General features: G+C 44.6%; 1 protein-coding gene across 19 annotated transcripts; it reads right to left on the minus strand.

Annotated features, from left to right (window-relative positions):
* Positions 1-29,193: 29,193 nt before the first annotated feature.
* ABI2 (abl interactor 2) lies at positions 29,194-178,576 on the minus strand. 19 transcript variants are annotated; one of them, XM_073646410.1, is made up of 13 exons: positions 178,286-178,576; positions 126,228-126,395; positions 112,423-112,599; positions 106,762-106,779; positions 94,741-94,838; positions 89,933-90,082; positions 83,559-83,680; positions 79,337-79,519; positions 74,028-74,186; positions 64,682-64,786; positions 34,126-34,212; positions 32,708-32,881; positions 29,194-29,530 (listed from the first exon to the last, which is right to left on the minus strand). In XM_073646410.1, exons 1-13 carry the CDS (start codon positions 178,400-178,402, stop codon positions 29,355-29,357), a joined length of 1,734 nt encoding a protein of 577 aa, XP_073502511.1. In that variant the 5' UTR covers positions 178,403-178,576; the 3' UTR covers positions 29,194-29,354. The 19 variants fall into 19 exon arrangements, with proteins under 19 accessions (XP_073502511.1, XP_073502509.1, XP_073502516.1 ...); XM_073646408.1 differs by having other exon boundaries at positions 83,559-83,683; positions 178,286-178,575; XM_073646415.1 differs by lacking the exon at positions 89,933-90,082.
* Between the last annotated feature and the right edge of the window lie 109,782 nt (positions 178,577-288,358).

Genomic DNA, 288,358 nt, shown 5'->3' on the forward strand with positions numbered 1-288,358 from the left:
CCCTGAAGTGATTGAGCAGGGAATGTCCAGCAGCGGACAACCTCTATAATGTAAACCGAAGGATCTTGGCAGAACTAGCTATCCCTATTCCAACTAATTTCTTCGCTGAGTAACAGGCTGAAACCTTACCCCAGTACTGACATTGTTCTAGTCCTTCTGACAAGCTGTTTTGCTTTGATGCAGAATCCACCCATTGTCTTTCCCAGAGACCAAGCCCATGTCACAATACATCAAGTAAAACCTAAAGCTGGGGTAATCCATAAGTCTTCTATAAGGCCTCAATTCGTTTATATAGAAAAAAAATGGTTACCTGTGGCCCTGCAATGACTGTCAGGTCCCAAGTACGATAATGGTTAGGAGTAGGTTTCACTTAATCTGTAGTATACTTTACAGAGTAAATGGGGCAAAGATCTTCACCAAATTGGATCTCAGAGGATCCTATAAATTGTATCCATATCTGCGAAAGCGACTAATGGAAAACTTTCAATATTCGTGAATGACATGTGGAGTATCTGATCATGCCCTTCATTATTCTGTAATGTACCTGCTAGCTGCCAAGAATTTCTCAACATTTAATGAGTTCTGCTGCATGTCTGTCACCGTATGGCGAGATGCATCCAGACTGGTACTCTCATCGGGTGCGTGATCTCACTTACTTTAACAGCTTTGTGAAGGGAATTCCATAAGTGCCGCCTTTTGAAAAGTTTTTCTTTTAGGGATTTGTGACCAGGAACTATATATTGATCATAAAAACTCTTATCTATACTGAAGTGACTCCCACCACAGGGTTTCAGGCATTCTAATGTTTTTTTGCGGTTTACTAATTATCACCAATTTCTTTCCTATTTTTTTGCTTTTCCTTATTCTTCTTCACTTGGTTTACTATATATATGTTCTCCCTGCAGACAAGAATAGTGGATGATTATTTATATTTTTGAAGGCTATTTAACCACAATATATCATCAACCCCAGTTATGTTTTTTTCCCAATTTCCCCAGTTCACATCTATGATATTCCTCATAGGAAGAGCCACAAAATAGAAGGAAGCAGATTTTATCCTGGAGAAATTCCTCTAAACTGGCAGGACATCTGGATGTCTTTAAGATACTGGATTTGTATTTGTTTCTTGGGCACACACAGATGTAAATTCTCATTCTTTCTGGTGGCCTACTTTAGCTAAAGCTATACTTGTGCACAGATGAGTTTTCCCCAAAATCCCATCAGCCTGTTGTTTTCTTTTGCCTTTTTCAGATTCTCCATGGATCCATATCACTATGGACTTTATAACAAGTTTACCCCACTTCTCTGTGTACATTTACCTAAATAACTGTGCCATCAGTTTCTCCAAAATGGTGCACTCTGTTTCTGTGTTTTGTCCTGTTCAGAAGCTTCTCATACAGCCAAATCAGATCTTGTACTTTGCACTGATGAGGGGCAATACCCCCAAAACACCATGTCTGCAAATTGAAATTCTGGTTTGGCTTTTATCTTAAGTCATATGGCAAGGCTCGTTAAAGGGTCAATATTGACTTTTAGAATTGCCACTTCCATTAAGTGGCAATAGATTTCATGTCCTCTTCCTTGCTAAAGAGGCAATTTGCATATTCATAATTATCCCTTTTCATTTCTCTAGGAGCTCCATCTACTCTTGCCTATTCTGGTCCTGATGCTGAATTTGAGGTAAAAAAGATTATGAATGTTAGGCAACCCAGAATAAAACTTTTATCTTGTAGCTAGACCTTATAACTCCTGACAGCACCAAAATGTATTAATATTTCTCTCAAACTATGAATTCCTCATCAATACAGTGGTCAAGCAGATCAAAACTTTAGTTCATGTTTGCTACTCCACTATGCGTTAAGGATCTCATCCTGGCCTAATGTATTGAACACCAATATCTGTCAGCTGCTACCATAGGCCATAGGGAATCACGCTGAGATTGTGTCTTGGGGAAAAACTGCAACAAAGTCCAGGGATTAAAGGGTGAATTCAAGGGGAGCACAGGGATACCCATTACTTGGTTTAGATCAAGCTCATTGCAACCAAAGGGATCTAGTACTCCCAAGTAGGCCTCTGGATAATTCCAGATGTTTTTATCATATCTTTTCATTACGGTTATACCAGATTCAGACATCATAGGCATATATGAGTCTTTTGAGTTTGGGTCAGAAGCCCCTCCAGTCTGTGCATTGCAGCCCATACGCAAACCGCAAAATGCTGATATTTGAATTTGGTCTTTGTGTTATGTCCTTTTTTACACAAAAAAGGTGCAGTCGAAACGCTTCGATCTTAATATTGGATACTTGGTGGTCGCTGATTTCCATATTTATGGTTTTATTGGATTTTCATAAATTAAATTTTTTTGGACATTTTATTTCCTCATTGCTGGAGATTTCTTCCTATTTTCTGTATTCAAGACGCAGCCTTATGCCAGATCTATAGAGGGGTAATATTAAACGTAATAGTCATTTTTGCTATGGATTATTGATTATATTTTGATTCTTAGGATTGTCCATTTGCACATTATTTCAATTATTTTCTTGCAAAGTTTGAATTATTATGTTTCTCCACAAAGTGAATCATTAGGCTGGGTACTTTACAAGACCATGTCACTATCATTCACTCTTAGAGAGCGGTATATGGCACAGATGCCCAGTTTTCTATGGCTGTGGCGTTCTCCCCACTGCTCCTGTGCTGCAAAGTTCTCATATTGAGCCTCATTCTAGCAGATGGGAAGACTCTGATGTTCATATCCCTATCTTGCGCCAAAGTAAAGTTTGTGTTGCAAGCCGTGGCTATCATTTCCATGGTTGCTGTGTTATCCACTAATTACATTGTCAGGGCATTTTCTTTGAGATTAATGCGACATTAAACACTTATACCTTGTAACTTGATACATTTGTATTGTACTTGTTAAATATTTACATTGTGTGGCAACATATATCATTTTGATTCCTTTATGTAATTTTGCATCTATTCTGGACTTTGGACCCCCTTAAGGTGGTATTTTTTTTGTTTGTGTATACTGTAAGGCACCCGACGTATAGTTGATGGGAGCTATGTGTCACAGAGATGGCTGTCATCTGTGATGTAATTCTGGAGTGTTGCTCTAGTGCACATAGCACTAAGAGGATTATGTGGTGCATCTGGGACCAGGTTACGGGCAGCCATGAGAGATGGGCAGCTCTGGCTGCCCACATACCTCATCTCTGGGTGTGGTTAAGAGGTTAAAATGGAGTCCTTTGTTTGACACATGGTGTGTGTATGGAGGGAGAAGGTCTCCTGTGTGTGCTTGTCTCGTCTCCAGACTGAGCAAGTGTACTGGATGCTATCCAGCCTGTGTGCCCACAGGACTGGCTAACCAGAGACTTTCATGACACAGAAAAGAAAAAGAGGGAGTTTTTTTGAAGATTATAAAAATTGTATAAATTTTATTAACAAGAAGTTTAGAGCAAAACAAAACACATCATAAAAGAAAGGACATGTGCCAGAGGGCTGGAAGAAATAGCAGCAAGGCACAAACAATGCCGGGGGAAGACTACAGAAAATCACATGCTATAATAGCAGTCACACATAGGCAAGTGCAAATAACACCCATAGGTCCCATAATATAATTGATGTAGCAAACTAGCTTCACTGAATTTGTCTCTGTAGGTTAAATATTAAGTGTGGCAATTTCATAACTATTCAATCACTGACGAGTATATCAGCCATGAAGAATATAGTAATGTGATAAAAAACCACTTGAGCACTCAGCAGCAACAGCATAAAATAGATGGAAGGTGACAACGCTTACCCCAGGCAGATGTGCCAAAAGCTAAAAAATGTAATCCGCTTCCCAATGCGCGTTTCGCGTATAATCTCGTCAGCTTTCTCAAGGGATGGTAGATTGGTGTGGCAAAAGGACCTTAAAATACATCAGGTGGGCGGTCACATGGTGCACCATGTGACCGTCAAACCACCAATAGCATCCATAGTACGGCGCATGCGTAATGGAACAGGCAGGTCCCGTAGCAGCTACACGGCGGTCACTTCCGGGAGCACGCAGCAAGGGGCTGCGTGGTCATAGAAGGGAAAACGTCGGGCGCCGCAGCTTGGAACATGACCACGCCAAGCGCATGCGCACAGGATGCAGGTGGGAAAGTATACACAAAATGTTTTAAAGCAACAGAGCACCATGTCACCCCATAAATAAGTTGCATACATATAAATAGAACATATCAACACATTTATGAATATACATACACAGCAATAATACATGCAAAGAATCAAAAAATTAATTCTGAAGTAAGATAGGTGCGTAACTGCATATCTTGGGAAAATGGAAGACACCTGGACAAAAAATAAATAAACAACAAAATGCAGACATTAGAAAACACCATAAACACCACACACAAAAAAAAGAAGATAATAAAAAATATATGAATAAAAGCTGCTAACATAACACCCAACGGATCATCGGTTCAGACCATAGTATATTTTCATCAGGAGAAGGAACGCACGTGGTTATTCATAGGAATGAAGCAAAACTAAGGGTCTTGTTCAATCCCTTTGGGGACAGTGTATCCAGTGTGACTATCCACTTTGTTTCTCTCTGTGCCAGAAGGCGCTTCACGTTACCCCCTCTTGCCCCAAGATGAACTACATCTATGCCCCGAATAGAGAGTGATGAAGGATCACAATTATGAAAGAGGTGAAAGTGTCGGGGGGAGAGTTTTTAACTCAGAAGGGTCAGTCACTGACCTGGCAGCAACAATGTCCCTAACGTGTTCCCGTACTCTGACTCTGAGTTCCCTAGATGTGAGGCCAACATAGATAAGTGAACAGCCGCAAGTGGCGTAATAGATGACATTAGTGGAACTGCAGGAGATACGATGTTTAATGACATATTGTTTATCAAAAGTCCGGGTGCGTAGGACATTACTGCACGCCAGGCAGTGGCCGCATGGGAAGCACCCAAGTGGGTTGAAATGCTGAGAGGAAGGTCTTATTAGAAGGAACATAGTGGCTCTTGACTATCAGATCACTGAGATTTTTGGCTCTCCTAGATGTCATGGACGGGAAATCTCCAAGGGCGTCCGCCAAGGAGGGTTCCGTCAACAATATAGGCCAATGTCTCTTAAGAATGGTACGCATCTCATTCCACTTAGTATTATATGTGGACATGAAGCGGGTCTGATTGTCAGTCGATTTAATACTTCTCTGACCGTATAGTAATTGGGAGCGGGGTGTTGCCTTGGCTCTGTTATATCCTCTTTTAATCGAGCACTTACTGTAACCGCGTTGGAGAAATCTTGACCTTAGGGACCTGGCCTGATCTTCAAATGCCTCCGAGGAGGAGCCGATCCACCTCGCCCTCAGAAACTGTCCAACCGGGACGGCCCGAATTGTTGCGGGATTATGTGTGGAGGAGGCATGAATGAGTGAGTTTACAGCTGTTGACCTCCTAAATACGTCAGTCCTGATGGAGAAATCGTCATCAACCTCCAGGCTGACGTCAAGGAAGTCAACTTTAGCTGCATCCGCTTTATATGTTAAGTGGATATTCAAATTGTTGTTGTTAACTCATAAACCTCTTGAGCTGCTGCGGTGTACCCCTCCACGAAAAAAGGATATCGTCTATATATCTATACCAGCATAAGATATGGGTGGCGGCCCACGCCCCCTCATCGCCAAAAAGTGATCTCTCCCAGGCCCCCAGGAAGAGATTGGCGTACGAAGGTGCGCAGGCCGCGTCCATGGCTGTACCACGTAGCTGGAGATAGAATTGATCCTTGAAAATGAAAAAATTGTGGGTCAGGATAAACCGCAGCAGCTCTAAGATAAAATCGCAAAGAGGGCCGCCCAGGTTGGAGGCCCCGAGGAAGAGACGGACCGCCTCCAAGCCATCAGAATGGTCAATGCACGTATAGAGAATCTCTACATCCGCTGTTACCAGTAGAGTATTGGACTCCACAAAGACGCCGTCAAAGCGAGTAAGGACGTCCGTCGTGTCCTTCAAATGTGACGGGAGAGTCTCTACAAGGAGTTTCAAATAGAAATCCACAAATTTGCAAATGGGTTCGCAGAGACTCTCAATCCCGGACACGATCGGGCGTCCCGGTGGATTGACGGCGTCCTTGTGGACCTTGGGTAGCAGATAAAAAGTAGAGACCCTAGGGAACCACACTGTAAGTCCCTCAAGGACCTTTTTGTCAATAATATTAGCATCAAAGGCCCTAGCCAAAATGGATTGAAGCTCTGCTGAGAAGGAAGAGAGTGGGTTATGACCCAATTTCATATAGGTGTTTTTATCACGTAGCTGCCGTAGTGCCTCTTTTTCATAGAGGACACACGGCCAAACTACGACGTTCTCCCCTTTATCAGCTTGCTTAAACACCAAGTCAGAATATGACTGGAGTTTAGTTAGTGCTGCTCTCTGAGGACCCGTAAGGTTATCCTGTCCCCGTGTATTAGAGATTTTCTTGAAATCCTCAGAGACCAGTTTAGTGAATATCTCAACTGCTGGGCTGATCAAAAGGGGGGGAAAACGTGTAAATTTTGGAATAATCTGTGGGGGGAACCTACCTCTGGCTTCAGACGCCTGTTCACCGAGGAGGTCCTCCAATGATTGTAATGCCTCTCTCTCAGCAGAGCTCATCGCCGATGGCATAGTTCTATCTTTGTAATGCAGCTTCTTCAGAATTAATTTACGTGAAAAAAGGTTTAGGTCCTTGAGGGCTGTAAAAAGATGAAATCCATTAGAGGGGGACAAGGTCAGGCCCATAGGAAGCACCTGCAGTTCTGATTCAGAGAAAATATGCGAGGAGAGGTTAATTACCTGAAGGCTACTCTGGTTATCATTCGTCGGTTGCTCCTTTGCCGGAACCAGGCGTTTAGCATTTTGTCGTGTATTAACACGATAATTATTGTTATTTTTATTTTTAGATCCAGAGTTATCTGATTTAGGGACCAAACTGACATGATCTCCGGAGATATCTGAGCGTAGGGATGAAGATCTTGATCTTGACGATAATTCACTCCGGGAGCGTTGACGTGATTGCCTAAGGGGATTCCTCCATCTATATACCCTATTGGCCTTCAGGTCATTAATATCTCTCTGGAACTTCTTAGTCTTGACTTTTTGTAGTTCCTCTGCAAGAGTTTGAATCTCTGCATCAATCTCCTCATTAAATTGCTTAAAAGAGGGTGCTGTCAGATCTTGTTTAAGGTTAGTTAAAAGAGCCTCAATCTCATTCTCCATTTCAATAATGGAAGCCTGAATACGGTCTCTCAGGAGTGTAAGGAACCCTTTAGAACAAATATTAGTGTATTCTTCCCATTTGTCTTTAAACATGTCATCATTGATGGGGAACGAAGGAAACACCTGGATACGGAGTCCCCTAGGAATCAACCCCTGCTGTATATATCTCTCAAGAAAGGCATGGTTCCACCACGTGCGTGTCCTCCTCCTAATGAGGTCTTTAAGTTGTACCATTGAAATCTGCGTATTTGGACCGATGTCATTGGTGTTGGTAACCAAATCCTCTTTGCACACGTCATTTAAAGTTGAGAGCCATGTGCCGTCACGGGCCCTATAATCCATATGAGTAACGGGACAAGCTGTGAAAAACACAGAAATAATTAATGCAACAAAAAATCCCAAAGGCATATTGCCCTGGAGCACACAGTAAAAGCCACTGACTGTGTGCAACTATGAATGATCTTGCTGCGGAATGCACGGTTCTTCTTCTTGAACCATTGAAGGAAGTGCTGTTTGAGAAACTCAACATACATTATGGAGTTCATCTTTACCCCTTCAGGGATCCTAAAAGGGCCGACAATCTCTCTCCCCATGATTCCAGCCCAAAACATTACTCCACCTCATCCTTGTTAGCGCCGTAGCCGTGTTTGCATGGGGTGTCCATCAACCAGCCATCCTCCACTCCATCCATCTGGACCATCGAGATCATTTCATGCATGATAATGCCCCGTCTCATGCTGCACATAACACATCTGCATCTCTGGCTGCTATGGGCATAAAAGGGGACAAACTTATGGTATGGCACCCATGCTCCCCTGACCTCAACCCCATTGAGAACCTCTGGAGCATCATCAAAAGGAGTGTCTATGATGGCGGGAGGCAGTTCACATCTAAGCAACAGCTCTGGGAGGGTATTCTGTCCTCATGCAAAACAATTGAAGCAGAAACCATCCAAAACCTGACAAATTCAATGGACGAGAGAGTTCAGAAGCTCCTTTCGAACAAGGGGTCCTATGTGCAAATGTAACATCACCTAGAATAAAGTTTTGAGTTGAAAACTGTTTGATTTCAGTTTGTAATAACCTGCTAATGCTTATAATTTCAAAAATGACCATTTTTTTGTTCTTTATTACAGGGGTCCCCAACCACCGGTCCGCGGACCAGGACCGGGCCATTGGGGGTTTTTTGCCGGTCCTCGCCGCTGCCGCAGACAATCACTAAATATTGATAGTGCGGCGGCTCGGAGCACATTGTGTGGGGTGGATGCTGCCTGCTGTTCTAGACTCCCGCAGGGAACACCGGTAGAGGACCTGTGATGACATCAAGGTCACATGACTGTGATGTCACCACAGGTCCTGAAGCAGGATTAAGTGAATGCAGCTGAATAGCAGCTGTCAGGACACAGCTGCCCCATCTTGCTGCAGGGCATGATGGGGCCTCAGTGACACGGCTCCCGGCACAGCACACTATGTGGGGGCTCCTGGCATGGCTCCACACCCACACCCCGCCCTGCCGGGCCATGAAAAAATGGTCTTGCTTGAAGCCGGTTCCTAGTGCAAATAAAGTTGGGGACCACTGCTTTATTAAAATGAAAAGGTTGAAAACTCTGCTGTGCATAATAATTTGGAACATGCATTTTGAGTTTTTTATTTTTTTAAAAATATACTGTTATCATAGGCAGTTTGTACAAAAACCTTTCAATTGTACTCTAATAGTTATTTGACTGGAAAATTACAATGACTGCAATTCATATAGGTAATTTGGGAAAATCTGAGAAAATATTATTTGCATAATAATTTGGAACACAGTGTAGTATTTGTGTGTATGTATGTATGTATATATATATATATATATATATATAGTACAGACCAAAAGTTTGGACACACCTTCTCATTTAAATATTTTTCTGTATTTTCATGACTATGAAAATTGTACATTCACACTGAAGGCATCAAAACTATGAATTAACTCATGTGGAATTATATACTTAACAAAAAAGTGTGAAACAACTGAAAATATGGTCTTCCAACAATCTTGAAGGAGTTCCCAGAGATGCTTAGCAGTTGTTGGCCCTTTTGCCTTCACTCTGCGGTCCAGCTCATCCCAAACCATCTCGATTGGGTTCAGGTCTGGTGACTGTGGAGGCCAGGTCATCTGGCGTAGCACCTCATCACTCTCCATCTTGGTCAAATAGCCCTTACACAGCCTGGAGGTGTGTTTGGGGTCATTGTCCTGTTGAAAAATAACTGATAGTCCAACTAAACGCAAACCGGATGGAATAGCATGCCACTGCAAGATGCTGTGGTAGCCATGCTGGTTCAGTAAGCCTTCAATTTTGAATAAATCCCCAACAGTGTCACCAGCAAAGCACCCCCACACCATCACACCTGCTCCTCCATGCTTCACGGTGGGAACCAGGCATGTAGAGTCCATCCGTTCACCTTTTCTGCGTCGCACAAAGACACGGTGGTTGGAACCAAAGATCTCAAATTTGGACTCATCAGACCAAAGCTCAGATTTCCACTGGTCTAATGTCCATTCCTTGTGTTCTTTAGCCCAAACAAGTCTCTTCTGCTTGTTGCCTGTCCTTAGCAGTGGTTTCCTAGCAGCTATTTTACCATGAATGCCTGCTGCACAAAGTCTCCTCTTAACAGTTGTTGTAGAGATGTGTCTGCTGCTTGAACTCTGTGTGGCATTGACCTGGTCTCTAATCTGAGCTGCTGTTAACCTGCAATTTCTGAGGCTGGTGACTCGGATAAACTTATCCTCAGAAGCAGAGGTCACTCTTGGTCTTCCTTTCCTGGGGCGGTCCTCATGTGAGCCCGTTTCTTTGTAGCGCTTGATGGTTTTTGCAACTGCACTTGGGGACACTTTCAAAGTTTGCCCAATTTTTCGGACTGACTGACCTTCATTTCTTAAAGTAATGATGGCCACTCCTTTTTCTTTACTTAGCTGCTTTTTTCTTGCCATAATACAAATTCTAACAGTCTATTCAGTAGGACTATCAGCTGTGTATCCACCTGACTTCTGCACAACACAACTGATGGTACCAACCCCATTTATAATGCAAGAAATCCCACTTATTAAACCTGACAGGGCACACCTGTGAAGTGAAAACCATTTCCGGTGACTACCTCTTGAAGCTCATCAAGAGAATGCCAAGAGTGTGCAAAACAGTCATCAAAGCAAAAGGTGGCTACTTTGAAGAACCTAGAATATAAGACATTTTCAGTTATTTCACACTTTTTTGTTAAGTATATAATTCCACATGTGTTAATTCATAGTTTTGATGCCTTCAGTGTGAATGTACAATTTTCATAGTCATGAAAATACAGAAAAATCTTTAAATGAGGTGTGTCCAAACTTTTGGTCTGTACTGTACATGTGTGTGTATATATTTTATATATATATATATACAGTACAGACCAAAAGTTTGGACACACCTTCTCATTTAAAGATTTTTCTGTATCTTCATGACTTTGAAAATTGTACATTCACACTGAAGTCATCAAAACTATGAATTAACACATGTGGAATTATATACTTAACAGAAAAGTGTGAAACAACTGAAAATATGTCTTATATTCTACGTTCTTCAAAGTAGCCACCTTTTGCTTTGATGACTGCTTTGCACACTCTTGGCATTCTCTTGATGAGCTTCAAGAGGTAGTCACTGGAAATGGTTTAAACTTCACAGATGTGCCCTGTCAGGTTTAATAAGTGGGATTTCTTGCCTTATAAATGGGGTTGGGACCATCAGTTGTGTTGTGCAGAAGTCAGGTGGATACACAGCTGATAGTCCTACTGAATAGACTGTTAGCTGCTTTTTTCTTGCCATAATACAAATTAAAAGTAAAGAAAAACGAGTGGCCATCATTATTTTAAGAAATGAAGGTCAGTCAGTCTGAAAAATTGGGCAAACTTTGAAAGTGTCCCCAAGTGCAGTTGGAAAAACCATCAAACACTACAAAGAAACTGTCTCACATGAGGACCGCCCCAGGAAAGGAAGACCAAGAGTCACCTCTGCTTCTGAGAATAAGTTTATCCGAGTCACCAGCTTCAGAAATCGCAGGTTAACAGCAGCTCAGATTAGAGACCAGGTCAATGCCACACAGAGTTCTAGCAGCAGACACATCTCTACAACAACTGTTAAGAGGAGACTTTGTGCAGTAGGCCTTCATGGTAAAATAGCTGATAGGAAACCACTGCTAAGGACAGGCGACAAGCAGAAGAGACTTGTTTGGCCTAAAGAACACAAGGAATGGACATTAGACCAGTGGAAATCTGTGCTTTGGTCTGATGAGTCCAAATTTGAGATCTTTGGTTCCAACCACCATGTCTTTGTGCGACGCAGAAAAGGTGAATGGATGGACTCTACATGCCTGGTTCCCACCGTGAAGCATGGAGGAGGAGGTGTGATGGTGTGGGGGTGCTTTGCTGGTGACACTGTTGGGGATTTATTCAAAATTGAAGGCATACTGAACCAGCATGGCTACCACAGCATCTTGCAGCGGCATGCTATTCCATCCGGTTTTCGTTTAGTTGGACCATCATTTATTTTTCAACAGGACAATGACCCCAAACACACCTCCAGGCTGTGTAAGGGCTATTTGACCAAGAAGGAGAGTGATGGGGTGCTACGCCAGATGACCTGGCCTCCACAGTCACCAGACCTTAACCCAATTGAGATGGTTTGGAGTGAGCTGGACCGCAGAGTGAAGGCAAAAGGGCCAACAAGTGCTAAGCATCTCTGGGAACTCCTTCAAGATTGTTGGAAGACCATTTCCGGTGACTACCTCTTGAAGCTCATCAAGAGAATGCCAAGAGTGTGCAAAGCAGTCATCAAAGCAAAAGGTGGTTACTTTGAAGAACCTAGAATATAAGACATATTTTCAGTTGTTTCACACTTTTTTGTTAAGTATATAATTCCACATGTGTTAATTCATAGTTTTGATGCTTTCAGTGTGAATGTACAATTTTCATAGTCATGAAAATACAGAACAATCTTTAAATGAGAAGGTGTGTCCAAACTTTTGGTCTGTACTGTATATATATACATACACACACACACACACACACACGTGCTTCTCACTAAATTTAGAATATCAAAAAGTTAATTAATTTTGGTTCTTCATTACAAAAATTGAAAGTCATATATTACAACCCTTGGCAAAAATTATGGAATCACCGGGCTCGGAGGATGTTCATTCAGTTGTTTAATGTTGTTGGTAAAAAAGCAGATCACAGACATGGGACAAAACTAAACTAATTTCAAATGGCAACTTTAGGGCTTTAAGAACACTAAAAGAAATCAAGATTAAAAATGTGGTACTCAGTAAGGGTAATTTTTTTTCAGACCAATCAGAGGAAAAAAATTGTGAAATTACTCAATTCTGAGGAAAAAATTATGGAATCACCCTGTAAATTTTAATTTTCAAAACTAATACCTGCATCAAATTAGATCTGCTCATTAGTCTGCATCTAAAAAGGAGTGATCACACCTTGGAGAGCTGTTGCACCAAGTGGACTGACATGAATCATGGCTCCAACACGAGAGATGTGAATTGAAATAAAGGAGAGGATTATCAAACTCTTAAAAGAAGGTTAATCATCACGCAATTTTGCAAAAGATGTTGGTTGTTCACAGTCAGCTGTGTCTAAAATCTGGACCAAATACAAACATGGGAAGGTTGTTATAGGCAAACATACTGGTAGACCAAGGAAGACATCAAAGCATCAAGACCGGAAACTTAAAGCAATACGTCTCCAAAACAGGAAATGCACAACAAAACAAATGAACGAATGGGAGGAAACTGAAGTCAATGTCTGTGACCGAACTGTAAGAAATCGCCTAAAGGAAATGGGATTTACATACAGAAAAGTAAACCCAAGCCATCATTAACACCTAAGCAGAAAAAAACAAGGTTACAAGGGGCTAAGGAAAAGCAATCGTGGACTGTGGATGACTGGATGAAAGTCATTTTCAGTGATGAATCACGAATCTGCATTGGGCAAGGTGATGATGCTGGAACTTTTGTTTGGTGCCGTTTCCAATGAAATTTATAAAGATGACTGCATGAAGAGAATATGCAAATTTCCACAGTCATTGATATGGGGCTGCATATCACGTAAAGGCACTGGGGAGATGGCTGTCATAGCATCTTCAATAAATGCACAAGTTTACATTGATATTTTGGACAGTTTTCTTATCCCATCAATTGAAAGGATGTTTGGGGATGATATTTTTCAAGATGATAATGCATCCTGCCATAGAGCAAAAACGGTGAAAACATTCCTTGAAAGAAGACACACAAGGTCAATGTCATTGGATCTCAATCCAATTGAAAATCTTTGGTGGAAGTTGAAGAAAATGGTCCATGACAAGGCTCCAACCTGCAAAGCTGATCTGGCAACAGCAATAAGAGAAAGTTGGAGCCAGATTGATGAAGAGTACTGTTTGTCACTCATTAAGTCCATGCCTCAGAGACTGCAAGCTATTATTAAAGCCAGAGGTGGTGCAACAAAATACTAGTGATGTATTGGAGTGTTCTTTTGTGTTTGTTTTTCATGATTCCATAATTTTTTCCTCAGAATTGAGTGATTCCATAATTTTTCCCTCTGCTTGGTCTGAAAAAAATTACCCTTACTGAGTACATTTTTTATCTTGATTTCTTTTAGTGTTTCTTAAAGCCCTAAAGTTGCCATTGAAATGACTTTAGTTTTGTGCCATGTCTGTGATCTGCTTTTTTTCAACAACATTAAACAACTGAATGAACATCCTCCGAGCCCGGTAATTCCATAATTTTTGCCAGGGGTTGTATATAGAGTCATTACAAACAGAGTGATCTATTTCAAGTGTTTATTTCTGTTAATGTTGATGATTATGGCTTACAGTCAATGAAAACACAATAGTCATTATCTCAGTAAATTAGAATACTTTATAACAACAGCTTGAAAAATGTTTTTAAAATCCGAAATGTTGGCCTAGTGAAATGTATATTCAGTAAATGCACTCAATACTTGGTCGGGGCTCCTTTTGCATCAATTACTGCATCAATGGGGCGTGGCATGGAGGCGATCAGCCTGTGGCACTGCTGTGATGTTATGGAAGCCCCGGTTGCTTTGATAGCAGCCTTCAGCTCCTCTGCATTGTTGGGTTTGGTGTCTTTCATCTTCCTCTTGACAATACCCGTAGATTCTCTATGGGGTTAAGGTCAGGCGAGTTTGCTGGCCAATCAAGCACAGTGATACTGTTGTTTTTAAACCAGGCATTGGTACTTTTGGCAGTGTGGACAGGTGCCAAGTCCTGGGGAGAATGAAATGTCCATCTCCAAAAAGCTTGTCGGCAGAGGGAAGCATGAAGTTCTCTAAAATTTCCTGGTTGATGGCTGCGCTGGCATTGGTCTTGATAAAACACAGTGGACCTACACCAGCAGATGACATGGCTCCCCAAACCATCACTGATTGCGGAAATTTCACACTAGACCTCAAGCAGCTTGGATTGTGGCCTCTCCACTCTTCCTCCAGACTCTGGGACCTTGTTTTCCAAATGAAAATTGGAACTCTGGGACCTTGTGGAGTGTGTCAATGACTGCCTTCTGGACATCTGCCAAGACAGCAGTCTTCCCCATGATTGTGGAACCTACCAAAACAGACTAAGAGACCTTTTTAAACGCTTAGGAAGCCTTTGCAGGTGTTTTTTGTTAATTATTTTAATTTACTGAGATAATGACTATTGTGTTTTCATTGGCTGTAAGCCATAATCATCAACATTAACAGATATAAACACTTGAAATAGATCACTCTGTTTGTAATGACTGTATCTAATATACGAGTTTCACTATTTGTACTGAAGAACTGAAATAAATTTACTTTTTGATGATATTCTAATTTAGTGAGATGTACCTGTAATATACAAGCACGCCGAAGATACTTGGAGAGCACCCAAGCGTGCTCGGTTAAACGAGCATACTCGCTCATCACTAGTGGTGACTATTATACTTTTCCGCTGACTGTTCCACACCTGATTTTGGCTTACAAATATTGAGGTAAAAAAAACCTCGCCAAATACTCAACGTGTGCACATGGCCTTAAGGTAAACACTCCATGGGAGCCAAAGACACCGAAGATTGTTAGGGTACCTGCACATTGTGCATTTTTAATGCGGTAAATCTGCCCCAAAAAATGCATTGCAAATCTTATCCCAGAATTTTCTATGAGAATTTGCAAGATCTGTGCACATGATCAAGAATTTTCCTGACAGAATTTCATGTGCATTTAAATAAGCAGCATGTCCATTCTCTGTGTGTTTTTGCCTGCGTTTGCCATGCATTGGAAAAAAAAGCATGGTAAATCCGCAGGAAAAATGCATGAAAAACACTGCGGAGTTTCCTCAGCTTTTTTCCTGCCAAGTAGTGCAGAACTTTGCAGAAACACTGCAGAAATTTCTTAAGCAAATACTGATCGTGCGCACATACCCTTATATGGGTAAGATGGTGTTTGTGAGAGGGGGCAGTATGAGGTAGCAGGGTGCAAGACGGGAGATGTGTGAAAGAGCAGCATGGGTGGACATTGTGGGGGTCAATATGGAGAAGGGGCAGTGTGTTGGGGACAGTATGAAGGAGGCAAGCTTCTGAGGGACAGTATGGAGTGGGGTAACTTTGTGGCCGATATTCATAAGGGGGATGGTGTGGAGGCAGTATTTTATTGAAGAGGAAAGTGTGGTGGCCATGAACCATAAGACAGACAGTGTGAGGGTCATATTTTGTGCAGGGAGCACAGTATAAAGCAGATATTTTTATTTAGGATCATTATAATTCACTGTTATTTTTAAGGACACTGTCAGGCAGGATGTGCTGGAGAAGACAGAAGTCTGCATTGATGAGCTGTGGATGTGAAAAGTCATCATGGTGTCTGGACCAGTTGGAGAAGAAAAGTGAAAGAACAGCTCTAAATCAGAGAAGATGTCACCTATAATGTACTTGGGTGAAAATAATTATTTGTGATAATGACTATATCTCATTAGTGCTGTGGTTCCATTATGGTCTGCAGTCTGATGATGGCTGGTAACAAGTCTCAGCATCTTCTTACTATTATTAAGGACATACTGGGAGTTGTAGGTTTATGACATACAAATGTATATGGTGGGTGCTGATTTCACATTGCAAGCACAGTTTGTTATAAAAATAAATAAATAAACATGCTTTACGCACCGTCCCCGGTCTAGTGCTCTGAGTCTCCAGCGTCGGTGTCTGGAATTGGCTGTAACACTGACGTTACAAATAACAGCGCGGCAACCAATCACTCAGCTCAGTGACTCTGAGTGGGACATTCCATTTATACTGGCAAAGCTCACTGATTGGCTGCTGTGATGTCAAAGTGACTTCAGCGCTGCAGCCAATTCCAGACACCAGTGCAGTAGCTGAAACTCATCAGCTTGTTTGACAACCCCTGCTTTGTGGTGTATTCATGTACTAAACATTATTCTAGTGCTGTACTTGTGGCACACATGGTGGTTCTAGTGATTTATTCATGTTCTGATGGTGGTTCTGGTGCTGTCTTCACCAATTAAAAATAAATTAAAAATATTTGCTATGGCCACATTCACAAAAGTCTGGTCTATCACAATATAAAGCTAACTAACTCCTACTATAAGGAGAAAAAAATCGAAATGACAGAAGTGCACTGACCAAGAGAATAGTGTTCACAGGTCACTTTCGCCATGCAATTAATACCTTAAAAGCAAAATCCAAAATGCAATAATTTCATATATTTCGTGCAGGTTTATTTTGAACTGCGGGGAGGGGCACCATTTGAATTTTCACCTCTGGCAGCAAAAAAAATACAATCAACTGTGCCCCCATTGACAGGAGGTTGTTGGCCAATTCAGCCCAAAATAACCAGGTTTAGCCAACTTCTATCTGATGTGTTTGGAGGCCTTTAGAATTAGAAGATAACTTGCTGATCATTGAGGATCCAACTGCTGGGACCCAAAGCAATTAGGTCACAATATGGTAGTGTTTTTCAGTTACAGTATGTTAGTGCTAAAGTAATGTCATAAAGGTATAACTTTCTTGCTGTATGGCAGTATTAGTTACAGTATAGTGGGATTATCCAGACATGTATAAAGATAATCAGTTATGGTATTTCTGACCTTTGGAGTGCTCTCTGGAGGACCATAGAAGATCACAGATTGGAATAATAAGTAGCAGGACTGCTGGAGACTCAGCCTTACCCTGGCAGACAGTGACACGACTTATATCAGGCAGCACAATGTGGTGACATGCCAGTGCCATTTTAATGGATGTCCATAGTGTTACTTAGGACTGAAGTTATCATCTAATACATGATCTCCATTTAGGGTTATCACTGTTATCTTTTGTGTTATATAAGACTGCAGGTGACTGCAGGTGACTACTACATTATCTGTGCTCAGAGTTTTCACTGGGTTAAATATTTCCCTGATCTTTTCTGACCCTAACAACGCCCCCGACAGTGACCCTGCTATACTGAATACTATGAGTTAGCCATTTCCATTGCCCTTTTCTCCAATGAGGTTAATGCACAAATTCCACATTTTCCATTTACATTTCTTTTGGTATAGTAGTTGTATCTTTGTCCTCACCTCTATACATTTCGACGCATGCTACTTATTGTTAGTAGATTACCTCACAACTATACTTTCCTCACGCCTCAATAGCGCATTTTTTGGCAAGTTGACTACTTTTCCAATTCCATTGTCCTCACAGCTATCACAGCCTCAGTACTTGAAGGGGATCATTTATTCTATTAAACACCTGTGAGTGGACTACTTTTCCCAATTACATTGTCCTCACACTTCCTACATTTTGTGATTGGTCAGATCAGCCAACACGGTCATGGCATTAGTGAGCTATTTTTCCAATTACATTGTCCTCATATGTTGTACTGTGCCTTTTCTTCCGTTTTCCCTTATTTCTATATACAATTATCTATAGGTGCATCATATTGTGTGAGCTGACTGCTTATCCAATTACATTGTTCTCACTTCAGGTAGTATATATTATACCATATACATTTTCCTTGATGTACATATCCACGGTTATTACAGTACATGTTAAGCTAGTCGGAGCAATAATACATTTAGGGCATTAATATCACATTTATGTTCTGCACTCAGCACTTTTCTGCATTTTTGATCATAGCCATCGCTCATGCCCATGTATACGTTTACTCATTGGTACTTTGAAGGTTCTTTGTACATGTTTTTATCATTCATTTTATGTAAATTTTACGTGTGTGTGTCTCTTTCAGCCACAACATACCCACTTTTATATTTAAATGAAGGCTTTTGATAGTATCACCATACTCTGAGCTATTGACCTTGTTTTCGGATGCCTTTCTGTTAGTTTGTGTTATCCCAAGTAGGTCTGTATTTTGTATCCTTGCAATATATGTGCATTTATTACTGCATTGACGGACATATGTATTTTATTAGCAACTAATCCAAATAGAACAACGAAAATATAAATATTGTGTTTGCTCTCAGATTAGGCAGCAAAAAACCTGGTGACATTCCCTTTAATACATTGAAAGGTACCATGACCACAACTGCTACCTGCATGAGGCTTTGGAACGGTGTCTGTTTTTCTATCTGTGCTTTTCAGATAGAAACATACCCATAATAAACACTTAGTAGAGCAATTATGAAAAAATGTAGTAAATATACACAAAAGAGGCTCAAATAGTGATTGGGAACAGTGGAAGGGAAGATCTTCGGTGGAAATAGATTAAGTGCGCGTTTCATGCGCTCGGGAAGACGCTAACATGAAACGCGCGTTGGGGTTGGTCTATTTATGAAGAGCATTTTCCCAACCACTATTTGGGTATATTTATTACACCTTGTTAATTATTGCTCTACCAGATGCTGAGGCCATATGGTCCCAATTGTCATGGTGTATATAGCTTTGTGGATTTGTTATTCGGGTTGAATTGTTCCTGGGCTGCATTCTCTTTTTACTGGATATTTTTCATTCTTTTAATTAATTAAAAATAAAGTTTACTTTTATTAGGCATGTTTCTATTATGTGTAGGTTTCTTACATACCCATTATGGTTTATACGGCTGTCCCATGTGTCCAGTTTTTTGGGTTTTTTTGATCCAAGACAGAAATCAAAGTTGTCTATGCAAGTTATGGGGCCCTGAAAAACTTGGGACAGTACTGATTGCATCTTCGTTACATCCATGTGCTGTCTGTTTTCCACTGACAGTTTGCTTGAAGAATCTTGAGAAATCTCCAAGTTTTTTATTTTTGTATGCAAGTAAAACGGATCAAACATTGATGACAAAAACGGACAGTGACCAAACCCTGATGAATATCTGGTTAATCTCACTGATGAAAAATTTATTTTTTTTTGTTTTTTCTTTCTTTACGTTTGAGAACAATTCACTGATGAGGCCTAAGAAAGAAAATAATCCTGAATGCACACAAAACAGCAAACTGTGCTTTAATACTTGATTTATTTTGGACTTTTAAACAGGAGCTTTTAATACACAGCAATAGTCATTCAAAGAGGGGGAAACACTTCTCCATGTCACTTCATAGGTGATTTATTGGCACATGATATCAACAGAAATTGTAGCAAAACTGACAAAATTTTAAGAAATTGGTCCCCTAACTGTTCCATACATATTAGGAGAAGAAATATCATGCCAGTCTATTGAAGAAATACTAGGAAAAGAAAATGTTCTGGAAACCCAGGATCTAGTGCTGCAGCATAGCATTATCTTATCATAGGTTAATGCTTCAGTATATTCTATTACAGTTATAAGCCACTTCCACCCTTATTGTTCCTGTGGTGTAATAACTGCAATTAATATATCTTAACTTGTAACGCCAATGTCAGTTTAATAAGCGCACCCCAGAGCTCCCAGGCGAACAGCTTCCCAGCACCGGGAATCAAGCTATTCTTCGAGCATCATGTTTTAATACATAGATCTGATCAGAAGAGATAGCAGCGTTCATAAATATAGGTCTTTGATGCTCATAAATCATTTTGTATTTAATTACTTTGTGTTACACTTGCCGATATATATTTTTTATAAATGTTAGTCTGTGGCCACAGCTAAACCAACAGGGGTCTCTGACACTTTAGAAAGGCCCTCAGAGCGCAGGTATGAATTCATTATGAACAGAGTAACAATCTGTATCTGTCAACTTCATGGCATGTTCCAGCATCCTCATTCAGGCACTTCCTATTACATATTAGTTACAGTATCTTTAAAGGGAAGCCATTAGCAGGTTTTTGCTACCTAGTCTGATAATAATGAGACCCTGATTCCAGTGATGTCACTTACTGGGCTGCTTAGTGTTTTTTTTTTTTTTTTTTTTATAAAATCCTTATTTTATCAGCAGGGGATTATCACTAGAGGTCTAGTAAACCTGCTGCCAGGGAGTCCAACCCAGCCCACACCACTGATTGGCAGCATTCCGTGTACACTGTGCATAGGCAGAAATCGGGCAATCAGTGGTGTGGGCAGGGTTATACAGAGCTCAGCCTTCAGGGAACTGGTAGATCTGCAGCAGAGACAACAGTTTATAATCAAAGTACTGCACTCAGTAAAGGGACATCACTGGAATCAGGATCTCTACCCCTACATCTTGCTGCTGTCAGATGAGGTAGCAAAAACCTGGTGACAGATTCCCTTTAAAGGAGTTGTCAAGTTCTTGTGTGGTTAAAATTGCTTGAAAACAAAAAAAACATTGCAATGAATCCCTCCGTTCTCAGGAAGGATTTTAATTTTATAGTGTACAAGGTAGCAGCCTAGGTTACTGACCAGCCAACAGTGTCAGAGTGGCCAGTTACCTCGGCAAGGAGCAGGCACAGCTAGCCGATTCTATGCTTTACAGCCTGCCCGCGTGCTCTGAAGCGAGATCTGACCAGCATCAGTCCCCATGTTTCTCCCTTGCTGCAGAAGTAAAGCTGCCTCTGCCATCAGCCTGAGAGGGGGCCCAGTTTAGACCAGCGGTGCGACCATGCCGATGATCTAAAACTGTCCATCTTCAGGAGTGCACCACAGAGCTGGAAGCCGGGGAGCAGCTCTCCTGGAGAAAAGAAGTTGAGCATGAGGAGCTAAAATTATAGAAGGAAATAAGAAACTGCAACTACCTTGGATGGTCTATTTCATCTACTGTTATACTCTTAATCATTGTATTACCCCTCTATGTATAATGAAGAAACAAAATATTGAGGTACATTTGGGGAAATGGGGAAGAAGATACAAGCTACAAATTTGTAAAGCTTGATGTAGCAGCATTATAAAGCACAGGCTGGAACAATCTCCCGACATTTGCTTAATGAGAATGTGTTATATGCCAACATTTACTAAACCCATTTAATTTTAAGGCTGAAGTCGAGATCAATCATTGACTAAAAGAATACGGTCAGGGCCTCCCCAGTGAAAAATGTGCAAACACATTAGCTTGGTCACCCACTCACTTTATATTATTTTTCATTAATATTGTTGCTAAAAGGGGATGACCCCTCTAACTGAATTTACGTTAGCACTCATTTACACAGTCGTGGGTCTGTACACTTTTTTGGGGAGCTGCATTATACATATCTCTGAACTTGTACAGTGTACATTTGTATGCTTATTTCATAGAGGCTTTTTTTCACTAATTAATGCCAAGTTTAAATTTGCATTTGAGACTATTAGGACATCCTGGCATAAATTCTGTATTAAAAAAAAAAAGCTGGGAAAAGAAATACAGCATGCACTATAATGGAACCTTATTAAAGTCAATAGGGTATGTCAGACCCCATATCCAATATTAGCGATATCTGGCACCAATTCATGCGGGATTTTATTACCCCATCCTAAAAAACAAACAAGACCCCACATAAATGAATGGGGCCCCTCAGCTTCCGTTTCACACAGGAATGCTAATTCCGTTTATCTGGTCTAAACGGAACATACGGACATGCGAACAGAGCCTAAACCTTCAGATAATACTAAGAGATTGGTTTTTAAAACACTTCAAACTAAACCACATTCATTAATCAGTAATGGATAATCGTGATTTTTAGACAACTCTCACCACACTCAGTGATCATAAATACCACATATATCATGTATCCCAAAGTATGATGCATGGAAACTGGATTGCTGTATAGATCAATGCTTCATGTGAGTTTTTTTGATTTGGGAATACATTCACTCCTTTATAAACATTATTTTTGGTATCTTGACCAACAAAACATCGGCGATCACATTATATTGATTCTATGATTAATCTTTTTCCATAAATGTGCCAATATCATCAAGCTCTTGTAGATTCTGATCAGCCCTTATACTGTAAGATTTCTGTGCTATCCAGCCTGCTCTGTTATGTCATACTGAATGAAGGGCATTATTTTATTAGATTAGTTGGTATTTTAGGGATCAAAAAAAGTCATGGTTTACTGTAAAAAAACATGAATAGATCCACTAAGAACAACTGCAAGAAAACTTATTAGAAAGATATTCCTGTTGTATCTGCACAGGATTTGACACTTAGCGCTGATTCTATGGTTCCAAGACAGAGCAGTGTTGCAGCCATTCGTACCCAGGCCAAGGCTATGTTCACACTGTGGTCAGCAGCTCATATGGCAGTTAAGTTCTGGAAGCATCTTCAGGACCCAATGGAATTTGATTGGGCTCCAACGAACAAGCAAGCAATCTTCTTTATAAACATAGATATGATACAGAAGACATGACTAAGGGTGCTGCGACACCTTAAACGCTTAGATGTCAGGCAGCGTGATGGTAGCGCTATCCTAAGATGACTATATGTCTTCTGTATCATATCTATGTAAATAAAGAAGATTGCTTGCTTGTTCGTTGGAGCCGGATCATCTTCCATTTTGTATACAGTGGGTACTGAAAGTATTCAGACCAATAAAGTTCATTTTTTTCTCATTAATGTACACTCTGCACCCCATCTTGACTGCAAAAATTTCTACATTTGTTTTTTTCAAATTTATTAAAAAAGAAAAACTGAAATATCACATGGTCATAAGTATTCAGACCCTTTGCTCAGACGCTCATATTTAAGTCACATGCTGTCTATTTCCTTGTGATCCTCCTTGAGATGGTTCTACTCCGTCATTGGAGTCCAGCTGTGTTTAATTAAACTGATAGGACTTGATTTGGAAAGACACACACCTGTCTATACAAGACCTCACATCTCACAGTGCATGTCAGACCAAATGAGAATCATGAGCTCAAAGGAACTGCCTAAGGAGCTCAGAGACAGAATTGTGCCAAGGCACAGATCTTGCCAAGGTTACAAAAGAATTTCTGCAGTACTCAAGGTTCCTAAGGGCACAGTGGCCTCCATAATCCTTAAATGGAAGAAGTTTGGGACCACCAAAAATCTTCCTAGACCTGGCCGTCCAGCCAAATTGAGCAATCGTGGGAGAAGAGCCTTGGTGAGAGAGGTAAAGAACCCCAAGATCACTGTGGATGAGCTCCATAGATGCAGTAGGGAGATGGGAGAAAGTTCCACAAAGTCAATTATCTCTGCAGCCCTCCACCAGTTGGGCCTTTATGGCAGAGTGGCCTGACGGGAGCCTCTCCTCAGTGCAAGACATATGAAAGCCTGCATAGAATTTGCTCAAAAACACATGAAGGACTCCCAGACTATGAGAAATAAGATTCTCTGATCTGATGAGATGAAGATAGAACTTTTTGGTGAAAATTCTAAGCGGTATGTGTAGAGAAAACCAGGCACTGCTCATCACCTGCCCAATACAATCCCAACAGTGAAACATGGTGGTGGCAGCATCATGCTATGGGGGTGTTTTTCAGCTGCAGGGACAGGACGACTGGTTGCAATTGAAGGAAACATGAATGTGGCCAAGTACAGAGATATCCTGGATGAAAACCTCTTCCAGAGTGCTCTGGTCCTCAGACTTGGCCAAAGGTTCACCTTCTAACAAGACAATGACCCTAAGCACACAACTAAAATAACAAAGGCGTGGCTTCAGAACAAATCTGTGACCATTCTTGACTGGCCCACCCTGAGCCCTGACCTAAACCCAATTGAGCATCTCTGGAGAGACCTGAAAATGTCTGTCCACCATCCAACCTGACGGAACTGGAGAGGATCTGCAAGGAAGAATGGCAGAGGATCCCCAAATCCAGGTGTGAAAAACTTGTTGCATCAGTCCTAAGGAGACTCATGGCTGTACTAGCTCAAAAGGGTGCTTCTACTCAATACTGAGCAAAGGGTCTGAATACTTAGGACCATGTGATATTTCAGTTTTTCTTTTTTTAATAAATTTCTACATTTGTTTTTTTTCAGTCAAGGTGGGGTACAGAGTGTACTTTAATGAGAAAAAAAATGAACTTTTTAGAATTTACCAAATGGCTGCAATGAAACAGAGTGAAAAATTTAAAGGGGTCTGAATACTTTCCGTACCCGCTGTACATTTATGTGCCATGGCAGAGCAGTAGTCATCAGAGCACCGAACAACACAGGAATAGCAACGGTGAGCTGGAACCTCCCTCATCTTCAGGACCTGTTAGAAAACAGATCTGGGATAGCATTGTAGCTTCCAATATGAATGAACCCTTAAGCCCCCACCCAAACAAAAGCTATGTTAGATGGCTGCCAGCCATCTTTCCTATACAAAAGAGCACTTCTGTAGAGAAAGTTGCCGACAAACATTGCTGCTGACGTCTTATCTCCAGGAGAACAAAAGGATTAGCAGTTTGAAATCGAACACGCTGTTCAAAATCTCCCCACTAGTTGGCTAGAGCCCCCATACACACAGTTTTGGCTGAATCCAACGATTTTGGCAGATGCAGCTGACAGTCTGTGTATGGGGGGCTTTCCTCTTCCGTTCATAATGAGTAGTGTTTGAATCGCTATTATAAGTTATGAAGGCACCTACAGACTCCAAACCAAGGAGCAAACCTCAGAAGAAGAGATTTATCGGTTCTGAGATTAGATAGGTTCAGATTTCCTCTACAGTTTTAGATCTGTATACAACTGAAAGAGGGAATCACAATGCTTGTGCTTTCTACGCTGCACTAAATTGGTTTTAATGGCTACGGTTACAAAATATAGTTTCTATAATGGAGCAGCCAGTGACTGATCTACGGGGAAAAAAATCAGAACAAAATTATTATATCATTGGCCGTTGACAAAAGAGGTTTGTCCATCAGTTACTGCATGTATTTGGCCAGCTTTACTCGTTACCCTAGGAGTGCAATAAGCGGATTTAAAGTAAATATTTATCTTATGTATATTTTAGGTGTAAAATGATGCATTAATTTCTATTATTTCTTAAAGACATTTTCCACTATAGGACAACCCTTTTTAACACCACCAGGCTGAGGAACAAGAAAAAAAAAAGCTTACTTCCCTTTCAGCATGGCGCTGCACCTGCGCTGTAGGCGTGTCTCCCAGAGGTCACAGGACATGGCAATCAGTGATGCTGCTGAGGAAGGAAATATGCATTATGTTTTACTCTGTTCTGCAGACTAGTGCTCTTAAAGGGGTTTCCTACTACTGGACAATCCCTTAACATTTCTTTGTCGTAACTGGAGGATTCATTTTCTGATTCAGGGCCCCATATTACCTGCGTAGATGAAAAAGTAAAAAAAAAAAAAAAACAATTCTGGCAGCCTGCAGCCTCCTTCCACTAGGCTGTGCTAACCGCATACATTTCCATCATACTCACTCATTCAGTATGCAGAATATACCTGAACTCTCACCAATGACAGCAGCAGACAAAGCAAACATCACCTTTTAAATCTATGCAGGAATGTGTTGCTCTTAATCAGAAAAGATATATTAAGAATTATATAAATCATCCAACAATATTTGATATATCAGGGTTAAAAATAAAAAAATAATTCAAGGGAGTCAATCACTTTAAAGGAGGTCCACTATTTTATATTGATAACCTATCCATAGAATAGGTAATCAATAGATTGGTGAGGGTCCAGCACCCCCCTATAAGCTCTTCTCTTACAACCTTCAGTGAGGCCAGATGTTAACACTGTGTAGTGGCTGCTGCTGGGTACTGCAGATCAGGTCATACTGAAGAGAAGGGGAGCTGAGCTGCATCCCTGGCAGTGGACACTACCCAGTGTGTGGCGCTGTGCTGTCGGAGGAGGTTCCAGTGGCTGGATGTTGGACTCCCACCGGTCACTGCATGTAAATATACAACTGTTCTTGTAGATATTAGCAGAAAAGTGGCACAAAGATTATGCTGCAACTCCCAATGTCACAATTTACCAAGCTTTGGGAATATTAATGAAACCGTGGGACTGGCAGGTCTCTTTACTCAGCAAGGCACAACATATACTGTAGGCTTCATCTCTCTACTCAACCACAGCTCAGGTAAGGGTCTCAAACCTGCAGCCATGTGCCACCAGAATACCAAGGCTAATCTGGAAGATGCCGGATCTAGCAATAAATACTGCAAAAGGCATGACATTGCACAAATATGATAACCTAGAAAACCATTCCGAGCGGTAGTGATAAAGCAGTTTATGAGTTCCTAGAATGGGTGATTCATTAACTATTCCACAGCCACCAACACCATCTACAATGATTAGTCGGAAAAGAGAAATAAAGGCAAATGATTCCTGAGATCATGGCTAAACTGCAAACATCCAAAAACAAGTACGGCCAGATTTGTTGTTTTTGGGGTTTGTCTTTTTGCAATTCCTTACGATTGTCTCTAACAACAAATGGCCTGAGGCACAATGTAAAAAGGTGAAATCTTTAGTTCATGTCCTTGAAAAGTGTATAGTGACCTTAGTACCTTATGTTCAGGCCCAAACGCCGGAGAGTAAAATGACTTTAAAAGCCATTACCTGAATCTGCAAGAATGGAAGCATTAAACTCTGCAGAGATGACCAACAGGGACACTCATCTGATCAAAACACAAAGGAAAAAAGTCATTCAGCTTCTTATTTCATTTTCTGGGCCATTCATTTTTTTTTTTTTTTTTTTTAAAGGGAACCTGTCATGTCCTGTGTAGTATTGCGTTGTAAGTGATGTAATGTGTGTCACTAACACGTTTTTTCATTGAAATCGGAGCTATAATCTTTTGTAAAAACCACTTTATATAGTTATATAATACCTGCTGTTTAAGTCATAGGGGTTAAATGCCGCACTTGCGCAGTATGTCATGACCAGCCGCACTTGTCGATCTGGGAGCCACGCATGCACTGTGACAATCGGCTCTGGACGCACACAGTGAAGCTGGGAACTACACACAACTTCACTGCGCATGTGCGAGGAGCTGCTCATCACGGCACATGCGCAGCTCCCAGAGCAACAAGTGCGGCTGGCCAATATACACACTGCGCAAGTGCGGCTGGCCATGAAAAGCGCTGCATTTAAACACCGATACTAGTGATGTCAGCGCAAACCCGGGAACAGAATTCAAATAGCGTGGGTGGCGACAAGCCGGACTGAATGCCATGAAGCACAACCCCCTATGACTAAACAAGCAAGTATGATATAACTATATAAAGTGGTTTTTACACATGAATAGACCACCGATTTTAATGAAAAAAGCGTGTTAGTGATGCACATTACAACACTAACAATGCAATGGGGACAGTTTAGATACTACAAAGGACATGACAGGTTCCCTTTAAGATGTGCTGCATGTCTTCCAGGAGACGTTCTATCCTCTAGGTCTCATGCACACACTGAAAATTAGGTCAGTATTTTAATGTCAAAATTAGAAGTAGATGCAAAGAGAAGAAATAATAAAAAATCTTTCCATTTCCTCTGTGTTTAGGATCTTGGCTTAGTATTTGTTTCCAAATAGTGATCAAATCTGCAATGTGTGAATAATGCTACAGGCTTGTTCACACATTACATATTTGCCGTGAAAAAAAACAAACAAGCAAAACAACAGCAAAGTAACTAAGATTTCTGAAATCTCATGCACACGTTGGTTATTTTTTCCTTGCAGATTTAAAGCAGTTTCAAATCTTCAGCATGGCAATTCTTTCAGTGTTTTTGCAGCATTTCCACCTATTCTAATGAATGGGAAAAAACATATTAAAGAGGCGTCAAAAATGCACTTATTTTACGCTTTGTTTTTCCTGTCAAAAGACAAGTATTTGCAACATACATTTCTGCACCAAAAACGCAACGTGCACTAACCATAAAAAATAATAAATTACTTTCCTTATGTAAATCACAATATATAATCTTTGATGTTTAGTTACAAGAATTTTACTGCATTTGTAAATTGTGCTGAAGTCTAAGTAAATAATAAAAATCATAAGCTAAAAACGTTTGCTTAGGATTTGAGGGTCATTGGTATAAATGGCTATCACTGGATGTCTTTGGGTCACTCTATATTCAATAGCTGTCAAATTAAAGATTGAAGTTTCCAACTCAGTCCACAAAATATCAGAACTGTGTTCTTTCTATAATAACTAAGAGGAAGAGCTACGGATCCTTGTCCTGGACCCCGTTATACAAATTTCTCTTTGGTGTTCCTAAGGTAAGTAACCACACTCACAGCATAAGGTATATAATCATAAGATTGTAAGGTAGTTTATAGTTAGGCAACCCCAAATATCTTCTGAGTATATTCACATAGGGCAGATTTCATACATCTGAATTAGGCTGTTCTTTAGCAACGAGCACAAGGATTTCTGCAAGACCTATTGGGAGGAGACAAAACTTTCTGCAACACATCTGCCATGTGTGAATAGACCCAAAAAAATAATACACTGCATACTTGACTATGGCAGAAATTAAATGTCATTACTCTAGCTACAAATACATGACCACATTATTGTGTGGAATAAGGGTGAAGTGGAGCTCATAAATGTCATAGACCTTTTCATTTCATTTTAAGACATCCAAGAGTCCAAAAAACTTAAGTCAATTGGCTAGAACTGCTCCAAAGCAGCAGGAAGATCACATATGATCAAACAACTTGTATCACTATTTCTTTTAATGGTCAAAAACAAAAAAGGAACAAAATGAAGTGACTTAAATGACAATGATCCTCTTCAGTTTATTAAGTGGCCCCCCAGTGGCTCATGGAAGTCTGGGAAGCCTCAATGGTTCTGTTCAGGGACTTTTGCTGTTGGGTTGTCATTCAGAATAGTGCATGATTGACTCCACGTAGTTGCCTGGGAAAAGCCCCGTCACCCCATTCATGACTCCCTCATACCACCCATCGTCGTTCTTCTTAATGACATAGATGATGGCTCCTTCCTGAAATGAGAGCTCGTCTTCTTTATCTTTCGAATAATCGTAAATTGCCACAACTAGGAGGGAATAAAAAGAAATATTGCATCAAACTTGTGGGGTACTGAAACTACAGAGAGTACTCTGTAATGGTAGTATACAGTGACCACACAGGAGTGCTTCCAGGCCATATTCAGAAGTTGCAGAATTACCACCAATATGCAGGGAGGATCACACCACAACTTACAGTACAATACGTGTGGGTAGAGCTTTCTGAACTCCATCCATATGTACTTAAAAAAATCAAAATTGTGTGGAAATCCACCAAAAATTTAACACATGCTTATTTTTTACAAAATCCTCAGCAGAATATATCCACCATGTCTGGACTTAGTCTTAGAAAAAAAGAAAATGAAGCAGCACAAGCTAATAGCTTGTCTATGTGGCACCAGTTGCAGCCCAACAACCGATAAAATGCCATAATCCAAAAAAAGCAGACAGCACTCAATAATGAGTATCAAAAAAGCTAAGTGAGTGCTTTTCTTGGCTCATGTAAAAGGTGGCAACTTCTCATCTCAAATGGTACTTTTTCAGATCCCACCCACCTCTCCCTTTAGTAATTTTGGGGCTACACTTCATTAGCATAGCTGTATTAAGTCATTACTCTAATGCTTTATTTTAACCCTTTCCTGACAGCTGTCTCTTACTGCCCAGTGATGTACAATCTCTGCTCTGAGATCACACAGTGGTGCACATGTGATCACCTGTTTTTATTAAATAAGTCAGAAAACACAAAACTTGACATCAAACACATTTCAAGGCTTTGTATTGCTATTGGCAATAAAATGCAATGAGGCAAAAAAAATCCAGAACCTCTGTCGGTCCTTAACCCATTAACCGTCCTGAATTCTTCATTTTTTAGGTTTTCATTTTTTCCTACTCTTCTACCAAGAGCCTGAATGTGTTCATTTATCTTATCTTTATGATATAAAACTGCAGCACCTTTCAATATTTCATTTGTATGAAAATGTAGACAGTCATTAAGACTATTATGGTACAAGCAGAGCTGTGGAGTCGGTAAGCTAAACCTCCGACTCCCTCATACATGGCTCATGTTTAAGTGATAAATTTACTGTAGCACAGATTCATCTCAGCTAAAAGTCTAGACCCTTAGATCAGGAATAGGACATTTCATAACTTTCCCAAATTCTTATGAAGAAATATTCCACACAAACTGCATTGAACTACTGTACCCAATTTATTATATATTTTAGGAGTCGATCCATTTTATACCGACTCCACAGCCCTGGGTACAAGACAGTCAATAAAGCCAACACTTTTTTGTACTGTTTTGATATTAATTTTCCATTATAACATACAGAAAAAATTCAAGTGGGTTAAAATGGTGAAAGTAAAAAGAAAAGCAACCCATTTTTTTTAATTTAATTTTTATGGTGTTCACTGTGCAGTAAAAGTGACCTAGCAATACGATTCTCTGGGTTAGTACAAGTACAGCAATACCAAACTTTGAATATGCAGTCATAAAGTATAAGAATGGATAAGGAATAAAATCAACTGTGTAGAAGACAAAATTTAGTTTGTGACGCCATTCTGTGAGATCTGCCACTTTTTATTATTATTTTCGGTGGTTGAACCTGTTTGAGAACATGTGTGTTCTGAATTGCAAGCGGATGTTCTTTCCTAATTCATTTTGGTGTACGTACAAAGGCTTTACCCCTTGGTATTGCAATTTTTCAGGGAGGTGCAACAGTCAAAAAACAACAATTCTTTCTGGCAGTTCAGATTTTTTTTTTCCGCTTTATGGCATTTACCTTCCAGGTGACTTAATTAAAAAATCTTGCTACACCAGACTTTTATAAACGCTGCAATACTAAATATTTTTGGATCTTTAAATTGGGAGAGTGAAGTGGGGGGTGAGGGGTGGGAGTGAATCAAACTTTTAGTTATTTAAAAAAAATCTTCAATTTGTTTTTCAGACTCCTTAGGTGACTTGAACCTGCGATCATCTGATCCATTTACGGCAATACTACAATATTGCGCAGTTTAATGAATATTATGGCTTCATATGAAGTCTAGCCTGAGGTTGGGCTTTACAGGAGTAACTTGATGGCGTCAAAATGAGCTTTCAGGATGTCCTCAGGTCCATGCACACTTTACAATCACGTTTTGGGGGAAAGAGGGGCGATGTGCGCCCAAAACAGCACCATCCCTTAAATCCACATGACTAAAATGTAGCTCTCAGAGATAGACCAGGACATTTTTGGGGTCAAACAGCAACAATCCAAGCTAGATCCTATTGCGGCTGTTAGAGGCAGACGCAGACTGTATGACACAGCTAGCATCTGCCATATGTGCAGCTCGCGCCATACACCCAAAGCGTAATGTACATGTATATCACAACTCAAAAAGGGTTAAAGGAGTGGCCATTTTCAAATTTTTAACATGCCATAAACAATTGGGTTTGGCTCTAAACCCCCAAATTTTATAGATACAAACGTGTAAATATTGTATGCAGCGCTCCTTGCATGCAACAAAATCGTGATGACTTCCTGGCTATCTCCGGGCTCTGTCCACTTCTGCCTAGGAAATAAGGACATTCTAGCGCATTGGCTGCAAAGTCTCCTGTACCTCCCCCTGCGTGGACAGAGACATTGGACAGCCAAGCAGTTATTTGGGTAAATCCCGTGATTTACACAGTCTTTATTCCTATGACATGGAGAGTTTCGAGTCTGATGTTCACTGTTCCTATCAATGGGAAGAGCTTCCTATCCATGGGAAGAGGAGTCTTTAAAATGAAAATTTAGGGTGAATAATGATGGGCTTCAGAGCATTCTGGCGCAAAACAATTTATGGCGTATAAAAATTTTACTGGTAAATTGCCAAGCAATTTAAAGCCAAAATTGTCTGTGTTTTTAAATAGGTTTTCCCACCAGAAGTAGTTATGGCATATCGATAGGACATAACGTTTTGATTGCTGGAGGTGTGACAACCAGTACGATCTCAGACAGAAGGCTTCACTAGTGCTGCAGCTCCTTCACAGTTGATCCACCGTCCAATGTAAACACTTAGTCCCCACTCTCCAGTCTGTCCTGTCCACAGGGTAGTATAAATGCTAATGTCATTCTGTCTGCAGTCCAGTCTAAACACCAGATCGATCTGTCAGCCTTCAATTTAATGGTTCCCTGTGCATTCAAGACTTATCCCAAAACCACCATAACAACAATCTTCTCACATACCCTTCTCTAAGTAGGTCCTTGGTGCCCACGGTGGGTCTTCTTCAGCATACGGGTCACTGTACTCTACTACAGCTGCTTCCTCCTCTTCATAGTCTTCCGGAGGGGGAGGCGGTGGGGGAGATTCATCAAATACAGGTTCTTCTGCAGGAGGTGGGGGAGGTGGAGTCTCAGAAACTAATTTGACAGAAATGTGAGAATAAACTATGCAAGAATAAAAGGTGTACTGACAATATATATTGAGGCGAGGCTTTGACAGATAAATATACTTGCAGCACAAAACACACTTTAAATCAGATCAGTCACCAGAATTCACAATACATAAATAGATCTCTTAGACCTGATGAGGCTGGTGTACTTAGTTTGAAAATCCATGTCAGAATGGCTGTATATCCCTAAATTAACATGAACATTTTATGAGTCCAGCTAGAGCTCAATACTCGTTTTAATAATAACCAGGTAAAGTTTCCAAAGGACTATACAGCCATTCTAACACGTTTTTATATTCGGTACACTAGGCTCGTCAAATCCCTGAGGTCTGTTCAATAATGTATGCAGTCTGGTGATGGATTCATCATTATATTTCTTATTGCTAGAAAATTATCTGTATATATATTTAATATCTGGAGACAATTTTAGGAAATAAATAAATTAGGAAGGAGTTGATAAGGGATTTCTATGTTACTAAGGAGATAAATAAATTAATAAACTTTGGCTACGGCACTAACTTTTAATTTATTAATATATGACCATATTCTAATTCCTGGGTGTAAATCCTAATTAACAAATTAAAATACACATTGTATTCTCAAAAAAAAAATTACCGTACACAAAAAAGGTTATGTTATAATAATCCAGATAAAGGAAAAATTGATTTTCATTACAGATCATTCATTCTGTGAAACAAGATGTAGGGTTTTATCAGAAGACACCAAAAAGAATGAGAAAAAAAAAACAACAACTAGTAGGGATATTATGGTAACAAGAGGGCATTCACTAAGACTGGAAGAGAAAAGGTTTCAGCACCAGCATAGGAAGGGGTTCTTTACGGTAAGAGCAGTGAGAATATGGAATTCACTGAGTGAGGAGACGGTAATGTCGGATTCACTACACCAGTTCAAGCGGGGACTGGATGCATTTCTAGATACCAGGCAGATTTCAGCATATACTTAAAAATAAAATAAAATAGTAGGTTGATACAGGGATTTATTCTGACTACTGGTTTCAGAGTCGGGAGGGAATTTTTCCTCAGGTGAAGATTGGCTAAATCATTTGGGGTTTTTGCCCTCCTCTGGATCAACTTTAGCAATTACAGAACTAACAGGTCGAACTTGATGGACACAAGTCTTTATTCGGCTTTACAAACTATACTAGTTGTCATTCAAATTAGTGGATATACATTTCAAGTCCCAGAGACTTACTGTTTTCTTGAACTCTAGCCACGAATCCCATCAGAGGTAACTGTGGAGTTACCTGAAGTATAGAGGGAGGTGGAGGAGCATGCGATACTGCGAGAAAAGGGAAGGATATTAGTGAACACCATTCACACTGAATCTAAGTAGAATACGGTTATCACTTTAGTTATTAAAGGCGGTTGTCTAGGATTACCAAAAATGAGCCTGTGCTGCAACACCAGACAAAGCTGCTGGACAAAACTTTTTCCTTATTCTTCACAACCACTGAAAGGGAATCTGTCAGTAGGATCAACCCTCCTAAGCAATCTATATTTACATGTAGGTCACAGGAAGCTGAATAACATGATACCTTGATATTTGTGATCTGATGTCTTATTCCAGGGAAATCCATGTTTTCTTACATGTAAATGAGCTGTTCCAGGCTCTGGGGAGGACGCTGATCTGCATGAGAATCTGCATCCAGAGATTATTGTAAATGAAAGTGGGAGTTAGGCTGCATGCCCACTATGCGTTTTTGCCTCGTAATTTCCGCAGCGAGAACGCTTAAAAATGCTTGGTAATACGTGCCCCATGGTCCCCAATGATAATCCGCATGTGCTGTGCACATGCTGCGGAAATTTCCGCTGCGGATTATCATTGCAGAAAAATACGCAGCATGTCCATTAATTTTGCGGACACGCAGCGTAATTGCTGCCATTGACTTGCATTGGACAACGTGACATCCGTATCACTGCATCTGCACAAGCGGATATCACACGGTTCAATGTGCGGATGGTTCCCAGGTCTGGAGAAGAGGAGACTCTCATCCAGACCTGGGTACCATAGAACCTGTTAAAAAAAGAATTTAAAAAATATAAAAAATAAAGATTATACTTACTTTCCGATGTCCTCCCGGTGTTTTCTCCGCTCCGTCTGGTCTGCTGTATGGGTCGCGGTGTTGTGAAGGACCTGCCATGACGTCATTGAGTCATGTGACCTGTCACATGACTCAATGACGTCACCGTAGGTCCTTCACACCACCGCGAACCTCCCAAGACACCGGACGCAGCGGAGAATACATCGGAAGGTAAGTATAATCTTTATTTTTTACCATTCTTATTCTTTTTTTTTAACTAACTTGGTCACACTACTATAAATCCATGCCGGTTGCATGGATTTATATAGTGTGAACAAGTTGTCAGGCACTTTTCCAAGTGATGCTAAAATCGCTTGGAAAAGCGCTTGATAACCCGCATGCAGAAATGCATGCAAAATCACTTGACAAACGCTTATACCTGGCGGGAAAAACGCATTTTAAAACGGAAAATGCATGCGTTTTTCCTGCCAGGGAGAAGCGGAAAAAATATGCAGCATTTCTGGGCACATAGCCTTATCAGTGTGAGACATGTAACTAAGGCTATGTGCCCAGAAATGCTGCATATTTTTTCCGCTTCTCCCTGGCAGGAAAAATGCATGCGGATTGTACATGCGTTTTCCTGCCAGGGACATGCGGAAATGAAGCGGTCTTCACTTTCATTTCCGCATGCGGGTTGACAAGCGCTTCCCAAGCGATTTTAGCATCACTTGGAAAGTGCTTGACAACTTGGTCACACTATATAAATCCATGCAACCGGCATGAATTTATATAGTGTGACCAAGTAATAGTTAAAAAAAAAAAAAAAGAATAAGAATGGTAAAAAATAAAGATTATACATACCTTCCGATGGCCCACGGTATTTTCTCCGCTCCGTCCGGTCTGTTGTATCGGTCGCGGTGGTGTTTCAGGACCTGCGGTGACATCATTGAGTCATGTGACAGGTCACGCGACCGCCGACGTCATTCTAGGTCCTTCACACCACCGCGACCCATACAACAGACCGGACGCATTGTTGAGGAGGCCGGGGGCCATTGGAAGGTAAGTATAATGTGTTTTTTTATTTTAAATTCTTTTTTTAACAGGTTCTATGGTACCCGAGTCTGGAGGGGAGTCTCCTCTTTTCCAAACCCGGGTACCATAAGCACATAGAATCGCTTAAAATCCGTGTGTGCAAATGTGCTGACACGGATATTGAGCATTTCAATGCAAGACAATGGCGGCAATTACGCTGCGTGTCCGCAAAATTAATGGACATGCTGCGTATTTTGCCGCAATGATAATCTGCAGCGGAAATTTCCACAGCACATGCGGATTATCATTGGGGACCATGGGGCACATATTACCAAGCATTTTTTAAGCGTTTTCGCTGCGGAAATTCCGCGGCAAAAACGTTTGAAAAACGCATAGTGGGCACGCAGCCTAACACAGAAGAGGAGAACGGAACTTTGTCTTCTCAACAATATTACACCCTGTGAGAGGGAGGCAGAGAGGATCCTGCAGATGTGTCAGGTATAATCACACACAGCTCTGCAGTGAGATCAGGATAGCAGAGATCGACCATTACACATCACACTGGTAAAGCCCCCTCCATCAGTAGGTCTTTGAAATGTGGGAGGAAACCTACAAAAACATAGGGAGAACATACAAACTTCTTGCCTATGATGTCCTGGGTGGGATTTGAATCCAGGACCCCAGAGCTGCGAGGCCACTGTACTAACAACTGAGCCACCGTAAGTCAATCTGCATTACTCAGCAGCAGCTACTAAACAGTGAATGGACCTACAGTGTTATACTCCTTAGCACTAAGGATAGGTTCATCAACATGAAGTAGTGGAAAACTCCTTTAAACAGTAACCATATAGAATGTAGGATGCTACTTTATTTATTACAGAAATAATAGATTTTCCCCCTTTTTATAGAGTGGAATTGATCACTTATGCAATACAATTTCAGTTCATATTCTCAGTTACACTAGTCTAACAAAAACAATGTACACTGCTCAAAAAAATAAAGGGAACACTCAAATAACACATCCTAGATCTGAATGAATGAAATATTCTCATTGAATACTTTGTTCTGTACAAAGTTGAATGTGCTGACAACAAAATCACACAAAAATCATCAATGGACTTCAAATTTATTAACCAATGGAGGCCTGGATTTGGAGTCACCCCCAAAATTAAAGTGGAAAAGCACACTACAGGCTGATCCAACTTTGATGTAATGTCCTTAAAACAAGTCAAAATGAGGCTCAGTATTGGGTGTGACCTCCATGTGCCTGTATGACCTCCCTACAACGCCTGGGCATGTTCCTGATGAGGTTGCGGATGGTCTCCTGTGGGATCTCCTCCCAGACCTGGACTAAAGCATCCGCCAACTCCTGGACAGTCTGTGGTGCAATGTGACGTTGGTGGATGGAGCGAGACATGATGTCCCAGATGTGCTCAATCGGATTCAGGTCTGGGGAAAGGGCGCACCAGTCCATAGCTTCAATGCCTTCATCTTGCAGGAACTGCTGACACACTCCAGCCACATGAGGTCTGGCATTGTCCTGCATTAGGAGGAACCCAGGGCCAACCGCACCTGCATATGCTCTCATCTCGGTATCTAATGGCAGTCAGGCTACCTCTGGCAAGCACATGGAGGGCTGTGCGGCCCTCCAAAGAAATGCCACCCCACACCATTACTGACCCACTGCCAAACCGGTCATGCTGAAAGACGTTACAGGTAGCAGATCGCTCTCCACAGCGTCTCCAGACTCTGTCACGTCTGTCACATGTGCTCAGTGTGAACCTGCTTTCATCTGTGAAGAGCACAGGGCGCCAGTGGCGACTTTGCCAATCCTGGTGTTCTGTGGCAAATGCCAGGCGTCCTGCACGGTGTTGGGCTGTGAGCACAACCCCATCTGTGGATGTCAGGCCCTCATACCACCCTCATGAAGTCGGTTTCTAACCGTTTGTGCAGACACATGCACATTTGTGGCCTGCTGGAGGTCATTTTGCAGGGCTCTGGCAGTGCTCCTCCTGTTCCTCCTCGCACAAAAGCGGAGGTAGTGGTCCTGCTGCTGGGTTGTTGCCCTCCTACGGCCCCCTCCACATCTCCTGGTGTACTGGCCTGTCTCCTGGTAGTGCCTCCAACCTCTGGACACTACGCTGACAGACACAGCAAACCTTCTTGCAACAGCTCGCATTGATGTGCCATCCTGGAAGAGCAGCACTACCTGAGCAACTTCTGTGGGTTGTAGAGTCCGTCTCATGCTACCACGAGTGTGAAAGCACAACCAACATTCATAAGTGACCAAAACATCAGCCAGAAAGCATTGGTACTGAGATGTGGTCTGTGGTCCCCACCTGCAGAACCACTCTTTTATTGAGTGTGTCTTGATAATTGCCAATAATTTCCATCTATTGTCTATTCCATTTGCACAACAGCATGTGAAATTGATTGTCAATCAGTGTTGCTTCCTAAGTGGACAGTTTGATTTCACAGAAGTTTGATGTACTTGGAGTTATATTCTGTTGTTTAAGTGTTCACTTTATTTTTTTGAGCAGTGTATGAAACAGCCAGAAAAACAAGCACAAATTGTTCTGGATATCAGGTTTATTTTCTAACATTCATAAAGCAGATAGTGAAGGCAACAGAACAGTTAGGATATGTTGCTGTACAGTCCTGGAAACTGAAAATGGTGGCGTAGGTCAGTAAAACTGCTCTAAAATAAATATATATATATATATATATATATATATATATATATATATATATATATATATATATATATATATATATATATATATAAAAAATAACTACTGTCATTACAAGTAGTGAAAAAAAATATTCAAGTGTGTAACCATTCATAACTGTGAGAGCCTCTCAAATGGCAATCTGCATTTTGAGTACACAGGCAAACACAAATGGCCTCCTATATTAAAGCAATTTTGGATAAAATGAGGGCTTTTATCTTCTATCCTGCATTCAAAAACAGGAATTTGGACTATAGTTGTTATAGGTATCAAAGCTACTTTTTCCCCCTGTTTTTTTTTATACATACAGCATCTGTCCTCTAAGTCAGGGTTCCCCAACTCCAGTCCTCAAGGCCCACCCAAGGTCATGTTTTCAGGATTTCCTTACTATTACACAGGTGATGGAATTATTGCCTGTGCAGGTGATGGAATTATCACCTGTGCAATACTAAGGAAATCCTGAAAACATGACCTTGGGTGGGCCTTGAGGACTGGAGTTGGGGAACACTGCTCTAAGTTATGTAGAAATGACATTCTGAAAATGCGTTTTATCAGCTTTAACAGAAAGGCAAATAGCCTTGTTTCCCTGTGCATTGACTATGCAAGAATAAGGGCACAATAAGTCAGATGACTACAGTAGGCCATTACAATAAGTAAAAGTGAAGAGGATGTGTCTATAGTGGTGACAAGTCGGGTTTTTTATGAGAAGTAGCTGGAGAAACAAGCAGGAAAAGATCTAGTTGTGCAAAAGGTTAATACAAATGTTCTATATTAATTGATCTACAAAGAAAACTAGACTTTCTTCCTACTCAAACCAATATTCAAAATACAAAACAAAGATATTCATGACTAAAAACTGACCTATTATTCAGTAATTTAGAACCAATGAGTTAAAGGAGCTGAAAATTCATTAACTCCTTTTCTTCAGCTTGGTCATGTGCTATTAAAGGGGTGGTCCAGTAGCTAAAATGTCCTTTCTAAATATCCAGCTTTACACCCTAATCACATTTTCGATTTAGCTTTATTATAAAATCCCCTACACTTCTCCTTATCCTGCTAATCTCTGAATATTTTTATTACTTCACTTCCTGTGACGATTCATTTGAGAGGAGTCTTAAACGGGATGTCACAGGAGGATAGGGCTGCACTCGCTTCCCTGCACAGTCTATTGCCCCTCTTGGAACATGATGTCATCAAGGGGCGGAGCTGCAGCTACTTACTACATTTTCTTGCATCGCTGCCCTCTGAAGATGTGCTGGTTTCATGGTGATGGAATCTGCGAGAGAGGCGAGTGCAGTGCCAGCACCCTGCTTTTATCACTGTCGCTTCTAACCGTGAAGCAAAATGTCATCAGGAGACGGAGATAGAAGCAGTGTGAGTGACACCAGCGCCACTCCAGAGCTTCTATCACAGCCCTCAGCTAATCATCATTGGGGGCGAAGCTTGTGTCAATTACACAGCTTTTATCTCTGTCCCCTGATAATGATTCATTTGAGGGCAGTGCAAGAAGCTGTGGGGTGGTGCTAGTGTCACTCATTGCTTCTATCTCCACTCCTAATGATGCCTTGTTTCAGTTAGAAGCAGCTGTGGCAGAGACAGAAGAAGAGTGCGGGCGCTGCAGTCACCTCTCCTGCAGCTTCTATCACCATGGAACCAGGTCATCTTCAGAGGGTGGCGATGCAAGAAACTGTGGTAAGTAACCACAACGCCGCCCCCTGATGACGTCCTGTTCCAGGAGGGGCAATAGATTCTGCAGGGAAGTGAGTGCAGAGTGCAGACTCAGCCTCCTGTGATGTCCCGTTTGAGACTTCTCTCAAATGAACAGGAAGTAAAGCTTAAAAAAAAAAAAAAAGAAGAAGAAGACGACACATTTAGAGATTAGTTTCCCGAATAGGCTTGTAGTATATACACATTTAGAGATTAGCAGGATAGGGAGAAGTGTAGGGTACTTTATAATAAAACTGAATACAAAAGTGGTTAGGGGGCTAAAACAGATATTTAGAAAAAATATTTTCGGTACTGGGCCATTGCTTAGATTGCTTTTGTTAGAGACAGGTGGCAGCAGTACAACAGTCAACGTCTTCCCTGTATAGTGGGGCTTCCACCAGGATGTACTATTATGGGCTGGGAAGTTAAAGGGATTGGCCACTTTCTTTTAGTGCAACTTTCCTCACAAACTGACCAGCACATCTACCCATATAATGGCTGTTGGTGGAAGAGCATGTGACAAGACCAGCTTATCAGCATCCTCCAATTGTGAAAGCTGCATTCCTAGTGGAGGAGGCTGATGGACTGGTCTATTCATATGCCCCACCAACAGCAGCCATTTTATGTACAGAAGTGCAGGTCAGTTTGTAAAGAAAGCTTCACTAAGGAAAAGTGGCCGACCTCTATAAATTATATATTGCATTTCTCAGTTTTACCCCACAAACATAATTTAACTGGATTAATTAAAAACAATGCTCATGTGTAATTTATTGCATCTATATACTTCTTTTGTTGCCCCTTATGTTCATGCGGTTCCCTCTTAGAATGCCCAATGCTGGTGGCCACACAGTAGCCCAGTCCTACTTTCTGGATCCTCTTGTACATTGAAGTGATACTTGCTGTTTTGCAGAATAGCCAATAAGAAGCAGCAACAACAACCTAGAGGCAACTTTTGCTTTTTTGTATTTTTTAACAGCACAGAAACCATTAAAGTAACCCACGTGGCATAACGTCATGTGAGCCCTGCAAGAGCCAGTGCGGTCAACGCTGGAACGGCGATGGCAGTGGAGGGGAGTATAAGCTATTGTTATTTTATAAGGGGATATATAGTCATTGAGAAGAGATTGAACGAGTAATAGACAACCCCTTTATTTTTTTTGTCCCCCCCCCCCCCCCCCTTGACAACTTTGCTTATTCAGATGTTTGAGACAGAGTCATGAAATTCAACTTTTACCAAATGTCATATTTTTTTGGCATTTCACTCCAGGTGCTAAAAGATGGCAAAAGCCAGTTAAAGGTAAAAATAAAGAGCATTTTTAATTTTGTGCCAAATTCATGAAACACATGCTCCATTTAGAAGAATTTGGAGCACTAAACGTCAGCAAATACCACAAAACAAAAAAAAGTGTCTTCAATAAATCTCAAAGGATGAATTGGGCCCTATGTTTCTTCAGTCTCTCAAACATGACATTTGAAGCAACCCTCCAAGTCCAAATGAAAAATCTGACTGTTGCATCAAAGTACCATAATTGCCCTTTTCTGGTGCAATAGGTAGAGTTTGGACGATGAAAATGAACGATTTCAACCAAAACAATAGTTTGGTACTACTACTCACCAAATCAATGATTGTTTTACCTAATCGACGATGCACAATGATTGTCCAAAATCAAGTCAGCAATGTTTGAATTTTTCGTCTGATTATCACTTGAAAGACCAATCTTTGATCAAAAGATCTTTTATCCATAAGCAATCTTTCAATGAAACAATATTCCTAGCAATACTTTCCATCCTGTTCCCGGTGTCATTGAACACATATGGCCAAGCTAAACCTATATGAAAAAAATGTGTATGGCTCTTGATCTATTCTGAAAATAATGGCTTGCTCACATGAGCGTACAAATCAGACGAGTGCAATAAGAGAAAACATTGCATTTCACTCTGCCCAATGTTATTAAATGAGTCAGCGCTGATCTGCGAGTTTTTCCTGAGCTCTAATCAAACTGAGGGGAAAAAAAAATTGCAGCATGCTGCAAGTAGCCACATATATCGGATGGGACTCACCAATGCAAGTCTATAGGTGCGAGAACAAAATCGGACGGCACAGACCATGCTTATGCCGCCCAATTTTTATGCACCCATCTCAAAGAAAACGACAAATTTCATCAGCCAAGTACAGTAAATTCACAGCATGAATCCTCAGAATAGATAGATGATAGAATAGATAGATGTCCTGCAGATATATAATGTCAAAAACGCATTGCATACTGATGTCCTAAGGAGGCTAGTTGAGAAAAATCGCATTGTACTTGCATGACACTTGTCCTAATTTTTTTGATCAACATCGGAGTGATTTTTTTATACGATCGTATTACTCCAGCCTAAGGGTTCTTTCATACGTCCTGATATTTCCGATACTGGAAATGCCGGTGTCTGTGTGTTACATACGTGTGGCATTGGTCGTAAGCCATCTCTGCGACATCTGGATTTCATGGCTGAGCAGTGGCATGAAGCGACCGCTCAGTCATGAATCCAGGAGACACTGATCTGCACTTGGGACACAACTTCAGTGACGTCATTGAGGTTAGCGCAGGTCATTGACGCTGCAGATCCCACGGGCAGCTCAGTGTGAGCGACCCAATAAACTACAGTGACCTCCATGAGATCACCGCTAGCACTGTAAAAAAAATGTCAGAGATGGATTACAACATGGGACATAGAGTTTATCATATAAATTATCTTCTCATTGGACAGACGAGGAATATGGTTGTTTTTAGTTTTTATTTTTGCAAGGGTAACCGGAAAAACTGGACCCAAAGATTTGTTGTGCAATTTCTCCTGAGCACGCAGATAGCCAGTATGTGTGGGAAAACCACTGTTTGGGTGCATAGAAGGGCTCGGGTGGGAAGGAGCACCATTTGAATGTAAAATTTGCTTGAATAATTAGCGGACGCCATGTCGCGTTTGGGGAGCCCCTGATGTGGCTAAACAGTGGAAAATCCCCACAAGTGACCCCATTTTGGAAACTAGACCCCTCAGGAAACTTATCTAGATGTGTGGTGAGCACCTTGAACCCCCAGGTGCTTCACAGAAGTTTATAACATAGAGCTGTGAAAATAAAAAAAAAATCTAACTTTTCCATAAAAATTATCTTTTAGCCCCAATTTTTTTATTTTCACAAAGGTTAGAGGAGAAAATGAACCCCAAAAATTGTTGTGCAATTTTTCCTGAGTAGCACTGTTTGGACGCACGGCAGGGTTCAGAACCGAAAGAGCATTTGGAGACCCCTGATGTGCCTAAACAGTGGAACCTCCCCCCACAAGTGACCCCATTTTGGAAACTACACCCCTCAAGGATTTTATCAAGGGGTACAATGAACATTTTAAACCCAGAGGTACGACACAGAATTTGATAAAATTAGGTCATCATATTGAATATGTTGTCATTAGTCTTGAGAGCAAGTGGTCGCTACTTGAGTTTGCATGAGGTGCTCGGGTATGCACCAAGTATCGCGGGTGCTCGAATGACATGCTCGAGTCCCCATCCCGCATGTTTCATGGTTGTAGACCCTCAAAAAAAAAATGTGCGGATTGCTCGTGTATGGCAGGCAATCACCGTATTTTTTCTGGCTGTATAACAGTCGCGAAACATGCGGGGCAGGGACTTGAGCATGTCACTCGAGCACCCGCGATACGCTGTGCATACCTGAGCACCCGATGCAAACTGAAGTAGCGAGCACTTGCGCTCACCACTAGTCGCCATATCGTCATCATTTTTTTTTTCCTTACTTTTGAAAAAATCCCATTCCTTACCCTAATCGTAACCCCAACACAAACCTAACCCCAACACATTACTAACCCTATCCCGAGGGATCCATTCACTATAAGGAGGCAGCATAGTTACTCTGGATTACATCTGGCCTCTGTTTAGCGGTGTCCTTTTTTTCAGAGGCTCACAAAACTGTGGCCGATGGCACTTTTATGCAGGCCTTATAAAAAGATGGACATCATGGGATCACAGGCCAGATGGCGTCCACGGTGCCTCCATCTCCCTCATTACAGGGAGTCTCCCGCCTGGGGTTCCGTCTGAATCACACATTTCCGAGATTTACACGGAAACCCCGGAGTAAGAGCTCAGCGCAGGATAAATGTGAGCCGTGCCATACTGCGATCTTTGGGAGGCAGAATAAACAAATCAGCAGCAGGTGAAGAATTGGTTTTATTTATTTTTTTTATGCTGTTCCTTGTGCGGTGTGTTTAGACGACTTTATTCTTTGGGTCGCTTCAATTACAGCGATACCAGATTTATAGCGGGTTTTTATGTTTGGCAGCTGTCACACAGTAAAAAAAAAACTTTTTTTTTTTCATGACATTTTTTGATCGCTTTCTATTCTGATTTTTCTGAGGCAGAATAAACAAAATCCAACAATTCAGGAATCTTTTTTTTATGCCGTTCCTGGTGTGGTAAAATTGATAAGGCAGCTTTATTCTTCGGGTGAGTACGTTTACAGCGATACTATATATTGTTTTTTGTCTTTTACACAAAAACTTTTAGAGAAAAAATAATTTTTTGCATCGCTTTATTCTGAGACCTATACCCTTTTTTATTTTTTCGGCTGATGGAGCTGTATGGCGGCTTGTTTTTTGAGGGACAAGATAACTTTTTCAGCAGTACCATTTTACTTATATTCGTCGTTTTGATCGCGTTTTATTCCACTTTTTGTTCAGCGATATGATCATGAAGCACAGTTTTTTGCTTCGTTTTTTCTCTTATTTTTTTTACCACGTTCACTAAGGGGGTTAACTAGTGGGACAGTTGTATAGGTCAGGTCGTTCAGGACGCGGTGATACCAAATGTGTGTACTTTCATTGTTTTCATAATACTTATTTATGGGTACAATATATATTTTTATATATATATATATATATATATATTTTTTTAAAATATTTTTACAACTTTTTTTCCCACTTAGTCCCACTATGGGACTTTCACTTTCTGCAGTCTGATCTCAGTTATAATGTATAGCAGTGCAGGATCACTACTATACATTATAACGTGTCAGCCCTGCAGACACAAGTTACTACAGTTATATGAAAAAGTTTGGGCACCCCTATTAATCTTAAGCTTAATGTTTTATAAAAATTGGTGCTTTTGCAATAGCTATTTCAGTTTGATATATGTAATAACTGTTGGATACAGTAATGTTTCTGCCTTGAAATGAGGTTTATTGTACTAACAGAAAATGTGCAATCTGCATTCAAACAAAATTTGACAGGTGCATAAGTATGGGCACCCTTATTTTCTTGTTTTAAATACTCCTACCTACTTTTTACTGACTTACTAAAGCACTTTTTTTGGTTTTGTAACCTCATTGAGCTTTGAACTTCATAGCCAGGTGTATGCAATCATGAGAAAAGCTACTTAAAGTGGCCACTTGCAAGTTGTTCTCCTGTTTGAATCTCATCTGAAGAGTGGCATCATGGGCTCCTCAAAACAACTGTCAAATGATCTGAAAACAAAGATTATTCAACATAGTTGTTCAGGGGAAGGATACAAAAAGCTGTCTCAGAGATTTAACCTGTCAGTTTCCACTGTGAGGAACATAGTAAGGAAATGGAAGAACACAGGGACAGTTCTTGTTAAGGCCAGAAGTGGCAGGCCAAGAAAAACATCAGAAAGGCAGAGAAGAAGAATGGTGAGATCAGTCAAGGTCAATCCTCAGACCACCTCCAGAGAGCTGCAGCATCAACTTGCTGCAGATGGTGTCACTGTGCATGGGTCAACTATACAATGCACTTTGCACAAGGAGAAGCTGTATGGGAGAGTGATGCGAAAGAAGTCGTTTCCGCAAGCACGCCACAAACAGAGTCGGCTGAGGTATGCAAAAGCACATTTGGAGAAGCCAATTTCTTTTTGGAAGAAGGTCCTGTGGACTGATGAAACCAAGATTGAGTTGTTTGGTCATACAAAAAAGCGTTATGCATGGCGGCAAAAAAACACAGCATTCCAAGAAAAACACTTGCTACCCACAGTAAAATTTGGTGGAGGTTCCATCATGCTTTGGGGCTGTGTGGCCAATGCCGGCACCGGGAATCTTGTTAAAGTTGAGGGACGCATGGATTCCACTCAGTATCAGCAGATTCTTGACAATAATGTTCAAGAATCAGTGATAAAGTTGAAGTTACGCAGGGGATGGATCTTTCAGCAAGACAATGATCCAAAACACCGCTCCAAATCTACTCAGGCATTCATGCAGAGGAACAATTACAATGTTCTGGAATGGCCATCCCAGTCCCCAGACCTGAATATCATTGAACATCTGTGGGATCATTTGAAGAGGGCTGTCCATGCTCGGTGACCATCAAACTTAACTGAACTGGAATTGTTTTGTAAGGAGGAATGGTCAAAAATACCTTCATCCAGGATCCAGGAACTCATTAAAAGCTACAGGAAGCGACTAGAGGCTGTTATTTTTGCAAAAGGAGGATCTACTAAATATTAATGTCACTTTTCTGGTGAGGTGCCCATACTTATGCACCTGTCAAATTTTGTTTGAATGCAGATTGCACATTTTCTGTTTGTACAATAAACCTCATTTCAAGGCAGAAACATTACTGTGTCCAACAGTTATTACATATATCAAACTGAAATAGCTGTTGCAAAAACACCAATTTTTATAAAACATTAAGCTTAAGATTAATAGGGGTGCCCAAACTTTTTTTCATATAACTGTATGATCATGCAAAGCTCATGATCAAAGTAACTTGCGGGTGCCAGCTGACCTTGACGACATCGGGTCACCATGGCAACCACCAGCGAGGGGTCTATGATCCAAGAGCACAGGGACTTTTGTCCCTCTGCTTGCTAAATGCTGAGACCGCACCAATTGCAGCATTTAGGGGATTAAAGTGCTGGAAGAGGTGCGGGCACCGCTCCTGGCACTGAGCGCCATGTGTCAGCTGTCAAAATCAGGTGACACAGCCTGTGTACAGGCGCGATTGCCTGTGCGTAATAATACGTATCTGGTCCATAAGGCCCATGGCACAGGGGATGTATTATTACGCACAATGTCAGAAAGGGGCTAATAGCCTGAGAACATTTAGGACTAATGGCCCCTTTCCCTGGCTATTGATATCAGCCCCCAGTGATAGGCTTTCACTCTGTTGGTTATTAAAAATCAGCGGGAGCCCACGCAGTTTTTTTTAATTCAATTCTTTATTTTACACACGATGTACATTGCAGGTTCTGACTATAACTCCCATCATTGTCGCCTGGTCATGCTGATCTCAGGGAGACCAGGCGACAATGATGTGAGCTGCCTTCAGCACCAGGCAACAGCGCAAACTGTTCCGGCTTTTCTCAGGTGCTGGTACATATCACACAATATGTAGGACGTGTGCGGCCAATGCTGTGGGGGAAAAAAACGGACATGTCAGAGTGTTTTACCCATGGTCTGTGGAAACACGCTGACATGTGCGCAAGCCCATTCATTTGCATGGGTCTAAGTGTGTAAGTGTCTCCGGTACGTGTGAAAACTGTCACCACACTTATCAGAGACACTGAGGTGAGAATGAGGCCTTAAAGTGAGGATCTGTACAGAGGGAAAGTGACAGGATCATTTAAAAGAGGGAAAATGGTGTGTTGTCTGACATTTACCATGTATAGTCAAATTCACAATTTGAGCTGAATGGTTTCAATATATTGGAGGTAGCATTTTTGTAGCACATCCATTACAAATTTGTAAAAATTGCATTCACATTTTGCATTTAAACCATATGTTCTTCAAGACGTCTTTTTCTCCATAAAAGTCTAAGGGTATGTGCACACGATGCAGAAATGAAGCAGAAAATTTCTGCATCATTTCTGCATCTCCCTGGCAGAAAAAACGCATGCAGATTGTGCATGCGTTTTTCCAGCGGAATACATGCGGATTCACATGCGTTTCCGCATGCGGATTGACAAGCGCTTTCCAGGCGATTTTAGCATCACCTGGAAAGTGCTTGGCGACTAGGTCACACTATATAAATCCATGCAACCGGCATGGATTTATATAGTGTGACCCGAGAGAATGGTAAAAATAAAAAATAAATGTATACTTTACCCTCTGATGGCCCCCGGTGTCCGGCTTTACACTCCGTTCTCCCTCGCCGGCAACTTTGAATTGAAAGACCTGCCGACGTCAGCGTCATGTGACCCGTCACATGACTCTGACGTCAGCGCAGGTCCTTCAACTCACTGCCAAGTGCCGGGAACCAAGCAGGAGCGGTGCGCGGGCCGACAGAAGGTAAGTATACATTTATTTTTTTATTTTTTTACAGCTTTTTTAATGGTACCTGGGTGTGGATGAGAGTCTCCTCTCCTCTACACCCGGGTACCATCCGCACATTAGAACGCGCCAATAGCGCAAGTACAAATGCAGTCTTGCGGAATTGGCGCGTTCTAATGCAAGTCAATGGCGGCGAAATGCCGCGTTTACGCAAAATTAATTGACATGCTGCGGATTTTTGAGCGCAGCGTTTACGCTGCGGAAAAATCCGCATCATGGGCACAGCACATGCGGATTTCAATTGGGGAACATTGCTGCCCTTCTACCATGCGTTTTTAATGCGTTTCCGCGGCGTTTACGCAACTGCAAAAACGCTGCGGAAACGCATTAAAAACGCATCGTGTGAACTCAGCCTACAGGTTCTGAAGTTTCCTCCAAGATACAAATTGGTAAATAAAAGGTCAGATGAGAGAAAATTTTTTTTTTTTTTTTTTAAATAAAATAGTTTAGGAAAAACTATTTTTGTATTGTTTGCACTGTAAGTTATGGGAGCAGGCTGGAACCACAACCTGACTGTATGCCAAAATTACCGCAATTCTGCTGTACACTTTTCTGACCATGTCAAATTTTTCAAATCTAACGTGTCATTTTATGTGGCAATATCTCTGGAATGCTACTACAATGATTCGGACATTGATTTTTGTGGCACATTGTACTTTATGTTAGTGGTAAATTTAGGCCAATAACTTCTCTTTTTTGTTAGGGTTTTAGGCTTAATTTCACCAGTATTTTTGTTAATTTTTTTTTCAATGACATTTACTAAACTAGCTTTTTTTTTTTTTTTTTTTTTTTTAGGAGCGCACGTTACTATTGAAGTGCCTGTGGAGGTTTTTTGACATACAGTGGGTACGGAAAGTATTCAGACCCCTTTAAATTTTTTACTCTTTGTTTCAGTGCTGCCATTTGGTAAATTCTAAAAAGTTATTTTTTTTCTCATTAATGTACACTCTGCACCCCATCTTGACTGAAAAAAACAGAAATGTAGAATTTTTTGCAAATTTATTAAAAAAGAAAAACTGAAATATCACATGGTCATAAGTACTCAGACCCTTTGCTCAGACACTCATATTTAAGTCACATGCTGTTCATTTCCTTGTGATCCTCCTTGAGATGGTTCTACTCCTTCATTGGAATCCAGCTGTGTTTAAGTAAACTGATAGGACTTGATTTGGAAAAGCACACACCTGTCTATATAAGACCTCACAACTCACAGTGCATGTCAGACCTAATGAGAATCATGAGGTTAAAGGAACTGCCCAAGGAGCTCAGAGACAGAATTGTGCCAAGGCACAGATCTTGCGAAGGTTACAAACGAATTTCTGCAGTACTCAAGGTTCCTAAGAACACAGTAGCCTCCATAATCCTTAAATGGAAGAAGTTTGGGACCACCAGAAGCCTTCCTAGACCTGGCCGTCCAGCCAAATTGAGCAATCGTGGGAGAAGAGCCTTGGTGAGAGAGGTAAAGAAGAACCCCAAGATCACTGTGGCTGAGCTCCAGAGATGCAGTAGGCAGATGGGAGAAAGCTCCACAAAGTCAACTATCACTGCAGCCCTCCACCAGTCGGGCCTTTATGGCAGAGTGGCCTGACGGGAGCCACTCCTCGGTGCAAGACATATGAAAGCCTGCATAGAGTTTGACCAAAAACACATGAAGGACTCCCAGACTATGAGAAATAAGATTCTCTGGTCTGATGAGACGAAGATAGAACTTTTTGGTGATAATTCTAAGCAGCATGTGTGGAGAAAACCAGGCACTGCTCATCACCTGCCCAATACAATCCCAACGGTGAAACATGGTGGTGGCAGCATCATGCTATGGGGGTGTTTTTCAGCTGCAGGGACAGGACGACTGGTTGCAATTGAAGGAAGCATGAATGCGGCCAAGTACAGAGATATCCTGGATGAAAACCTCTTCCTGAGTGCTCTGGACCTCAGACTTGGCCAAAGGTTCACCTTAATACAAGACAATGACCCTAAGCACCCACAGCTAAAATAAGAAAGGAGTGGCTTCTGAACAACTCTGTGACCATTCTGCCCCAGCCAGAGCCCTGACCTAAACCCAATTGAGCATCTCTGGAGAGACCTGAAAATGGCTGTCCACCAACGTTCACCATCTAACCTGACGGAACTGGAGAGGATCTGTAAGGAAGAATGGCAGAGGATCCCCAATTCAGGTGTGAAAAACTTGTTGCATCATTCCCAAGAAGACTCATGGCTGTACTAGCTCAAAAGGGTGCTTCTACTCAATACTGAGCAAAGGGTCTGAATACTTATGACCATGTGATATTTCAGTTTTTCTTTTTTAATAATTTTGCAAAAATTTCTACATTTCTGTTTTTTTTCAGTCAAGATGGGGTGCAGAGTGTACATTAATGAGAAAAGAAAATGAACTTTTTAGAATTTAACAAATGGCTGCAATGAAACAAAGAGTGAAAAATTTAAAGGGGTCTGAATACTTTCCGTACCTACTGTATAGGCCTCCTCAAACAAGACCCTACTTTAAAAACCATCTCCCAAGGTATTCAAGACTGCATTCATTAAAGGGAAAAAAATATGCTTTTAGGCCTCATTCACATAGGGATGGAGCGGTTTGTCTTTTGTCACTGCTCAGTGCATAGTAAGAAGCTGTAATTATAACCAGCACTGACTGACAGACAGCTCTAATGCTGAGCCAGCTGTCAGCCAGTGCTGTGGGTGCAGTTATAGCTGTTATAGCTGCCGTTGACTATACACTGAGCAATAACTGAAGCCACGCTAGCCGACCTCTATGTCTGAAGCTCCGAGGCTGCCGGGAGAAATTAAGTTAATTTCTCATGGCAGCAGGGCTCTCAGTACAGATGCCGGGCAGCTTCAGAATGCTATTAATCTGCAGATTAACCCCACATCTACAGAAACATTTTTTTTACATCACAGGTTCCCTTTAAGTTTAACTGTTCAGAAGATTCATATAAATTAACTCAAACTGTAAGGACAAAATGAAAAATTACTTTTTTTCATGAAATGTTGCTTCAGATCCAAATTTTATATGTTTACAAGCGGTAATGAGAAAAATTGCACAACAAATTGAGGGGTCACCCCCCCCCTCTCCATCCCCCTCCCTTCAAATACAAAGATACCTTATATGTTATCGGAAACTACTGTGTGCGCACACAGCAGGGTTCTAAAGGAAGAGGTGCTATTTGATTTTTGGAGCACAATTTTGGCTGGAACAGATTGTGGAGGGGATAACTGGGACTAAGAAAATGTGCCTAAGCACTAACAGGCGGGTAGTTGCTAACAGAGGCAACTACCGACCTGTTGTACCCGGCGCCGGTCACTGATCGCTCCTGCCGGAGATTCAGCTGCTCCCTGTCAGAGCAGCAGCTTCTCACCCTGTTGACAGGTTGGGACTACTGGCACTGACAACAGTCCCACCCTGTCAACAGGAAAAGAAACTGCCGCTCTATTGACGGAACATCAGAAGTCTGTGACCGCTCTGTGCTGGCAGAGAATGGCGCCAGGGACAACAGGCAGATAGGTAGCAACTACCTGCCTGTTAAAGTCCTGAATATCCCCTTTAAGGCATTTGCAGAGCTTTACGGATGTCAAAAAAGCAGAAATCCCGCACAAGTGACCCCATTTGTAAACTACACTCCACAAAGACTTCATTTAGTGATGTAATGAGCATTTTCAAACCACAGTTGATTTGCTGAGGTTTATAACAGTGAGACTTAAAAATTAAAAATAACACACATTTTTACCACAAAAAGGGCAAAGGAGAAAATTAACTCTCTAATTTGTTAAGCAATTTAACCCTAACATGCAAATACCCCATATGTGATCAGAAAATTTTGGCATATGGCAGGGTTTGGAAGGGGAGGTGCACCATTTGTCTTTTGAAGTAACATTTTGGTTAGATTACGGACTATATGTCACATTTGCTGAGCCACTGTGGTGCCGAAACAACAGAAAACCCCACAAGTGACCACATATTGGATACTAAATGCCTCGAGGAATTAGTCTAGGGGGGTGCAGTTAGCATTTTGTACCCAACATGTGCTTCAAAATAGGTTACAACATGTGGCTATGAAACTCATTTACCGTATATACGCGAGTATAATCCGACCCGAGTATAAGCCGAGGTACTTAATTTTACCACAATAAAATAGGAAAACTTATTGACTCGAGTATAAGCCTAGGGTGGGAAATGCAGCAGCTACTGGTAAATTTCCCCATTCTGGTATGCATGGCCCCCTCATCCCCAATCCTCGTACGCCTGGCCCCCTCATCCACAATCCTCGTACGCCTGGCCCCCTCATCCCCAATCCTCGTACGCCTGGCCCCCTCATTCCCAATCCCCGTACGCCTGGCCCCCTCATTCCCAATCCTCGTACGCCTGGCCCCCTCATTCCCAATCCTCGTACGCCTGGCCCCCTCATTCCCAATCCTCGTACGCCTGGCCCCCTCATCCCCAATCCTCGTACGCCTGGCCCCCTCATCCCCAATCCTCGTACGCATGGCCCCCTCATCCCCAATCCTCGTACGCATGGCCCCCTCATCCCCCAATCCTCGTACGCATGGCCCCCTCATCCCCCAATCCTCGTACGCATGGCCCCCTCATCCCCCAATCCTCGTAAGCATGGCCCCCTCATCCCCCAATCCAGCCATGTATGGCCCCCTCATTCCCAATCCTGGTATGTATGACACCCCTCATCCCCAATCCTGGTATGTATGGCCCCATCACTGCACACTTAAAAAAATAAACACATACTCACCTTCCTTCCTCCTCTCTGCTCCAGAGCTATGTCCTGCTCTGCTGCGGCAGCTCATGCAAGCATCTGAGCAGCGCATGGCCTCACAGCCATGCACTCTCAAACGCTAATGTGAGCTGCCGCCATATTCACTCCTCTCCACGCCAGGATTATGGGCGTGGAGAAGAGTGAATATGCATTCCCTTTAGTAGTGGGCACGGTCAGCAGGAGCGATCCTCTGTGCCCGCTACTGAAGAAAATGAATATTCATTCTTCTCCACTCCATGTTTTTAATGAATCTTCAATAAAGCATGAGATAATTTTTATTCATCGTTGGACGGATGTGCCGCTTATTTTCCTTTCCTCTAATCTCTGTCTGTACTTCACCAGCAGGACCGGCACCCGACAAGAAGTCTTCAACTTCAGTATTAGAAGGCATAGCGTGGTGAGCTCATAATCCCCCCTCTCTCTTATTCTTTATTTTGTGTTATTCATCTATTTAAATTATGTTACTTTAGTTTTTTTCCATTTCGTTTGTGTGCGTTTTTTTTTAACATGCATTTTTATCTTTTTGGCATTTTAATTTCACTGAACTTTACTGACATACATAGGTGCAGATTACATGAGTTATTGATGCGTTTCTGCCACAGAAAAGCACTAAAAATGTATGTGCGGTTTTTACCTTCGGATTTTCCGCATCTAATGTAAGGCTATGGTGAAAATCTGCACAGAAAACTCAAGTGTACCCCCACAAGAGAAATTGACATGCTGCGGATTTGAAAAAAGTACCGCAGGTCAGTTTAAATAGTGTAAATAATAAGCACAGTGGGCAGGAGATTTCTAGAAACCCCACCCACTTTGCTAAAACTGTAAGACGCTGCGTTTTTGACGCAGGGAAAACACGGAGCATCAAAAACGCGATAAAAGATCATTGTGGGAAAGTAGCCGTATAAAGCAGGAGAGTAACGGTTACTTCAATATATTTAGATATATTAAAAAGATTTAGCCATACAATTTTAGTTAGATAATGCCATGCCTATGACAAAATATCCCAGAACATATATTGGATAAAACAATTCCATGTTTCAAAATTGCAAGAAAAGGGTGGTGGCCTTTTATAATAACTTGTTCAAAATTACTACTTTTTTTGCTAAAGAGGCACTCACCTAGTACATTAAATATGAGTTACTAGCGTTCATTGCTCCTCAACATTGCACAAGGAGTGGGAAAAGGGAGGACATCGAGTTTTAATGCTGCGTATCAAGCTAAATAAGCCAGAATGCTGGCACAGTTTGTGCCGAAGGACTCTTTCATGACTTGCACCATAGTTATGTGGTTTCGATACTTTTTACAATTTGCCCAACTTGGGGACATTGGCTTCTCTGAAAAGGAGCGTGACTTATCAGATAGGGGCTTGGCTAAATGTGTGACACAAAACGCCCAAAAATCCACCAAAATTATGGTAGACATTTCTAGCACAAAGTAAGCCAGCTAGTAGGTTGTGTAAACTTGACTAGACAATATAAAATTAGACATGATAGAGCAAACAGAATTAACCACTGATAAATTTGGACTGCCTATTCGACAGTGTTGATTAATACAGTGGCTTGCGTAAGTGTTCATCCCCCTTTGCTTTTTCCCTATTTTGTTGCATTAAACCTGTGTTTAAATGTTTTTGTAATCCGATTTGTGTGTGATGCATCAGCACTAAATAGTTGAAATTGGTGGAGAGAAGTGAGAAAAATATAGGCATAAATTACATTTATGGGATCCAAGAACTAAAAATTGTCATGTGCACATGTATTCAATTCGCCCCTTTCGCCATGAAGCCGCTAAAAATTTCTGGTGCAAGCAATTACATTCATAAGTCACCTGCTTAGTGACAGGAAGTGCTCTTGTGTGCAATCTAATTGTCATATGGACTGTCAGTATATACACACCCTTTCTGAAAGGCCACAGAGGCTGCAACACCATTAAGCAAGAGGCACCACTAACCAAACAACTCCATCAAGACCAAGGAAATCTCCAAACAAGTCAGGGACAAAGTTGTTGAGAAGAACAAGTCAGGGTTGGGTTATTAAAAAAAATCCCAATCTCTGATGATCCCCCGATGCACCATCAAATCCATTATCATCAAATGGAAAGAACATGGTACCAGAACAAACCTGCCATCAGAGGGCTGCCCAACAAAACTCTCAACTTGGGCAAGGAGGTCATTAATCAGAAAGGCAACACAGAGACCAAAAGGTAACCCTGAAGGAGCTGCAGAGTTCCCAAGCAGACACTGGAGTGAGTAACTGTCCATACAACCACAAAAAGCTGTACAATCTATAGAGGTGGCCTTTATGGAAGAGTAGGCAGAAAAAAGACTTTACTTACAATTTTTGTGTGTAAGCTTTGTTTTGAGTTTGCCAAAAGAGATGTGGGAGACTCCCCAAATGTATAGAGGAAGGTGATGTGGTCAGATGAGATCAAAATTTAACTTTTTGTTCACCAACGTAAACGCTATGTCACAAACACAGCTCATCACCCTAAGAACACCATCCCCACAGTGAAACATGGTGGTGGAAGAATCATGCTGTGGGGATGTTTTTCGGCAGCAGGGACAGGAAAAATGGTCTAAGTCGAGAGCAAGATGGATGGTGCAAAATACAGGGATATTTGTGAGAGCAAATCTGTTTCAGTCTGTCTGTGATTTGAGACCAGACAATAACCCAAAGCATACAGTTAAAGCAAAACTCGAGTGGTTTAAAGGGAAACGTGTAAATGTTTTGTAGTGGCCTAGTGAAAGCTTAGATCTTAATCCAATTTAGAGTCTGTGGTCAAACTTGAAGATTGCTGTTCACCAGAGGAAACCATCTAACTTGAAGGAGCTGGAGCACTTTTGCCTTGAAGAATGGGCATAAATCTCAGTGGCAAGATAAGAAAAACTCAAAGACTTATTTAAAACGACTTTCAGCTGTAATTGCCACAAAGGGAGGCTCTACAAAGTACTAATTTTAGGGGGGAGAATAGTTATGCACACTGAAGTTTTCAGTTATTTGTCTTCTGTTGTTTTCTTCACAATAAAAAGAAAACCAAATGTTCATAGTTGTAGGTATGTTCTGTACATGAACTGATGCAATCCCTAAAAAAAAAGTGAAATTCCAAGTTGTGAGGTAACGAAACACGAAATGTTTCACAAGCCACTGTATGTCCCAAAGTATCTAATATGCATGGTCTTACTCTCTCTTCATCTATTGAATAAAATGCTGGATTTCACTCTGTACACCGCTGTATTAAATTTGAGTCCTATTACATGGTTCTGCTTGCACAGTCTGCATGTCACCTCCAGGCATGTACAGTTGACTAGGTTAACATAAGGAAAGTGCTGTGACGGCAGCTTTTCAAGGCAAAGCGGATGCCCTTGACAACTACCACTTTCTGACAATTAGCATTCAACATATTGAGACTGAAGAGACATTATTTCTGCTACAACACTTTGGAAATGATAAATTCAGTATATCACAAATCTTCTCTTTTTCACAGGTTTATACTAATAATGCTATATCAGTTTAAGGACGCAGTGTTCTCCCTTTACATAAAAATACATATTTATCGGAAAAACATTTTTCCATGATTTTTACGTAGATGCAAATGATATGAAAAAGTGGTATAAGTATTTTCACAGCTGTAAACAAAGTTTTGACATGTAAAAGGAACCTGTCATCTGAGACATGCTTCACAGTCAGCGGACAGCAGGAATCAGATCCTGACAGCATGATTGCATCCAGGTACATTTTTCTCTGAAGCACTTCATCTTCAGAGAGGATATACTTTAAAGGTCCGGCCGGAGACAGTCCATCTCCTCTCAGCGCTGCTGCAAGTCTCTTCTTATGCGCACACACAATGGAGAGACCTGTCAATCATCTACACTGGGAAGACCTGGTCAGGGGAGATGCCAGACTAATCTCATCTTAGGCTAAAGTACCTATGGTTTCAGAGAAAATTTGATTTAAACATCTGTTTGGAGACCACAGCTGGAGACGAGACTACTCCAGCATCATCTCCAGCAATGCTATAGCTGATTGACACGTCTTTCCTTGGTCAGGTCTTCTCAGTGTTGTTGCAGGTGATTGACAGGGTCTCTCTTTATGCACATATGAGGGAGAGACCTGTCAATTACTTATAGCAGCGCTGGGAAGAGCCGGCTGGGGAAGATGTCTCACTAGTCTCATTCTTGACTTTGGTCCCCCCCTGCAGAATGTTTAAAGTATACATTCTCTGAAACAATAGAGTGTTTTAGAATAAAAAATATACCAAGTACAATAGTGCAGCTTGGACCAAATTCGGTGGGCAGCATGAATCAGATGAGAGGTTCTCTTTAAAATGTATCTGTCATTTCAAGTAACTTTTCAGAATTAGCTGTTGTGTATACATGAGAAATAAAGTTTTTTTTCTGAACATTATAGCTGGTGTACTACATTTTTTACTCAACAGCCTCTTTTTAATTTTTAGTTCTCTGAGCTAGTGGATAGAGACTAGTTTAGTATGATGTTTCCCAACAAAATACACAAACAAATGGATTCCAGTTCTTCTTTCTAAGTGTAGGATATGTTCAAGAGCAGTAGCAGCCGCATTGAGAACATCATAGAGCAGCACTGAGCAGTGTAGCTGTGAACACAGCTCTCGGATAAGCCTAATCACTCACTAGGGACAGCCTTTGCATGTTTTCTCACTTCGATCCTCCTCACTCTTCCCCATAGGCTTTAATAACTAGTAGTACCAACAGCTCACACTGTTCTGGCAACCTGTCTTTCTTCCACAAAGATGGCTTTGAGTTGTTTTTCAGAGTGAATGATGAGTTTACAAGGTTGTGGAAAATTAAGCTTTTTCTCTGAGGAGATATAGTACAAAGTTTATTATTGAGTTATTTACGCAAAGTTAGGGAGTCAACCTCAAATTGGTGAATTATGCATAAAAAACCCCCATTATGATTTCTATTTTAATCTGTAGATATGAGATTAGTGAACAAGGATGTAAATGTATGATTTCACAATAACCATGTGGAGGAGTTGTGACCTGCAGGTGCCAACCACGCTTATGCTTGATCCCATAGTTTATTTGTGCAGTTATTTTTAAAACCAGACATAATTGCATAATTACAACATGTGATTTATAACACATTGGTCTGCGACATATTAAGTAACCTGAAAACAGCACACTGAGCAAACACATTGCCCAGTGGATGATATTAAATCTGGGGCAACTTTGGTTGCAACGTCTGTCATGCAACTAAAGTTTGCCAGTTGTCGCTCCTACATCGCAGTGCAATACAACTGAATGGGTCGCATTGTGATACCAAAAGTACTACAAGCACATTGTAAAAAATCTGATGCAGTTAGACTTCTTGCAACTTGCTTGTTGCAGTCACAGTACCCTCGGGGTCACAATTGCCTTGCGCTACGAGGTAGCAGCGGCATTTCACAAACGTTTGTCACACGACAAGTGTAGCCGCAGCCTAATGGCGACAAACACAGAACATGCTACAATTGTCCGATCAACACACAAGAGCAGTATTCAGTGTCCTGCCGGTCATTGGAAATATTCTACAAGTATGTTGTCAGACACATTTAATTTTACCCTCCCTACAATGCTTTTGGTTGGTGAGTTAACGTTATCAGATTTCAGCATAGTGCCTAGTAAAAAGACATAGACCCCGATTCATCAAGACACACGTTTTTCACGCTGGTCTTGATAAGGGGGCATGCCGAAGACAGACCTCCCTCTCCTGATCCATTAAGAGCGTCTGACAAGTGCTGTGTGCCTCTATGTGTGCCTCACATGAAATCTTACTCCAGTCAGGGATTGGAGTAAGATTAGTGGCATAAGGAGGCCTTACCGAGCAAGCATAGAATTTATTAATGGTGCATGGGACTTGGGCACTGTATTAAATTAGTTGGTCCAGCAGTAATGTCATATACAGTACATAAAATATAAAGGGGTATGTCCTGGTAACAGTAGGCATCCATATCATCAACCAAATCTAACTTTTTCTTTTGGAACTAAAAAAGTATACATGTGAAACAACTACATCACTACCTAAACTCTGCTCATAGTTCTGTTGAAGTGTATTTATGCTGTGTTATAAGCCAGGTAGAGTATCAGACATCATGACGGACCCCATTATAGTCAGAAACAGATTTCTGACACGTCAAAGATTTGCACATGTAAACAGAGCTTTAAGGAGGCAGTCAGTGTTCATAGCAACATTGCTATTTGAGATGTGGAATAAATTAATTAATTTTCAACACGCGAGTGCTGGGACTTGCATTCTTTCCTTGGAATAATATTTCTCCAGGTGCACCACCACATAATCCTGGAGTGCCGACTATACGTCTAGTGTTCATAGTATGCTAATGCTTTAAAATAACAAAATAAGCGATACTTAGCCACTTCCTGTAGCTTCAGTAATAATAATAATAATAATAATCTTTATTTATTTTTTTTTTATATAGCGCTAACATATTCCGCAGCGCTTTACATACATTATCGTTGCTGTCCCCATCGGGGCTCACAATCTAGATTCCCTATCAGTATGTCTTTGGAGTGTGGGAGGAAACCGGAGAACCCGGAGGAAACCCACGCAAACACGGGGAGAACATACAAACTCCTTGCAGTACTATCTTTATGCTGCTCTTTGCAATTTCTTATTGAAATGGCTGCAGCGGTGATGTCCCATCTAGAACACATGATCACTGCAGACAGTCAATGAGCTCTGCGGGCTCAAGGCGCCCTCCTCGGCATCACTGATGACTGGCTGCAGTGGTAACAAGTTGTAAACAGGACATCAGCTCTTCAGTCCTGTAAACAGAGACTATAAATTGAAGAAGAAAGTAACACTTCAAAGAATTGCAAGTTAAATGTTGTATTGACGTTCCCAGGATACGACTTTCGGCTGCAATTCAGTATTTTTGCTTCTGCTGTAACTCAGCCTTGTAAAAGACCGACATACGGCTGAGCGGGGCATCCTGTGAACTTCAATGCATTTAATTTGCAATTATTTGGAGTGCTGCTTTTTTCTTTACGGACTATGTTATAGATGGTTTATGGGGACATTTTTTCCACGCAAGAGTGCACCAAATTCTGTCTTAAAGACGTTAGGTGCTATTCCACCATTTTAGTTTTTACTGTAAATGACAAACTAATTAAAGTGTACAGCAAGCAAGTAATGTTTACTTTGTTTTTTTAAAAACATTACTAGCATTAGCCCAAATTTATAATAAAAACAGACAATTCTCCCTAAAAGGGACATCTGGTTGGGACCTAGATATCACCTAACCACAGGATATATATCCACCAGAATGGGGCACTTCTATCCCCGTTAACATGTAACATGAGTGCACATGCCAGACCACCACTGCATTCATTTATGGGACTGCCAGATCACTGTATCTGGTTACTCTGCCAGACACACAGGGAATGAGTGGAGTGACAGTGCTGCATGTGCACTGTCGTTTTATTCTAACTGGGATAAAACTGGTGATCCTAGTAGTCAGACCCCCATCGATCTAAAAGATACCACATATCGTGTGGATAGGTGATCCCTTTAAATCGGGTCATCTCCCTTTATCTTTCAGCAGTGTTTCTGCATAAAGTACAGAGGTGAAAGTTGAGTTTCCACTGTCAGATGCATAAAACTGAGGGGAGATTGAAAATGAGTGCCTGCAGTAAGAAACGCTGGGAGAAGAGATAAAAAAAGAAAGATTTAAAGGCAATGAAATAAATAACACACATGAGCTGATTATTCCATCAAAGAACACAATATATTTGTTAGGCAGATGGTGGTGTTGGGAGAGGGGCGATTTGCTTTATTTAGATGACCTAATCTGCACATATACAGAACTTCTGTATGGATGTTAATGTGGAAGCAGCACAACCACATGGGTACTAATGCAAAGACAATCTTCATAATGCTGAGTGGGCCCTTTGTGGCACTGTAGCATGGGCACTAAGCAGTAATACTGGAGGGAATGACTTGTGTAGTACCACTATGGTTCACGATTAGCTCTGCTGACACTAGAATGGGCATCAATTCGTTGGCATAATTTCCTAACAAAGTTCGGTTACATGAAGGTAATGTGGTATAACTACATGTGTACTGAATGGCCAATTTCGTGGTGAGCATGCTAAACAGGCCACATCATGGAACAGGTCCTGCAGACCAGAATCAAATTTAGTCTTTTTATTTATTTTTTAAAGTTTTCCTCTCCATTGCAGAGATAATACAGCTTGGAAAGTTTGGATAATTTATGATAAACACAACAGGGCATTACCAGAGATTCTTCTCTGGAGGCGTGTACTTTTCCCCCAGTCTCCCAGATTGGCCTCGTTGGCCAATCATAAGCAGGAGGTGTCATGCAGGGGGGAAAAGAAAAAAAAAAAAGATCAAGCCCCCAAAAGGTCAGAAGAACATGCTCTCTACTGTGAAATGTACCGACTGACAGCCCTGATCTCTGCACCTAGTGTAGTGTATATAGTACAGCAGAGCTGAGTGTCATTCTAAACACCTCTTGTAGCTTTCATTTCACAGCAGTCAGTGTGGGGGGAGGGGTAATACAGCAAAGCACAGTGTGATTATTCTTTTATCTTTCATGTTACAACAGTCAGTGTAGGGGAAGTGAGTTAAGTTCTGCAACAATCTCTGGTAACGCTCAGTTGGGTTTATCATTAATTATAACCTAAACTTTACAAGCTAATATCTCTACAATGGAGAGGAGAAATAAAAAAAATAAATGTTTTATTCAGCTCTGCAGCCACTATTCCATGATGTGGCCAGTTTAACATGTTACAACTAGTGAAAGGTTGCTCTTTAAATACAGCATTCCTCAGTGTGCTGAGGGTATGCTAACTGGATGGTAGCAAGTTAGGACACACATTACATGGTTGACCATTCATTTTTATGGCTGCCAAGTAATAAAGTTTAATCAAGTCAGACCTGTGCCGATCAACTGATCGCAGTACTGGTTTTTATTCAAAAGGCACTGTGCTCATTAGACATCCACGTTATTGCACACATTTGAAACTCATACAAAATATTTCAACGGAGTATCTGAAATCTAAGGAACTATAAACAGAAAGCAGCCCCTTTCATTACCTGAATAGCAAATTAGTCTAAATGTTCATTAGCTACCACTCATCCAAATTAGCATTTTTGGCTTTAGTAAAGGCAATTTATATGGTATTCCTACACTCTTAAGGCAGCACTCCAGGGTTTTCTTTCTTTTATTTCACAGCTGGAGGGGTGCTTTAAATGTCATTCCCCTGCCCCCTGTCTCATACTCATCTGCTGTCGCCTTCATCCTTTTTCAGAGTCGGTCTCAGGCAAAAAGTGACCTGCCGGGCAGCTCCAGTTTTCATGGAGCAGCGCGGAGGTCACTTTTCAATACAAGTCGTTCTGGCCTCGTTCTGGCTCTCATAGACTTGCACTGTGAGTTTGTGAAGTAGCTTCTGACTTCCGACCAGTCAGAAGCTGAGCTCAAAACATGGCACCGAAGAACGGTGAAGACACAGGAGGGCGACTATATGACCAGGGGCAGGGGACTTAAATTTAAAGCGCCATCCCAGCGGTGAAAACACAACAAAGCAGGAGTGGTGCTTTAAAGGGGTTCTCCACTACTATTGATAATGTGCCAATGTATTTTTATGGTAGAAATAAGTTTATTTGTAAATACCTTATGCTGCTGTTCTTGCCTGTGAGCGGCGCTATCACTGGCCGCTCACAGGCATCACGTGACCCCCGGCTGCAGCTGGCACTTCCTTCCGCTGATGTCACATCAAGTGAGGCAGTGACATCAGTGACGCGGTCCCTGCGGTGGATGCTGGGCTGTGGGCGAGGTTACCCCACACGTCACACCCAGCATCCACCGTGCGCTTTCCCATTGAATGAGGAGATGGAGAGCGCCCGGTGGATGCCGGGTGTGACGAGCAGGGTAACCTCGCCCACAGCCCATCGCTCACCATGGAGCGCTGAGTCACTCCTGGCTGCAGCCAGAATTTGACATGACATCAGCGGATGTCAGAGCCGGCTGCAGCTGGGGGTCACGTGATGCCTGTGAGCGGCCAGTGATAGCGCCACTCACAGGCAAGAACAGCAGCACAAGGTATTTACAAAGAAACTTCTTTCCACCATAAAAATACATTGGCACATTATCAATAGTAATGGACAACCTCTTTAAAGAAAGCAGGGTTTAAGGTCCCTGTATGTCATAGGGTCTCTGTACAATGCTGTAAGTATAACACATAAATCCTTATGTTGCCACATTTTCCACAAAATGGGCCGATTCATCTAGAGCGGTGCTGTTCATGTTGGTCTTAATGAGGGGGCGAGCTTGAGTCAGACATTTCTGATTCATGAGGGGGTACATGCCACTTCATAAATCTGGAGCGTCTGACGAGTGGCGTGCACCTCTGTGCGCTATGCCAGAAATCTCACCCTAGTCAGGGACAGAACGCCACAGGTCGCCATAAATTAGATGAGCTGTGGTGTCACGCCCCCGTCCCGCCGCAGCTCTGCCCATTTTGGCAGAGCTGGGAGAAACTGCAGTGAAACCGCTAAAAGTCACAAAGTTTAAGCACAACTCTGAGATGTACCTAAATTTTGCAACTTTTTAAAGCTTTTATGCCTGAATTTGGCCATGAAAGCTTTGATGAATTGGCCCTATGTTCCTTAATATATTGACTATTTAGCTGACCTTTCAAGTCTTGTAACAGCACTAATTTGGCCCACTATGCATCATTATAGTCTCTAAATATCAGCATGCTATTCATACAGCCAAACGTTTTTTCTCTTATTTGGCTTCAGCTACCCTACCTTTTTTCAGTATACATTTTGAACCTGGGCTAAAAGAAATATAACAAGTCACCAGGGCTGACGTCAGCAGATTTTGGAATATTGTGAACTGAAGGCTCTTGAATATAAATCTGCAATTTCCACATTCAGAGGCGGCTGTCTCTTCTTGCTTGGTTCGGCTTGTGTAGTGATACAGTCACACATACTGTATCATGTGCCCGACTTACTGCGTAAGCATTTGGTCATTATTTTATTTTACTTTTAGGGTTAGGTTATCACCAGCAATGAAATCAGTGACATAAAACTTAAAAAGCTTAATAACTTATTTTAGATCACACTAGTATTTCAGATGACTGGTCAATAAATCGTACTGACCTAGCACTTTTTTCACCCTCACATTTCTTGCAATTGCTGGCTGCTTCATGTCCCTTTTGTTTACCAGTCTGACAAGCATTCCACAGAAAAGAACAGGTGGTCTATCTGTGAGCCAGAAAGTTAGAGTAATATTAGAGAATTCAGAGATCTAAAGAGGGGTTAACAAAGGTAGAGCAAGACTTAGAAGCCAGACAGAAAATGTAGAATGTAGTGGATGGATACCCTAAAATGAAGGAAAACAAGAAAGGGAATTGTTAAAAAGTGTACAGATCTACAAATCAATGAGAGATTGATTCACTGACAATAAGTACATGGAGGTGTCTGATGACTTTAAGATACACAAAGTCAGTTACTAAGACCATTATAGCAACTTGACGGCTGCATTGCTTCTAAATGTTAGTGGCAACCTCGAGCTCCATACAGCACATCAGTGAATCAAGCCCATAGTAACATTTAGTAGCAAAGTCTATAGGAACATCAGCCACAATGATACTGAAAGTGTTCATGTGGACAAACAGCCTGTGAACGCCACTATTTAGCATTTCAGAAAACCCGTGGGTTTTATGAAATTGATAATTAAATATAAAATAAAGCAATAATAGCAAGAAAAGCATGTGTAAGAGATTATCTTACAATTTCATGTCCTAAGACTATAATAAAATGATGGCAGAAGATTGTTGTTCTACATCTTAGACATTCTATTATTCAGCAACTCTTTAAAGACGACCTATTGCTTGCTCAAAACATTTTCGTTTCATACCTTGTAAAAATCCCTGTGCTCTCCTGATTCAGCCTCTTGTTTTCAGTTTTGTTCAGCGTCACTCATTTACAGAGATATTCACATTTGATTGTTCTAGAGTGCAGAATGGGAAAACTCTGCTTGGAGATCAACTGGGCGTTTCTTCAGAGTCTTCTCTGGGGGTGTGAGCTTTCACCCCTCCCTCCTAGATGCTGCCAATCAAAGTTCGGCAATTGAACAAGCAAATGCTGTCAAGCTGTGATTGGCAGCATGTGGCAGGGAGCAGTGAAAGCTCACACCCCCAGGAAAAAAAGAAATGCCAAGTTGAACTACAAACAGAGATTTCACATATTCAGTTCCAAAAACAGCAAATGAGTATCTCTGCAATTGAGCAACACAGAGCAAAACAGAAAAAAACAGCAGAATCAGGGGAGCACAAGGATTTTTAGAAGGACTGAACTCAATTTTTTTGAGCAAGTGAGAAGTCCTCATGGAAAGTGAGTGCCACTCCAATATCATGGTATAGGCTCAAGAAACAAAATTCTATGAACCGTTTGTTTAGTATATCTGAGACCATTTCTATTTGGTCTTACTGAAAAATAAAAATTGAAATGAAAACAAGACAGAAAGAGAGAAGGACAGGTATGGGAGTGGTAAAGGAACAGTGGTACAGTCGGCATGCAGGGTTTTAGGTCAAAGCACTCCTAAAGACTATAGTCTTCAAGGAAAATTTTTCACATGGCACAGTGATGTCATTGACAGAGTGGTAAAGTGGTGCTTTAGTCAAGCAGATTTAGTGAGGACACTGGAGGGTAAGATACCACTATACACAATGGAATTCTAATAAGTGATGGTATCCACCAGCAATAATCTAAATGTGTATGGGTGACTAACCAAAAAGATAAGGTAGTCAAATACAAGGGGAAATGTTATAAGGTCTATGTAAAGGGAAGGATTGCAAGGAGATTTTCCAACTGGACGGATAATCTTGTATGATATAAAGCACTTCTCAGAATTTTCATTTTTTTCTAATGCATGACCCAATTATTATATAGGGCCAAGAAATAGTGGCCCCTATATGACCAAGAATAATAAACATATAGTAACTTCAGCTACTGAAGGCTCTACTAGCAAGTGCTAAGGCAGAAGAAAGACGTGCATTATAGCCTACTGGCTATCCTCATCTCTACGGAGTGAAGACAATAAACTTTGGCTAATACACCAAAATTCTACTTAACCATTTAAAGGAAATGTCACATGATTCATGTTACCCGAATCAAGTGACTAGTCACAGAGGTAGTCCCTGCCTGCTTCTCCCCAACGCTCAGCTAGATTAATGGGTCTCTCAATATACGCTAATAGAGAATAGGTTTCTCCTTGCCTGCTCAGATAGACTGCCACATCTCTCCCTAAGTATATGTTTTACTCTAAAACACAGCAGCAATTAAGAGTAACACATTGATGTTTGCAATGCAGACTCGAGTCAGTCTTGGATTTATGGTGCCCGTGGTTTGAGCAGCAAGAATTATGTGACTGGATGCTTTTAAACAAAGGATATAAAAAAAAAACTTCATCTAAAAGTAATGGTGAATTCTAGCATTTTTGGAGAGACAAAAATGGCAATAAATGACACTTTGGTGTAATACTCTCTTGGCCCTTCCAAGCTGGAAAGTTGGAAATTTGTATCTACAAAGCAACTAGACAATGTCTTTACAAAAATCAGTAGAAAGGTCAGCAATATTGACAAAAGGATCAGGCCTCCAAGTAGCTTCCAAGCAGTTAAAAGCTTGCTAGAAAAGTTCTCACCAATTAATGCCACCACTATAATACAGCCAAAGTACATAGCCTCACAGAGAAGAACCAACGTATCATACACTGGATACAGGAATGGGTTCAACAGAAGGATTAAAGGGTTACTTAAGACACATCTAGAAATGGTAACAGTCTTCCCATTTCTAGTACCTAAAGATGAAATGACTGACAAATACCGATTTTAAACTTTAGTTCGGAGGGGCAGGTGAATTGAATTTGTGTGCATATTGTATATACTTCACACATATTCATACATGCATATCCCAGTACACATGCAGAACAGGCAAGGTGAGTGAAAAAAAATCATAGCATTCATAAATCTGATCGCATGCCCAGTTGGGAATTAATCAAGTTCACAGTGCACAGAGAGCATGCAGCATTTTAAGGAGCAGACAACTTCCCTTGTGATTGGCACAAATACAGTGCATTGTGAAGTATTTGCCCCCCTTGAACTTTTCTACCTTTTGCCACATTTCTGGCTTCAAACAAAGATATAAAATTCTAATTTTTGGGGGAAGAATCAACAAGTGGGACACAATCATGAAATGGAACGAAATTTATTGGATATTTTAAATTTTTTTAACAAATTCAAAACTGAAAAGTGGGGCGTGCAATATTATTCAGCCCCTTTACTTTCAGTGCAGAAAATTCACTCCAGAAGTTCAGTGAGGATCTATGAATGATCCAATATTGTCCTAAATGACTGGTAATGATAACTAGAATCCACCTGTGTGTAATCAAGTCTCCGTATAAATGCACCTGCTGTGTGATAGTCTCAGGGTTCTGTTTCAAGTGCAGAGAGCATCATGAACACCAAGGAACACACCAGGCAGGTCCGAGATACTGTTGTGGTGAAGTTTAAAGCCGGATTTGGATACAAAAAGATTTCCCAAGTTTTAAACATCTCAAGGAGCACTGTGCAAGCGATCATATTGAAATGGAAGGAGTATCAGACCACTGCAAATCTACCAAGACCCGGCTGTCTCTCTAAACTTTCATCTCGAACAAGGAGAAGACTGATCAGATATGCAGCCAAAAGGCCCATGATCACTCTGGATGAACTGCAGAGATCTACAGCTGAGGTGGGAGAGTCTGTCCATAGGACAACAATCAGTCGTACACTGCACAAATCTGGCCTTCATGGAAGAGTGGCAAGAAGAAAGCTATTTCTCAAAGATATCCATAAAAAGTCTTGTTTGAAGTTTGCCACAAGCCACCTGGGAGACACACCAAACATGAGGAATAAGGTGCTCTGGTCAGATGAAACCAAAATCAAACTTTTTGGCCACAATGCAAAACGATATGTTTGGCGTAAAAGCAACACAGCTCATCACCCTTAAAACACCATCCCACTGTCAAACATGGTGGTGGCAGCATCATGGTTTTTGGCCTGCTTTTTTTCAGCAGGGACAGGGAAGATGGTTAAAATTGATGGGTAGATGGACGGAGCCATATACAGGACCATTCTGGAAGAAAACCTGTTGGAGTCTGCAAAAGACCTGAGACTGGGACGGAGATTTATCTTCCAACCAGACAATGATCCCAAACATAAAGCAAAATCTACAATGGAATGGTTAAAAAATAAACGTATCCAAGTGTTAGAATGGCCAAGTCAAAGTCCAGACCTGAATCCAATCGAGAATCTGTGGAGAGAGCTGAAAACTGCTGTTCACAAACGCCCTCTATCCAACCTCAATGAGCTCGAGCTGTTTTGCAAGGAAGAATGGGCAACAATTTCAGCCTCTCGATGTGCAAACCTGATAGAGACATACCCCAAGCGACTTGCAGCTGTAATCGCAGCAAAAGGTGGCGCTACAAAGTATTAACTCAAGGGGGCCGAATAATATTGCACGCCCCACTTTTCAGTTTTGAATTTGTTAAAAAAGGTTAAAATATCCAATAAATTTCTTTCCAGCTCACGATTGTGTCCCACTTGTTGTTGATTCTTCCCAAAAAAATTAGAATTTTATATGTTTATGTTTGAAGCCAGAAATGTGGCAAAAGGTAGAAAAGTTCAAGGGGGCCAAATACTTTCGCAATGCACTGTAAATACCTAATGCCAATGCTTATAGGAAAGCCATAAGGCACTGCATCCCCAATCCAGAAGAATAACAGCAAGTTTTACAGTGATATTTAACTTTACTTAGGAGTTAATATTTAAAAAAAACACAAGTAATACCTATGTTGTAAATTCAAACACATATGGTACTGTCAGAGAGAACACACAGGCATCTGCCAAATGAGGGAGATGTAAATGAAGAGAGATCATGATACAAGCTGTCAGACAGAGAAACAGGATCAGTGAGGAGAATAAGACAGCAGTATATGACATCTCAGCAAGATATGGCACAATTGCAACGTTGTTAATATTTTTCAGCTCAGTCATGCGTGGTTCACCAACCTCACAGAAAGACAGCTACTGGACACTTTCTTAGCTCGTTAACTCAAGACCGTGGAAGAGACTAGTTCAGTATTTGACATTACAGGGCTTTTCTGTGATTTTAATGAGTCTCTCCTAGAGTAGGGAATGTCATAACATAAACAGCACTTATCTGACATCTGCATGTACAGCACATGACCACTGAGGCCAGTGATTGCTTGCAGCGGTCAGTTGACTATAGGATGGGACTTTACTGCACAACAGGTGACGCTGGCGTGGCAGGGGCTTCGAGGAGTATGCAACTGCTATTTATTTTAGAACATTTCCTACTGAAGGAAAGGTGTTTTGTACCTTTTTATGAAACTTTTCCTTAGGTGTCTGTAAAGATCCACATCAATGTATGACTTTAAATAACTTTTTCACTTGTCAAGCAACTGCGAGCATAAAGAAAACAAAAAAAGCGGGGACGACAGCTGTCTAAAGAGAAAAAAAAGTGTCTAGTCCTGTTAATTGCCCTAACTTCATGCTTCCACTTAAAAGGAATCTGTCAGCAGCATGAGATAGGGACAGAGACCCTGATTCCAGCGTTGTATCACTTAGTTTACTGGGTGCAGCAGTTATGATGGAGTCACAGATTTCTGTGCTGCAGATCTAGCAGAACTCAGGTGTTGAGTTGTGTATAACCTCACCCAAACCACAGTTTCCTTGGTACATTATTGCTCATTATTGCTGGGGGCAGGGTTGGACTATGGTGCAGGAGGCCAGTTGTTCAGTAATCATAATCTTCTGTTGATAAAACACTGATTGTATTAAAACAGCAGAACACTAATTTCTTTTGTTATTTTGATTGAATAGGCATGGTTCAGATGTCTTTTTGTTGCTCCCTTTTCTTCCTTCCCTGATCTCCCCTTCCCTCCCCCCCCCCCCCCATTCTTCCTCAATTTTTCCTTCCCTTTTTCCTAGTCTTACCCTTTAAATCTTATTGTTCCTTCTGTAATTAGTTGGACTTTACATGTTTTGGTAATACTATGTTGTTTCATTTTGGACTGCTCATTTTGCATATTTCCTACACAAATATGTCATTTCTTCCCCAAATCTTTGCTTATGTAAAAAATACCCCTAAAAAATGACTTCAATGAATCAGCAAAACACAGCCTGGTATAAGTGACAACCCTGTAGGGTCTCTGCTCCCACATTATGATGTTCTCAGATTACATAGCAAGAAACCTAGTGACAGATTCCCTTTAAGTAGGAATTAGTCAAGTGGATTGAATGATCACTTTACATAAAATAATATTTTAATGATACTATTGTGTAATACCTTACCTTATGATTTATCATCTTGTCTATAAGTGACATCTTCAGCAAGACAAGCCTTACAATCTGATGTGTGAAATATGCTTTCCAACCAATACACACAGGACACAAGTTTCATATAATTAAATAATACATATATAAAACAAACTTTGAACTTCAAAAAGTTTAGCAAATTTGATTTTTTTAAATCAAACAGTAAGACTGGCTGCTATAGTTGTCTATGCAGTTCCTCTAATCCAGTGTTTCCCAAACCCCATCCTCACGGCACCCCACAGGTCATGTTTTCAGGATCTCCTTAGTATTGCACAGGTGAGAGAATTCCTGATGCCTTGATGATACTTCAATCACCTGTGTAATACTAAGGAGATCCTGAAAACATGACCTGTGGGGGGCTGTGAGGATGGGGTTTGGGAAACACTGCTCTAATCCATCCTAATGTTTGTCTGTGCTCTACAATAAGGGGCTTTAAAATAGGGGTCCGTGTACAGGTTCAATGACTGATTAGATGTGTATTTGCAAGAAAATCTGCACCAGAAAGTCGAATCAGCGAGTAGATTAGACTCTTTGAAATTGAAAAAATGCTTGAAACAAGTTATTTTACATGTTTTGTTTTTTTTTCAAATTCTCCTACCTTGATCACCCTGAATGCACAAACTAAATTCTGAAATACATTTTCTTTCAATCAAAAAGAGCTGCCTCCATTATTATCAAATCAATAACTTACCCTTCAGTTGTTTAAAAACCTAGAAATGATAAGAATCCTGTAGCTTTTATTGACAGCTCACATTCTTAAATGATTGTTTGGACCTTACAACGTGATTGCACATCCGCATCATTTTATGATTAGTAGAGGTCCAACCTTTGGGACCCCCACAGATCTGGAGAATGAACGAGCACCTTCACTACACATCCCAGCTTCCAGCCACCTATGGAACTGCAGAAGAGGACACAGCGCTACAACAGTGTGGTCCCCTATATTCTCAGGATCAGTGGGGATAAAAGGGATGGGCGAATCTTAGTGATATGCAATCACATTATAAGAAGGGAATACTCCTTTACCACCACAGATTTCATGTCGTGGTCAGAGCAACGATCTATGACACCTCTGGAATATCAACCACAAGGACTAATAGCACAGAAATGCTACTTTAATGGTTTAAGTAATGAACTCTCATTTAGTCATCTTGTAAAATGAATTACATTGAGGAAAATAGCCTTGTTCAGACATCTAGCTATTGACATGGAAAAACAAATATGGGGACTCGAGATCAAATTATTGTTCATTGCAAGAGGCTATGACTAAAGTCAGCTGTCAACATGAATACATCTGTTATATAATATTCTGTCAATGTAACAAAATGCAGCTCCCATCCGTAAGTGTCATAACTTTTACACATTGTTCTTTTTGGTTTTATTCAGTGCTTTCCTACATAATGGGTAGACGGCTTAACCAAGCAATGTAAAGATGTTCCCAGCTGCTGTTATCATTCCCCATCCTTTATAACCTCAGGCCTCTATATATACATCTTATGTTAGTGGAAACGGATTTAAGCTACTTTTATTTTAACACCCTTATTGACAGCCAAATTCCTTTCAGGTTTCAATAGAATATGTAGACATGTACAATGCTTACTATTTAATCAGTAGTAAGGAGCTTAAAGAGGACTATTCAACAGTTTGAGCATGTTAAACTGGCCGCATCATGGAATAATAACTGCAGAGCAGAGTAAAACATAGATCTTATTTTTGTAAATTTCTCATCACCGCTGCAGAGATATTAGGTTATAAAGTTTAGGTGATCATAAGCCTAATGGGGCATTACCCAGAAATTCATCTCTGGGGAAGTGTACTTTTTCCCTTGCATGATGTTGACCAACCTATTCAGAAGGCATCATGCAGTGGATAAAAGTAAACACGCCCCCAAAAAAGTTTAAAACAAGTTTTTTTCTCTGTGAGACATGGAATGAACGACACACAGCCCAATTCTCCTCCATGATCTCACTGCTGGAACTCAACTGTGTTGAGAAGAGCAGAGCGGTGTCTCATTACAAACACTTCTTGCAGCTCATTTCACAGCAGTCAGTGTGGGGGAACAGGGGAGTACAGAAGAGCTGCCTCAAGATGAGGTCTGCTAGAGGTTCTTGTAATGACACACAGCTCTGCACAGTAGATGCCACCATTGAGAACAGCAGGTTTGTGTGTCATTAAATGCCTCGCACACAAAAAAAGCCTGTACTAAGCTTTTTGGGGGGCCTGTTTTTTTCCCCTGCATGATGCCTCCTGCTTATGATTGGTCAGCATCATGTAGAAGAAAATAAGTACACACACCCCAGACCCCAATCTGGGGGAACCTAAATTGTACAAGCTAATATCTTTACAACGAAGATGAGAAATTAAAAAAATAAAAACTACGTTTTACTCAGCTCTGCAGCGACTATTCCATGATGTGGCCAATTTAACATGTTCATAGATGTTTAATGGTTCCTCATCTTCAGCTGTCAGTCCATGATCCATTGTTTTAAGTAACAGACAACAACTAGTTTACATCATGCTATGTGACTAGAAACAATTTACATTCATTATTTAGGGCTCTGCTTGTTTAGGACAGTTACTTGTGCTTGCAAATAAAGCAAAGTAGACATGTTTGTTACAAAACAGGGGCTGCTCTAATTTTTAGCACTGCATCACTGAAGTCACCAATTCTCAAAATGGCTAATCCTTGGGGATACAAGGGATTAAATTACCATTAATGGCTATATAATTATCCTGCAATGACACTTTTTATGGATGGTCAAAAAAAGTTCTAACCTCATAAAAACAAATTGTTTTGGAAATCCCACATAGATCTCCATTTATAAAAAAATTCAAACTGCAAGTAAATAATACTGTTCTGAGCATGAAACAAATCCTCATTATCCATAAAATATACCTGGAAGCCTAGCTGCTGTCAATAAACATTGCTGCAGCATTACTGGCTTCCAAAATGACAGAGGTGCATTAGGCAACATAATAAAGAGATTATCTACTTAACATCTGAAATGTTAACACTATGAAACATAAATTAAGGGGTATTTCTATAAAAACAATTACATTTTTACCTGGATTTTGGCTATAAAAAGGCCCTCCATTAATCTGGTTCTGAAGGGTTGGCTGTGAGGTCATTGATGGAGGACGCCGATATGGAAGAGAGCCTCCTATGGTTGGCGGAGTGTGCCGAGACACTGGTCTGTTCATACTGTAGAACTGAGCAGGGCTGGCTGGAGGGCAGAAAAAAGAAAGATAAATTGACCATATTTTTTAAATGCAAAAAAACAAGTTTGTATTTTGTAAAAACTAATCACTGAGCAGAACCAGCATAAAGAATCTTGTAATTGATGACCAATATATATATTTTTTTAATCAAAAAACTTTTAGTGAAACCACTGACATTAATATCAGAACAATTTGTGATCATAAGAATATTGTACATCACATACATATGGATTGTAAGCATACATGACAAATGTTCACATAAATATTTGAACAGTATACATTTTCTCTCCCTTACCCCCATCTCCTAAACAAAACCCAACCTTCCCTTCTGGAGCGCAACAAACAGTGAATATGCTAGCAGAGCAACTCGTATATATTAAAGTACTAATAACATTACAAATCACATTCTTCGCCAACTCCTCAGAAACCACCACTGGGAATCGTATCCAATCCCCCATTGTTTCCCAAATTTAGGAATTGCTCCCTTTTAATATATATTTTTTTTCCATAAAAATTGTATTATTCAGACATCGTATTACCTCATCTATTAATGGAGGAACATTTGCCAGCCAACATTTGGCAATAATTTTGGTAAAATATTTGGCTATGGATAAAGGGAAGAGCCTCCAACACCCCCCACGAGATCCAAAACACAGGATTTAGGACATAAGTAGTCTACAAACCCTTCACAACAGCTTGATTAGCTGAGAACATAACCAGAACATATGAATTAGGTCTGCCCCCCAACCCCCACAGCGTGTACAGCAATCAGTTCTAAGACCCATCCTGTGTAATACTTTTGGAGCTTTAGACCTGTGAATAATAAACAATTGAGATCTTTTCTGCCGATCCCATTCTTCAAAAGAGAGGGGACCCATAAGTCTCTCCCATTTTTTGACAAGGGCCATAGGAGCCCCCATATTTTTTAGTAATAGCATGTTCTACAATTAGGAAATGATGCCCTTGGTTGCTTTAGTATGTACCACAGTCTCTAATAACCCATTAGATGAAATAGATAAGGTCAGATATGCTTTCACGCGTCTCAGTTGTAGATACTTGAAGAAATCAGAATTATTCAAATTAAACTCTAGTATCAAATGTTCAAATGAACAAAAATGACCATCCAGATATAATTGGCACAGAAATTTCAAGCCCTGCCATTTCCATTCCCCAAACCCTTCCAAATGTTGTAATTCAATCAAACAAGGGTTGTTCCAAATAGGGGTATATTTAGAGCAATCCCGCATTCCCAGCTACTTCTTGCAGGTCCACCAAATTTTATGTGTAAGGAGTAAGGTAGGGTAACATCTTAAATTGGCCTTGAATTTGTGGGATTCCAAGAATTGTAGCAAGTTGTCTCCTCCCCGAAATATTCCAAAACTAGTGCTTTCACCTCATTAGTCCCCCTCCCCCCAAAGCTCATCATGACCAATAATTTCAAGCAAATCTGCATAATGTGGAATTAAAGAATACATGAAAAATTACCATTAAACCCAGTTTTGCTTCCAGATTTGGAAATAGAACAAATAAGTATCATTTTTACTTAAAGAGGATCTATTACCTCCTGGGAAATACAAAGAGGTTAAAAGAGACCAATCTAAAACATTTTCTAAGTTATAAAAAAAGAACTAAAAAGAATCCACACTAATAATAAAAGATTTGACACTAACCCATTCCCAACCGGGCAAATTTTCAGTTTTGAGATTATTTTTCCGCTGTATGGACGATTTTTTTTTAGTGGAAAGAGATGTAATTTTGATTGATACCATTTAATTTAATAATGTGTCTATAAACATAAAAAGTCCAAAAGTGGTGAAATAGAGGGAAAAATAATGCAATTCCACCATTGTTTTGGGGGTTTGAGCTTACAGTGTCAATTGTGCTGTAAAAATGACCTGGCAACACAATTTTCTATTTTCCATAGCGGGAAGATCACAGAAATACCAAACATCAAGGGGGGGCCTCCACTGGTTAGCAATTGTGGGATTAGAGCAGGGGGTTGAGCAATAGGAGCTGGTGCAGAACGAGTTATTTAAATGTCACGGTCAGTGATTGATAGCAGTATTTAAATAAACAGCAGCAATCTGAGCAAGCTCGGGCTGCTACCATTATAGGAAGATGAGGGCTAGAAAACACTGCATCTTCCTGGTATTGTGCAGGCTCAGAGGGGATCACAGCTACTCAGTGTGTCCGCTTTGGGCTCTGTGTGTTTGTAGTGAGATCCAATGGGAAAGCTGGAAAACAATAGCGCAATATAGGGTCTTAACCGGTAGACAATAGAAAGACAGGTGGAGCAGGGATGTGCTCACCTGGCAGGGCTGTGGGACCACAACACCATATAAGCCCAAAACAACGGCTGCTGCAGATCCAAGAGTGAATACTAGGAAGAGGATAAAATGGAAAATGGACCTTTTTTGCGCTCGTGAAGAGCTCCAGGTGAAGCTCCACGCTCTCATCCGTATAGCATTAGTCCGGTCCGTAAAATGGACCATCAGTTAATGTGGAAAATCACATGTGTGCACTGTCCATAGGTTATTATTGGGTTATTTATTGTGCACATGAACAACAGACTGAAAATACAGGTGTCTGAACATCGCCAAATACTGATGGAAATCATCTCATTTATTAATAACATGTATGTGAGAAAAGTCTTGTAATTTCTCGTCACTTTTTGTATTTCTCCTTGAAGAGTTAGATCGTTAAGTTTAAATATTATGAAGAACAAAATGTATAACGGACATAATAATTACAGGTTCTGAAATTTGCTTCCACAAAAATAGCGTGATGTGAATGACACAGACATTTATCCATTTTCTACATGACATACCCTGACGTGCAGTACATGCTGGTGTGAAATTGCAGTGTTAAAAGATAAGAACATGACAGCACCTCTGAGAAGTGCCAGTTACATAAATGTCATTTACAGATGTAAGTGGAAAGTTTTCGAGTCTACACATTTCTTAGATCACAATGTTTAAGGCCTTCTTCACACGTATAAAATACGCAAGTGTAACAGCGGTACTGGCATCATCAGTGTTTTCTATCAATGTGTCAGTTTTTTACTATCAGTGTTTTTCCGGCATAAAAAAAAAAAATTACGAAGTTTCTCCTATACTTTGCAATGTTAAACAGGAGCAGCACACTGACTGTATACTGACGCCATCCGTGCGCGGTACGTGTTTCTCACGGACCCATAGGCTTGTATTGGCCTTTGTCATCCATGCTGCCGGAAAAAAAATGGACAAGTCTCCGTGTGTTTTGCACAGACACAAGGTCAGTGTAAAAACATGGACATGTGCTTGGCACCATAGGTTATAATAGGTACATGTGGTATCAGTGAATAAAAAACGGATACCACACTTACTGGAAACACAGACATGTGAATGAGGCCTAAGTAGAAAAAAAACAAACAAAATAATAATTTTTACATCAGGTTCTCAAATGTGTAAAATCAATGACCTCATGCAAAGCATTAATTAAAAATGCTATTTATATAAAAAAGCAGTCTGTTTACTGGATTTTTCTTGCACAAATGAAAGTTGTATTCACCCTTATGATATTAAAAATAATATAGCACTATACACTTCTTAAAGTTATGATCCATTGTTTTTTTAAAGGCTTTATACATGGCCCAAGTTAGAAGGAGTATACTGCTTTCAGTATCCATCAGGCAATACGTTTGACATATTCACAAGGAGCTTTAGCGGCATTTACAGTACAGACCAAAAGTTTGGACACACCTTCTCATTTAAAGATTTTTCTGTATTTTCATGACTATGAAAATTGTACATTCACATTGAAGGCATCAAAACTATGAATTAACACATGTGGAATTATATACTTAACAAAAAAGTGTGAAACAACCGAAAATATGTCTTATATTCTAGGTTCTTCAAAGTAGCCACCTTTTGCTTTGATGACTGCTTTGCACACTCTTGGCATTCTCTTGATGAGCTACTGTACATCAATCTGACACAGCAAACAGAGTGTGACAAATTAGCAGATCGCTATTAAAGGAAATCTGGCAACAGGTTTTTGCTATGTAACCTGAGAGCAGCATGATGTAGGGGCAGAGACCCCAATTCCAGTGATGTGTCACTTATTAGGCTGTGTGTTGTTTAAATAAAATCAGTGTTTTATCAGCAGGAGATTATCACTACAGGACAAGGCATCAGGTGCCTTCTGGTCAATTGCTCTGTATACCCCGCCTCCCACCACTGATTAGCAGCTGTCTGTCAATGCACACTGCTAGATCTGCAGAAGGGAAAAATGATTTTATCACAATTGTAGCACCCAGTAAGTGATACATCACTGGAATCAGGGTCTCTTCCTCTACATCATGCTACACTCAGATGCGGTAGCAAAAACCTTAGTGACAGATTTGGTTTAATGACAAACACACCAGTTTTAGAAGCAGATTTTTATTGCTATCAGACAAAAGATGTGCCTCTCCACATTGCCGAGTTGTCATCAGTGGACAAATACTAGAGCTTTAAGGGAATTCTATATTTGCAATCTGGCCTTACAAAGAGACACGATCTAATGAGTAAATAAATATATGTAAATCTATTATAATAAAAAAATAGTAACATTTTATTACTCGGCTCTACCATAGATTTTAAGTAGCAGTGACAGGTAATGATGCACCTTGCCCTAATACAATAATGTGGCAGCCCACAATGTATGAATTTGCCCAAGTAGAACAGTTTCAACACTGCTTACTGGTTCCAGTACTACCAGTACCAATAACCTACAGAGCTCTGGTGACTTGCGTTGGGCACAGTGAATGACCACATGAGTAATCATATAAAAGAGTTAAATCTACAACTTTTATTTTCTTATGATGAATATAAATAACCAAGTTGACAAGACAGTGGGGGCCAGTATAATTGTACAATTGGATCTGTTACAATTCTCTTTCCTGCTGATTAGTCATCTAATCTTGTGGAAGTACAGTACATATACCTTAGTTATTAGGTAACTGCTTCTACAGAATTCAGAAAAAACCTTTTACGTATGTCTGAAGCACAGGAAAGAAGTCATTGTGTGAACACAGATTCAGGCATGCAAATGTGCATTCTTGTTACAGCAAAGTGGACGGATTAGACTGGTGCGTCACTTCACCCCACACTGTTAAAGACACTCACACACTCACCTGTAGAAGGAGCAGAGGAAACAGCAGGGGGAGTTGGAGAGGTGAAACCATCAGCAGGGGGCTGGGCTCCTGCAGCAGCATCTGGGGTAGTTGAGGAGGGAGGGGCAGCAGCAGGAGTATGAGGGACAGGGGCAGGAGTGGAGGTAACAGGGATGGGAGGAGTGCCAGCTGAGCCAGCAGGGGCTAGGTGGAGAGAGGAAGATGTGAAGTTAATACAGAAAGCATGTTAGGTGGGATTAGAAATGCTTTCATGAAGCTCAGTGTTAGGAATTTAGTAAAGAGAAATAGGTAATGCCATCATTCACAGCCAGTCACATATGAAATTCATGCAGGGGGGAGAAAACTTCACATAAAGGGAAACGGTCATGTTCAAAAACGCTATTTACCTGCAGATATGGGGTTAATCTGCAGGTAAAAATTGTTAAAATCTTGCCTGGCAGCCTTATGGGAAGAATGGCCACAGGGAGAAAATGAAGTTACATTCTCCCTGTAGCCGCTGCTCACTTCCAGTCACTGGGGAGGTGAAGGGAGTGGCTACAGTCACTGCTGACTACACCGAGAGATTGGCTGTAATCCCTCCCAGGCACCTTGATTGACAGCCTGATATGCAGTGTGTGTGCACAGCAAATTGTCAATCAATGTGTCGGGGAGCGATTCAAGCAATCTCACTGTGTCACTACTAGTGAGCAGTGACTGTAACTGCTCCCGGCACCGCCTTAATGACTGCAAGGGAGCGGCTACAGGGAGAATAGAACTTCATTTTCTCTCTGTATGTGTTTTTTCAATAAGGCAGCCGGGCAGGCTTTTAACACCTTTTGGCTATGTGCCCACGTTGCAGAAATGAAGCAGAAAATTTCTGCTTCATTTCTGAAAGTCCTCTCCCGGAAAAACGCATGCGGAATTCCGCACGCGTTTATTGCGCGTTTTTCGTGCGTTTTCCACATGCGGAATTGCCTTGCGTTTTTTAATGCATTGCACAAGGCAATTCCGCTTGCGGAAACGCAAAATTAATGGACATGCTGCGGATTTTTGAGCGCAGCATAAACGCTGCGGAAAAATCCGCAGCATGTGCATAGAACATGCGGAATCCCCTTGGGGACCATGGGGTGCGGATTACCTAGCGTTTAACAAGCGTTTACGCTGCGGTAATTCCGCAGCATATACGCTTGAAAAACGCTACGTGGGCACGCAGCCTTTACCTACAAATTAAACCTATATTTGAAGGTAAATAGCATTTGTGGACATAACAGGTTCCCTTTAAGGTTTGTTTTGCCATAAAGAAGAATCTAAAACTAGGCTATTTACCCCAGAAACTATGTCATTAGGTGTAAAATTGCACATCATATCGCATGATCATTTGTGTTTGTGCAATGTCAGATTTCCTAGAATTAGCAAACAAATCTTCATGAAACAATTGTATACTCTATAATGCATTGATTTCTGATTATCAAGTTCTATTAGTTTATTAGTGCAGAAACTAAAGGTGCTGCTATAAAAAAGGGAATTAACAATTTTAAATTTGATTGCAGCTATTATTACCGAAACACTAAAAAAAAAATAAAAAAAAACATTTGATGGAAAAACATATGAAAAAAAAGAAAAGGAAAAAGGATCTTTGACTCTTGTACTCAAAAGTAGAAAAATCCATGCTTTACACCAAAAAATATTTTATTCGTCAGAACTGATGAAACTACAACGCTTATTTTTATTGCAATAACGGAGTCACGACAGATATTACTTACAATGTTAATACATGTGTTTTAAAGCACAAGTCATCATTTGGGGATTTTTTTTTTCAACTTTGGGGGTCAAAATTTTGACTGTTGACATTTTTACTTGGCAGTACTTAAAGGGAATCTGTCATGTCAAAAAACGCTATTAACCTGCAGATAAGGGGTTAATCTGCAGATTAATAGTGCTCTAAAGCCATGCGGCCGTTGCACTGAAAAGCTCGGCTACCAGGAGGAAATTATCTTTATTCCTCCTGACACCCTTGGGCTTTCAGTCTTACAGGTGGGACTTCAGTCACTGCTAAGTGAACAGTGACTGGTGGCTGTAACCACAGCCCGGCACTGACTGACAGCCGGCTCAGCAGTGCATCAGTGCAGAGCTGGCTGTCAGTCAGTGCCAGGACGTGGTTACAGCCACTGCACACTGTATACATAGCGGTGACTGAAGCTGCACCGGCCGTGCCTGTATAACAAACACAGAGGCTGCTGCTGGGAATAAAGTTAAATTCCTCCCGGTAGCCGGCTTTCAGTACAAAGGTCACACGGCTTTAGAAAGATATTAACCTGGAGATTAACCTCATATCTACAGGTTAGGTGCGTTTTTTTTTTACATGACAGGTTCCCTTTAAAGTCAATAAACTATTTTTTCCTACTGTGACATTTCAACGTGAAAGCTGTACAACAAGATCTATCAATAATCATTATTTTCCAGTTTAATAAACTAGTAATTGCATAGTCTCATGAAAACCCATTTATATGCTCCACAAGGGCATACATCATGGTGAGCAGCTCCGCTTCTAGCAGACTTGTTAGACTTATCCACTACATAGCAATTCAAATGAATGGCTGAATATGTAATGCTATATTTGTCCTACAGAATTACCCCCGCACTGCTTCTTGTATATGAAGTCTATTACCAACCAATTGTCCCTACTTAGGGGCTTTAATCTGCAAAAGGCCTGTGACATGCATACTGCTGGAAAGCACTGTCCGCAGCCTTTCTTGAGTCTTTTCCTGCTTTCAAGGTTGCATTCACACATCTGTGTGTTACCTTCTGAAGGAAACGGACCAATTTTTTGTCAGGTGTCATTCTAGTTGCATCAGTTTGTTTTTTTTCAAGCAAGCAGTCTTAACTTTTTTTTTTATTTATCCATTGACTCTTAGCAATGAATCAGTTAAAAACAGATTAAACTGGGATCGAACTCTGAAGTTCAAAGTATGTCTTCCATGTTACATTCGTTTTCCCAAAAACATTATCCACAAAATGAATGAGAATAGGACATGCAGAGTCTCAGAGACCGGACAAACGGATCCATTTTTAAAACGGATGTGTGTACGGCTCAATGAAACTATACAAGTAAGTGTGCAGAAAGAACCCCGATTATTAGAGGTGGCATGGGAAAGATAATATTCCCCAGGATAGGTGATTTGTAAATGATTATGTATCTGGTCAAGTACTTATTGGCAAAACATACCTTGACATTATGTATAAACTACTTTATTTGAAACAAAAATATATAGGAGTAATAAAGCATAAAAATCATTCATTTACATAACCATGAAAATGGTAACAAAATGATAATAGTAAAAGCTGACAAGAAATTGCTTCTTCAGCATGTCGAACTGCTAAGCACAATTTCACTAAAACGTGAAAATACCATTTTTTTTACTGATATATGCTAGACCACAAACTCAATTTCAAAATGTCTTTAACCTGAAAATCGTTAAAGGGAATCTGTCAGCAGGTTTCTGCTTCCTGATCTGATAGAAGCATAATGTAGGAGCTGAAACCCAGATTCCAGTGATGTATCATTTATAAGGCTGCTTGCTGCAGTTCTGATAAAATCACTGTTTTTCTGCTGCATATCTACCCGATCTATAAATGCTGAGCTCTGTATAACACCACCCACACCACTGATTGGCAGCTTTCTGCATGTACTGTGCATAGGTAGAAAGCAGCCAATCAGAAGTGGAGGTGGTGCGTTATACAGAGTTCATGAACATGGAGTACTACATGGCAGCAGGTTTACTAGTCCTCTAGTGATAATCCTCTGCTGATAAATCCGTGATTTTATCAAAACTACAGCAATCAGCCCTGTAAGTAACACATCGCTGGAATCAGGGTACATGTAGTTATATTATGCTGTTCTTAGTGTATTTGGCAAAAAACTGGTGCCAGACTCCCTTTAAATAGATGCAGCATGTTGCATTCAGTGTCATTTTTCTGCACAGTCCTATAGCAGAATATTGTCTAAACTGCCCAACTTACCTGTATGAGTTAGAAATAGCAAAAAAAAAAAGACTGCTAAAAATTGATGGGACCTTTTCTATAGCATATGCTGAAAATAGGTTGTGCAGATTTAGGTAGCAGGATGTGTCTAGCATACTGATTGACAACAAAAAGATGATTTTTCTCTGGGTGAAAATAGCTCTCAAATTACCCCATGATGAAGAATAATTCACATTACACTAACACTTCATTCAAGACTTACTTGGAAAGACACTTGGAGGAGAAGGAGTGGGCACAGCAATTGGGACACCCACACTACCACTTCCACTGTTCTCTCGACTACTGCTCCGGCTACTAGGGTGGCTGCCGCCACTACTGCCGCTGCTGCTACAAAAATTAAAAGCAGAATTAATATATACCCACCTTTCTGATAAATCAACATTATAGCTCATGTATTATATGTCTGAGGAGATATCAGGTAATCAGTTCAGGAACAGTGCATGACCGGGACAAAAATACCTGCACGTAGGCTGTAACTACAGACCAATACCGTCGTCATTCCTTTTTTTTTTACCATCTTTCTTTTGTTTTTTTTCCACCATTCAGCCAATGGAGCCCCAAAAATGTGGCAATTTTGGGACGGTTATGTTAATAAAAGAAAACAGGTGAGAAGTGGTTATTGATTATTTACTGGGGAATAGGGATATCACAGTGGGGAAATTTCCCATTTCCTGAAGATGAGTTACTAAAAAAGAGGGACACATTGTAGTCAAACTGGTCCTGCTATCATTAATATGGTCATTTACTCATTTCAACAGCTGAAATGTAATACTATAAATGAAATAAAAATGTATGGTCAGCTGCAACTTCAGCTGATAGTCGGGGCCAGTTCATTGTGAAAAAGTGGATGTCATGGGAAGACAACCCAAATATTCATATTTATTATGTAAAAGGAAGACTAAAATCTATTAAGTTGTCTCTTAAGCAACTCATAGCTTTGAAGTCTCCTTACCTCTTGGTTGCTGGTGAGGGGACGAATGCTCCTCATTGGGCAACAGTTCACATGAATATATATATATATATATATATATATATATATATATATATATATATATATATATATATATATATATATATATATCGTATATTCCGGCGTATAAGACGACTTTTGAAGACTGAAAAATCTTCTGTCTAGTCTGGGGTCGTCTTATACGCCGGTAATGCTTTTAAACTTTCAGAAATTGACATGCGGGGATACTCTGGGGGTGTTAATAAGCTGCCGTGGCCGTATCCCTGCCATGTCGGAGTTAATATAAGGTGGAGGGAGTTAAAATACGGCGGCGGTAGGTCCAGACAGTCAGCGCTTCTGTGCTGAAACTGACACATCGCTGCGTATTCCCAGCTCCGGACACAGCGCAGGGCTTCTGTGCCGACAGCTTTCACTTGTCACAGAAGCGCTGCGCTGTGTCCGGAGCAGGGAAGTTCGCATCGCTTCTGTGACAATATATGAAAAGCCGGCAATTCAGCAGCGGCATAAGCCGGCACCCGACAATTTAGAATAGAAAGAATAGAGCTTCACACATAGATTAGATAGATAGAAACATGTCAGTCACATATATATGAAGTACAGTGACAGTATTGCTTACTGTACTTGTCATTTAGTGTAAAGGATTTATTAAAACAAATAATAGTGTTTTCATGCACCGTCTCTTTAAAAAAGCCGGCCGGCAATTCAGCAGCGGTACCCGACAATTTATAACAGACAGAATAGAGCTTCACACATAGATTAGATAGATAGAAACATGTCAGTCACATATATATGAAGTACAGTGACAGTGTTGGTTACTGTACTTGTCATTTAGTATTAAAATAAAGGATTTATTATTAAAAAAATTGGCGTGGGGTTCCCCTTAATTTTAGGCTCTAGCGGAGGTTAAGCAGACAGCTGGGGCAGATGTTTGAAGCCTGGGAAGGGGGTAATACCCACGGAGCTTCCCAGGCTACTAATATCAGCCCCCAGCTGAATACCTAGTCTTTACTAGCTATTAAAATGGGGGACCCCCCAAAAAAAATGACGTGGGGTCCCCCCTAATTTAATAGCTAGCAAAGGCTAGGCAGACAGCTGGGGGCTGATATTAATAGCCCAGGAAGGGAGCCATGAATATTGGCCCCCTCCCAGGCTAGAAACACCAGCCGTCAGCCGCCCCAGAAATGGCGCATCCATAGGATGCGCCAATTCTGGCACTTAGCCTCGCTCTTCCACGCTGCCCTGGTGCGGTGGCAGGGGGTAATAGGGTTGGGGTTGATGTCAGCTTATAATGCCAGCTGACATCAAGCCCAGGTTAGTAATGGAGAGGCGTCTATAAGACACCCCCATTACTAACCCCATAGTCAAAGTTAAAAAAAACACAAACACCCAGAATAAAGTCCTTTAATTGAAATAAAGACACAATTCTTTATTGTTCTAAATTAAACCATACTTACCATCACGCCCATTCCAGCTGAAGCCAACGATCTCCTGCAATAAAAGAAAAATAATAAACCAACCTCATCCTTACCTCTCCATGGTTCCCAGGACAGCTCCAGCTCTGCTACATCGAGATGACAGGCTGGACCGCAGCAGAACGCCGCCATCCAGCCTGTCATCCCGCAGACACTGAGAAGCGCAGGCATGCTTGCGCTCCTCAGTGTCTCGCTGTGACGGCATCCAGATGAGCCGACAATGAACTCAGCTCACCTCCTGGACGTCCGTCACTGACAGCGTGGGAAACTTCTACTGCGCATGCGGGGAGCAGGAGAATTTTCCCACGCTGTCAGTGACGTGCATGAGGTGAGCCGAGTTCATTGGACATGATCTCGGCTCATCTGGATGCCGTCACAGTCAGACACTGAGGAGCACAAGCATGCCTGCGCTTCTCAGTGTCTGCCGCATGGCAAGCTGAACGGCAGCGTTCTGCTGCGGTGCAGCCTGTCATGTGAATGTAGCAGAGCTGGACCGGTCCTGGGAACCATGGAAAGGTAAGGATGAGGTTGCTTTATTATTTTTCTTTTATTGCAGGAGATCGTTGGCTTCAGCTGGAATGGGCGTGACGGTAAGTATGGTTTAATTTAGAACATTAAAAAATTGTGTCTTTATTTCAATTAAAGGACTTTTTTCTGGGTGTTGTGTTTTTTTTAATTACTTTACTAGAAATTCATGGTGGTCATGTCTAATATTGGCGTGACCCCATGAATTTCGGGCTTAGGGCCAGCTGATAATGCCAAGCTGGCCCTAACCCCTTTATTACCCAGTGAGCCACCGCACCAGGGCCCTGGATGAGTTGGGTACAGCGCCAGAAGATGGCGCTTCTATGAACGCGCCATTTTCCGGGGTGGCTGCGGACTGCAATTTGCAGCGGGGGGGGCCCAGAAAGCTTGGGTCTCCCTGCGCTGCAGATTCCAGCCCCCAGCTTCCTAGTTGTACCTGGCTGGACACAAAAATAGGGCGAAGCCCCACGTCTTTTTTTTTTAATTATTTCATGAAATAATTAAAAAAAAAAGGGCTTCCCTATATTGTTGTGTCCGGCCAGGTACAAATAGGCAGCTGGTGGTTGGGGGCAGCCCGTTCCTGCCTGCTGTACCTGGCTGGACACAAAAATATGGCGAAGCCCACGTCAACATTTTTGGGAAAAATTAATTACAAAATTAATAATAATTTAGGGACTGCATCTTTATTAACCCCTCAATTGTCATTTAGTGTTAAAATAAAGGATTTTTTAAAAAGAAAATTGGCGTGGGATCCACCATCATTATAGTCTCTAGCGGAGGTTAAGCAGACGGCTGGGGCAGATGTTTGAAGTCTGGGAAGGGGGTAATACCCACGGAGCTTCCCAGGCTACTAATATCAGCCCCCAGCTGAATACCTAGCCTTTACTAGCTATTAGAATGGGGGACCCCCCCAAAAAATGACGTGGGGTCCCCCCTATTTTAATATGTTTATGAGTGACAGTTTTCCTGCTATATACCTGCATGTCATAAGAATTTAAATTAAAAAAGGACCATGTTAAATTCAAATCTGTTTTTTTTTTAATTTTTACCGGTGTTTGGTATGCGTTGGAAAAGGGGTAGTCTTATACGGTGAATATATCCTAAACTCTATATTTTAACAGGAAAGTAGGGGGGTCGTCTTATACACCAGGTCGTCTTATACGCCGGAATATACGGTATATATATATATATATATATATATATATATATATATATATATATATATATATATATATATATATATATATATATATATATATATATATATATATATATATATATATATATATATATATATATATATATACATATACTCAGGGACTTTGAACAAGCACATGGATCAGGAAAGTGAGAGCCCTGACTTGGAGAACTGCTCTGGAAACTTCAGATGCAGGGTGCCAGGGAATTGTGACTCTACAGAACTGATTAGAGCTCTGCTAGGAGCTGAAAGGCAGGTGAGCAGCTAAATGCTGAATAGAAATCAATGGGCTGGAGATCGCGGACTGGTATTTTAGCAGTTAACTCCTCTCCTGGAGTGTAACTACTCTGCATACTCAGCCAAGCTCTCATGATCAAGGGCCATGGAAACAAGCTGTATACTATGTAAGATAAAAGCTTACACTGCAGAAGGACAGCAGATAGAAAAGTCAAGTCAATTGCAACCATGGTAATTTTCATGCTGTCTAACTAAAGCAATTTAATAACATTTGAATATCACTTTAGGCCTGCATTCACACTGCAACATCTTTAAAGCACTTTTCTTTTAAACTGGGGCAAAACAAAAGCATTGTGGCTGCAATATGTGAATTTAGCCTAAATAATAACTGTTGTAGAGGTCTAACTAGTAAAATAGTGTTACCAGAATTTATAATGAAAAGAAAAGGAAGTCCAGATTTACACATATTTTACGCTTTCCCATATAACAGTTTGGTATTCAAAATACTTTTGGCCATTAAGATAAATTATGTTAACTTCCCTTCAAATAGTGGATTCTGCAGGCAGCATTGCTCCAAGGAGCTCTGCAAACTCTAGCAGGTAAAGTCATTAGAAGATACCTCAATGAAAGTCTTTAGAATTTCTGCCATCTTAGTAAAATCTTGGTGAAGTGATTTACAGTAAATTAGGGCTATAGCTCAAATAGGAAGTGGGCTCTAGCATCTGACAGAATGGAACTGCAGAGTGACTGTCCTTGGTAGCTACATTTACTATAAGTCCATAGAAGCACTGTAGAGCACAAGAATGGATTTCCAAGTTTGAGAATACGGAACAAGGTCAAGACTTGTAAGTTGCCAAATTTGTGGAAACATGTTGGAGAAGGATCTTCTCTGTTTTAATATGACCGTTCCTTTGTACATAGGAATTTATATCCATAGGCCTGCTTTTAATTTGGAAATGCGGTGTTGAAAAGTCAAATACACATGTGATGCTTAGGTGTCTACATAAGTATGTTTGACCACTAAGTCTAAGTGTCTAAACAAGTAATGGTACTAGTGGTTGGTGTACATTTCCCTTAAAGTGACACCCGGTTTATTCTTCCTAATCTCATGGCAACATAAAACAGACAGAAAGGCCGATCGCAGCAATGGGTCACTTACTGGGTTTCTTCCTGTAGTTTTGATAAAAATCACATTCTTATCTGCTGCAGCTTTGCTAATCCTCTCAATGAGGAGCACGGGAATGACGACCACGATCACAAAGGGTACGACCGCGCCCAGGCGGGAGTTGAGTCCGTCGACGCCAGCATCTATTTCAGCTAGCTGTGCATGTGTATTGTGGTGCAGAGACCTGCCGACTCCCTGCACTGCAATAGATGCTGTCGGCCAATCAGAAGCCGGCAGTAAACGTTGATGTGCCCCTCACAGACGGCCTATGGCAGTGACGTTATGTGCCGCCTGTGGCTGGCACGGTGAAGTCAGCTGCCGAGCTTTGCACCGGCTAGAGAAGAGGATGCCGTATGTCGTGTATGTCCCCTCGTTTACCTTTACATTTATTTGCACTTGTTAAAACTATTAAGCAGCAACTACACATTTGTACAAGAAAAATAAGCAAAATGAGATTTGGAAAGGGCTGGAGTCACATGCTTTTGGAACGAGACACACAATATGACCCATTAAGGAACAGACCTGCATGGTATTAGGTAGTAAGGGGTCAACATAAAAACATAGAAAATACATGATAAAACATTAGTCACAAAACATTTCTTGAAGCATGGCCAGTGGCCAGGAAACTTCCTGATGCTCTGTAGTAGTGAAGGAGTTCATGAAAAGGTCTGCATTTCATTTTTAATTTCTCTTAAAAAAAAAAAAAAAAAGAAAGCGTACCACTAAAATAAAGGGGCCGAATTAAAAATGGAAGGAGTCTTTTTTGAAACCTTATATTTACCTCTTCGCAATTGAGCAGTCAGTGAAGAACATATGAAACATTAACTGCTCATGAAAATGTAAAGAAAATAAAGAGAAAGCTCAGCTCAAGTCTTATTCTATCTTAGCTTTTTGCCATTAAATCACATTTTCCTACTATTTTAACTGAAAACATCTTTCTCCAGTAACCTGAACAACCTAGTGAGTCGCTTTCATGAATATGCCAGTGTCTTATATGGCTTACATATACCTGTATGTGCGGTTCCTCTGGTTGACTGGAGCTGTTCTAACAGGGCTCTGTTGCTGTGAGGGAGCCATGTTACGTGTGGGGCTGGGTACATAGTCATTTGGTACGACAGGGGGCCGCACAGGCTCCAATGTGCGATAGGGTGAGTGTCGCCTTCAAGAAAAACAAAAGTAAATAAAAAAAAATAAATAAACCTGCAAACGTCATCCCAAAGAGTCGGGACATTAGGCTAAAGTCTTCTTTACCAGGCACCCCAGTCTTCTTCACGTGGAAGGGTTTAATGTGCTCCCATTTATATACAAGATAAAGTATATAGGCCTAATCGGGATCTCTCAATGGTTTTAACCCCTTCACTGCTACACAACTTGCAGAACACTGGTTGAGACGGCAGGCAACACTCATGTTTGGAATTCCACATTAAGAGAAAGGGAGGGGAAAGCACTTCAAAGAAAGGACCTGCCACAGAAAGTAGTGGTGGATGATGGTGACATTGATCTGATGAACTGATCCACAAAAAACTGTGTAAACACAATCAACAAATTAGATTGTAGGGTCTAAAATGAAACAAAACACAATCAAATTTACTGCTGCATGAACTCTTAGACTCGTAGATGCTGAGCACCTTAGTATTAGATGCTTACACCCGTTCACATTTTATTCTTAGGAGGTGCTGGTCCATTTCTTTTGTGTTTTTCTATTACTATAACATATTTTGTGGTAAGTTGTGTAATTAGTATCTTTGTGTCTGTATTGATAAATATTGTTTGTTTTGTATAAATACAGTTATATGAAAAAGTTTGGGCACCCCTATTAATCTTAAGCTTAATGTTTTATAAAAATTGGTGTTTTTGCAACAGCTATTTCAGTTTGATATATGTAATAACTGTTGGACACAGTAATGTTTCTGCCTTGAAATGAGGTTTATTGTACTAACAGAAAATGTGCAATCTGCATTCAAACAAAATTTGACAGGTGCATAAGTATGGGCACCCTTATCATTTTCTTGTTTTAAATACTCCTACCTACTTTTTACTGATTTACTAAAGCACTTTTTTTGGTTTTGTAACCTCATTGGGCTTTGAACTTCATAGCCAGGTGTATACAATCATGAGAAAAGCTACTTAAAGTGGCCACTTGCAAGTTGTTCTCCTGTTTGAATCTCCTCTGAAGAGTGGCATCATGGGCTCCTCAAAACAACTGTCAAATGATCTGAAAACAAAGATTATTCAACATAGTTGTTCAGGGGAAGGATACAAAAAAGCTGTCTCAGAGATTTAACCTGTCAGTTTCCACTGTGAGGAACATAGTAAGGAAATGGAAGAACACAGGGACAGTTCTGGTTAAGGCCAGAAGTGGCAGGCCAAGAAAAACATCAGAAAGGCAGAGAAGAATGGTGAGATCAGTCAAGGACAATCCTCAGACCACCTCCAGAGAGCTGCAGCATCAACTTGCTGCAGATGGTGTCACTGTGCATTGGTCAACTATACAACGCACTTTGCACAAGGAGAAGCTGTATGGGAGAGTGATGCGAAAGAAGCCTTTTCTGCAAGCACGCCACAAACAGAGTCGGCTGAGGTATGCAAAAGCACATTTGGAGAAGCCAATTTCTTTTTGGAAGAAGGTCCTGTGGACTGATGAAACCAAGATTGAGTTGTTTGGTCATACAAAAAGGCGTTATGCATGGCGGCAAAAAAACACAGCATTCCAAGAAAAACACTTGCTACCCACAGTAAAATTTGGTGGAGGTTCCATCATGCTTTGGGGCTGTGTGGCCAATGCCGGCATGTGGGAATCTTGTTAAAGTTGAGGGACACATGGATTCCACTCAGTATCAGCAGATTTTTGACAATAATGTTCAAGAATCAGTGATAAAGTTGAAGTTACGCAGGGGATGGATCTTTCAGCAAGACAATGATCCAAAACACCGCTCCAAATCTACTCAGGCATTCATGCAGAGGAACAATTACAATGTTCTGGAATGGCCATCCCAGTCCCCAGACCTGAATATCATTGAACATCTGTGGGATCATTTGAAGAGGGCTGTCCATGCTCGGCGACCATCAAACTTAACTGAACTGGAATTGTTTTGTAAAGAGGAATGGTCAAAAATACCTTCATCCAGGATCCAAGAACTCATTAAAAGCTACAGGAAGCGACTAGAGGCTGTTATTTTTGCAAAAGGAGGATCTACTAAATATTAATGTAACTTTTCTGGTGAGGTGCCCATACTTATGCACCTGTCAAATTTTGTTTGAATGCAGACTGCACATTTTCTGTTAGTACAATAAACCTCATTTCAAGGCAGAAACATTACTGTGTCCAACAGTTATTACATATATCAAACTGAAATAGCTGTTGCAAAAACACCAATTTTTATAAAACATTAAGCTTAAGATTAATAGGGGTGCCCAAACTTTTTCATATAACTGTATATTAACTCTTTTTATTTATAACTGACCGATATAGGATTTAGGCTCTGACCACGACCTATAGTGCTCTTTCCAGGTTTTTTACAGTACACATTACTAAATGTGTCTGCGAACACCTATACTTCCTGATTGTGCATAGAAAAGTCTAACAAATGGGTAGATTAATATCAAGTATGTAGGAATATATGCCAATATCAATACATGAGTAGTGACGCAATCCACAAATATTCTAAGCAGAAAGCTGCAAAAATTTGAAAATGTTGTCAAATATACAGCGAATTTGGAATATTGTGAGATTAAATTATTACAGTAAGAATGATTTTCTACAACTCTACACTAATCCTGGACAAAGTGAGGCACGCTGGTCACATGTGGCCCGAAACAGCCAAGAGCTTTATACGGTGGCGTCCTGCAACACACAGACCGGTACAGCAAAAGGGCTTTATACAGTGGTGTCCGCAGCATGCGGCTGCCCTGTGACTCGCCTCCACTGATATCTGCATCTTTGGGATACAGATATAAAAGGTAAATGCTCCCTCTTCTACCACTAAATCTGTGCGTCTGAGCGTGCAGAAGGCACAAGGACATCACTACATAGCATCAGTTGTGCCTCAGTACACAGCGCTAATCGGAGCCACAGGGGAACAGGGTGAAGGGAGTAGTTTTTATATATATATATATATATATATATATATATATATATATATATATATATATATATATATATATATATATATATATATATATATATATATATATTATTCTGTGGGAGGGTTGAGGACATCATACTGTGTAGTGAGGCTGCGCGGGGACATCATACTGTGTAGTGAGGCTGCGCGGGGACATCATACTGTGTAGTGAGGCTGCGCGGGGACATCATACTGTGTAGTGAGGCTGCGCGGGGACATCATACTGTGTAGTGAGGCTGCGCGGGGACATCATACTGTGTAGTGAGGCTGCGCGGGGACATCATACTGTGTAGTGAGGCTGCGCGGGGACATCATCCTGTGTAGTGAGGCTGCGCGGGGACATCATCCTGTGTAGTGAGGCTGCGCGGGGACATCATCCTGTGTAGTGAGGCTGCGCGGGGACATCATCCTGTGTAGTGAGGCTGCGCGGGGACATCATCCTGTGTACTGAGGCTGCGCGGGGACATCATACTGTGTAGTGAGGCTGCGTGGGGACATCATACTGTGTAGTGAGGCTGCGCGGGGACATCATACTGTGTAGTGAGGCTGCGCGGGGACATCATACTGTGTAGTGAGGCTGCGTGGGGACATCATACTGTGTAGTGAGGCTGCGTGGGGACATCATACTGTGTAGTGAGGCTGCGTGGGGACATCATACTGTGTAGTGAGGCTGCGTGGGGACATCATACTGTGTAGTGAGGCTGCGTGGGGACATCATACTGTGTAGTGAAGTTACGTGGGGACATCATACTGTGTAGTGAGGCTGCGCGGGGACATCATACTGTGTAGTGAGGCTGCGCGGGGACATCATACTGTGTAGTGAGGCTGCGCGGGGACATCATACTGTGTAGTGAGGCTGCGTGGGGACATCATACTGTGTGTGGTGACTGGAGAGCATCATATTGTATTGGAAGCTGTTTCTCAAGGTACAAATGCTGAACAACAGGAGCAGTATGATTTACTGCTTTATATAAACTTTATAAAAAGCAGTAAATTATTAATTTTTGTGTAGCTGCTACAGGTAAGAATACTTACAATAAGCGCAATCATAATATGTATTAGCAGAAATAACTAGTCAACAGACTAATTTTTTTCATTAAGTAGTTATAAAAGTTATTACAAAACAACAATAAGCAAAATTTAGTTTGGCTGGATGGTTCAGCCCTCTACAACAGTCAAGGTATCTCATGTGGTCACTTAGGAAAATTAATTGCCCACCCCTGCTCTACACAATCGGTAACCCACACCTTTACCTTTGCAGTCCAAATAGATCTCTTAAAATACAGACTCTCTTACTTCTGGTATTCAGTAAAGTCTGATATGATAGACGCTTTTAACGTACTATCAGAATTAAAATATTAATGCAGTATAAAAATACTGCATATACTTTTAGACCAGTGTGTGTTATACCACCTAACGTTACTGTCAAGCAGGTGCTTCCTTTTGTACTTGTGACAGGGAACAGTTGCCATGCATTTGCACTGTACTATTAGCGATAAAATTAATTAAAATCACAATGGCGGTTTTAAAAAAAAATTAAAAATTAAAAAAGGATTAAGATGTATGATAAAAAAACAAGACTTGACAGATATTTTGATAAAATAATAGGTAAAATAACTACCTGAAAACATGCTGGGAAAGGTTTAGTTCTGGACTTACTGCATCCCTCATTGTACTATAACAAAATAATTACCCAAGGGTTCCTTTGCCAGTCATTGGTGGGCTAGGTGGTTTCTGAGTTGGTGGTGTAGTGCGTGGCAATCCTCCCATCTTCATGTTCTGTGTGCTGACCTGTACAAAGCAAAAAGTAATCGGGCAAAGGAATATAACATTACAACCTATTTCACTTTTATGTAAAAAGATGTCAGATAAAAATGGCATGAAGGCATTTACTCTTAAGAGAAAAAATAACAGGATAGGACAGCCTCTAAAACTTTAGATTCAAATTTAAAAATAAAAATACACTAAAAGGACCTCTGAAGAAATAGTAAAGAGGTCATCAAGATCTTTAAAATTGATGTTTGATTTTTAGGATAGACCAACAGTATTCCATTTGTGAGCGTTTAACTATGGGCACTCCCTCCAATTAGTGGTTTAAGCAGTCTCCTTAACGTTTACAGCTGCTCCATACTTGCTTGCTCCGTACTTTTATATTCATTTTTAGCGCCTGTGCAAGATACTTCAGTGTTTTTCCATTGCAGTGACGCAATACCTTCAATTACTGTCGGACTGAGTTGGCAAAGGCCCACTACTAACTGCGATTCTTGGGGCCCAATGTTCAGCTACATGCAAAAATCACCTGACCCTAGTAAACAAGTTTACTTTTGCTTCTATATAATATTAATTTGGCTAGTTTGCATAATGATAAGATACTTTTTTCTGTACTCATTAGCACTTCTTCACAGGGGCCTACCAGAGGATTCTCCTATTCTCCTGTGGGCCAGTCTAAGCCGGCCTTCAATCACTGCTCTAAAAAGTACAAGACAGGCAAATATAAAGTACAGTATAACCCAGCCCGCAAGCTGCTGTAAATATTGAAGAGGATGAAGCACAAGCGCTGCGCTCTCTTCAAACAGCCGATGGGACCTCACTGATCTACTAATTGATGACCTCTCCTAGGAATCTACTATATAATTGTCTTAGTCTGTCTGTCTGTCTGTCTGTCTGTCTTGGAAATCCTGGGTCGCTGATTGGTCCGGCCGCGGCCAATCAGCGATGCGGCATTTCTGAAAAACATGGCGGCCGTTAGCGGCTCATGTGTGGCACGGAGGTCAGCAGCTATGCAGCCGAGAGATGCAGCCGGCTACTCGCAGCATAAGTCCCCCGACCGCAGGCGCCGCTGACCTACATGCGGCTATCGTCGGGAGATCAGCGGCTACGGCCGCTCATCTCCCGAGGACAAGTGTGACGCCCCTCCCCTCACCTCCCCTCGATCAGGACCCCGGCACCCGGCGTCATACTTACCCCTCCCCTCCCTTCTCCTCTCCTCCTGTCCCTCCCCCCGCTCGATCAGGACCCCGGCACCGGCGTCATACTTACCCCTCCCCGTGCCTCCGCAGCAGCTCCTGTGTTTTCCGCTGATGCTCTGTGACGTCTCAGGTCAGAGGGTGCGGTGACGTCTTTACACCGCGCTCTCTCCTGACCGGTCACAGCGCACAGCGTGAACATGCCGGCTTCGCTGGAGTCCAGAGAAGCAGCTGAGAAGGGAGGTGAGTATTGGATTTTTTTTTGTTTTGTATGGGGCCATAGGGGACCTGCATGGGGCACTATGGGGGGATGGATATACAGGGGATATGACTTCCTGCATGGGGACCTGCATGGGGCACTATGGGAGGATGGATATACAGGGGATATGACTTCCTGCATGGGGCATTATATGGGGGGGGAGAGGTGACATCCTACACGGGGCATTATATGGGGGGAGAGGTGACATCCTACATGGGGCATTATATGGGGGAGAGGTGACATCCTACATGGGGCATTATATATGGGGGATGTGACTTCCTGCATGGGGTATTATATCCGGGGGATGTGACTTCCTGCATGGTGTATTATATACGGGGGATGTGACTTCCTGCATGGGGTATTATATACGGGGGATGTGACTTCCTGCATGGGGTATTATATACGGGGGATGTGACTTCCTGCATGGGGCATTATATGCGGGGGATGTGACATCCTGCATGGGGTATTATATACGGGGGATGTGACTTCCTGCATGGGGCATTATAAAGGAGGGTCGGGAGACATATGCTAGAATACCCGATGCGTTAGAATCGGGCCACCATCTAATCTACTATATAATTGTCTTGTAAATTATAAAAGGCTGGGTAACACTTTAATAAATGGAGAAAAGAATTGGTCCATAAATATATAAAAAAGTAAAAATTTACTTTTGTTCACTATTCGCTTTCACTATTAACTTGAGGATAACAAGGGAATAAATCCTGACTATTATAATTAGCCACTAAAGTCATACTTTAACAGGACAGTAATATTTTAGTAGTCACATTGCTGAAAGGGAATATTAACAGCAATATAAAGTACACTTCAGACATCTTTACTAGTGCCAAGTCGGCCATGCAGGGCTCAATCGTTCAGGAAAACTCAACAATAAGGTCAACACATATAAATGTCCCAATAGAAAATCCTAAATATGTATTATCTGCAGACCTCCACAGGATAACCCAGAAACACCACCTGTGATAATATAGTACATTAGGTTAAATTACAATAATTAAAATTATTAATTAAACAATAATTCTCTGGGATGTAAGCTTTCACCCCTCTCTCTGAGACACTGCTAATCAGGGCTGTGGAGTCGGTAAGCCGAACCACCGACTCAGACTCCTCAATTTCCCTGACTCCGACTCCACAAAGGACTCCACAGCCTCACTACTGAGCATGTACATAAAGTGCAGCACAGATTCATCTCAACTAAAAGCCTAGATCCTTAGATCAGGAATAAAACAAACAGACATTTATAGGACATTTCATAACTTTCTCAAATTTTTATGGAAACATTTACAGCACATCCTGCACTGAACTACTGTACCCAATTTATTATATATTTTAGAAGTCAGTCCATTTTATACCCACACCACCAAAATGATCACCGACTCCACAGCCCTGCTGCCAATCACAGTTTGGTTGGCAGCGTCTGGGAAAGAGGTGTGAAAGTGCACGCCTCAGAGATGATTGTGAAGAAATGTCCAGTGGGACTGCAAGCAAAGATTTCACATACTGAGCTCCAGAAGAAGCAAATGTGAAAATCTCTGCTATGGAGTGATGCATCGAAAAACAGAAAAAGGAGGCAAAATCAGGGGAACTTCAGATTGTTACAAGGTATTTCACTTCATTTTTTGAGCAAGTGACAGCTCCTTTTTAACTCCTTCACGACATATGAGGTACATTTACATCATATGCGAATCCCTGACTTTGATGCGGGCCCACACGCAGAGCTTGCATCTTTCCTGGCAGATGATGGCTGATTTAATCAGCTATCATGTGCCTTTAACTTGCTAAATGCTAATGTCAATTTCTGATAGCGGTATGTAACATGCATCGGCATGGGGCACATCATTTCAAGTGCCTATCGGCGCCCCCCCCTTCATTATCATGGGGCGCCGATGGGTTTCCATGACAGTTGGAGATCTGCTAAAGACCTCCATGCATGTCATGATGATACTCCTGTGAACACCAGCCTGCAGCTGGCGTTCATAGGAGATCATGATATTCTCTATACATTGTAGTGCTGATGCGCTGAAATGCACAAGTGATCAGGCAATTGCAATCACAGCTTCAAGTCCCTTATAGGGACTATTAAATACAGTAAAAAGTTTTAAAAAATATGGGGGGGGGGTATATTTGGTATGGCTTTGTTCGTAAAATTCCGATCAAAATATAAAAGTAAATTAATCCCATCGGTAAATGGCGTAATGAGAAAAAAAATCAAAACGACAAAATTCAGTTTATTTGGCCGCCGTAACATTGCAATAAAAGGCGATCAAGACATTGTATCTGTAACGGGTCTGGGAGGCGGAACCTCTGAGCTACTATACAAGGGGGCGGTCCTTGTAAGGGAGCGGGTGGCGACCAGGGAAGACGGGCTGGAAGTCTCAGCAGGTGAACGGGACAGTCTCTGAGTGAACGGGACAGTCTCTGAGTGAACGGGCTGGAGGTCACGGCAAGTGACCGGGGCAGTCTCTAGGTATAGGGTTGGTACGACCTGTGGCGGCTGAAGATAGACGTGAGCTCCCAGGTGAGCAGGCGAGAGTCTCTGGATGAACGGGTGGTCACAGCATGTGACGGCGGAGCCTCCAGGAAGACCAGCGGACAGGCGACAGATGAGCGTTCCCAGGTGAGCGGGCAGAAGTCTCTGGACAGGCGGGTGGTCACAGCACGTGACGGCAGAGCCTCCGGGTAGGCAAGCAGACAGGTAGCAGATGAGCGCTCCCAGGTGAGCGGGCAGGAGTCACTGGACAGGCAGGTGGTCACAGCACGTGACGGCGGAGCCTCCAGGTAGGCTAGCAGGCAGGTAGCAGATGTGCGCTCCCAGGTGAGCGGGCAAGCTGGTCCATAGACAGACTGACAGGAGTTGGAAGGCAGACCGTCGGACCTCAGGCAAGCAGGCAGGTAGCTGATGTGCGCTCCCAGGTGAGCGGGCAGGCTGGTCCTTAGACTGAGAGGATTAGTAAGGCAGACCGTCGGACCGCAGACTAGCAGGCAGGTAGCAAGTAATCAGGCAGGAATCTGGCAGGTAACTGGCAACGGGACCTGAGGGCTGAAGCACAGGTGAGACACAGGTGCAAACAACATTGCTCGGGCACCTCCATTTTGGAGGAGGTGCCTTATATATGGTAAAGTCCTCCGGCCATTGGCCGGGGACTCCTTAGGACGGCGCGCGCGGCCCCTTTAAGAGGGAGGGAGAGCGCGCGCGCGCCCTAAGCACAGTGGCCGGGAAGGAGCGCGCGCTGCCAGCAGAGCGGGAGAGGGACGCCGGGCACGGAGCAGAGCGGTGAGGGGAACAGCGTCCCTGCCTAGCAGAGGGCAGGGACGCCGGCACTACAGTACCCCCCCCTTTAGGCCCCCCCTTTTTTAGGCCAGACAGAAATTTAGCAAGGATGAGAGGGGCATGGATGTTCTCCCGTGGCTCCCACGTTCTCTCCTCAGGACCAAACCCCTTCCAATCTACCAGAAAAAAGGTCTTCCCTCTTACCCTTTTGGTAGCAAGAATGTTCTCTACCTCAAACTCGTCCTCAGCGGAAACCAGAGCAGGAGGTGTACCTGTAGACTTGGAAAAAGAGTTAAGCACCACGGGTTTGAGGAGAGATACATGGAAGGAGTTAGGGATCCGTAAGTTGGCCGGGAGTTTCAATTTATAGGCCACCGGGTTGATCTGACTGATGACCTCCAGAGGACCGATGAACCGAGGCCCTAACTTGTAAGAAGGTATCTTGAGTCGAACATATTTAGATGAGAGCCAGACCTTATCTCCTGGACGAAATTGTGGAGGATCCAGGCGTTTTTTGTCAGCGTGTCTTTTCATACGCTCGGATGACAGAAGGAGTGCGGACCGGGTACTCTCCCATATGGAGGAAAATTTGCTAACGAGAGATTCCGCAGCCGGGTTGTCCACAGAGGTGGAGACAGGAAAAGGAATCCGAGGATGCTGACCGAAAACTACAAAAAACGGGGATTTGGAGGAGGATTCGCTCTCGTGATTATTATAAGAGAACTCGGCCCATGGTAGGAGATCCACCCAGTCAGAATGGTGGGCATTAACGAAGTGCCGGAGGTAACTGGTCAGGTTCTGATTGATCCGCTCCACTTGACCATTGGACTGTGGGTGGTAAGCGGAGGAGAAGTCCAGGGTGACGTCTAGTAGTTTACAAGTGGCTCTCCAGAAACGTGAGGTGAACTGTACCCCACGATCCGACACGATGTGGAGGGGCAGGCCATGAAGACGGAAGATATGGCGGATAAACTCTTTAGCCAGCTCGGGTGCAGACGGGAGGCCTGGCAGGGGAATAAAGTGAGCCATCTTGGAAAAGCGGTCAGCGACCACCCAAATGACCGTACAACCGACAGAGACGGGGAGATCAGTTATGAAGTCCATAGCAATATGCTGCCAGGGGGCAGCAGGCACAGGAAGCGGAAGGAGGCGTCCGGCTGGCAGATGTCTCGGGACTTTGTTGCGGGCGCAGGACACACAGGCAGAAACAAAGTCTATTACGTCCTTGTGCAGGGTAGGCCACCAATAGTGCCGGGCAATAAGCTGGAGGGTCTTTTTCTGACCGGCGTGGCCAGCTAGCTTAGACGAATGGCCCCAGTGTAGGATCTTCTCCCGATCAGGTACTGAAACAAACGTCTTACCGGGAGGGAGACGATTTAGACTCACGGGAGCCACCTGCATTACTCTGGCGGGATCGATGATATGTTTAGGTTCCTCCTCGAGATCGGACACCAGAAAGGATCGGGACAAGGCGTCTGCTTTGACGTTTTTGTCAGCCGGGCGAAAATGAAGAACAAAATCAAAGCGAGCAAAAAACAAGGACCACCGGGCTTGGCGCGGGTTAAGTCTCTTGGCATGCTGGAGGTAAGCCAAGTTCTTGTGGTCAGTGTAAATTATTACCGGATGAAGAGCCCCCTCGAGTAGGTAACGCCACTCCTCCAACGCCAGCTTGATGGCCAATAACTCTCGGTCTCCTATGGAATAGTTGCGCTCAGAAGAGGAGAAGAGTTTGGAGAAGAAGCCACAAGTTACCATTCTCCCGGAAGATGATTTTTGAGTAAGTACCGCTCCGGCTCCAGAGGAGGAGGCGTCAACTTCCAGGAAGAACTGCTTGTTGCCGTCCGGGCGATGCAGCACCGGGGCGGAAGAGAAGGCCTGTTTTAGGGAAAGAAAGGCCTCCTCTGCTTCGGGCGGCCACTCTTTGGGATTAGTACCCTTACGGGTGAGCGCGGAAATTGGGGCAGTCCGGGAAGAGAAGTGTGGTATGAAGAGGCGGTAGTAGTTGGCGAAGCCCAGGAATCGCTGAATGGCCTTCAACCCCTCCGGTCGGGGCCATTTCTCGATGGCAGTTTCTCAGGATCCATTTGTAGGCCGGTCTGAGAGATAATGTAGCCCAGAAACGGAAGCGAGGTCTGCTCAAAGAGGCACTTCTCATATTTAGCGTAGAGATGGTTCTGCCTGAGCCTGAGCAGGACCTGACGAACGTCCCTCCGGTGAGTCTGGAGATCCGGAGAGAAGACCAAGATGTCGTCCAGGTACACCACTACGCAGGAGTAGAGAAGGTCCCGGAAGATGTCATTGACCAACTCTTGAAAGACGGCAGGAGCGTTACAGAGGCCAAAGGGCATTACCAGATATTCATAGTGGCCGTCCCGGGTGTTGAATGCCGTCTTCCATTCATCCCCCTGACGGATACAAACCAGGTTGTACGCCCCACGGAGGTCCAGTTTGGTGAAGATTCTAGCCCCCCTCAGACGATCAAATAACTCCGGAATGAGCGGAAGGGGGTACTTATTCTTCACCGTGATCTGGTTAAGGCCTCTATAGTCTATACAGGGACGGAGAGAGCCGTCCTTCTTTTTGACGAAAAAGAAGCCTGCTCCCGCCGGGGAGGTAGATTTCCGGATGAATCCCCTGGCCAGATTCTCCTCAATATATTCGAACATCGAGCGGGTCTCAGCAGCGGATAATGGATAAATACGCCCACGGGGAGGAGAAGTACCAGGTAACAAGTCGATAGGGCAGTCGTATGGTCTATGAGGGGGTAGTGTCTCTGCTTCCTTTTTATTAAAGACATCCGCATAAGACCAATAAGGGATCGGAAGTCCAGGTAGATTAGCTGGGGTAGGAGAAGGACGGACGGGATGGACGGGAACCAGACAGGTCTTATGGCAGCCCTGTCCCCAGCGAAGGACTTCTCCGGTCTGCCAGTCAAGAACGGGTGCATGTCTCTGGAGCCAAGGTAGACCTAGCAGGAGGGCGTGAGAGAGTCCAGGCAGAACATGGAAGGAGATACTTTCAGAATGCAGCATTCCCACCTGCAGAGTAATGGATTCGGTGATGAGTTGGATGGGGCGTGGTAAGAGCCCCCCATCCACGGCAGCAACAGACAAGGGTACAGCCAGAGGTTTGGTGGGGATGCGGTATTTCTCTACCAGGGACTGTGAGATAAGATTCCCGGCTGCTCCAGAGTCAAGTTGGGCTAGTTCGAAATAACGGTTCTCCCCGTAGACGATTGAAACTGACAACAGCAGGGATGGAGAGGATTTATTCTTGTCTAGGTGGACCTCTCTGAGCGAACCTAGACACAGGCGTTTCCCGACTTCTCCGGGCAGGCACGGATCCGGTGCTCCTTACTGCCACAGTAGAAGCAGGTCCCCTCGGAACGGCGTAAGTCCTGACGGGTCTTGACCATCTTGGTCTGGTCGACCTGCATAGGCTCAGGAGAGTGTACCTGGTAAGAGACAGAAGGAGTGACGGGTTTCTGAAAAGTAGGAGCTAGACGTGGTAATCTCCTCTCACGGGTGACCTCTCTGGCACGCTCCTGGAACCGTAGGTCAATCCGGGTGGCAAGAGTTATTAAATCATCGAGAGTGGTAGGAATGTCCCGACCGGCAAGCTCATCTTTAATACGGCCGGACAGACCCTCCCAGAAGACGGAAACCAGAGCGTCGTTATCCCAGGCCAGCTCCGAGGCAAGGGTACGGAACCGTATGGCATATTGGCCCACGGTGAGACTTTCCTGACGGAGGCGTAGCAGAGATGATGCGGATGAGGTCTTCCGTCCGGGTTCGTCGAAGACTTTCCGGAAAGCTGTGAGAAAAGCAGGCAAGTTGGATACCAGGGGGTCTCCTCTCTCCCATAGAGGATTTAGCCAGGCCAGGGCCTCCCCGGTGAGATGGGACATGATGAATGCAATTTTGGCCCGGTCGGAGTTAAACTGGTGAGATAATAGTTCAAAGTGCAGGGTGCACTGTTTTATGAAGCCCCGAGCCTGGGCGGAGTCGCCTCCGAAGCGAGGAGGTGCAGAAAGCCGGGGTCCGGGGTAAGATACCATGGTATTAGTGGGCAGTGGAGCTGCCGGATTGCGAGACATGGCACTGGCGGAGGTTGCTGGTGGAGCAGTCAGAGTGTCCAGGCGAGTATTGACATTCCGCAGGTGACCCAGAATGGACTCCTGTTGGGACCTTTGACGGGACAGTTCATGACACAGGTCCGAGAGCGAGGGAGCTTGGGTGCCACCGGGTTCCATGGCCCGAGCAAACTGTAACGGGTCTGGGAGGCGGAACCTCTGAGCTACTATACAAGGGGGCGGTCCTTGTAAGGGAGCGGGTGGCGACCAGGGAAGACGGGCTGGAAGTCTCAGCAGGTGAACGGGACAGTCTCTGAGTGAACGGGACAGTCTCTGATTGAACGGGCTGGAGGTCACGGCAAGTGACCGGGGCAGTCTCTAGGTATAGGGTTGGTACGACCTGTGGCGGCTGAAGATAGACGTGAGCTCCCAGGTGAGCAGGCGAGAGTCTCTGGATGAACGGGTGGTCACAGCATGTGACGGCGGAGCCTCCAGGAAGACCAGCGGACAGGCGACAGATGAGCGCTCCCAGGTGAGCGGGCAGAAGTCTCTGGACAGGCGGGTGGTCACAGCACGTGACGGCAGAGCCTCCGGGTAGGCAAGCAGACAGGTAGCAGATGTGCGCTCCCAGGTGAGCGGGCAAGCTGGTCCATAGACAGACTGACAGGAGTTGGAAGGCAGACCGTCGGACCTCAGGCAAGCAGGCAGGTAGCTGATGTGCGCTCCCAGGTGAGCGGGCAGGCTGGTCCTTAGACAGACTGAGAGGATTAGTAAGGCAGACCGTCGGACCGCAGACTAGCAGGCAGGTAGCAAGTAATCAGGCAGGAATCTGGCAGGTAACTGGCAGGTAACTGGCAACGGGACCTGAGGGCTGAAGCACAGGTGAGACACAGGTGCAAACAACATTGCTCGGGCACCTCCATTTTGGAGGAGGTGCCTTATATATGGTAAAGTCCTCCGGCCATTGGCCGGGGACTCCTTAGGACGGCGCGCGCAGCCCCTTTAAGAGGGAGGGAGAGCGCGCGCGCGCGCCCTAAGCACAGTGGCCGGGAAGGAGCGCGCGCTGCCAGCAGAGCGGGAGAGGGACGCCGGGCACGGAGCAGAGCGGTGAGGGGAACAGCGTCCCTGCCTAGCAGAGGGCAGGGACGCCGGCACTACAGTATCTACCCCCAAAGTGAGATCACTAAAAATGTCAGCTAAGGCTGTGTGCCCACAATGCAGATTTAATGCGTTTCCGCATTAAAATTGCTTGTTAAGATGTCTGCCATGTTCCCCAGTGCACATGCTGTGGAGATTTCCGCTGCGGATTATCATTGCAAAAAAATCTGCAGCACTACCATTTATTGTGCGATTTCGCAACAAAATCGCCGCCAATGACTTGCATTGAACCGCATAACATCGGCATGTATACATGCGGATGTTATGCGGTTCAGTGCGTGGATGGTATCCGGGTCTGGAGAAGAGGAGACTCTCCTCCAACCCAGGTACCATGGTACCTGCAAGTTAAAAAAGAATTATAAAGTAAAAAATAAAAAAATATATTTATACACACCTCTCCAGTGGCCCCTGGTCTCCTCCCAGCCCCGTCCTCTCTCCTCGGTGGCCCACGGGGTACTGGCAGGACCTGCGGTGACGTAATTTAGTCAGCTGATGGTCTCGCGATCGCTGACGTCAGTGGTCAGGTGATGGTTGCGTGACCATCAGCTGACTAAATGACGTCACCGCAGGTCCTGGCAAAAAAAACGCAGGCTGCCGAGGAGAGAGGACACCGCCTGGAGTAGACCGGGGACCACCGGAGAGGTGTGTATGAATATTTATATGAATTTCTGCTTAAAATCTGCATCGTGGGCACATACCCTAAAGGTGCAAAAAATAAGCCATCACTCAGCCTCATATGCTGAAAATTTAAACCATTATGGGTCTTGGAAAATGGTGACGCAAGCAAAGTTGTATTTTTTGTTGGTTTTTAAAAAAATTTCCACCACTTAAATAAAAAAAATAAAAATAAAAAAACTACATGTTTTGGTATTTGGTAATCGTACTGACCTGGATAATCATATTGCCAGGTCAGTTTTACCATATAGTGAACTTGGTAAATAAAAAAATAAAAAATTAAAAAAATTGATGAAATTGGACTTTTTTTTTGCTATTTAAATGCACTTGGAATTTCACATGATAAAATGAATGGTGTCACTCAAAAGTACAACTTAACCTGCAAAAAAGTAAAGCTCTCGTACGGTTAAAAAATGGAAAGAAAAATAAAAAAGTAATGGCTCTTGGAAGAATGGGAGAAGAAAAGAAAAAAAAAAAAAAAAACGGCAAGTTGCCCGGCAATGAATGGGTTAAGCACTGCAGAAATGTTTAAAAGCATAAAAAAAAATCAGTTATTATGGTCAGAAATAAGATTAAATAGTAAGGCCCATAGTCTATTATATCATACTGTGTAGTGGAAAGATAAAAGTGAACATATTACAAATCACTACACATTAAGTGGTCAGGAAGGAAACATCTAAATTCCCCTTTCCATTGTTAACACTTTTACAGGAAATGAACATTACAGGCATATTATCATCCTGAATGATGTCAACACAACATCTAATGCTTCCTTTTGGACATACTCATGAATGACTGAGGGAGATATCCTGCTAATGGATCTCTAGCTAGTAAGTGCTACAAGAAACACTATGAATGACAAAGCAGCCATGCACATACAGCTTTGTTTTAAAGGAGAAGCACGGTAGTAACATAGTTTTATTAACTATTTAATATGAACCTAGACATTTTGACTACAGGAGACTGGGGGTTTCAGCTGGGTCACTGAGTGGAAACTACACTGCTACATTTCCATACTGGCGAGCGAAGGTTCTGGCGAGCAAACTGTATTGCCAACTTAGGCTTTAATGCAAATGTGAATATAGACTGAGGCTAATAAGTCCCCAGCAGGCAGTAAATTCAGTCTGCTGTGGAATGAGTTCTTCTCATTTTTTTTTCTCTGTAAAAAATGGTATTATGTACAGAACACATACAATGGAGAAGGTATGTTGGGAAGTTTAGAGGCTATCCATATCCTTTCATTCATACTGTACCAGATGACCATGGGGAAGACAAATTCACCTTTAGATTCTTACCTTAAATCTGAGCAACCACTTAATGTACAAAGGAAGCAAAGAAGAAAAGCAAAGAAAAAAAGGCAATGGAGGTTTAATGATATCATAACAGGAAAAAGAAAGTACAACAAGATTTACTAATTATTAACAAATTCATTCAAATGTACATAGCAGAAAAATGCAACATTTTTTTCAAACCTCCAATTGAAATATAAATTGTCAAACCGCGGGCGATGCTCCAGGTATTTGTTATTTAGGAACATCCACAAGAGGAGAACACCTGCTATAGCAAAAACACACAGTCTGGGCCAAAAGACTGACACAGATTCAGGTTTCCATAAAGCATGCTCCTTCAGTGTTTTTAGATCTTGTAGTCAGATGTTTCTATGGTTACTGAAGTACTATTGTAAGCATTTCATAAGGGTGTATACTTGTATACTTTTATTGACAAATATATCAACTTTATACATAGACTTATTCTTCAAGACTTCTGCCCTTCGCCCTGGCAGCTAGATATCAGATTCTGGGCCAATTCCTGGCGTATGACAACCTATTCTTGGGAGTTACCACAATTTCCATGTTTATTTATCCACCCAAGGATTGACCACAGGTTCTCAATGGCATTGAGTTCCAGGGAACTTCCTAGTCATGGTAATGTTTTGTTCACCGAGCCACTTAGTTAACACTTTTGCCTTTTGACATGGTTTCCATCATGATGGAAAAAGCATTGTTAGTTACCAAATTGCTCCTGGATGATTAGGACAAGTTACTCTTGGAGGACGTTTAGGCTGAGTTCACACGATGTGTATTTAATGCGTTTCCGCGGCGTTTTTGCAGTTGCGGAAACGCATGAAAAAAGCATGGTAGAAGGGCAGCAATGTTCCCCAATTGAAATCCGCATGTGCTGTGCCCATGATGCGGATTTTTTTGCAGCGTAAACGCTGCGCTCAAAAATCCGCAGCATGTCAATTAATTTTGCGGAAGTGCTGTGTTTTCGCCGCCATTGACTTGCATTAGAACGCGCCAATTCCGCAAGACTGCATCTGTACTTGCGTTATTGGCGCGTTCTAATGTGCGGATGGTACCCGGGTGTGGAGGAGAGGAGAGTCTCATCCACACCCAGGTACCATTAAAAAAGCTGTAAAACAAGAATAAAATAAAAAAATATATATATACTTACCATCTGTCGGCCCGCGCAGCGCTCCTGCTTGGTTCCCGGCACTTGCAGTGAGTTGAAGGACCTGCGCTGACGTCAGAGTCATGTGACGGGTCACGTGACACTGACGTCGGCAGGTCTTTCAATTCAAAGTTGCCGGCAGCCGGGAGAACGGAGTGTAAAGCAGGACAGCGGGGGCCATCGGAGGTAAGTATATACACTCTCTCGGGTCACACTATATAAATCCATGCTGTTTGCATGGATTTATATAGTGTGACCTAGTTGTCAAGCACTTTCCAGGTGATGCTAAAATCGCCTGGAAAGCGCTTGTCAATCTGCATGCGGAAACGCATGTGAATCCGCATGTGGATCCGCATGTATTCTGCAGGAAAAACGCATGCACAATCTGCATGCGTTTTTTCTGCCAGGGAGATGCAGAAATGAAGCAGAAATTTTCTGCATCGTGTGCAAATACCCTTAGATGCCATTCTTTATTCAAGGCAAAATTGTGAGTGAGCCCACTCCATGGATGAAAAGTTACCCCACACATCAATGGTCACAGGATGCTTTACTGTTGGCAGACACAGGACTCTCCAGGAAATCATTCTCCCAGATGTCTCAAATAGTCTGAACACTGTAAATATTGAGTCTTTGCATGAACTTGATGCATGTCAATAAAAGATTAAAAACATATGAAAAGCTTAAAATTATACTTCAGTACATCATAGACACATCTGCATAAAAGATCTAAAAACACTGACGCAGCAAACTCTGTGAAAACCAAAATTTGTGTCAGTCTCAAAACTTTTGACAACGACTGCAATATCTATATTTAGGTTGTACATGAAATCAGAACAACCTGAGTGAAACATAGCAGATTAGATAGAAAATTGTGCAATTATGTACAATAATCTTTTGAGTATACAAACCGTACACACATAGGTAACAAAGAATTGTGTGCTTAACCCTTTAACTACCTGTAAACGTTTCATTTTTGAGTTTTCATTTTTTTTTACAGAAACTTGTCCTAGAATGTTAAAGGGACAGATGTCAGTGATCAAAGTGAAGTAGGAAGCATCCACCCCTCTCTTCATGTGTAAGAAGACGTGCTTACATTGGATATTCTGCTCTGATACTAGAGATACCAGGAGTGCTGAGGTAAGAAAATACTGCTCACACTGCTGTCCACCCTGTGTTTATGATCTAATACTGGGGATACCAGGGGTGCTGAGGTAAGAAGAGGCTGCTCACACTGCTGTGCACGCTGTGTTTATGATTTAATACTGGGGATACCAGGGGTGCTCAGGTAAGAAGAGGCTGCTCACACTGCTGTCCACCCTGTCTATATGATCTAATACTGAAGATATCAGGGGTGCTTAGGTAAGAAGAGGCTGCTCACACTGCTTTCCACCCTGTCTATATGATCTAATACTGAAGATATCAGGGGTGCTTAGGTAAGAAGAGGCTGCTCACACTGCTGTCCACACTGTCTTTATCATCAAATAATGAAGACACAAGGGGTGCTGAGGTAAGAAGAGACCACTCATACTGCTGTCCACACTTCTGGTGGACAGAAGTGTGAGCAGCCTCTTCTTACCTCAGCACCCCTGGTATCCCCAGTATTAGATCATAAACACAGGGTGGATAACAGTGTGAGCAGCCTCTTCTTACCTTGGAAATTTTGGAATGTCCAGTATTAGATCAGATAGACACCAGGGGTGCTGAGGTAAGAAGAGGATGCTCATACTGCTATACCACAATGTATGATCTCCTACTGGAGATACCAGGAGTGCAAAGGTAAGAAGAGGCTGCTCGCTCTGTTGTCCGCCTTATCTTTCTGATCTAATACTGAAGATACCAGGTGTGCTGAGGTACAAAGAAGCTGCTCGCTCTGCTGTCCACCTTACCTTTCTGATCTAATACTGAAGATACCAGGGCTGTTGAGGCAAGAAGAGGCCGCACACTGGTTTCCAAGTTGTCTTTCTAATCTAATACTGAAGATACCAGGAGTGCTGTAGTAAGAAAAGGATGCTCACACTGTTGTCCAACCTGTCTATCTGATCTAGTACTGGAGATACCAGGAGTTATGAGGTAAGAAGAGACTGCTCATATTGCTGTCCACTGTGTCTTTATCATCAAATAATGAAGACACCAGGGGTGCTCAGGTTAAAAGAGGCCGCTCACACGGCTTTCCCACAATGTCTGATCTGCTACAGGAGATACAAGGAGTGCTGAAGTAAAAAGAGACTGCTCACACTGCTGTCCACCTTGTCTTTCTGATCTAATACTGAAGATACCAGTGGTGCTGAGGTAAGAGGAGGCTGTTCTCATTGCCCACCCTGTTTATCTGATTAACAATACATGGTATGGGTATCTCTAGGTCACTAAAGTGAAGCTTCCTACTGCAAATATTCTGGGACAAGTTTACATAAGTGTAACAGGATGTGGCCATTTTAATTCTGAAGCAATTACTTGCACAGAGAACAAAGAAATAATAACTAGCCTACAAGTAAATGTTTGGGATTTAAGCAACATGTATTGGAGATCGTATGCAGCAATTCCAATGAAAAAAAACAAAAACACGTGCTCCAGCATTCCCATTGAATCTCCTAATTTCTTATTGTTACATGTTTAAAATTTTCCTGTGACTGCACAAAAGTTAGAAAAAAAAATCGTGACAAAACTATTCTGATTTGCTTGAAAAAAATATATTTAGGAATTCATTTATAATTAAATTTCCCTTACTTTAAAGCCCCCCGATTTAAGATGAGCCAAATTTTTAAACAAGCTTGTGCCTTCTAATAAAATTGTCATGTCTTTGGGCGGTGAGCAACAATGAGAAATCCACAGCTGTTAGGAGCTGAAGAAAATGTATGCCAATTTCTTTCATAAAGTGCAGCAAATCTCTTGGGCCATGACTGATCATACTCCTCCCACTTTTTATAAAAGTGCAGCTGCAATCCCATGCTGTCCTGTGTGGACCTTCTCTTTTGCTTCCTCCCCTGCCCAGGAGATGTGGTATGATCAGACCATGTTCCTGCACGGCGAGACCACAGCCATTACACAGTACACAGCAGGGGCACATTTATAAGATTATCTCAGCACAGGAACATTTTTTTTTAACACATCCAATTGTGGAAATTATTATTCCAAGATCTATTGATTAAAATGTACTTTGTGGGGAAATCCCTTTAACCCTTTCACGACATATGACGTACATGTACATCTTATGTTGTGTTTCTGTCTTACATGCGGGCTCGCACGCCAAGCCTGCATCTTTCCTGGCAAATGATGGATGATTAAAACAGCCATCATGTGCATTTAACAGCCACAAGAAAAGATGAGCTCCACCCAAGGCTGTTAACCTGTTAAATTCCATTGTCAATCTCTGACAGCAGCATTTAACACACGCTGGCAAGTGGAGGTGCATCGTTCCACGCACCCATCGGCGTGCCCGTGACGTGATCGCGGGACGCTGATGGGTTGTCATGACAGTTGAGGGTCTGCTGATGACCCCCCCAATGCCTGTCATTACGATCCACCTGTGAAAGATCGTTATTTTCTCTATACATAGCATAACATCTGCGTGACAGCGTGGCAAATCAGGGATGTTCATGGGCGGAGCCGATTTTTTTGAGCGAACAAGTTGGAACCCCGAACACGAATTTGAAATGCCGAACAAATTCATTCAACACTATTAATGACCTCTGATATACTTCTTTATGGCAGTCATTATTGGATCTTATTGTTTTTACAGGGCTATAGAATAAAAAATGCATCCATAAGTCAGGCTTGCTGGTTAGAGGAGAAGATAAATTTTACTGTTTAGGGGTCTGTTTACATGTATCAACCAGAGGCACGTTATGACTGCTGATCGGTAAACTTTTACTGATCAGCAGTTGGTTAATAATCTGTTAACAAATGCAGATCAAAGTAAACCATGCCCACTGAGCGATCTATACTAGATTGCTCAGTGCGTACAAGCTGATATTGTTCCTGGCAGTGCGAGTCCTGTTTACACAGGACGATGTGCCACCGAAAAAGATAGGAAAAGATCATTGCACACGTGGAACGAGCTTTTTAAACACACCTCAATCACAATTATCTTGCAGTGTAAATACCCTTTAAGCCTTCCTGAACTCTTTAAACACAGCACTTATATGAGCACTGCATATGCAATTGCCCCACTGATGATGTTTTTGCTGGGTAATGTAAAAATGTTTTTTTTTAATAATTAATGATAAATAAAAATAAAACCCACTGATCATACAAATCCCTACACCTAATGCCATGAATTTAACTAGGGTATGCCACATGAAACAGGATGTTCAATGGTGGGGGGAAAAAACTTGGTACTCTCCACAAGGAGAAACGTTCCCCTTTAGACCAGAAATTTAGGATTTAATGTCAAAGCCAGAAAACACTGACTCACATCAAATTATACCTAAACTAAGTGAAGCAATTTTAAACAGAATATTTAAAAATAAATAAAAAATGAGATGGTCTAAGCCAATTTCTCTAAATACCTTCACTCCATGTCCAGTGTCATCCAGAATTGTGTAGTCAATAGGCTTTCGGATGTAACGAACGGGCCTCTCCAAGTTTGCTGGAGCAATAATTTTGTGCGTTCTAGAAGTGTTTTTGTTAGTTGTCAGGATTCCAATCTCTCTTCTTGCAACTTTTTCCTTGTGGATATCCACTGTCTAAAATTGAGAGCAATTAATTCCAACTTTGTAAAAAAGTTATTTTACAATCAAAAGACAAAAACAAATATTATATGGGAAATTCTGAGCTTTGCTTATTTTTAAAGGGGTTTTCCACTACAGGACATCTGCTTAATTTAAGCAGTGTCCTTCAGAAAATAAAAACAATGTATACTCACCTCTCAGGAATGTGGTGCCAGCGATGTCGGAGCTACTGTCCATGGTGGATGAGATTTAGATTTCTCTGATTAGATATATTACAGAGTTTCTTATGTTCAGTTGTACTACTTAATTCATGCAATGTTTGCTGAAATGACAGTGACCATTGAAAAGAAAAGGGACAGGAGCTCTGTATACTTGACGCATATAAAGATGACACAACAATTTTAGCCTCCTGCAGGGAGAATAATACTTAATGGAGCAAGCATTGAGCTCAGGTCGTCCACAAGTCAACCTCTAATCAATCTCAACAGTAGTGGCGGCTACATGGGATTTATTGCGCCATAAGTCATTTGCTGTTGAATGCAGCTTAACTTCAAATAAACTAAAGGCGAGCTTCAAATGAATCACAATCACAGCTGAGGACATGGAAGACGTAGTGAACAGTGATTGGAAGCTTAATAGCTTAATAAAAACTAATGATGGGATAAGCTCCAGATTGTATAGATTGATAGTAGTCATTAAATGAGAAGCGCTACATTTATTATAAATCATCTACACAATAGCAAAATCATAGCTAAAGAGGAATCATTCAGCATGTATATGACTGTAAAAAAATGAAGTCCAAAACAGATCTAAACAGTTTATTCTGCCTGAAAATTGTGAAGATTATTTAGTATTATTTGTATATTCACAGACGTAGACTTGGTGAATGGTTTAAATGACAGTACAAAGATGCCACCAGTGAAATGTCCAATAAAATTCTCAACCGTCTGGATGGGGCCCCCAAACGGGTTGTCCGGCCTTAGGGTACAAGTCTGCAGACTCTCTATGTGACTGCAGACTTGTGAATCCTCACAGCAGGCGCTGTTAGGATTCTCCAGTGCTATCGCCGAAGAAGCGAGTATGTGACCGCAATATGTGATTTGCATACATGTGGTCACATTCCGACTAGAAGTATCCAGCCTCGCTCCACACATGTGTATTAAGAGAGGCAGACATGTCTAGTCTAAATGTGGCCGTAAGTAAGCAAATCGGATATGTGCGATTACATGAATGTCTGCTCCCCACGTTGGAGAATCCTCACAGCGTGCAGAGCGCTGCTATTGCAACTAGTCCAATATAGGCGCCACATATGTTGAAGTGTCTGTACAAGCAACATAAAGCAGTGACGGACTATATCATGCAGCAGACAGACTGGAGCATGGGTTACTTTGAGATCCACCATTTGCAGCAGATGAGGGACATGTGATGCCCACTACTTACGCCCTTCAAAGAGGCTTCAAATATATTAACATGAACAACTGTGGAATCAACTTTTTCATCCCCCTCATATTTATCCTGGAAAAAAACTCACCAAAATGCAAGAGGGAATATAGGAAAAACAACAAATTGTACATGTTCTTCATTGCTCTTTGTACCTCAAGGTCCATGTTACATGCTGCACGATGTGGAGGAGGAGGAGGGGGAAGAGGAGGATAAGGTACAACAACAGGTGGATGTGGAGAAGGACATCAAATTGGCACAAGCATTAGAGCCAACCGGCAGTCAGTGCTGGGTCATGGTTACAGCAGCCGCTCACTATGCAGAGCGATGACTGAAGTCACAACGGCCACACCCTTATGACTGAAAGTCCAAGTCTGCCGGGAGGAATAAAGTTCATTTCCTCTTAGCAGCCGGGCTTTCAGTACAGGCGCCAGGTGACTTCAAAACGCTATTAACCTGAAGATTAACCCCATGTTTTCACATTAAAAGTGTTCTAAGAAAAATGCAAGAAGTAACAGTAGACAAAATAATGATTCTCAAACGCACGTCATTAGCAAATTAACTGGAGTTCTCGCAGTATTATAAAGACACGTTTTCTAGTCCTACTTTGGTCTGGTGAGGTTGGGATGTATATAACAGGAGGCATAACCTGACACCTCACCCTGCAGCACCTAGTTTAGCTGTTTTTTTCCAGAGTGGATGCTGAGATTAGGAAGCAGGGGGAAGGGAAGACGTGGCTCATAAGTGAAGAAAGAAGCAGATTTATCTGATAAGATATATTACAGAGTTCCTTACATTAGTTTGTACAATAAAAGATCTATACAAAACCCACTTGATAAACAGTGAATAACCATAGAATTATTTAAAATATTTATTTAATAGATTTTTTTTTAAAAATACCAATATAAATAAAAATACACAAATTAGAAAACAGACTCAGGGATATATAATAAATACCCAAATTAATTAACTGTGGGGCATAAATCAATAGGAATCAGATAGAAGGCAAATCCAGACTATGTGTTGAAGTGCATAGTGCAATAAATATGAATAGCAGCAGCTAGAAATATAAATAAGTAAATCACAGTGGAGTGCTAAACTAAATACTTAATATGACTAAGTAAACACATAGAAGGGAATAAATACCATATATTATTATTTTAAATAATTCTATGGTTATTCATTGTTTATTGAGTGGGTTTAGTATTTATGATAAATTAATATTCCAATATATATATATATATATATATATATATATATATATATATATATATATATATATATATATATATATATATATATATATATATATATATATATATATATATATATATATATATATATATATATGGTAGATTACTCTTGGTTAGTTGTGTTGCCAATAACTGATCTATGCAAAGTTGATTGAAAGTACAGTTCCCATTTAAAGAGAATCTGTTACCAGTTTTTTGCATTTAATCGGAGGATAGCATAATAATAGGGCAAGAGACCATGATTCCAAAGATGTATCATTTAGTTTACTGGGTGCAATAGTTGGGACACAATTAGGCTATGCTCACATGTCCAGGAGTGATCAGTTAGAATGGATTCAGCAGCAATCGACTGGCAAAAAAGTTGTGGAGACACAACTTTTTAGTCCGTTTTAAAATAACGGATCAACTGGATGTTTTTTTTTTTGTTTTTTTTTAACACTGAAGTCTATGGGGAAAAAAACTGATGGCTTATTAACAGATCCATTTTCCATAGATTTCAATGTTAAAAAAAAATGGATCCAGCAGAAATCAGTAATTTAAAAACGGACTAAAAAGTTGTGTCGGCACAACATTTTTCCAACAGATTGCTGCTGCATCCGTTCTAACTGATCACTTCTGGACATGTAAACATATTCTTAGGCTGTGTGCCCACGATGCGTTTTTTAAGAGTTTTTGCAGCGGCAATTCCGCTACAGAAACGCTTAAAAAACGCTTGGTAGAAGGCCTGCCATGTTCCCCAATATAATTTCCGCTGCGGGTTATCATTGCGGAAAAAAATGCATCACTACCAATTATTTTGCGGAAGTGCTGCGTTTTAGCCGCCATTGACTTGCATTGGAACGCATGGATTATGCATCACTGTATATGTAGATGCGCATTCCATGCGTTTCAATGTGCGGATGGTACCCGGGTCTGGAGGAGAGGAGACTCTCCTCTGGACCCAGGTACCATAGAACCTGTAAAAAAAAAGAATAAAATAAAAAATAAACATTATATTTACCTTCTGATGGCCCCCGGTGTCCTTGTCTTCGCTTGCCGGCAGATCGCGGTGGACTGAAGGACCTGCACTGACGTCATGTGACGGCAGGTCCTTCAGTGTACGGCGAGCTGCCGGCAAGCCAGGACGGAGCGAATAAAGACTCCAGGGGCCATCAGAAGGTAAATATAGATTTATTTTTTTTATTTTTTATCATTCTTTAAGGTCACACTATAGAAATCCATGCCATTTGCATGGATTTATATAGTGTGACCAAGTTGTCAAGCATTTTCCAAGTGATGCTAAAATCGCTTGGAAAGCACTTGTCAACCCGCATGCGGAAATGCATGTGAAGAACGCTTCACATCCGCATGTCCCTGGCAGGAAAAACGCATGTACAATCCGCATGTACAATCCGCATGTACAATCCGCATGCGTTTTTTCTGCCAGGGAGATGCAGAAATGCTCAGGAAAAAATCCGGAGCATTTCTGCATCGTGGGCACATAGCCTTAGAGTTTTTAGATGCAGCATTAAGCAGAGCTCAGATAGCTGCCCCCGCCCCCACCAGTCTCCCTATGTACATAGTCTATTGACAGTGAGCTGCTTATCACAGGAGGGGACGTGGTCGGACCAGGGCTCGTGCACTGCTGTAGTCCAGCGGTGATTATCTCCTAGTGATAAAACCTTCATAGTAAGGAAACAACAGCACACATCCAAGAAAGTGACACATTCTCGAATTCAGTGTCTCAGCTGCTACCTCATGATGTCCTCAGATTACATAGCAATAACCTGCTGACAGATTCCCTTTAATGCATACAACTTTAACTTAACTACTTAAAGGGTTTTCCCATGAACAAAAGTTCATTTTAACCAACAGATCTTGGAATAATAATAAGTTCCACACTTGGATGTGATTAAATAAAATGTTCCTGTGCTGAGATAATCTTATAAATGTGCCCCTGCTGTGTACTGTGTAATGGCTGTGTCTGATAGTGTACGGAACATGGTCTGATTATACTACAGCTCCTGGGCAGGGGAGGAGGCAAGGGTATACAGACATTACAGCAGGAGATTGCAAAAGATTTTTTCTTTGAAGTAAAACACTGTATAAAAACAGGCAGGGAAATGTTTTACTTCAAAGAAAGAATCATCTGTGATCCTGTGCTGTAATGTCTGTATACTCTTTTGCTTCCTCCCCTGCCCAGGAGATGTGGTATGATCAGACCATGTTCCTGAATGGTCAGACACTGCCATTACCACCGAACACAGGGGCACATCTATAAGATTATCTCAGCACAGGGACATTTTATCTAAACACATGCAATTGTGGAAGTTATTATTATTATTATTTATTATTATAGCGCCATTTATTCCATGGCGCTTTACATGTGATAGGGATGTACATAACAAAAGCATTTACATAATCTTAACAAGACGAGTCAGCGACTGGTACAGGAGGAGCGAGGACCCTGCCCGTGAGGGCTCACATTCTAGAAGGGATGGGTGAGGATACAGTAGGTGAGGGTAGAGCTGGTCGTGCAGTGGTGTTTACTGCAGGTTGTAGGCTTGTCGGAAGAGGTGGGTCTTCAGGTTCCTTTTGAAGGTTTCCACGGTCGGCGAGAGTCTGATATATTGGGGTAGAGAGTTCCAGAGTAGGGGGGAAGCACGGGAGAAATCTTGTATACGATTGTGGGAAGAGGAGATAAGAGGGGAGTAGAGAAGGAGATCTTGTGAGGATCGGCGGTTGCGTGCAGGTATGTAGCGGGAGACTAGGTCACAGATGTATGGGGTAGACAGGTTGTGGATGGCTTTGTATGCCATGGTTAGGGTTTTGAACTGAATTCTCTGGGCAATGGGGAGCCAGTGAAGGGATTGACAGAGAGGAGAGGCTGGGGAATAGCGGGGGGACAGGTGAATTAGTCGAGCAGCAGAGTTTAGGATAGATTGGAGAGGCGCAAGAGTGTTTGAAGGGAGGCCACGGAGCAGGAGGTTGCAGTAGTCGAGGCGGGATATGATGAGGGCATGCACTAGTGTTTTTGCAGAGTCTTTGCTGAGGAATGCACGGATCATGGAGATGTTTTTGAGTTGGAGTCGGCAGGAGGTGGAAAGGGCTTGGATATGTGGCTTAAAGGAGAGATCAGAGTCCAGGGTTACTCCAAGGCAGCGAGCTAGTGGGACTGGGGAGAGTGAACAGCCATTGACGTTGATGGATAGGTCGGATGGGGGATGTGAATGAGAGGGTGGAAAGATGATGAACTCTGTTTTATCCATGTTGAGTTTTAGAAATCTGTCAGAGAAGAAGGATGAGATGGCGGACAGACATTGTGGGATTCTGGTTAGTAGGGAGGAGATATCGGGTCCAGAGAGGTAGATCTGTGTGTCGTCAGCATAGAGGTGATACTGAAAACCGTGAGACTCTATGAGCTGTCCCAGGCCAAAGGTGTAGATGGAGAAGAGCAGAGGTCCTAGAACTGAACCTTGGGGGACACCGACAGATAGTGGGCGAGATGAGGAGGTGGTGCGTGAGTGGGAGACGCTGAATGTCCTGTCTGTTAAGTATGAAGAGATCCAAGATAGAGCCAAGTCCGTGATGCCAAGAGAAGTTATTATTATTATTCAAAGATCTATTGATTAAAACCAACTTTTGTTCGTAGGAAAACCCCTTTAATGACCTATTTTGGCCATAATGAAACTGTTTTTTGTTTCATTCCAGCCAAAATTTTCTTTGGATTTTTTCGTTGAAGCAGTTTCATGAGAGCTTGTTTTTTTTTGTAGGAAAAGCTGTATTTGTCCATAGTACCACTTTAGGGCACATATAACTTATTACCTAACTTTTATTTAAGGGGACCTGTCATCAGGATTTCATGCCTAAAACTAATGTCAGGTATGTAAAGGCATTTTCATGCTGATTAAATCCTTACCTTTCTTGTTTGCAAATAGCCTTTTCAGAGGCAAAGAGGACTTGAACTCTAGCGGCACCTTCAGAAGGGGGAATTTGCATATTTAAATTCCCAGAGGAGCATTGCATGGCCTGCAAGTCTCCTTACGATGGCAAGGCATTCTCCACAAGGAGAAGCATTCCCCTGTAAAACTACCTTTATTGTAGAAATCAGTTTTCCCATTTTAAAAAAATCCATAGTTGAAATTGTATGTTAATGAGTTGCACGTGCAGTGGGGTGGAACACTTCCCTTGCAACTCTCCTGCCTCTTTTCCCATTTCCCACCCGCTGCCGTCATTGAAACATGTGTGACCTGTCAGTCAGAGACAGGAGGCAGCCAGGGGAATAGGGAGAGAAGCAGGAGAGCCGTAAGTGCAATGTCCAACCCCACTGCACTTACAACTCATTAGCACACAATTTCATCAAAGGATTTTTCTAAATCATCTAAACAGATTTCTACAAGCAAAGTAAGAATTTCCTAAGCATGAAAGCGACTTTACATACAAGTCATTAGTTTGGGATTAAAAATCCTGATGAGATTCCCTTTATCTCTTTTTGGGCAGAAACAGAAAAAATAGAATTAGACTTACCGGTAATTCGGTTTCTAATAACCCACCACGACAGCACACAGGAGGATGTAACCCCTCCCTAATAGGGACAGGAAATACGAAGAGGTTTAAATAGCCCCTCCCACATCCTCCCTCCAGTGTTATTACAAAGGACCACAAGAGTATAGATGCTTCAAATTAATTTTTATTTCTACTGATCAAGCAGTCGTAGAAACAATAAGCAGGGTGGGAGGGAATTACCCGTGCTGTCGTGGTGGGTTATTAGAAACCGAATTACCGGTAAGTCTAATTCTATTTTCTCTAATAACCCCCCACGACAGCACACAGGAGGTATACCAAAGATATACTAGGGAGGGACAATAGCCTGAAGGACCTTCCTTCCGAAGGCTACATCTCCAACAGACATTAGGTCTAGTCTGTTGTGTTTGGAGAAAGTATGAATTGAGGACCATGTGGCAGCTCTGCAAATCGGTTCGATGGATGCGCTGGCTTTTTCAGCCCAGGAGACAGAGATCGCCCTTGTAGAATGGGCCTTGAGCTTTGCTGGAGGAGGTAGATCCTGGATCTGGTAAGCCTCCGTAATCGCCCTCTTAATCCAATTGGCTATTCTGGATTTTGCTGCTTTCTTCGCTCTGTTTGGACCTTGTGTATGGACAAATAGGTTCTTGTCTTTCCTTCCTTCTTCTGTTTCCTGAAGATAGTGCAGTACTATTCTCCGAACGTCCAGAGTGTGCAATTCCATCTCTTTTTTGTCTTTTGAGTTGTCACAAAAAGATGGAAGGATTATCTCCTGAGATCTGTGGAAATTTGGGACCACCTTAGGTAGAAATGAAGGGTCAAGTTGGAAAATTAGACAATCTTCCAGGATTCTCAGGTAGGGTTCGTTGACCGAAAGGGCCTGTAGGTCACACACTTTTCTGGCTGTAGTTATTGCCACCAGGAAAGCAGTTTTCCAGGTCAGCCTTTCCAGTCTTATGGTTGATAAGGGCTCAAAGGGTGGAAGGGTTAACCCTTTCAGAACAATGTTAAGGTCCCAGGGGGGAACCAGGTCTGTTACTCTAGGGTGGATGCGGGTAGCTGCTGTCATAAATCTTCTCACCCACTGATGTTCCGCTAGTCTTTGATCGAAGTATGAACTTAACACTGCTACCTGGACCTTAAGAGTATTAGGTCTGAGACCTTTGTCCAGACCTTCTTGTAAAAAGTCTAGAATCTGAGCCACATCAGCCCTATGAGGGTCTGGGCGAGTGGGTGCACACCACCTTAAGAAGGTTTTCCAGATCTTATGGTAAATGGTGTTCGTTACAGGTTTCCTGCTCTTCTGGAGAGTTTTGATGACTTTCTCTGAGAGGCCTCTTGTTTTTAATATCAGGAATTCAGAAGCCAGGCAGTTAGGTGTAGTCTCTCGGGATCCGGATGGTGAATCGGTCCCGGGAGAAGGAGATCCTTGATGGAGGGGGAGGATTAGAGGGTTCTCCACACTCACACTGGTTAACGTTCCGAACCAACTTCTTTTTGGCCAGCGAGGGGCCACTAGGATTACTCTGGTCCCTTCGGTCATTATCTTCTCTAAGGTTTTTGAAAGGATAGGTAGTGGGGGAAAAGGCACACACTAGTTTGAACTCCCATTTGTAAGTGAATGCGTCCACGCCCAGGCAAGGGCCATTTGGATCCAGGGAGAAATATTGAGGTACTTTCGCGTTCTGGTGTCCGGCGAAGAGATCTACCTCAGGATAGCCCCATCTCTCGACTAACATCTGGAAGATGTCTGGGTTTAGGCTCCACTCTCCTGGATGAATCTTTGTTATGTTTAAGAAGTCGGCCTGGATATTGACTGAACCTTTGATATGAAGAGCCGACAAGGATAGAAGATGTTCTTCGGCCCAGGAGAATATTCTTGCTGAGATTGCTTTTAAGCTTTCGTATCTTGTGCCCCCTTGATGACGAAGGTGGGCTACCGTGGTGATAATGCCTGAAAATATCTGAATGTGAGATTTCTGGACCAGAGGCTCCGCTGCTATGAGGACTTCCTCTACGGCCTTTAGTTCTCTGAAATTTGATGAGCGTTGACTCACCTCTTTAGTCCATATACCCTGGAATAGCTCTTGGTAGACCATGGCTCCCCATCCCTTTTCGCTGGCATCCACCTTTATGGTTACCAGCGGATTCTGGATCCATGGTACTCCTCTGTTCAGATTTTTTCCGTTCAGCCACCAGAATAGAGAAGTCCTTACTCATGGTGGTATAGGGATTCTCCGTTTTAGAGACTGTGGGGATCCGTCCCAATTCGTAAGGATGTGGGTCTGTAATATTCGGGTATGCGCCTGAGCCCAGGCCACCATCTGAATACAGGATGTAATAGACCCGAGGACCGACATGGCATCTCTTAATGATACTGATCTTCTGCTCCTTAGGACATTGATTTTTGCTTTTATCGTGACCTGTTTTTGTTTGGGCAGGAATGACATCCGGCTGTGTGAATCCAATAGTACTCCTAGAAATGTTTTTGTCATGGAGGGAACCATCTCTGATTTTTTCTGGTTCACTAGCCAGCCCAGAGACGATAGGATCCGAGTGGTTAACTGTAGATGTTCTCGGAGTACTGGTACTGAGGGCCCGATTAATAACAGGTCATCGAGGTATGGTACTATTGAAATGTTCTGACCCCTGATAAAAGCCATGACTTCTGCCATGACTTTTGTAAATATTCGCAGGGCAGATGAAATTCCAAATGGGAGAACATTGAATTGATAGTGGACTATTTGATCCCCCTGAGCCACTGCGAATCTTAGGAACATCCTGTGAAGTGGATGTATGAGGATGTGGTAATATGCATCCTGGAGGTCGATTGTGGCCATGACATGGTCCTGTCCTATCAGGGGGACCGTCGACCTGATGGATTCCATCTTGAATCGTTGGTAGTGGATATACTGATTCAGTAGCCTCAGCTTGATTATAACTCGGTGTAAGCCATTTGGTTTTTTTATTAGGAAGAGTCTGGAATAATGTCCTGTGCCTATCTCTCTTGTAGGAACCAGGGATATCACCCCTGAGGACAATAGGTCTGTAAGACCGGATATCAGGATGGCCTGACTACTCTTGAGAGGAGAGCGGTGTTAACCTTATCCTCTCTGGAGGATAGGAGGAGAAATTTATTTTTACTCCGAACTCAACAACCCTCAGGACCCATGGGTCTGAGCAGATTTCTTTCCACTAAGGGAGAAAATTTGAGATGCGGCCCCCGACTGTCCTGACGTCATGGTCTGTTCTGACGTTGGTTTTGGGAGAGAAAAAGATTTTTGCCTCCTCTACCTTTTGGGTAGCTCTAACGTCCTGTTTTTCCTTTACCCCTATATTGAGGGGTCTGCTCTTGGGAGGGACAAAAAGGCCTCTTCCTCACATTCCTAGGTTCCGGGAGGGCCTTCTTGTCTGAGGCCTTCTCTAGAAGATCATCTAGGGCTTGCCCAAACATATATTTCCCCTTAAAGGGGATAGAACAACTTCATTTTTGATGCCACGTCGCCGTTCCAGGATTTCAACCATAGGGCCCTTCTTACAGAGTTTGATAGCCCAGATGCTCTTGCCGCCACTCTCACATATTCTGCAGAGGAGTCTGTTAAAAACCCCGTAGCCTTCTGTAGAAGCGGTAGGGATGCCAAGAGGTCTTCTCTGGGGGTGCCTGAAACTAGGTGTTCCTCCAGTTGATCTAGCCAACGAGCCATTGATCGAACTACGCCCGTAGAGACTGCGTTGGTGCTTAATAGTGTTGCCGAGGTCTCCCAGGATTTTCTGAGTAGTCCCTCCATTTTGCGTTCCAAGGGGTCTTTTAATTGAGAGGAATCTTCAAAGGGCAGTGTGGTTTTCTTTGCTACTCATGCAATTTGGATATCCACTCTTGGGACTTCAGACAAGCATTCTGCCGTCTCATTGTCTACAGGAAATCTATCCCTTAACTCTGTAGGGGAATTTAATATCTTTTCTGGAGATTCCCACTCTTCTAAGACTAAGTCCCTAATATTCTCGTGTACAGGGAACACCAATTTTTTTCTGGAACGAAGCCCCCCCAAACATCTGATCCTGCACTGTTCGGGGCACTTTTTCTTCATCGACCTCCATAGTTCTCCTTACTGCCATGAGGAGTTCCTCCAAACTATCTGATGGAAAATAATATCTCTCTCGTTGGGAGTTATCAGGGGTTAGTTCACCTTCCTCTGGAAGATCTTCCGAGATATACATTTCCTCTTGAGAGTCTTCCTCCCCTCCCTCTGGCGGGCTAATCTTCCTCTTTTTGGCTGCTGAGGGAGTAGACGTAGAACTCTGACTAGGTGAGGGCGTAGGGAGAGTGACCGAGGCTAAGGAGGATTTGATCTCCTGACGTACAATCCCCTTTGTCTCCTCCATTAAGGAAGGTTGTTCCTGCCTGATAATCTTCTCCGTACAGTCCTTGCATAGGGGCTTTCTATGGGAGGACGATAATTTTTTTGTACAGATGGGACATCTGAGTGACGTTTTAACTTTTTCTCCAGATGCAGGTTCCTTGTCACCCTACAAGAGAGGGGAGAAGGGGAGGGGAGCTATAATATCTATTTCCTGCATCTGGGAGATGGACTACCAGTGCCATACTTACTGGGACCGGACCGGCGCTGGGCTCTACAGATGCAGAGCGAGAAGCTTCAACAGACGTGGTTTTGTCCTACCTGTAGATGTCTTCCTGTCCAGGGCTCCTTTTATGGGCGACAAGACCAGCGCCTCCCTCTGTTTAGAGGGCTCCTCCCCCGGTGTCCAGGTGAAGATTTCTGATCACTGGCGGCATTCCGCTCTTCTTCCCCCATAGCTTTTTGACGCGGTTCACAGTGGAACGCAAACTGCCAGAAGTGACATCATCCACCGCCCGGCGTCCGACGTCACTTCCGGCACCGCGATGTGCGCTCCACATCCGGGAGCCGGCATCGCCCGCGTATCCAGAGGGGGAGAGGAGGAGGAGATGGACGGGAGAGCTCAGAGAGGCCTCCAGTCAGAAGATCCTGTAGACCTTGCCCAAGAGTGCGGACTGCAGGAGGGGGTCCCAAATCCGGAGGAGACAGGAGCAGTGCCCTCAGGAGGAGAGGTAAAGTTTTCCCCCAGTGCCTGTCGCTGGCCCAGCACACCGGGGATGACCTCTTCATCCCTGATAGGGACAGGAAATAACACTGGAAGGAGGATGTGGGAGGGGCTATTTAAACCTCTTCGTATTTCCTGTCCCTATTAGGGTGGGGTTACATCCTCCTGTGTGCTGTCGTGGGGGGTTATTAGAGAAAATAACAATTCTGTCATTGTTCTTTATATTAGTCACAATGATTCACAAATAAAGTGTTACTTTAGCTTTACATGTAGCCTCTGTACAAGGACAACATTTTAAGTATATAAATATTTTAGCGAAGGTACAAGACCCAGCATGGAATAGGCAAAAAACTGCAGTCCGGAATGATTTTTGCATGGTTAGTGTAACCAGACACTGATGCAAAATCTGTTTGTGTAATGCAAGATATCTGATGTTAGTTCACAGAAATCCAGCTTAAAACTGAAAATGAACTATTTTGACCTTTCCGATAGGGGACTTAGCACCTATAAAAGTCATATTGGTACTGTACATTTTAGTAAATTTGTTTTATAGGCAGTTTAGACAGTCAGGCCTGGGCCCTACTCTGCCCCCATCTATTTAGAGGCGAACTACAAGAGCTAGGGTCCATCCTGATTGGGTACACCTTGTCGTGGTGGGATGGCTTTTACCCTTTTGATTGATCAACATAGTGTCAACTAAGTACCCCATGTTATTTGCATGTACTATGACTATTTACTTACTGCAGAGTATTTGCTCATTTTGTTTTTATCTTAGGTTAAGCTTGTTTTATAGAAAATCAGTTTTATTAGATATGTAAGTGAGGGGTCTTTGGTTCACTATTCCACTCTCCCAATTACCATGAGAACGCACACAATGAAAGGCTGTAAGCACTCGCACCCCTTTCCTATGTGTAGTGGCCACCTGCTGCACACAGGATCACACAACATCGCACAGCCACTAGACACAGGAGAGGCAGAGGAGAGTGTCACACACTGACATGTGTGCGTTCTCATCTCCTGTGTGATACTGTGCGCAAAACACTGTTTTCTATAAAGCAAATTTACTAAGATCTACAGTACCAGTATGATTTTTTGTAGAGGGTAAATCTTCTATGTAAATGTCTAAAATGGTTTAATTTCAGTTTTGGGGATGACAGACTACCTTTAAAGATCCGCATACAGATTAGGGTAAAATCCTCAGCCATATAAGCAAGTAAAACATGTGGACTTTGTTGCGGAGTCATTGTATTTTTCTGACCAAATCAGCAGACGTTAAAATATTGTTCTGGGCATTACGTCTTATCATGACTATAATTAAAGCAAAATCAAATAATTTCTAGAAAGGATATTCAGCCGATATCTCACCTGTGATATATGATTGATCGAGGACTCCATCCTCCTGAGCTGAGAAGCCTGAATATCCAGCATCTGAAGGACATTGTTGGCTAAGGTGTTGATGAGATAAGCCACACTAGCTAAGGACTGTGTTGTATAGGCTTTGGTTTCTTCTAGAGCTCTTTGCTTATCTGCAGACTAAAGGTATAAAACAATACAAAAGTTAATTGCCACGTGGATCTGTTGGGTAGCACTCAATTATATTTGGTCACATTCATACAAGGTAAGATATTCCATTTATAAAAGATCAGAGCATCCTAAGAAGCAGTATAAGGCAGGGCTCAGGCGGGTGTATTTCATGGTCTGTATACAGACAGCAATTCATTGACTGAGCTCATGTCTCCTGACCTGAACTTACAGCTTCATATATGCCTATGTGGTAGTAAGTTCCAATCGGAGGACCAGAGTTCAGTCCAGTCTGAATACAGACTGAGAAATACACCCATCTGAACCCCGCCTAAAGGAAAGTCTTAATAGTCACCAGTCTCCAGATTTCACAATACCAACTGCATACATTATAAAATTGATCACTTAAGACTCCCGTACACTTTAGAAAGATGTTGACCAAAAGATGGTTTTGCCAGCAGCTATCTCGCCTGTACACGAGAGCACCCCTGGTATTTTCCTATGAGACAGCCGCTATCAGACACCTGACTGTGGCTTATCCCTAGAAAACAAAAGGATCAGCAGTCCAAAGTTTGGCATGCCAGACTTTTATAACCCCAGACAATATCTGTCGGGGTCCCTCATACACATCAGATTGTCAGCCAAACCTGACAATTTCGATGGGTTCTGATGTCATTAATCTAATGTTCATGAAGGCTTCTAGACCTGATGAGACTGATGTACTGGCTCTGAAAATCCATGTCAGAATGGCTATACAATTGTTCCTTTTTTTTTTGTTTTGTTTTTTTAAGTGTTGCTGCTTCATGTTAAAATGATCATTTAATGCAGGGGTGTCAATCACAAACACACAGAGAGCCAAAATTAAAAAGTTGGACAAAATCGCAGGTCAAACAGTATACAGTATAGTGGGTCCCACATCGTCCTCCATACAGCATAATGGGCCCTACATAGTCCTCCATACAGTATAATGGCACCACATAGTCCTCCATACATAATACTGACCTGACATAGTCCTCCATACAGAATAATGGGCCCCACATAGTCCTCCATACAGAATACTGGTCTCACATAGTCCTCCATACCGAATAATGGGCCCCACATTGTCCTTCATACAGAATAATGGGCCCCACATAGTCCTCTATACATAATACTGGTCTCACATAGCCCTCCATGCAGAATAATGGGCCCCACATAGTCCTCCATACAGAATAATGGGCCCCACATAGTCCTCCATACAGAATACTGGTCTCACATAGCCCTCCATGCAGAATAATGGGCCCCACATAGTCCTCCATACAGAATAATGGGCCCCACATAGTCCTCCATACAGAATAATGGGCCCCACATAGTCCTCTATACAGAATACTGGTCTCACATAGTCCTCCATGCAGAATAATGGGCCCCACATAGCCCTCCATGCAGAATAATGGGCCCCACATAGTCCTCCATACAGAATAATGGGCCCCACATAGTCCTCCATACAGAATAATGGGCCCCACATAGTCCTCCATACAGAATAATGGGCCCCACATAGTCCTCTATACATAATACTGGCCTCACATAGTCCTCCATACAGAATAATGGGCCCCACATAGTCCTCCATACAGAATAATGGGCCCCACATAGTGCTCCATACAGTATAATGGCACCACATAGTCCTCCATACAGAATAATGGGCCCCACATAGTCCTCCATACAGAATAATGGGCCCCACATAGTGCTCCATACAGTATAATGGGCCCCACATAGTCCTCCATACAGAATAATGGGCCCCACATAGCCCTCCATACAGAATAATGGGCCCCACATAGTCCTAAATACAGAATAATGGGCCCCACATAGTCCTCCATACAGAATAATGGGCCCCACATAGTCCTCCATACAGAATAATGGGCCCCACATAGTCCTCCATACATAATACTGGCCTGACATAGCCCTCCATACAGAATAATGGGCCCCACATAGTCCTCCATACAGAATAATGGGCCCCACATAGTCCTCCATACAGAATAATGGGCCCCACATAGTCCTCTATACAGAATAATGGGCCCCACATAGTCCTCTATACAGAATAATGGGCCCCACATAGCCCTCCATACAGAATAATGGGCCCCACATAGTCCTAAATACAGAATAATGGGCCCCACATAGTCCTCCATACAGAATAATGGGCCCCACAAAGTCCTCCATACAGAATAATGGGCCCCACATAGTCCTCCATACAGAATAATGGGCCCCACATAGTCCTCCATACAGAATAATGGGCCCCACATAGTCCTCCATACAGAATAATGGGCCCCACATAGTCCTCCATACAGAATAATGGGCCCCACATAGTCCTCTATACATAATACTGGTCTCAGATAGTCCTCCATGCAGAATAATGGGCCCCACAAAGCCCTCCATGCAGAATAATGGGCCCCACATAGCCCTCCATGCAGAATAATGGGCCCCACATAGCCCTCCATGCAGAATAATGGGCCCCACATAGTCCTCCATGCAGAATAATGGGCCCCACATAGTCCTCCATGCAGAATAATGGGCCCCACATAGTCCTCCATACAGAATAATGGGCCCCACATAGTCCTCCATACAGAATAATGGGCCCCACATAGTCCTCCATACAGAATAATGGGCCCCACATAGTCCTCCATACAGAATAATGGGCCCCACATAGTCCTCTATACATAATACTGGCCTCACATAGTCCTCCATACAGAATAATGGGCCCCACATAGTCCTCCATACAGAATAATGGGCCCCACATAGTGCTCCATACAGTATAATGGCACCACATAGTCCTCCATACAGAATAATGGCCCCCACACAGTCCTCCACACAGAATAATGGCCCCACATAGTCCTCCATACAGAATAATGGACCCACATAGTCCTCCATACAGAATAATGGCCCCCACACAGTCCTCCACACAGAATAATGGCCCCCACACAGTCCTCCACACAGAATAATGGCCCCACATAGTCCTCCATACAGAATAATGGCCCCACATAGTCCTCCATACAGAATAATGGCCCCCACATAGTCCTCCATGCAGAATAATGGCCCCCACATAGCAGGGCTGTGGAGTATTAAGCCAAACCTTCGACTCCGACTCCCTCATACATGGCTCATGTTTAAGTGATAAATTTACTGTAGCACAGATTAATCTCAGCTAAAAGTCTAGACCCTTAGATCAGGAATAGGACAGACATTTATAGGACACTTCATAACTTTCCCAAATTCTTATGAAGAAATATTCCCCACAAACTGCATTGAACTACTGTACCCAATTTATTATATATTTTAGGAGTCTGAGTTGGTCGATTTTATACTGACTCCACCAAAATGGGCACCGATTCAGACTCCACGACTCCCGACTCCACAGCCCTGCCACATAGCCCTCCATGCAGAATAATGGGCCCCACATAGCCCTCCATGCAGAATAATGGGCCCCACATAGCCCTCCATGCAGAATAATGGGCCCCACATAGCCCTCCATGCAGAATAATGGGCCCCACATAGCCCTCCATGCAGAATAATGGGCCCCACATAGCCCTCCATGCAGAATAATGGGCCCCACATAGCCCTCCATGCAGAATAATGGGCCCCACATAGCCCTCCATGCAGAATAATGGGCCCCACATAGCCCTCCATGCAGAATAATGGGCCCCACATAGCCCTCCATGCAGAATAATGGGCCCCACATAGCCCTCCATGCAGAATAATGGGCCCCACATAGCCCTCCATGCAGAGTAATGGGCCCCACATAATCCTCCATACAGAATAATGGCCTGACATAGGGGTGGTGGTTCTGGTGTCGCAGGCCAAATAAAACCACCCTGGGACAGAGTTTGACATGTATGATTTAATGAATCCAACTACAGAAGTGAAAATATTGCAAAGTTAAGGCTCTTGAAACACAAAGCCCAAAAAATCTGCGTCTTTTAAAGGGGTTGTCCAGGCTCATGATATTGATGACCTATCTCATAAACGGCTCCAGTGGTGGCTGAATGGAAACAGTGAACGCAGCTGTATTCACTGTGTGGTGCCAGCTGCCAACAACTACAGCTCGGCTCCTATTCGAAACAATTCTAGGTGTCGGAGGCCCACCAATCTGATATTTATGCCCTAGCATAAGGACAGGTCATCAATATCATAAATCATGACAAATTCTTTAAAGGAAATGTCTTATGTTAAATGGATAGAATTGTAAATGCTAGCAATTTGCAAATTACCCCTTATTGAAAGTATTCTCCGTTCTTGAGAACGGAGGAATTTTTAACTTTATAGTTTACAGTTCGGTGCTTATGTGACCAGCCTGTTTCCTAGGCAAGGAGCACACGCTTACAAACTCTGGTTTCAAAGCGTGCAAGTGCTGCTCTGAATCTGGCCTTGATCGCTGGGTCCACACAGCGCTCCCCAAATCCTGCAGAGGCAAAGCTGCTTCTGCCGACAGTACAGGAGAGCACAGTTCAGACCAGTAGTGCAACCATCTTACTGATTTTGTCAATCTACAGGAGCGGAATTTTACAATAACAGTTCATTAAAGGAGTTGTCTCTACTTTGCTGCATCCATATAGCTTCAGTCCACCTGCGCTTGTCCCAAGCTGCAGAGTCAAAGTTGCCCCTGGTATCACCCTTGTAGAGAACAGCTCGGACCAGCGGCAAGACCATGCTACTGGTCTGTACTGTTAATCTTGAGAAGTGAACCGCCCTCAAAGCGGAAGCCAGAGGCTGGGAGTGGTGCGCTCGTGACGATTCATCTTGAGACAACCCATTTAACAGTAATGCTATTTAGCCCATATGCCAACATGATCAACAAGAACCGGCAACAATAAGTCACTACTGTTAGTGGCATATTGTTAAACCAGAGAACATGAGGGGGCTTTCACACATGCTGAAAGGTACTGCCATTTTTTTATACAACCAAGAGCCATTTGGAAAAGACATGCACAATTAACTTCGAATGTCACCTGCAAAAATTGCTTTGGGCACGAAAAAAATTATATTGCAATAATTTATGGTAAAATGTGTAGTTTAGCAAAGTAACAATCAGCACCAAAGGCAAAAAAAAGGGGTGAAAGCTATCTAATCCAGCCATCAATAGAAATAATACATTTACTATGACATTAACTGATGAATATATTTCTTACTCAAGAAGATTTTAGAATCATCTGGATGTTGTTTTTTTTGTTTGTTCGTTTTTTTAATTTGGTGAAATACAAAATATTCCATCATTGAAAAATACTGGCTTCAGTATAAATCCTGGCCGGGAAAACCCATATGATATCAGCTATAAAGCATTTCATGAGAGAGATCAATCACTACTGTGTCATAGCGTATTTCAGAGAAATTCCAGTAACTGTGTGACAATTATATAATCAGGTTTAAAATCAATGGTGTACGCACATCACCCAGCCTAGCGCTGACTCCCCCTGCTTGTCTGATAACTCATATGCCTGGAGTCATATAGCAAAGAGGCTGCCAGTCAAGCAGGAAGAGGTGGTGCTGTGTGGGGAATAGAGCTGGAGTGACAGAGGCTTTAGATATACTTTAGCCCTTTAGTCTCATTTGCATATCAATTCAAACGCTGATTTCTCAGTAATGAAGGAATGGAGTGGCAATGTAAAAGGTACTGCTGAACTTGTCTTTGAAAGAGCTAAAAGCGCATATTTTACAATTTTAAAAAGTTTAAGGTGCATAAAAAAAAAATTTGAAAAACTGGCTTGAGAAAGGCCCCATGTTTTCCATCTTTTCTTTATCAGTATGGAGTGCTACTGATTTATACTACCTCAATGTGTTCCCTGCATCTTTCCATGTCCAATGTCAAATTAAAAAGGACGATTATAGTTATAAGATCACTAGCAGAAAGTTGGGTGACATACACAGGTTAAATATCTGCAGATCATACATAGGACCTGCTTAAATATATCGCCCCTTGAGAAAGCTGCTGCTGAGGCCTCGAAACGCACGTCGGGGTATCAACTACCACTCTTGGTGTACCGCATGTCTGCCTACAGCCAAGACCGTCATTCCTGATATTTTGGCTAGAAATATGGTGAATTGAGCACGGACCTTATAGATACGCTTATTAAAGGCACCCTATCACTACATAATGATTGGTCTTGCCCTACCTGTGCTGCACTTTAGATTCATGTCAGCAGCCATTTTTTGAACTTTCCATCAGGTAACCCTTTTGGGTCTGTGGGTCAATTTGCCGCACACTTGTTGCCGTCATTCATTTTTTGTATTTTTCTTGTTTCCTTGCATTTTTTGTATTTATAATAAAACATGTATTTTTTAACCATTAAAACTCTGTTTCCTCATTATGCATAATTAAATATAGGACCAGTTAGCTTTCCAAAACACTGCTATCATGATACAGGGCCCTAACCATCTGAGAATACTTCCCACAAAACAATGATCCTATAGATTTCAGGGTTTTTTTTGCCAGGAATAACATTCATTTTTGAGTGACATGCTTTCATCTGGCAATAACAAGGAAGACAAGGTCAGCAATTCCCTTAGGATACTGAAATTTCTTTTGAAGAACGCAGTGGTTCATAAATTATTGTTCACAATATGTTTCAAACCATGGGTGCCCCAAATTCAAACTCTAAAAAGCTTAAAGGGGTTTCACTCATTACAAACAATGATGGCATATCTATAGATTAAAGGGGGTCATGTTTGAATTCCCAAATATCAAAGTATTATTTTTCTAGTTTTAATATAGTGGGATCACTGTTCTGGATCCTTATGTCTCAGCCAAAATGCACAGCAGGTACAAGGAGCCTCCCTCCTCCTCTCCCCTCCTATATTACACAGACAATCTGGTGATCAATAAAGGCACTCTACTCCGTGTTGCTTCACCCCCCTGTGGTGCCACTGCAGGGAAACCGATTACGTACTGCTAGATTGCCATCTTCCCTGGTTCTAACAGCAAACCCCATAGAACAGAGCAAAGGAGTCAGAAAAAGTGATTGTTGGATTTGGGCCGTCATCTTTATCACTACTTTTTATGTGTTCTTCCTGGTTTTCACTTGGCTTTTTTTTTTTTTTTTTTTTTTAAACACATATAAACCCATTTCATTCAGTTGATTTCTTACAGTTCTGTCACTGACTCTGGTTTCCATCCATTTTCTTTGCTTTTTGTATTTTCAAGGCATATTGCTTTGAGTTGTTTCAATTAACAAAGGTTACCAACTCTTCGAGGTGTGTGAGGTCTCATTCCTTTACTACATCCTAGTGGACATTTTTTTTTTTACCCATTCTGATATTGGGTAGAGAAATGTCAAGGTAATTGTATATTTTTCATCAATATTGAGTGATTCCATAGTAGTTTTCTCTAAATGATCTAGAAAATATTTACCAGTAATTTGATTTTACGGAACCCAAGAGATCAAAAACAGAGCAAAACGGCCAGCCAGACAGGAAACACCAACGTCTTTTTTCAGTTGATCCCAAAGAGGAACCCCACAATTTTTCTTCTGCTAAGCTACCTAAAAGCTTGTTCACATGCTGCGTTTTTGATGCATGCTTTTGAAGGGTAAAAAACGCTGCACTTTACAGAACCCCTTCCTGACATAAGAAGTAATAGTACATCTTATGACAAGTCCCCATGTCTGTAGAGGGCTCAGCCTCAGCCGTAATATGTAACTGGCATCTGCCTGTAACCAGAGCAGCTGGAGCGCTCTCTGATCGCTGTAGTTTAACCAACCACTTAAATTACACTGTCAATCTCTGATAGCATTTAAAGGGTGCAAATGTCAATGCGATCAGTCACCATCTACCACTGGCTCCACGCAATGCAATCTTGAGGAACCGATGAGTTATTAGGGCAGCTGGGTGCCAGCTTAACGGCCCCCGTTGCTGCAATCTTGGTCCTCCTATGAAGCCCAGCCTGAGTGTTGACTTCACAGGAGAACGTCTTTTTCATTATATGCTGCAATTCAGTGGCATATCATTATTTAGAGCAAGCAATAGAACAATCGCAGGTTCAAGTCATATATATATATATATATATATATATATAAAAATTCAAAACCACTCTTCTTTTTCCCCCATTAATAATAAAGAAAAAAAACATATTTGGCAATGCTGCGTCCGTAAAAGTCTGGTCTATCAAAATATAAAATTAATCCTCATCTGAAAGACAGTTCCATTATGAGGAACAGGTCAGTTTTATCTTTGGATAATCATTACAAAATAATGGCTTTTAATTACCTTTTGGTTCAAGTGTAACATGAGACATTGTGTTTGTCATTCACAGGGGAAAAAAAAAAAAATGATCACACATGCTCAGACACCCCCGTAAACTCTCAGTTGTTTCTGCGATGTCAGACTATAATGGTGAGGGCTTGCTTGAGTCTGACCACTTTTCCCTGGAGAATGAAAGCAAAAGTCATGTTATAGTAAGGCCCTCCAACAATTTAAAGGGGTTTTCCGGCCTTAGGCTACAAGTCTACAGTCTCTCTATGTGACTGCAGACTTGTGAGTCCTCAGATCACGCGCACTGCGAGGATTCTACGTTGCCGGCGGTAGGCGTGTGAGTGCAAGAATGTGATTTGCATACGTGCGGTAAGGGCTGACTAGACGTGCATGTGTAGCGCCCCGAGGGTTCGGCCGCTACAGGGGTATTGCACCTCTGCCAGAGGTGTGATATTCCACTCCCGGGTAAGGATGGTGTGTGGACCAGGGCTCGTTTAGCTGAATGCATCACATACACCCCATTTCCGAGGGACAGCTCAACGGTGCTCCCATTAGTACAGTAATGCAGGCACGACAGAACATGTCCCTGGCTGGAGTGGGGAGGGGGGAGGAAAATCCAGTGATGTAGGAGCAGGAGGGGACGGTTTCTGGGCATAGGTAGGAGCCCATTGGTTGCAAGTCACCTGGGCTCATACACAGAGAGGAAGGTATATAAGGTGGGCACCATCTTAGAACAGTGTTCAGTCTGAGGGAGGAAGTGACAGAGCAGGGCCTCTGTGGAGCTCTGCTCCGGAGGCGGGCCTAGCCTGTGAGGCCCAGCCAGCACTAGAAGAGAAGAGGAGTTCAGCCAGAGAGGGCTGACAGGGAGCTGTGGCTCAGTCTGGGCCCAGCTCCACGAGGCAGGCCTGGAGTGGAGGCCAGAGCCAGAGAAGAGGAACAGAAACAGAAAGGAACAGAACACCAAGAGAGGCCCAGAGACCCGAAGGCAGAAGGAACCCTAAGGACCCAGGAGATTGCGGGTGACGGGTTGGCAGAACAATGTACCGGATCCCAAGTTGGTGGAGGTGACTAATCCTCAGCCAAGGACAGGCGGTCGTGATCATATCTTGGTGCGACCCCTCGCTACACCTACTAGAAAGGCACACCACATAGGGTCAGGGAGGTGAGCACGAAGCCCTCCCAAGAGAAGGCCCGCAGGAGCTGGACAGTCGTAGTGTCACTGGTGGGGCACGGCCAGAGAAAGGAATAGAAGGGAGTCCTGTGACACACTCTGGAATTGCCTGGGGGTTGACCGAGCCCCGCATCTGGTGGACGCAGCACGGCTCAGGCAGTCATTGTCAGCAGAGTGACTTGGAATATAAAGAACTGTGAGTAAAGAACTTGAACTGCAACCCCACGTCTCTGTGCTTCATCGCCGCACCAGCACTACTAGTGCTGGGACGCCTGTGCACCATCACTCCCATCATCCACTCTTACTGCCCTGGGGCTGCACTCTTCCCGTGGGGAGTCACAGTACCTCAGCTGCATACACCATCAGCCCCAGCGGTCTACCTTGCAGCGGCGGTCCACACTGACCACAATCCACGGGTGGCGTAGTCGGACAATTAACCTAAAACCCCCACAAAATACCACCATCGGCCTGACCACCCTGAGCCACGGGACCGGGTCACCGCCACGGATTCTACAACCCCCAGAGACCAGGCTCCGGGTATCCTACACACGTCCACACTAGGCCCAGGGGGCGAGTCACATGGCCTCGGTCAATGTGAGGGTACGTGCACACGATCAGTAATCGCTGTGGATTAGACGCAGTGCACTTGCGCTGCGTGCAATCCGCAGCGGATAGATGTTACAGCAAAGTGGATTGGATTTCAAGAAATCCCATGCTCACTACGTATCTCCGTGCATCTGCGGATCACCTGCGGACACGCGGCGCGTCTTTCCAGACCGCAGCATGTCAATTTCTCTTGCGTAGACGCTAGCCTCCACAAGAGAAATTATATCACTGTAAAGTGTAGGATGCAGTGAATACGCATGGTTCAATGAACACATGCAGATTCACCCGCGTGCAGCACTTTGGACGCAACATAAAGTATACTGTGTTCAAAGCGCTGCCAATACCGACCGTCTGCACATACCCTAAGTGTATTGAGCGAGGTCAAAGACGTCTAGTCAAAACGTAGCCAGGAGTATGCAAATCATATACCGTATTTTTCTGACTATAAGACACACCCTAAATTTTGGGGTGGAAAATAGGAAAAAAAAATATTTTTTATAAGATGGGGGTCCGTCTTATAGTCTGAATAGGTATCTTACCTGGGGGGCGTTGGAGCGAGGGTCACAGGAGGCAGGGTCCTTCAGGAAGCCGGCAGAAGTGGGGCCTAGGCCTGTGGTGAGGCCTGGGCCTGTGATGGGGCCTGTGGTCCGGGTCCTGGGCCTGTGAGTGACGTGCGCTGCCGTCCGGTGGCTGCGGCCTTCTCATTGAAGCTGTGATCCACAGAAAAATGGCCGCCCGATCTCCTAGACGGCGCATGCGCCGGCTTGGGCGGCCATTTTCCTGTAGATCACTGTGCACCCACCGCCGCTCTGCCTCACCGCCGCAGCGCTGCACATCAACTCTGCCTCGCCGTCGCAACCACCGCCGCTCTGCTGCATAGGCCCTGCCGCCGCACCCACCTACGCAAGTATGTGGTAAGGTTCGGACCATAAGACACACCCCCCATTTTCCTCCCTAATTTGGGGGGAAAAAAGTGCGTCTTATGGTCCGAAAAATAGGGTTCTTGCGGACACATGACAGCTTGCTCCCAGCGCCGGAGAAACTTCGCGATGTGAGGATTCACAAGTCTGCAGTCACAGAGCCTAAGGCCGGACAGCCCCTTTTGATATGTATGGGAAAAAATCAGTTTTATAAAGAGCAGTAGGTTTGTATAAATTTCTGTTAATATATTATCCTAGAAACAATCACAAAACTACTATTAGGATATGTGCACACGTGCATTTGTTATGCATTTTCTTTCAAATTTATTTAAAAATGTGAAAAACGCAAAAAAAAATGGACATACTACAGATCTGAAACAGCATCAAATCTGCAAGAAAAATAAATAAATAAGCAGCATGTGAATGAGATTTCACTTTGCTGGTACTGTAAAACAGTTTTTTTTTTCAAGGGAAAAACGCGGCAAAAAAAGTGTGAACATACCCTTTTACGGTTCACAAAATATGTGGTACAAGTTCCCCTCAATGGGAAGGACCTGCAACAAAACTAAGACTAGACATGCTACAGTTGTAGAAAAACCACATCCCAATTTGCAGTTTCCAAACTGTGTGGAAAAAAAAGAATCTGTTCACTTTCATGCAAACATCTGGATATGGGTGTGAGCCAGACCTTAAATTTTAGAAAGAAAAAAAAATCTGGCAACAAAAAAAAAAAAAAAGACTGGCAACACACATCCGGTTTTTCATGTAGTATAAAGTGTAGTTTTTTATTTTATTTTTTTTTTGGGGGGGGGGGTTAGGAAAAGAGTAAAAAGGAATCACGTGGACAGGACAAGTCAGTGTTTCATTTATATTTTCGATTTCTTAAACCATTAAAGAAAATTCTGACTACAAACATTAAATCCCTCAGTATCAGGGCTGAGGAGTCGGAGTCAGTGTCCATTTTGGTGGAGTCGGAATAACATGGACGGACTTCAACTCCTAAAATATATAATAAATTGGGTACAGTAGTTCAATGCAATTTGGGGGGAATATTTTTTTCATAAGAATTTGGGAAAGTTATGAAGTGTCCTATAAACGTCTGTCCTATTCCTGATCTAAGGGTCTAGACTTTTAGCGGAGATGAATCTGTGCTACAGTAAATTTATCACTTAAACATGAGCCATGTATGAGGGAGTCGGAGTCAGAGTCGTGGAGTCGGAGTTGGAGTAGGAGGTTTGGCTTACCGACTCCACAGCCCTGCTCAGTATATAATGCGGCAGGTAGATTCGGCCAATATCAAATGAAAATATTGCTATGTCCAAAGAAAAAGAATTAACCAGTAAGTAGCTGCACAAGAATAGTTACACAGCCATTCATGAGTCACTGTATTCCTGAGTTATAAAGGCTCGGGTAAAGCGCTAGCTTGGCTGATTCATACTGCACTTTATAGTTAAGACTTGACTCCACTTGTAAAACCAATTTTCTGTAATCTAATAAAATTTAAAAATAAAATAACCTAGTGCCATTCCCCTTCTGACTGTTCTGGTGTTTCCTTCCTTCTAGCAGTCAATTATGTTATACATTTGTGACCACACTATACATAATAAACACTTACACAAGTAACAGAATGTCACCCCAATATTTACATCAAACAGAAAATACAAGTTTAGTTTACACTAAGCATGTTTAAGTTGGTACTATTGGAGTGTGTTCACACTATCAGGTTTGTAGATGCAGCTTTTAATCCAAAGAAGTCTGAAAGTCTTCTTTTTCAGGTCTGTCTAACATTTTGGATTTATTTCAGACTCAAACCTTAAAAGGCAGCAGCACGTTACTTACAGGGTAGTGTCTGTTTATGTCTCATTAGTAGCACACCACCAACGTATACGACATTATCGCCATACAGTGTGACATAAAAGCCATTGACTACGAAAAAAAAAGTGTATGCTGACACACAGAATGGTGGTATACGACTACACAGAGTACCACCCTCGTCACAGTTCTGGCAGTCGTGGCAAACACGTCACAACATGAGATGTGAACACAACCTTTTACTTTTTAAAGAATTGTGTGGATACAAAATCGATGACTTGTCAAAATTTGATGGTTTGCATTTACAAAAAAGTTTGGTGATTTATACTTTTAGCTGAAACTGCTCCATTATCAAAACTTGCTGCCATAGACACAATGAAGTTATAAAGTGTATACAAATTGTAAAACTTTCCATCATATATTAAATAAACTTTATTTGTTGAAAATATGACAATCCTTGTCTAGTCTCAGCATGCGGAGCTAAGTGGTTTGTGAAAAAAGTGGAAGTTAAAAAACAAAAGTTCAACACTTGTAAGTACTTAATGTTTCCCTACCTTTTATTATTCTTTACCGTTTTTGTTTTGTTTTATTGGATAATAGCAGGATTTGAGGTTTTGCTTCAGTGCACAGGGTGTCGTATATAAGCACAGGTGGAGCAGGAGTTCTAGGGTGAATACCTATGTTGTCATTGCAATCTTGAGAGGAGCATGGTTCTCAGTGAGAGAGTAGTTAGTGCGGTAGACATGGAGGTTGGAGACGTGGGGCAGAATGAGCAGGCAAGTAGCCAGATTAATGTAGCTAGGGGGGGGATGTAAAGAGGTCTAAGAAAAGGAAGGCCACCAACATTCTTATACTCCCAAGCAAAATTGCCAAACTGGGTGTTGACCATCCAACATCAAAAATGCCTTAAAACATTCTCTCTCTCATTATTCTGGCATTTGGCAAATATTAGTAATCCTAGTTGACCTAAAACGGGAAAGGTTTATTCTGATTTCATGTCAGATATTGGGAAAAACATGCGTCTTTTTATATAGTGTATGTAAACTTCTGGTTTCAACTGTAGGTTCCCTTTAACTAAGCTTGGACGCTATCAGGTGAATCATTCTGCAGCATTTCAGAGAAAATATACTCGGAAGCATAGCCAAAGGCCAGACTAGTCAGCCGCTGCACCCAGCAGTCTCTTCCAAAGTGCTGCTGCAGCTGATTGGCAAGTCTCTCCTTCAAATGTACATAGCTGGATCCTGGAACTACATTTTCTCTGAAACGTTGGAGAGTGTTTAATAATAAAGTTTAAGTCAGGCCCAGGTTTAAAACAAATAAATAGAAAAAAAATAAAATAAAATGTGCACATAATTGGTATCGCCACATCTGTAAAAGTCCGGTCAATCACAAGATTTGTGCTTTTTCAGTCACCACAGTTTCTCTAAAATATGCACTAAAAAGCGATCAATATGTTTTATGTACCAAAAATTGTATTTTTGAAAACTACAGCTCGAAACGCAAAATAAGCCCCTACACAGCTCGACAGACCAGACGGAATAATAAAAAAGTTACAGGTCTCAAAACATGGCAACACAAAACCTTTTTTTTTTTTTTTCAATTATAAATTTCTGAATTTTGTCTGTCTTTATTACTTTTGACTATGGGAGTTAGTAATGGGGGTGTCTGATAGACGCCACTCCATTACTAACTCCTGGGCTTGATGTCAGCGGACATAAAACAGCTGCTGACATCAACCCCAAAGATATTACCCCACTTGCCACCGCACCAGGGCAAGTGGGAAGAGCCGAGGCTAAGCGCCAGATTTGGCTAATGGATGCGCCATCTCTGGTGCTGCTGAGTGCTTTTTTTTTTTGTCTGGGAGGGGGCCAATATCCATGGCCCCTTCTCAGCCTATTAAAGGGGTTGTGCGGTACTCTAGATTACCCCCTCATGTATCCCCCCCCCCCAGGTCCCTAAGACTTTTTGTAAATACCTTCTGCTGTTAATAATGCCTGTAAGCGGCGCTATCGGTGGCCGATCACAGGCATCACGTGACCCCAGTGCCGACGTCACGACAAGTGAGGCGTGACTCAGTGCTGGGGTCCCCGCGGTGGCTGCTGGGTTACCCCCGCGTCACACCCAGCATCCACCGACCGCTTTCCCAATGAATGAGGAGAGGCAGAGCACACGGTGGTGGTGGAAGACAAAGACCTCTGGCTGCTGCCAGCACTTGTCTTGACATCAGCGTATGTCAGAGCCGGCTGCAGCCGGGGGTCCAGTGATGCCTGTGAGCGGTCAGTGATAGCGCCGCTCACAGGCATTATCAACAGCAGAAGGTATTTACAAAAAGTCTTAGGGACCTGGGAGGGGGATACATGGGAGGGTAATCTAAAGTACCGCACAACCCCTTTAACATCCGCACGCAGCTGTCTGTTTAGCCTTTGCTGGTTAGTAATAATAGGGGGAACCCACGTCATTTTTGTGGGGTTCCCCTTTTACTAACAAGTAAAGGCTACGCAAACAGCTGTGATCTGTTATTAATAGGCTGGGAACCTTTATGGCTATTGGCCCCTTCCCAGAATATTAACACCAGCCCCCAGCTGTCGGCTTTTCCTCAGCAGGTTAGGAAAATTATTTTTAAATTAATTTATTCATTTATCTATTTAATACACGTGATATACAGCGGGTGCTGACTACAAGTCTCATCAGTGTCGCCTGGTCTCACTGATCGCAGGAAGACCAGGCGACAATGATGAGAGTTTAATTTACCACCCGGTGCCTGGGAAAAAGCAGCACAGTTAGCACTGTTCCCAGACGCTGGTACATGTCACATTGAGGTGACACACGGGCGGCACCAGTATTGGTTTTTCCAGTACCGATAATCTCAGGAGGCCTTACATTCAATGCGCACCGACAGTGCACTCACCCGCCAGCTATTAAGAGAAGTGATAGGCCAGCTCTCTTGCTCCCCCGCCGGTTATAAAAAGAAGTGAAAAAGCAAGAGAGCTGGCCCATCATTTCCCTTTATAGCCGGCAGAGGAGCAAAGAGAGTCAGCCTATCACTTCTTTTTATAGCCAATTCGGGAGCACACTGTCAGTATTCAAAGTAATAAAAGTGGTGAGCAGGGAGCAAATACTAAGCATGCATCAGAATTGACAACCAGCGTATGCTCAGTGTAGAGAGACTAGCGCAAACCCTGAACAGGACATATATGATAACATATAATGATGCTCATTATAAAAGTTGTTCGTTTTTAAAATTAAATAGTTTCAAAAGGGGCTTCAATTCTTAATTTAATTGAAGAAAACAACATAAATACTTCTACAAACGTGTAAAATTATTGTCCTGATTGTTGAGCCAGTCGATTAACACTCGAAATTATGAGGGAAAAACGTGCTCTTCTAGGGTAGTCTGGATCATGCACTATGGGTGTACCTATACACACCATTCCTATTATCCTTTCCCACCACTCGGTAAAACTTGATGGACCAGTCTTTTTTTCTATCCTACCAAGTATGCAACTGTGTAACCCTTTAAATCATAGTAGATTTCTATAAATAAATTTGAAAAAAAAAAAAAGATTCTCTTCTAAAATGCTAAAGCAGCTATTCCCTTTAACAATAGAATCATTGGTAACTAGCATTCCCGACTTCTATTGTTAAAGAATATTGTGGACAGGTATTCTGAAATCAATGTTCAGCAAGTTCTATTACTAGAGAGACAAAAAGGCTTTTCTCTCTGTATGGGTCGCTGAAAGCTCCATACAATAGATCTTTTCAGTGGCAGATTATTTAACAGCTCTCATTGGTACCATCCCTAAATCGTTTCTAACTACAATGCTAACATCAGTTAGGAGGAGGTTTACAATAAAGAAAACTCATGTAGAAAGAGATGTTCTCCATGGCGTATGCTGCCTCTCCCAGTGTCTGCACTGAGCCACCAGGAACTCCACCATACAGCAATATAGAGGATAAAGAACACAATTCTGTAAGGGGGCTACACAATATCAAGTGAAAAAAAAGTCCATGTATCAGGATTTTATCTGCATTAAGACCACCTTAGCAGAGAAGAAAAAAATACTCATTTCAAGGACAAAAAATACATCTCTGTCGTCCGACTACAAAGCAAGTTTTCAATGCACCATGCTTATAGGCATCTCAACAGTAAAGAATCGTCTGGACTATCTAGGGAACTAAGCCTAAATATCATGAAGTGAAGGTGGGGGAAGCTATACGCTTATATAATCAGGATGGATACAAATAACTGGTGAGCGTATACTCACTATAAGGAAAGTGGTGTGTCAGGCAAAATGTATTTTTGTCCTAGTTTTAAAAATGAGAGATGTCTTAAATCTCCACCCCCTGTTCATTTGGAAGGGACATCCGTAGAACTCTTCTCTTGCTTCCCCCAAAACCAGGAATTTTTATGATCGCCATAAACCCTCAGCCAAGAGAACAAGCATTCTGGTTTAAACTGGAAATTCCCTCCAAGATCCTATTGTCTAACGGTACAAACTTTTAATGTCGATTTTAATAATACAAATGACTGTCACAAACACAGGGACCACATTTTTGAGATGTTCATCTTTTTCCAATTGTGATGGTGTGGTTTTCGTGGCTGGGAGACCACCAGGAACCTGGGAAATGGATTCTGAGCTTCTGAGCGTCATAGAGATAGCATATTTGATATCCATCTTCATGAATGTTGGTGACGGCAAACATGATGTCTCCATCTTGGATGTGGGACCCCCCCCATACCAAGATATGAAATCTGAAGGATTTTTAGGTCTTATGCAGCTGGGTGGGTTCACAAAACCGAGCCCCCGTGTGAGGTAAACAACATGGGTGTCTCCAAATGTTTTGGCCCCTTACTAAAAACCAGAACGGCCTATTTAATTCATTCTTGCCCGGGAAGTCAGACGCATGCACCCCTCGCTGCGTGGAAGAATCACATTTAATTTCCGGGGAGCCGTCCCCCCACAGAATCTGAGACCATCACCTCGTGGCGCAGGTTTTACTATTACTTATCCCTTTTATTTTAATAACTGTTTTATGCATATATGTAAATTGTCTCTTTTATAATATCTTGTATATCTTTTGTAAACACTGCCCACTTTCGGGAGTAAATCATTATTATTTACCAGCTTCGTTCTTCTTGTCCTATGTCGAGCAAACATGTTCCTCACCCGCTAATTCACGTTACCTAACGGGTACCCGATCCACCTGTCAAGCGATCGGTGGTGGCAGTATACCAGTATTTATGTGATATTGTGGTTTGAGGGTGGCTGGACGGAGGTATATATACATTCCTGGAAGGAACTGGTGGTATATATACGTCCTGTCACATCACGTGCCACAATAATCGACATAAATTAGAGCAGCTGCGCCCGTGCTTATCCTCGGTCAATACTGTGTTTGACCAGCAGGATAAGGGGGCGCCAGAGGGCTGCAAGGTCTGACCAAGTGTTTTTCCGACATGGTGTTTATATGAATGCAAACAGCTCAATATACAAAATCTAAGAATATACAGTTATCGTCACTGCCGTATTATCCCTTGAGATTTCCAATCTAATAAGGTGTATGCCGTCAACAGAGATGATTGAAAGGTCAATCAGGAATGAAGTCTTTGGCTGTAGAGGGACAAGCTATTTAAAGCATCGGCTACATTTATGGACATAAAAACAAAAATGTATTATTAAATTAAAGCCTTCTGCTTCTCAAGAAAGAAATTAAATTATTTCTATCAAATATTTATATAAAGCCCCCCCCCACGCCCATACACATTAGTTAAATGATGGCCGCACCCACAGATATCGACGGGATCGGTTGACTCTTTAATGTTTATGGGGGTGCCGGCCAACTGATTGTCAGAGGAGTTGTCATTCGGACACGTCCGATTTTGGACTACTTATCGCTTTGTTCTTCCAGAGATAGGCCGCCAGCAGATATGTCTATTGTTGGCTTTCGCATAGAGAACACAGTAATAGTGGTGGGCGGGTCTGTCTGGTTCGGCCGAACTTTGTTAAAAAGTTTGGTTACCAGAATGATACGCAAATTTGATCCTGAACCGATTAAAATAAATGGAGTCCCGAACATCCTGCAATTCCCATGCTGTCATTTGTGTTACAGCATGTGAAACAACAGCTTTGTTCGGCGGTAACCTTACTGACATTACCGCCGGTCACAGCGCAGCAGTTTCCACACTGTCACACAGATGACAGTGTGTGAGCCAGCAGCTGTGACTGGCAGTGAAAAGGTCAGGCGTTGGCAGATAAGTACTACTCTCACCATCACACGCCTGGTCTCACTGATAGCAACAAGAGCAGGCGTACGCTGATGAGAGTATTCACCAGCCGGCACCTTTGCATAGTAAGAAATATGTCAGTGAGATTTATAATTAGTGCAGTGCATGTGTAGCTTACTGTACATGTACTTATTGAATGAATAAATAAATAATTTGAAAAAATGGAGTAGGGTCCCTCCCTCCCAAACTAAAAACACCAGTCCTCAGCCGCCCCAGAAATGGAGCATCCATTAGCTGCGCCAATTCTGGCGCTTAGCCTCGGCTGTTTACGCGGGTAATGGTTTTGGGGTTGAGGTCAGCAGTTGTGGAGTGTTTTGTTCAATTAAAGCAATTTTCTCTGTGTGTGTGTCTTTCTCACTTTTGATTAAGGTGTTAGTAATGGGGGTGTCTGATAGACGCCTCTCCATTACTAACCCCTGGGCTTGATGTCAGCGGACATAAAACAGCTGACATCAACCCCTTCCCAGTCTGAGCATACAAGCCCCCAGCTGTCTGCTTTAGCTTGGCTGGTTACCAAAAATAGGGGTGACCACACAACTTTTTAATTATTTATTTCAATATTTAAAAAAAAAAAAAAAAAAAAAACAGTGTGGAGAACCTTCTATTTTTGATAACCAGCCAAGATAAAGCTGACAGCTGAGGGCTGCATCCCGCAGTTGTCGGCTTTATCTGTGCTTGTTATCAAAAATAGAGGCAAGCCCAAGTTTTTTTGTTTTTGTTTTTTTACATACTACGCTCTCCAAATCACCGCCATGCCAATACTTGACATGGCTGTGATTGAGTCGTAAGTGCCAACACTGGAAAAGCTCGTTGATTGGCTGCACTGCAGCCTTTCAACAAGCTTTGTTCGGGCTGCGGAACCTGAACTGTAACACGGACTTCTGTCAGAAGTTGGTGTTCGGGGTCCGTGCACGGACACTGAACTTTACAGTTTGGATTCGTCCATCTCTACACAGTAACCCTCGGCTGAACAAGCGCTCCTGTATGGGAGAGATGGCCGATACAGCTGATTATTTAGGCGACAGCCATCTAATGTACATATATGGGGGGCCTTAATTGTTTAATTTGTCAGCAGAATAATTATATAATTTAAAAAAAAAAAAATGTTTTTGACATCCACCCCACAAGTTAGGCCTCATTCAGACGTTCTACATGTACCCTTTGTGGCCTATGGGCAATTGCTTATATGTCTATTGTCAATCTGCAAGTAAATAAAAAAAAAGGTACACTTCTTTTACCTGACCTGCAGATCAAATTTGCCCATCCAAGTGAGTGGGTCTGTCAAAAAAAGATAGCTCTCAGATGCCATTAATGTGTCATCCAAGTGATGGATTTGTTTTTTACTGTTTAACCCATTCCCACAAAAAGACATTACGGTATAACATTGCAAGTGCTTTCCTGCAATACAAAGTATTTGCATCACAGGGATGGAACGAGCACAGGAGTTGTGCCCATGCCATCTGCAGCAGAGCCGGCGGTTATAAACTGGGACAGGACCTAGCTCGGATCCCAACACGCCACTATCAATAATAACAGCAGTGAGGATGTCAGCCCATCGATAGGGTGATTGCAGGATACTGATGGCTACTATGACAATTAGGAGGCAGAATAAGGCCTATGTGTCTGCCATGAACCTCAGATTTTAGACTGCGTTGGAGGCGAGGTTTGAAAGGCTATGAGGAAAACACTAACTGATTAGACAATCCACTGTACTGGATAGTAAAACACTATTGTCAATGCAAACAAAAGATCACAGGATAAAGTCTCCCTTTGTGGGACAAGTAACTTTTGTAGAAAACATTAAAAAAAAAATGTAAGTGTTAAAAAAAAAAAAAATACACAGTTATGTGCAAAATAGCAGCAGTCTAACATCAGGAATGTGTTTAATTACTGTTTTTGACAGAAAAGATCATACAACATGGGAGAAAAATCATAACTAGGTGTGGGTGAGTAATGGGTAATCAACAGTCATGACATGCAATCTGATAATTGGGTGTAATTTAATGAAAGGGGGGTGTTCTAATTAATAGCAATGCTAAGTTCAATTAGTGAGGTCATTCATTCTGTGAAGAACCAGGTGTCAATTATGGCCCTTATTTACAACAAATGTTGTACCTGTAACCAACGCCGTCAGTATGTTTTGCAACAATAAGGTTGTGAAGGTCATGAGACAGGTCACTGGTTTTACCCATCATGAGGTGTTTCTTGTGCGGTACATTCGTAATGAGACAACTTTTTATAGTCCATCAGTTGAACCAGCGGATATTATTTTTCACTAAGTGGCAGCATTGCTTTTTAATTACGGATAGATTTCAGCTGGTGCCATGACTTTCCATTGCTTTTTGCACCTCTCTTTCTTCAGGTGTTCAATACTTTTTCCCTGTGTCATTTCTCATTATTACACATGTCCATACATTAAGTTATCTATGGTTTGATTTCTTTGCTTGTGTGGATTGGATGGGTTGTTACCAACATCTGGTGAGAATTTCATGTCAATATCACCTTTAGAAATATATTTACTTAGAAAATTGGTGACGTGTTCAATACTTATTTCACCCACTGTATGTAATGATCTGACTAAGGATAACTCTGAAATCAAGCAATACAAAACTTCTGTAATATTGGATAATTTTGCAACCAGCTAAGACCCACAAACAAAGCAACGTGAAACAACGGCCTCTAAGTTCAGGGCCCATGGTATCTCATTTTTTTGGACTGCTAAGACAATAGATGTGTTGCTCTATTTAATGGGAGCCTATTAGGGTTGAGCGAGTATGTTCTGTCCGAGTATGCTCGGGCCGAGCTCCGAGTATTTACAGCTGCTCGGTGATATGTTTGAATCGCTCCCGTGTGCATGATTTGCAACTGTTTGACAGCTTTATTACATGTGAGGAATGTGTAAGAAGCAGACATTCCTCACATATAATAAAACTGTCAAACAGTTGCAAATCAAGCACACGAGAGCGATTCAAACACATCACCGAGCAGCTGTAAATACTCTGAGCTCGGCGAAAGGGTTAATAGAACATACTCGCTCAACACTAGAGCCTATCACAAGATTCACGCTGCCTGAACTATGGACAGCATGAATCACAGCCTGACTGCGAGTAAAGCCAGGTATTTTTACTGTGAAATACTCCGTTGTTTCAGTGAAGAACGTTTGAAAAGCCATTGAGGGACTAATAGGGAGAGACCGGACAGCGCAGCACGAGGCAAAAAAACGATGCTTTATCATCATACCACTGAACAAAAGGTGGAGTAAAACGCGATCAAAAAGACGAATGTAAATAAAAACAGTATGTCGGAAAACGTCATCTTGTCACACAAAAAAGAAGCTGCCTTACAGCTCCATCAGCCGAAAAATAAAAAAAGTTATATCTCAGAATAAAACGACGCAAAAATAATCATTTTTTCTACAAAATACTTTATTGTGTAAAAGCGCCAAAACATAAAAAAAAACTATATAAATGTGGTATCGCTGTAATCGTACTGACCCCAAAAATAAAGGTGCCTTATGAATTTTACCACAAGCAAAACGGCATAAAAAAAAAAAAAAAAAACAATTCCAGAATTGCTGGGTTTTGTTCATTCTGCCTCCCAAAAATCAGAATAGAAAGTGATCAAAAAATGTCACGTGTCCGAAAATGGTGACACTAAAAACGTCAACTCATTCTTAAAAAAACAAGCCCTTACATGACTCTGTTGTCGGCCGAAATATGAAAAATGTGTAGCTCTCAAAATCTGGTGATGCAAAAACTAGTTTTTCAACAAAAAAAAAAAAAAAGTCTTTTACTGTGTGACAGCTGTCAATCATAAATACCCGATATAAATCTGGTATCACTGTAATCGCACCGACCCGAAGAATAAAGTAGTCTATTCACTTATACCGCACGAGGAACGGCGTAAAACATAAATGAAGCCAATTCTTCAAATGCTGTTGATTTGTTCATTCTGCCTCTTAAAGATCGCAGTAAGGTTCAGCTCATATTTATCCTGCGCTCTAGGCTGAGCGCTTATAATAGAGTTTCTTTGTATATCTTTGAAATACATGATTCAGACAGAAACCCGGCGGAAGATTCCCTATAATGAGGCAGATGGAAGCACTTTGGACGCAATCTGACCTATGACCCGATGGTGTCCGTCTTTTTAGGCGGGCATAAGGCTATGTGCCCACGATGCAGAAAATTTGTGCAGCATTTCTGCATCTCCCTGGCAGAAAAAACGCATGCAGATTGTGCATGCGTTTTTCCTGCAGAATACATGCGGATCCACATGCGGATTCACATGTGTTTCCGCATGCAGATTGACAAGCGCTTTCCAGGCGATAGCATCACTTGGAAAGTGCTTGACAACTAGGTCACACTGTATAAATCCATGCAAATAGCATGGATTTATACAGTGTGAACCGTAAAAATTAAAACAAATAAAGCTATACTCACCCCCGAGGCCCCGGCGTGTGCTGCAGCGCTCGTTCCTGTCTGGTTCCCGGCTGCCGGCATATCGCGAGACAGAGCGGTGAAGGGCCTGCGGTCACATGACTGTGACGTCACCGCAGGTCCTCAAGCGATGCCGGCATTCAGAGAGAAGACGCCGGACAGGTGAATATAACTTTATTTGTTATTTTATTCTTTTTTTACAGGTACAATGGTACCCAGGTCTGGATGAGAGTCTCCTCTCCTCCAGAACTGGGTACCATCCGCACATAGAAAAGCATAGAAGCCGCTTGTAGAAATGTACAGTAGCGGTTTCTATGCAAGTCAATGGCGGGAGTTCCGCTGCGCTACCGCAAAATTAAATGACATGCTGCGGATTTTTGTACGCAGCATAAACGCTGCGGAAAAATCCGCAGCATGTGCATAGAACATGCGGAATCCCCTTGGGGACCATGGGGTGCGGATTACCTAGCGTTTAACAAGCGTTTACGCTGCGGAAATTCCGCAGCATAAATGCTTGAAAAACGCTACGTGGGCACCCAGCCTAAAAGTTCCATCGGCCACAGTTTTGTGCACCTCTGAAAAAAAGGACACCGCTGAACAGGGGCCAGACAGAGTCCAGAGTAACTCTGCTGCCTCATTATAGTGAATGGATCCCTCGGGCATTTCATCTTAATCACGTCACTCTGAGCACAGGATAAATTGGGACATTTTACATCCCATTTTGGATCACAATAAAAGCTTTGACTCAATCCACAAAAACGGCAAGTCCCCACTCAGGTCCGTCATTTGTTAACAGAAATATAAGGGGCTTCCACATTACTAGTAGCACAAAGGCTCTGGAAAAGTGAAATGGCCCTTGCCCTCCAAAAGAAATTCAGCAAATTCTGTGCTCGCAAATAAAAATGCCCCTCTCCCTTATGAGCCCCACAGTGTGCCTAAACCACAGTTAGCGTCCACATGTTTTGCATTTGTGTAGCGAGGAGAGTTCGCCTAATTTAAGGGTGCATGTCTCCAGAAGCAAGAGCTGGTCACTACAACGTACTGGTCACTACAACGGCAGTTTGCAATTTTCACTCAGTAACATCCACTGCTGCTTGTTTCTGGAAAACACCCATGTAGTTAAAATCCTCACCACACCTATATATAAATTCCCAATATAATTTCTAAAGTGGGGTCACTTGAGGGGGAATTCTGGAACTAGTCTAGGAAAATCTGCGCTCCACGAGGCAAATAGCGATCTGTCCCTCCTGAGTCTCACCGTGTGGCTAAGCAGTACTGTACAGGCACATATGGGGTATTTCTACATTCAGCAGAAATTGTGTGACAAATTTTGGTGCAATTTTTACCCATTTCCCAGAGTGAAAATGTAAAATCTGGGGCTAAAACAAAATTTTGGTGATAAAAATTTAATTATTCTTTCTTCACCACCCAATGGAATAAAATTATGTGAGGCACATGTAGTGTTAACATGCTCACTGCACCCCTAGATGAATTTATTGAGAGGTGTAGTTTGTAAAATGGGGTCACTTATGGTGGGTTCTGCTGTTGTGGCACCTCAGGAGATCTCCCAGTGGGTCATGGCACGCACAAGCCATAACAGTAAAATCTGCACTATAATATGGTGCTCCTTTCACCTAGAGGATTTCAGTGAGAGGTGTAATTTGTAAAATGGGGTCTCTAATTGGGGGTCTGGCAGAGCCCCTAAGATGCCAGAACAGCAATGTGGCATGGCACCGTCAAACCAGTCCAGCAAAATATGAACTCCAATATGGCGCTCCTTCTCTTCTGAACTTTACCCTGTGCCTCAAAAGTAGTTTTACACCACATATGGGTTATCGGCGTACTCAGGAGAAATTGCACAACAAATCTTGGGGTCCATTTTTTCCTGCTATCCATGTGAAAATGAAAAAATTGGGGCTAAAACAACATTTTTGTGGGAAAACATTTTTTTTTCCATTTACACAAATCAACGTTGTAAATTTCTGTGAAGCACCTGTGGGTTGAAGGTGCTCACCACACATCTAGATAAGTTTCCCGACGAGTCTAGTTTCCAAAATGGGATCACTTGTAGGGGTTTTCCACTGTTTAGGCACATCAGGGGCTCTCCAAATGCGACATGGGGTCTGCTAATTATTCCAGCAAATTTTGCATTCAAAAAGTCAAATGACGCTCCTTCTCTTCCAAGCCCTGCTGTGCACCCAAACAGTGGTTTTCTGCCACATATGGGGTATTGGCTTACTCTGGAGAAATTGCACAACAAATTGAAAGGTGAAATTTCTCCTGTTACCTTTATGAAAATGTAAAATTTGGGGCTAAAAAAACATTTTTCTGAGAAATGTGACATTTTTATTTTCGCGGCTCCATGTTATAAACTTCTGTGAAGCACCTGGGGGTTCAAGGTGCTCACCAGACCTCTAGATAAGTTTCCTGAGAGGTCTAGTTTCCAAAATTATGTCAATTGTGGGGGGTTTCCACTGTTTAGACATATCAGGGGCTCTCCAGATGCGACATTGCGTCCGCTAATTATTCCAGCAAATTTTGCATTCAAAAAGTCAAATGGCGCTCCTTCCTTTCGCGCCCTACCGTGCGCCCAAACAGTGGTTTTCCGTCAAATAAGGGGTATCGGCATGCTCAGGAGAAATTGCACAACAAATTTTGTGGTCCATTTTTTCCCGATACTCTTACGAAAATAAAAAAAATTGGGTCTAGAATAAAATTTGTAAAAAAAAAAGTTAAATGTTAATTTTTTTCTTCCACATTCCAAAAATTACAATGAAGCACCTGAAGGGTTAATAAACTTATTGAATGTGGTTTTGAGCACCTTGAGGGGTGCAGTTTTTAGAATGTTGTCACTTTTGGGTATTTTCTGTCATATAGACTCCTCAAAGTCGCTTCAAATGTGATGTGGTCCCTAAAAAAATTATTTTGCAAATTTTGTTTGAAAAATGATAAATCGATGGTCAACTTGTAAACCTTATAACTTCCTAACAAAAAAAAAAATTACAAAAATTGTGCTGATGTAAAGTAGACATGTGGTAAGTGTTATTTATTAACTATTTTGTGCGACATATCTCTCTGATTTAAGGGCAGGAAAATTCAAAGGTTGAACATTGCAAAATTTTCGGCAAATTTCTGGGGGTTTTTTCACAAATAAACGCACGTCATATCGAAAAAAACTCAAGTCATATCATGAACTACAATAGGTCACGAAAAAACACTCAGTCACCGGGATCCGTTGAAGCGTTCCAGAGTTATCTCAAAGTCACCCTGGTCAGAATTGTAAAATTTGGCCTAGTCATGACAGTACCAACAGGCTTGGCAGATAAAGGGGTTAAGAGGAAAACATACTTGACTGCAATCACGCAGCCCAGCTTTGATTCATGCTGCCTGTGGTTTGAGCAGCGTGACTCCAACGACCGGTACCCTTTAATGTTGCAGATGAACGATTTACAATATTTCAAAAAAAGAACATATAAAAACTTTCTAGCCAAATTTAAAAATTCATTGTACACATTTCCTTCTCATAAAAAAAAAAAAAATCTGAAAATGATCTCTTTTTCAAAGTAAAAACGTTTTTACAACTTTTCTCCCTCTCAGGCAAAAGAACTTTTTCAAGGGTAAAAAAAAATGAATGTAGTTTTGCTTTCGCGGCAGTTTTCAGACAGATTTTGTGATGATGGATTTGACTTTCATGTCTCCATTCTAATTATAAATTCACTGATCTCTGCAATATTTCACAGTGAAATACTTGTGCTTTTAAAAGATAAAAATCAGGACAAACTGATCATTTCTTGCCTTCAAACAATTTATAGATTCAGCTTCACCTTCCATGGGACTAAATGCTTGGCTGTATATAAATCTGTCTCAGAAGAACATCTGAAATAGTTTTTTTTTTTTTGCATCTTCTGAAAATACAAATTTTGGGGAGTGTTTCTTGTATATGTAAAGTCAATTTGTTGGTATGGAAAAGATTCTATTATTATATAATTGTTATTCGTAAAATACAATAATCAGGACATGAGCTGACTGCGGGTCTCTGGTTGAATGAGGCTATAACTCCAGGTCAGGAGACCCCGGACAGCCGTGGCATTGTGGTCTGTATATGGACAGCAAAATACACTTGTGTAAACCCGGCCTAAAACTTAGCAACCTACTTGCTGTAAATGTACAGTGTCCATTTTAGGACATGATCAGATATCAAAATCAAACATCAGAATGATGTCACTTTGAGTCTAAATAATCTGTCTGAGAACGGATTCTGACGAGTGACTTTTTCTAAAAAAAAAAAAAAAAAAATGGACACTGTACAAATGAAACAAAATGAAAACATCCCCAGCTAATTGCCGGTGTTTGCAGAAGCCGGACTTGTGGTAAATCAGCTGATCACTGACGTGGCAGCCACATGTTTTCACACTGTTCCTTTTCATAAAGGGATATTTTTTCCCCAAATTAAAAACAGATAATGATGCTGATTTTGTTTTCTAATTCTTTTTTTTCTGATTGTAGATTTTTTAAATTGCATTCGCTGTCGCAAACCACATTCAGAGATATATTGTACAGCGGCCATATACATTTTCGAAAACAATTGTCTGGAGATGTGATTACTATGGGAGAGTGCAGAGAAGGGAGGAGGTGAGCTGTGACCACCACCTGTGGTCAGTTGTGTGACCCTCTTAGCTCTACATCTCACTGTAATCCTGCCTATGACGATATTTCTGTTATACAAAAGTCCTTCTGGATGTTTGAAATGCAATGTTTGGTCCCAGAGGGAGAGAATGAGATCATAAAGTCTGTGTAACCTCCATATACCCTATTGTTAGACAATGTGGCATCCAGCAGTCATTTCTCTCATGCCCTAGTTGACTAACATAGAAATCATAATACAAACAGTAACTTATATGCATTTTGAATGATTTGCTCCTCTAAGTTTACCCTGAATCTAGAGATCATCCTGACAATTGCAGGAATTTGTCCATAGACAGCAGATATTCAGACACTATTGTCATAACTGTCATGTATGCAGGGCTGTGGAGTCGGAGGCGTGGAGTCAGTGTCCATTTTGGTGGAGTCGGAGTCGTGGAGTCGGTGTCCATTTTGGTGGAGTGGGAGTCGGTATAAAATGGACCAACTCCGACTCCTAAAATCTATAATAAATTGGGTACAGTAGTCAATGCAGTTTGTGGAGAATATTTTTTCATAAGAATTGAGAAAGTTATGAAATGTCTGCCCTATTCCTGATCTAAGGGTCTAGACTTTTAGCTGAGATAAATATGTGCTGCAGTAAATTTATCACTTAAACATGAGCCATGTATGAGGGAGTCGGAGTCGTGGAGTCAGAGTTGAGGTCATGGAAATTGAGGAGTCGGAGGTTTGGCTTACTGACTCCACAGCCCTGCATGAGTACGTACATTTATTTTCCTAGGTTTACACCCTTTGTTACTTATTACCAGGAACAGGAGGTTCCAATTTATATTTAGATCATTTAAATGGAGTTGCTTAACATATATATGGCAACACCATGACCCAAAGAATAAGTAAGGGGTACCCCATTTTCTAATGCATCTTACCCCTCAGGCTATATTCAACATCCATGTGAAATGTCCAGTTGTTGCCTTATTTTTTAATAGGACAGCACACAGACCAAAAGAGTTTCATGGATCTATTCACACAGCCGTGAAGATCACAGAGCCGAGAGTGAGAACCGTGATACTCGGAACATGTCCTATCCTAATTCGAGATCAGAATAAGATGTACTCAATGGGTGTGTGCGCTGTCCGAGACAAAATACTGGACTGCACACCGACACTGCACACAGATGTAAGACTCATTGTAAGTGCAAACTTCATTGCACTTGTCATTTGCAGAACCAGCGCTGGGGAATATGTTGTCACTATAATAATAAAATGAGTATTAATCTAGCACCTATTCAGCATAGGTATAACCCCCATCACGTCTCCTGCCATTAAGCATATAAGCTTCATTCTAAAGAATACAACGATCATCCCGAAACCTCAGGTGATTTTTTATCATTTTTTTATAAAGATATTGGCCAATAAAAAGTTGATTTAAGCAATAAGCCATTTTTTGGAGACATGTTCCCTTTAATCATCCATTTTATTAATATGTATATGCTAGATTCAAATGAAACCAAGAAAAGCAATTCCATAATGGCTTAAAGGAGTTTTTCACTTTTAAAAAAGATGTCCCCTAATGGTAAAACAGCAAAATCAGATAGTACTCGCCCTCTTTGGGTACAGAGCTGGCTCTTCACTGCTGCTTCTGTCTCAGTATATTGGCTGCAGTGGTGACATCATGTCGATAGGCTGCAGCGGTTGTATGAGCTATCAATGTGCTGAGTGGCTCATGCAGTCTACACCTGCAGAGCCGCTGAGTTCAGTGATTGGCTGCAGCAGTCATCTGAGCTGTTGGCGCGAGGTCACAGCTGCAGCCCATAAACACAGAAAGGAGCAGTAACAGAACTAGCTGGGACCCGGGAAGGGTGACAACTGGTGGAAAACCCCTTTAAACTAACTCAACAGTGAATTCAGTTTTTGGATTTTTTTTTTACTTTGTTTTCAATAAAAAATGAGAATATGCAACTTGTTCAGTAGTGGGGGAAAAACAAAATAAAAAAAATCAAGCTAAGTTGTAAAATCTATGAAGAATAAAAACACCAAAAAGTTGTCTTTCTATCTTTGTATGTGCTTGTATAACGTAATGTAAAAAAGGAAATGACAACCTGCATGAACGTGTTACCCCAGCGCAGCGCCTAACCTGTAATTAACAAAGCCCATAAACGTGGCTTCAGACATCACAGGCTCCAATTACATTTATTTATGGCTGACGTCAACACATTTTATGGTCATCAGGCTATATAATCATACAAAAGTTCTGTATAAAGAAGCAGCTTTTGTGGCCGTGGTAAACAGACCTCTAATAATATCCTTCAGTTCAAAGGATGTACAAGACAATACCTGTAATACCTGCACCCGAGAGCAAACCTGATTCATTCTCCACAATTACACAGAATTCCTGATTATAGCAGCAAGCAGTCAGAGAGGTCAGACTGCCCCGGCCACCCCCAGAGTCTCAGCGCATCCCCATCTACAACCTATGAAGAGCAGACAACTTGCTGCAATTTAAAAATATTTAAAGGGATGGTCTAATCTTGTCTCTTCAGAACACCACTTGGTTGCCTCCTGGACCTCCTGCTTGCCCGGGGCAAATGGCATAGTTGAATAGATCGCTGGTCTGAACTGTGCTCTCTCCTATGCTGTAAGAAGAGGCAGGTTTTACCTCTGTAGCATTGGAGGAGCCACAGGGGCACAGATGAGATCCAACCAGCTTCAGAGCTGCGCTTAAACTGCTTGCAAACGTGCACTGCCTTTTTTCGAAACTAGCCACCTCTTATAGACTTCAGAGGTGACCAGTTACCAGCAAAAAGAGCAGAAAACTATAACATTTAAAATAAAAGGAAAATTGATCAATTTTACAAGCACTTTGTTTTCTCTGAAACACTGTAGATAAAATTTCAGTTTGAGAAGCTGGCAGGTAAATATAGGAAGAGACCCGAGTAGACACATGCGATGTGCGTCGGGCTGCCCCATGAGCCGCTCCAATTGATTGACAGGTCTCTTCCAAGTGTGTACATAGTGAGAGACCTGTCAATCATCTGGAGTGGGCAGGGAGAAGCTAGACTTATAAAACTACCATAGGTTTTCTCTGAAACGCCAGAGCATTTCAGAGCAAAACATATCTGTCTGATACACATGCTGCCAGGGGCAGTATTAGTCTAGTGTAAAGTTCCCTTTAAGAAGTTGAGACAACCTCTTAAATGAGTTTTATTAAAATATAACCAAGATAGTTTTTGCATTTGCTCACTTGTTGTACGTAATGTACATTTTTGCAGGAAAAAAAACACCTACAACATGAGAAGCATTGTTTTCAATGTGAAAACAACAATGCCATTCATACACCAGCATTTTTTTCCAGCATGGTTTCCAAAATCTGTCACTCAAAGCGGAACTGATTGGCTGCAGCAGTCACATGATCGATGGGAATTGCTGCACTGACATCACTGTAAAGGCATTACTACAGGGGATAAGTCTTGCATGTTTTTATTCTACAATGGGCACAGGAATGATGAGAAGGGGCTATCCAGTAATCAGACATCTGTAGCATCGGCGTCTCTGCTCCGTACTAGGCAGAGACGCCGTCCCTCTCACCTCCCCGCTCCTGGCGTGGCGTCCTCCAGCGCTTCTCTCCCCGCTGCTTCCGGCACGCGCTCCTTCCCCGGCAGTGTGCTTAGGGCGCGTGCGCGCGCGCTCCCCCTCTCTTAAAGGGACCGCGCGCGCCGTCCTAAGAAGTCCCCGGCCAATTGCCGGAGGACCTCCCATATTTAAGGCACCTCCTCCAAAATGGAGGTGCCCGAGCAATGTTGTTGCAAAGCCTTCACTCTGCTTCAGCCCTCAGGTCCCGTTACCAGTTACCAGCCAGTCACCTGCCAGATTCCTGCTTGTTTCCTGCCAGTTACCTGCCTGATTCCTGCTTGATACCTGCCTGATATCCGTTTACCTGCTTGCTAGCCTGCGGTCCGACGGTCTGCTTTCCTACACCTGTCAGTCTGTCTATGGACCAGCCTGCCCGCTCACCTGGGAGCGCTCATCTGCTACCTGCCTACTAGCCTACCTGGAGGCTCCGCCGTCACTTGCCGTGACCACCTGCCTGTCCAGAGACTCTCGCCTGCTCACCTGGGAGCGCTCATCTGCTACCTGTCTGCTAGCCTACCTGGAGGCTCTACCGTCACTTGCCGTGACCACCTGCCTGTCCAGAGACTCTTGCCTGCTCACCTGCTACCTGTCTGCTAGTCTACCTGGAGGCTCTGCCGTCACTTGCCGTGACCACCTGCCCGTCCAGAGACTCTCGCCCGCTCACCTGGGAGCGCTCACCAGCCACCTGCCTGCTGTCCTTCTACCCAGAGACTGTCCCTGTCACTTGCCGTGAGTACCCGTCCTTTTACCCAGAGACTGTCCCTGTCACTTGCCGTGACTACTTGCCCCTCTACCCAGAGACTGTCCCTGTCACTTGCCGTGACTACCTGCCCGTCTTCCCTGGGAGCCACCCGCTTCCTTACATGGACTGCCCCCTTGTATAGTTGCACAGAGGTTCCACCTCCCAGACCCGTTACAGTTTGCTCGGGCCATGGAACCCGGTGGCCCCCAGATCTCAGATCTGCACCAGGAAGTCTTACGTCAGAAAACTCAGCAGGAGGTGGTACTGTCCTATCTACGGTCCGTTAACTCTCGTCTAGGCGCATTGTGTGACTTGTCTATGTCTACCTCTGGTCCAGCCGTGCCCATTCCTGCGGTACTGCAATCCAGTCCCTTCATGGTACCCGACTATGGACCTCGGCTTCTGGCACCTCCACGCTTTGCCGGCGAACCTACTTTAGCTCGGGGTTTCATAAACCAGTGCACCCTGCACTTTGAGCTATTGGCATATCAGTTCATCTCCGATCGAGCCAAGGTGGCCTTCATCATGTCCCATCTTACTGGGGAGGCACTGGCATGGCTAAATCCCCTGTGGGAGAGAGGGGATCCCCTGGTGTCCGACCTGCCGTCTTTCCTCGCTGCTTTCCGGAAAGTCTTCGATGAACCTGGACGGAAAACCTCTTCTGCCTCCTCACTGCTACGTCTCCGCCAAGGGAGTCTCACCGTGGGCCAATATGCCATACGGTTCCGCACCCTCGCTTCTGAGCTTGCCTGGGAAAATGAGGCTCTGGTGTCCGTCTTCTGGGAGGGTCTTTCCGGTCGGATTAAGGACGAGTTAGCTGGTCGGGACATTCCTACCACTCTGGATGACCTGGTGTCACTAGCTACGCGGATTGGCATCCGGTTCCAAGAACGTGCCAAAGAGACTACCCGGGAGAAAGACTTTTCTTGCTCTGCTCCTACTTCCCTGAGACCTGCCTCTCAATCAGTCACTCCGCGGGCGCCCTCGCCTGAACCTATGCAGATCGACCAGACCAAGATGGTCAAATCTCGCCAAGAATCTCGCCGAGCTGAGGGAAGCTGTTTCTATTGTGGCAGTATGGAGCACTTCATCCGTTCCTGCCCGGAGAAGCAGGGAAACGCCAGTGTCTAGGACCGCTCGGAGAGGTCGTCCTAGACAAAAGTAAGCCCTCTCCGTCTCTGACTTTACCGGTCTCTATTGCTTGGGGAGAAAACAGTCACTTTGAACTGGCCCACCTGGATTCTGGAGCTGCTGGAAACCTCATCTCCCAGTCTCTGGTAGAGAGATACCGTATTCCCACCAAGTCCCTGGCTGAACCATTATCAGTCGCCTCCGTGGATGGAAGACTTCTCTCGGAGACCATCCTGCTCGTCACTGAACCCATAACCCTGCAGGTGGGAATGCTGCACTCTGAGGAAATCTCATTCCATGTGTTGTCCGGACTTTCTCACTCCCTGTTGCTAGGTCTACCTTGGCTCCAGACACACGAACCCGTATTGAACTGGCGATCCGGTGAAGTACTCCGATGGGGTCCAGACTGCCATAGGACCTGCCTGGTTCCGGTCCGCCCAGTTCGCCCTCCGCCTACTCCAGCTAATTTACCAGGTCTCCCGGCTCCTTACTGGCCCTATGCGGACGTCTTCGGTAAGAAGGAAGCAGAGACATTGCCACCCCATAGGCCATATGACTGCCCGATCGACCTGGTACCTGGCACCACTCCTCCCCGTGGGCGTATCTACCCGTTGTCTGCAGCCGAGACCCGGGCCATGTCTGAGTACATTGAAGAGAATCTGGCTAGGGGATTTATCCGGAAATCTACCTCCCCGGCTGGAGCCGGATTCTTCTTTGTCAAAAAGAAAGAAGGCTCGCTACGCCCCTGTATTGACTATAGAGGACTCAATCAGATCACGGTTAAAAATAAATACCCCCTTCCGCTCATCTCTGAGTTATTTGATCGTCTTAAAGGCGCCAGGATCTTCTCCAAGCTGGATCTACGTGGAGCTTATAACCTGGTCCGTATCCGTCAGGGAGACGAGTGGAAAACAGCATTTAATACCCGGGACGGACACTATGAGTACCGTGTGATGCCCTTCGGTCTCTGCAATGCTCCCGCCGTCTTCCAAGAACTGGTCAACGACATCTTCCGTGACCTTCTTTACTCCTGCGTGGTGGTATACCTGGACGACATCTTGGTCTTCTCTCCGGATCTTCCCACACACCGGAGGGATGTTCGTCAGGTCCTGCTTAGGCTCAGGCAGAACCACCTCTATGCTAAATACGAGAAGTGCCTTTTTGAGCAGACCTCTCTTCCTTTCTTGGGCTATGTTATCTCCCAGACAGGCTTGCGAATGGATCCCGAGAAGCTCTCTGCTGTCCTAAAGTGGCCCCGTTCGGAGGGCTTGAAGGCGATACAGCGATTCCTGGGCTTCGCTAATTACTATCGTCTCTTCATTCCTCACTTCTCGTCACGGGCTGCGCCCATATCTGCGCTCACCCGTAAGGGAGCAAATCCCAAGGTATGGTCATCCGAAGCTGAGGAGGCCTTCCTTTCCCTGAAACAAGCCTTCTCCTCTGCCCCTGTGCTGCACCGTCCGGACTGCAACAAACAGTTCTACCTGGAGGTTGATGCCTCCTCCTCTGGTGCCGGAGCGGTGCTCACCCAGAAGTCTTCCTCCGGGAGAATGGTAACCTGCGGCTTTTTCTCTAAAATCTTCTCCTCCTCTGAGCGCAATTACTCCATAGGAGACCGAGAAGTGCTTGCCGTTAAATTGGCGCTGGAGGAGTGGCGTTACCTGCTTGAAGGGGCTCTATACCCGGTGATCATCTATACGGATCACAAGAACCTGGCATATCTCCAAAATGCCCAGAGACTTAATCCACGTCAAGCCCGGTGGTCTTTGTTCTTTGCCCGCTTCGATTTCATCCTTCATTTCCGCCCGGCGGACAAAAATGTCAAAGCTGATGCCTTGTCCCGATCCTTCCTGTCCTCCGACCAAGAGGAGGAGCCTATGCACATTATCGACACCTTCAAGGTGATGAATGTGGCCCCCTTGGATTTGACTCGTCTTCCACCCGGCAAGACGTTCGTGGCGCCTCCAGACCGTGAGAGGGTTCTTTGCTGGGGTCATTCTTCTAAACTAGCTGGCCATGCCGGCCAAAAGAAGACCTTCCAACTCAATTCCCGGTATTACTGGTGGTCTACCCTGCATAAGGATGTGGTAGACTTCGTCTCTGCCTGTTCATCTTGTGGCCGCAACAAAATTCCCAGACACTTACCAGCTGGTCATCTCCTGCCGCTTCCCATACCTGTTGCCCCGTGGCAACACATCGCTATGGACTTCATTACCGATCTTCCTGTCTCTGCCGGGTGTACTGTCATTTGGGTGGTCGCGGACCGCTTCTCTAAAATGGCCCACTTCATTCCCCTGCCTGGTCTTCCGTCTGCACCTGAGCTGGCTAAGGACTTTATTCGCCATATCTTCCGTCTCCATGGCCTACCCCTCCACATCGTGTCGGATCGAGGGGTTCAGTTTACCTCACGCTTCTGGAGAGCCACATGTAAACTGCTGGACGTCACCCTGGACTTCTCCTCCGCTTACCACCCTCAGTCCAATGGTCAAGTGGAGCGGATCAATCAGATCCTTACCAGCTATCTCCGGCACTTTGTTAATGCCCACCATTCTGATTGGGTGGACCTCCTTCCTTGGGCCGAGTTCTCTTATAATAACCACGAGAGCGAATCCTCTTCCAAGTCCCCGTTCTTTATTGTCTATGGCCAGCACCTCCGGATTCCGCTCCCTGTCTCCGTTTCTGTGGACAACCCTGCTGCGGAGTCTCTTGTCAGCGAATTTTCTACTATTTGGGAGAGTACCAGGTCCGCTCTTCTTCTGTCCTCTGAGCGGATCAAGAGATATGCTGATAAGAGACGTCTGGATCCGCCTCAATTCCGTCCGGGAGACAAGGTTTGGCTCTCGTCCAAACATGTGCGGCTCAAAGTACCCTCCTTCAAGTTGGGCCCTCGATTCATCGGTCCCTTCGAAGTCCTCAGGCAAATTAACCCTGTGGCCTACAAATTAAAACTCCCGGCCACCCTACGGATTCCCAACTCCTTCCACGTATCTCTCCTCAAACCCGTTGTCTTTAACTCTTTTTCCAATAATCCAGGTGCCCCTCCTGCTCCGGTTTCCGCTGATGACGTCTTTGAGGTAGAGAGTATTCTGGCCTCCAAGAGGGTAAGAGGAAAGACCTTTTTTCTGGTAGATTGGAAGGGGTTTGGTCCTGAGGAGAGAACTTGGGAACCCAGGGAGAACATCAACGCCCCGCTTCTCCTTGAAAAATTTCTTTCTGGCCAAAAAAAAGAGGGGGCCTAAAGGGGGGGGGGTACTGTAGCATCGGCGTCTCTGCCCCGTACTAGGCAGAGACGCCGTCCCTCTCACCTCCCCGCTCCTGGCGTGGCGTCCTCCAGCGCTTCTCTCCCCGCTGCTTCCGGCACGCGCTCCTTCCCCGGCAGTGTGCTTAGGGCGCGCGCGCGCTCCCCCTCTCTTAAAGGGACCGTGTGCGCCGTCCTAAGAAGTCCCCGGCCAATTGCCGGAGGACCTCCCATATTTAAGGCACCTCCTCCAAAATGGAGGTGCCCGAGCAATGTTGTTGCAAAGCCTTCACTCTGCTTCAGCCCTCAGGTCCCGTTACCAGTTACCAGCCAGTCACCTGCCAGATTCCTGCTTGTTTCCTGCCAGTTACCTGCCTGATTCCTGCTTGAGACCTGCCTGATATCCGTTTACCTGCTTGCTAGACTGCGGTCCGACGGTCTGCTTTCCTACACCTGTCAGTCTGTCTATGGACCAGCCTGCCTGCTCACCTGGGAGCGCTCATCTGCTACCTGTCTGCTAGCCTACCTGGAGGCTCTGCCGTCACTTGCCGTGACCACCTGCCTGTCCAGAGACTCTTGCCTGCTCACCTGCTACCTGTCTGCTAGTCTACCTGGAGGCTCTGCCGTCACTTGCCGTGACCACCTGCCCGTCCAGAGACTCTCGCCCGCTCACCTGGGAGCGCTCACCAGCCACCTGCCTGCTGTCCTCCTACCCAGAGACTGTCCCTGTCACTTGCCGTGAGTACCCGTCCTTTTACCCAGAGACTGTCCCTGTCACTTGCCGTGACTACCTGCCCGTCTTCCCTGGGAGCCACCCGCTTCCTTACATGGACTGCCCCCTTGTATAGTTGCACAGAGGTTCCACCTCCCAGACCCGTTACAACATCTACTAGATGCTTCATTTCACTGTTCAGACATAGATTACTATAGACTTTAGGATCCAGTGCTAGTACACCAAAAGACTTTTTTCATCATTTTTGTGTGTCACAGAACAGACAAACAATTCTTAAAAAGGCATTAATTTAATGGTTTACCAGGATCTTTGGGATTTCTATTGCCCACTGTACAAACTATGTTGCACAACAAGTCAGCAATGAGAAAAATAAAACCTAAGAAAGGGAGCAAATGATAGAGATTATTATCACTAGTACCTGACACTACGGTCTCAGTGCCACATCCTTATCTCCTGGTTTTGTGAACAGATTATGGCTGGGATTTATAATATTCCTAATAAATCTATGTGGGACCAAAAGGCAAATTCAAAGCAAAAAACGCTAATAGATATAAATATACAATGGTTACAATCGAGGTTATATAAATATACATAACAGTCATAAATAATCCTAGCTGTCATCTAATCACCATCATGTAAAGAAGAATGAAGGAATGTTGGTCATCACTTTACTGATGCATTAAAAGGAACCTGTCACCGAGTTTTCCCATTATAAATTAAAGCCACTACCTTTATCTGCTGTATTACTGCAGACTATCAACCTGTATATAAGCCCTGATCTCCCCTTGCTTATGCAGTCATGGCTTGATTGATGTGGATGACTTGTCCTACGCCACACCCATAGATCACTGTGAATCTTCTACCTGTACAGTTGAAGCGCAGACCACTAAGGGCAGAGCAAAGTCCTGTACTGCGCATGTGTCGACACGACTTCACTTACAGGTTAATAGCTGCCGGCGCATTATAGGACTTTGCTCTACCTTTAGTAGGGCACAGCATAGAGCGCCAGCGCAGGCCTGCACTTCAACTACACGGGTACAAGATTCACGGTGATCTGCGGATGATGTAGGATGCGTCATCCACATAAATAAAGCCAGGATGACAGCGATTCTACACATATAGGTGACACCAATAAAAAATAAAAGACGCCCGTCAGACCAGACAACGCGTATGCCAAAAATATATAAGGTATTTTTTGGCATATGCAGGGGAAGATTGGTGCTTAGATACAGGTCAGTAGTAGATCAGATAATGGTGGTGGTTTTAGTTCCAAATGGGAAAAAACAGAGACAGGTTCCCTTTAAAGGGAATATGTCAGTAAGATCTACCCTCCTAAGCCATGTATAGGTGCATGTAGGTCATACAAGGTTGAATAAAATGATATCTGATGTCTTATTCCAGAAAAATCCATGTTTTACTTAATATGTAAATTTGCCTGCTAAACAGATCCGGGGCCTGGCAGAACAGGCAGGTATTTAGCAACTACCAGCCTGTTAGTTCTTAGCCTCATATCAAAAAATAATAAGATAACCCCTTTAAGATCTATGGGTCAAACCCAGATCTTTCTGAGAATCAGCATTCAGGGATTATTTTAAATGAAAGGGAGCGTTACCAGTGTGAGACATGTATATCAGGAAAGAAGACTGTCGGTCATTACGTGTCTCACACTATTAACGCCCCCTTTCATTTGAAATAAAACCTGAATGCAGATTCTAATTGAGATCCATGTCCGGCCCATAGATCTTAACAGCTCCTTTACATGCTAAGAAAAATGTGCATTACTCTGGAATAAAAAGTCGGATCAGATATCAAGGTATCATTTTATTCAACTTTCTGTGACCAGCATTTTCATATAGACAGCTAAGCTGAGTTGATCCTACTGACAAATTCCCTTTAATTGTTTTCCGTTACATTCTACCAATAGAAAATTGATCAAGCAGTGTGCCATCACGGCATGCAGCTAATGGAGAATCTGCGTCCCCTCACTAGTAAAGGTCAATAACATTAACACCCAAGGCATGGCCATCTAATAACACAGGCATGTAACAGAAACCTTCTCAGGTCACCAGTGATTACTCAAGTATGTGACCACCTCCACGGCACACAAATGAATTATCCTTATCCCAGCAATACGGTCTACTCTCCTCGAGTTGGTACTGTATGTGCCACGCCAACTCATTACAGTTCCATCTGATTAAACTACACTATATACTGGGGGTGCAAAAAAAATGCAGAAGCATGGGTTTGTTTGTTTGTTTTTATCCAAATCAATAAAAAAAAAAAAATCTGTTTTTTGGGAGACCAATAGGTCATCAAAAAAAAAAAAAGACAGGTACATTTTTGATCAAAATCACCAATACAACTCTATGGGACTGAGACCATCACTGACAACACACATTGCAACCTGCATGATGTCCTTTTTAACACTGTAATAGGTGTGACAAGAAACTTTGCAAATATATATATACTGTATATCATTGGTGGTTAGCATATGAGAAAATCACTGATTAAACACTGATGGTAAACACTGACACGCGGAACAAACACTGATGCAAAGCTGAACTTTTTTTTGTGTATGAGAAAAAAAATCCCTGACGCCTGAATGTTGCCTGTAGTAATCCAGGACCGTAGCAGCACTGGGTAGTTCGAAGGGTGCACACCTCACAGGACTTCATCCACCACTTAGGCTATGTGCCCACGATGCAGAAATGGTCCGGATTTTTCCTGAGCGTTTCTGCATTTCCCTGGCAGGAAAAACGCATGCGGATTGTACATGCGGATTATACATGCGTTTTTTCACCCAGGGACAAGCGTTTGTCACGCGTTTTGCACATGCGATTTTCCAAGCGATTTTAGCATCACTTGGAAAGTGCTTGACAACTTGGTCACACTATATAAATCCATGCAACCGGCATGGATTTATATAGTGTGACCAAGTTAATAGTTAAAAAAAAAAGATTAAAATGGTAAAAAATAAAAAAAAAAAACCATTATACTCACCTTCCAAAGGTCCCCGGTCTCTTCGATGGCTCGCAGTGGTGTAAAAGGACCTTCCATGTGTCATTTAGTCATGAGACAGGTCACGCGACCGCCGACGTCAGCTGTCGCGTGACTTGTCACATGACTAAATGACGTCATGGAAGGTCATTTTACACCATTGATAGCCGCCAGGGAGCCTGGACGCACTGTACAGGAGACCGGGGGCCATCAGAAGGTGAGTATAATGTTTTTTTGTTTTATTTTAAATTCTTTTTTTTTTTTTTTTTTTACAGGTGCTATGGTACCAGGGTCTGGAGGGGAGTCTCCTCTTCTCCAGACCCGGGTACCATCAGCACATTGAATCGCTTAATATCCGCATGTGCACGTGTAGTCATGCGGATATTAAGCGATTCAATGCAAGTCAATGGCGGCAAAAACGGAGCGATTCCGCAAAATTAATGGACATGCTGCGGATTTTTCCGCAATGATAATTCGCAGCGGAAATTTCCGCAGCATGTGCACAGCACATGCGGATTATCATTGGGGAACATGGCAGACCTTCTAGCAAGCGTTTTTTAAATGTTTTCGTGGTGGAATTGCCGCTGCGGAAACGCTTAAAAAACGCATAGTGGGCACACAGCCTTACACAGAATCAAACACATGGTAAAGGAGGCAGCACACTAAATGAAAAAAAAAAAATTTACTTGCCAGTGCGACGTTTGAGCTTTTTTGAAGCTCACTGGAGCTGAAGCATCGCTTTATAGGATATTCTGCCTCCTATTCCAAGATTTTTTTATTTTAGTTTTTATGACTATTTATATGATCACATAATATGATTTTTAACATACTGCATCCCAAAAAAATTAGTGATCACAGACATGATTGTTGATGAGAAAGACACGATTTCCTCAGCTGTTATTCAATAATTGGTCACAGGCTTTATGTCCCAAATCTGTTTTTTTTTTTCCAGAATTATGTTACAATCTGTCTTTCTAAAAAAAAAAAAAAAAGAGAAAGATATATGGTAGGTTTGTTACATTTTTAGCTGTGAGGCTGTGTGCCCACGATTCAGAGCCGCTGCGGACTTATGCAGCGTCAAACCCGCAACGGACAGATGTTACAGCATAGTGGATGGGATTTATACAAATCCCATGTCCACTATGCGTCTGCGGCTCACCTGCAGAAATTGACGCATGCAGGCTTTCCCCATAGACCTATGCTTAAGACGAAAGTCCGCTGGTGAAGAAAAAAAAAAAAAGTGGTGCCGCTCATTTGCATAGATGAACGGAAGCCTCCGGCGGCTCTTCCGCAGCATCTGGGCCGCAGGCCTGGACACATCGTGGTCACATACCCAGAGAATATTTTCCGGTGAATGGCTGTACATACGCCTGATGAGTGTCAACATGCACTATACGGGTCCAGGATTAGTCTGATTTCTCACTGTTATATATTTACTATGGACACATGGATGTTGGGATGTCAGGGTGCAAGGTCACTATCGCCCTACTTTACTACATGCTCATCCATTCATTGGATCAGCACCATGTAATACTACATTTTCCTGCTGTGCCACACAAAGTTCCTCAGCAAACAGCTGATGGTTGCGGTTTTAGCCGGGTCCCAACTTGATGCTGAAAAAATAATTAGGGCGCATACTCATTTGCGAGAAAAACGGACGAGTGCAATCTGATAAAAAAAAATCAGAATGCACTCTGACTATTGTTATTCAATGACTCCCTGCTCATCTGCAATTTTTTTCTCAGCTCAGATCAGACTGAGAAAAAAAAAATTGCATGCGATTGGCGGTGTATATCGGACGAAACTCGCCAATGCAAGTCAAGAGAAAAAAAATTGCACAGCACACGAACCATGTCCAATTTTTACGCACCCATCTCCTAGAAAACCCAACATTTCATCAGCAGAGTACAGTAAATTCATTCAAATTGTGACCTGTCAGAATAGAATAGATATATACATAGAATAGATAGAAAGAGGTCAGTGACATATATAATTAGTGAAGTGCGTGTGTAGTTTAATGCTCATGTTTTTACCTAATAATTAAATAAATTAAAGAAAAAAATGGCGTGGGGTCCCCTGAAATTTTAATAACCAGCTGAGGGAAAGCAGACAGCTGGGGGCTGAAGTTTATAGCCTGGGAAAGGGGTAATACACACGGAACTTCCCAGGCTATTAATATCAGCCCACAGCTGTATACTTAGCCTTTACTGGTTATTAAAATGGGGGTCCCCCCTATAACTAAAAACCAGCAAAGGCTCGGCAGACAACTGCAGGCTGATATTAATAGGCTAGAAAGAGGCCAAGGATATTGGCCCCCTCTCATACTAAAAACATCAGCTCTCAGCCGCCCCTGAAATGACGCATCCATAAGATGCGCCAAATCTGGCGCTTAGCCTCCGCTCTTCCTACTTGCCCTGGTGCGGTGGCAAGTGGGGTAATAGTATTGGGGTTGATGTCAGCTTTTTATTGCCAATAAATGAGGAATGCGGTGGTTCAAAATCTGCGCTGCCTGAGGTTCAAAACTATGATCACACACAGAGGTGAAGCATGAATTTGGTTTATTGTGTCAACGCGTTTCAAGGTTTTCAAGCCTATTCATCAGCACCAAAACACAACTTTCTCACGCTTGCGCTGACATCAGTGAGGTGAACGGAGTTTATCGGCTATGAACTCCACTCACCTTTCTCACATCACAGCGAGTCACTGATGCTGCGCTATCAAGCTCAGCTCAGTGTCTTTGCTGGATGTCAGGCTGAACGATCGCATCATTCAACCATTCACCAAGGCATCTAGATTTAGCAGAGCAAGACTCGTTGCTGGACAAATGCATTATCTTCTCATCGGACAGGTGAGGAATATGGTGGTTTATTATTTTTACTTTTTCCATAATAAATGAATAAAAGGCGGGGGGGGTGTTTATTTAAAAAAAAAAAAAGATGTCAGTGTTTTTATTTCTATTAAAGAACTTTATTCTGGATGTGTATGATTAACAATTTGACTATGGGGTAAGTAATAGGGGCGCATTATAGACGCCTCTCCATTACTAACCCCTGGGCTTGATGTCAGCTGCCAATACAAGGCTGATATCAACCCCAATATTATTACCCCACGTGCCACCACATCAGGGCAACTGGGAAGAGTGGAGGTTAAGCGCCAGATTTGGCACATCTTATGGAGCGCCATTCTGGGGCAGCCGAGAGCTGTTTTTAGTCTGGAGGGGGCAATATCCATGGCTCCTTCCTAGCCTTTGCTGGTTATTAATTATAGGGTGGACCCCACGTCATTTTTTTTTTTTGGGGGGGAGGGGGGGGGGATTCCTCATGTTAATAACCAGTAAAGGCTAAGTATACAGCCTTGAGCTGATATTAGGCAAGAAAGTGAAAGAATTGGGAGCGCAGGTGGTCTTCTCATCCATCCTCCCAGTGGATGGCCATGGAACAATGAGGTGGAATAAGATTCTACAGGTGAACAACTGGCTACGTCGATGGTGCCGTCAACAAGGATTTGGATTTCTGGATCACGGAATGAATTACCTATACGATAGACTACTTGCTAGAGATGGGGTGCACCTTACGAAGACTGGAAAACATGTATTTGGAAGTCGCCTTGCTAAACTCATCAGAAGAGCTTTAAACTAGAACAATGTGGGAAGGGAAGCAAAAGGCCAGAAAAAGCCATACAGCTGACAAATACTATTGAGATCTCTGCTACTGGAAGTGGAAAAGAAGAACAAAGACAAAACAATTTAAATAATAAAAATATGGGAGGAAGAGAAACCAATCACAAACTAAAATGTTTTTATACAAATGCACAAAGCATGGGCAACAAACAAGGAGAATTGGAACTACTAATGCAGGAAAAGGAATATGATGTCATTGGAATCACTGAAACTTGGTGGGACGATACACATGATTGGAATAAAAGGCTAAAAGGATACAACTTATTTGCAAGAAACAGACTTGATAAACGAGGAGGAGGTGTTGCATTGTATGTTAGAAAAGCGTATATCTGCACAGAGATTGAAGCTTCAGAGACTGGGAGTTCTGTGGAAACTGTTTGGGTAAGAATACAAGGAGAGAACAACGGAAAGGACACCATTGTAGGCATTTACTACAGGCCACCTGGGCAAGCTGAAGATATGGATGAACTCTTTATGTATCAAATGACCAAGTTCTCCAAAAAATATGACGTAGTGGTCATGGGAGATTTCAACTATCCAGACATTTGTTGGGAATCTCTCTCAAGTAAAACTAACAGGTCAAGCAAATTCTTATCCTCTCTTGCTGACAACTTTATCTTCCAAAAGGTAGGGGAGAAAACAAGGGGATCTGCTACTTTGGATCTAATCCTTATAAACAGGGAGGAAATGGTTGAGGAGGTAAAGGTGGCTGGGACCCTAGGAGGCAGCGATCATGCTATTATAGAATTTTGGATAACTAGAGGAGGAAGACATGTGAAGACTCAAACTTCAAGGTTAGATTTTAGAAAGGCAGATTTTAAGAGACTCAGAAAGAGAATAGGAGGGATCCAATGGCTGGATGTCCTTAAGGACAAAAATGTCCAGGAAGGATGGGAAATTTTTAAAAATGAGATTCTCAAAGCACAATCGTTAACAATCCCGAAAAGTAGGAAGAATGGGAAGCATTTAAGGAAACCAGGATGGATGAACACAGAACTTAAACACATGCTAAAAAGAAAGAAAGAAATGTTTATTAAATGGAAAGAGGGAGGCATATCTAAAGAAGATTATAATGCAGTCTGCAGATCCTGCAGGGCACGTATCAGGTTAGCTAAAGCGGACAATGAATTAAGGCTTGCAAGAGATGTCAAAAGCAATAAAAAAGGATTTTGGGGGTATGTCAAAAGTAAAAGAAAAGTCAAAGATGCTATAGGATTTTTACAGGATGAAAATGGAGAAATGGTAAGAGAGGATGTTGAGAAGGCCGAACTTTTTAATTCCTATTTTGCATCTGTTTTCTCTCAGAAAGAAAATGTAACATCAACTGATCTTCACTGTCCTTTTAAAGGAATAGAGGAATCCAAGTTATCTGTAAACAGAAAGATTGTGAGGGAATATTTAGCTAACATAAATGAGTTCAAGTCTCCAGGTCCAGATGAATTACACCCCAGAGTACTGAAGGAGATCGTAGAAGAAATTTTAGAACCACTCTCCATAATCTTTGAAAATTCTTGGAGAACAGGAGAAGTCCCAGAAGACTGGAGAAGAGCAAATGTTGTTCCTATCTTCAAAAAGGGGAAGAAGGTGGACCCAGGGAACTATAGGCCGGTGAGTCTGACTTCTATACCAGGAAAGATCTTTGAACAAATTATTAAACAACATGTATGTAAGTACATGGATAAGAATGAAGTGATTAACCAGAGTCAGCATGGGTTTGTAACTAACAAGTCATGTCAGACTAACTTAATTTCCTTCTATGACAGAATCACTGACTGGGTGGATCAGGGAAATGCTGTAGATATAGTATATCTTGACTTCAGCAAAGCATTTGACAAAGTATCTCACACCATCCTTATTGAAAAAATGACCAAGTATGCAATGGACCAGGCAACTGTTAGGTGGATTCATAACTGGCTTAGTGATCGGACTCAAAGGGTGGTTGTAAATGGCTTCACATCCAGCTGGATGAATGTCTCAAGTGGGGTACCACAGGGCTCCGTCCTGGGACCTGTATTGTTCAACATCTTTATCAATGATTTAGATGAAGGAATTGAGGGTAAACTGATTAAATTTGCTGATGACACAAAGCTAGGAGGGATAGCTAATACTAGAGAAGAGAGAGAGAGGATTCAAAAAGACCTAAATAAACAGGAGCAGTGGGCAGCAACCAACAGAATGGTTTTTAACAGGGAAAAATGCAAAGTACTACATCTCGGCAATAAAAATGAAAAAAGCATATACAGAATGGGAGGAATAGGACTAAGCAACAGTACATGTGAAAAAGACTTAGGTATACTAATAGATCATAGACTGAACATGAGTCAACAGTGTGATGCAGCAGCAAAAAAGGCAAATACAATTCTGGGATGTATTAACAGAAGCATACAGTCTAGATCACGTGAAGTCATTATCGGTCTTTACTCCTCTTTGGTCAGACCTCATCTGGAATACTGTGTACAGTTTTGGGCACCACATTTTAAAAAAGACATAGACAAACTGGAGCAAGTTCAGAGAAGAGCGACCAGAATGGTGACTGGTCTGCAAACCATGTCCTATGAGGAACGGTTGCAGGATTTGGGAATGTTTAGCTTGCAAAAAAGAAGACTGAGAGGAGACTTAATAGCTGTCTACAAATATGTCAAGGGCTGTCACATTGTAGAAGGATCATCTTTATTCTCATTTGCACAAGGAAAGACTAGAAGCAATGGGATGAAACTAAATGGGAGGAGACACAGATTAGATATTAGAAAAAACTTTTTGACAGTTAGGGTGATTAATGAGTGGAACAGGCTGCCACGAGAGGTGGTGAGTTCCCCTTCAATGGACGTCTTCAAACAGAGGCTGTCTGTCTGAGATGATCTAGTGAATCCTGATTTGAGCAGGGGGTTGGACCAGATGACCCAGGAGGTCCCTTCCAACTCTACCATTCTTTGATTCTATGATTAATAGCCTGGGAAGCTCCATGATTATTACCCCCTTCCCAGGCTATAAACATTAGACCCAGCTGTCAGCTTTCCCTCAGTTGATTAATAAAAATTATAGGGGATCGGGGATCCCATGCCATTTTTTTTCATTTATTTATTGATTTATTACTTAAATACATGTACAGTAAGCTACACACGCAAAGCACTGATTATATATCTCACCGACATATTTCTATCTATATAAAAGGTGCATCTCACTAAATTAGAATATCAAAAAGTTAATTTATTTCAGTTCTTCAATACAAAAAGTGAAACTCATAATATAGAGTCATTACAAACACTGATCTATTTCAAGTGTTTATTTCTGTTAATGTTGATGATTATGGCTTACAGCCAATGAAAACACAAAAGTCATTATCTCAGTAAATTAGAATAATTAACAAAAAACACAAACAAAGGCTTCCTAAGAGTTTAAGAAGGTCCCTTAAGTCTGTTTCAGTAGGATCCACAATCATGGGGAAGATAGCTGACTTGACAGATGTCCAGAAGGTAGTCACCGACACACTCCACAAGGTCCCAGAGTCTGGAAGAAGGGTGGAGAGGCACATAATCCAAGCTGCTTGAGGTCTAGTGTGAAGTTTCCACAATCAGTGATGGTTTGGGGAGCCATGTCATCTGCTGGTGTAGGTCCACTGTGTTTTATCAAGACCAAAGTCAGCGCAGCCGTCTACCAGGAAATTTTAGAGCACTTCATGCTTCCCTCAGCTGACAAGCTTTTTGGAGACGGAAATTTCATTCTCCAGCAGGACTTGGCACCTGTCCACACTGCCAAAAGTACCAATACCTGGTTTATAAACAACATTATCACTGTGCTTGACTGGCCAGCAAACTCGCCTGACCTTAACCCCATAGAGAATCTATGGGGTATTGTCAAGAGGAAGATGAGACTCCAGACCCAACAATGCAGACGAGCTGAAGGCTGCTATCAAAGCAACCTGGGCTTCCATAACACCTCAGCAGTGCCACAGGCTGATCGCCTCCATGCCACGCCGCATTGATGCAGTAATTGATGCAAAAGGAGCCCCGACCAAGTATTGAGTGCATTTACTGAACATACATTTCAGTAGGCCAACAGTTTGGATTTTAAAAACATTTTTCAAGCTGGTGTTATAAAGTATTCTAATTTACTGAGATAATGACTTTCGTGCTTTCATTGGCTGTAAGCCATAATCATCAACATTAACAGAAATAAACACTTGAAATATATCACTCTGTTTGTAATGACTCTATATGATATATGAGTTTCACTTTTTGTATTTAAGAACTGAAATAAATTAACTTTTTGATGATATTCCAATTTAGTGAGATGCACCTGTATGTTTTTAAGAAATTTAATTTGAAAACTATCTTTAAATGACAGAGAATTATGTAAAATCTAATATTAAAATTGCATTGGATACGGATTGCATTCGCATGTCATTCGGATGCTAGGTGAGAAAAATCTCATTTTAGGCTGAGTTCACACGATGCGTTTTTCATTCGTTTCCGCAGCGTTTTTGCAGTTGCGGAAACGCATGAAAAACGCATGGTAGAAGGGCAGCAATGTTCCCCAATTGAAATCCGCATGTGCTGTGCCCATGATGTGGATTTTTCCGCAGAGTAAAAGCTGCGGTCAAAAATCCGCAGCATGTCAATTAATTTTGTGGAAACGCTGCTCTTTTGCCGCCATTGACTTGCATTAGACCGCATGGAATCCGCATCACTGTATATGTTGATGCGCATTCCGTGGGGTCTAATGTGCGGATGGTACCCGGGTGTGGAGGAGAGGACTCTCATCCAGACCCAGGTACCATTAAAAAAAAAAAGAATAAAATAAAAAATATATATATTCTCACCTTTTGACGGCCCGCGCAGCGCTCCTGCTTGATTCCCCGCACTTCGCGGTTGAATGAAGGACCTTCGCTGACGTCAGAGTCATGTGACGGGTCACGTGACGCTGACGTCGGAAGGTCCTTCAGTCTTCACTGCCGGCAGCCGGGACCGAGCAAAGCAGGACACCGGGGGCCATCAGAGGGTAAAGTATATATTTATTTTTTATTTTTTGACATTCACACACTATATAAATCCATGCCGGTTGCATGGATTTATATAGTGTGAAGTTGACAAGCACTTTCCAAGTGATGCTAAAATCGCTTGGGAAGCGCTTGTCAACCCGCATGCGGAAATGAAAGTGAAGACCGCTTCATTTCCGCATGTCCCTGGCAGGAAACCGCATGTACAATCCGCATGCGTTTTTTCCTGCCAGAGAGATGCAGAAACGCTCAGGAAAAAATCCTGAGCATTTCTGCATCGTGTGCACATACCCTTACTCGCATGACACTTCTGCGACCTTTCAGGAACAACTTTGGACCGATTTTATTAACACAGATGGGTATGAGCCCTTAACCTTTTTTTTTCCATTATGTGCAGATTGGTTGGGTTCCAACGCAGATGTTTCCTGCAGCATAGAGATATACCTTTAAGGCGCTAATATGAAGTTTTGAACATAGCAAGACAATACTGTATTATACATAGTCATGCAGTGATACATGATACTATTGTCCCCATGTGGAGCTCAGTGTAAAAAAAATAAATGAGCCTTACTTATCCTCCCCAGGTCCAGTGATGATTTCTGTCACCGCCTCTGTATATGTGTCTGCAGCAATGTAGAAGCAAAGAGCCGCTGAGTTCAGCGATTGGCTGCAGTGCTGGCAAAACATGATATAAGCGCTACAGACAAACAACAGAGAACGGGGCAGCTGTTGAAACATAGTGCTGGACCCAGGGTGGGTTCGTAAGGCATAGTTTGTTTATTTTTTACACTGAATTACCCCTGGCACATTAGTATACTGAAGATGATAAAATAAAAACTGAAGTTACACAAATGTTATCAGATTGTGCTGATCCAGATCCCATCAGACGGTATAAATCCGGATATCACAATACAGGATGGCAGGGTCGGTTTTTGATCAGTGGAACAGGGAAAAATTATGCAATATAGCTGTCTGCAAATCAAGTTTGGGACCTCCACTTATCGTGGGCCAAAGGACTGGACTATGCTATTCCATACAATGATGTCACATGAAATAAAACTATCCCAGGATAGTGACATATGGAGAGATGCGGGCACCGTCCTGGGCTTACTACTGACTGATGATAACTGGCCAGCAGGGAATGACAGGCTACTGCAGCGTAGAGAAGACTATGAGCCGGTCACACTAGTTTATAGGCACAGATGAGTGGTCGGGGCTCAGTGTCTGCTCCATATGACCGAGTGATGAATGAATGTGGCACAGGCTAGTAACAACTGGCAGCAGCAATGGAGATATAGTGATACCCCACATACACAACAGTATAATAACAAACATATAATACCACATCCTCCAGCCAACACACCGCTATCAACTATGGGAGACGACTACAACCATCACTCCAAAGCAGCACTGGTCCTGTGGGTGACACAGGATGAGCAGACAGACCTGTGCACGGACACGTGTATTACACACACACGATGGGGCACGGACACGGGTATTACACACACACACACGATGGGGCACGGACACGGGTATTACACACACACGATGGGGCACGGACACGGGTATTACACACACACACACACGATGGGGCACGGACACGGGTATTACACACACACACACGATGGGGCACGGACACGGGTATTACACACACACACACGATGGGGCACGGACACGGGTATTACACACACACACACACGATGGGGCACGGACACGGGTATTACACACACACACGATGGGGCACGGACACGGGTATTACACACACACACACGATGGGGCACGGACACGGGTATTACACACACACACACGATGGGGCACGGACACGGGTATTACACACACACATACACGATGGGGCACGGACACGGGTATTACACACACACATACACGATGGGGCACGGACACGGGTATTACACACACACATACACGATGGGGCACGGACACGGGTATTACACACACACATACACGATGGGGCACGGACACGGGTATTACACACACACATACACGATGGGGCACGGACACGGGTATTACACACACACACATACACGATGGGGCACGGACACGGGTATTACACACACATACACGATGGGGCACGGACACGGGTATTACACACACACGATGGGACACAGACATTTCTGTTGCATGTGCGAAGGGAGGAGGTATACATGGGGGCAGATAAGCGTATTACACACGTGACCGGGGCACGGACCCGTATATCGCACACGTGACGGGGCACGGACCCGTATATCGCACACGTGACGGGGCACGGACCCGTATATCGCACACGTGACGGGGCACGGACCCGTATATCGCACACGTGACGGGGCACGGACCCGTATATCGCACACGTGACGGGGCACGGACCCGTATATCGCACACGTGACGGGGCACGGACCCGTATATCGCACACGTGACGGGGCACGGACCCGTATATCGCACACGTGACGGGGCACGGACCCGTATATCACACACGTGACGGGGCACGGACCCGTATATCACACACGTGACGGGGCACGGACCCGTATATCACACACGTGATGTCCCATCATCCTCCAGGATATAATAATCAGTGCTATATACAGTCCCCGGGGTCGTCGTGTGTATTCCACACACACCCCCACTCGCCTTTTCCTTCTCCATCCCTCCACCCCCTCCGCAGCCATCCATCTTCCTCACAGACCTGGATGTAGTTGTTCTCGCAGTAGTCGGCCACCCGTTCTAGATTGGTAAAGCTGTCCAAAAGGGCCCGCCGACCGCCGGGGATCTCCTCCTCCAGCAGCATCTGCAGCTCCGCCATGTTTTTCCTCAGCACATTCTTCTCCTAGAAGCCCCGCTACACTGCGGAGGGATCAGCTAGGAAAGGCAGCTCGGGACCGCGCACAGTGCAAGCAAATGCAGGAGAGGCGCGATCCCGCCACACACTCACTCAGCAAGGGGGCGTGTCCAAAATGTACGCAGCTCCGAGCTCACGGGTGAGTAACCCACGATTGCGCCTGCGCAGACGAGCTGGGCTGGATTTGTACTCGCGCGCTCACGTTGTTCTTGGTTCATCTTCGCTTGGTATACGGTCGCTTAGCAACAGAGGTAGTGAGAAAGCAGGAGAGGAGAGGGGGCGACCTGTCATGTGACCCGCGCTTTCTCGCTGGTGATGACGTCATTTCTATGATGGTTTTGGGCTTGTAAAAAATTGTTAGCAGTGTTACCTCTGATGAATGGAGATGGCTATTCACAGCACAATGTGAAAGGGTCACGTGTGTAGTTGTAATCCTGCTCTCTCATGATTAATGATAATATACAGTACAGACCAAAAGTTTGGACACACCTTCTCATTGAAAGATTTTTCTGTATTTTCATGACTATGAAAATTGTACATTCACACTGAAGGCATCAAAACTATGAATTAACACATGTGGAATTATATACTTAACAAAAAAGTGTGAAACAACTGAAAATATGTCTTATATTCTAGGTTCTACAAAGTAGCCACCTTTTGCTTTGATGACTGCTTTGCACACTCTTGGCATTCTCTTGATGAGCTTGGAGGTAGTCACTGGAAATGGTCTTCACTTCACAGGTGTGCCCTGTCAGGTTTAATAAGTGGGATTTCTTGCCTTATAAATGGGGTTGGGACCATCAGTTGTGTTGTGCAGAAGTCTGGTGGATACACAGCTGATGCCACATAGAGTTCTAGCAGCAGACACATCTCTACAACAACTGTTAAGAGGAGACTTTGTGCAGCAGGCCTTCATGGTAAAATAGCTGCTAGGAAACCACTGCTAAGGACAGGCAACAAGCAGAAGAGACTTGTTTGGGCTAAAGAACACAAGGAATGGACATTAGACCAGTGGAAATCTGTGCTTTGGTCTGATGAGTCCAAATTTGAGATCTTTGGTTCCAACCACCGTGTCTTTGTGCGACGCAGAAAAGGTGAACGGATGGACTCTACATGCCTGGGTCCCACCGTGAAGCATGGAGGAGGAGGTGTGATGGTGTGGGGGTGCTTTGCTGGTGACACTGTTGGGGATTTATTCAAAATTGAAGGCATACTGACCCAGCATGGCTACCACAGCATCTTGCAGCGGCATGCTATTCCATCCAGTTTGCGTTTAGTTGGACAATCATTTATTTTTCAACAGGACAATGACCCCAAACACACCTCCAGACTGTGTAAGGGCTATTTGACCAAGATGGAGAGTGATGAGGTGCTACGTCAGATGACCTGGCCTCCACAGTCACCAGACCTGAACCCAATCGAGATGGTTTGGGGTGAGCTGGACCGCAGAGTGAAGGCAAAAGGGCCAACAAGTGCTAAGCATCTCTGGGAACTCCTTCAAGATTGTTGGAAAACCATTTCCGGTGACTACCTCTTGAAGCTCATCAAGAGAATGCCAAGAGTGTGCAAAGCAGTCATCAAAGCAAAAGGTGGCTACTTTGAAGAACCTAGAATATAAGACATATTTTCAGTTGTTTAAAATGTTTTGTTAAGTATATAATTCCACATGTGTTATTCATAGTTTTGATGCCTTCAGTGTGAATGTACAATTTTCAAAGTCTTGAAAATACAGAAAAATCTTTAAATGAGAAGGTGTGTCCAAACTTTTGGTCTGTACTGTATGTGTATATAGTATTACATGTAATGTGTGTATAGTATATATATATATATCTATATGTATAGATATATATATATGGAATACACTATACACATAAATGTATCATTAGTATAAACACATGTATAATGGATATATATACAGTGCTCAGCATAAATCAGTACACACCAACAGATTTTCAGAATCAATATTTTCTATCAGCTGCCATACTACTAAATGCTCTAAATAATGTGGACCAATCACTGCAAACAAGATGCTACACGTGTTATTTTCCTCACCCAAAAAAATAAATTTTCCTAACAAACTCAATCAAAACCATGTTGCAAAAATGAGTACACCCCAATGAAAGTCTTTGGAGCAAAGCTAGAGTTTACACTACAAAATTCTAATTAAGAATTCAACCACGGCTAAGTCTAATTATTCATTAAACAGTTGTCCAGCAGACAGTTGACTATAAAAGATCGTTACTTAATGAAGAAAACCCCCTTCCCATTTCATGCAGTCATCAATGGCACCACATGGAAGAGAAATGTCACGAGACCTGAGAAAGAAAAAGATGTCTTTACACAAGAAAGGTGAAGACTACAGAAGATCAGCAAAGCTTTACTTACACTGTTCTACAGCCAAATTGGTTCAGAGATGAAAAGAACTTAACTAATTTTGGGGTGCTGAAAACAAATATGATGCTTAAATTTGCTGATTGACTCTAATTTTCAAGATCCAGAGGAAGTTGAAATAACTTATGACACTTTTCTTGCAGGCTTATAGAAAAATTGCATCTTTATTATTTCATCAGTATTATTGCATTGTTAGTAGCTAGTCTATTACATCATCTATTTAGTCTATTGAGCCTTCGGTATTCTATCTTGGGCTGACCAATCAAAAAATGCCAACTCAGCCCCGATGATGTAATCCTAATTATAGTTCCAGCACCTGCTTTTATAAATGCTCTCTGTGTAAGGTATACAGTTTTAGGATTTCTTAGCATATTGACATGTTTCTATATGTTTTTTTCAGATATGCCTCATTCTTGCATTAACAAAGCGGAGAGTTTTTGCTTCATATGCAGAGAAGTCACTTTTGAGTCACAAATGTGAAACTTGACTCCCATGATAAGGAAAGCTTACTGTTACGGTTCCGGATGGTGGAACCACTGTGCCATGGAACAAGGAGGGACCGGAGGGGCGTCACTAGGGGCCTCACCCAGACCGACCCTGGCAATACGGCGGCTTAGTCGACTCCGTGTGCCAGGGAAGGACCGGGAAGGTGAGCCAGGTGCTACTCCGGGACCGACCTTGTGTGAGAGCAGGCAACTCCCACAGGACTGATGACAGACTCCGACTGACATGGCAGATGAGCATGGCTGGTAGGCAGGCAGGCACTGCTGGCAGGCGGACAGGCATGGCTGGAAAGCGTACAGGCGGGCACGGCTGATAGACAGGCTGGCGGGCACAGCTGCTAGACAGGCTGGCGGGCACGGCTGATAGGCAGGTTGGCGGGCACGGCTGCTAGACAGGCTGGCGGGCACGGCTGCAAGACAGGCTGGCGGGCACAGATGATAGACAGGCTGTCGCGTACGGCTGATAGGCTGGCGGGCACGGTTGATAGGCTGGCGGGCAGCACTGGGACCTGAGGGCTGAAGAGAATGTTACTACACAAACTACAACATTGCACAGGCACCTCCATTTTGGGGGTGGTGCCTTAAATAGAGGATGTCCTCCGGCCATTGGCCGGGAATATTTTAGGACGGCGCGCGCGACCCCTTTAATCGCCAGGGAGCGCGCTCGCACCCTCAGCACAGTGCCCGGGGATTTGTACGCGGTGCGCGCACCCCAGGCAGGCACAGCGTGGGAGACAGGAGAAGGAGTGATGGGCGCAGGACTGGGGTCGGGTCGGTAAGAGGGTCAGGAGGCAGAGACGCCGGCACTACAGTACCCCCCTTTACGTCCCTTCTTCTGCAAACCTGCAAGAAATTTAGGACCAAACCCTTTCCAATCCACAAGAAAAAAGGTTTTTCCTCTTACCCTCTTGGTAGCCAGAATGCTCTCTACCTCAAAAACGTCTTTAGCGGAGACTGCAGCTGGAGTGGTACCCGGATCATCAGAGAAATGATTGAGGACTACAGGCTTGAGGAGAGACACATGAAAGGAGTTGGGGATCCGTAAGGAGGCAGGGAGTTTCAGCATGTACGCCACTGCATTACTCTGCCTCAAAATCTCAAAAGGACCAATGTACCGTGGACCCAACTTGTTTGAAGGTATTTTGAGATGAACATACTTGGATGATAACCAGACCTTGTCCCCTGGATGGAATACCGGCGGATCCAAACGTCTCTTGTCTGCATATTTCTTCATCCACTCAGAGGACTGTAGCAATGCAGACTTTGTGTCCTCCCAGAAAAGTTTTTAACAAGAGACTCTGCAACAGGATTGTCAACAGAAGTAGAAACAGGAAACGGAATATTGGGGTGCTGACCGTATACCACAAAAAAACGGAGATGTGGCTGATGATTCGCTCACATGATTATTGTAGGAAAATTCGGCCCAAGACAGGAGTTCCTCCCAGTTGCTATGGTGGGCGTTGACGAAGTGCCGAAGGAAGCTAGTGAGGATCTTATTGATACGCTCAACATGGCCATTAGACTGTGGGTGATAAGCCGATGAGAAATCCAGTGCGACATTCAGAAGCTTGCACGTGGCCCTCCAGAAGCGTGAGGTAAACTGGACCCCTCTATCCGAGACAATATGAAGAGGTAGGCAGTGGAGACGGAAGATGTGAAGAATGAGCTCCTTAGCCGCACTGGCGCAGAGGGTAGACCAGGCAGAGGAATGAAGTGAGCCATCTTGGAGAAGCGGTCAGCTACCACCCAAATGACAGTACAGCCGGCCGATACAGGGAGATCCTTGATGAAATTCATTGCAATATGCTGCCAAGGAGCAGAAAGCACAGGTAAAGGAAGCATCGACCCCTCGAAAGTTGCCTAGGAGTCTTGTTTCGGGCAGAAGAGCAAGCAGAGACGAAATCTGCAACATCCTTGCATAGAGTCGGCCACCAATAATGTCGGGAAATAAGCAGAGCCGTTTTCTTCTGCCCGGCGTGGCCTGCCAGTTTAGACGTATGACCCCAGAGTAGGACCCCCTTCCTATCCGGAACCGCCACAAAAGTCTTACCTGGGGGAAAACAAGACAGAACAAACGGAGCAACCTTAATTATTTTGGAGGGCTCAATGATGTGTTGAGGCTCCTCCTCTTGGTCAGGCGACAGAAATGCTCTGGAAAGCGCATCTGCCTTGATATTTTTATCCCCCGGCTGGAAGTGGAGAATAAAATTAAAGCGGGCAAAGAACAGAGACCTTCTGGCCTGACGAGGATTAAGTCGAATGGACTGCAAGTAGGAGAGATTCTTATGATCCATGTAGATGACCACCGGATGCATGGCTCCCTCTAGTAAGAATCGCCATTCCTCCAGCGCCAGTTTGATGGCAAGCAGTTCCCGATCTCCAATGGAATAATTGCGCTCCAAGGGAGAGAAGGGCTTGGAAAAGAAGCCGCAGGTCACCATTCGCCCGGACGAGGATTTCTGGGTGAGGACTGCTCCGGCCCCTGAAGAAGAAGCATCTACCTCCAGGAAGAACTGCTTGTTACAGTCAGGACTATGCAGAACTGGAGCAGAACAGAAGGCTTGTTTCAAGGACACGAAGGCACTCTCCGCCTCGGGAGTCCATTTCTTTGTATTAACCCCTTTGCGGGTCAGGGCAGAGATGGGAGCTGTCCGGGAAGAGAAATGAGGAATGAACAGGCGGTAATAATTTGCAAATCCTAGAAACCTCTGAATAGCCTTCAGTCCCTCAGGTCGGGGCCACTTAAATGGAGGCCAGATAAATAGAGGCTTATTCATCGATTCATCCAAAACTAGCTTAAAAGCCATCTTGCTGCATAATGGCAATGCGCTACCTTCAATTCCAGTTGGTTATGCAGTCTACATAAAAGAAACCTATGACATCATGAAACAGCTATTGAGGTGCCTGAACAATGACCAACATTTGTGGCCCCTCTGTGGTGACTTAAAGGTGGTTTTCTTCTTACTTGGTCTCCTGGGTGGATACACAAACTATTGCTGCTTTCTGTGTGAGTGTGATAGTTGTGTAAGAGAATATCACTACCAGACCACCTCAATGTGATTATGCCATGTGAGGTGGCATAATTCAGGGTTGTTCAATATGTGACAATCCAGTCATTTCTCGTCTTCATTCCAATTACACTAATAGCTTGTTGCAACATTGATTCGATCATGGAACTAGTGGTTCGGCCATTTCTCCAAAGTGTCCCAGGAGCCGTCTTTTGGCATAGTCATGCAAGAGAATATTATTACACTTTGGCTGTGTGCCCACGATGCGTTTTTAATGCGTTTCTGCAGCGTTATTGCAGCTGCGGAAACGCTGCAGAAACGCATTAAAAACGCATGGTAGAAGGGCAGCAATGTTCCCCAATGATAATCCGCATGTGCTGTGCACATGCTGCGGAAATTTCCGCTGCGGATTATCATTGCGGAAAAAAATGCAGCACTACCAGTTATTCTGCGGAAATGCTGCGTTTTCGCCGCCATTGACTTGCATTGGAACGCACCAATTCCGCAAGACTGCATCTTGCGTAATTGGTGCGTTCTAATGTGCGGATGGTACCCGGGTGTAGATGAGAGGAGAGTCTCATCCACACCCAGGTACCATTAAAAAATCTGTAAAAAAAGAATAAAATAAAAAATAAATGTATATTTACCTTCCGGCGGCCCGTGCTGCGCTCCTCCTTGCTTCCCGGCACTTTGCAGTGAGTTGAAGGACCTGCGCTGACGTCAGAGTTATGTGACGGGTCACGCGACGCTGACGTAGGCAGGTCTTTCAATCCACCGCTGCGGGCACCGAGTGAAGCAAGCCAGCGCGGGCCATCGGAGGGTAAGTATATATTTATTTTTTTATTTTTAACCACTCTCTCGGGTCACACTATATAAATCCATGCAGTTTGCATGGATTTATATAGTGTGACCTAGTTGTCACAAGCACTTTCCAAGTGATGCTAATTGCTTGGAAAGCGCTTGTCAATCCGCATGCGGTAATGTCAGTGAATAACGCTCCATTTCCGCATGTCCCTGGCAGGAAAACGCATGTACAATCTGCCTGTACAATCCGCATGCGGAAATGTCAGTGAATAACGCTCCATTTCCGCATGTCCCTGGCAGGAAAACGCATGTACAGTCCGCATGTACAATCCGCATGCGTTTTTTTCTGCCAGGGAGATGCAGAAACGCTCAGGAAAAAATCCTGAGCATTTCTGCATCGTGGGCACATAGCCTGAAAGAGACTGGCCTCTCCGATATTCACTTTAGCCAAGGAGTAAAAATGTCTTGAATCCAGCACTTGTTGACCCACATAAGATTTTGTTACCACCATTGCATATCAAATTGGTTCTAATGAAGAACTTTGTAAAGGCAATCGATAAAAAGGCAAAAACATTCAAGTATCTCATTTATAAATTTCCAAGATTGAGTGAAGCAAAGATAAAGGAGTCTTTATTGGACTCCAGATTCATAAGCTTCTTCAAGATGAGGAATTTCTCCGTTTGTTGCAGGACAAGGAAAAGGCTGCATAGGTATCATTTGTATAAGTGATAACTACTTTTGATGAGATGAGAGGCTCTGGACTGAGGTCTAAGGGGTAACATTTCTCTTTGTGGAGAGTGACATACGAGCTCTGGCATGTCAAGGTAAGGATGCAATGCTCCTCAGGGAAATTTAATATGCAAATTGCCTCTTCAGAGAAAAAGAGGACTTGAACTCTGTAGCACCACATATTGAAAGCAGCAATCCTGCAAGTCACAATCAACCCTTTAACCCCTTAAGGACCTTGGGATTTTCCGTTTTTGCATTTTCATTTTTTGCTACCCTTGTTCCCAGAGCCATAACGTTTTTATTTTTTGGTCAATATGGTCGTGTGAGGGCTTATTTTTTGCTGGACAAGTTGTACTTTTGAACGACATTATTGGTTTTACCATATTGTGTACGGGAAAACGGGAAAAAAATTCCAAGTGTGGTGAAATTGCAAAAAAAGTGCAATACCACAATTGTGTTTTGTTTTTTTACCACATTAACTGAATGCTAAAACTGACCTGCCACTCTTATTCTCCAGGTCATTATTAGTTCTTAGACACCAAACATGTATAGGTTCTTTTTTATTTAAGTGGTGAAAAAAAAATCGAAAGTTTGCTTAAAAAAAATAATAAAATAAATGGCGCCATTTTTGCGATCTGGGGCCATTTGAGGGCTTAGTTTTTGCGCCCCGAGCTGACGTTTTTATTGATACCATTTTGGGGTAGATCCAATGTTTTGATCGCCCGTTATTGCATTTTATTGCACTGTTGCGGTGACCAAAAAAACGTAATTCTGGCGTTTAGGATTTTTTTCTCGTTACGCCGTTTACCGATCGGATTAATTATTTTTTTATATTAATAGATCAGGCGATTCTGAACACGGCGATACCAAATATGTGCATGTGGTTTTTTTTATCATTTTATTTTGAATGGGGCGAAAGGGGGGTGATTTAAACTTTTATATATTTTTATTTTTTTTTATATTTTTAAAAACATTTCTTTTACACTTTTTGCATGCTTCAATAGTCTCCATAGGAGACTAGAAGCAGTAGCAGTCTGATTGCCTCTGCTACATAGAGGCAATAAGCAGATCGCCTCTGTGTAGCAGAAATGCTCAATTGCTATGAGCGCCGACCGCTAGGTGGCGCTCATACCAATCTTTACATGACAACCACAGGGGTCTGCTGCAGACCCCGAGTTGTCATGCCCACGCATCGGTGACCCGCGATCATGTGACGGGGTCACCGATGGACGGGGCTAATGCCGTGGTTCCGGTGCAGCGATGTTAAATGCCGCTGTCAGAGATTGACAGCGGCATTTAACTGGTTAACAGCCGCGGGTGGATCGCGATTCCACCCGTGGCTGCTGCGGGCACATGTCAGCTGTAAGAATCAGCTGACATGTGCTCGGTTCAGTGCGGGCTCAGCGCCGGAGTCCTCACTGAACCGGGGGTGATGGCCTGGGGCGTACTAATACGCCCCAGGCTTAAAAGGGGTTAACGAGTCATGCAATATGACTTAGGATAAAAGCCAAATCAGAATCTAAATTTGCAGACACGGTGGTATAGGTGGCGCTATAGAGTTCAACTCCTCTTTTTCTCTGAAGGGGCAATTTGCATATTAAATTTCCCAGAGGAGCATTGCACGGTGAATAAGCCTCCTTACCATGACATGCCAGAGCTGGTATGTCACTCTCCACAAAAAGAAACGTTACCTGTTAGACCTCAGTCCAGAGCCTCTCATCTAGCCAAATCAGTTCTCATACTTTGCCCTGACGAGGTCTAACAGCCCAAAACACTGAGTCTGCAAATTGAGATTCTGATTTGGCTTTTATCCTTAGTAATATTGCACGACTCGTTAAAGGGTTGATTGTGACTTGTAGGATTCCTGCTTCCGATAGGTGGCGCTATGGAGTTCAAGTCCTCTTTTTCTCTGAAGAGGCAATTTGCATATTAAATTTCCCAGGGGAGCATTGCACGGCAAATAAGCCTCTTTACTTTGACATGCCAGAGCTTGTATGTCACTCTCCACAAGGAGAAACGTTACCCCTTATATCTCAGTCCAGAGCCTCTCATCTAGCCTTGTACTTTGCACTGATGAGGGCCAACAGCCCGAAACACCGTGTCTGCAAATTGAGATTCTGATTTGGCTTTTATCCTAAGTCATATTGCATGAGTCATTAAAGGGTTGATTGTGACTTGTAGGATTGCTGCTTCCAATAGGTGGCGCTATAGAGTTCAAGTCCTCTTTTTCTCTGAAGAGGCAATTTGCATACTACTTTTTTGGGGAAACTGAAGAGCAGATAACTATGAAGAGTTGGTGGAAAATCTCAAAACATATAAGGATCTTGGCTGTAACATTTCTTACATTCGCTCCTAGACTTTTTTTCACCAAACAGCGGGGCAGTGAGCGACAAACACGGTGAAAGATTTCACCAAGGTATTGCGGCGATAGAGAAAAGATATAAAGGAAAATGTAATCCATCAATGAGTGCAGATTACTGTTGGACAATTGTAAGAGATGATCTGATGCAGAAGTACAAGAGACAAGCAAAAAAGAGTTGTCGCTGAATGAGGGCTAAATTTTATAGTGCTATTAATGTAACTGTTATAATTCACATTAGTGTTTAGACATGTTTTAGTCCTTTGAATTGTTGCAAAGTTTCCTCTAAATAAATATCAGAAAATTAGAATAACAAAATATTCTGCAACTTTATATTTGCAAAAATAATAATGTGTCAAAATACTGAAACTTTTATGCATTAACATATGTAGCAGTAAAAGGAAAACTCTTTGATATCATAGAAGCAAGAGCCAACAAAAAAATGTCATTGTCATATTTGAATTCAGGAAGTCAAAATCATTAAAAAATGGCTCATTTCATTACTGAACCTGACAATTATTGAAAATATGTAGAACACTGTCACAAGCAGGAGGCGTCACGCAGGGAAAAAAACAACCCTGCTCTCCTCCCCACTTTTGTACAAGCAGGGAAGGAGGGAGAGCAGAGCTATGTACAGTCATGGCCAAAAGTATTGAGAATGAGACAAATAGTAATTTTTCCAAAGTTTACTGCTTCATTTTTTGTAATGGCAATTTGCATATACTCCTGAATGTCAGAGTGATCAGCTTAACAGCAATTACTGTACTTGCAAAGTCAATATTTGCCCAGAAAATGAACTTTAACCCCCAAAACACATTTCAACATCATTGCAGTCCTGCCTTAAAAGGAGCAGCTAACATCGTTTTAGTGATTGATCCATTAACACAGGTGTGGGTGTTGATGAGGACAGGGCTGGCGATCAATCAGTCATGATTAAGTAAGAATGACATCACTGGACACTTTAAAAGGAGGCTGGTTCTTGGTATCATTGTTTCTCTTCAGTTAACCATGGTTATCTCTAAAGAAACACGTGCAGCCATCATTGCACTGCACAAAAATGGCCTAACAGGGAAGAGTATGGCAGCTACAAAGATTGCACCTCAGTCAACAATCTATCGCATCATCAAGAACTTCAAGGAGAGAGCTTCCATTGTTGTCAAAAAGGCTCCAGGGTGCCCAAGAAAGACCAGCAAGCGCCAGGACCGTATCTTAAAACTGTTTCAGCTGCGGGATCGGACTACCAGCAGTGCCGAGCTTGCTCAGGAATGGCAGCAGGCTGGTGTGAGTGCTTCTGCACGCACTGTGAGGCGGAGACTCTTTGAGCAAGGGCTGGTTTCAAGGAGGGCAGCAAAGAAGCCACTTCTCTCCAGAAAAAACATCAGGGGCCGACTGATATTCTGCAAAAGGTACAGGGAGTGGACTGCTGAGGACTGGGGCAAAGTCATTTTCTCTGATGAATCCCCTTTTCGATTGTTTGGGACATCTGGAAAACAGCTTATTCGGAGAAGAAGAGGTGAGCGCTACCACCAGTCTTGTCTCATGCCAACTGTAAAGCATCCTGAAACCATTCATGTGTGGGGTTGCTTCTCAGCTAAGGGAATCGGCTCACTCACAGTCTTGCCTAAAAACACAGCCATGAATAAAGAATGGTACCAGAATGTCCTCCAAGAGCAACTTCTTCCAACCGTCCAAAAGCAGTTTGGCGCCCAACAATGCCTTTTCCAGCATGATGGAGCACCTTGCCATAAAGCAAAGGTGATAACTAAATGGCTCATGGAACAAAACATAGAGATTTTGGGTCCATGGCCTGGAAACTCCCCAGATCTTAATCCCATTGAGAACTTGTGGTCAATCATCAAGAGACGGGTGGACAAACAAAAACCAACAAATTCTGGCAAAATGCAAGCATTGATTATGCAAGAATGGACTGCTATCAGTCAGGATTTGGTCCAAAAGTTGATTGAGAGCATGCCAGGGAGAATTACAGAGGTCTTGAAGAAGAAGGGGCAACACTGCAAATATTGACTTGCTGCATTAAATTATTCTAACTGTCAATATAACCTATTGGTACTCATAATATGATTGCAATTATATTTCTGTATGTGATATAAACATCAGACAAACACTAATAAAAACCAGAGGCCAGCAGATCATGTGAAAATATAATTTTGGTGTCATTCTCAAAACTTTTGGCCATGACTGTACTATTACAAACACCTCTCTGAAATATCCAGACATTTTGGAATAATGCCCTCATAGTTTGCACAGATCTAGAGCAATGTATGTGACTCTCTGCAGCTCTCATATCACAGTACAGTCAGATCTGCTCTCCTCCCCCTACACTGTCAAGGCTGTGAGATGAGATCTGCAGTTCTGGATACAATGGTGCCGATCTATTTGTATGCCCTTTTTATGCTGCAGTGCTCCTTCAAGGTTTCCCCGTGGGAGGATTTCCCAACTGAAACCTTGGATATACAGTATATGTTTAAAGGCATTCAACATCCATAGGCTCCCATGTTAGAAAATGTATACAGATTGCTATGCATTTTTTAACTAGATGCATGCAGAACAAAAAAAGTGTATCCTCAATTTTTACTGCCTGCTGAAGACAAAAGACATTCTTGTGGCTTCTGTCATTATAATGGGATCCTCTGTAGTTTCGTAGGCCTTGTGTACGGAAAGCCCATTTTTTTACCATATCTGAGCTACACAGAAAATATATGTCAGAACATTTGGCTTTGGTTTCCTTAACCTTAATTGGCCTTTGGCTCCCTCTCCCCTCCGATCGGCGCCCCTGCGACGTCATCACGAGGGCCTGATCATTGACATCCGGGTCACCAGGCTGACAAGCTTGTGTGTCAGTGCAGAACTGACAGTTCTAAAGCATTGCAATGCTCCTACATTGCTATGCTTTATAACTGCAATCAGACTGCAAAAAGTAAAAATCCCATAGAGAGACTAAGTAAAAAAGAAAATAAAAAATAATAAAAATATTTAAAAAAAAAAAAGCAAAATAATAATGAAAAAATATATATATTGTACCCATAAGTATTTTTATGTAAAAATAAAAAATAAATAAGTAGACATATTCGATATCGCCGCTTCCGGAATGACCTGACCTATAAAACTGTCACACTAGTTAACCCCTTCAGTGAACACTGTAAAAAAAAAAAAAAAACAGGCAAAAAACTTTGCTTTTTCATCATACTGCCGAAAAAAAAGTAGAATAGAACGTGATCAAAAGACGAATGTAAATAAAAATGGTATAGCTGAAAACTTAATTGTGTCCCCCAAAAAACAAGCCGCTATACAGCTTAGTCAGCTGAAAAGTAAAAATCTTAAAGCACTAAGAATAAAGCGATGCAAAAATAATTATTTTTTCTATAAAATAGTTTTTTATTGTGTAAAAGCGCTAGAAGAAAAAAAAATGTAAATGTGGTATTGCTGTAAATGTAATGAGCAGAAGAATAAAGCTGCCTTATCAATTTTACCACACACAGAATGGCATTTAAAAAAAAAAACAATTCGTGAATTGCTGTTTTTTGTTCATTCTGCCTCCCAAAAATCAAAATAGAAAGTGATCGAAAAATATCATGTGCCCAAAAATGTTAGCAATAAAAACATCTACTCGTCCCACAAAAAACAAGCCATCACATGACTCTGTCAGTAGAAATATGGAAAAATTATAGCTCTCAAAATATGGCGTTGCAAAAACTAGTTTTTGTTTTTTAAAAAGAGTCTTTTAGTGTGAGACAGCAGCCAAAGATAAAAAAAAATATATAAGTCTGGTATCACTGTAATCGCACCAACCCGAAGAATAAAGTAGTATAATCACTTACACCGCATGAGGAACAGCGTAAAAATGAAATAAAACCAATTGTTCACATGCTGTTGATTTGTTCATTCTGCCTCCCAAAGATTGCAGTAAGGCTTGGCTCACATTTATCATGCGCTCTACGCTGAGCACTTACACCGGGTTTTCCGTGTGAATCTCTGAAATATGTGATTCAGACGGAACCCCCGGCAGAAGATTCCCTATAATAAGGCAGATGGATGCACTGTGGACGCCGTCTGGCCTATGATTCGGCAGTGTCTGTCATGTTAAGCGTGCATAAAAGCGCAGTCCGCCACAATTTTGGCTTTTTCCACTTTCAGCAGAAATTGTGGGACAAATTTTGGTGCTATTTTAAGCCATTTCTGCGTGTGAAAATCTAAAATCTGGGACTAAAACAAAATTTTTGTGGTAAAAATGTAATTATTTTTTCTTCACTACTCAATCGTTGTTACGCTCGCACCCGGACTGACTGGCGTGAGTGTGATTAGTGATCCCACTGTACCATGAACCGAGGAGTGCCTGGAGGGGCGTAACTAAGTATCAACCGGATCCGACCAAGGTCGCACGGCGGCTAGTCGACTCCATGGACCACGGAGGAACCGAGCAGAGGGACCAGGTGCGACTCCAGGTCAGACCCCGGTCACAGTTGTTGACCCACACCGGGGAATGCAGGAACAGGCAGGTTAGACTGGCATACAGGCAGGTGGGTATTGGCGAGTACGGCTGGTATGCAGACAGGTGGGTACTGGCAAGTACGGCTGGTATGCAGACAGGTGGGCATTGGCAAGCACGTCTGGTATGTAGACAGGTGGGCACTGGCAAGCACGGCTGGTATGCAGACAGGTGGGCACTGGCAAGCACGGCTGGTATGCAGACAGGGAAATACTGGCAAGCACGGCTGGAGTGCAGACCGGGAGATACTAGCAGGTTGGAGCGCAGGCTGGATAGGGTCCAGTACAGACTGGGAGACAGGTACAGAGCCGCAGATGCGGTAGACAAGCAGAGTAAAGCGAAACCGCCGGAGCGGAGGACAAGGCAGAGCAGAGAGGAACTGCTGGTGCGGTGAGCAAGCAGAGCGGAGCGAAAACCGCAGGTGCGGTGGGCAAGGCAGAGCAGAGCGGAACCGCCAGAGCGATGGACAAGGCAGAGCAGAGAGAAACCGCAGGTGCGGTGGACAAGGCAGAGCCGAGCGAAACTGCCGGAGCGGTGGGCAAGGCAGAGCAGAGAGAAGCCGCCGGAGTGGTGGGCAAGCAGAGCAGAGAGAAACCGCTGGTGCGGTGAGCAAGGCAGAGCAGAGAGAAGCCGCCGGAGCGGTGGGCAAGGCAGAGCAGAGAGAAGCCACCGGAGCGGTGGGTAAGGCAGAGCAGAGGGAAGCCGCCAGAGCGGTGGGCAAGTCAGAGCAGAGAGAAACTGCCAGAGCGGTGGGTAAGGCAGAGCACAGGGAAGCCGCTGGAGCGGTGGGCAAGTCAGAGCAGAGAGAAACCGCCGGAGCGGTGGGTAAGGCAGAGCAGAGGGAAACCGCCGGAGCGGTGGGAAAGTTAGAGCAGAGAGAAACCGCCGGAGCGGTGGGCAAGACAGAGCGGAGCGAAACCGCAGGTGCGGTGGACAAAGCAGTGAGGACAGGGCTCTGTTCACATGGAACAGACTGGAAAATACAGGAAGATACAGAGGAAGGGAAAAGGGACAAGCAGAAACAGATACACACAAGGTACTTCCTATGAAGTAGCGAGTGGACACAAAACTCACAAACAGAAGTACAGAGACAACGAGTTGGAGTTAAGTGCAGGTTCAGATACTGCAGGAAAAGGGATGGTACGGACATAGAGACAAACAGGTAACAGGCTAGGATACAGTTCAGACAGGAACTGCTACTACAATGAGATACAAGAACGAGCCTGGTTATGCAGCCCCCAGAGATGGCGGAAACAGACAGAAGTCACAGATAACAGGTCTGGGTATGCAGCCCCCAGAGATGGCGGAAACAGACAAGAAGCAGAACTGGACCTGGCAACTTCAGAGTCAAGGAGCACACTGAATGTTAGTGTTGCTCAGGCACCTCCTACTGGGTGGAGGGGGTTTAAATATCCAGTGACTCACAGCAATAGGCTGGAGACGCATTAAGGGTGCGCCCACAGCAGCTATAAGAATCAGGAAGTAACCGGGCCGCCACCCTAAGCAGTCAGTCAAGAGACATGCACACAGCATGAACTGGAGCAAGATTTGCAGGCTGGACTGACAGGTAAGATTGCGGTCTTGCATAGTGGGAGGTGGTGCACTAAGCAAGCACGCCGCCAGGGATGTTACAATCGTATAATATTCTGTGATACATTTGTGGTGTCAATATAATCACTGCACCCTTAGATGAATTCATTGAGAGGTGTAGTTTGTAAAATGGGGTCACTCATGGGGGGTTCTGTTGTTCTGGCACCTCAAAGGCTCTCACAGTGGGTCATGGCACGTGCAAACTATAACAGTAAAATCTGGGGGTATTGGTGCACTCAGGAGAAATTGCACAACAAACTGAGAGGTCCATTTTTTCCTATTAGCCCTTCAAAAAATTAAAAGTTTGGGGCTAAAACAACATTTTAGCAGTAAAAATATAATTATTCTTTCTTCACCACCCAATGGTATAAATTTCTGTGGTGCACTTGTGGTGTCAACATGGTCACTGCACCCCCAGATGAATTCAATGAGAGGTGTAGTTTGTAAAATGATGTCACTTATAGGGGATTTCTGCTGTTCTGGCACCTCAGGGGCTCTGCCAATGTGACATGGCGCCCTCAAACCATTCCAGCAAAATCTGAACTCCAATATGACGCTTTTTCTTTCTGAGCTTTGCACTGTGCCTCAAAAGTAGTCTTCGACCACATATGGGGTATTGATGAGCTCAGGAAAATTTGCACAACAAATTGTATGGTCCATTTTGCTACTGTTACCCTTGTGAAAATGAAAAAATTAGGGCAAAACCAACATTATAAACTTCTGTGAAGCAACTGGGGTGCTCACCATACATCTAGGTAAATTACTTGTTGGGTCTAGTTTCCAAAATAGCAAGACCTGTGTGGGGTTTCCACTGTTTAGGCACATCAGGCGCTCCCCAAACACGACATGACACCCGCAGACCATTCCATCAAAGTTCCAAAACGTCACTCCTTCTTTTCTGAGCCCTGCCTTGTGCCCAATCAGTAGTTTCCCCTACATATAGGGTATCTACGTACTCAAGCAAAATTGCACACAAAATCCGACATGGCGTCCATTAACGATTCCAGCCAATTTTGCATTCAAAAACTCAAATGGTGCTCCTTCTCTTCCAAGCCCTGTTGTGCACACAAACAGTAGTTTTCCTCCACATATGGGGTATCGGCGTACTCAAGAGAAATTAAACAACAAATTTTGGGGTCCATTTTCTCCTGTTAGCCTTGTGAAAATAAAAAAATTGGGGCTAAAAGAACATTTTTGTGGAACAAATATGATTTTTTACTTTCTTAGCTCTACGTTATAAACTTCTGTGAAGCACCTGGGGATTCAAGGTGCTCACCACACTTCTAGATACATTTCTTGAGAGGTCTAGTTTTCAAAATGGGGTCACTTGTTGGGGGTTTAGGGACTCTTCAAGTTCGACATGGTGTCCGTTCCTGATTCCAGCCATTTTTGCGTTCAAAAAGTCAACTGATGCCCCTTCCCTTCTGAGCCCTGACGTGTGCACAAACAGTAGTTTTCCCCCACATATGGGATATTGGCGAACTCAGGAGAAATTGCACAACAAACTTTGGGGTCAATTTTCTTCTGTTACCCTTGTGAAATTAAAAAATTGGGGCTAAAGTAAAATTTTTGAGAAAAAAAGTAAAATGTTAATTTTTTCCTTCCATATTGCATTAATTTCTGTGAAGCACCTGGAGGGTTAATAAACTTCTTGAATGTGGTTTTGAGGACATTGAGGAGTGCAGTTTTTAGAATGGTATCACATTTGGGTATTTTCTGACATATAGGCCCCCCAAAGTCACTTCAAATGTAATGTGGTCCCTAAAAAAATTTTTGGGTAAATTTTGTTGGAAAAATTAGAAATTGTTGATCAATTTTTAACCCTTATAACTTCCTAAAATAAAAAATAATGTTTCAAAAATGATGCAGATGCAAGTAGAAATATGGTAAATGTTATTTTTTTAACAATCTTGTGTAACATAACTCTCTGGTTTAAAAACATAAGAATTAAAAGTTTGAAAATTGCTACATTTTCTAAATTGTCACCAAATTTCCGATATTTTCACAAATAAACGCAAGTCATATTGAAAAAATGTTACTGCTATCATGAAGTACAACATGTCACAAGAAAACAGTCTCAGAATCAGTGGGATCCGTTGAAGAGTTCCAGAGTTACTACCACATACAGTGACACTGGTCAGAACTGTAAAAATTGGCCTGGTCATGAAGATGAAAACTGGTTTGGGTGGTCAAGGGGTTAAAATATACTTGTTTTTTTGTTTTGTTTTTTTATACCTTGGTTCTATGTAGTTTTCAGGGCATTCTGCGGTTTTTATGCTGTTTTGCCACTGTTTTTCTTCATTATTGTATAATGAAGAAAGGATATGAATACACATACACTCCAACAATTATTTATGAAGTATTTAGAAGTGTTGCCCCACAAACAATATACATTTTAATTAATAGATCTTGGAATAATAATAAGTTCCACAATTGGGTGTTTTAAAAAAATGTTCTTTTGCTGAGATAATCTTATAAATGTGCCCCTGCTGTGTACTGTGTAATGGCTGTGCCTGACCGTACAGGAACATGGTCTGATCATACTACATCTCCTGGGCAGGGGAGGAAGCAAAAGAGTATACAGTCAAGACCGCATGTGATCGCATATATTTTCATACCCCTTGAACTTTTCCACATTTTTTCACGTTACACCTACAAACTTAAATGTATTTTATTGGGATTTCACGTGAGATACCAACACAAAATAGCAACTATTTGTGAAGTATAATGAAAATAATACATGGTTTTATAATTATTAAAAAAAAATCTGAAAATTATGACGTGCATTTGTATTCACCCCCCTTCTACCCAGGAATCCCGGAACCACAGAACTGGAAGAATTTTCCAAAGAAGAATGGATGAAAATCCCTCAAACAAGAATTGAAAGACTTTTGTCTGGCTACAAAAAGCGTTTACAAACTGTGATACTTTAAAAGGGGGTGCTATTAGGTACTAACCATGCAGGGTGCCCAAACTTTTGCATTGGCCCATTTTTCTTTTTGTACTTTTTAAAATGTAAAAGATGAAAATAAAAATTTTTTTTGCCTTAAGTACAAAGGAAATGTGTCATCGTTAACTTTAAGCCTTTTATGGATAATTTCATCTTCAACTTGTCTAACTGTTCACAATATCGGTAATTTTGACCAGGGGTGTCCAAACTTGTACATGCCGCTGTAGTCTAATACCCCAAAATAAAATCCTGGGTGACCAATTGCCTCCAGAAATCACATAATTAGTAAGTTGAGTCCACCTGTGTGTAATTTATTCTCAGAATAACTACAGCTGTCCTGTGAAGGCCTCAGAGGTTTGTTTGAAAACACTAGGAATCAAACAACATCATAAAAACCAAGAAACACACCAGATTGGTCAGGGATAAAGTTGTGGAGAAGAGTAAAGCAGGGTTAGGTTACAGAAAAATAGACAACTATTTTATTTGCTGAGCATCAATGGTGTGAACATAAATAAATTACCACCGTCAATATGTGATTAAGTGGATCTGGTAGATGAAAAGTGACAGTAAGGGTTATTCTTTTATGCATGTACAAATAGCAATACAGTCATGGCCGAAAGCTTGGCTTGAAATTGTTCTAGAAAATAAAGTATGTTTTCCAGAAAATTATTGCAATTTCAGTGGGGAAAAAAGGTATTTAGTCAGCCACCAATTGTGCAAGTTCTCCCACTGAAAAAGATGAGAGAGGCCTGTAATTGACATCATAGGTAGACCCCAACTATGAGAGACAAAATGAGAAAACAAATCCTGAAAATCACATTGTCTGATTTGGAAAGAATTTTTTTTCAAATGTTAGTGGAAACTGTACACATGTTTTGTTATACACGTGTTTATTTCCTTTGTGTGTATTGGAACAGCACATACAAAAAAAAGAACAGAGAAAAAAAAAAGGCAAATTGAGCATAATTTCACACAAAACTCCAAAAATGGGCCGGACAAAATTGTTGACACCTTTCCAAAATTGTGGCTAACAAACTTTGTTTTAAGCATGTGATGCTCTTTCAAACTCACCTGTGGCAAGTAACAGGTGTGGGTGATATGAAAATCACACCTGAAACCAGATAAAAAGGGGAGAAGTTGACTCAATCTTTGCATTGTGTATCTTTGTGTGCCACACTAAGCATGGAGAACAGAAAGAGAAGAGAACTGTCTGAGGAATTGAGAACCAAAATTGTTGAACAATATCAACAATCTCAAGGTTACAAGTCCATCTTGATGTTCCTTTGTCTACGGTGCACAAAATAATCAAGAAGTTGTAAACTTCTTTTTTAGCTAATTTCCCTGGATGTGAATGGCAGAGAAAAATTGATGAAAGGTTGCAACACAGGATAGTCCGGATGGTGGATAAGCAGCCCCAGTCAAGTTCCAAAAACATTCAAGCTGCTCTGTAGGCTCAGGGTGGATAAGTGTCAGCGCAAACTCGCCATCAACATTTGAATGAAATGAAACGCTATGGCAGGAGAACCAGGAGGACCCCACTGCTGACACAAAGACATAAAAAAGCTACACTGCAGTTTGCCAAAATCCTTCTAGGTAAGCGTCTCGTGGACAGATGAGACCAAGATAGAGCTTTTTGGTAAATCACATCATTCTACTGTTTACCGAAAACGGAATGAGGCCTTCAAAGAATAGACCACAGTCAAATATGGTGGAGGTTCAAAGATGTTTTTGGGTTGATTTGCTGCCTCTGGCACTGGGTGCCTTGACAGTGTGCAAGGCATCATGAAATCTGAAGATTATCCAAGGATTTTGTGTCGCAATACAGTGCCCAGTGTCAGAAAGCTTGGTTTGCATCCTAGGTCATAGGTCTTCCAGTAGGACAATGACCCCAAACATACTTCAAGAAACATCCAGAAATGGATGGAAATAAAGCACTGTAGAGTTCTGAAGTGGTCAGCAAAGAGTCCTGATCTAAATCTCATTGAACACCTGTGGAGAGATCTTAAAATTGCTGCTGGGAGAAGACGCCCTTCAAATATGAGAGACCTGGAGCAGTTTGCAGTTGAGAGGTGTAAGAAGCTTGTTGATGGTTATAGGAAGCGATTGATTGCAGTTATTTATTCCAAAGGGTGTGCAACCAAATATTAAGTTGAGGGTGGCAACAATTTTGTCCAGCGCATTTTGGGGGTTTTGGGTGAAATTATGTCCAATTTGCCTTTTTGTCTCTGTTTTTTTGTGTTTCAATACACACAAAGGAAATAAACATGTGTATAACAAAACATGTGTAATTGCAAAAATATTCTGGGAGAAATACTTCATTTTCTGGAATAATTTCAAGGGTGCCAACACTTTCGACCATGACTGTATATACTTGAGTTGAAAAAATAACTGAATAAAAAATATAACATTAAAGGGAATCTGTCACCAGGTTTTTGCTAACTCATCTGAGAGCAGCATGATGCAGAGGCAGAGATCCTGATTCCAGCGATGTGTCAATTACTGGTCTGTTAGCAGCAGTTTTGATAAAATCAGTGTTTTATCTGCTGCGAATCTACCAGTTCTCTAAATGATGAGCTCAGTATAACCTCGCCCCCACAACTGATTGGCAGCTTTCTGCCTTTGTGCAGTGTACAGTGAAAGCTGTCAATTAGTGGTGGGAACAGGATTGTATCGAGCTTCTAATTATGGTGGACTACATGGCAGCATTGTTACAAGTGATTTTATAAAAACTACAGCAAACAACTGAGTAAGTGAATCAAGGTCTCTGGAATCAGGGTCTCTGTCTCTACATCATGCTGCTCTCAGATTACCGTATGTGGAAAAAAACTGGTGACAGTTTCCCTTTTAAGGAGACTGTCAGAATTGGGGTATTTTTCTTAAATTGATCTAATAAAATTCATTTTTAGGGATGTGTATGTTAGCTGAACGTTGATTGATCCTCTTTCTATCATGTATTTTAGTTACTCCCATATACACTACTCTGAGACATGAGACATTCCTACTGTATATGTAGCATATGTTCAGAAGCAGCAGCAGCATGGTGGACATTATACTGCAGTACTGCACAGTGTAACTGCAAATTACACATTAGGATGAAAATGTAAGCAGCATCTCTGTCTCTTTTTTTGTTATACCATGATGGTGGTATTTGTTATACCATGCCTGAGGAAGAGACCTAAGTTGTCTCTAAAGCTTGCCTTGTAACATCATTTATCTTATTTTTGTTAGCCATTAAAAGGTATCAGAACTACAAGATTATCTTGTTTTAAGGATTCACAAGTCAGCAGTCATATAGAGAGTGACTGCAGACTATCTCCAGAAGACAGGAAAACCACTTTAAAGGGAACCTATTATTATTTTTTATTATTATAGTGCATTTTATTCCATGGCGCTTTACATGTGAAAAGGGGTATACATAATAAAAACAAGTACAATAATCATGAATAATACAAGTCACCGTCTGGTACAGGAGGAAAGAGGACCCTGCCCGCGAGGGCTCACAGTCTACAAACCTATCAACTGATTCATGCTACCTAAACCACAGACAGCATGAATCAGAACCTGGCATCACGATTGCACAGAGGTATATTATTTTCTAAAATGCTCCGGCATTTGAGAGAAAATGTAGTTTGTAAAGGTACTATAAGCAGAGACCTGATTAGATTGGTGTGGACCCAGGCCGACTTCTCCTTACCTTGCTCACGTTGATTGACAGCGCTCTCCTGAGGTGGGGTGAAGATGGCCGATGGCTGCAGCTATCGAGCAGCATGAATCAGATCCTGGCTGCATGATTGATGCCACGTGTATCTTTTTCTGAAATGCTCCTGGGTTTCAGAGAAAATGTAGTTTGAAGATTCGGCCAGGGACAGCACCAGACTACTCTCATCTCCGGCTATGGTCCCTGGTCGGATCTTCAAGCTATACGTTCTCTGAAACACCAGAGCATTTCAGAGAAAAATATTCCTGGCTGCAATTGTGCAGCTGGGCTCTGATTCGTGGCTCTTATTCGTGGTCCGTGGTTTGTATAGCATGAATCTGCAAACAGATTCCCTTTAAACCAGATAACCATTTTATGCTACTGTCTTTTTGATTAAAGGACTTTTTAAAAAAATTAAAGGATTTACTTATGCATATTCACAATCATTGTATACATATACAGTTCGTGTCTGTATAAACTGTATTTAATTTCCCACCTTCTTTACCCAAAATGTCATTATACAAAAAGAAAGTTCAGTTAAGAATTAATTTTTTCACTTTAATAATTTTATTTCTTACTTTTGATATTTTGGAAGCCGACAATTCATTAAATTTTAATGTGCTGATAATAAAGTTTTTCAGCAATGGCTGCTCTGATATCCAATTACAGAGATTTACTGTACATTCTGAAAAATCAAGAAAGAAGTATCTGCACCATAAATAATCCCATAATTCTGTGTGACCGAATACAGCTTAATATGACTTGCAGAGAGTAAATACATTTAATAATTTTTCAGTAAAGTGTAGATTCACTCTGTTACAGTGTCTTGAAAAAAGTATTCATACCCCGTGAACTTTCCCACATTTTTTCACTTTGCACTCACAAACTTAAATATATTTAATTGGGAATTTATGTGATATACTAACACAAAGTAGCAAGCATTTGTGAAGTGTAAAGGAAATGATACATGATTTTCTAATTATTTTAAAAATATAAATCTGAAAATTGTGGCATGCATTAATATTAAGCCCACTATATTCTGATACCCCTAAATAAAATCCTGAGTAAGCAATTGCATCCAGAAGTCACATAATTAGTAAATTGAGTCTACCTGTGGGTAATTTGTTCTCAGTATAACTAAAGACATTCTGTGAAGAGCAGTGTGATGCAATTATCTCCTGGCCAATATTAATGAAATCCTCAAAACATAATCTGTTGGTGGCTCTTGAGGACTGGAGTTGGGGAACACTGCTTCAGAGGTTTGTTTGAGATCATTGGGGATCACAGCAGACAGCACCATGAAAACCAAGGAACTCACCAGACAAGTCAGGGATAAAGTTGTGCAGAAGAGTAAAGCAGTGTTAGGTTATAAAAAAAAATAGCCTGAACATCTCACGGAGCACTGTTCAATCCATCATCCAAAAATGGAAGTAAATATGGCACACCTGCATACCTACCAAGATATGGCCGGCCACCTAAACTGACATCCCAAACAAGGAGAGCACTATTTAGAGAACCAACCAAGAGACCCATGGTCAGTCTCGAGGAGCTGCCGAGATTCACAGATCAGGAGCGAGAATTTGTCTATAGCACAAACACTGTACATCACCCAAAAAACACTATCACTACCATCAAACATGGTGGTGGCAGCATCATCCTGTGGGGATGCTTTTCTTTAGCAGAAACGGGGAAGCTGGTCATAGTTGATGAGAATATGGATGGAGCTAATCACAGGGCAATCAAGGAGGAAAACCTGCTGGAGGCTGCCAAGGACTTGAGACTGGGACGTAGGTTCATCTTCTAACAGGACAATGACCCTAAACATACTGTCAAAGCTACAATTGAATGGTTTAGATCAGAGCATATTCATGTGTGTGAACGGCCCAGTCACAGTTCAGACCTAAATTCTATTGAAAATCTGTGACAAGACGTGAAAATTGCTGTACACAGACGCCTCCATCCATAACTGAGCTAGAGCTAGTCTGCAAAGAAGAATGGGCAAAACTTTCAGTCTCTAGATGTGAAAAGCAGGTAGAGACAAACCCCAAAAGACTGTCAGCCAGGCGTGGGAAAGACTTAGTGCAACACAAAGGGAAGAGGGAAAGGGAGCCCAGACACTAGGGAAAGGGGGGAGTGGAGACCTCCTAGTCTGGTCTAGTGTCACCCTGTCTCAACTACCATCCCTATATTGGCTCTTCACCAATCTCCGCGAGCGTGCCTCGCCCTGACTTTCCCTAGCATATGGCTAAGGCTAGGAAAGGAAGGAGACAAGCACTAGTCGATCTCCACTAAACTCTATATACAACAAGGGTAGACAAACGGGGGAATTGCTTAGTTTTAGACGACTCCAGACAAATGCGCACATGACCTCAAGCTCCAGAGAGGACGAAGTAACCAGGAGACCTGAAACCAGGGAAGGCCGTGTGCGACAATGCTGCAAACCTGGGTGCGGCCCTTCGCCGGGGCAATGTCACACACGTGCCTTGTATGGCTCACGTGTTGAACCTGGTTGTCCAGCAATTTTTAGCCCACTATCCCAGACTAGATGGCCTTCTGCAGAGGGCACGGTCGCTGTGTGCTCACTTCCGCCGTTCGCATCCCGCAGCTCAGCGACTTACATCTCTACAGAAGTCGTTGGGCCTGCCACTTCACCGGCTAAAATGCGATGTGCCTACCCGGTGGAATTCAACTCTGCACATGTTGCAGCGACTGTGGCAGCACCGACAAGCCCTGGTGCCATACGTTCTGACGTATAGCCTGGGCCAACGAGATTCAGAGGTGGGGCAAATCACGCTGGAGGAGTGGTCTCAGATCAGGGACCTATGCACCCTTCTGCACAGTTTTGAAATGGCGACAAAGATGTTTAGTGCTGACGATGCCATTATCAGCATGACTATTCCGGTGATTTACATGCTGGAGCACATGTTAAACAGAATTCGGAGTCAGGTGGTGGCACAAGAGGAGGTGGAGGAAGTAGAGGAGGAGGAGTTGTATGCGGAAGGGCTAACATCTGCAAGGTCCAGACGGTCGGCAGCACCAAGGCAGCAGGCATGTGAGGGTGGGGGAGATGGTTTTACCAGGGCGCATGGTAGCAGCCAAACTAGTGAGGAAGGTGCAGGAGCCCAGGAAGAAGTGGAGGACGAACTGATGGAAGACTCATCAGATGAGGGAGACCTTGATCACATTTCTGTTGTGCGAGGTTGGGGGGAGAGGACAGAGGAAGGAAGCATGATTGTTACCTCGCCACCAACACAACAGGGACTTGGTGCTCCTGGATGCGCAACACACATGAGTGCCTTCTTGCTGCACTACCTGCAACATGACCCTCGAATTGTGAGAATTAGAAATAATCCTGACTACTGGGTTGCCACACTGTTAGATCCCCGGTACAAAAGTAAATTTGCAGAAATTATTCCTGCCATAGAAAGGGATGCACGCATGCAGGAGTATCAGCAGAGACTGTTGCAGAATCTTACATGTGCTTTTCCACAAAATACCAGTGGTGCACGTAGTGAATCTCACAGTTCCAACTTGCCAACCGTGGGACCGTCAAGTGTTCAGCACTCAAACCGTAACAGAACCACAGTATCTGCTGGTAACATCAATTTTGCGGAATCATTTCACCACTTTTTTAGCCCATCCTTTGCAAGGCCACAGGAGACAAGAAGTCTGACACATAGTCAACGCCTAGAGACGATGGTACAGGAGTATCTCTAAGTAAACATTGAAGCCACGACTGTGTCACTGGACCCTTGCTCTTTTTGGGCTTCCAATCTGGATAAATGGCCGGAGCTAGCCACTTACGCCTTGGAGATCTTGTCATGCCCCGCAGCCAGCGTTCTGTCTGAACGTGTGTTCAGCGCTGCTGGTGGTGTGCTGACAGATAAGCGCACGCGGCTCTCCACTGATAATGTAGACAGACTCACGTTCATAAAGATGAACAAATCATGGATCCGAAACGACTTTTCTACCCCTGTGTCATCCTGGGGAGAGTAAAAGCTTGATGATTGGTTAAAATCACCCTACCAACCGTTTTAAGCTTTCAAATTACTAATCATGTTTATCTGTATCTTGGCTGGAAAATAATTTGGGCTTTGTAGCAGTGTGCAGCACTGATCCTATTAGGCCATCTATACTAAAGCTTCACCAGATTTAAAATTAATAATAATTTTTAGCTGCATCTAGCCCGGAAAATAATTTTGGGGCTCCGAGATGCGCAAGACACATAAGTGCCTTCTTGCTGCACTACCTGCCGCATGACCCTCATATTGTCAGAATTCGAAGTAATCATGACTACTGGGTTGCCACACTCTTAGATCCCCCAAACTTTTCGATCAACCTTTTCATTTTAATAAAGACCAAAAAAATGGTCATTTTTGAAATTATAAGCATTAGCAGGTTGTTAGAAACTGAAATCAAACAGTTTTCAACTCAAAACTTTATTCTAGGTGATGTTACATTTTCACATAGGACCCCTTGTTCGAAAGGAGCTTCTGAACTCTCTCGTCCATTGAATTTGTCAGGTTTTGGATGGTTTCTGCTTCAATTGTTTTGCATGAGGACAGAATACCCTCCCAGAGCTGTTGCTTAGATGTGAACTGCCTCCCACCATCATAGACACTCCTTTTAATGATGCTCCAAAGGTTCTGAATGGGGTACAGGTCAGGGGAGCATGGGGGTCACACCATAAGTTTGTCCCCTTTTATGCCCATATCAGCCAGAGATGCAGATGTTTTATGTGCAGCATGAGATGGTGCATTATCATGCAGAAAAATTTTCTTGCTGTGAAATACACGGTTCTTCTTCTTGAACCATGGCAGGAAGTGCTGTTTGAGAAAATCCACATACATTATGGAGTTCATCTTTAGCGCCTTCAGGGATCCTAAAGGGGCCGACAATCTCTCTCCCCATGATTCCAGCCCAAAACATTACTCCACCTCCTCCTTGTTGGCGCTGTAGCCGTGTTTGCGTGGGGTGTCCATCAACCAGCCATCCTCCACTCCATCCATCTGGACCATCGAGCGCTGCACGGCACTCATCCGTGAACAAAACAGTTTTGAAATCAGTCTTCATGTAATGTTTGGCCCACTGGAGCCGTTTCTGCTTGTGTGAAGTGGATAGAGGAGGTCGACAGGATGGCGTATGCACAGCTGCAAACCTCTGAAGGACCCTGCATCTTGTTGTTCGGGGGACGTTGGAGGCACAAGCAGCTTCAAAAACTTGTCTGCTGCTATGACAAGGCTTTTTTGCCGCTGCTCTTTCAACCTGACGTAATTGCCTGTAGGAAAGAGTCCTCAATTTGCCCTTATCAGCACGCACACGTGTGTACTGTGAATCAGCTACATACTTCTTGATTGCCAAGACACTTCATCCTGATCATCGCACAATGTTGATTGTAGTCATGCCTTGACCTAAACACTCCACAATTTGTTGCTTCTCAGCAGCCGACACATCCTTTTTCTTTCCCATTTTGGCAGAAAATGTAGGCTGCTTAATAATGTGAGACAGCCTTCTTAAGTAGTCTTGCCTTTCATTGGACACACCTGCCAAACTAATTAGCACAGGTGTCTGCAATTGCTTACAGTGATATAAAGAGCCCTGACACACATCACCATCAATGAGTTTAACTGACAAACAAACAAATTCTTCCCTTATCACTCCTAAACACTTTTTGCATAATAATTTGGAACGCAGTGTACATGTGCTTTTCCACAAAACACCAGTGGTTCACGTAGTGAATCTTACAGTTCTAACTTGCCAACCGTGGTCTGTATGGAGTTGTTCAATAAAGGGCCCAAAATTAAGATAACATAGATGGGAGAGGTCTCTATGAATAGGAATTCCTAAGTATTTGATACCCTGTGAGGGCCAGGCAAAGGGAAAGTTGGACTGGATGGAATCCTATATGGATTTGGAGAGGGAGACATCGAGGGCCTCAGACTTTGCTGCATTGATTTTAAAATTTGACGATGTAACAAAGTGATCTATTTCAGCCATAACAGCATGGATGGATATATGTGATTGAGTGATATATACTAGGACATCATCAGCAAATAGAGAGCACTTGTACTCGGTGCCTCCCACCTCAATCCACCTAATATTGGGGTTATGGCGAATTGATGAGAGCAGGTGCTCCGTCACTAGGATGTATAAGAGAGGGGACAGAGGACATCCCTGCCTTGTCCCATTGGTGATTGTGAAAGGTGATGAAAATGTTCTGATGCACCCCCTGGGCCTTGGGACACCCGGAGCCGGACCCTTTTTGGTGGATGCTGGTGGTTGTAGTCTTCGTGGCGGCGACCCGGTTCCGTGGCTCAGGGTGGTCAAACCAGTGGCGGAACTATTTATGTGGTTTTGATGTTTAAATGTCCGACTACGCCACCCGTGGATTGCGGTCAGAGTGAACCGCCGCTGCAGGGCAGACCGCTGAGGCTGGTGTTGTGGGTGCAGCAGAGCGTAGCATAACTCCCCACGGGAGGAGTATAGCCTCAGGGCAGTGTATGCGGAGGATGGGGGTGATGGTGCAGGGCAGCAGCAGTAACGACACGGAGTCAGTGATGCAGTCCAGGGCCTTTACTCACAGTTCTTATTATCCAGACCACGTCTGCAGGTAACGGCTGCCCACGTCGTACTGTGCTCACCAGATGAGGGGCTCAGACAACTCCCAGATAACTTTGGAGCGCTTCACAGGACCCCCTTTGTGTGTCCTTTGTCTGGCCTTTCTTACCAACCCTTCTGTCCGGCTGCCTCGGGCCTCCTCTTGGTAAACTTGGCGCCAGTTTCCCTGACCCTATGTGGTGCCTTCCTAGCGGGTGTAGCGAGGGGCTGCGCCACATAAAATGTCACAGCCTCCGGTTTCTAGCTGAGGGTCGTTTCCTGCCTCCACTAGTTTCGGGGACCGGTCTCCCCCTTTGGCCTGACCCCTCCACGCAGGTGGATTCGGGCGTGCGGTGGCGACTCGCCCGTCCGCACCCCTGGGATCCCTTCATTCCTCGTTCCTGGAGCCTTCTCCGCTCCTCTTCCTTCCTTCTCCCTCTTCCAGGCCTGGGCCTCTGTTACTAGGCCCACCTCCGGAGCAGAGCTCATGCCCCTGCTCCCTGCCACTTCTGCTCAGACTTCTCTGCACTGAACTAAGATGGTGCCCACCTTTTATACTCCCTTCTCAATGCACCCAGGAACTGCTTCCTCCCTGCTCCTGCACTACAGGGTTCCCCTTCCTCAGTGTTCCCTCCCCCCACTCCAGCCAGGGACAGGGACTGTCGTGCCCATCTCAGAGGCATATTGGTCGCCCTGCCCCACGGCAATGTGGTGTAATTCATGCAGGTGTCGGGTCCTGATCCACACTCCATCCTTACCTGAGAGTGAGATATCACACCTCTGGGTGAGGTGCAATACCTCTGTAGCAACCGAGCCCTCAGGGTGCTACAGTTCCATTTATCTTCAGCCTAGGTGACGTATTGTGATACAGGGCCGTGATTTTGGCTATAAAAGGGTCCCCTAGACCCCTACCCCAAGCTTTTTAAGAGAATCATATATGGCGTGCCAGGAGACTCTATGGAATGCTTTCTCAGCATCCAATGAGAGTATCTAATTACAAATTTTTAACTGCATCTAGCCCAGGAAATACTTTGTGCCTAGTAGCAGTGTCTGCTAGTCAGCGGATTATCCCGGCTGTTAAGCAAGCTACACCACCTGTAGTTTAGACACTTAATTTTTTCAAAGGAAATGCTTCGGGACCATGGGATACTCAGTGAAGAGCATCAGGAGGCACCCCAAGGCATAGGGGCTGGGACTGGCAGTAGGATGCCTTGCGGTGGACAGCCGAGCTCGATCCTTATAAAAGCTTTTTAACTGCAGCAGCTTTAGTGGACGCTACTGGAGCTGGAATTACGCGGCTGCTGGCATGAGACTTGCCCTCCAATAGATCCTTGTAAATGGATTTAAAGTGTATTCATTCAAATTAGAGAGACAATTTAAATTAAAAAGCTTAGAGCTGCCTCCACCACAGGGGGGCTCGCTCGACCCACCAGCGGACAGGCACCAGTATTGGGAGAGGGGGGCTGGCCATCAGGGTTCACCGCGGCTCTGGCACAAACCCGGCGACACGGAGGTGGCACGGGCAGGAGCGGACTGGCCGTGTCGGCTTCTCACTTTTTGGATTTTAGAAGGGCATGACATGCCTATATCTGTGTCTCCCCCTCCTTTTACTCCTCCACCTCTTTTATTTTTGCATGACTATATGTACTTGTCACTTTTCCATGTGTTAGTTATGTCTTCTGAGCAGTTTGTCAGCTTTTGGACACCTTTGAAGGTGTTTTCTATGTGTTTCTATGTGTTTTTGTTTGCCTGCCATTGGTTTTAACGGTGTTCGAAGGTGTTTGACGAACAGTTCGACGAACAGTTCGGCGAACACACGGGTGTTCGACGAACCGAACCGAACTCGAACACTACGGGGGTGGCTCAACACTAGTTGTTATGCAACGTTCGAGTGTCCTAACCTCCCATAAAGGGAAGCTTGTTATTTTTGTTATTACAAAATGTGCTTTAGACCGGGAGTGCTGAGTTCAACTAGGGGGGAATGTGACGCCCTGCTGTGCATGGAGTCACAGACCCAAGGGGGATGCATTTCAGGTTTTCTCAACAAGAGGCCCCCAGAGCATGCACACACCTCCACCCTACCTCAGTACCACCAGAGGGAGCCCTACAGGGAGATATAAATAGGGATGGTGGAGCTAGGCAGGAGAGGGGACTCAGCAGGTTTCTGCGGTGAGAGAACAGACTGGAGTCTGCTGCAGCCTGAGACAGAGAGACAGCTAGGAGCGTTGCCGACGCTCTAGAGAGCGGCAGAAGAGGCAGCCAGCTAACTGCCAGTGGATATAGCCTAGTGAGGGCCCAGAGTAGGCCGAAGGCTAGTGGAACAGTAGTGTTGGGGACAGAGGAGCTTCATAAGCTCACCCCAGAAATATACCGGACACCGGCTCCGAGTCTGCAGAGCAGTATACCCTCTGTGGAAAGCAGCCGGATCTTTCCTGGAAGACTTCAGGTCTCAGGATAGCCCAGGAGCTGACACGTAGCAGGACCAGGAGGCACGGAGGCTCCGCCATACCAGGAGCGTGCTCTTCAGCAAAAGGCCCTAACACCAAGTCAGCCGGCGCATCACAAGGACTAAGTTGGGCCTAGCTTCAGACGGGCCATAAACTACACGAAGAGGCATGGATACAGGAGGCCCTATACCTGCTCACTGGGGAGAGACCCCCAGTGCACCCCTCACCCTACAGTGCTCCGGGCGGTACCGCAACTCCACCAGTAAAAAGGTACTGAAGCCAAACGTGAGTGTGTCTCCCATTTTTCCTTGGACCTGGCTGGGTCACCGCCATATCGTGCACCTTAACAAACACCGCTGCCCTGAGGCCTAGCTCCACCTGTGGGGAGCTGCACCATCATAGCTGCCGTAACACCGGCCTCAGTGGACTGCCGCAGTGCTGGTGGTCCTCACCAGACACCACAGGTGGCGTCACGAACTTCGACCTTTCATTTTCCTTTTTCCCCTTTTTAAGAGAGACCCCAGGGTACGGGCCCGGGAGCCGACCACCGCGACATCCCCCTGGACCAGGCATTAAGGCCCGGGCGCCGAGTAGTCCCCATCCCCTGGATGCTACAATGGTAATCTGGAGTTCCAGATTTCGAGGATTGTAGATTCTCATCTCCAGCGTCGTTCTCTACAATACTTGGTGCACTGGAAAGGCTATGGTCCAGAGGAGAGGATGTGGGTTTCAGCGACAGAGGTGAACCCTCCCAGATTGGTTCGCTCATTTCACATCTCTTTTCCTGAGAAACCCGGTCCTGAGTGTCTGGAGGCCACTTGTAGTGGGGGGGGGAATGTCACGGGTGTGTCAGAGGTGACAGATTGTTTCCCTGCAGTTGGTTGCAGGAGATCTCTACGTTTGGCATTACAGACATCTTCTTAGAGGCTGGCTGTCTCTAGGACCCAGCGGCTACCTCCCTCTGGCTAATTAGCTCCCTGGCCTGGGTGTATAAATACCTGGTGTGTCTGAGATGGAGGTGCCAGCGATATTCATTACTACTAGTGAGGCTTTAGCAAGAGCTGTATTTCGTCCTCTCTGGAGCTTGAGGCCGTGTGCGCATTTGTTTGAAGTCGTCTAAAGCTAAGCAATTCCCCCCTGTTTGTCTACCCTTGTTGTCTATAGAGTTTAGTGGAGATCGACTAGTGCTCATCTCCTTCCTTCCCTAGCCTTAGCCATATGCCAGGGAAAATCAGGGTGAGGCACTCGTGCAGCGATTGGTGAATATACTGTATATAGGGACGGTAGTTGAGACAGGGTGACACTAGACCAGACTAGGAGGTCTCCACTCCCCCTTTCCCTAGTGTCTAGACTCCCTTTCTCTCTTCCCTCTGTGTTGCACTAAGTCTTTTCCACACCTTACGTGACTTTGACATGTGACTTTGATATCTGACTTTGAGATCTGACTTTTACAACTGATGATAATAATAAAAAAATTCACTGTTCGCTGCTGGAACTTGAACCCAAAACTCTATGTCTAGAAGCGAGTGCACTTACCATTGAGCTATACACTCAGTTGAAGAAAAAAAAGTGACATCCCTAATGTGATTGGAAATTGGGGTATCACGGGCATCATTGATGTCACCTATATGTTTTCCCACCCTCCTCCGCAGCTCACGCTGAATGACCAATTACACTTTGGTTGTTTTAGCTAAGAGTTCCAGCAACCTCAGTTGTAAAGCCCACCCCTTCCGCGCTTATTTGCTCCTTCTTTCCTTGTCGCTTCTTCTTTGTATGGTTATCCTTATGGTCCGGCTCCCCTTTAGCATTTACTTTGGCGGTCAACATCTGCTGTTTCCCTTGTTCCGAAAAGGAAATTGGCCACTATCTTTTACTTTTATTATATGAGTGATAATATATCTTTATATGGCCTTTTCAGTAGCCTTTTGGCTTCCTGTTTAAATAATATACTCCCCTGAAGGGTTTGCATATATCCCTTATGAGTTTGAATTCCCTGCGCACCAATCTTTCTATGAATAAAATAAAAAATGAAATGGTATATTATTCTCTATTTCTCACACATTGTGGAGTCATTGACTCTATTTGAGATACGTGAATTTATATGTGATACTCCATTATATGTAATGGATATGCAACTGCGGTACATTGCCCCCTAGTACTGTACTCAAGGAATGCTGAATAACTGCATAAAATGTCTCTGGTACTGCAACCCATCTCCTAAATGCGTATTTACGCTTTGGAACGCATCTGCACTCCACTACCTCCGAACCAGATGTGGAGTTATTGTCTCCATCTGGCGACATGTGGCACTGACTCGCCCCCTGGGCCGTGGGGCACTCGGATCCGGGCAATAGGGAAACGGTGGGAGTAGTAGTGGCAACCCGGTTCCGTGGCTCAGGGTGGTCAGGCCAGTGGTAGTCCGTTATGCACTGATGATTATGTCCGACTACGCCACCCGTGGATTGCGGTTATTAGGAACCGCCGCTGCATGCAGACCGCTGGGGCTGATGAGGTGTGCAGCTAGGGTAGTGTGACTCCCCACGTGAAGAGTGCGGCCCCAGGGCAGTATAATGGATGGTGGGAGTGATGGTGGTGAGAGTCCCAGTACCGGTAGTGCTGGAGGCGCGAAGGAGCACACAGACAACAGGTTGCAGTCCAGGGTCTTTACTAAAACAGGTAACTGACCCATAAACAGTCCCGGCTAGGAGGGGACCTGGATGTCTGAGAGCAATGGGGAAATTGGCCCTGGTCAGGGTGAGGGTGTAGGCCTACCGTGCTTTCTGTGCTCCTTCTGGCTATCTCCTCCTTATAGGGTAACAGCCCACGTTTCCGAGCTCTCCGTGTACTCGTGCCTATATGGCCTGCAACGTGGGTTCCTTTCTGCTCCCGGCCTGGTACGGCTTTCCTGGTCCCTTCTGTTGTGGCAGGGCCTTCAGGCTTCTTAGGCCAAGGAATATACAGTCCCCTGCAGACTGGTTATCTGCTGTGGGATGTGGAATCCTCCCAGCCTCAGACACCAAAGTCTGGTAAATGAAGTCCTTTATCTGCCAAGACAGGCTCACTTCGCCTCTTGTCTCTGGCTTGTGGCTCTCCTCCTGCCACACTTCCTCTTAGGTGCAATACAACTTTCTGTCCCTGCTCAGCTCCGGGACACGTCTCAGTACTGAGACAGGTCGTCCAGTTCTCACTAACCCTGCCCCCAGCACCAGCTTTTATAGGGGCAGCCTGCTCCCCCTACTGGCCTGAGACAGGAGGTACTGCATGCTAATGTTCCCCTGACTAGAGAACCTCCCCCTTGCTCTCAGACACAGCTTTAATATACTTGTGGCATCCAGGCTAGGGTGACACAGCACCATGTTGTCTCCATGTGGCGTTATTGTCTCCATTTATTGTTTTTTCTTACACTAAGCTATTTGATAACCTGTGACAAGAGTATTGACATACTCAGGAGAAATTGTACAGCAATCTATGGGGTCCATTTTCTCCTGTTGTCCTTGCAAAAAAAAATGGGGCTAAAAGAACATTTTTGTGGAAGAAATGTGATTTTTTATTTTCACGGCTCAATGTTATAAATTTCTGTGATGCACCTGGGGGTTTAAGATGCTCACCATCTTGTGAAAATAAAAAAAAAATTGGGACTACAATAAATTTTTTGTGAAAAAAAGTTAAATGTTAAGTTTTTTTCTTCCACATTCCATTAAAGGGGTTGTCCACTACTATTTAAAATAGGCTAAAGCGTTTTTATGATGAAAAGTAACTTCTTTATAATTACCTCCCTCTGCCTTTTCTGCCTGTGAGCGGCGCTATCACTGGCTGCTCACAGGCAGCATGTGACTCCCCACCGACGTCCCGTCTATTGAGGCGTGACTCAGCGCTGGGGTCCCCACGGTGGTTGCTGGGTGGGGTTACCCCACCGTGTCACACCCAGTATCCACCGTGCACTTTCCCAATGAATGAGGAGAGGGAGAGAACGTGGTGGATGCTGGGTATGACGCGCGGGGATAACTCCGCCCACTACCCAGCAGCCACGGTGGAACGCGGAAGAGAGAGACCCCGGCTGCAGCCTGGACTTGTTGTGACATCAGCAGCCGGGGGTCACATGATGCCTGTGAGCGGTCGGTTATAGCGCCTCTCACAGGCAGAAAAGGCAGATGGAGGTAATTACAAAGAAGCTGCTTTTCATCATAAAAACGCTTTGGCATAGTTTAAATAGTAGTGGACAACCCCTTTAATTCCTGTGAAGCACCTGAAGGGTTAATAAACTTGAATGTGGTTTTTGAGCACCTTGAGGGGTGCAGTTTTTAGAATGGTGTCAATTTGGGTATTTTATGTCATATAGACCCCTCAAAGTCACTTCAAATGTGATGTGGTCCTAAAATAATGGTTTTGTAAATTTTGTTGGAAAAATGAGAAAACGCTGGTCAACTTGTAACCCTTATAGCTTTCTAACAAAAATAAATTATGTTTCAAAAATTGTGCTTATGTGAATCAGACATGTGGGAAATGTTATTGATTAACTATTTTGTGTGAAATATCTCTCTGATTTAAGGGCATAAAAATTTAAAGTTTGAAGATTGCAAAAATTGTAAAACTTTTTGCCAAATTTCCAATTTTTTTCACCAATAAACACAAGTCATAGTAAACAAATTTTACCACTATCATGAAGTACCATATGTCACGAAAAAACAGTCTTAGGCTATGTGCCCACGTTGCATTTATGAAGCAGAAAATTTCTGCTGCATAAATGCAAGTCCTCTCCCGGAAAAACGCATGCGGAATTCCGCACGCGTTTATCGTGCATTTTTCGCGCGTTTATCACGCGTTTTCCACATGCGGAATTGCCTTGCGTTTTTTATGCATTGGACAAAGGCAATTCTGCTTGCGGAAACGCAAAATTAAATGACATGCTGCGGATTTTTGAACGCGGCATAAACGCTGCGGAAAAATCCGCAGCATGTGCATAGAACTTGCGGAATCCCATTGGGGACCATGGGGTGCGGATATACATGCGTTTTTCAAGCGTTTACGCTGCGGAAATTCCGCAGCATATACGCTTGAAAAATGCTACGTGGGCACACAGCCTTAGAATCAGGGGGATCCGTTGAAGCGTTCCAGAGGTATTACTTCATAAAGTGACACTGGTCAGAATTGTAAAAATTGGCCTGGTCAAGAAGGTGAAAACAGGCTTGGCGGGGTAAAGGGGTTAAAAATGCCAGGGCCAAATGGGAGGAGTGTGGATCCAAGCAAAACAAAAAGTAAGAGGTGATCATACACGATTTGCTGCAGAAAAAAAAATGTGGACCGCACATCCAAAACAGATTTTGCTTTCAGCTTCTTGTCTGAGACCATTTGGTAGATGAGTCTTTTGGATCCTTTCACTTGATGCATCATAAAGTTAACTAAAATCCTTATGTTCAGTTTTGTAGATTTTCAATAGCCGCAATAGATCAATGTATGAGGTTTGGATGTGCAGTCCCTGTCTTATTTTCTACATTTATAGTATATCTACAGGATATGCTATTAATGTCCGGTAAGTGTTTTGATGAAGTGTCCGTTGCCTGGTGCTTCCAGAGAACAAATTTGTGTCTGTGGGAGTTATGGACTCGGCAAAGCAGGCTAGATCAGCTGTTTCTGTAACTCTCATTGAGCAGAACATTCACAGACAACTCTTAGGCCTCAATTCATCATTTAGCTTTTATTTTTTCCAGCCATTTTTCTTTTGTTGTCTTGTGGTATTCCTTGAAGTTTTTTTATGTCAAACTTTTCAAATGGCGCACTTGGTTCATTAATTAAAAATTGAACATGCTCTTAGTTTTTGATAATAATATTTTTTATGAATTCGTAGTGCAAAAAGTCACATATTATTCTAAAATGTTCCAAAAATTTCAGACCAATATAAAATCACTTTGGGGTTGGAGTACATTTGCAAAAAAATTGTGTGACCTTTTGAAATATTGCAAATGATGAATCAGCCAAAAACATCTGAAAATCCCAAACACAGCACACAATAACAAGCATAGAAAAAAATGGCAACACATATAAAATAGACTTTAAAGAGAACCTGTCAATAAATTCATGCTGCCCCAATCCCGGATGCATAAATCAGAGCCGGGCTGCACAATTGTACATAGGGAGAGACCTGTCAATCAACTAGAGCAGGGAGAAGAGGAGAGTGTTGGGAGCCACACCAAACTTGTCAGCTTTCTCCCTATAGATCCTTGTCGGCTTTTAAAACATACCAGTCTTTCAGAGTATAAACATAACTGGCTGCAATTTTTCACAAAGACTCTGATTCATACTATTAGATAATCTCATAGTATGGGTGTGACCAATTCAGCATGTTGCACTAAATGTATCTGTGTGACTGGTGCCCTATACAAGCCTTATCCATGTGCATTTTGAATACTAGGTAGTCACAAACCTCATGATTGGTAGACTTGTGACTGGTTGTTTTATCAGTATTTTACACCAGTGCTGCCCCCACCTTTATCATGGGGCTTATTGCAGCCTGTAGCACATTAGTATTGAAACCAGATGTTGGTAAGCACAGCTGCTTTTTTTTTTTCCTGTGATGATTTTGGGATTTGATGTATTTTTCTGTGAATTGCTATTCATTCTTACTACGATTTTGCTACAGATGAGGAACAGGGGACTCAAAACCCTAATTTCCAATGCAGTCCAATGCAGCAATCACAACACCTTCTTGTAAAATGCTCTCCTCCTCCTCAGCACCGACCATGGGAGAAAAGCTGCGAGACAAAGCATCAGCTTTAACATTCTTGGTACCCGGGATGTAAGTAACGGAAAAATTAAACCGCGAAAAAAAAAGTGCCCACCTAGCCTGACGGGCATTCAAGCGCTTGGCAGCATCAAGATAGATCAGATTTTTATGATCAGTGAAAACCTGAATGGGAAAATCAGCACCTTCCAAGAGATGACGCCAGTGTTCAAATGCGAGTTTAATAGCCAGCAATTCCCGATTACCAATATCGTAATTAAGTTCAGTCTCAGAAAATTTTTTTGAAAAAAAGGCACAGGGATGTACTCCATCCTTGTTTTCCTGAGACAACACCGCACCGACCCCCACAGAAGAAGCATCAACCTCAACCAAAAACGGCTTAGTCACATCAGGCTGCATAAGAATGGGGGCAGAGCTGAACCTCTCCTTTAGAAACACAAAAGCTTCAATGGCCTCAGAAGTCCACTGAACCGTAATAGAACCTTTCCTGGTGAGATCGGTCAGTGGTTTAACAATAATAGAAAAATTTTTAATGAATTTTCTGTAATAATTGGCGAAACCCAAAAACCTCTGTATCGATTTCAAACCAATAGGCCTAGGCCATTCCTGCACAGCTTGAACTTTCACCGGGTCCATCTCAAAGCCCTCGCTGGAGATAATGTAGCCCAAAAAACTAATTCTCTGTACAGCGAACTCACATTTCTCCAGCTTAGCAAAAAGCGAATTGTCAATCAATAACTGCAATACTTCACGTACGCTCCGCCAATGAGACTCCAGGTCAGGCGAATAAATCAAAATGTCATCCAAATACACAACCACATTTTTGCCGATCAAAGGTCTAAGGATGTCATTAATAAGATTCTGAAAAAATGCTGGTGCATTGGTAAGACCAAAAGGCATAACCAAATTCTCAAAATGACCCACAGGAGTGTTAAAAGCAGTCTTCCATTCATCACCCTCCTTCATGCGCAACAAATTGTATGCCCCCCGGAGATCAATTTTAGAGAACCACTTGGCCCCCACTAACTGGTTAAACAAATCAGGAATCAATGGCAGTGGGTAGGGATTGCGTACAGTAATTTTATTAATCTCGCGAAAGTCCAAACAAGGACGTAAACAAAAAAAAATCCAACAGCCACAGGTGACTTAGAGGGTCTGATGTGACCGGCAGCCAAGCTCGTCTGTATGTATTTCTCCAAAGCCTTTCTCTCAGGAATAGTCAGATTAAATAAACGACTTTTAGGAAGAGTCGCTCCAGGGACAAATTCAATGGTACAATCGTAGTCTCTATGGGGAGGCAAAATTTGCGACTCCTCCTCAGAAAAAACTTTCCAAAAATCCTGAATAGGTACAGGTAATTCCCCTTTATCCACAGCAGCAATGCGCCCGTTACAACACTTGTCATAACAGTTAGGGCTCCAGGACTTAATTTCATTGGTAGACCAATCCAGTACAGGATTGTTCAATTTTAACCAGGGCAACCCCAAAACTACTGGAGAAGGCAAATTATTTAATACCACCAAATCCAAATTTTCTTGGTGAATACCATTAATAGTGAGGGGAAATTCATAAACCTTGTGAGTAACACATTTCAAGGGAGTGCCATCGACAGAAACCACGGCAATAGGGGATGACCAAGGTTTGGGTTTTAAATTAAGTTTTTCCAAGAATCCCCCATCAATTACATTCAGAGTTGAACCACAATCCACAAATACCCGAAATTCAATTAATTCTTCCTGAGCTGCGGTAGTAGCAGAAAGAAATACACCCTTTGTGTTTAAACAGGCTATACGGGCGTAACTGACCTTTTTTTTTTCTTTGTCCATACGAAGCACACAGTTCTTAATGAAATGGTCAGATTTGCCGCAATAGAAGCACAAACCTTCAGAAAACCTGCGGTCTTTTTCCTGAGAGCGGGGTGACATCGCCCCAATCTCCATCGGCTCTCCAGTGTCAGTACAGACCCTCTCAAGACTCGGAGCTGACATGGCAGAGGATTTACTCTCATTAACCCTTGCACGCAGTCTCCTGTCCACCCGTATAGCTAATTGCATTGCCTCCTGCAAGTTTCCAGGTGTAGGATAAGCAATCAGCAGATCCTTAACCCTTTCACCTAGTCCAGCAAGAAACAAACTTTTCAGAGCTGAATCGTTCCACCCCACCTAAGCAGACCACCGACGGAAGTGAGTTCAATAATTTTCCACATTACCTGATCGCTGCCTCAAATGTCTCAATTCCGTCTCAGCTGATGAGACACGATCAGGATCATCATACAACAACCCCAAATCAGAAAAAAAACTATCCACTGATCTAAAGCACGGATCACTAGGTTGGAGAGAAAAGGCCCATCCCTGAGGTTCTTTGCGCAAAAGTGACATTATGAACCCTATGCGCTGTGATTCATCACCAGAGGATCTGGGTCTCAAACGAAAATACAATAAACAAGCATTTTTAAAGGAAAAAAAATCTTGTTGTTCACCAAAAAATAAATCAGGCAATCGTACCTTTGGCTCCACAAAATGCGCTCCAGAACAGCTACTCACGTGTTGTTGGAGCTGGGCCACCTCCAGAGAGAGTCCCTGCAGGCGTTGAGCCAAATCCTGAACCGACACCGTGATGGAAACTGGAGGTCTTTCCTTAGAGAATTTTTTTTAGGCTGGACTTACTGTTACGATCTGCTACAAGCACTAAGGAAAGACAGGAGATCTGTCCCTATATTGAACTAAGCTAGATCCCTACGATGTAACGGGGAACCTGATCCTGCGATCAGACCCGCTAAAGTCCTCAGCTAGTCTGAACGAAGACCTATAGATGTGAGGGAGGGATCCCTACAAGAACTAGGGACTGGGAGAAAGATGGACACCTCCTAGCAGAAATTGTAGCAGTAAAAGACAAACAAACAACATTGAACATAGAGGTCAAAAAGACCTAGCTAAACTGACTGAGAAAGGTTACAAAACACCTGGCTAGCTTAAGAGTAGAAATTACAATGAAGTCCAGCAAGGCCAGAAGGGCGGAGCAGGATTAAATAGGCAAAAACGGTCATGTGACCAGCATAATAGAAAAAAACCTAACAGGAGAGTTCTGACACTCAGCTGTCCAATGTTAGCCACTCCCCAGGCTTTGGCTTGGAGTTATTGCCAGAGCTAGCTTATGCTGCATGGTTATATGAGTGTGGTGGAGTGTAGTTGTTTGAGAAGGCGTTTGGAGGATTTGAGCTAAGACTGTTGTGTGGCTTAGGTTGTGTGTAATCATCTTCTTCTCATATTTAGTTTTTTTCCCATCCTCCACTCCCTAATGTTTACCTCTGCTGTTTGTGTGCAAATATTGGTATATATTGGTAAGATTGTTATTTTCCTTTAGTCCTGTTTGTATTACCTTGTTAGTTTGGTTGGTGTACTGCCATACACTACTACTCCCCTCTTCCCTGGGTGGGGGAAGGGAACAGACTGAGGGCGGATTGAGGAGTTCAGACAAGGTACGTGGCCCTGGCGTATTCACATTCAGAAGTAATCCGGGGATCAGGGTCAGCTAGGGCGCCCCTAGCATTAGGGACAGGAAAGGAGCCCCTGGCCCCGGGGTACCCGACAACAGAGTTGTGACATTAGCTCTGGCTGAAACTGTTTTCTGATCCATCATGGATCCTATCTCAGCTCTAACAGGGCAACTGCAGCAACTCAGCCTGGAGGTGGCAGATTTACACACTGTAGTTTTTACAGAACCCTAACACATCATGTTTGGGGACCGTTAGTCTTAGGCAACCTCCAGTAGAGCCCAAGATCGCTTTGCCTGACAGGTTCTCTGGGAGGCGTTACAAGTTTGTAGTTTTCAGGAAAGCCTGTAAACTGTACTTCTGGTTACGTCCTACCTCCTCAGGAACCGAGGAGCAACGGGTGGGGAAATTAGTCTCGCTCCTTCAGGGTGATCCCCAAGCATGGGTATTTTCCCTCCCGCCAGACTCCAAGTTGCTCCAGACAGTGGAGGATTTTTTTCTAGCTCTGGGTCATATATATGACGACCCCGACCACGTTTCCTTGGCTGAATCCACGCTACGTCAGATTCAGCAGGGAGACCGCCCGTCAGAGGAGTTTTGCTCCGAGCAGGTGCTGGCTGGCAAATTTTGAATCCTTGAATGAAACAGATAATAATGTATGATGCAAACAAAAGTGACCACACTCACAAATTCCTCCACACTCACAGTATGATGACCCTACTGTACTCCTCTCCCTCAATGCCCCCAGCAAAGAATGGTGACTCCATCACAGTATGATTCTCCAACTGTAATCCCCACACAGCTCTCCATACAGTATGGCCACAAAGAGTCCTCCATACAGAATAATGGGCCCTACATAGAACTCCATACAGTATAATGGGCCCTACATAGTCCTCTGTACAGAATAATGGGTCCCACATAGTCCTCCATACAGAATAATGTGCCTCACATAGTCCTCCATACAGAATAATGGGCCTCACATAGTCCTCCATACAGTATAATGGGCCCCACATAGTTCTCCATGCAGAATAATGGGCCCCACATAGTCCTCCATACAGAATAATGGGCCCCACATAGTCCTCCATACAGAATAATGGGCCCCACATAGTCCTCCATACAGTATAGTGGCCCCACATGGTCCTACATACAGAATAATGGGCCCCACATAGTCCTCCATACAGAATAATGGGCCCCACATAGTCCTCCATACAGTATAGTAGCCCCACATAGTCCTCCATACAGAATAACGGGCCCCACATAGTCCTCCAAACAGAATAACGGGCCCCACATAGTCCTCCATACAGTATAATGGGCCCCACGTAGTCCTCCATACAGAATAATGGGCCCCACATAGTCCTCCATACAGAATAATGGGCCCCATATAACATAGTAACATAGTTTTTAAGGTTGAAGGAAGACTAAGTCCATCTATATCTAGTTCAACCCATAGCCTAACATGTTGATCCAGAGGAAGGCAAAAAAAAACCACGTGGCAAACACTAAGCTCCACATTGGGGAAAAAAATTCCTTCCCGACTCCATACGACAATCAGACTAGTTCCCTGGATCAACGCTCTATCAAGGAATCTAGTATATATAACCTGTAATATTATACTTTTCAAGAAAGTAGTGAATCACTCATTACCATATCATGCGGCAGAGAGTTCCATAGTCTCAGTGCTCTTACAGTAAAGAATCCCCGTCTGTGATTATGATTAAACCTTCTTTCCTCCAGATGTAGAAGATGCCCCCTTGTCCCCGTCTCAGGCCTCAGAGTAAAAAGATCAGTAGACAGGTCTTTGTACTGTTCCCTCATATACTTGTACATAGTAATAAGATCACCCCTAAGCCTTCGTTTTTCCACAGTAAATAACCCCAAGTGTAATAACCTGTCTTGATATTGCAGACCCCCCAGTCCTCTAATAACCTTGGTCGCTCTTCTCTGCACCCGCTCTAGTTCAGCTATGTCTTTCTTATACACCGGAGACCAGAACTGTACACAGTATTCTAAGTGTGGTCGCACTAGTGACTTGTATAGAGGTAAAATTATGTTCTCCTCATGAGCATCTATGCCTCTTTTAATGCATCCCATTATTTTTTTTGCCTTTGCAGCAGCTGCCTGACACTGGCCACTAAACGTGAGCTTGTCGTCCACCAATACACCCAGGTCTTTTTCAGTGACAGTTTTGCCCAGTGTTTTACAATTAAGCATATAATTATACATTTTATTTCCTCTGCCCAAGTGCATTACCTTACATTTATCCCCATTAAAGCTCATTTGCCATTTATCAGCCCAAGCTGCTAGTTTACATAGATCCTCCTGTAATATAAAATTGTTCTCCTCTATATTGATTACCCTGCAGAGTTTAGTGTCATCTGCAAATATTGAAATATTACTCTGTATGCCCCCTACAAGGTCATTAATAAATATGTTAAAAAGAAGGGGCCCAATACTGACCCCTGTGGTACCCCACTGTTAACTGAGACCCAGTCTGAGTGTTTTCCATTAATAACCACCCTTTGTTTCCTATCACTGAGCCAATTCTTAACCCACATATATATATTTTCCCCTATCCCCATTGTTCTCATTTTATGTATCAACTTTTTGTGTGGAACCGTATCAAAAGCTTTTGAAAAGTCCATATACACAACATCCACTGCATTTCCTTTGGTCCAGTCCGGAACTTGCCTCCTCATAAAAACTGATCAGATTAGTTTGACAGGAACGGTCCCTCGTAAACCCATATTGATATTTGGTCATGAGGTTATTCTTCTTCAGATACTCTGTTACGGATCCGGGTGGTGGAACCTCTGTGCTACGGTGCAGGGAGGGACCCAGAGGGGCGTAACTAGGTATCAACTCGGAGCGACCAAGGTCGTACGGCGGCTCAATCGACTCCATGACCAGGGAGGGTCCGAGCAGAGGGACTAGGTGCTACTCTGGGGACGACCTTGTAAGGGAGCAGGTGACTCCTACGGTACAGATGGCAGGGACTGACCGATATTGCAGATGGGCACAGCAGGCAGGCTGATGAGTGATCCGGGCAGATGGACTGGCAGACACGGCAGGCGACAGGCGGGAGCCTCTAGGTAGGCTGACAGGTGGTCACGGCAATTGACAGGCAGGAGCCTCCAGGTAGGCTGACAGGAGGTCACGGCAAGTGACAGGCAAGAGCCTCTAGGTAGGCTGACAGGTGGTCATGGCAAGTGACAGGCAGGAGCCTCTAGGTAGGCTGACAGGAGGTCACGGCAAGTGACAGGCAGGAGCCTCTAGGTAGGCTGACAGGAGGTCACAGCAAGTGACAGGCAGGAGCCTCTAGGTAGGCACAGCAGGTAGCAAGCAGGAGCCTCCAGGTAGGCACAGCAGGTAATAAGCAGGAGCCTCCAGGTAGGCACAGTAGGTAGCGGGCAGGTGCTTCCAGGTAAGGAGGCGGGCAGAGCCCATAGACAGACTGGCGGACTGAACGGAAGACAGACTGTCGGGCTGGAGGGTAGTCAGGCTGGCGGACTGGACTGGTAGTCAGGCTGGCGGGCAGGACTAGTAGTCAGGCTAGCAGCGGGACCTGAAGCAGAGGTAAGTACACTATGCAACAACTATTGCTCGGGCACCTCCATTTTGGAGGAGGTACCTTATATATGGGAGGACCTCTGGCAATTGGCCGGGGACTCCTTAGGACAGCGCGCGTGGCCCCTTTAAGAGGGAGCACGCGCCCTAAGCACAGTGCCCGGGAAGCTGCGCGCACCGGCAGCAGCAGGAAGAGGAGTGCTGGAGGACGCCGGGTGGGGAGCGCGGCGGTGAGAGGGACGGCATCTCTGCCTGGCAGGGGGCAGAGACGCCGATGCTACACTCTAGTATAGCATCTCTTAGGAAACCCTCCAGGATTTTACCCACAGTAGAGGTTAAGCTTACTGGCCTATAATTTCCAAGTTCAGTTTTTATCCCCTTTTTGAATATTGGCACCACATTTGCTATACGCCAGTCCTGTGGTACAGACCCTGTTATTTTGGAATCTTTAAAGATTAAAAATAATGGTCTATCTATGACGTTACTTAATTCCTTCAGTACTCGCAGGTGTATCCCATCCGGGCCCGAGGATTTGTCAACTTTAGTGATTTTTAGCCGCCGCCGTACTTCCTGCTGGGTTAAGCAAGTGACATTTAATGGAGAATTTTTGTTATCACTAATCATGTTTTCTGTCATGTGATTTTCTTCTGTAAATACGGTTGAAAAAAAATCATTTCGTATATTGGATTTTTCCTCATCCTCATCCACCATTTCACCCATACTATTTTTAAGGGGGCCAACACTATCATTTTTTAGTTTTTTACTATTTATGTAGTTAAAGAATATTTTGGGATTATTTTTACTTTCTCTGGCAATGATTCTCTCTGCCTTAATCTTTGCTGCCTTGATTTGGTTTTTACAGAATTTATTTAATTTTTATATTTATTTAATGCCTCATCACTACCTACTTGCTTTAGTTCTCTAAATGCTTTCTTTTTGTCACTTATTGCGCCCCTTACAGCTCTATTTAGCCATAGTGGTTTCCTCCTATTTCTATCATGTTTATTCCCATAGGGTATATATTGTGTACAGGTCCTATTCTGGATGCTAATAAATGTCTCCCATTTGCTTTGTGTAGCTTTATTGTACTAAGATCATCTCTCAACCGTTGGAAATTTGCATTCCTGAAGTTTAGTGTCCTTGTAACCCCTCTACTATACATCTTATTAAAGGTTACATGAAAACTTATTATTTTGTGATCACTATTACCCAAGTGACCCCCAACTCGTATATTTGATATGCGGTCTGGCCTATTGGTTAATATTAGGTCTAGCAGTGCCCCCCTTCTTGTTAGGTCCTGAACCAGTTGTGAAAGGTAATTGTCTCTCATAGTTGTCAAAAACCTATTACTTTGCTTGAAATACAGGTCCTCCATACAGTATAATGGCCCCACATAGTCCTCCATACAGGATAATGGCCCCACATAGTCCTCCATACAGTATAATGGGCCCCACATAGTCTTCCATACAGTATAATGGGCCCTACATAGTCCTCCGTACTGTATACATGGCACCGCATGGTGCTCCGTACTATATACATGGCCCCGCATAGTGCTCCATACTGTATACACGGCCCCGCATAGTGCTCCGTACTGTATACACGGCCCTGCATAGTGCTCCATATTGTATACACGGCCCCGCATAGTGCTCCGTACTGTATACACGGCCCCGCATAGTGCTCCGAACTGTATTCATGGCCCCGCATAGTGCTCCGTACTGTATACATGGCCCCACATAGTGGTCCGTACTGTATTCATGGCCCCACATAGTGCTCCGTACTGTATACATGGCCCTGCATAGTGCTCTTTACTGTATTCATGGCCCCGCATAGTGCTCCGTACTGTATACACGGCCCCGCATAGTGCTCTGTACTGTATTCATAGCCCCGCATAGTACTCCGTACTGTATACATGGCCCCACATGGTGCTCCTCACAGTATACATGGCCCCAGATTAAAAAAATAAATAAATACTCACCTCTGCTATTCCAACGCTGATCCCTACTTACCTGTGGGCCCACGGGCCATACCCTTTTCACTAGCGCAGCAGCCACTCTCCTCTGCGCGCGCCCTCCCGTCAGACCTCGCGCCCTGATGGGAGGGCACATGCAGAGGAGAGTGGCCGCGGCAGTTTTGAGGCAATGGCTGATGGCCGGATGGCCCAAAACCTCTGCTGGAGGACCGGCCTGGGGGGCATTTGCCCCTCTGCCACCCAGCCCAGCCCAGCCCTGGCTCTCAGTTTCAGAGGTGGTCCGCTGACACTAAGTGGAATGCCTCCGCACTCCATAACCAGTTTTGTCAAGGGCTATCTGCAAGGGTGAAGTATGACCTTGCATTGTATGAGAATCAAGTTTCTCTTGAAGTGGCCATGTCTCTGGCGATCCGGGTGGATCGCCATTTTCGCTAGAGACATAAAGAGACACCCCAAAATGCCGGAGGTCCAGGGCCAAGGGAACCCTGGTCTGAGTCAGCTGAGGAGCCCATGCAGTTGTGTGGGGATCAAACTGGAGATCGGATAAAGGTAGTATGTTTTTACTGTGGGAGGAAGGGTCATTGCGTGGGTGCTTGTCCTTCCTTACCTCAATGTAAACAGCCGCCGGAAAACTAAGGAGCCCAGGTTGCGGGGAGGTTAGCAACCCGGTTGTATATATCTCCTCTGTGGGTAGGTCACAATTTTTCCTACCAGCTGAAATCCATCTGGGCAAAAATAATGTGACCATTTCTGCCTTTCTGGACAGTGGGGTGGGGTCTAATTTGATTGACACCAGGTTTGTCTAGGTCCAGAGCCTCAAACCACAAACACTGTTCAGATACATACCCATAATTGCCATTGAATCCGCACCCGTGAACCAGGGGTATTTTTCTCAAGTCATACAAGGATTACATCTACAGGTAGGGGTAATGCACTCAGAAAGTATTGACTGTTATGTGCTAGAGGGTCTGCATTCTCCTGTGGTTCTGGGACTTCTTTGGCTCACACTGCACAACCGTGTGGTAGATTGGCAGACGCGGGAGGTGGCTAAATGGAGCGAGTATTGTCAAGAACACGGTTTGGCCACTCGGCTAGCAAGGGTGAATACCCAGTCTGTGCCTAAATACCTGTCTGACTTTGGGGATGTGTTCTCGGAGCAGGGGTGTCAAGAACTCCCTCCCCATTGTCCTTATGACTGCGCCGTTAATCTTGTTCCTGGGGCCAAGCCGCCTAAGAACAGGCTTTATAATATCTCTGGTCCGGAGAGGCATGCCATGAAGGATTATATCTCGGAAAGTTTGTCAAAAGGTCATATCAGACCATCCTCATTCCCCGTTGCTGCGAGGTTTTTCTTTGTAAAGAAGAAAGACGGGGAAATACGCCCCTGCCTGGATTTCCGCAAACTCAATCAGATCACGGTCCGGGATCCATATCCACTCCCTCTCATCCCGGACCTATTTAATCAGATTGTGGGAGCAAATTGGTTTTCTAAACTGGATCTCAGGGGGGGCTATAATCTCATTCGCATTAAAGAAGGGGATGAGTGGAAAACAGCCTTCAGTATGCCTGAGGAACACTATGAGAACCTTGTGATGCCATTTGGGTTGACTAATGCTCCCTCCGTTTTTCAGCATTTTGTAAATGACATCTTTAGTCACATGGCAGGTAGATTTGTGGTGATCCATCTTGATGACATATTAATTTTTTCGCCTGACCTTGAGTCACATCAGGTACATGTCAGGCAGGTCTTACAGATACTCAGAGACAATAATTTTTTGTCAAACCAGAGAAGTGCATGTTTTCGGTTGAGGAGAGGTTTTCGCATGGATCCGGTGAAAGTCCAAGTAGTACTGGATTGGGATCGTCCTGAGGATTTAAAGGCATTACAAAGGTTTTTGGGTTTTGCCAACTACTACCGCAAGTTCATCAAAAACTGTTCGGTAGTGGCCAAAGCCCTGACGGATATGACCAGGAAAGGGACGGACTTTTCCAAATGATCCAGTCCAGCCTGGGAGGCATTTACTACCTTGAAGGAGTGTTTTACATCTGCGCCAATTCTCATACAGCCTGACGTCAGTCAGTCATTCATTGTACAAGTTGATGCGTTTGAAGAGGGGGTGGGGGCTGTTTTGTCGCAGGGTATGTCTCCTGGTAAATGGCGTCCAGTTCATCCGGTTATGGCAATCACGGATCATAAGAATCTGGTATATCTAGAGTCTGCAAAACGTCTAACGCCTAGACAGGCAAGATAGGTGGTATTATTCACCAGGTTTAACTTTTTTGTTACATATAGGCCAGGAAACAGAACATTAAGTCGGATGCCTTATCTCACTGTTTTCCTGGAGGTGGAGATAATTGTGAACCAGTTCCTATACTTCAAAAAGGTGTGGTTATTGCATCTACAGTTGAAACCAGAAGTTTACATACACTATATAAAAAGACACATATGCATGTTTTTCTCAATATCTGACATGAAATTAGAATAAACCTTTCCCGTTTTAGGTCAATTTGGATTACCATAATTTTTAATATTTGCCAAATGCCAGAATAATGAGAGAGATGGAATGTTTTAAGGCATTTTTATTACTTACTGCAAAGTCAAAAGTTTACAGACAATAAGATTACTATGACTTTAAAGTGCACCTGTCAGCAGGATTCTGCTCAGTAAACTACATACACTGTCAGGTGGGCGACATTACACTGATTAAGATGATACATGGGTTGATGAAATCTGTCCTGTGATTCTTGTTTAATCTTTGAGGAGAGGAGAGGATGTGGGTACCAGCATCTGACGTCCATGCGACCAGGTTGATACAGTCTTTTTACGTGGCACATCCTGATAAACCTGGTTCTGAGGTTCCGGAGGACCCTTGTAGAAGGGGGGGTACTGTCACGGGTTTACCGCGACAGAGAGGGGCCAGAAGACTGCAGCGTCTGATTCCTCCCACTCCTGCACTCACTAGAAGCCTTTCACCTTCATATTAAATGGTGCAGGTTTATTTCAGCAGTACAGGGGTTCATCTGCTCAGTTGTGAGCTACAGGAACATTGCCTGCATTAAGGCTCTCATCTGTCCAGTGTTAGCCACTCCTCGCTCCTATATATTCCGGGCTTTGGCTTGGAGTCATTGCCAGAGCTAGCTTATGCTGCATGGTTATAGGAGTGTGGTGGAGTTTTCTTGTTTGAGAAGGCATTTGGAGGATTTGAACTAAGACTGTTGCATGGTTTAGATTGTGTGTAATCCTCTTTTTCTCCTATTTTGTTTTTTTGTTTACCTTCAGAAGTAATCCGGGGAACAGGGCCAGCTAGGGTGCCCCTAGCATGAGGGACAGGGAAGGAGCCCCTGGCCCTGGGATACCTGACAACAGAGTCGTGACACCGAGTGCAGGGACAGCACTCGGACGAATGTTATTCGGTGGGGCAGTGCCGATAAGCAATTTTTTTTTCATTGACCAAATCTGCATGTGAAAAAATCGAACCATGCACTAGTTTCTTCCGAAAAATTGGATGAGACTCACCCATTCAAGTCTATGGTTGTGTAAAAAACTCAAATTCCATAAGGAGCCACAGTATAGCAAACTATTTTTACAGATACATTGCAATTCTGTAACATCGGATGAACTGACTGATGCACTGCTGAGCCGACTGTCAGTCAATGCGCACTATGTGCTGAGTGGCGACTGAAGCCTCGCCTGTATGACTGAAAGCCTGGGGCTGCCGGGAGGAATAAGTAATCGGGCTATGGCTGTGTGCCCATGATGCGTTTTTCAAGCGTTTACACTGCAGAATTTCCGCGGCGTAAACGCTTGGGAAACGCTTGGTAAACCTTCCCCCATGGTCTACAATGCAATTCCGCACTTTCAATACCCATGCTGCGGATTTTTCCGCAGCATGTCCATTAATTTTACCATTGCGACATCCCCCCCAAAACTAACAACAAGGCCCGGGCGCCGAGTAGTCGTCCCCATCCCCTGGGCGCGTCATCTCTTCCTGGCGTCACGAACAGGATTTCGTGCCCGTGGCAACGGCATAAGTCTATACCCATTGCCATCAGGTACTGTGCGCCTTTCCCAAAGACTGTATTTCCACATTCAATGTGGCGCCCGCCCAAGAAGAACGGGCGCCATTATGTGCAGGGAAAACAACAACAACTTAAGCCCTCCCATCGTGGGCCAGTCGCCACAGGGGTACTGCATCTCAGAACGAGGTGTGGCATCTCCTCTCCAAGGTAAGGATGGAGCACCTCACAGGACCCCTACCACACACTCAACACTACACCAATCCAGTTCTGAAGGGGGCCTAAAAGCACCATAGTGCTGCCCCGGTCCGGAATGGAGGAGTTGGGGGGAACCAAAGTTAGGGGGAACCAAGTAGTGAGTGAGGGTGGAGGAAGCACTTTACTTTAGCACTTAATAGAATCATATAGAACTGGAGGCCATTTTAAGAACCGGGTCTTTAGTCGTGGGTCTTTGGGACGGCAAGTCAGCACAAGGCTACACCTGCCTCAGAGTCCACGGTTCCCGGTCTCAGGCCTCGAGACGGGGGATTGGGGCAGAGTTAAAACCGGCTCTCTCCCCGGTCAGAATCCAACCAAGAAGGCCCAGGAGGGGAGCAGAGGAGATAGGCTCCACAGGCGAAAGGATCTCAGGGGGTGAGAACGGAGCGGAGTCGCCACCTGCATACCTTATTCTGGCCCAGCCAGAGAGACCCTGCCGCAAGAAGGGGTACCGGTCCCCGATTATCTGACTTTGCACTTCACGTCTCTGTCGGAAAAGTCCGGAGGCTTATATGGATCCCAGGGGGATACGGACGGAGCGGAGTCACCACCTGTGTTCCCTAATCTGAGTTCATCCAGAGGGATCCGGCCTTACGCCACGTTCTCACCACTAGTAACCAAGAAGGGCACCCAGTCGGTCCGGGAGCTACACGCTACCCATCAAGGACATCGTAGTACCCGTACGGGACACAGTGGGGGACACAAGGCGGGGCAGCAGAGAGAAGCTGAGCTGAGAAAGCACCACCGTGAGTAAAGACGTGGATGACTTCAAATACTGCCTCTGTCTGTTCTTTTCTCCACGGTACTGCACCCGCCAACGCTCTCTCCTGCATTCCTTCTCCTACGCTGCCCTGAGGCCCTGCTCCACCTGTGGGGAGCCGCACCAACTAATCTGCCTGACCACCGGCCTCAGAGGACTGTAGCAGCGCTGGTGAGTCTCACGAGACACCACGGGTGGCGTCACGAACTTTCCCTTTCCCATACACCTTTCCCCCATTATTCCTTGCTTTTAAGAGTGACCCCAGGGTACAGGCCCAGGAGCCGGCCACCGCGACATCCCCCCCCAAAACTAACAACAAGGCCCGGGCGCCGAGTAGTCGTCCCCATCCCCTGGGCGCATCACTTGTCAACCCGTATGCGGAGATGCAAGTGAAGAACGCTTCATTTCCGCATGTCCCTGGCAGGAAAACGCATGTACAATCCGCATGTATAATCCACATGTACAATCCGCATGCGTTTTTTTCTGCCAGGGAGATGCAGAAACGCTCAGGAAAAAATTGTGAGCATTTCTGCATCGTGGGCACATAGCCTTTTAGTGCAGCAGCAGGGCAGCTTTGTAAAGCTATTCTGCTGGTTAATAGTGTTTTGGGATGTGACAGATTCTCTTTAATAGGTGCAGAAATGCTGCTGAAAATCTGCAACATCAAAAACTCACAGAAAGCTCATCATGAGACTGTAGCTTGAAAGTATTATTATAAGCTATATTATGTGTCTACAAGGATAGTCAGGTGCACCATGCAATGCTGCCAAGCTGCTGTCATCAGGAGGCAGATAAGTGAGTCATTCCTGGAGCATATGGGAAATGTATAGAGAAAGCAGCCAACAAGTCTGTAGGAGGTTTGTAATACAGTTACATGGACGCAGACATTAATAACGATCAGCTAGTAGCACTATCAACAATTAGAATGATGATGTTTAATAAAAGAGCGTGTTATCATCCTGTCTGCATAAGGCCTCATGCACAGTAGCCTATCACACAGCCATGCTTGAATATTGAATATGTAACTCATGTTAGTCATACAGCTGTTTTGTAGCGAATTATCTAGGCTGCACGTAAAGGGGGTTAGTTAATAATATACCAGTTATATTTTCCCTTGTGTGCCTGCTGTTGTGGGAATGAGTTTTGTGTCCCCCCTATCTTTTTACTGTGTCTGTCATGACATGTCTACTCACCCATGTGCATTCTGTCTATTTAAAATCGGATTCACACATCTGTGTGTCATAGTCCATGTTTCACAAACCAGTCGCGGACCTCCCGACCTGAATTCAACAGCCCCACAGACAAATATGTGGCACCCCAGGGGTCTGGTTACCACAGTAATAGAAATATTACGTCTGAGAGCAGGTGGGAGGTTTCCTGGTCAGGAGCCCTTAAACATGCAACACCTCCTGTCCCAGGCCAGATAGGGGAGGAACCTGCCCTATATAAACTGGATCTGGGGCGGGGTTAGTTAGTCAGAGCCTGGAGTGAAGTTCCAGACACAGGGCGAGAAACAGCTAGGAGCTCTGTAGGAGCAGGAGCTGAGTGCCAGGGACTGGAAGCAGATATTGCTCATCCTGGCTGAAGAGACTATGACCGGACAACGGAGTCCGAGGCTGTGGGAACCTCTAAGTCCAGCAGCAGAAACCAGCCGGCAGGGGATTCCAGGTCCTCTGGCCATAGAAGCCCGGAGGCTCAGTCACAAGGAAGGGATCAGCACCGCCATCGAGGAGCGGAGGCTATCAGAAGGCCCCAAGTCACCAGCCATACGGGTGAGCACCACACGGTATACTCAGGGACGTGGGCTACTTCCACTCGCTTAGGTAGCCAGGAAGAGTGCAGATAGACGGGGAGGCCTACAACTCCACCTGGCCAGGGGAACTCCTGCTTGCTCACAGACTGACCAGGCCCCTTATGCTAGCCAGTACTCCCGGGAGTGTCTGCCTTAATATTATCAGTAAAGACCCTGAACTGCACTGCAAAGACTCTGAGTCGTTCCTGCTTTCTCACCGCATACAGCACTACTAGTACTGGGATGCCCGTGCACCATCACTCCCATCATCCACATTCCCTGCCCTGAGGCCATACTCTTCCCGTGGGGAGATATCCCATCTTTAGCTGCGCACACCACACCAGCCTCAGCGGACTGCCTCGCAGCGGCTGTACACCCTGACCGCAATCCACGGGTGGCGTAGTCGGACATTAAACCACAAAAACCCTATAAAGACTGCCACTGGTTTGACAACCCTGAGCCACGGGACCGGGTGGCCGCCACAGAGACTACAACCCCCAGAGACCCGGCTCCGGGTAACCCACACGCGTGTACACTCGGCCCAGAGGGCGCGTCAACTTTGGCGTAGTCGGCAGGATTTCGTGCCCGCAACCACCAGGTACTGCGTGCCTTCAAAAGACTGTCACACCTGCCGGGGTGAAGGTTCCCGCCATCCGGAGCCGTTTCCCGCCATCTTCAGAAGTTTCCAGCCATCCGCAGCTGTTTTCCCACCATCCGCAATCGTTTTCCCGCCATCGGACGCCATCTTCGGGACACCGCGCGGGAAGAAGAGGGGCGTGCACACCGAAAGCGCGCGAGACCCGAAGTTCCGCCCCACGCACCGACGCTGCGCAAGGTCCTGGAAGGGAGAGAGAGCGACGCTGACGTCACCAGGACGCGACGCAAGGTCCTCGTCCGGAGCAGCACTTCCTACAGAAGAGGATCGTCGGAAGGTAGGCCACACTTAACTAGGGGGGAGGAAGATGATGGACACGGAGGGACCCTCTACCACCAGCGCGGCCACTGCCGCAGTAATGCCATTTACAATGCCTTACATCCCCGGAGCGGCCTGGCTGCCCCAATACTCAGGGGAGTCGCATACCCTAAGCGACTTTAAAGAGAGACTGTACAGCCTGTTTAAGGTATACCCCCTGACGGAGGGCCAGAAAGTGAGCATATTGATAGGCCAGCTAACCGGCGCAGCCCAGCGTGAAGTAAAGTCCTGGTCAGTCCGGGACAAGAGACCGTAAAGGAGATCTTGGCCCGTCTGAAGGACACTTTTGATACCCGTACCTCAGCCGAGATCAAAATGAGATTTTATGGGTGCAAGCAGCGGGCCCAAGACAGTATAAGAGACTATGCTTTGAGTTTGCAATAGGCCCTGGGAGCCATTAAACATGCACACCCTGACAGTGTGTGGAATGCAGATGAACTGTTAACTGAGCAATTCATTGAGGGTCTGCTGTCCAACGCCCAACAAACCCAGTTGCGTGCAATGGCCTTGCAGAACCCTGGTTTAGACTTTGCAAAGTTCAAGGACAGGGCTATCCGGGTGCTCCGAGAACCGGCACCGGGTAGCGCTGTAACCCACCGGCGCCCTGCTATTACCTATCATCAAGAGGCGGCGCCCTTGTCTGCAGAGCCTGTAGGAGCTGGTGCGCAGGCTTTGGACAACAACCTGGCTACAGACCTGCACCATCAGGTCCAAGAGCTAACTAAAAGAGTAGCCGCGCTAACCCGAACTGTGCAGTCTTTACAGGTCTCTCCTCCAGGAAGGATCAAGCTGGCCACCAGTCCGGAGGACGTCCCATGGCACCGACAGAGGAGGATCCCATCGTCCAGAGGAAGACCCAGCGACAGATACAACGAGGACGGACAACCCATCTGCCGCCGCTGCAATCAACCCGGACATATGGCAAGGTACTGTCATTTAAACGGGCACAACCTGGGGCAGAGGGCCAACCCCCAGGCATAAGATCATCAGGCCCATCGAACTGGCGTGATAAATACGTAGGGGGACGTCCGGTCTTGCCTGTGGTACTGGATGGCATTCCTATGAGTGCCCTACTAGACACTGGGTCACAGGTGACTACCATCCCGTACGTGCTCTTTAAGCGGTACTGGAATGACTCGGACATAACCCGCTACCCAGATGACGACATGAGTATCATCGCCAGCAATGGTCAGCCCGTGCCGCAGGTGGGGTTAAAAGTGGTGACCATTAAGGTCGGTAAGGTCGAACTGGCGGCACAAGGACTGATTATTGTGGACATTGACCGTCATGAGAGTCACCCTAGAATAACCTTGGGAACTAACGTGATTGAAAATTGTCTTGCAGAGGTGATTCTCATTTTACAGCAGGTTGCCAAGAACGCCAGTTCCAGCCAGCAGCGTGTCCTCCAAAAAGAAATCCGGGCACTGATGAAACGGCAACAGGTGGAATTATCTGGTGGTGAGAATGGTAGCGTGAGAATGTGTGACCCGTTCCCTATTGCCATGCCCCCGAAAAGTGAGATGATGATATGGTGCCGGGCAGCTATTGGTCTAAGAGGTAGAGACTACCAAGCCATGGTAGAGCCCGTCTACTCAGACAGTAGGCCCACCATTTTGACAGCACGGGGAGTGGTCGATGTACGCCATGGGAGGGTACCTGTCCGCATCGTAAATATCGGGGAGAGAGAAGTACACCTGCCCCGGTATGCCACGCTAGCCAAATTGTTCACCATAAACCAAAATTCTGTAAAGGCCGTAGAACCCTTGCCTCCATCTCAACCAGAGGAAGGTAACGGCTCTAAGAAACAAATGGAGGACTGGTGTCAGCAACTGCATTTGGGTACTGACTCCACTCCCTCCCACCAAAAACAGGGAGTCTACCGGGTGGTTCGGGAGTACGAAAGAGTCTTTAGTAAATACCCGCTAGACTTCGGGCGAGTAAAGGGGGTAGAACATCACATCCCCACAGGAGACCATCCACCCATAAAGGAAAGATACCGACCTGTACCCCCTGCACACTATCAGCATGCAAAGGGGATGTTGTGGGACATGAAGGAGACTGGGGTAATCAGGGACAGCTGTAGCCCCTGGGCAGCTCCACTAGTTCTAGTGAAAGAGGACAACACAATGAGAATGTGTGTAGACTACAGAAAGGTCAACCGTATCACACACAAAGATGCGTACCCGTTACCTAGAATAGAAGAATCTTTAGCTGCATTAAAATCTGCTTCTTCTCCACTTTGGATCTTACTAGCGGGTACTGGCAGGTTCCTGTAGCAGAGGCAGACGAGGAGAAGACTGCATTCACCACCCCGATGGGTCTCAGCGAATTCAACTGTATGCCGTTCGGGCTCTGCAACGCACCAGGAACCTTCCAGCGGTTGATGGAATGCTGTCTGGGACACCGGAATTTCGAGACGGTCCTGTTATACCTGGACGATGTCATCATTTATTCCAAAACCTACGAGGACCATTTGAAACACATGGCAGAAGTGTTTGACGCCCTGGCAAGCTACGGCCTAAAGGTGAAACCATCCAAGTGTCCCCTGCTGAAACCAAAGGTGCAGTACCTGGGACACGTGGTGAGTGCTGACGGAGTGTCTCCCGACCCCGATAAGATCACCGTGATTAAAGAGTGGCCAAGACCCTCCAGCATAAAGGAAGTGCGGCAGTTTCTGGGGTTGGTAGGCTACTACCGAAGATTCATTCCCGGTTTCACCAAAATGGCAGCTCCTATGCAGGACCTCCTGATAGGTCAATCCAGGAAGGCCAAAAACCAGAAGCCGCCCTTCAGGTGGGAAAAGCTGGAAGAGGAGTCCTTCCGCCAGCTGAAGATGGCCCTCACGGGGGATGAAATCCTGGCGTACCCTGGCTACAGCCAGCCCTTCATCCTCCACACGGACACGAGCAACATTGGGCTAGGAGCCGTACCGTCCCAGATCCAGCAGGGGAAAGAACGGGTAATTGCTTACGCCAGCCGAAAACTACAGCCCACGGAGAGGAACCCTGAGAATTATAGCTCATTCAAGCTAGAGTTCCTGGCAGTGGTGTGGGCAGTGACCGAACATTTCAAGCATTACCTTGCCTCTTCCAAGTTCACCGTGTACACGGATAACAACCCGTTGACACACCTGGACACTGCAAGACTTGGTGCCCTGGAGCAGAGATGGATGGCCCGCCTGTCCAACTATGAATTCACCATCAAATACCGGGCGGGACGCTGAAATGCCAACGCGGATGCCCTGTCCAGAATGCCAAACTTACCGGACGTAGGGGAAGATCCAGAAGAACTGGAAGAGGTCGAACTCCCTGCGTTCCACCGTCATGGGATTACCCTGTATTCCCACCGTGTAAGGGACAGGCGCTCTGCCACGTTCAATCCCTTACCCCACTACAGCTGGGCGGAGACACAAGACAGTGATCCCGCAGTCCGTCTGGTGAAGGAAATGCTGACACAGGCTGATGCCCGTCTTGACCCAGATGCTCCGGAGGAGACCAAGCAACTGTGGAAGGAGAAAAGTAAACTGTTTCTTTACAAGGAGAAGCTGTGCCGGAGAATGGTCAACTCTAGAACACATGAGCTGACCTGGCAGGTAGTGGTCCCAAGACGAGACGCGGCTATGGTTCTGGAGGCATACCATGACGGAGCAGGACACTTCGGATGGAAGAAGCTGGAGTTCCTGTAGCGTGGACGGTTCTACTGGGTAGGCATGAGAGGAGCCATCGAGAGGTGGTGTAGAGACTGTGGCCCGTGCAACCTAAGAAGGAAGGACCGCGCCAGCCAGAAGACTCCCCTGCAGCCCATCATCACCAGACAGCCACTGGAACTGGTAGCCCTGGACCATGTGAAACTGGCTCCAAGCAAATCTGGGTACGTCTACGCCCTCACCATCGTAGATCACTACTCCCGGTTCCTGGTGGTGGTCCCTGTCAAGGACTTAACGGCTCAAACAGCAGCTAGAGCCTTCCAGCAGCACTTCTGCCGTCCACACAGGTATCCGGAGCAAGTATTGACTGACCAAGGGCCAGCCTTCGAAGCGGAGGTCTTCCAAGAGTTCTGCAATCTGTATGGCTGCAGGAAGATAAGAACAACGCCCTATCACCCTCAGACCAACGGACTATGTGAGAAAATGAACCAGGTGGTGATAGACTTGCTAAAAACGTTGCCCCTGGAAGAACGCAGTCTCTGGCCTGAAAAACTGCCTGATCTGGTGGACTTATATAATCACATCCCTGTAGGTTCCACCAACTGTACCCCGGCTTACCTAATGAGAGCAAGACCTGGTAAGCTGCCTATTGACCTGGATATGGGAGTCCTGACACCTGAAGACACCTCGCCAGAGGCAGACTGGGATACAGAACGGCAGCAGCAGTATCGGAAAGTACAGGAGAGCATCGAGCGAAGTCTGTCTCAAGCAAGAGAAAGGCAAGAGAAGATTTATAATCAGCATGCTCCCGCTGTTCCCCTGGTACCTGGAGAGCAGGTCTTGAAGAGAAAGAGGCGGCTCCACAAGTTGGACGACCAGTGGGAGAAGGACCCGTACACAGTACTTGTTATGTTCTGCTACCAGAGCTAAGGAAAGAGAGGAGATCTGTCCCTACGATAGAACTCAGCTGAATCCCTACGATGTAACAGGGAACCTGATCCTGCGATCAGACCTGCTAAAGTCCTAAGCTAGTCTGTACGGAGACCTATAGATGTGGGGAAGGAATCCCTACAAGTACTAAGGACTGGGAGGAAAATGGGACACTTCCTAACAGAAATAGTAGCAGACAGACAAACAAACAAAATATATAGAACAAAGAGGTCCGTAGACCAAGCAAACTAACAGAGTTAGATACAGAGCACAGGCTAGCTAGAAAGTAGTTATACAATGAAGTCCAGCAGAGCCAGAAGGGCGGAGCAGGATTAAATAGGCCAACGAGGTCATGTGACCAGCAAAGGAAAAAACCTAAGAGCAAGGTTCTAACAGTACTGCCTTCAAGTCATGATAACCCAAAAGTCTGTGTAATCAGTAAGGATGGAGGAGAGACCACAGCCATTGTCTCCAGAGACCACCTGAAAAAGTGTCCCGAGCAGCTGCAAAGCCCTGACGAAGATCAAGAGAACCCTCAACCCGCAGAGGAAAGGGAAGAAATGATCAGTACCGTACTCGGAGACTTTCCCCGGTCCTGGACTCAAATCAACAACGCAGTCGTGGTACCCGTCCTCACCTTTCTCCAGCCAGCCCCTCAAGGGCCTACAGAAGAACAGGTAGTGTCAGAAGAGCAGCCGGCCCAGGAGGCAGAAGAATCCATACCAGCAGCCCAGGAGAATCAACCCTCTGCTAGTAGTGAGCCTGCCGTGCCCCTAGTAAGCCAAAGAGTACGCAGAAAGCTGCCAGGCCTACCCGCAACACCTTCTACACCCTGTAGTGCAGAACCAGATAGTGGGTTACGTAGGTCCACCAGGAGCACTAGAGGACAGATGCCCGCTCGCTGGAGAGTCTAATGCCAAGTATATATTTACCTGCACATACGTAAATGCTGAAAAAGGTTTATGTTTTTGTTGCCTGTTCATTGATTATGTTTCTCTAGTTACCCTGCAGGTTTATTTGGACTGACAGGTTATGGACGCTGTGTAACCGGAACCACATTGTAGATAGTTGCACCCTGGTGCCTCTTGCGAAGATGGCCGCGGAAGAGAAAAACCTGTCTGGCGTGGCCTCCTTGTGGCCCAAAGTAGGTAGCCTCAGCCTTGCAGCTACGCCCAGGGCCAACGTTTGGGGTTTGCTTTGGACAGGTCCCCTACTCTGTTCCAAGACTTCACCTTGTTGGGTGACATGGACACCCGGTTACGGACACGCCGTGACCTCTAAAGACTAAAACTTCTTGTACATATGTTATGCTACTGTTATACCCTGTATTTGTGTTTTCTTAAAAATGTTTTAGTCCCGGAGAACTAAAATTTACTAGGGGGGAATGTGGCACCCCAGGGGTCTGGTTACCACAGTAATAGAAATATTACGTCTGAGAGCAGGTGGGAGGTTTCCTGGTCAGGAGCCCTTAAACATGCAACACCTCCTGTCCCAGGCCAGATAGGGGAGGAACCTGCCCTATATAAACTGGATCTGGGGCGGGGTTAGTTAGTCAGAGCCTGGAGTGAAGTTCCAGACACAGGGCGAGAAACAGCTAGGAGCTCTGTAGGAGCAGGAGCTGAGTGCCAGGGACTGGAAGCAGATATTGCTCGTCCAGGATGAAGAGACTACGACCGGACAATGGAGTCCGAGGCTGTGGGAACCTCTAAGTCCAGCAGCAGAAACCAGCCGGCAGGGGATTCCAGGTCCTCTGGCCATAGAAGCCCGGAGGCTCAGTCACAAGGAAGGGACCAGCACCGCCATCGAGGAGCGGAGGCTATCAGAAGGCCCCAAGTCACCAGCCATACGGGTGAGCACCACACGGTATACTCAGGGACGTGGGCTACTTCCACTCGCTTACAGCAAGGTAGCCAGGAAGAGTGCAGATAGACGGGGAGGCCTACAACTCCACCTGGCCAGGGGAACTCCTGCTTGCTCACAGACTGACCAGTCCCCTTATGCTAGCCAGTACTCCCGGGAGGGTCTGCCTTAATATCATCAGTAAAGACCCTGAACTGCACTGCAAAGACTCTGAGTCGTTCCTGCTTTCTCACCGCATACAGCACTACAAGTACTGGGATGCCCGCGCACCATCACTCCCATCATCCACATTCCCTGCCCTGAGGCCATACTCTTCCCGTGGGGAGTTATCCCATCTTTAGCTGCGCACACCACACCAGCCTCAGCGGACTGCCTCGCAGCGGCGGTACACCCTGACCGCAATCCACGGGTGGCGTAGTCGGACATTAAACCACAAAAACCCTATAAAGACTGCCACTGGTTTGACAACCCTGAGCCACGGGACCGGGTCGCCGCCATGGAGACTACAACCCCCAGAGACCCGGCTCCGGGTAACCCACACGCGTGTACACTCGGCCCAGGGGGCGCGTCAAATATAAGACTGTCAAGTTCGGGTGAGGAGACCTGCGTCCGGTCCGTTCATTCTGTGCAGTAACTAGATTGTGACTCATGGACGTAGTAAAATAAAAGGGTCCACACACCTTTTAGTAGTAAATAAAAATGCTGGTGCACGAACACACTGCAGCCAGTATACGAATATATGTACATACACTGTGTCAGCCCACAGTGATTGATGAATACATGAATTCCACAATTGCTACATTAAGAAAAACAAACAAACATGAAGTGCATAGTTAACATTTTTTGCCACCCAACCATATCATTATGGATGGTCCCTAACTCTAGTGACGCACTTCTCCGTGTGCTCAGACAGATCTTTTTGTTGTTTGCATTCGGGGCTGTGACCTCCCTCCTGGACTGTACACCCTTGTCAACCCATCTTTCCCAAAAATGTTTCATTATGATCTAAGCCTGGTACCTATTCCTTCCCCATTTCAGTTCAGTTCTGGTCAAAAAAATGTTAACTAAGTACCTCACGGTTTTTACATGTAAAGCAATAGTGGAGTTCTTGTATTACCCAATCGCAGTGTCATGTACATGGGAATCCTGTATAAATGGTGTGATGGAAGTGGGATTAGTCAGTGGGAGGAGCTCTGGGGAGCCAGTGGCATTTGGTGAGGAGCCAATTTGGATGGTGAGGAGCAGCAGGTGGCACTGTGAGGATTGAATCCTGCTATTTAAATGCCTCTGACAGTGATCAATAGCATCATTTAAATAAAGAGCAGTGATCTGGGCTTGCTTCAATCGCTGGCGTTATGGGCAGATTCTAGCTATGTATTTCAGCTGATATCTGTCCTGTATGTAGTGCGCAAAGCTTCTGAGCCTGCTCCATACACATGCACCCTGATTGTGACGTACATGTTGGCAGGGCCGCCATCAGGGCATTACTGCCCTTACTACTCTATGGGGCACGGTGAACAGAAGCAAAAAGGGGGGGCCCAGCCAACCCGGGCTCGCGGGCCCCGTGCTCCTGGCCAGCCTGGCCCCCCCTTCTCTTTGCCTCTACTCATCGTGCCTCAGGAGCAACAGTTCAGACCTTAATGCACCCGGCGGCCGGAAATGAGCGCTATACCTTTAAACCGCCGCCGGGTACACCATAGTCCTGATACAGATTATGTGACATGCTGCACGCTCACTTTCATTTTGGAGCAGAGCAGCAGTGTGCCACATGTGCATTGGGACCCAGGACAGGCAGGCAGACTTCAGCAGCGGCGGCAAGAGGAGGTAGGCAGACTGTGTGTATGTGTAAGGTGCCCCAGCGAGGTAGTCGTGGGCGAGCTGTAGCCCTCTCTCGCTCTGGCACCCTACAGACAATATGTGTCCTCCCTCTGAAATGTGGCTGTGTATGTGGGGCTCTCCACTTACTTCAAACCATCCGATCGCGGCTGTCTCCAGGCATTTCTCTTCTGGGACCAGGGCAGCAATAAATTCAGAGGACACGAGGTTCTTAACCAGAACTTGAACTTTACTTGGGGAAGAGGAATATGTACAATATTTACAGGCAGATATAATGGATAAGGCCCGACAGGTTATTATCTCTCTCACAGGCGCTGGCAACTTCTTCAGCCCTGGTTCCCTCTCTGAGTGAAGCATCTCTGTGACTCTAATCTCTGGCCCAAGAGACTCTTCTGCAATACCAACAGTGATCGGGATCCGATATCTCTCCCCCACGTCTTAGCCTGGAGTCCTATTTATCTTCCTCTGCTTCCTGCAGACTAGAAGTGCCCCCGGGTCCTCACTACCTTTGATGAGTTTCTCCGGCCGGCTAACAGGACTCTTGCTCTTGCGTAGGGAGACTTTCACACTGGTGATCTAACTGTCTGAGGGTATGGAGCTCCCGTCTACCCTAGCAGCCAATATATACTCAGGCTGCCTGTATGATTCTCTGTCCTAACTCTTACTGAAGAATCACTTCCTGATTCTGGAAACTAAACAGAGATTTTCCTAATGTGCCCACCCTCAGTGAGCTGTCATCACACAGCATTAACTCATCACTGTCTGTAACACTGCTAGCAGACTCAACCTGACATCTGCAACCAGGACAGTGGCATCTTGTGGCTGTTTTCAGGTACTGCAGCCCACAAGGAATTATGCCAGGAACAAGCTCTATGTCACTCAAGGCTTGATCAGGGCACTAAGTTCCCCCTCTACTCTACTGACTGGACCACTAAAGCTAACCCCTTAGCTTGGTCTACCAACAGTTCAGAGAGGTCTGACTTCAGGAACACTTCCTTTAACTATCTCAGTGCCAAGGGAAGGCTACGCCCTTCCCCACTATTACATTCCCCGAAACTTTAATGTTGGTCGTCCCCGACCACACTAAACAATCAACACAGATCAGCAGCTATGACATTATATCACATTACTAAATTTACTAAAACATTTTAGTATACGACTGGTCCTGAAAAACGTCTTCTTGAATGGGAGACCGGCCCTTCTCGGTTAAGGGCCCCGGAACAGCAGCTCAGGACAGTCCATTATCAACTTTTCAAAACTTTCTCAGGAGTACCGGTCCTTCTTGGTAAGGACCCTGGAAACACAGTGTCCATGTCCAAATTTTTAAGACAGGCCAACACCTCAATAGCCCCCAATCTCCTTTAAAGGCTGCATTCTGAGGCACACAGTCACAGGTAACACCCTGTGAGTCTCTTTCGTCTTGGCCCTAGCAGGGGTCACCGGTTCTTCCCGCTAGGCCGCAAGTCTCTTAGATTTGGAGGATATCCATCCTCAAGGTGTGACTCAGCATTTTAAATTCCAGCAGAAAAAGGCACAACAAGCGCAACAAAAGAAAAATAAAAAGTAAAAACAAAAAGAGCAGCACTCCTGGGCACACAACTTTGATGCTGCTTAAGGCCTTCCTGGCCTGGGAGGTAGGGGAACAGTCCTCTATATATATATATTCTTTTTAACTTATTTCAACATGGGGCACTCCGCACCCATTGGGAAACAGTCCCAGGAACAGGACCACATTCCAGTGGGTCCTAGTAGGAGAAGAGGTGAAAGGTCAATGGACCTTTTAGCCTAATCACTTCTTCCGGGCCTCCCGTCGCTCCTTCATGAAGACAGCCCATGCTGCAGACGAAGGTGGCTTCCTCCATTTCCACGGCTGATAGGGGTATCTGCTAGGCCCGGGGTCCTCGTCCGAGGATGTAGCACTACCACAGCCAACCTGGGTAGGGCCGTAGCTGGTCACCGTAAAGCTGTGGACGACGTTACTGGCGCCAGCTTGGATTTCCCCGACAGCTCTCTCAGCCCCTCCTGGGTATTGTGGCGCCGACTCCTCCTCTGGCACCACACTAGGGAAATCAGCTTCCTTGCCACTTGCAAGATCTTCTTCTTCATCGCTCACAATCTCCCCCCACTGCCGCCTCCTAGGCTCCTCTGCTGGCGGAACATTGGCCTTAGGTGGGGACAGAAAGCCTTTAGGGGCTTCCCTAGCCCAGCGCTGCTTAGCCTCTCTCTTGGCCCTCCTCCTTAAGACCTCTTCATCCTTTTCCAGGACATCCTTTCATTCATACGGTCGGGTGAGCGCAGCCGCATACCACCCTCTGGAACACTCGCACTTAACGAAGTGCACTATGTCCCCCACACGCAGATTGTGAAGGCGATCAGGCAGATAATCTCGCTTAATTACCTCACAAGTAGCGAACACCTCGTGTCCGGTCCACTCTTCCTCCAGGAATCCATACCCCTCACGGATGTGGAACTCAAGGACTCGTCCCCGAGTCTGGGAGGCCTCCACCGACTCTCTCCGTGCCGCGTTGGACCCTTTCAGCCATCCTCTGAGGAAGGTGTCGGTCCATCGCCGCTGCTCTCATGGCATCATTGGGGGGTTGCGGGTAGTCCAAATCAGACTCCCGAGCTCGACGTAACGTTTCGCCGAAGGGGTGTTGATGGCCTCCACTGCCAGCTGCCAGAAACTCTCTTGCGGGGCCCTCTTCCTGGGAGGCGTTGCCTCCGCCTCCGCACCACCCCCTGTCGCCGTGGAAGCTGTCGCTGCAGGCGCCGCAGGCGAAACTGGCCGCTGGGGTATAGGCTGCTCACCTCCATCAGGCTCCGCTGCAGCTGTTGCTCCGGCCCCACCAGAATGTTCTCCACCCTCGGCCGAGGGGGACAGGTCTCCCAGCATCCGGCTCCAGCACCACACGTGGAACTCATGGATAAGCAGGCCCAGCTCCGGTTCGGGCCTAGTGGACCACTGGACAGCCACTGGGGGTAAAAACTCACGGGTGGCATCCGCGAGCGACTCTCGCCTGCAGCCCCTGGGGTACTCAGCTTCAGCATCTCTTCCTCAGCGCGCACTCCGGACAGGTCGTCCGGTCCTCCGGTTGCCATTCTCTCGGAGCGTCCACCGCAGCACCTCCTTCCTCTCATGTACTGGACAGAAAATGGCGCTAGTCGCTTACTAGTGACGCACGTCCTGCGCGTCCAACTCCTCCTCTTCCTGGGCCGGCTTTCTGACGCGGCCGCCGCTTCACTCGTCACTCTCGGCAGCTCCGCCTTCAGCCGCGCCCCTTCTCTGTGCGCGCTGATACTCACAGGGCCGGATTTCACTTTACGCCGCGCCCTCTTCCTCACTGGAAGTCCCACCCTGGGATGCATCTTCACTGCTGGGCCCATCCTTCTTTGGGACGGAACTCGTAGGGGCTGGACATCTTTTCGCGCGCTCCGGCGCCTTCCACTCCCACGATAGGCAGTACTTCTCCCAGACTTTACCGCCACTGTCACCATCTTGGAATCCATGCTTCGGGCCGCCATCTTGAGCCGCATGCCTTCCAACACTTTCTCCTCAGTGTTCTGCGTCGGCTCTTCCCCGCTTTCTTCATGCGAGGAGCTCGCATCCTGCCGACTACGCCAAATGTAAGGTGCCCCAGCGAGGTAGTCGTGGGCGAGCTGTAGCCCCCTCTCGCTCTGGCACCCTACAGACAATATGTGTCCTCCCTCTGAAATGTGGCTGTGTATGTGGGGCTCTCCACTTACTTCAAACCATCCGATCGCGGCTGTCTCCAGGCATTTCTCTTCTGGGACCAGGGCAGCAATAAATTCAGAGGACACGAGGTTCTTAACCAGAACTTGAACTTTACTTGGGGAAGAGGAATATGTACAATATTTACAGGCAGATATAATGGATAAGGCAACTTCTTCAGCCCTGGTTCCCTCTCTGAGTGAAGCATCTCTGTGACTCTAATCTCTGGCCCAAGAGACTCTTCTGCAATACCAACAGTGATCGGGATCCGATATCTCTCCCCCACGTCTTAGCCTGGAGTCCTATTTATCTTCCTCTGCTTCCTGCAGACTAGAAGTGCCCCCGGGTCCTCACTACCTTTGATGAGTTTCTCCGGCCGGCTAACAGGACTCTTGCTCTTGCGTAGGGAGACTTTCACACTGGTCATCCCACTGTCTGAGGGTATGGAGCTCCCGTCTACCCTAGCAGCCAATATATACTCAGGCTGCCTGTATGATTCTCTGTCCTAACTCTTACTGAAGAATCACTTCCTGATTCTGGAAACTAAACAGAGATTTTCCTAATGTGCCCACCCTCAGTGAGCTGTCATCACACAGCATTAACTCATCACTGTCTGTAACACTGCTAGCAGACTCAACCTGACATCTGCACCCAGGACAGTGGCATCTTGTGGCTGTTTTCAGGCACTGCAGCCCACAAGGAATTATGCCAGGAACAAGCTCTATGTCACTCAAGGCTTGATCAGGGCACTAAGTTCCCCCTCTACTCTACTGACTGGACCACTAAAGCTAACCCCTTAGCTTGGTCTACCAACAGTTCAGAGAGGTCTGACTTCAGGAACACTTCCTTTAACTATCTCAGTGCCAAGGGAAGGCTACGCCCTTCCCCACTATTACATATGTGTGTGTGTCAGTGTGTGTGTGTCAGTGTCTGTGTGTGTCAGTGTGTGTCAGTGAGGAGGCCACAGCGGCAGCAGCGGGCAGTGTATGAGGACTGGGGGAGGCTGCTGGGGGAGTTTCTGGCCCTGTGAGGGGGCTATTTCTAGCACTGTGAGGGGGCCATAAATTGGGGGTATTTGTGGTAGGTGCAGAGTATCATGCTCGGTTTCTATGCTGGCACATGTTGTCATTGGTACAACAGTGGTCCTTATTTGCATAATGCGACCACAGTTGTGACCTGTCGGCTCACACAGCGTCTTCTGTGTGGGACAGAAGTCACTTTCTCAATGTAAGTCTGTGAGACTCAGAACGACTCATAGGATAACATTAAGGCCGGAGTCACATGAGGGTATATTCTCTTATGTGAGAGAATTGGCCCAATTATGCTAATGACACTCTGGTGAAACTCTGTCAGAGTTTGAGCCAAGTGTCATCTTAGTGTGATCTCATTATCTTGCATGAGAAAATCATAGCACAGGTGCGGAGGAGACGGAGAAGACAAATATTGATCTAGACAATATTTGTCGTTTGAGTCCATGGGCCTGGATGAACCCAGCGTCAATCAAATTAAACCCCGCCCCACTGTCCAGAAAGGCAGAAATGACCACCCTATCTTTGCCAAGATGGATCTCAGCACATATAAAAATTTGAGATCTAACAACAGAGGAAATAAGTACACCCAGGTTGCCAATGTAGCGCCCCGAGGGTTCAGCCGCTACAGGGGTATTGCACCTCTGCCAGAGGTGTGATATTCCACTCCCGGGTAAGGATGGAGTGTGGACCAGGGCTCGTTTAGCTGCATGCATCACACACACCCCATTTCCGGGGGACAGCTCAACGGTGCTCCCATTAAGACAGTAATGCAGGCACGACAGAATCTGTCCCTGGCTGGAGTGGGGAGGGGGGAGGAAAGCCAAGTGATGTAGGAGCAGGAGGGGACGGTTTCTGGGCATAGGCAGGAGCCCATTGGTTGCAAGTCACCTGGGCTCATACACAGAGCGGGAGGTATATAAGGTGGGCACCATATTAGTTCAGAGTTCAGTTCAGAGAGAGAAGGAGTTCAGCCAGAGAGGGCTGACAGGGAACTGTGGCTCAGTCTGGGCCCAGCTCCACGAGGCAGGCCTGGAGTGGAGGCCAGAACCAGCAGAGAGGACAGATACAGAAAGGAACAGAAAGGAAAGGAAGAAAGGAACAGAACACCCAGAGAGGCGAGGGCAGAAGGAACCCCAAAGGCCCAGGAGATTGCGGGTGACGGGTTGGCAGAACAGGGTACCGGATCCCAAGTTGGTGGAGGCGACTAATCCTCATCCAAGGACCGGCGGTCGTGATCACATCTTGGTGCGACCCCTCACTACACCTACTAGAAAGGCACACCACATAGAGTCAGGGAGGTGAGCACGAAGCCCTCCCAAGAGAAGGCCCGTGGGAGCTGGACCGACGTAGTGTCACTGGTGGGGCACGGCCAGAGAAAGGAATAGAAGGGAGTCCTGTGTCACACTCTGGAATTGCCTGGGGGTTGACCGAGCCCCACATCTGGTGGACGCAGCACAGCTCGGGCAGTCATTGCCGGCGGAATGACTAAGAATATAAAGAACTGTGAGTAAAGAATTTGAAATGCAACCCCACGTCTCTGTGCTTCATCGCCGCACCAGCACTACTAGTGCTGGGACGCTTGCACCATCACTCCCACCATCAACTACACTGCCCTGGGGCTGCACTCTTCCCGTGGGGAGTCACACTACCTTAGCTGCATACACCATCAGCCCCAGCGGTCTGCCCTTGCAGTGGCGGTTCGCACTGACCGCAATCCACGGGTGGCGTAATCGGACAATTAACCTAAAACCCCCACAAAATACCGCCATTGGCCTGACCACCCTGAGCCGGGTCACCGCCACGGAGACTACAACCCCCCAGAGACCTGGTTCCGGGTAACCCACTACCCGTGTACGCTAGGCCCAGGGGGCGAGTCAGTTTTTGGCGTAGTCGGCAGGATCGTTACCAACCCGCCGCAACGGGTATTGCGCGCCTGAAGAGAAAGAGACTGTTTAATCGAAATTGACTGTGTTGAAAAATGGCGCCCGCCCCAGCAGAACGGACGCCATAATGTACACGCCAAAAGACAGCAGGAAGCCACCTCCCATCGTGGGCCAGGTTCCAGAATGGCGCCAAAGAAGGAGCCCGCCCCAACAGCCATGAGTGCGGCTGTAGAGATGTCCATCAACGTGGGGGGACTGCCCCTGAAAGTTATTGTTGGCAGATGGCCCCAGGACCACCCCCAATGGGGGCAGACAGGAAAGAAAACTGTGGGGCAGGGTGCGGTCTGGATCAGTCTGGACAGGCCGCACCCGGGAATGGAAGGAGCGACGAACCCCACCAGCACCCTGGCCCGTAGCCTGCTGCAGGCTGAACCGCCATGCAGCCTAGCAGAGTTGCTGGCACAGCTCCCTAGAGACCCGGAGCGTGCGCGAGCAGCGCTAGAAGACCTGGACCGGAGGATGGTCCGGGCACAGCGGGACGTGATCGCCGGGTGGAAGGAGGAGTTGGCCCGGCAAGCCGTGATCCGACCGCAGGAGGCGCTACCACCGCCGAGCAGCACGCCTGCCTCCGAGGGGGGTGAAGGTGGACCGGTGGCCGAGGACGACGCCGCGGAGGAGGCCACAGAGACCGAGGCAGGTAACGGGGACATCAACACCCCAAGCCCTGAGGCCGCAAGCCTGCCCCCGCCTCCCGTTGCGGGACCCGAAGCCCCGGGGACCGTACCTGCCACCGTGCCTCCGCTACTCCCAGCTAGGCCTCAGGTGGCAAGAGCCGCGGCTACGCCCCGCCACACGCCGTGCCCTTTAACTCCGGGCGCAATAAAGAAAGAGGCGTCACAGGACGGGACGCAAGGCCTAGTGTACCCGGGCGCCGCTGACTCACCAGCGCCCCCTACCTTGACTGCGCCACTCCCGGGCACGACCAGCAGGCGACCACCGGCCTGGTCGCAAGGCCGAGTGCCCCCGGGCGCTGCTCCCCAAACGGGGCCCCCTGCCATACAACCCCTGGGCGCGGATCTGTTCGCCCAGCACACCGGCCCGGATGGACTGCCCCTGGTGTGGCCGGCCAAGCTGGTCAGTGGCCACCCATGGAGAGCTCAACCCCCGCGCAAGCCTTTGATACCTGCTCCGGAGCCTGTGGAAGTCACCCAGCCCTCACTACAGGATGTCCAGTTTGAGTGGGACCCCACTGGCGAAAATCTAATGGGGTTCACCCAAGAAACCCGGGCGGACGCAGCCCGTTGCCTGGAGTCCTGCCGTCAGCAGCTGGCGACCTTCGAGAGAGAGCGGCGGGAGAGGCGTATCAGGGAGGAGCGACTCCAAGCCCGGAGCGCAGAACAGAAACGGAGAGCTCGTCAGAATCCCCAAGCCGCCCGCGGTCCCTGAGCCACCGGGACCGTAGTAAAGTTTCAGCTGGAGCACGGCTGGCGCTTCATTAGAGACCTGGAGGCCGCGAACGACGTCTTCGTGACAAGAAGGGACGTCGAAAGTCACCTGCCAGAGGGACATCACGGACGTGACCTGTACCCTGGTGACGTGGTCACCTACACCCGGCACAAAGGCGCCAAAGGACTGTACGCCCTCCACGTCCACCGGCTAACTGAGGAGGAACTGCAGTACCACCCAGACACCGAGTACCAAGCGGGTCCGGACGGGCCTGAAGACTACCCGGAGGAAGAAGGAGCATATGGAGGACATCGCTACTAGTGAGTAGCAAAGCATCTGTGTAAATAGTTACCCGTCAGGGTATAAGAACTGTTGTAGGACTGTTACCGGTTAAAAAAGTTGCCCCCTATATCCCTAATCTGGCTGGGGACTGAGAACAGCCACCCCCTTCCCCAACTGGCCGAGGACTGAGAGCGGCCATCCTGTAAATAGTTGCGCTTCCTAAAGCGCCCCCTACTGGTTTTATAAAAAGACTGCAACGTCTACCTCAAGACAAATTTACTGGACTGTTGCACCTTTAAGAAGAGTGAACACCTGGTCGCAAGTTGCACCGCGGCCAGTACCCAAGAATATGTTTACTTAAAGATGTTGTAGAATGAAAAGTTTTATATGCTGCTAAAAGAAGTTTTATAGTATTTTATGTGTGCGAAGAAAGTCATGTAATATTTGTTAAAAGAGAAAAGTATACCAGTAACGTTAAAAGAGAAAAGTGCCTCCCATAAAGGGATGGGTTAATAGTTATTGTCTTATATGCGAATGCATTCTAAAATTTTGTACGTTTTAAATTGTCTTTGCTCTTTTCCAGCCCGAGGACGTGCTGTGGTTTACCGGGGGCACCATCTTAGTTCAGAGTTCAGTTCAGAGAGAGAAGGAGTTCAGCCAGAGAGGGCTGACAGGGAACTGTGGCTCAGTCTGGGCCCAGCTCCACGAGGCAGGCCTGGAGTGGAGGCCAGAACCAGCAGAGACGACAGATACAGAAAGGAACAGAAAGGAAAGGAAGAAAGGAACAGAACACCCAGAGAGGCCCAGAGACACGAGGGCAGAAGGAACCCCAAAGGCCCAGGAGATTGCGGGTGACGGGTTGGCAGAACAGGGTACCGGATCCCAAGTTGGTGGAGGCGACTAATCCTCATCCAAGGACCGGCGGTCGTGATCACATCTTGGTGCGACCCCTCACTACACCTACTAGAAAGGCACACCACATAGAGTCAGGGAGGTGAGCACGAAGCCCTCCCAAGAGAAGGCCCGCGGGAGCTGGACAGACGTAGTGTCACTGGTGGGGCACGGCCAGAGAAAGGAATAGAAGGGAGTCCTGTGTCACACTCTGGAATTGCCTGGGGGTTGACCGAGCCCCGCATCTGGTGGACGCAGCACGGCTCGGGTAGTCATTGCCGGCGGAATGACTAAGAATATAAAGAACTGTGAGTAAAGAATTTGAACTGCAACCCCACGTCTCTGTGCTTCATCGCCGTGCCAGCACTACTAGTGCTGGGACGCTTGCACCATCACTCCCACCATCAACTACACTGCCCTGGGGCTGCACTCTTCCCGTGGGAAGTCACACTACCTTAGCTGCATACACCATCAGCCCCAGCGGTCTGCCCTTGCAGCGGCGGTTCGCACTGACCGCAATCCACGGGTGGCGTAGTCAGACAATTAACCTAAAACCCCCACAAAATACCACCATTGGCCTGTCCACCCTGAGCCACGGGACCGGGTCACCGCCATGGAGACTACAACTCCCCAGAGACCTGGTTCCGGGTAACCCACTACACGTGTACGCTAGGCCCAGGGGGCGAGTCACCAACCTCCCCATAACCCGGGCTCCTTAGTTTTCCGGCAGTGTTTACAGGGGGATATGGAAGAACAAGCACCCACAAAATGACCCTTTTCACCACAGAAGAAACACACTCCCCCTTTACGCCGAACTACTATTGGACCAACAGAACGTACCGCCCCACCCAACTGCAAGGGTACCTCGGCTGATTCAGACATGAATGGCCAGAGACATGGCCGCCTCAAGGAAGACCGGAGTCTCATGCAGGGCAAAGGCATCCATTACCCTTAGATAAAACCCTTGATAGAACTGGCTATGGAGTGTGGGGCCATTCCACTTAGTATCGGTGAACCACCACCAAAACTCAGAGCAATGATGTAGTGTAGACTCAGCCAGGGAGATGCGGTCGGGGTCATTGTATATGTGACCCAGTGCCTGAAAACCATCCGAAGCAACTGAGAGTTGGCTGGAAGAGAAAATGCTTGAGGGTCACCCTGAAAGAGCGAAATTACGATCCCCACCCGTTGCTCCTCAGCTCCAGAGGAGTGAGTATGTAACTTAAAGTATAGCTTACATGCCTCCCTGAACACAACAAACTTGTCTCGCCCCCCAGAGAGCCTGTCACGCAAAGCGATCTTGGGCTCCACCTGGGGCTTACTGGGAGTAGCGGTCCTCAGACCAACCGTGTTTGGGTGCAGTGTAACAACACAGTGAAGATCTTCCACCTCCTGGCTGAGCTGCTGCAGCTGCCCAGCCAGAGCAGTAATAGGATCCATGATGGATCAAAAAATAGTATGGGCCAGTGTTAATGTCACAACTCTGTTGTAGGATTACCCGGGTCCAGGGGCTCCTTCCATGTCCCTAATTCTAGGGGCGCCCTAGCTATCCCTGCTCCCCGGATTACTTCTGATGGTAAAGACGCCAGGGCCACATACCTTGCTGAACTCCTGATTCAGCTCTATATCTGTCCACCCTCCCCCACCCAGGGAAGTGAGGAGTAATAGTGTATGTATATACACAAACCCAACTAACAAGGAAGGACGTACAGGGATACATGAAAATACCAATCATACAAAAATGCACTCACAGACAACAGAGAGGAACATCGGGGAGAAAAGGAAGGAAAACCAAATAGGAGAGGATGAGGATTTGCACACAGCCGAAACAGCAAGCAACTGTCACAGATCAACACTCCAAACGCCTCTATCAACAACCGACACTTCCTCTCCACACCAGGCAGTACAAGACTAACACTGGCAATCCAGATTGCCCGAGGCGAGTATATATAGGAGAGGGGAGTGGCTAATACTGAACAGCTTAAATCATCCAAGCAGGGAAGCTTCAGAGACTCTAAGCTGAATAGATTAACCCCTGCACTGCTGACAGAAACCTGCACCATTTAATATGAGGGAGAAGGGCTTTTAATCAGTGCAGGAATACGTGAACTCAGATGCTGCGGTCTTTTGGTCCCTCTCTGTCGTGACAAATCCGTGACATTAATTTTTCCATCTTCTCCATTGTCTGAGTCTGTGGATGTCTAACTGCACTCTGATGACATTGGTGTGCAGTCCAATGTTTCGCATGCACCCATAGACTTGAATGGGTGCACATTATTATTATTATTATTTATTATTATAGCGCCATTTATTCCATGGCGCTTTACATGTGAAAAAGGGGTATAATACAAGAACAATTACAATAATCTTGAACACAATGTGACAGCGACTGGTACAGGAGGAGCGAGGACCCTGCCCGCGAGGGCTCACAATCTACAAGGGATGGGTGAGGATACAGTAGGTGAGGGTAGAGCTGGTCATGCAGCGGTATGGTGGAGCAGTGGTTACTGCAGATTGTAGGCTTGTCGGAAGAGGTAGGTCTTCAGGTTCCTTTTGAAGGTTTCCACGGTAGGCGAGAGTCTGATACGTTGGGGTAGAGAGTTCCAGAGTAGGGGGGAAGCATGGGAGAAATCTTGTATGCGATTGTGGGTGGAGGAGATAAGAGGGAAGTAGAGAAGGAGATCTTGTGAGGACCGGAGGTTGCGTGCGGGTATGTAACGGGAGACTAGGTCAGAGATATATGAAGGAGACAGGTTGTGAATGGCTTTGTATGTCATGGTTAGGGTTTTGAACTGGAGTCTCTGAGCAATGGGGAGCCAGTGAAGAGATTGACAGAGAGGAGAGGCTGGGGAATAGCGGGGGGACAGGTTGATTAGTCGAGCAGCAGAGTTTAGGATAGATTGGAGGGGTGCGATAGTGTTAGAGGGGAGGCCACAGAGCAGGAGGTTGCAGTAGTCAAGGCGGGAGATGATGAGGGCGTGCACTAGTGTTTTTGCAGATTCATAGTTGAGGAATGTGCGGATCCGGGAGATATTTTTGAGTTGGAGTCGGCAGGAAGTGGAAAGGGCTTGGATATGTGGTTTGAAGGAGAGTTCAGAGTCCAGGGTTAACCCAAGGCAGTGAGCTTGAGGGACTGGAGAGAGTGGGCAACCATTGACGTTGATAGATAGGTCAGTTGGGGGGGGTTGAATGAGATGGCGGAAAGATGATGAATTCTGTTTTGTCCATGTTAAGTTTTAGAAATCTGGCAGAGAAGAAGGATGAAATAGCAGACAGACATTGTGGGATTTTGGTTAGTAAGGAGGTGATATCGGGTCCAGAGAGATAGATCTGTGTGTCATCAGCATAGAAGTGATAATGAAAGCCGTGAGACTCTATGAGCTGTCCCAGGCCGAAGGTGTAGATGGAGAAGAGCAGCGGTCCTAGAACTGAACCTTGGGGGACACTGACAGATAGGGGGCGAGATGAGGATGTGGTGTGTGAGTGGGAGACACTGAATGTCCGGTCTGTTAGGTATGAGGAGATCCAGGATAGGGCCAAGTCTGTGATGCCGATACATGATCCAAATGGGTAATTATTTTAATGCACACACTATATACATGTTACTGATGGCTAATAAAATTGGGTACAATAAAAATAATTAAATGCTGGAGTGGTACTTTAAGTTACCAATTATCTCTTTTCAATATTCTGGTTTAAGTAGAGCTTCACACATTTACAAACTTGAGGAAGTTAGGTTCTGCATTTATGTGTCTGTCCCTGTTTTGCAATGTATAAACAGACTCGTCACATGCCATCTTAAAGTTCATGAGCATATGGGATTAAAAGAGGGAACATTAATAATTAATGTCATTTTATTTTTAGAAAAACTGACAGAAGCCAGCATGTTTTAAGAAAATATATACCCCACCTATTTGGTCTGATATAAATCTTTAATGAATTTGTGTGTGAGAATTTGTAACTGCTTGCTTGCTAGAGAGATGAGATAGAAATCCATTTAACAGTGTGTTCCTTTCCTATTTTAACATCTTTTTAGAAAGGCTTTCAGAAGCCTGTGCAACAGACTCCCACATTGCAGAAAGAGCATTTGGTATCACAGGTTTTGATGTACACAGCCCAGCTGTCAGTCTCATGCAGTGATTCATCATTCTTGAAACCTCCAAAGCAACAGTAAGGAAAAGAAGCTTCACTTGGACACTAAAACATTCACTCCAAGCGAACATTGCATGGAATAAATAAAGATGCTTGTCAAAATCTTCCAGCTTTAGGCTATGTGCCCACGTTGCGGACCTGAAGCATATTTTTTACGCTTCTCCCTGGCGGGAAAATCGCATGCGGATATTACATGCGGTTTTCCCGCCAGGTAGAAGCGTTTGTGAGGCGTCTTTGCATGCATTTCCGCATGCGGGTTATCAAGCACTTCTCCAAGCATCACTTGGAAAAGTGCTTGACAACTTGTTCAGAATGGTAAAAAATAAAAAAATAAACTTTATACTCACCTTCTGATGCATTCTCTGCCCCGTCCGGAGGCTTGAGCGGCTCACGCTGTTGTGTGCAGGACCTGCGGTGACGTCATTGAGTCATGTGGTGGGTCACATGACTCAATGACGTGGCAGGTCCTTCAGACAACAGCGCGACGGAGGGAAAACATCATAAGATAAGTATAAACTTTATTTTATTCTTTTTTTTACAGGTTCTTTGGTACCCAGGTCTGGAGGAGAGTCTCCTCTCCTCCAGACTTGGGTACCATCCGCACATTGATTCCGCTGCGCTTCCGCAAAATTAATGAACATGCTGCGGATTTTTGACTGCAGCATATACGCTGCGGAAAAATCCGCAGCATGGGCATTGACATTGCGGAATGCCATTGGGGACCATGGGGTGCGGATCTACATGCGTTTTTCAAGCGTTTACGCTGCGGAAATTCCGCAGCATATACGCTTGAAAAACGCTACGTGGGCACACAGCCTTACGTTGCATGGCAAAGATGTTTAACTCCTAAAGGACTGGATGATTTTTCTTTTTTGAGCCTTCGTCCCTTCCTCCTCTTCTTCACACCTTTCTTACTCTTCCGTCGACATACCCATATTAGTGCTTGTTGTTTTTTTTTGTGGGAGAAGAGTTATAATATCGAATGACACCATTAATTTTACCATATATTGTGGGAAAAAAATCCAAGTGCAGTGAAATGGTGAAAAATTGCAACACCGCAATAGTTTTTTTGGAGTTGTTTTTACAGCAGTTCATTGTGCTGTAAAAAATTACCTGGCAGTATGATTTTACAGGGCAGTACGATTTATTTTATTTTATTTTTTAAATAAAAAAAAAATCATACATTTGAATAATAAAAAAAATTAATTGTTTTTGTTTCGTCATTTTCTAAGACCCATAACTTTTTTTTATTTTTCCATAGGTCGAGCTGTATGAAGTCTTGTCTTTTGCGCATTGAGCTGATGTTTTTATTAATATCATTTTGGGTTACATGGAATGTTTCAATCACTTTTTATAGCATTTTTGGTGAAATTGTGGCCACTGAAAAAGATTAATTCTGGCATTTTTCCCAATACAGCTTTCATTGTATGGGATAACTTTTTTTTAAGATTTTATTAGTTCAGGGAGTTATGCAGACAGCAATACTATATATTTATTAATTTATTTTTTACATTTGGGGAAAAGAAGGGTGTTACGTTTTACATTTTGTTTTATATATCTTAATATTTAATACATTTCTTAATTTTTTTAAAAATTATTATTATAATAAATATTATAATTGTTAATTATGAACCTGCTATTGCTTGATTGCCTATAGAATGCACTACAGTACAATAGTATTGAAGTGTATTGCAAAATAGAAAATTTCTTCTAAAAGACTTCATAAGAGATATCACATTGCAAAAATGGAAGCCTTCAGATTGCTCCGAGCTGCCATGGCAAGTGATTGGGACTCCTCAATCATGTTATGCGGGGTGTCGTGGCTTTCAGAATGAACTGCCACCATCCTGAAGACTTTTATATGTCACTGTCATACTTTACAATGGCATTCAAAAGGTTAAATCAATGTTATCTTGCTCTGATCGCATCAGTTACTGTTAGGAGCTGGCTAAGCAACAGAATACACATCCATGCTGCATGGCGCAGGTTCAGCTCCTGAGCCCGCTCTATACAGTAATAGCACACTACCATTGTATGTACATCCTGTCATCGCTAAGGGGTTAATATGTGATTGGTGGATTTTAATGTATAGTACAGATCTAATAAAGTATACAACAATAAATGTCTAAAGCCAAGCATACAAATTACATATTACATACAGTGCTTAGTATAAATGAATACACTTCTTTTGAAAAGTAAGAATTTAATCAACTGAATACAATAACAACAATAACAATTTCCAAAATTTTGACAAGTTTGAATTTTATAGAACATTTTTTTAACCCATAACATGAAAGTAAGGTTAATAATATAACTTTCATTACAAAATCTTCTTTTACTAAAATTAGTTGATGTGAAAATGAGTACACCCCACATCAAAAACTACTACATCTAGTGTACAAAATACTATGACCTCCATGATTTTTAAGAACAGTATCAAGTCTTCTAGGCATGGAATCAACAAATTGATGACATATTGCAACAGCTATCTTTTTTCCATTCTTCAATAACGACCTATTTTAGAACCTGGATGCTGGATGGAGAGTGATGCTCAACTTGTCTCTTCAAACTCCCCACAGGTGTTCGATTGGGTTCAGATCAGGAGACAAACTTGACCACTAAATCACTTTCACCCTGTTCTTCTTTGGAAATGCAACAGATGTGTGCTTTGGATCATTGTCATGCTGGAAAAGTGCACATCTACCAAGGGCACTGAGTGATGGTAGAATCTTCTCTTTCGATATTGAGCAGTTCATCTGTGAATTCATGAAACTATCAATGAAATGTCGGTCCTTGACACCATGTTTCAATATAGGCACCTTGCATTTAGAAAAATGAATCAGCTCACACAAAGGGCTGCCCAGGCTGGAGGCCTCCAAGAAGAGGCGGACCACCTGAAGGCCAGCTATGTGGTTAATGCAGGTGTACAGCATTTCAACATCAGCTGTGACAAGCAGGGTGTGCTCATCCACAAAGATGCTGTCAACCCTAGTTAGAACGTCCATCTTGTCCTTAATGTATTAAGGTAATATTTTAAATATTGGCTTTAAATAGAAGTCAATGAATTTGCAGATTGGGTCGCATAAGCCATCTATGCCAGACACGATCGGGCATCCTGGCGGGATGACGGCATCTTTGAAAACTTTGGGGAGAAGATAAAATGTTGGAGTCTTAGGAAACCTGACAATAAGTCCGTCCAGAACTTTTTAGTAATGACTCCCTCCTCTAAAGCCTTGATGAAGATAGCCTGGGCTGCAGGTTAATTTAGTATATGTATCCGCATCTCTCAACTGGCGAAATGCCTCCGTTTCATATTTAATACATGGCCAAACCACGATGTCCCCCCCCATTTGTCTGCCACCTTATAAACATATAATACAATTGCTCCATAGTCCGATATACAAAGTATTATGCCCCACAGCCCCTATATGCAGTATAATGTCCAATACCTCCATATAACCAGTATTATTCCCCATATGCACAGTATTATGCCCCATATACACAGTATGATGCCTTATAGCCCCTTAAACACAATATGTCACATAGCCCCCTATACACACATTATGATGTCCCATTGCCCTCCTATACATAGTATGATGTCCCATAGCCCCCAAATACACAGTATGATGCCAAAACAGCTCCCATTTACACAATATAATGCCCTATAGCCCACTATACACAATAATATGGCCCTCACTTCTCCCCCATACACTATATGATGTCCCACATCCCGCCTTCTCCGAGCCCCAATAATAATATAAAGAAAAAATTATATTTACCCAATCCAGGTTTTTCGTCCATCCACTGCAGCCGCCATCTCCTCTTTTAGCTCATCTATGGGATGTCGGGCAGCATGATGACTGCATCATGCCACAGGCAAAACTAGGCCGTGGCCTGACAGAGAAAGAAAGTGGAAAAGCAGGGAGCCGTTGGTTCACTGCTCTGCTATAGCTGCTACTGGTATCGGCATCCTGAGGACGCCATTACTGTTAATAGTTCTGCAGACCAATGTGGCCCACCACCAGACCGGCCTATCTGGCATTTTCCAAATCTGCCTGATGGCCAGTCTGGCCCTCCTTCCCATGGTGAAGAAAAACAGTTTCACAACATGCACCCAAGTGAAGAACACTCTCCAGGACGTAGGTGTTTCAGTATCTAAGCACACCATAAAGAGAAGACTTCATGAGTGCAAATGCAGAGAGTTCACCACAAGGTGCAAACCATTAATCAGCCTTAAAAATAGAAAAGCTATGATATATCCTTCCAGTGTGAACAGGCTGCTGATCACCCGATCAATGAGCAAAACGCTCATTCATCAAGTGAAATGACTTTTTGCGCAGCACAAAAGATCATTGTCCTCTGTAAACAGGACTCGCACTGCCCAGAACAATGATCATGGTTTACCGATCAATGGTCGTCTAGCGCCACTGATCACTGTGTAAACCTTTGAAGGGTGCAGATACAGAATAAATATTTGTAGCCAGTAACTTACCGCTGATGTCTCGTCTGATTACAGCCATTTTCTTTGTTTCTTCTCCATTTTGTCAAACCTTCTTGTCGACGTCCTAAAGCAGTGATGTGGCCACTGCAGAGATTGCCGCACTCTTCACCGCGCCCCTAAAAATAAAAGCGTTACATATGTGTGTCCCTTATATATACAGTACAGACCAAAAGTTTGGACACACCTTCTCATTTAAAGATTTTCCTGTATTTTCATGACTATGAAAATTGTACATTCACACTGAAGGCATCAAAACTATGAATTAACACATGTGGAATTATATACTTAACAAAAAAGTGTGAAACAACTGAAAATATGTCTTATATTCTAGGTTCTTCAAAGTAGCCACCTTTTGCTTTGATGACTGCTTTGCACACTCTTGGCATTCTCTTGATGATCTTCAAGAGGTAGTCACCGGAAATGGTCTTCCAACAATCTTGAAGGAGTTCCCAGAGATGCTTAGCACTTGTTGGCCCTTTTGCCTTCACTCTGCGGTCCAGCTCACCCCAAACCATGTGGGTTCAGGACTGGTGACTGTGGAGGCCAGGTCATCTGGCGTAGCACCCCATCACTCTCCTTCTTGGTCAAATAGCCCTTTCACAGCCTGGAGGTGTGTTTGGGGTCATTGTACTGTTGAAAAATAAATGATGGTCCAACTAAACGCAAACCGGATGGAATAGTATGCCGCTGCAAGATGCTGTGGTAGCCATGCTGGTTCAGTATGCCTTCAATTTTGAATAAATCCCCAACAGTGTCACCAGCAAAGCACCCCCACACCATCACACCTCCTCCATGCTTCACGGTGGGAACCAGGCATGTAGAGTCCATCCGTTCACCTTTTCTGCGTCGCACAAAGACACGGTGGTTGGAACCAAAGATCTCAAAATTGGACTCATCAGACCAAAGCACAGATTTCCACTGGTCTAATGTCCATTCCTTGTGTTCTTTAGCCCAAACAAGTCTCTTCTGCTTGTTGCCTGTCCTTAGCAGTGGTTTCCTAGCAGCTATATTCCCATGAAGGCCTGCTGCACAAAGTCTCCTCTTAACAGTTGTTGAAGAGATGTGTCTGCTGCTAGAACTCTGTGTGGCATTGACCTGGTCTCTAATCTGAGCTGATGTTAACCTGCGATTTCTGAGGCTGGTGACTCGGATAAACTTATCCTCAGAAGCAGAGGTGACTCTTGGTCTTCCTTCAATGGGGAGGTCCTCATGTGAGCCAGTTTCTTTGTCGCGATTGTTGGTTTTTGCAACTGCACTTGGGGACACTTTCAAAGTTTTCCCAATTTTTTGGACTGATTGACCTTCATTTCTTAAAGTAATGATGGCTACTCATTTTTCTTTACTTAGCTGCTTTTTACTTGCCATAATACAAATTATAACAGTCTATTCAGTAGGACTATCAGCTGGGTATCCACCACACTTCTGCACAACACAACTGATGGTCCCAACCCCATTTATAAGGCAAGAAATCCCACTTATTAAACCTGACAGGGCACACCTGTGAAGTGAAAACCATTTCCGGTGACTACCTCTTGAAGCTCATCAAGAGAATGCCAAGAGTGTGCAAAGCAGTCATCAAAGCAAAAGGTGGCTACTTTGAAGAACCTAGAATATAAGATATATTTTCAGTTGTTTCACACTTTTTTGTTAAGTATATAATTCCACATGTGTTAATTCATAGTTTTGATGCCTTCAGTGTGAATGTACAATTTTCAAAGCCATGAAAATACAGAAAAATCTTTAAATGAGAAGGTGTGTCCAAACTTTTGGTCTGTACTGTATATATATATATATATATATATATATATATATATATATGCAGTAGTGATGAGCGAGCACTAAAATGCTCGGGTACTCATTGTTTGAATCGAGCAAATTGGATTGCTCGAGTGCTTGGTCTGAGCAATGAGCTCAATGTAAGTCTAAGAGGAACTCGAGCATTTTTCCTGCGGCCCCACCTGGAGGTCTGGAGGGGGCCTAAAAATTGACCAAATCAATGGGAACAGTGCTCAAATGACATGGGAACAGCATGGGGAAGACCCCTGGAAGCATCTCTGACTCCCAGGTCACTGCTGTCAACAATGTTGTCAGAGTATTACACCTTTTTTAAGGACTCACAATAAAACATACAAAAACAAAACCAAAATGGATTTTCCTGGGAAAAATGTTAAGGAACATCCTTTCCAGGGTAATTCCTTGTATGTAAGCCAAAATGAATTTAAAAAAAAAATGTTCCTCCTCACCTTGGGCTATGTTCACTCGTAGAATTTTTGATGCGTTTTTGCACTTTTGCATTGCTTTCAACGGTGAAAAATACATTCACCAGTAAATGTCATTTTAACATTTTACTACCTTATCTGGCCATGTGGTGTGTGAGACATGTGTGATGCCCCTGAGGTTCAGTCGCCACAGAGGTACTGCATCTCACCCAGAGGTGTGGTATCTCACTCTCAGGTAAGGATAGAGTGCTGCCCGGGACCCTAACACCTGCATCAAACACTACACTACTCCAGACCAGCTGGAGGGGCAAGATGTGTCGCGCTTCCTGCTGAGCCTTGACCCTGGTTGGAGTGGGGGAAACCAAAGTACGGGGAACCATGTAGTGGGTGTGGGTGGAGGACGTAGATCAGGGGAGCACTTGTTAGAAGTGATATAAAAAGAGGGAGCCATCTTGGAAAGACAAGCCAGTCAGTCAGTGGAGTTTGAGGGGAGCAGGAGCTCTGCAGGAGCTCTGCTCGGGAGGAGGGCCTAGTAGAAAGGCCCAAGACTGGGAAGGAGAGGAGGAAGGAGAGAGGAGCAGGAGAAAGGCTCCAGGAACGTAAAAGGGATCCCGGGGGTACGGGCAGTGCTGGAGGCCACCCGTACGCCCGAATCTGCCAGGCGGTGGAGGGATCAAGCCGCAGAGGGGACCGGCCCCTGACCAGTGAGAATTACAAGGTTCAACTGGAAACCGGAGGCTTCTGTATTTTCAGGGTGCAGTTGCCACATCCGCACTCAAGTTGCCAAAAAGGTAACCACATAGGATCCAGGGAACTCCAGGTTGCCCAGAAAGATCCGAGGATACCGGCTTGGGACATTGTTTGGCGAGGCGCAGGGCAAGAAGGGTGAGGGCCAGCGCAGAAAGACGGCTGAGAAGGTCATATAGAACGGGGTCCTGTCAGGCACTCTTGAAACACCTGGGAGTTTGCTGAACCCCTGCCTGGTGAACGCAGCACGACGTGGGAGGCTGTAAGCTGGACAGTGCAACCTGAGGAACTTAACAACTGTGAGTAAATTCTGAAGACTGCACCCCACTGTCTCTGTGAAGTTATTGCTGCGCCATCTCCCCCTGCACTACACCGCAACATCCATAACAACTCAGTACAGCCCTGGAGCTAAGCTCTACCTGTGGAGAGCTAAACCAACTCTGCTGCATTTACACCAGCTCCAGAGGACCTGCTCCGCAGCGACGGCTCCATATAGCCGCATACCACAGGTGGCGTCACGAACTGTACATAAAAACTATAAATCCCCTGTAAATAATTCCCCTTTGGATTGACCGCCCTGGGTCACGGACCGGGTCACCGCCACTGTGACATCTCGCCTAGCAACGACCGGCCCGGCACCGAGTACCCCACGGCCCAGGGGGTGCATCACATGAGCAAACAAATCTTGTTTCATTTATGAAGGAGGGACACGAAGTCACGAAGCCTATTTTTATACAGCCATCAGGCGGCCCTTACCATTCTTAAAAGGCTAGCAGTCAGTCCTCGCTATTGTTAGAGAGCCATCAGCCGGTTATGCTTTGATGTTCCCATTATTAACGAGTGGGTTTCCTACACTGTTATTGCAAGGACTGCCAAAAATTTGGACGCACCCCAATACTCCTTTAAAGAGATATAGAGAAAGGCCTCAGTAAAAAAATGTTCCCATTATAAAGGAGTGGGTCTCCTATAGTGGTAATGTCCATGCAGTGACAGCGAGGGCTGCCAAAATTTAGGAAAAACCCCTATACCAATTTAAAGACACATAGAGGTGGGTCTCAGTAACGAAATGTTATCATTAGAGAGGAATGGTTCTGCTATACAGTTATAGGGTATGCAGTGAGTACAACGGCTGCCAACATTTGGAAGAAACCCCAATACCAATTTAAAGACACATAGAGGTGGGCCTCAGTAACGACATGTTCCCATTAGAAAGGAGCGGTTCTGCAATACAGTTATAGGAATGCCGTGAGTACAACGGCTGCCAAAATTTGGGAAAAACCCCAATACCAATTTAAAGACACATCGTACTCTGCTTGCAATGCCTCCTCTTTAATTGTGAGCAGCGAGCGTTTCAGAAGACAGAGAAGTGGGATAATGACGCTAATTATGGCATCATTGCCGCTCACTATCTTGGTGGAGTCCTCAAAGTTTTGGAGGATTACACAGATGTCTGACATCCATGCCCACTCCTGAGGTCTTATGTGTGGAGGCTGACCTGAATACAGATGGCCGTGTTGATGCTGCTCACAAATCCTTCACAACATCAGCAACGTTGAGTTCCAACACGTGGGGACATCGCACACCAGTTGGTGAGCTAGAAGCTGCAAACACTGCTGAAGCAAGGCAAGGGCGGCAGAAGCTGCAGCTGACTTTCTAAAATGGGTACATACGCTGCGTACTTTGACAAGTAGATCAGTCAGATCCGAGTAGGTTTTGAGAAACTTCTGAACCACGAGATTAAGCACATGGGCCAGGCATGGTACGTGTGTGAGCTCGCCTCTCTTCAAAGCCGCCACCAGGTTCCGGCCATTGTCACACACGACCATGTCTGGCTGTAGGTTCAGCGGTGTCAGCCACAGATCTGTCTGCTCTTTCAGCGATGTGCAGTTTGTCGCCTAAGCATATTAGCTTCAGCACAGCCTGTTGCCGCTTGGCCGAGGCAGTGCAGCAGTGCTTCCAGCTTGTGACTGATGTGGTCATTTTGGAGATGGAGGCTGAAGAGGAGGAGCGGTAGAATGTGGGGGCAACCCTGATTGACCCAAGGCCCGCAATCCTCAGCGTAGGGAGGACGTGTTCCTTCCCAAGGTCCGACTGGGTCCCGACTTCCACTATGTTAACCCAGTGTGCCATCAGTGAGATGTACCATCCCAGCCCACAAGCACTTGTCTACGTGTCCATGGTTAGGTGGACTTTCCCATTAACTGCGCTGTTGAGGGCACGGCTAATGTTGTGCGACACGTGCTTGTGTAATGCTGGGACGGCACACCGGGAAAAATAGTGGTGGCAGGGCGCCGAGTACCGAGGGACGGCCACCGCCATCAGGTTTGTGGAAAGCTTCTGTCTCCACGAGCCTAAAAGGCAACATTTCAAGCGCAAGCATTCGCGAAATGTGTGAATTTAGTAGTGTGGCCTGTGGGGCGTTGGCTGCGTATTTGCGCTTGCATTCCAAGGACTGGGGTAGGGACAACTGAACACTGCGCTGGGACAAGGACTTGGACGTGGTTACTGATGGTGCTAGTAGAAAGTGTGCACTGACAGGTGCAGTGGGGAGGACAGGGGATTGGCGTGCACGCACAACAGAGGAATAAGCAGTGGTGTCACCCGTAGACACTGTTTCTGGACCCTGGCATTCGGTCCACCTATTCGGGTGCTTTGCTGTCATGTGCCTGATCATGTTGGTGGTGGTCAGGCTACTAGTTTTGCTACCCCTGCTGATGCTGGCCTGGCAGATCGTGCAAATGGCCTTTTTGGGGTTACCTGCAGAGTCTTTAAAAAACAACCAGACTCGGGAAGACCTAACAGTTGTACTGGCAACTTCCGTCATGTTGGTGTTACGTGGAACGCTTGTGTCTGCGGCCACCACACTGCTTTTCCTGCCTGTTGTGGTGCTACGTCTCCCTTCCCCTGTGTGCTGCTGTCCTCGTTCTGCATGTCCCTCTGCCAGGTTGGGTCAGTGACAATATCGTCCACCACCTCGTCTTCTACTTCCGCACCCTGGTCCTCCTCCTGACTTTCTGGCAATTGTGTCTCATCATCATCCACCTCTTGCAACACTGGCTGTGGCTACTCCAATATTTGGGCATCGCTACACCCATTCTCCTCTTGCCCCACTTGAAGCTGGCCGGGCGAGAGGCCCAAATCTATAAATGGAGAAGTGAACAGCTCTTCGGAGTGTCCAAGTCTGGGATCAGTTGTCTCTGGGCACTCTGCATGTAGGGAGGAAGGAGGATCAGGGTGAGGAATATGCGGTCCAAACTCCCGGCTACTGAGACTTGACCATGTGGAAGTCAGGGTGGTGGTGGTGGTGGTGGCAAAGTGACTGGAAGCATTATCTGCTATCCAACCAACCAGGGCTGTGGAGTTGGTAAGTCAAACCTCCGACTCCGACTCCTCAATTTCCATGACACCAACTCCAACTCCGACTCCACGACTCCGACTCCCTCATACATGGCTCATGTTTAAGTGATAAATTTACTGTAGCACAGATTCATCTCAGCTAAAAGTCTAGACCCTTAGATCAGGAATAGAACATTTCATAACTTTCCCTAATTCTTATGAAAAATTATTCCCCACAAACTGCATTGAACTAATGTACCCAATTTATTATATATTTTAGGAATCGGAGTTGGTCCAATTTATACTGACTCCAACTCCGACTCCACCAAAATGGGCTCCGACTCCGACTCCACGACTCCGACTCCACAGCCCTGCACAACCCCTCCACAACCTTTTGACACTGCTCTAGGTTCAATAGTGGTGTGCTGCGGTCCCCTAGCAATTGGGACAGGAAGGTCGAGCGACAAGATGTGGGTGTTTGTTGTGGCACAATTTCAGCTTGGCCACAGCCTCGGCCTCTGCATGCACCATCACCATCACATCCACTTCCCCGTCCCTTGCCACGCGACTTGCCCATTTTAAATGGAGGACAATATTTTCCACGTTCACTAAAAATGGCTGGATTTGAACCGCAGTTATATGTGATACGTCTGACAGACAGCCACAGTTTTAAATAGCAAGCTTGTAGTTTACTATTCTTCACAGCGAGCATGTGTGAATAGCTTCACTGACACTGCAACAAACAGGTAAATGGAGGAGAGAATGGCTGAATTTGGACCGCAGTTATATGTGATATATCTGACGGACAGCCACGGTTTTAAATAGCAGGCCTGTAGTTTACTATTCCTCACAGCGAGCATGTGTGAATAGCTTCACTGACATACTGCTACAAACTGTAAATGAAGGCCATTATTTTCCACGTTTACTACAAATTTCTGGATTTTTATCGCTGTCACATAGAAAAGATCTGGCTGTATTCTAGCTAGGGAACGGGAGGGGTTGCTAAGTGTTTTATTGCTGTTATGTGTTTGTGTTATTTATAATAAAGAAATGTTTGCTGTGTGTAATCCCTATGGCCATTATTGTCTGCCGGTTCTCCTATAGGCTCTACCTAAGGCTGTCTCTGTGATGCGGGAGGTCTGCCCAGAGGGGGAACCATACAATAGATAGGTATTTAGTTACACTACACTGCTTAGCAGGGGCAGACACAGACAGCTTGGGGCCCCTGTGCAATAAATGTGTTTGGGCCCCCCTCCTTTTATGGCGACCAAGCTGACCAGGAGCCGGAGCCGCCATCTGACTTCGGGGTCCCCACCATCGTACATGACGTCATTGCCCCCAGTCAGGGTCAGACTGGGGTGCCTAGGGCCCACCAGGAGAATTGACTCTAGGGGCCCACACTACAGCATCCATAAACGGTTGTATTACTCGTTCATTTTCGGCCTCTCCCACTAAAACGTGTGCCTTTTAGCAAACTATACAGTGTGTAAAAGAGAACTGTATTGTGTAGTGCACTATATCAAAGTGTTTCTTGTTAACCAACTTATTTATTGTAGTTAACAGAATCTGTAATTTACAATCAGTAGTGGTTTTTCTTACACTTGGCCATTCCTTGTCCTAGGTAAACCACCCAGTCCCTCAGCCAACTTAAACAATTTTCAAAGTGAAGTAAAAGTCATAATCACACAGCCTCACTGCGCATGCGCTTTAACGCGCTATGTTCCCAGCGCATGTGCAGTGAATCTGGTAATCACAGAGCCTCCCTGCGCAGGCGGCCGGACATCTACAAGTGCGCCTGCGTCCCACAATATCAGCGCTTGCCGGGAGCAGGATTCAAATACATGGACGGCGCCAGCAGTGAGTGAATGCTGCGCTCGCCCATGACTGAATATGACAAGCACGCCCCTATGACTGAAAAGGCAGGTAGGATATAAGTATATCAAACGTTATAAATTCATTATAGCTGCACCAATTTTCATGAAAACAACTTGCTAGTGATGCACATTGCGTCACTACCAACACTATGGGGGCAGTGTAGAGGGTAGCTAGGACGTGACAGGTTCTCTTTAAAGTGTGAATGACTTGATGCTGTCCCCGCATCATCCCTGCAGTAACAAACCTACAACTCCCAGCAGGCCCTGAAGGATTAAATCTGACAGTGCATGCTGGGAGTGGTACATATCAGAGGTTAAACCACTCAAATTATTATTATTTTACATCTTATTTTAGCAGTGCAGTGTGTCTATACAGATACTGAGAATTACACCCAGTATACAGGACAGGAGAATTGGTTCTATCCAGTGTATATACTGTATATACAGAATAATACATACATAGAGAATTACACCCAGTATACAGGACAGAAGTGGTACTCTGCAATATATATATATATATATATATACAGACACACACATTATACAGTATATACATATACACTGTGTTCAGGAATATAGAGTGGAGCAGTGTATATAATATATAATGTATAGATATGGCAGTGAATAGAATGTGGATTCCACACCATATACGCCGCACCATACTATCTAACCGTCTCTACACTATATACTGCATATAGTAGCATATATAGACCCTTGTAGCATCTGTGTACATGCACTTAATAGCCCTCTGTGTCTGTACTTGTACACATACTGGCTGGTGACCGGTTCATGTGACTCGCCCCCTGGGCCGTGGGGCACTCGGATCCGGGCAATAGGGGAACGATGGGAGTAGTAGTGGCAACCCGGTTCCATGGCTCAGGGTGGTCAGGCCAGTGGTAGTCTGCTATGTGCTGATGATTATGTCCGACTACGCCACCCGTGGATTTGCGGTCATTAGGAACCGCCGCTGCAAGGCAGACCGCTGGGGCTGATGATGTATGCAGCTGGGATGGTGTGCCTCCCCACGGGAAGAGTGCGGCCCCAGGGCAGTGTAGTGGATGTTGGGAGTGATGGTAGTGAGAGTCCCAGTGCTGATAGTGCTGGAGGAGCAAGGAGCACGCAGACAACAGGTTGCAGTCCAGGGTCTTTACTAGAACAGGTAAATTGACCCACAAACAGTCCCAGCTAGGAGGGGACCTGGATGTCTGAGAGCAAAGGGGAAATTGGCCCTGGTCAGGGTGAGGGTGTAGGCCTACCGTGCTTTCTGCGCTCCTTCTGGCTATTTCCTCGTTATAGGGTAACAGCCCACGTTTCCGAGCTTTCCGTGTATTCTCGCCTGTATGGCCTGCGACGTGGGTTCCTTTCTGCTCCCAGCCTTGAACGGCTTTACTGGTCCCTTCGGTTGTGGCAGGGCCTCCAGGCTTCTTAGGCCAAGGAATATACAGTCCCTTGCGGACTGGTTATCTGCTGGAGGATATAGAATCCTCCCAGCCTCAGACACCAAAGTCTGGTAAAGTAAGTCTTTTATCTGCCAAGACAGGCTCTCTTCGCCTCTTGTCTCTGGCTTGTGGCTCTCCTCCTGCCACACATCCTCTTAGGTGCAATACAAAACTGTCTGTCCCTGTTCTGCTCTGGGACAAGTCTCAGTCCTGAGACAGGCCGTCAAGTTCTCCCTAACCCTGCCCCCTGCACCAGCTTTTATAGGGGCAGCCTGCTCCCCCTACTGGCCTGAGACAGGAGGTACTGCATGCTAATGTTCCCCTGACTAGAGAACCTCCCCCTTGCTCTCAGACACAGCTTTATTACATTTTGTGGCATCCAGGCCAGGGTGACACACATGCAGTGTTATGTGCAGATGACGCGCCCCTGGGCCTGTGTCGCGCTGCGTTGCGCACGCGGGAGCTTACCCGGAGCCGGATCTCTTGAGGGTTGTAGTCTCGTGGCGGTGACCCGGTCCGTGCCCAGGGAGTCAAACTGCGCGGCGATGTAACAGCGGTAGATGCAGGACGACTACGCCACCCGTTGAATGCAGCTATGGAGCTGCCGCTGCAGGACAGTCCGCTGAGGCCGGTGGATGGATGGTGCAGCGTAGATGGTATAACCCCCAACGGGAGGGGTATGGCCTCAGGGCAGCAGATGTGGATGATGGGGGTAGCAGGAACCACTCAGAGACGGTGCGGTGTAATTCAGGGTCTTTACTGGTAACAACGATAGACCCTCCCGGAGTACTTGCTAGTGAACGGGGCCTTGTCAGTCCTTGAGCAGATGGGATCTCCCCTGGCCAGGCGGAGTTGTAGGCCTCCCAAACTGACTGTACTCTTCTGGCTACCTTGCTAGAAGCGGATATAAGTAGCCCACGTCCCTGAGTGTACCGTGTGGTGCTCACCCGTATGGCCGGTGACTCGGGGCCTTCTAATGGCTTCCGCTCCACGATGGCGGTGCTGGTCCCACGCGTGTGACCGTGCCTTCGGGTTTCTGGGCCTGAGGACCTGAAATCCCCTGCCGGTCGGCTTCTGCTGCTGGGTAAGAGTTAGTCCCCACAGCCTCGGACGCCGGGTCCGGTAAGAAAGCTTCTCAGTCAGGGCGAGCTCTGCAGCTGCCAGCCCCTGACTCGTAGTAGTATTGCTTCTGCTGTTTCTTGTCTCTACTCTCCTTGACTGCTAACCCTGCTTCAGCCCCGGGTTTATATAGGGGAAGTTCTTCCCCTCCCAAGACTGGGCAGGAGGTGTGGCATGCACAGGATCCCTGACCAAAGGACCTCCCACCTGCTCTCAGACATAACATTACATTACTGTGGAAACCAGACCCCTGGGGTGCCACACAGACCCTATTTAGTTTATAATGATTGCATCATACAATATAAGCACATTTTATCATTTACCTTTCGTGTCTCCCTATTTCCTCATAGATTGTAGCTTGCAAGCAGGGCCCTCACTCCTCTTGGTATCTGAGTTATGTGTATTCTGTAATGTCTTTATTGTCTGTACAAGTCCCCTCTGTAATGTAAAGTGCTTTTTTTAATAAATTTGCAAAAATTTCTACATTTCTGTTTTTTTTTTCAGTCAAGATGGGATGTAGAGTGTACTTTAACCCCTTAACAACATCTGACGTACTAATATGCGTCTGTGCCCTGGGACTTAAGAGCCAGACCCGTATTAGTACGTCATGGCGATTGCGCGCGCACACAGGCTGTGCGGGCGCGATCGCCGCCGGGTGTCAGCTGATTGTCACAGCTGACACCCGATACTATGTGCAGGGAGCGGCCCTGCACCGCTCCCAGCACATTAACCCCCGCGATGCTGCGATCGAAGTCGATCGCAGCATTGCGGGGGCAAGGGGAGGTGATCGCAGATACTCACCTCCTCTTCCGGCTTCCAGCGCTGTCTGCAAAGGCTTCCTGGGTGTTGCCATGATGACCCGATGTCGTCATGACAACATCCGGGTCACCAGGCAGCAGGAAGATTGTTTGGACATGCGCAGTGCATCTCCAAACAATCTTCCCCCCCTCCAGCGCTGACAGCCTGCATGACACAGGGATGGTGCTGCATTCCTGTGCCATGCAGGCGATCAGAGAAAAAAAAATGAAAGTCCCAAAGTGGGACAGAGTAAAAAAGTGTAAAAACACCCAGAAAGTGAAAAAAAAAATAAAAAAAAAATAAAAAAAAATAAAAAAAAAATAAAAAAAATAATCCACCAAAAATAAAAATATAATGTACCCATCAATAAATATTATTATAAAAAAAAACAAAAAAAACAATAAAAGTACACATATTTTGTATCGCCGCGTCCGGAACAACCTGACCTATAAAACTGTTCCACTAGTTAACCCCTTCAGTGAACACGGTAAAAAAAAAAAAAAAAAACAAAGCCAAAAACAATGCTTTATCACAATACCGCCAAACAAAAAATGGAATAACACGCGATCAAAAAGACAAATATAAATAAAAATGGTACCGCTGAAAACGTCATCTCGTCCCGCAAAAAACAAGCCGCCATACAGCTCCATCAGCCGAAAAATAAAAAAGTTATAGCTCTCAGAATAAAGCTATGCTAAAAAATATTTTTTTCTATAAAATTGCTTTTATTATGTAAAAGTGCAAAACATAGAAAACCGATATAAATGTGGTACCGCTGTAAATGTACTGACCCGAAGAATAAAGCTACCTTATCAATTTTACCACACGTGGAACACAATAAAAAAAACAAAAAAAGCACAATTCCTGAATTGTTGGTTTTTGTTTATTCTGCCTCCCAAAAATCGGAATAGAAAGCGATCAAAAAATGTCACGTGCCTGAAAATGGCACCAATAACAGCGTCAACTCATCCAGCAAAAAACAAGCCGTCACATGACTGTCTGCCAAAATCTGGAAAAATTATAGCTCTCAAAATATGGCGATGCAAAAACTAGATTTTACAAAAAATGCGTCTTTTAGTGTGTGACAGCTGTCAGTCATAAAAACCCCGTATGATTCTGGTACTGCTGTAATCACATCGACCCGAAGAATAAAGTCATCTAATCACTTATACCGCACGAGGAACGGCGTCAAAAATAAACTCTTGGGTGAGGATTGGGCTAGGGTTAGGGCTGGGTTTGGGGTTAGGGTTGTGCTAGGGTTAGGGTTGTGCTAGGGTTAGGGTTGTGCTACGGTTAGGGCTGGGGTTGGGGTTGGGGTTGGGGTTAGGGTTGTGATGGGGTTGGGATTTTTTTCAAAAGAAAAAAAGATGACGATATGGCGACTAGTGTTGAGCGCAAGTGCTCGCTACTTGAGTTTGCATCGGGTGCTCTGGTATGCATTGAGTATCGTGGGTATTTGAGTGACATGCTCGAGTCTCTGCCCCATAGGCTTCGCGGCCAAAAAAACTTTACAGGGATTGCCTGCCATGCACGAGCGATCCCAGCATGTTTTTTTTTGGGCGTCTAATAACCGTAAAACATGCGGAGCAGGAACTCGAGCATGTCACTCGAGCACACGCTGTACATGGTGCATACCTGAGTACCCGATGCAAACTCAAGTAGTGAGCACTTGCGCTCAAGACTAATGGCAACTTATTCAATATGATGACCTAATGTAAACAAATTCTGTGTCGTACCTCTGGGTTCAAAATGTTCACTATACACCTTAATAAAATCCTTGAGGGGTATAGTTTCCAAAATGGGGTCACTTGTGGGGGAGCTCCACTGTTTAGGCACATCAGGGGCTCTCCAAACGCAACATGGTGTCCGCTAACAATTTGAGCCGACAATTTGTTAGCGGATACCATGTTGCATTTGGAGAGTCCCTGTGTGCCCAAACATTGGAGCTCCCCCACAAGTGACCCCATTTTGGAAACTAGACCCCTCAAGGCACCTATCTAGATGCATAGTGAGAACTTGGAACCCCCAGGTGCTTCACAAATTGATTCATAAAAATGAAAAATTGTTTTTTTTTTCATTTTTTCATTTTTACGAATCAATTTGTGAAGCACCTGGGGGTTCCAAGTGCTCACTATGCATCTAGATAGGTGCCTTGGGGGGTCTAGTTTCCAAAATGGGGTCACTTGTGGGGGAGCTCCAATGTTTGGGCACACAGGGGCTCTCCAAACGCAACATGGTGTCCGCTAACAATTTGAGCCGATTTTCCATTCAATTTGTTAGTGGATACCATGTTGCATTTGGAGAGTCCCTGTGTGCCCAAACATTGGAGCTCCCCCACAAGTGACCCCATTTTGGAAACTAGAACCCCCAAGGCACCTATCTAGATGCATAGTGAGCACTTGGAACCCCTAGGTGCTTCACAAATTGATTCGTAAAAATGAAAAAGTGAAAAAAAAAACACTTTTTCATTTTTACGAATCAATTTGTGAAGCACCTGTGGGTTCCAAGTGCTCACTATGCATCTATATAGGTGCCTTGGGGGGTCTACTTTCCAAAATGGGGGTCACTTGTGGGGGAGCTCCAATGTTTGGGCACACAGGGGCTCTCCAAACACAACATGGTGTCCGCTAATTATTCAAGCAAATTTTACAATCAAAAAGTCAAATGGCGCTCCTTCCCTTCCGAGCCCTGCCGTGCGCCCAAACAGTGTTTTTTCCCCACATATTGGGTATCTGCATGCCCAGGGGAAATTGCACAACAAATTTTGGGGTCCATTTTTTCTTGTTACCCCTGTGAAAATAAAAAAAATTGGGTCTAAAGTAACATTTTTGTGAAAAAAGTTAAATGTTCATTTTTTTCTTCCACATTCAAAAAATTCCTGTGAAGCACCTGAAGGGTTAATAAAGTTTTTGAATGTGGTTTTGAGCACCTTGAGGGGTGCAGTTTTTAGAATGGTGTCACTTTTGGGTATTTTCTGTCATAAAGACCTCTCAAAGTGACTTCAAATGTGATGTGGTCCCTAAAAAAAATGGTTTTGTAAATTTTGTTGGAAAAATGAGAAATCGCTGGTCAACTTTTAACCCTTATAGCTCCCTAACAAAAAAAAATGTTGGTTCCAAAATTGTGCTGATGTAAAGTAGACATGTGGAAAATGTTATTTATTAACTCTTTTGTGTGACATATCTCTCGGATTTAAAGGCATAAAAATTCAAATTTTGAAAATTGCAAAATTTTCTAAATATTAGCCAAATTTCCATTTTTTTCACAAATAAACGCAAGTGATATCGAAGAAATTTTACCACAATCATGAAGTACAATATGTCACGAAAAAACAGTCTCAGAATCAGGGGGATCCGTTGAAGCGTTCCAGAGTAATTACCTCATAAAGTGACAGTGGTCAGAGTTGTAAAAATTGGCCTGGTCATTAACGTGCAAACCACCCTCGGGGCTTAAGGGGTTAATGAGAAAAATAATGAACTTTTTAGAATTTACCAAATGGCTGCAATGAAATATTGGAGGCCAAATGCATTGTATATGTCATATAGGAGGCAGAGAGTGCGGTCTGTTTGTCATATATGAGGTAGAAAGTGCGATCTATACATCATATAGGAGGTATGAAAAAGACAGCACTCACCAATGGATACCAAAAAAAGATCCTTTTATTTCAGATTCAGCATACAGATGTTGCGGCTGGTTCAGGGGTGCGGGGGTGAACCATACTGGACCCTTGGTGGTGCTGTTTGTGCGCGAAACAGCCGTCGTCCTTTTTTCACCCCCGAACCCCTGAACCAGCCACAACGTCTCTATGCTGAATCTGAAATAAAAGGATCTTTTTTTGGCATCCATTGGTGACTGCTGTCTTTTTCATACTCCTTGGGACATTTGATTAGCACTGCTTATTTAGACATTGCACCTCCTGATCGGGATAACCGAGGGCTAAAAAACCCGTCATAGAAGTTTTTTGACTAAACAGGCAAGATTTGGGAACTGGTGCCGGCATACTTCACTTCTATCATCATATAGACCCCACACATGACATATATCGCACTCTCAGCCTCCTATATGACGAACAGACCGCACTTTTGGTCTCCTATAATATATACTTTATATATCAGGCTGAGTGTGTTGTATACGTCATATAGGCCCGCACTCTCAGCCTCCTATATGACATACACTGTATATGTCATAAGAGGCCAAGAGTGTGATCTATATTTCACATAGGAGGTAGAGAGTGTGATCTATTATGTCATATAGGCCCCATATATAACGTATACCGAACTCTTGGTCTCCTATGTGACATACAGACTCTCGGCCTCCTATATGGCATAGAGCTCTTTCACACTTCCGGATATTTCCTGTACTGGAAAAAACAGTATCGGAGATATCCGTGTCTGTGTGGCATACGTGTGCTGCATCAGGATCACACATACCATACCGGCGCCTGGGAATCAGCAGTACAATTTGTGCTGTTCCCAGGCACCGGGTGCTGAACGAATCGCTCATCAGTGTCCCCTGCCGGCGCTGCAATCAGTGTTAGCAAGGGACAATGAAGAGACAATGTTGAGAGTAGTATTCACCCTCAAATGTCTCCAAAACCTGTAAAAATAATACTAAAATTAAAAAAAAAACATTATACTCACCTGGCTTGAAGTGACCACACACGCTGAGGAGCGGAGGAGAATGACTTGCTGCAGCGAGCGGGCCCCCGACCTGTGCTGAGCTCAGTGAGCGATGTCCTGTCACTCAGTGAGCTCAGCGTAGGGGCCAGCTCGCTGCAGGGAGTCATTCTCCTCAGCGTGTGTGGTCGCCTCAAGCCAGGTGAGTATGTTTTTTTTTATTATATTTACAGGTTTTGGCGACATCGGGAGGTGAACCTACTACTCTCAACATTGTCCCTTGCTAGCACTGATGGCAGCGCTGGCAGGGAACAATGATGAGTGATTCCTTAAGCACCTGGGAACAGCATGAACTGTACCGCTGATTCCCAGGAGCCGGTATGTGTCACATGGACGACACACGCATGTCATCTGTGTGTCATCAGTGTACACGTGTGTGGGACGTTTTTTGGCCTGTGCAGTGTATAAAAAAACTGACATGTCAGAATGTTTTGCCCATGGACACATGGCCCATTGAAGCACTAACATGTGCACAGACCCATTCATTTGAATGTGTCTACGTGTGTATGTGTTTCCGGTGTGGAAACTGTCACCACATGAACTAGAAAAACAGATGTGTTAAAGACCCTTTATAGACTATATATGTCTTATAAGAGGCCAAGAGTGTGATCTATATTTCATATAGGAGGTAGAGAGTGCGATATATAGATCATATAGGTGGTGACTCCATAAATGACTTATACCGCACTCTCTGCCTCCTATAGTCTATACTTTACTTTATATAGGAGGCCGAGTGTGTTGTACATCATGTAGGCCCGCACTTTAGGCCTCATATAAAATGTATACCGCACTCTTGGACTCCTATATGACATATAGACTGTATATGTCATAAAGAGGCCAAGAGTATGATCCACATTTCATATAGGAGGCCTAGAGTGCAATGCATAATGTATAAAATAAATTATATTATTGTTGGCCAATGCTGGGAACACTCACTCATAAAATCTTTATTGAATATCTGGCACAGCGCACTTGACTTGAAATTGAAGCAGTGAGAGCTGTAGGCCTGCAGCCTTGTTTCCAATTCCAGGCCTGGTTGGAGAGTGCTGCATGTCACCGTCCACATATCCAGCCCCGGAGCAGGTATAAAAAAGCTGAGTCAGAGCAGGAGAGAAGAGGGCGGTGCGCCGGTGCCGCCACCCGGTCCGGAGGGGAGCCGGAGTTACTACAAAGTAGCACGCCAGGGCAGGCAAGGAGCCGGGATGGGACCGTATAAGAAGCCTGGGAGCAGGGAGAGCAGAGCGAGACGTGGGCTTCGGTGGCGCCGGTGTATCAGAGGCCGGCCCTGGAGCAGAGAGAGAGCACTGCAGAGTGTGGCGTATCACAGGCCAGAAGAGAGCGGCGTCAGCGTCAGTGTCACTTGACACCACACCACAGTCTGCGAGCCAGCGGGAAAGCAGAGCGCGGTGCGTGTCACCGCCCAGAAAGAACTTCCGTCCTCTCAGTGTCACGGACTCACGTGATAAGTATGCGGCATGCACGTCACTGCAAGCCCGCTATCACCAATGAATGTGCCGTGCGCGCGACGCTACATTTGCTTCAGAGGCACTTTTAAAGGGCCAACACTTTTAAAGGGCCCCCGCCACCAATTTTCTCACTCTCATATCGGGGAGATTTCCCGCCAGGCCAGTCCGACCCTGCCCCCAGTCATGGGCACGCTTAGGTCGGCTGCTGGTCGCATCCCCTCTGCTGCAATATATTTCAGCAGAATGTGTGTCCGAGGATTCACATCTAGCTGAAATATTTGCTGGTGTCAGCAGGCCTCACTCCACCTCAATGCAGCTGCACTGGCAATTTGTCTGCCCCAGGGAAAACCCCCTTAAGCGATATTTACCTTTACACATACTGTATACAGATATATATACACTGCTCAAAAAAATAAAGGGAACACTCAAGTAACACACCTAGATCTGAATGGATGAAATATTCTCATTGAATACTTTGTTCTGTACAAAGTTGAATGTGCTGACAACAAAATCACACAAAAATCATCAATGGAAATCAAATTTATTAACCAATGGAGGCCTGGATTTGGAGTCACCCCCAAAATGAAAGTGGAAAAACACAATACAGGCTGATCCAACTTTGATGTAATGTCCTTAAAACAAGTCAAAATGAGGCTCAGTATTGTGTGTGGCCTCCATGTGCCTATATGACCTCCCTACAACGCCTGGCCATGCTCCTGATGAGGTTGCGGATGGTCTCCTGTGGGATCTCCTCCCAGACCTGGACTAAAGCATCCGCCAACTCCTGGACAGTCTGTGATGCAACGTTACGTTGGTGGATGGAGTGAGACATGATGTCCCAGATGTGCTCAATCGGATTCAGGTCTGGGGAACGGACGGGCCAGTCCACAGCTTCAATGCCTTCATCTTGCAGGAACTGCTGACACACTCCAGCCACATGAGGTCTGGCATTGTCCTGGATTAGGAGGTACCCAGGGCCAAGCGCACCAGCATATGGTCTCACAAGGGGTCTGAGGATCTCATCTCGGTACCTAATGGCAGTCAGGCTACCTCTAGCAAGCACATGAAGGGCTGTGCAGCCCTCCAAAGAAATGCCACCCCACACCATTACTAATCCACTGCCAAACCGGTCATGCTGAAGGATGTTGCAGGCAGCAGATTGTTCTCCACGGCGTCTCCAGACTCTGTCAAGTGTGTCACATGTGCTCAGTGTGAACCTGCTTTCATCCATGAAGAGTACAGGGTGCCAGTGACGATTTTGCCAATCCTGGTGTTCTGTGGCAAGTGCCAAGCGTCCTGAACGGTGTTGTGTTGTGAGCACAACCCCATCTGTGGACGTCGGGCCCTCATACCACCCTCATGGAGTCGGTTTCTAACCGTTTGTGCAGACACATGCACAATTTTGGCCTGCTGGAGGCCATTTTGCAGGGCTCTGGCAGTGCTCCTCCTGTTCCTCCTTGCACAAAGTCGGTGGTACTGGTCCTGCTGCTGGGTTGTTGCCCTCCTACGGCCCCCTCCACATCTCCTGGTGCACTGGCCTGTCTCCTGGTAGCGCCTCCAGCCTCTGGACACTACGCTGACAGACACAGCAAACCTTCTTGCAACAGCTCGCATTGATGTGCCATCCTGGATTAGCTGCAGTACCCGAGCAACTTCTGTGGGTTGTAGAGTCCGTCTCATGCTACCACGAGTGTGAAAGCACAACCAACATTCAAAAGTGACCAAAACATCAGCCAGAAAGCATTGGTACTGAGATGTGGTCTGTGGTCCCCACATGCAGAACCACTCCTTTATTGAGTGTGTCTTGATAACTGCCAATAATTTCCATCTATTGTCTATTCCATTTGCACAACAGCTTGTGAAATTGATTGTCAATCAGTGTTGCTTCCTAAGTGGACAGTTTGATTTCACAGAAGTTTGATTTACTTGGAGTTATATTCTGTTGTTTAAGTGTTCCGTTAATTATTTTGAGCAGTGTATATTTATATATAAATATATATAAATATATATATATATATATATATATATATATATAGTGTACTGTGGTTATCTTTATGTGAATACACAGATAACCACAGTACACCAGTGCACAGAGATACATATAAACACTGCACAGGTACATACTGTACACATACTTACACATGATGTCCCTCTGGCAGGTGCATTGCTCCATCTTGGTGGTCTTCTGCCCTCCAGCAGCACTACAGGCTAGTTCTGCAGCTGTCATCCAGTCCTGTCTCTGCCTCCTCACTACCTCTGATAGCTGCAGGGAGCAGCCTCTGAGGAGTCAGTGAGTCTGACACTTCTCCTCCTTCCTCCTGAGAAGTTCTGAGCTGTCTGATCCATATCAACATTGGCCATCACATCTGTGGCACCCCAGGGGTCTGGTTTCCACAGTAACAGCAATGTTATGTCTGAGAGCAGGTGGGAGGTCTCTTGGTCAGGGATCCTGTGCATGCCACACCTCCTGCCCAGTCCTGGGAGGGGAAGAACTTCCCCTATATAAACCTAGGGCTGAGGCAGAGTTAGTGAGTAGAGAAGAAGTAGAGACAGAGAAGAGAAGCAGATCTAGGAAAAGAACATCAGGAGCTCTGTGGGAGCAGTGCTATAAGGAGTCAGGGCTGGCAGCTGCAGAGCTCGCCCTGACTGAGAAGCTATCACCGGACCCGGAGTCCGAGGCTGTGGGGACTAATCTTTACCCAGCAGCAGAAACCGCCCGGCAGGGGATTTCAGGTCCTCTGGCCAAGAAACCCGAAGGCACGGTCACACGCGTGGGACCAGCACCGCCGTCGTGGAGCGGACGCCACTAGAAGGCCCCGAGTCACCGGCCATACGGGTGAGCACCACACGGTACACTCAGGGACGTGGGCTACTTATACCCGCCTCTAGCAAGGTAGCCAGAAGAGTACAGTCAGTTTGGGAGGCCTACAACTCCGCCTGGCCAGGGGAGATCCCATCTGCTCAAGGACTGACCAGGCCCCGATCGCTAGCCAGTACTCCGGGAGGGTCTATCTTTATCACCAGTAAAGACCCTGAATTACACCGCATCGTCTCTGAGTGATTCCTGCTACCCCCATCATCCACGTCGGCTGCCCTGAGGCCATACCCCTCCCGTTGGGGGTGATACTATCACGCTGCACAATCCTACCACCGGCCTCAGCGGTCTGCCCTGCAGCGGCAGCTCCTTCGCTGCATTCAACGGGTGGAGTAGTCGTACAACATCTACCGCTAATACAGCGCCACTTAGTCTGACTCCCTGGGCACGGACCGGGTCACCGCCACGACACTACAACCCTCAACATATCCGGCTCCGGGTAAGCTCCTGCGTGCGCAACGCTGCGCGACGAAGGCCCAGGGGTGCGTCAACTTTTGGCGTAGTCGGCAGGATCTCGTGCCCGCAACCACCGGGTACTGCGTGCCTGAAAAAGACTGTTCAAACTTACCTGTGGTGAAGATTCCCGCCATCCGGCGCCATCTTCCGCTTCCTTCCCGCCATCGGTGGAGTTTTCCCGCCATTCGGCGCCATCTTCGGCCTTCTTCCCGCCAGCCGTGGAGTTTTCCCGCCATTGGACGCCATCTTGAGGACGCCGCGCGGGAAGAAGAGGGGCGTGGACTCCGAAAGCGCGCGAGAAACTGAAGCCCCGCCTCACGTCCGGACGTTGCGTAAGGTCCTGGAAGGAGCCCAGCAGACGCCGACGTCACAGGAGCGCGACGGAAGGTCCTCAACCCTGACGATCCACTGCGGAGCCGCGGCCTACGGAAGAGGATCATCGCAAGGTAGGCCACGGTCCACTAGGGGGGAGAAGGATGTCGGATACGGAGGAGAGCTTCACCGCTTCAACCCCCGCCAGCGCCACCGCTGTTGCGGTCATGCCTTTCACCATGCCCTATATCCCGGGGGCAGCCTGGCTACCCCAGAACTCAGGGGAGTCACATACCCTGCATGACTTTAGAGAAAAGCTGGATAGCCTCTTCCAGGTGTATCCCCTCACAGAGGAGCAAAAAGTGAGCATCCTGGTGGCCCAATTAACCGGGGCAGCCCAAAGGGAGGTAAAGTCCTGGCCACCTGGGAGGAGGACTGTCGCAGAGATACTAACCCGGCTGAGGGACACCTTTGATACCCGCACCTCAGCCGAGATCAAGCTTAGATTCTACGGGTGCAAACAGCGGGCACATGAGAGTATAAGGGACTATGCCCTGAACCTACAAGAGGCCCTGAGAGCCATTAAGCAGACCAACCCTGACGGCGTGGGAGACGAGGACAGGCTGTTGACTGAACAATTTATAGAGGGTTTATATTGCAATGCCCACCGAACCCAGTTGCGGGCAATGGCCTTACAGGACCCTCATCTGGGATTTGCACAGTTCAAGGACAGAGCCATCCGGGTGCTCCGAGAACCAGCACCAGGTGGCGTTGTGACCCACAGACGCCCCACTACCACTTACCACCAGGAGGCGGCGCCCTTGTCGGCAGGGCCTGTGGGAGCTGATGCGCAGGCTTTGAACAATGACCCGGCTCCAGACCTGCACCATCAGGTCCAAGAGCTAGCTAAAAGCGTTGCTGCGCTAACCCGAACTGTGCAGTCTTTACAGGTTTCCACTCCAGGGAAGATCCAGCTGGCATCCGGACCGGAGGACATCCCGTGGCGTCGACCAAGGAGGACCCCACCGGCCAGACGAAGACCCAGCGACCGATACAACGAGGACGGACAACCCATCTGCCGCCGCTGCAATCAACCCGGACATATGGCAAGGTACTGTCCTTTAAACTGGCACAACCTGGGGTAGAGGGCCAACCCCCAGGAAAAAGATCATCAGGCCCATCGAACTGGCGCGACAGATATGTGGGAGGACGTCCAGTCTTGCCTGTGGTACTGGATGGCATCCCTATGAGTGCCCTATTGGACACCGGGTCACAGGTCACCACTATCCCGTACGTGCTCTTCAAGCAGTACTGGAATGACTCGGATATCACCCGCTACCCTGACGACGACTTGAGTATCATCGCCAGCAATGGTCAGCCCGTGCCACAGATTGGATTTAAAGAGGTGACCATTAAAATCGGTAGAGTCGAACTGGCAGCACAGGGACTGATCATTGTAGACATTGATAAACACGAGAGTCACCCAAAGATAACTCTAGGAACTAATGTAATTGAAAATTGTCTTGCAGAGGTGATTTTCCTTTTACAACAGGTTGCCAAGAACGCCAGCTCCGGCCAGCAGCGAGTGCTCCAGAAAGAGATCCGGGCACTGATGCGACGGCAACAGATAGAACTCTCCGGTGTTATTTTTAGGAGTCCTTGGTGGATTTACCGGGAATCCTTGTACAATTGGTTGGAGCGTAACCCAGGAATGGACTAAAAGACTGTTAAGGACTCGGGGCAGGACAGACCCCTACCTGGTTACGTCTCCCTGTTTTGGTGAAATGGACACCTTTGTTTTCTTCAAAGACTGCACCCGGTTGCGGACACGCCGTTACCATCTTTATGTGTTTTTCTTATTGTATTATTATTGTTTATACCTTGTTATGTTTTTCTAAAAATATGTTTAGTCCCGGAGTACTAAATTTCACTAGGGGGGAATGTGGCACCCCAGGGGTCTGGTTTCCACAGTAACAGCAATGTTATGTCTGAGAGCAGGTGGGAGGTCTCTTGGTCAGGGATCCTGTGCATGCCACACCTCCTGCCCAGTCCTGGGAGGGGAAGAACTTCCCCTATATAAACCTAGGGCTGAGGCAGGGTTAGTGAGTAGAGAAGAAGTAGAGACAGAGAAGAGAAGCAGATCTAGGAAAAGAACATCAGGAGCTCTGTGGGAGCAGTGCTATAAGGAGTCAGGGCTGGCAGCTGCAGAGCTCGCCCTGACTGAGAAGCTATCACCGGACCCGGAGTCCGAGGCTGTGGGGACTAATCTTTACCCAGCAGCAGAAACCGCCCGGCAGGGGATTTCAGGTCCTCTGGCCAAGAAACCCGAAGGCACGGTCACACGCGTGGGACCAGCACCGCCGTCGTGGAGCGGACGCCACTAGAAGGCCCCGAGTCACCGGCCATACGGGTGAGCACCACACGGTACACTCAGGGACGTGGGCTACTTATACCCGCCTCTAGCAAGGTAGCCAGAAGAGTACAGTCAGTTTGGGAGGCCTACAACTCCGCCTGGCCAGGGGAGATCCCATCTGCTCAAGGACTGACCAGGCCCCGATCGCTAGCCAGTACTCCGGGAGGGTCTATCTTTATCACCAGTAAAGACCCTGAATTACACCGCATCGTCTCTGAGTGATTCCTGCTACCCCCATCATCCACGTCGGCTGCCCTGAGGCCATACCCCTCCCGTTGGGGGTGATACTATCACGCTGCACAATCCTACCACCGGCCTCAGCGGTCTGCCCTGCAGCGGCAGCTCCTTCGCTGCATTCAACGGGTGGCGTAGTCGTACAACATCTACCGCTAATACAGCACCACTTAGTCTGACTCCCTGGGCACGGACCGGGTCACCGCCACGAGACTACAACCCTCAACAGATCCGGCTCCGGGTAAGCTCCCGCGTGCGCAACGCTGCGCGACGAAGGCCCAGGGGTGCGTCACATCAACCTCCCCTTTCCCCTGTAGCCACTTACCACCCCTGTACTGAGGGGGCTTTATTGGGGAACTGAGCCATTCAGGCAGCATTCACACTGCAACCACTGCTAGTGAATGGGCCAGTGCAGCGGGTTTTCAATAAAGCCTCCTCAGTACAGGGAGTGGAGGTAGCTACAGGTGGTGCAGGGGGGATTGGTGTAATAGCTCATGAAAACATTGATCAGGCAGTTCAGTTGTCAGAACTGTTGGGAAGGAAGGAGAGTTGTCAGATGTACTGGCTGCTCGGAGACTGATCCCAGCAGCAGTCAGAGGTTATGAAGAGGCAGGAGACAGGATTGGCTGAGAACAGCAGCCATACATACCAGACCTGTTTTCTCCTGCCTGTGCCTGAACTGAGAGGCTGGGGGCATGTCCAGGAATCCAGAGCTCCTGCATTATAGAGCAGCAGCAGCAGAAACTAAGAGGAGAGAAAGGGGCCCTTCTGACATATTTTGCAGAGTTCAGGCCCCTGCAAACGACTTAGGTACGGGCCCCTTCCGCTCCTCTTATTGCAGATGGTGCCCCTGGCTCTATGTGTGAACCAGACATTGCAACAGCTGATCGGGCCCCCTCTCCTTTGGGGCCCCTGTGCAGCTGCACCAGCGGTATGTCCACCCCTGCTGATTAGACATTAGAGAGTTAATTCAGGGGTTGCATCATTAACTGGGAGGGGTTTAGATTAGTTTTTACAGAAAACAATTCCGGGTTACAGTGAGTCAGTTGGAGAGTTATTCAGAGAGACTTAAGCAGTGAGACTGCCAATAGGGGAGGTCTGTGGCAAGGCCACCCCATTTCTGGGTTCACGACCCAAATGCACAGGACCGGTGTAGGTCCTGTTCCGTAATAGAGAAAGAGAAGAGTGTAGAGGAAGACTGAGCAGACAGGAAAACAGACTCCAATAGCAGTTACAGCAGTGAAGACAGTGTTTTAATGGTGCAAGTTGTCAGAACAGAATGAGGGCACATTTGATACTGAATCTGGATGCCGGCACACTCCTAGGCTCACAGTCTGTTAGAGGTGCTCAAGGCGAGGCCTCCATATCCCTTCAGGGGAGATTCTCAGCTGGGTCACAGAAGAAGTGGATGATGTTGGGTCTCAGGACAGGACGAGAACAAATGTAGCACCCTGAGGATTCGGCTGCTACAGGGGTATTGCACCTCAACCCAGAGGTGTGATATTCCACTCCCGGGTAAGGAAGGAGTGTGGAACTGAGCTCAGATAGACTGCATGCACTACATACATCCCATTCCAGAGGAGCAGGCCGACGGTACTCCCACTTAGAAATGTGCAGGTACAACCGAGCCTGTTCCTGGCTGGAGTGGGAGGGGGGTGGTACATCCCATGTAGTGTAGGGGCAGATAGGGGGAGCAGTCTGGGTAGTGATAGGAGCTCATTGGGTGCTGGTCACCTGAGCTCACACATAGAGGGATATATAAGGAGGGCACCAACTTAGATCAGGGTCAGACGCTGAGAACAAGTCAGTTGGAGAGGAGAGAGAAGGAAACAGCAGCCCTGGAGAGAGAGAGAGTGGAGCAGAGAAAGACCCAGAGGGGGAAGACTGAAGGGACCCAAGAACCCAAATTAGAGCACCGGGTGAGGAGTCAGCAAGAGGGTACCGGAACCCAAGCTGGTGGGGGCAAAGACATTCCCCAGCCAGAGACCGGAGACCGTGGGCAGTGTCTGTCACGGTCACCCACCACATTCACCCCGAAGGCACACCACGTGGAGGGTCAGGGAACCCAAGGCCAAGGGTGTCCCAAAAGAAGGCCCGAGGGAGCTGGACCTAGGTGAATCCCTGGTGGGGACGGCTGAAGAAAGGACAGAGGGAGAGCTCAGGGCCACGCTCTGGACTTGTTTGGGGGTTGGCCGGATCCAGGACCTGGTGGACGCAGCACGGCTCGGGTGGTCACTAGCAGCTGGAGTGACCAGTACAACATCAGCAGTAAGTAAACACCCTTAACTGCACAACCCGAGTCTGTCTTCATTGCCGGCCGCATCGCACCACCAAAACCCCCATCCTCTGCGCCTGTCCCCTCTGAGGCTATACCCCTCCCGTTGGGGGTTATCCCACCAAGCTGCGCATCCACCATCAGCCTCAGCGGACCCTGCTGCAGCGGCGGCCACAGTGACCGCATCACAACGGGTGGCGTAGTCGACACAAAAGAACTTTAATAACATCTGTAGGACTGCCACATAACACTGAGCTTGACGCCCTGGGCACGGGACCGGGTCACAGCCGCTCGGAGACTACAACCCCCCCCATCTGATCCGGTGCCGGGTATTCCCCTCAAAAAGGAATATGTCCCAGGGGGCGCGTCAACTTTGGCGTAGTCGGCAGGATTACGTGCCCGCAACACCCGGGTACTGCGTGCCTGAAGAAAAGTGCAAGTTTACCTCAGAAAGAAGTCTCCCGCCGGTTCCGGAGGGTCCACGCCATCGGACTCCATCACCAGTCGTTTCCCGCCGATTGTCCGCCATTTCCAGCTTGTTCCCGCCATCTGCAGAGTTTCCCGCCACTGGGCGACGCTTCCCGCCAAAACCGCAGATTTCCCGCCTTGGAAGAGCAGCGGACGCCATTATGGGCGTGCCAAAGGAGGGCAAGAGGCCACCTCCCATCGTGGGCCAGGACAGAAAATGGCGCCAAAAATGGAAACCGCCCCCACCAACAGAGACTGTGATGCTGGAGGTGTCTGTCAGCGTGAAAGAACTCCCCCTGGAGCTGACAGTCACCGAGTTGCCCCGGGACCGCCCTCGAAGTGAGAGGAGACGAAAGAGAAGAGAAAAGATGGGTGTCGCTTGGAGCAGTCTGGAGCGAGCGCACCCGGAGGCAAGAGGTCTAACAAGGAGTAGCGGAGGAGCTCACCCGGAGATGGAAAGAAAGCAGAACAGCACCGGCCCGCTGGCCAGGAGTCTGCTAGAGACCGAGGAAGGAGGGCAGAGCAGCACCGGCCCGCTGGCCAGGAGCCTGCCGGAAGCCGAGCAGAGCAGCACCGACCCGATGGTCAGGAGCCTGCTAGAGTCCACAACCCCGCTAGGTCTAGCGGAGATCCTAGCGCAGCTCCCCCGAGACCGGGAGTGTGCACAAACTGCCCTGGAGGGCCTCGCAAGGAGGATGGCCCGGGTACAGCGTGAGATACTGGCGGAGTGGAGCCAGGAGATGGCCCAGCAAGCAGAGACCAGTCAACGGAGCACGCTACCCTGGAAGAGGAAGCAGACCGCCTCTGAGGATGGCGCGGGAGGACCCAAGGCCGGAGACGGCGCCGAGGAGGGAGCCGAACGTATGGAGGCAGGTAAAGGGGACGCCTATACCCCAAGCCGTGACACCGCTTACCTGCCCCAGCTCCCCGTCGCAGAGCCCGAAAGTCCCCCTGCTGTGCCCGAAACCGCCATGTCACCGCTAATGACTAGGCCCCAACCGGAAGCCGCCGCCGCGACCCCTGTGACGTCACACGCCTCGACCCCGAGCGTGACCAAGCAGGAAGTACCACCAGCCTGGTCGCAGGGCCTAGAATTCCCGGGCGTCGCATCACCAACAGCGCCCCCTACCTCCGCGGAGTCTCCGGCCTGGTCGCAAGGCCAGGTAGCACAGGGCGCCGCCGTATTTACGGTGCCCTTCACCTTCCAGATACCCCAGGCCTGGCCGCAAGGCCCGGGCAACCCGGGCGCTAACACCACCGCGCCCATAGCCAGAGGACCCGGACGGGTCTGAAGAAACATCATATCAAGAAAGAGCAGGAGGAAGACGCCGTTGAGTGCGGCAGAGCAGGAGCTGTAAATAGTTACCCAATCGGGGTATATAGAAACTGAAACTGAAACTGGAACTGTTGCTGCTGCTAAAATAGTCCCCGTTGGGACCAGTGAACTGTTTTACCCGTTAACCCCTTCATCCTACAGGCTGAGGACTGTGAGCAGCCATTCCCTTCCCTCTACCTGGCCGAGGACTGAGAGCGGCCAACTTCCAACTTCCCTGTATATAGTTGCGCGTCCTAAAGCGCCCCCTACCGGTTTTATAAGAAAACCAGATTTTTCTAAGAGACTGTCGCACTTTTCCCGGACACACGTTGCACAGTGTCCGGAGGAGGAACCAGAGACAAGAGAAGTCTACGAGAATGTTTATATAAAAAGTTTTATATATATATAATGTTGATATGTTTTATATGTTCATATAAAAATTTTGTATGTTTTGGTGTTTTATGTCTTACAGCCCGAGGACGTGCTGTGATTTACCAGGGGGGAATGTAGCACCCTGAGGATTCGGCTGCTACATGGGTATTGCACCTCAACCCAGAGGTGTG

The sequence above is a fragment of the Phyllobates terribilis genome, unplaced genomic scaffold, assembly GCF_046119375.1.
Source record: "Phyllobates terribilis strain yellow unplaced genomic scaffold, ASM4611937v1 Scaffold_9__5_contigs__length_417890890, whole genome shotgun sequence".
In the NCBI taxonomy this organism is placed as follows: Eukaryota; Metazoa; Chordata; class Amphibia; order Anura; family Dendrobatidae; genus Phyllobates; species Phyllobates terribilis.

Bases quoted from the DNA above. Each gene is read 5' to 3' on its own strand.
- ABI2 (XM_073646408.1), bottom strand. From the start codon at position 178,402: ATGGCGGAGCTGCAGATGCTGCTGGAGGAGGAGATCCCCGGCGGTCGG. The intron at 79,520-83,558 runs GTAAGTCTTGAA...CTCTCCACCTAG, and splicing joins TCCTCCAAGTGTCTTTCCAA to CCCCTGCTGGCTCAGCTGGC. The intron at 29,531-32,707 runs GTATGTGAGAAG...ATTCCCTCCTAG, and splicing joins AAGGACCTACTTAGAGAAGG to TTGTGGCAATTTACGATTAT.